The sequence below is a fragment of the Dasypus novemcinctus genome, chromosome 1 (genome assembly GCF_030445035.2).
Source record: "Dasypus novemcinctus isolate mDasNov1 chromosome 1, mDasNov1.1.hap2, whole genome shotgun sequence".
NCBI classification, from domain to species: Eukaryota; Metazoa; Chordata; class Mammalia; order Cingulata; family Dasypodidae; genus Dasypus; species Dasypus novemcinctus.
This window is the reverse complement of record NC_080673.1, coordinates 79,274,872-79,526,725: the sequence shown is the minus strand read 5'-3', so window position 1 is coordinate 79,526,725 and position 251,854 is coordinate 79,274,872. Positions and strand designations below refer to the sequence as shown.

The 251,854-nt window shown below is 37.9% G+C and overlaps 1 protein-coding gene across 3 annotated transcripts; it reads left to right on the top strand.

Moving 5' to 3' along the window:
* The first annotated feature begins 59,109 nt into the window (after nt 1–59,109).
* SYNPO2 (synaptopodin 2) lies at nt 59,110–250,598 on the top strand. Of its 3 annotated transcripts, none has more exons than XM_071214967.1 (6): nt 59,180–59,451; nt 196,456–196,556; nt 212,193–212,344; nt 216,059–216,870; nt 219,313–221,486; nt 247,043–250,598. In XM_071214967.1, the coding sequence occupies exons 3-6, from the start codon at nt 212,304–212,306 to the stop codon at nt 247,583–247,585; spliced, it is 3,570 nt and encodes a 1,189-aa protein (XP_071071068.1). In that variant the 5' UTR covers nt 59,180–59,451; nt 196,456–196,556; nt 212,193–212,303; the 3' UTR covers nt 247,586–250,598. The 3 variants fall into 3 exon arrangements, with proteins under 3 accessions (XP_004479094.2, XP_071071068.1, XP_071071071.1); XM_071214970.1 differs by lacking the exons at nt 196,456–196,556; nt 247,043–250,598 and adding exons at nt 98,610–100,594; nt 103,408–103,536 and having other exon boundaries at nt 59,230–59,451; nt 219,313–226,710; XM_004479037.4 differs by lacking the exon at nt 196,456–196,556 and having other exon boundaries at nt 59,110–59,451.
* The last annotated feature ends 1,256 nt before the right edge of the window (nt 250,599–251,854 follow it).

The window sequence follows — 251,854 nt, the reverse complement described above, 5'->3', positions numbered from 1 at the left end:
TAAGCACATACTATAAGTTGAATACTATGCACAGCTCTGTGGATACAAAGCCAGATCTCACACTACCCTGTTGAGAGTTCATGGAATAGTCTAGGGATCTATACTATATCGAGAGAGTATGGCCCTGAGCTAAGAATGCTATTTACATTTTTTAATGGTTGAAAAAAATCAAAAGAAGAATATTATTTTGTGAGGTAAAAATTTTATGAAATTCTAATTTCAGTGTTCATAAATAAAGTTTTATTGGAACACAGTCTTGCTCATCCATTTATAACATTGTAGGGTAACTACAATAGCAGAGTTGGTAGTTGTGACAGAGACACAAGGCCTATGAAATCTAAAATATATACTATCTGACTCTTTACAGAAAAAGTATGCCAGCTCCTGGTCTAGTAGGACCTACTAATATACAGTTGATTAGCATTCTGTGAGGAAAGACAGGTTGCCATGGAATATATAAGAAAGGATGTTTAACCCGGATTTGGAAAGTGAGAGAAATCTCCTGATAAGTCCCAAAGGACAGGAGTAAGGTAGGCAAAGAAAGTGTGAAGGGCAGCAGGAACAGCATGGACAAGTCAAGGAAGTATGAAGGAACTCAGGACATTCTGATGTGCAAGTTATCCAGTACAGGTCACACATGGGCTTCTGGAAAATTGAGTAGAGAAATGAGACCCAACAGGTAGACTGGAGTAGTTGATGGTGTACCTCAAAGACATTGAAGAGGCAATCAAAGATTTTTAGTTAAGGGAGTGACAATATGGATTTTTTTCCCCAGAAAGATCAGTCTGGAGACAGTAGAAAGATGAAATAGAGGGAAGGGCAACAGTAATGGGATGAAGACCACTTTGGATATTGTTGACAATGATCCAGGTGAGAAAACTTGATGGCCTAAGCTAAGGCAGTAGGATATGGATAGAGAGAATAGATGAATTGGAAAGAGGTTTATAAAATGGAGCAATAGGAGTTGGGAAAAAGGGAGGACTTAGAAAGATCCTTCTCAGGTTTTTCATCTGATGGAATTGGTAGGTGGATGGTGGGGCTATTCAAGAAGACAGGGAACCAGGAACAGGAGCAGATTTGAAAGGGGAATGGGTTTGATTTTGGATAGGTTTGTTTGGAGGTATCTGTGGGACATCTGAGTAGAGATGTCAAGTTAGCCACTGGTTATACATGCCTGGAGGGTGCTTAATAATGTTTACTATTATTATTATTATGGCATCATCACCATTATTATTATTATTCATATAGCATATATGTGAAAATTGAAGCCATGGGAGGCGAATCCAAGGACAAAACCCAAGAGAACTCTACAATAGACGTATTTTTGAAGCTTAATAAACCTTGGTTTACTCATTGCAAATTGGGGGTAGGACATTCTTCTCAGTGTGGTCATGAACCTGAAATGATATAAAACAAAAGTGCTGTAGAGGTAGTAAAAGTGAAGCAGCCTAAAAAAGATTGAGAATGGAGGATTGAGATAGTTAGGGTAAGCCTCTGTTGGGACCATGGAGATGTGCCACTTATATCTCCCTTCAAAGTAACATGCTTCAAGGAATGTAAGCATCTGACAGAACTTTGGCTGCTACACTTTTGGACTGCTAGATCACTTATGCCAAAATCACGTTCTTCCAGCAGCTCCAAGCCAATGACTGAGCATTGTGGGTGTACTGTAGTCAGGCTATTTCTGCCCAACCTGAGACACTTCTAATGGGAAACTCTTGCTCTGGCATCCTCATCACTCTGGCTGAGATTTTCTAGAGCTGCATTGTACTCTGAGACATCCCGCACAATCCTCTTTCCTTGCTTCTCTCTTTTCAAGGGGATCAGATCAGCATTGCACCTGATGGTTTTCTTCCCTGTTCCTGCAACCACTTGCTTTTCTTCTTCACAGGTGTTTCCTCCAATAAATCTCTTGGATGTCTAATTCCATGTTGGTGTCTGCTTTTCAGAGGGCCTGAACTGACACAGTATAGGAGGTGAAATTTGAACAAAGCCTTGGAGGAGGTAAGGGAGTTATGCTTGCAGATATCTGGGGGAAGGAGCATTCCCAGAACAGGGGACAGTGCCAAAAAATGTTTCTCTGTCAGGAAGGGGGGTTTCTGGTATGTTCCAGGAGCAGACAGATGCCAGTGAGGATAGAGCAGAGTGAACGAGGGGAGAGAATGAGGGGGTGCGAGAAGTTGAGGTAGAGGCCGTTAAGCTATTTTAAAGACTTTAGCTTTTATTTTGAATGAAAAGGTCATTTCAGGTTTTGAGCAGAGAAGTATGCCATCTGACTCACTTTTCAGCACTTTCTGACTTATATAGGAGACAGCATCTCTTCATAAAGAATCTGGTGTTCAGAAAACATTCCTCTTACAAGGTCTCAGTGAGATTTTAACCCTCAGAAATTTATCCTTCTATCATTAGATTTCACAGAGGTTTTCTTGGTCATGGCTAAAATTTGAAGAGGAATTTTTATTTCTATCCTCCTATAAAAGTAGGTGGAAAACTGAGCCTTGGCTGCTGCAACAGACCAGTTCTGTATTCATAGCTCCCTACCTACTCAAACCATGCCGATTCCTGGGGACTTGAAAGATTTTCTAATTGATGGGGTGAATGAGGTGGGACTCAATATTTGCACTGCATTGATTTTCTTGATTGGTTTAAGTGAAGACCACAGGAGAGCAAGCACTCAAGAGAAGGTGAATGAAACCCAGTTTACACATAACAAAATGTTTATAAAGAAAGCATTATAATACTAAAAACCTATTATGTGATCTTCTATCACAAATGCCACCCTTTTTGCTATTAGGATTAAATTGAGGGGGAAAGCAAAAAAACCAAATACCTGATCGTTCTCAGAAGTAAATGGTGGGGAAGGAAGTAACAATGGTACTAACATCTAATTGATGAACGTGCTTGAATATATGATCATTAACAGGAAGATATGATTTGACTTTGACTCCATCCTCAAGTTCATTTACATGATTATCTAGAAAAATAATGCAATATCATACATCTTAGTTTGCCAGTCTGCTATGACAAAGCACGCAACAGGTTGGCTTAAACAATGGGTATTTACCATCGCCTGGTTTCGTCCTGGGCTCAGCAGTGTTCTGGTCCTGGCTTGCCACAATCCTTGAGGTTCCTGGGTTTGCATCTCTACCTCATATCACATGGCAATGTCCTCACTTTTCTTGCTTCTGTGACTTTGCAATTTTCTTCCAAAGTCCCTAGTAATCCTGCTTCAGTTGGGCCATGACTTAACTAAAAATAACATCTTTAAGAGGTCCTATTTACAATGGGTTCACACCCACATGAATGTGGGTTAAGATCAAGAAATGTCTATGTTAGAGTACATAATTCAACCTACTACAATATGTTCAGTAAATGAAAAATACCAGAAACTTCAATATTGGGATAGTATACTTGTGGAAGAGAAGACTGCTAATTTTTTTCTGAATATTCAGTTTCTCGAGTTTTAGATGGTGTGTGTCTGCCCAACCAAAAACAGCTTACCCAGCCTCCCTGACAGCTGGTTGTGGCTTTGGGATGGTCGAACACAGAAGAAATTATATGTGCTATTTCCTTATCTCATCTTTAAAAGTCTTAGGCTTATTTTGTCACCCTTCTGCATGCTGAAATGAAGATGTGGTGATAGTAAAGCCATATTAACCATGCAGTGTCAATGGCAGAACATAATTAACGGCACTGAAATATATCTCTGAATGTGGTTAAAAGGGAGAAATGTTAGGTTGTATATGTGGTAATATAAAAAAAACTTTAAAAATTCATGAAACTGTACTACACAAACTGTTAAACCTTGGACTATAGTTAATTAGACAATTATAAAATTGTGTTTTCATCAGTTGTAACAAAGGTGCCACACCAATGCTAGGTGTTAAAAATGGGAGAGGGTATATAAGAATCCTGTACTTTGTGCATGATTGTTCTATGAACTCATAACTTCTCTAATCAAAAAAAATTTTTTTGAGATGCTTGTAAAATGGACTAGTCAAAATGAATCTACCATAAAGAAAGCAGACTATAGTATACTAGAATAAAAAGGGGACTATGGAGAAGACTGAATTAACCAAAAAGTGGGAAATGTACCAATCTGTACACAGTTTGGCGACTCTATTGTTTTAATGGTGCCTATTGGGTAAAGGTTGAGTTTTCTTGTGTAGGGAACTGATGTTTCCATTGTTAACCAAAATTGCCAAGAACTGAGGTGGCTTTTTGGAATGAGGAGAATCAATTCCCTTTGTTTAAGCCAACCCCTTTTTCATAGTATTTCCCCTATCCCCTTGAGTGTAGCCTCTGAGTCGCAGTGGGGAAGTAGGTCTGGAAAGCTAATCATTGCGTTGGCTAAACATAGGCAAGATCAAACCAGTGCCAACATGGGATTGCACTGTTTCTTGTGTTAGTGGCAGCAATGAGAGTGGGAGCCCTTTTCTGTAGTAGCCTGGAATAGTAGCGCCTCAAAAGAGAAGTTCTGATTTCCATCTCCACTAACAAGAGTCAAGAGCCACTTCTTAGACCTGAGGAGGATGAGGTTCTCAACTCTCTTTAGACCCGGGAGTGGAGACCAGAGTGGCAGAATCTGAGGATCCCATTCAGAAGCATACACCCTGGAAAGTCTTCAGCAATCGCTTAATCACCCTGAAGTGGGAGTGAATTCAAGCCCAGACTGGTGGGGTCTTGTCCCATAATTTTTTTTAAGTGCGGCTTTACTTTGTAATAACAGATATTTTTTTATTTCCTCTTGAGGAAATATCTTTAGATTTAGGTTTTCAACACTTGTGAATAGGTTGTGAAATTTTTCCCATTCGGTGCAATGGTAGGTTCAAATTTATTCTGATAACTACTGTAAAGAAATTGGGAGGATTCTGTTCATTGCTTCAGGGAAATTGGGACAAGAAGAATTGATTTGAAATGATTAGAGATATTAAATGCACATTTTTTTGAAGAATCACTAATAGGATGGCAAATATAAATTTATGTTCATTATGTTTAATAGGCATCTTTAAAAGATATTATAATTAGTTATAATCTTTTTCTGTAATTTCTATCTGCTAAGGATTTACAGGCAACTGGCTTGGGAAATCATGCCTTTTACTGAGATGGGGAAAACTATTAAGGAAGGCAACAGTTTGGGCAGAGGGTGGGGATTTGTGTTCAGGTTGGGACAAATTATATTTTAGATATATATGAGACATCCAAATGCTAATATGAAGTATGAATTGAGATATTTCAATATGAAATCTGAAGAGAAGGATGACGTGGAATGACTAAATGTGGGTGTAATCATGAATGAGAAGTTCTGACTGATATTTAACATACTGAATTTAAGTTCATGACAGAATATTCAACTTTGTTTCACACTAAGCAGTGGGATATACAGATCCGGAGTTTAGGAAGGTGCTGGATTGGAAGATTAAGAGTTGGGAGCCATTTGCTTAAGACAGAAAAGAGGGGATAAAATGCAAGCCTAGAAACACCAAGGCTGGTATCAAAGAGGACCCAGATGAATAGATCCACAAAAGATGTTCTATGAAAATGTAATTTCAGGAAAGCAAAATGCAAAGTTTTTTTTTAAGGAACAAATTAGGTTTACTTTGACTCTTCAGTTGCTTTTTTGGTTCCTTGGCTTTTAAGATAAAGCTATATTTAATTTCTATTATTAATATTTAAATTAATTTTAATACCCAATTAACATTTAGTTGTCTGAATATTTATCTTAAGGGTGTTTGAAGGTGAAATAAAAATGTGTTCATCTTATTTTAGCTTGAATAAGTATTTAGGAATAGAGAAAAGTACTTAGGAAGTTAAAGAATTGCCCTTTTTTAGGTTGAAATAATTCAATGTCTTATTTATTTTTGTAACTGGTTATGCTTAAAATTTTAGATATAAATTATATAAATATTAGTAATAAAACTGTTTTACAAAAACGTTTATATTTTATCTTTTACTTCACATCAAAAACAATTTTAATGAATACTTTCATATGAGTTGCTGTTGTTACAAAAATGTTCAAATTAAACTAACATATACTTTGGTACTGAAGCAACAGCTAGAAGATAATTTGTGAAATAATAATCATTTAAAGTCATGTTGCTAGTATTCAACTTTAGTCATGGCACTTATATAATTAACAGCTTTCTTCAGGTGTAATTGACATGCAATACAGGGCAAATATTTAAAGTGTTCAATTTGATACATTTTGACATATGAACACACTTGTGGAATCATCATAATCCAGATGATTAACCTATTCATCACCCCTAAAATTTTCCTTGTGCTTCTTTGAAATCCCTTCCTCCTTCCTCTTCCCACCACATATCCTCAAGAAACCACTGATCTGTTTTCTAGATTTTTAAAAAAGATTTTATTTATTTATCCCCTCCCACCCCCAGCCACCTGGGCTTGCTATCTACTCCCTATGTCCATTTGCTGCGTGTTCTTCCATGTCTGCTTGTCTGCTTGTCTTCTTTTCTTGCCTACTCTTTAGGAGGTACCAGGAACTGATCCTGGGACCTCCAACGTAGGAGAGAGGCGCTCAATCATACGGGCCACCTCAGCTCCCTGGCCTGTTGTGTCTCTCACCATCTCTCCTCCATGTCTCTTTTTGTTGTGTCATCTTGTTGTGCCAGCTCTCCGTGCCACGTGAGCCAGCTTTGCTTTTCACCAGGGGGCCCCGGCAATCGGACCTAGGACCCTCCATATGGTAGATGGGAACCCAATCACTTGAGTTACATCTGCTTCCCTCTAGAATTTTATATAAATAGAATCATTTAGTAAGCACTGCTCATTGTCTGACTTATTTTGCAAATACCAGTACCATCTTTTTATTGCTGAATAGCATTCCATTGCATGGGTATACCACAATCTGATCATCCATTGGCCTACTCATAGATATTTGGATTGTTCCAGCTTTTGCCTATTACAAATAAAACTGTCAGGAATGTTTGCATATGAATCTTTGTATGGACATATGCTTTCACTTCTTTCAGGCAAATACCTAGGTGTGGATTGGAATGGTTGGATCATATGGTGTATGTTTGTTTGACTTTTTAAGATATTGCCAAACTGTTTTTGAAATTTTTGGCAATGTTAAACTTTGCCTGAGCCCTGTGCTCCTGGGAAAAAGAAATAGTTAAGAAATACCCTCATCCTTTTGTTTTCCAAGAAATGGCTTACTTCAAAGATGCACCATCCCCACATAACTTAGACAAGATTCTCCCCTTGCTAACAGCAAGAAAAGACATGTAACAACATGGATAAATCTCAAAATAATCATACTGAGTGAAAGAGGCCAGACAAAAAAGAATATATAATGCCATTTACATAAAATTCTAGAGTATATCTAGGTCCTCTATTTTTATTCTTAATTGCTTAGAATTATCTGTTTTTTTGTGTGTACTTTTGTGAATAGAAAGTTTTCCCACTTCTATTTCTAGCTATTTATTGCCAGTAAAGCAAATGTTATTGATATACTCTATGCTTATATAAATAACTCTTAAAATGGGCAATTACTTTATTTTATTATTTTAAAACTATAATCTTTTGAGTTTTATAGATGTACAGCCACATCATCAGGCCCTTACATATATTTTTTTCTTTTCTTTTGATTTTACTTTTTTTTATTGTATTTGCTAGAGCTTCCAAAATAATGTTGACATACAAACATGGTAGTGGGAAGCGGATTCATCCCAATGGATAGGGAGTCTGCCTACCACATGGGAAGTCCAAGGTTCAAATCCAGGGCCTCCTTGACCCGTGTGCATCTGACCTACATGCAGTTCTGATGTGCACAAGGAGTGCCGTGCCACGCAGGGCATCCCCCATGTAGGGGAGCCCCACGCGCAAGGAGTGCGCCCCATAAGGAGAGCCGCCCAGTGCAAAAAAAGCACAGCCTGCCCAGGAATGGCGCTGCACACATGGAGAGCTGACGCAACAAGATGACGCAACAAAAAGAGACACAGATTTCTGGTGCCACTGACAAGAATACGGGTGGACACAGAAGAACACACAGCGAATGGACAGAGAGAGCAGACAACTGGGGGATGGGGGGAGAGAAATAAATGAAAAATAAATCTTAAAAAAAATAAACGTGATAGTGAACATTTCTTTCTGTTTTGTGATCTTAGACGAAATGGCTTTCCATATGTGTTTACAATGATGTTCTGGGTAAAGTGATAGGTGTGGAAAACACAACAGCATTTGTTTTGGCTTTCTTCCTTTCATATAGAGATTAGAAAGCTAAAACTACATTTCCCAGTATTCCTTGCATTGAGGTCAGCAAGTGACAAGTTCCTCCAAACAAATATGTTCAGCGATACACCAGGATAGAAAATTCTGTCAGGCACTGTAGCAGAAGAATCTGTTTTTGTCTGGGGTACCTATGGCAAAAATTTGCCATCTGATTTTCAGTGTTGTAGATGCCAAGTAACGTGGTAGTAACCATAGTGTTTCTACAGACCCTTATGATTTGGAGGCAAAGCCATGCTCTTCAGTGAAAGGAGAAATAGCTCTTGGCTCAGTAATGGGCCCAACACATCTGTCTGATTGTTCAGAAGTCCTCAGGAACTGAGGTGCCTGTTTTGAACTGGTTGATGTCTGATTCAACAAGCCTTGAACTTTAGCAGCAACTCACCATCAAGTGAAAGTGGTATACAAAGATTTCTGCCACAGTAGGTACTGAATGTGTAAGTCTGGGGATTTGGTGGCCCACAATCCTGTGCCTCTGCTGCCACTTCTCCCTCAGCCCACTCCTGTAGCATCGAAGGGTTGTAAAGGAATATTTAGTGATGGGAAATATTACAATATGTTGTGGAAAATTAGGTTATTTAATATATGAATATCAAGATGCATAGAAAATAGGCTGGTTGTATATGCACAGTTAATGACAGTCATATCTGAGTAATAGCAAATGGTTTTTGTTTTATTCTTTGATATTTTCCTGTATTTTCCAGTGAACATAGAATTAGCTTGACCAACTACACATAACTGGTGAGTGGTCAAGCCAATATACACAATCAAATCTTCTAAACCTTGGATCCCTAACCAACACACTCTTCCGATCAGAGTGTTTGTGCCTCACAGGACTTGTTATCATGTTGTAATTTATTTTCTAAAAGTTATTTGTATCATTTATTTTACAAGGGCACTTCTGTAAAAAGGACAGCCCAACATACACACATGTACATGTCTTTTGGTGATCCTATGCATGGATTCATTGACTTTGCTATTTATAACCCCATTTACTTGTGGCAAATACTACATTTTGCTATTAGTGTGGTCCATTTTATTCCAACTTTGTTACAAACCAAGCAACTCATTTGCTTATTGAAATATTTCAATGTTTTAGAAGCTGATCTTGCTTCTTCCTGCTTTTATACTTTAGATGTCCTCCACCCTCACCTCCAGGTGTTAGCAAGCTGTGATGGGTACTCTCTACTTAACATCACTGAGATGTCATAAAATAATGAAATGTCAGATTGGTAGAGGCTTTACAGATCATTCTAGTGACTAGAATCTAATCCAATACTTCCATTCCCCAGTGGGAAAGCTGAGGTGCAGAGAGGTACAACTTCTGGTCCCACAGATACTGAAAGAGCTTGGACTAGATTCCATATCCTGATCTAAACTCAAGTGCATTTTCCATGATCCGAAACTGTACACATTTTCTACACAATACTTTCATTGAAAGGCCCCTTTTAAGAGTTAAGCAAACTGTAAATTATAACTACATTTTATGAGGATACTTTGGAGGAAACTAAAAAAAAGAATAAGCTCCTAAAATATATATGCAATAAATTACATGTGTGCATACATTCATATACACAGCCATGAGCATACACAAACTGAGGAGAAGTGAGGAGAGGAGAAGAAAGGAGAGGGAAAGGAAGAAAACATTACTCATTCAATTATGGCTTACTTTAACCCAACTTGGTTATCCTGACATGATTACCTGACATGACTACATTTGACTCTTAGGTTCTGCCTTTCTAGATGCTATACTTTCTCTTTCTATGGCTTAGTTAGACAGTTTCCAAGTAATTAAAAGAAAGGTGCAAATCTACTTTTGTAGCATGATGCCTTAAATATAATAGCCAATTCTTCTGACTCCAGATTTCAGCTCTAAGATCTTTTTATGAAGAAAGCATAAAGTATTGCTGAATGGGGAGTGAAAGGTGGGAAAACAAAATCACTTCCTTAGATAGAATGATTTTAACATTTTTCTGTGAGAGAGCTGTCTGTCCAATTAAAATGTATTACTAGTACCATTTGCTCTACTGTCCCTGCCATCATTTCCAGCCATTTGTTATCCCCACTAAACTGACCATGCAGCTTAACAATGAAACAGAATATTTTAAACAAGAATAAAGATAGTAATTCTGGCTTATCAGAGATCCCACTATCCTTTAATAAAACTTGCTTAAAAAAACTTTGATTGTTCTCATTAAGGCCTCTAGCTACTACAATCCATTATTCTCTCCACCAATTCTGCCTCATTTCTCAGGTAGTTTTCACATTGACTTTTTCTTTTCTGATTCTTAACTACCTTGCCTTCTTTACTTATTTCTTGCTTTATTTGCCTATTTATTTTTTGAGCAACTTCCTACTTTCATGCATATAGTGACTGCAAGGCTTATACTGAAAAATATCATCACCATTACACACCTACTAAAATAGAATGTCACTGAACTCCCCAAGTTGCTGAAATAAGTGATGCTTCCTTCTGCTTTTATGTCATTGTTTTTGCTCTTAATATGAGTGTCTATACCCCTGTGTAAATGAGTAGCCTGTCATTTCTATAACTGGACAATTATATTTTCTTGATATAATCCTGGTACATCACCTGCAAAGGGTAGGCTGCAGGGTGATTGATGGATGAACACCCACAACCTCAGAAGTCTAAGAGGGAAGAGGGACAATTGTATCTTCTTGATATAGTCAAGTATAAAAGTTGCAAAAATTTTGCATCTCCTCAATAATTTATGTATATTTCCATCCAAATTTGTCTTAAATGAGTTATTTCTAGCTGTGTGTTCAGGTAGAATCAATTGACATGGTCTCTAGGCACTTTTTTTTTTTAAAGCCTATTTATTTATCTTTGTATATTTAACCAGTATCCAGTTGCCTTATAAATTACTCTGTAATTCTGTTAGGTTTTTAGGTTTTGTGTTGTTTTTTTTTAAATTTCTCTCCAGTCCTCCCTCCCCCTCAGTTGTCTGCTCTCTGTGTCCAGTCACTGTTCATTCCTCTGTGACCGCTTCTATCCTTATCAGCAGCACCAGGAATCTGTATTTCTTTTTGTTGGGTCATCTTGTGTCAGCTCTCCGTGTGTGCGGCGCTATTCTTGGGCAGGCTGCATTTTCTTTCATGCTGGGCAGCTCTCCTTATGGGGTGCACTCCTTGTGCATGGGGCTCCCCTATGTGGGGGACACCCCTGCGTAGCAGGGCACTCCTTGAGCACATCAGCACTGCACATGGGCCAGCTCCACACGGGTCAAGGAGGCCTGGGATTTGAACCATGGACCTCCCATGTGGTAGGCGGATGCCCTATCCATTGGGCCAAGTCCACTTCCCATCTAGGCACTTTATTAAGAATATCATGCCAGCATTCTTTGTGCCTTTAAGACAAAGCAACTAAAGCACAATAAGCATTTAAGTTTAAGAACAACATTGTTGCTGGTATCACCTATACATTTTTACAAAATTCTTCTTATATATAATTTTCTAGTGGTAGAATTGGAAAAGTCCTAATGAAGTTCTAAAGTTCAAATCATTATATATTCATATGAAATATTAAGTGTAGATGAGTCATTTAACTGAAGGCACTTTATAAAACTAAGCATATTCCATTTTTTCAAATTGACTTCATATAGCACCCTTCCAAGTTCTTGTATTTATCACAGAAAACTGCAAGGGCTCACTGATTATGAGCACTTGAGCTCAATAATGAAACGGCTCTGGCAGGCTTATCTGTTAATACTGATATCAATTGAATTCAGGAAATGTCAAATAGGTCTATGATGTTGCCGTTTAAGAATTTTAATCCTTTTTAAAATTAGTTGTGAATGACCAGTTATGTCAAAATGCAAGACTAAACATTTGGATCTGTTGGGGAGGGGGGCGGACCACTCAAAGGAAAAACCAAAATGCCTTTATGATATAAAAGCCTGTCCAAGCTATCAAAATTTAAGTTTGCATAGTATTAAAGAAATTCCAGCTACTTAAAATCATTTGTGAAACATGCTTTTTAAAGGGCATTATATACATTTGGATATTGAATACATGTTTTATAATCATTAGCTCCTCACTTGTCAATTTATTTGTGGGAATGTTAAAAAGAAAGACCTATTTTTTCTGCTAGAAATTTACATTTTCTTTGCTTTTTGCTTAATGCAATGTGAGCTTACACAAAATGCTTCATATGGTAGCACTCTCGTCATAGATAGGAACATCAATTGAGAATAGTTTCAGAAATAGGTTTGAAATGAAATAATCACTTTCAAAATGCTATTATTAACAGGGGAAACTAAATATATTGTGTAAGCCTTTGTGAAGAGATGGGTTCTTAGAGGAAATCGGTCTCAAGATGATCATCTTTGTTGATAGAGCAGAGAAGGGCAATCCTGGAAGAAAAAGCACCCTGAACAAAGGCATGGAAATGTGAAACAAGCTGGAATCATTGAAGGAACTTCAAGCTCATTGATTTGGCAGCAGCAAAGAATGTTTGTGTTTGTCATGGGAAATTCCTTCAAGCAATAAGGGTGGAGGGGTAGTCACAGTCCAGATAATGAGCAACATTTTATGTTCCACTAAGGTGTTAGGGATACATCCTGGAGGGGGCCATCAGGAGTTTTGAAACAGGGAAACAGGGTGATGATATTTCTATACTACTGCTTTGGCAGCAATATAGAGGATGGAATGAGGAGTATATGAGACTAGCCACAAAAAAGAAAACTAGAAAAGAATGTAATAGTATTGAAAAGAATGTATTAAATGTATTGCTAGTGGTGGTAAAGAAGGAATTGAATAAATATGGGGAAGAAAGGTAAGAGTCAAGACTAAGGTCACTGCTTTTGCCTGGTTACCCTTGAATGGGGTGCCAAGAAAGGGAATACTAGAGAGGGGGTGGTCTCGAGCAAAGTTCTTATTCCATTTTTGGAATAAGTTTCCTTCTAGTTGTTTAGAACATATAGTTCTGGAGCTCAGGAGGGAATATGAGATAAAGATCTAGGACTCTTCAGCCAAGAAGTGGTAGGTCCAATATTGTGGATGGATTTGATTAATGAGGGAGATCATTATATGGGGCGAAAAGAGCGACCCAAGGACAAAACCTAAGGAAACACCAATATTGATGGAATGGGAGAGGGAGAAGAGCTAATGAAAGAAGCAAAAGGAATGATCGGAGAAGTGAGAAAAGAAGCAGGAGAGAATGGTGCCTTCCTTATATTTCAGCCAATTGAACTCACTATTGCCTGAGAATATCAGGTACATTCCTGTTTCTAAGCTTTTAATTATGATTTCTCATCTTTTCAAAAGAGTTCCTGTTAAAATCCTACCCACTTTTCAAGGTCTTCTGTGAAAACTTTTCTCTTCATTACTACTATGATCTCCCTCCACCTCCCTTTTTTTCTCAGTAGCCCTATTGGCATGAAATTAGTTCCAAATGCATGTAATTCAAGGCAGTCTTTCTCAAACTTTTCCATCTAAGTACTTATTTACACGCTTAAAAATGATTGAGACTGTTAGAATGGATAAAAATATGAGCCAGCTCTATGCTATCTACAAGAGACTTACCTCAGGAGGAAGAGGGGTCTGACGGAGGGTTGAGAGTGGTTTCTTTGCAGTAAGTTTGGCCAGCTGAGCCCCCTTTGAATCTCAGAAAGGACCCTGATCCGACAATGGGGAGAGGGGAGGGGGGAGCTGCTCAGGCAGGATATCGCATCCAACCTCCCTGGGAGAGAGAGGAAAGCGCCTCATCAGCAGGGCTCTAGCAAACTGTAGAAGTCTAAAACACCTGAGGGAAAGGGGGCAGATAGAGCCAGATAAGCTTTCTGAAGCCTAGTTATCCTGAGGAGATGGTTTAGCTCAATGGAGGAATTCTCTACTTTGCATGTAAGAGGTCTGGTTCAATTCCCAGGTCTCCTTAGAGAAGTGTAAAGAGAGTGGCCCACTGGGTTATCAGGCATCCTGCTGACTCCTTATGACAGGGAGCATATAGACCTTTTTGTTTAAGGTTTTCTTAGACCTGTTATTTTTTTTTTTTTTAAAGTTCTTTTTTCGCCTGTATTTTACTTGCTAATAGCTGGTACATCACCTGTAGAGGGTAGGCTGCAGGGTGACTACTTGATGAACACCTGCAACCTCAGAAGCCTAAGAGGGAAGGCTGTTTTTCCTTGTGTTTTTGTTGTTGTCATTGTTGTTTTAGTTGTTGCTGGTTTTTTTTCTTATTTGCTTTTCCCCTTTCTTTGATTCCTTTTTCTTTCTTTTACCTATTTTTTACCTACATTATTTATTTTCTTTCCTTCATTTTTCCATCTTTTGTTTTCTGTTTTCTTTCATTACACCTCTTTTTGTTTGAGCTTCAGTTTTTTTGCCTCTGTTTTCTTCTCACAGTTTTCTTCTTTTCTTTTTTCCTTTTCCTCTCTCCTCATCATTCTGGCCTTTTAATTCATTCTATATATTTTTGTCTCTGGTTTCTCATTTCATTTTTTCTATTCTACTTTTTTATTCTTAGTCCTCAGTACTTCTTATGATTTTTCACTTGTGTTATTTATTTTCTTAGATGTTGTATGGTTCCTTTCCTACCCTTTTATTATTATTACTATTATTCTTTTTCTCTGAACTCTTTCCTTTTCTCCAGTCCTAATATTTTTTTTTCAAGGGAACATAGACTCCAACAAGGAAATAAAGTAAGAGGATTGAAGGAATGAGTATCAAAATGAAACCTTACTATACACACAAAAACAACAACAACAACAAAATAAAACCCTAGAGGAGAAAGAGAAACTAACCAACTAAATAAGAACATCAAGATAAACAGATACCTAGACACCAACAAAAAATTACAAGCTGTACTAAGAAACAGGAAGACATGCCCACTCTAATGAGCAAACTGAAAAACAAGAGGAGATGCAGAAGATGGAACAACAAATCAGAGATGTCCAAACAAATATGAATCAACTTAATGAAGTGAAGGAGGAGATTAAGGATATTAAGAAGACACTGGGAAAACATATTGAAGAAATTGGAAACATACATAAAAAGATGACAGATATGATGGTGATGAATGGCATAATGCAAGAAATCAAAAATACACTGGAAGAACATACAGCAGATTTAAACATGCAAAAGAAAGAAGCAGCAATGTGGAAGACAGTACAGCTGAAATCAGACAGATAGTAGAACAGATAGATAAAAAGATGGAAAAAATACAGCAGGGATTAGGGATCTGAATGACAACATGAAATGCACATACACATTATAGACATCCCAGAGGGAGAAGAGAAGGGAAAGGGGGCAGAAGTGGTCTTAAAGGAAATAATGGCTTAAAGTTTCCCAACTTTTTGAGGGACATGGAAGTACCTGTCCAGGAAATGCAGCATACCCCAAACAGTATAAATCCTAACAGGCATACCTGAAGACATATAGTTGTCAAATTGTACGATTCTCAAGACAAAGAGAGAATAAAGAAAGCAACAAGAGACAAGAGATCCATTAAGTACAAGGGAAGCTTGATAAGATTAAGTGCTGATTTCCCATCTGAAACCATGGAGGAAAGAAGGCAGTGGTATGACATAGTTAAAGTATTAAAAGGAAAACACATGCAGTGAATGGACACAGAGAGCAGGTAGGAGTGTAGGTGGCAAGGGGGAAGGAAATAAATAAAATAAAGATCTAAAAAAAAGGGAAAGATGGGAAACGGACTTTGGCCCAGTGGTTAGGGCGTACGTCTACCACATGGGAGGCCCGCGGTTCAAGCCCCGGGCCTCCTTGATCCGTGTGGAGCTGGCCCATGCGCAGTGCTGATGCGCGCAAGGAGTGCTGTGCCACACAGGGGTGTCCCCCGCGTAGGGGAGCCCCACGCGCAAGGAGTGCACCCATAAGGAGAGCCGCCCAGCGTGAAGGAGGGAGCAGCCTGCCGAGGAATGGCGCCGCCCACACTTCCTGTGCCGCTGACGACGACAGAAGCGGACAAAGAAACAAGACGCAGCAAAAAGACAGAAAACAGACAACCAGGAGAGGGGAGGGGAATTAAATAAATAAAAATAAATCTTTAAAAAAAAAAAAAAAGGGAAAGAGTAGCTATCCTAATATTGGACAAAATAGACTTTAAATACAAAATTATTGTAAGAAACAAAGAAGGCCACTATATGTTAATAAAAGGGTAATCAATCAAGAAGAAATATCATAAACATTTATGCATCTAACCAGGGTACCTCAAAATAAATGAGGCAAACATTGGAAAAACTAAGTGGAGAAATAAATGCCTCTACAATTATAGTGGGGGACTTTAATACACCATTATCACATTAGACAAAACATCTCAACAAAGAATCAATAAAGAAACAAAGACTTTGAATAATACACTAGAGGAGAGGACCTGGAATTAATAGACATATACAAAATATTACACCCAAATACACGTGGAAGAAGTAAAAATTTCACTATTTGCAGATGACATGATCCTGTACCTCAAAAGCCCTGAGAAATCTACACAAACCTTCAAGAGCTTATGAATGTTAAATAAATTGACAGGTTATATGAGTAATGTGCAGAAATCAGTAGGATTTCTGTACACCAATAATGAGCAATCTAAGAAGGAAATAACGAAAAAAAAATCCATTTACAATAGCAACTAAAAAAATCAAATAAATAGTCATAAATTTAACTAAAGGTGTAAATGACATACACAGAAAACTACACAAGACTGTTAAAGGAAATCAAAGAAGACTTAAATAAATGGAAGAATATTCTCTCTTCACAGATACGACGACTAAACATCATTAAGATATCTATCCTACCCAAACTCAAACTGATTTACAGATTTAATGCAATCCCAATAAAAATTAACACAGCATTTTTCACTGAATTGGAAAAGCCAACTATGAAACTTATTTGGAAGGCCGAGAGACCCTGAATAGCCAAAGACATATTGAAAAGGAAAAATTAAATAGGAGGAATCACACTACCTGTCTTTAAAACATACTACAAAGCTATAGTGCTCAAAACTGCATGGTATTTACACAAGGATAGACATACTGACAAATGAAACAGAACTGTGAATTCTGTTTTAGATCCGCACATGTATGGTCAATTGATATTTAACAAGGCCATCAAGCCTACTTAATTGGGAAAGAATGGCCTCTTCAACCAGTGGTGCTTGGGGAACTGTATATCCATACCAAAAGAGTGAGAAAGGAACACCATTTCACTCCTAGTAAAAATTAACTCAAGATGGACCAAAGATCTAAATATAAGAATCAAGAATATAAAGATCTTGGAAGATAATGTAGGGAAACATCTACAGGATCTTGTAATAGGAGATGGTTTCATGAACTTCACACCTAAAGCATGAGCAGCAAAAAAAATAATAAATGGGACCTCCTCAAAATTAAAAACTTTTGCACCTCAAAGGAGTTTGTAAAGAAAGTGAAGGCAGCCAACTCAATGGGAGGAAATATTTGACAGCCATCTATCCAATAGGGGCCCAATATCCAGCATATAAAAAGAAATCCTACATCTCAAAAATAAAAAGACCAACAACCCATTTAAAACCTGGGTAAGTGATTTGAATAAACACTTCTCCAAAGAAGAAATACAAATGATTAAAAAGTACATGAAAAGATGCTCAACTCACTATTAGGGAAATGCAAATCAAGATTACAATGAGGTATCATCTTACACTCATTAGACTTGTGGTTATTAAAAAAAAACAGAACTACAAATGTTGGAGAGGATGTAGAGGAATGGGAACACTTATCCATGGCTTGTGGGATTGTAGAATGGTGCAGTCATTGTGGGGGACAGTTTGATGGTTCCTCAGGAAGCTAACTATAAAACATCATATAATCCAGCAATTCCACTGCTGGTATATATCCAGAAGGATTGAAAGCAGGGACATGAACAGATATATGCACACCAATGTTCATAATGGCATTATTCACTAATGCCAATAGCTATTAACAACCCAAAGGTCTATAAACAAATGAATGGATGACCAAACTATGGCATATACATACAATGGAACATTACTCAGCTATAAGAAGAAATGCAGTATCAGCACATGGGATAACGTGGATGAATCTTGAGGACCTCACATTGAGCGAAGCAAGCAAGGCACTGAAGGACAAATAATACATGACTTCACTATCTGAATTAAGCAAATTCAGCAGACTCACAGAGCTAGAGTATGGGAGACAGAAAGGGAGTAGAGGGTTGTGAGCCAATGCCCATACTGGCAAAATCTATGAATAAGGTGGAATAGTGTTGTGCAATGGATGGGCATGACTGTGTGCAGTGATGTTATTGGGTTTGGCAGTGCTCATCTGTGAAGAGGGTGGTGGGGGGGGGGGAGTTGGGTTGGACTATCCATGTAACTGGGGGGAGGGTTGGGGAAGGAGCAGGTGAACTCTGGGGATTTGCAGGTCTGTAGTTAAAACTACAACATTGGGAATGTTTTTTTGGCAAATATGGCAGGGCAGAGTTAGTGGTGTAGGATATTGGGTATGGGAGTGCATGCAGGACAGGGCACACGTGGGGCAGGCTTCTATGGAATATGTTAGTGTTCATCTTGTCATAGTGTTTTGTTTTTTTTAAAGATTTATTTTTATTTATCCTCCCCCCACCCCCGTCTGCTCTCTGTGTCCATTTGCTATGTGTTCTTCTTTGTCCACTTGCATTCTTGTCAGCAGCACTGGGAAACTGTGTCTCTTCTTTGTTGTGTCATCTTGCTGCATCAGTTCTCTGTGTGTGTGGAGCCACTCCTGGGCAGGCTGCACTTTTTTTGTGAGGGGCGGCTCTCCTTGAGGGGTACACTCCTTGCACATGGGGCTCCCCTATGTGGGGGACACCCCTGCATGGCATGGTACTCTTGTGCGCATCAGCACTGCACATGGGCCAGCTCAGCACATGGGTCAGGAGGCCCTGGGTTTGAACCCGGACCTCCTATGTGGTAGACAGACATTCTATCAGTTGAGCCAAATCTGCTTCCCTCATAGTGTGTTATATCAGTGGGTGGAGACCCATACAATAAACAAGAAAATATTAAACTCTCATCCTGGGGAGTCCTGGTACATTCTCAAATAGAGGGGCAAGAGTCTCTTGAGAGCATAGGCAGTGCCTAATAAAAGAAAATAGACCAATATGCCAAGTCCTCAAAATTATTTCAAGTCACTATGAATCTTATTCTTCAAAATGTGAAATGTTTTGGTTACCATAGGTCCCAAGGGAAGGAGGTGGGAAGGATAGAATAGATGGAACATAGGGCATTTTCAGGACATTAGAATTGTTCTGCATGATCTCACAATAATGGATATAGGCTGTTTTAAATTTTATCAAAATTTATAAAAGTGTATGGTAAAAAATGAAAACCATAATGTAAATAATTGACCATGGTTAGTAACAATGCTTCAGTATTTGTACATCAATTTATCAAATGTTCCATCTACATGTAAAATGTTATTAATAGGGGAGGAGGGGGGAGAATGCTGCATATATGGGAATCCCCTATATTCTGTATATGACTTTTCTTTAACCTAAAGCTTCTTTGAAGAAAAAAATGAAACAAACAAACAAAAAAGACATGGGGGAATATACAGAAGAAAATGTCAATGTATATACTAGACAAAAGATGTTACAGTGATGAAAGACATAATGTCAAAAAATTTTTAATTCAAGTTTTTTCAAATTTTTTCATATTTTATTTATTTTTAAAAGTATCATTATTGCATCTTCTCATTAATTTTAGTTGGTTATTGTGTTGGTTTCGTTTTTGAGGATCACAGGAGGGTCACGACTGTCACAGGGGAAGATCATTGGTGTAGGTTGTCAGTGATGGGGGATGCATGAGAGGAGGGTCACCTGGGGCATACCACTAAGGCATGCAAATGTGTTCAGGTGTTCATGTAGCATTGTCATGGTACATGCAGATCCACACAATTACTGAAAGAATCTCAAATTCCAATCCTTGCGAGCTCTGCCACATTCTTTAATGGAACAGCAGTAAGCCTCCAGTATTGGAGTACTACCAAATGAATGAGGATGGACCATCATGACAGGCCCTTGATATTGATGATTGTACTTATGAACCTTTTCTTTTGAAATTGAAACAGCCTAGTATTATATGTAGCCTAAGAGTTACCTCCTGAAAACCTCCTTGTTGCTCAGATGTGGCCTCTCTCTAAGCCAAATTCAGCATATAAATGCATTACCTTCCCCCCAACATGGGATATGACTCCCAGAGATGGGCCTCCCTGGTACCAAGGGATTACTACCAAGCACCAACTAACAATGCACCTGGAAAAAGACCTTGACCAAAAGGGTGGAAGCGTAAACATAAATGAGTTTTTATGGCTAAGAGATTTCAAAGTGAGTCGGGAGGTCATTACAGAGATTACAGTTATGCATGTCTCAGTAGGATCTCACTGACTGCCACAGTAAACATTGCCTTAAATAGTGGGGCTCCTCAGGACTCTAGAGACATTAAGATACCATCGGCAGGGCAGACAGCTCAGGAGTTTGGTGCTCTGCCAGTGGGCTGTACTTGGAATTTATGCTCCCAAGTGTAACAGAGTTGGACTCATTTGTGTTTCCCTACACATGGCTCTTCTGCCCTTCTATTTGAACTTATAGTTAGTAGCAGGCTTGATAGGTGCATGTCCAAGAGATGTAAATCTTTTGGCTATCTATGTGCCAGTTAGGCCCTGAATCTCAACAGATTTGCAACACCTACTCTCCAGTTCATTGGACTTACCCAGGACAACTAAAAGGAGATCATGATGAACATTGCCCATCCGAAGGACCAGAGAACCAAACTTTGGTTCCACAGGAAGATTGACAAAATCAACAAACCCTTAGCTAGACTGACAAAGAAAAAAATAGAGAAGATGCAAATAAATAATATCAGAGATGAGACAGAGGACATTAGCATTGACCCCACAGAAATAAGAAATTATAAGAAGATATTAGAACAGCTGTATGCCAAAAAAACTAGACAACATAGATGAGAGGGACAAATTCCTAGAAAGACATGAACAACCTATACTGACCACAGAAAAAATAGAAGACCTCAAAAAACCAGTCACAAGTAAAGAGATTGGAACAGTCATCAAAAAACTCCAAAGATGAAAAGCCCAGAACCAGATGGCCTCCGGTAAATTCTACCAATAATCCAAAGACTATCTCATACCAATGTTTCTCAAGCTCTTCCAAAAAATTGAACAGGAAAGAATGTTACCAAACTCTTTCTATGAAGCCAACATCACCCTAATAACAAAACCAGATAAAGATACTACAAGAAAAGAAAATTACAGACCAATATCTCTAATGAATATAGATGCAAGAAGCCTCAACAAAATACTTGCCAACCCATTCCAAAAGCACGTTAAAAGAATTACACATCACAATATAGTGGGTTTTATACCAGGTATGCAAGGGTTTTTCAACACAAGAAAATTATCAGTGTAATAAGCCACATTAATAAATTGAAGAAGAAAAATCACACGATCCTCTCCATTGATGCAGAAAAGGCATTTGAGAAACTAAGCATCCTTTATTGATAAAAACACTCCAAAAGATAGGAATAGAAGGAAGCTTTCTCAAATATGGTAAAGTACGTACATGAAAAACCTATAGTAAGCATTGTGCTCAGTGGTGAAAGATTGAGGCTTTCATGCTGAAATAAGAAATAAGACAAGAATATTCACTGCAACCACTGTTATTCAATATCTAACTAGAACAATTAGGCTAGATAAATAAATAAAAGGCACACAAATTGCAAAGGAAGAAGTAAAACTTTTGCTGGTGTTATGATCCTATATCTAGCAAATCCTGAAAAATCCACAATAAAGCTACGAGAACTGATAGATGCATTCAGCAAGGTGGCAAGATACAAGATTAATATGCAAAAATCAGTAGTGTTTCTGTATACTACTGATGAGCAATCTGAGGTGGAAATCAGAAAAAAATTCCATTTATAGTAACAGCTAAAAGATTAAAACATTTAGGAATAAACTTAACCAAGGACATAAAGGACTTACATTCAGAAAACTACAAAACATTGCTAAAAGAAACAGAAGAAAACTTAAATAAATGGAAGGACATTCCATGTTAATGGACTGGAAGACTGTCGTTAAGATGTCAATTCTATTCAAACTGATTTACAGATTCAAAGCAATCCCAATAAAAATCCCAACAGCCTTTTTTTTTTGTTTTCAGAAATGGAAAAGCCAATTTTCAAGTGTTCTGAAGGCTAAGGGCCCTGAAAAGCCAAAAATGTTTTTTTAAAAAAATGGAGTTTGGAGGGCTCTCATTTTCTGATTTTAAAGCATATTACTTAAGTATAGTGGTAAAAACAGCAATGATACAGGCATAAAAACAGACAGATTGGCCAATGGAACCACAGCAAGAACTCAGAAATAAAGAACCTACCCAAGTGTCCCTCACATCTACAGTCAGGTGATTTTTGACTTGGCTGTTAAGCTACCCAGCTGGACTGGAACTGTTTATTCAACAAATGGTGCTGGGGAAACTGGATAGCTATATACAAACGAAAGAAAGAGGACACCTATATCATATGTCACACAAAAATTAGCCCAAAATGAACCAAGGGGAAGGAGATGTGGCTCAAACAGTTGGGCATCCACCTACTGCGTGGGAGGTCCTGGGTTTGGGTTCCAGTGCCTCCTAAAGAAGACAAGCAGACATCTGCACCCACTGCAATGAGAGCTAGATGCCTGCACACTGCACCCCATCATAATGAGCACATGCCTTAATACGCAGATGCCACAGGCCAGCAGATTGCTGCAGCCCACTGGAAACAGGTGTAGCTCAGGCTGTTTGGCAATCCCCTCCCACGTGGGAGGTCCTGGTTTTGGTTTCCAGTGCCTCCTGGAGAAGGGGAGCAAACAATGAGCAGACAGACAAAGAGAACCACCCGGGGGTGGGGGGGTGGGGGCGGAGGGGGGGAGGGGGAGTAAATTTTAAATAAATAAATAAAGTAAGCAAGCAAGTAAGTAAAAAACAAAAACGAAAAACAAAAATGGATCAAGGACCTAAATATAAAAGTGACAACCATAAAACTCCTAGAAGAAAATGTAGGAAAACTCCTTCAAGATCTTGTGGTGGGTGGTTGTTTCTTAAAACTTATACTCAAAGCATGAACAACAAAAGAAGAAGTAGATAAATGGGACCCCCTCAAAATTAAACATTTTTCTTCTTCAAAAGACTTTGTCAAGAAAGTAAAAAGGTTGCCTACTCAATGGGAGAAAATATTTGTAGACCACATATCCAATAAGAGTTTGATATCCATGTTTAAAAAAGAGATCAAACAACTCAATGATAGAAAGGCAAACAATCTCATTTTTAAAATGGGCAAAATACTTGACTAGACATCTCTCCAAAGAGGAAATACAAATGACCAAAAAGCACATGAAAAATTTCTCAACATCACTACCTATTATGGAAATTCAGATCCAAACTACAATGAGATAACCATTTCACACCTTATAGAATGGTCATTATTTTTAAAAATAACAACTAAATAAACAACAAAAAAACAAAAACAAACAAGCCCACCAGAAAGCATAAATGCTAGAAAGGATGTAGAGAAATAGGAACACTCCTTCACTATTTGTGGGAATGTAAGATGGTGCAGCCTCTATGGAAGACCATTGGCAGTACCTCAAGAAGCTGAACATAGAACTGCCGTATGATCCAGCAGTCCTTTTCCTAGGAATATATTCAGAAGAACTGAAAGCAAGGACACACACTGACATTTGCACACCAATGATCAGAGGAGCATTATTCACAAATGCTAAAATAAAGAACTTACCCAAGTATCCCTCAGTCAATGAATACGTAAACAAAACATGGTAAATATACACAATAGAATTCTATTCAGCTGTAACAAGAATTGAAGTCGGGATGCATAGGACAATATGAATGAACCTAGGGAATATTATGTTAAATGAAATAAGCCGGATACAAAATGAAAAATACCATATGGTCTCACTAATATGAATTAAATATGTTAAGTAAACTTACAGAGGTAAACTCTAGAGTTTGGGCTATTAGGAAATAGAAGATGGGTTGAAAATGGGAGATGATGCTTAATGTATGTAGCATTATTAATAAGGTTAATTGTAAAGATATGGAAATGAATAGAGTTGAGAGTAACAATTATGATGAGTATAACTAACACTGCTGATTTATAAATGTGATTGTGGCTGAAAGGGCTAGTCTGTGGAAGTAAATGTCAATTGAAAGGAAACTAGAGAATAATCTAGGGTATGTATTACAGTGATTTGGGTGGTGGATGAAGATTATGGTTAATAGTATAATTGTTAAAATGCTCTTCTTTTACAAAGTGCTAAGAATATGGTGATACATGGGAAAAAAACACTAATGTATCTTACAGATGATAGTTAACAGTAATATTGTAATATTTTGCAACAATGGCAAGAAGAAATTTTTTCAATACTAGGGGACAATAATAGTAGGTGTAAGGGGGGTATGGGATTTTTCCTTTTGGAGTAATAAAATTGACTGAAACGATGACAGCACAACTCTGTGATGAAAATGAAAGGCACTGAAAGTACACGTTGAATAGATTGTACAAAGCATGCGACTGTATAACACAGGGAATCCTGTGGTGGATAATGGACTGTGGTTAGCAGGACAAACATGAGAACATTTCTCATGAAAATGTGATATTAATATAGGCTGTTAATAATTGGATGGTTTGGGGAAAAAATACACCAAATGTAAGATCTAGGCTAGTGACTAGTACTATGCTGATGATGCTCTTTCATAGTTTGTAACAAATGTTTCACTACAAGCAAGGTGTTAGTGGTGGAGAGATGTATGGAAGCTTTGTATGATGACATGCAAGTCTGTTTTGTAAATTCACAAATTTTACTATACACATTTTTTATGAATGGTCATGTAGGAATGATATACCTCAATAAAATTTTATTTAAAAAATGATTGAGGATGCTAAAGAGTTTTGTTTATGTGGTTTTCATCACCAATATTACTGCATTAGATATGAAAACATTTTTACAGTATTTATTAATTCACTTTTTAAAAGCAGCAATAAAGTCATTACTTGTCAATGAAAATAACATTTTTATGAAAAATAACTTTGCTAAAACAGAAATTAAGTGAAAGGAGTGATATTATTTTACATTTTTGCAAATCTTTTTAATGTCTAACTTAAAAACTAGCTGAATTATCATAACCACTGCTGTATTCTAATCTGTTGTAGTACACTATTTTGGTTGAAATAGATGAAGAAAATCCAACTTTACACAGATTGGTAGTTGGAAAAGGGAGGGTTTATTTTAACAGCTTTTCAGATAATTGTGGATATTCTCCACTAATATTAACCAAAATTTAACATGGATTGTTTCTTAAAGGTTAATTAAGGTGTGGATCTCAAACCGTGTCAATGAACTTTTCACACTCTGTTGTATTAACATCTGTTGATCTATCTTGCAATTCTTTTTTTTTTAAAGATTTATTTATTTATTTCTCTCCCCTCCCCCTCCCCACCCCGGTTGTCTGATCTCTGTGTCTATTTGCTGCGTTTTCTTTGTCTGCTTCTGTTTTTGTCAGCGGCACGGAAATCTGTGTTTCTTTTTTGTTGGTCATCTTGTTGTGTCAGCTCTCCGTGTGGGTGGTGCCATTCCTGGGCAGGCTGCACTTACTTTCGCCGCGCTGGGTGGCTCTCCTTATGGGGTGCACTCCTTGCGCGTGGGGCTCCCCTACGCGGGGACACCCCTGAGTGGCACGGCACTCCTTGTGCGCATCAGCACTGAGCAGGGGCCAGTTCCACACGGATCAAGGAGGCCCGGGGTTTGAACCGCAGACTTCCCATATGGTAGACAGACGCCCTAACCACTGGGCCAAGTCCACTGCCTCTTGCAATTCCGATCAACATTTTTTTTAATCCATGCGTGATTTTGTAACATCACTTATTTGTCACTCAGAAAATGTTGATTTACTGACTTGCACAGTTGTTCCAAATGTTGATGTATTTCATTGTCACATTCGTTAATGTTATCATCATCTCATCAGAAAAGCCTTTAAAATTGGAAAGTTGACAAGCTCGTGGAGATGGATATCTTTTCCAAAATTCTAATTTTTACATGAAAGCTTAAGCTTTATCATTGTCAACAAATTGTCTTTTTCTTTGATATAGCAGGTTCACTTCATTAAATTTCAAGAAATTGCCATACCGTTCCACTCTGAATAAGAATCATTTTTAGATATGTCTTATGTGGGTAGGAGGAAGAACTTGGCTTAATTCCTATTAGTTTTTTTCTTTCCGTTCGTAATAAGAATCCTTGAGCTTGGTAGGTCCTTCACAAATATTTGTGGCTTTGAATTGAATTTATTTCCACTGTGCATTTAAACCATATGTCCCAGTTTGCCTGGAACAGTCCTTGTTTATACCTGTTGCCCCAGTGTACCATCCAGTCTAGGGTATTTTCCTAATTTAACAAAGTAGTATTAAGATTGCATTAAAATAAGGATCAGTTTGTTCAACCTCTGCTTCGTACTCCCAGTTTCTGCTATTGTCACCTCTACAAGTGTGAGACTAATGAGTAGGGCACAGAATTCTCACCCTGACACCCGTAAAACAAAAACAAATGAACAAGCAAACAAAAAACCCAGAGACAACCTGTCTTTCTATTCCAGACCCTTTCTAAATGCAAAAGGACTACACTTCCTGTTCCTGGACCGTATACAAGTCCTAACAAAAAATGAATGGCACTTGAACTCAAATGGCTAGAAACAGTTAAATCTTTTTCTGGTGTTGAGTGTGGAGGGAGAAATAATCTACACAGTTAGCCCTGCAGGTGACTTCGTGTGTGCCGGCCAGTAGTTCCATGGTACATGTCACAGATTTCAAGATACAAGCTGCCAGGCTACTGATCAGCAGGGTAGGAATTGTGGAAATGATAGAGTAGGCATCCATGAAATATGTGCAAGTAATAGAGACTGGATGGTTCTCTCATGTCGTGTATGCAGAGTGGTCTGAAAGTCTTACTGCAGGAGTTTTCTCAGCATTAGATGGTGTACAGCTTCAAAATTTTATTTATTTTTCTGTTTTTAATGCTTTTTAAAATTGCAATAAACTCTTCTGGCAACAACAAGTCAAAAGCCAAGAGGGTGTGTACATGAAGTATTGAATTCCTGTTTTTCAAGAAAATTGATAGTGACAGTGTTACTTACAAAAAAATGTTTGTTAAAATTTCCCACTTAATAAGGGGACAATAATGACTAACCACGTAAGAATCAAAAAAGCCTGCTTCATAAGTTAATTTTACTTATAATACAACTGTGCTTGGAGGTCCTCATTTAAAACGTGCAGATGCAGAAAGTATATTTACATACAACTCTGAAACCTGCCTTTCTTTTTGATCAAATGACTTTTCTTCTAAATTAATTTTGCTTACTTTACTTTCCAAGTTTTCTTCTGATTACACAAAAAGTGAAGCAATAGCTATTATTTTTTTGGTTCCATTAACAGAGTACCTTCACAAATAGTTAAATGATAAGAATTTTATAGCAGCATATCAGATGCTACAAATAAAAAAACAAGCTAATTTAAGTAATGGTTCAATTTTTAAAAATCAAAGTAGTCAATAGAATGTTCAAACTTCAGCTTTTGACATTGTTAGCATGTTTCAGTTATTGAACATAAAACTTGCAAGCAAGATAACATTGCAATTTATTTTTCCCAAAGCAAAAGAAAACTGAACACGTATTTTTGATGTAACTTTTCTGTAGTCTAAAATTTCTTTTAAAATAAAGCAAAAAAAAAAAAAAAAGAAAGAAAGAAAGAGAGAAAACTGAACACATTAAATAATTTAAGCTCAAATGGTGACAAGATTTAATTTTGAAATTCTGTAATAGCTCTTTGGAGTATCTTGACTTATAGGAAGAATCTTTTGATGGAGCTCCTACTTTAAATTGGAAAAATTTATTCTCTGTGCCAAAATAGAAAGAAGTTTAAAATAATCTAAAAGTTTTCAAAAGAATAACATTCCAAAAAGTCGTATAGAGAAGAAATTTACTTGACAAATTTTGCCTTATAGAAACATTTATTGAATAAATATATTCTGAATGTAATAAAAAAGGCAGTACTGAGAACATATTTGGAGTGAAATATTAATACATTTCAATAAAAAGAAATCAGAAACGAAAATATATTCAATTTAATGTTATTTTTGCTCTGAGATTACTAGGTATCTCAACTACTGTAGAAAGTACTTTCAGATTATGTTTGAGGAAAGTGAATATGGCTCAAGCAGTTGGGCACTTGTCTACCACACAAGAAGTCCTGGGTTTGGCTCATGGTGCCTCCTTAAGAAGAGCAAGACTAGATGACACAATGCGATGACTTAACAAGATGATGCAAAGAATAACTATGAGGAAACACAGTGAGAGACACAACAAGCGGGAGTGGAGGTAGCTCTGCCATTAGGTGCCTCCCTCCCACATGGGAGTTCCCAGGTTCGATTCCCGGTGCCTCCTAAAAAGACGATGCACACACAGTGAACAGACATGGAGAGCAGACAGTGAACTGCAAAACAATGAGGAATAGAGGGAGAAATGAATAAATAAAATAAATAAAAGGAATAAATAAAATAAACCAAAATAGTATGGTTGAAAAACTTCAATTGAAGGTGACAATAATTTGAAATATATTAATAATAAAATGCTATTTTGAAAATTGTAATTACTTTTACGAAAAAGAAAAGACCATAGTAAATAAAAACATTCTTCAGGAAAACACCAATGATACAGTAAATATTGCTAAGAAACAGGTTAAAATATGTGAAGATATAACAAGAACAATTATTCTGTCTATATTATTTATTTACTTTTTAAAAGTGAAGATATAACATATAAAGAAAAGTTCACCAATCTTAATGCTTGATGATATCTTACATATATATAGACTTGTGTAAATGCCACCAAAATCAAGGGAAGAACATTTCAGCACGGCAGCAGACTCTTGTCATGCCCCCTTCCAGAATAGCCCCTAATAAGCTGCCACCATTCTGACCTCTGCTACCAAAAGTTAATTTTACCTTTGAAAAACTCATATATGGGTGCAGATAGCTCAAGCTGTTGAGCATCTACTTCCCACATGGGAGGTCCCGGGTTCCATTCCCCATGCCTCCTAAAAAAAAAAAAGGAAAAAGAAAGAACACTTTTGTCTCTGGATTCTTGGCTTCTTTTGCTCAACATTATGTCTATAACATTCATCCATTCTTGGGTGTAAAACAGTGGTTTGTTCTTTCTCATTGTTTTACAAAAAGTATTCTGTGACATGCTTTAAGTTATCAGTCCTACTATTGATGAACATTTGGTTTGTTCCCAGTTTGGGGACTTTAGGAATAATGCTCCTATGAGCATTTTTGTACATATATTTTGGTAGGCATAGGCACTTCTCTCTCTTGTGTACACACCTAAGAGTAGATATTGATGTGCCTTAGGATTTGAGTATGTTTAGCTTTATAGATATTGCTACCCAGATTTCCAAAATGTTTTTTAAAATAACACTATCACCAGCAAAATATTAGAGTTCCAGTTCCTTTACCATTACTTGGTATGGTTAGTACTTTTAATTACAGCCGTTTGGTAGCTCACTACTATTTTAACTTACATTTCACTAATGATTAATAATATTGGGCTCATATTACATGTTTTTTGGTGATTTGGATTCCTTTTTGGGTATCTTTTCAAGCTTTTTTATCATTTTTAAAAATTCGAGTTAAAGGTCTTTTTCCTATTTTATAGTAGTTATTTATATATTTTGGGTACAAGTCCTTTGTGAAGTATATACATTTCGAACATCTTTCAATTTATGGCTTTCTTTACTCTCTTAATGTATTTTAATGAACAAAAGTCTTAATTTTAACAAGTCAAACTGATTAAATTTTATTTTATTAGTGATTTTTTATCATCCTATTTAAATAAAATTCTTTGTTCATTCCAAGGCCATAAAGAAAATCTGTGTTTTCTTCTTGAAGTTTTATGTTTATTTATCACATTTAGATACAGAATCCATCTCAAATTAATGTTTTTGCAGTATTAATATCCAGTTGTTGTGGCACAATTATTTATAAGACTGTAATTTCCTTTTCTGAATTGCCTTAGAGACTTTGTCATAAATGCAGTGATTGTAAACAGGTGGGTCTGTGTCTAGTTCTTTAGTCTGTTACATTAGTTTATGTCTATCATTGAACCAACATTATGCTCTCTTAATTTTCATAATTTCATGTACGGTTTTGTTTTGTGTTTTTTCAGATACTGGGTGCCAGGATTGAACCTGAGACTTCATATATGGGAAGCCAGCACACACCACTGAGCCACATCAGCTTCCCCGAGTTGGCTTTCTTGCTTATTTTGCTTGTTGTTTGTTTTGTTTTTTTCAGGAGGCACCGGAACTGAACCAGGAACCTCCCATGTGGGAGAGGGGAGATTAACCACTGGGCCCGTTGGCCCCCCATATTAAGTTTTGATATCTGGAGTTTTATGTCCTCCAACCATTTTCTTCTTCAAGAATGATATGGCTATTTTAAGTCCTTTGCATTTTCACATAAATTTTGGAATACAGTTGTCAATTTGCACCAAAAAATATAATGTTTTGGGATTTGTATTGGGATTGCATTGAATTTGTGGCTCACTTTGGAGAGAATTGCCATCTTTACTATAGTGAGTCCTCTAATCCATGAACTGAAAATTCCTTCTATTTATTTTGGTCATCTATAATTTCTCTCAGAAATACTGTGTAGTTTTCAATACAGAGGTTTTGCACATTATTTTTTTAGGTTTATTCTTAAGTATTTTTTTTTCAATGCCATTGTAAATGGGATTTAAATCTTTTTTTTTTTTTTCATTTTCTAGTTGTTTCTAGTATAGAATACAATTGTGTATCAGATATTGACTTCGTTTCCATCAACTCTGCCTATTAATCCCAATAGTTTGTACACTCTTCATATTTTTTATTTACACAATAAACCTTCTGCAAAAAAATGGCAATTTTATTCTTTCTTTTCCAAACTTGATACCTTTCGTTTCTTGGATTTTACTTGCTGTATAGTACTGACTAGAACCTCCAGAATAAAGGTAAATAGAAGTGGTGATAGTGATAATTCTTGTCTTAACTGAACCTAAAGGAAAAAATGTCCAAATTTAGCTTGAAAGAATAATGATTAATTTTTTAGAAGGTGCTCTTTTTGAGATTAAGATAGTTTCCCTCCATTCCTAATTTGCTGAGAGGTATTTTTTCTTGATAATGTTTTTATTTCTGCATCTACTGAAATTATCATATGTTCTCGTTTACTCTGTTAAGGTTACATTGATTGAATTTTAAAAGTTAAACCAATGTTACATTCCTGGAATAAACCCCACTTGGTCTTGATGTATTACCCTTTTTATATAGCTGGTATTATATTTACTCATATCTTGTATTAGATTTTGCATCAGTACTTAAGAGGGAGATAACCTATAATTTTATTTTCTTGTAATTATTGTGCTTAAGTCATTTTTAAATGCTCAAATAATCAATATAAAGACTTTTAAATTTTTTGTCTTAATATACAGACCCATACACACACACACACACACACACGCGCGCGTTATTTTTTCCTTAAAAGACTTCCATATTAAAAGTAATTTTTGAGTAAAATTCCTTCTTAGGCTTATCAAATTTTTGGTCAATATGTAAATATTTTAAAAATGTAATGGGGATATATTTAAATAAGTGTAAAATTATTTGGTTGTAATCATTTCTGCTGTTTTTCTCTCTCTCGAAAGTGTCACAGCTGGATGATATATTTTTCTGGCTCCTTATTAATATGCTTGAAAACTGCTGCTTCAAGAGCAAGATGGTTGTCTTTGCTGTTGGGTCTCAGTTAAAGGCTCCACCTCCCCCACTCCTTGATACCTGTGGAAGCAGAACCCAAAGAACAATTTGCTGGAAAGCAAGCCTCTCCTGCTTCTCTCCCTCTGAACCTTTGCTCTACTGTTCCCACCGCCAAGAGTACCCTCTGAACTCCTGTAATCTCTGCCTTTTGCTATTTTTCCTACACTTTAAGTCAAAATCAGATGCCATTTTCTTCCTCCATTCCAAAACTGTGTTATCTATTTTTCTTCTGAAAAGATAATTCTACTAACAACAAACACTTACATGAAACTATGTGTCAAACACTCTTTGTCTAAGTGCTTTATGTATGTTGACTCATTTAAGACTGAACAACCATATGAGATAGGTAATATTTTTATTCCTACTTTACAGATAAAGAATCTGAGGCACGGAGGTTAAGTAACTTGTCCAAGTTTATACCATTAATAACTGGAAATCCAGGAATCCAACGTAAACTGTTTGCTTTTAGAGACTGCCACCACACTATAGCACCTCTCCAGGCAAGAGCAGATTATAACTTTCTATTTTTATTGTCACTGAAGTAGTTTAGGTCCTTTCATCTCCCAACAGTTCTTTGTGGATTCCTGACTAATAGCTGTTAGTAGCAGAGGCACCAGAGGTCAGACAACCCACCTCCCACAATACTCCTCAAAGTAACGTGCTAAAACATGCATCTAAACAGTAATATCCAAAACACCAAGACACAAAAACAAAAGCAACACAAAACGATGCCCTCCTCCCCCATTGCTCATTATGTAATTTGTATAAGAACCTTTGTTAGATCTCCACCTTCGAAGATAAAGTCCAGAGCCTCTACCGTGGCACCAAGGTCCTGTATAATTTGGTTCTTCTCTACTTTTCCAATCACAGCCCTTGCACGCACTCCCCATCCATTACTCTGGGTAGTTCTCTGGCCACGCCTCTCCGTTAGCTAGTCCTTAAACTTGTAGGAATGCTTATGCCTCCATGTCCTTTTGGGATCTTTCTCTTTGTCTGCATTATCCTTTTTCTTTCCTTATTTCCTGTCTATGAAGTACATGCAAATAATATTTCTTCTCTTGGCAATGTTCCAGAAACACCCCTCTCGTCACCACCCCAGCAAAATTCTTTGTTTCTTATGCAAGTCACCTTAATACCGTGAATCTACACCTGTTATGGTATATGTCACTTGTGTATGGTGATTTGCAGTTTTCCAGTCCCACAATTAGCCAGGGAGTTGTTTGTGGGTATCCATGTCTTACTTACCTTTATCCCCAAAACCTAGCACTTTGTGCAAGGTACATATTAAGTGCTCAACAAATGCCATGTGCAATGAACTATCTCCTTAATTCTTGCATCTTCTAATAGAGTTACGCTTATTGGCTCTCGATAAGAATTTTTCAAGTAAGTAACCCAGTATGATCTCATTCATCAGCGTCAGCACATATTTAGTTCTAAGATGCCCATAGATTTATTGGGATAATCAAGATCTCCTCAGTAGCAAATCTTCATTTAAGCCACTGTTTATGCTGGGATGTACAGAAATCATGAAGTATTTCAAATTTATATATTCTAAAAAATAGTATTTCCTCTTGTCCTTTTGCTAGTGTGAGGAAAATGATGTAAAGAGCCTTTAATTGCATAGATTTAGAAGACATCTTCCATTTATTTATTTATTTATTTAAACCTTATAGTGATAGCATACATATAGCATAAACTAGTCCCTTGAACAACTTTAAGAGTCAATTCAGTGGCATTAATTACGTTTACAATGTTGTGCTACTATTACCACCACTCATTAAAACATTCATTACCCCAAACTGACACTCTATACCCTTTAAGCAATAATCCCCTATACTTCCCTCTTCCTAGCCCTTAGTAACCTCTCTTCCCTATATTTTTATTCTGTAAGTTGTCTTAAATGAAGAATTTACTGTATTTTAAAAAAACAATCTATAAAATCCCTTTATTCATGTGGAGGTAGTGGCCACTGGGGGTTCTGAGGGCAGGGAGAGGGAAAAACAGGTGTAATATGGGGGTATTTGGGGGGCTTGGGAATTGTCCTGAATGACATTGCAATGACAGATACAGGCCATTATAAATCTTGCCATAACCTACAGAATTATGGGAGAGAGTGTAAACTACAATGTAAACTTTGATCCACGCTTAGTGGCTATACTCCAAAATGTGTTCATCAATTGAAATGAATGTACCTCACTAATGAAGGATGTTGTTAATGGGGAAAAATGTGGGAGGAATAGGGAGCAGGACAAGTGGGAATCCCCTGTACTTTTTATGAGACGTTTGTATAATCTAAGTATCTTTAAAAATTTTTTAATTTTTAAAAAAATTTTTAAAAATCCCTTTATTCACAAACTTATTTTTATAGGTATAACAAAAAAAAATTGGCTTTTATTTTTATAATTGAGAAAAAAACTGTCTTGACTTTAAAACACATTATTAATAAATGAATAATCAAGCTGTTTATATGATTGTATTGTATTAAACTTGGGGCAATCTATATAGATCTGTCATTACCAAATACTGTAACCCTTTTCCAAACATTAAAGGAACAAAAACAGGTAAGCATATGGTCTTTGATTTTTCTGCATTGAAGACACTGGATAATTTAACAAAGCAGTGCAAAATTCATTTCATGGACTTATCATTAGTAGTGCATAAGCAACAGCCTTATAGGGCAACCCAATCCCCCAGGAAATTTCATAAAATGGTAACCAGATTAAAGTGAGAGCAGGATAAATTGTCATAACTGTGCATATTGTATAATTAAAATTAAAGAACCTCAGAGGCAAGACACAGCAGGGTAAGTTAATGGTAGACTGGATTGCATTTATCATTAGAGAACCCTTGAAAAACATTTCTGAATTTGCCACTAAGGAACTGCACAGAGCAGCATATGGTTCATTGCAACAGGATAGAATTAAAAAACGAAGCAAGCCTATTTAAGTAAACTGTGAAATTACTTAAATTTTAACTTTCTTCACAGATCAACATAACACAAGATTTTATTATAGTTAAAAGAAAAGCTCTGAAATTCAGTGTAAAATTTATGCTCTTATTTAATTTCCATTTGAGTAGAATACTTTCATATAATAACAGGCCAGGTCAATAATAATAGTCAATAATGCCATAAACGTAATTTTGAGAAATAATGGTCCAAAAAGATATTTTTAGGCTCTGCAGGAATCAAGAAGTGTTGATAATTTCTTATTTAGCTTGCAGTTTGCTTGCTTTTACTCACACTTTAGACTTCCATAAGCCTGGCTACCACAGGGCTTCCTGACCGTCAAGTTCCCAGGGTCAGTTCTTGATACTAGCTGACTCTCTTTACCTTTATTTCTTCACTGCATACAGTCCTGAGTGGTTTAGCCTTCTTCAACATCCTCCTTAAAGCTGTTGACATCCACTCGAATCCTTGTGGGGCTTTTGATGTTCTGATTACAATAGCAGGAGTATATATTCTTTCCACTTCCCTGCTGCCCTGAAGACAAGCATATTAAAAATATTCTGGTTAAGAGTGGAATAATCATCATGGAATATAGACTTGATCAAAATAATCTGACTAAGAAAACTATAAAATTAAGAAACCTTACAACATTTTAATGTCATGCTGTCCCTTCCACAACTTTCCAATTTGGCTAGAAGGCCTAGAAACCCTGAAGGATTCCTACTCTGCTCTTTAATTTTGAGGACAGGGTTTTATTTAGCCTCCCTGTTTCTAGGCCCAAAGACCCATTTCCAGAACATAGGCCAGTAGATATAAAATAATAGATGTAAAGTCAAGTCAATGCTAGCATACCTGGTCTCACGGCATTCCAGGCCACACCTAGAACCTTTCTTTGAATATTCGTGGTTCTTGGGGGACTTGGAGATATTACAGGAAATGAAGAAATCAGATTGAATGAATGACTCTTAATAGATTTTATTAAGGCATAATTCCTGCTGGATCATGACAGAAAGGTTACGGATGTCCTCAGTTTAGCTCAAGGGTACTCATTTCATCAGTGTTTATCTATGTCACTAAGATCTGTCTTGTTCAACTTTTAAAACGTTCCTCTCTCACACATACCTTAACCACCCACCTCTCGTCGCAAGTAGTGCAAGCATCATCAGGAGGCAGAGAAGGGTGGTCTTGGCCCCTATTGGCGTAACCTAACAAGGAGCTACTGGCAAGATGGAAATATGGTTTGAGAGTCCCTGATCAGGCATCACTGAACAGAACAAAGAAAGGTGGATTTGAAGCTCAGGGGCACAACTGGCCTACTGGCCATAGGACCTTGTGGGGCATATTTAGTGGGTGGGCTAGTGAAGGAGCAACAAAAAAGATGATAGAAGAAGAATCATGTTAATAAGTGTTGGAGAAGGCTAGGGAAATTTTTAATAGGGTTAAGTATGATGGGTGAAGAAAGATTATTGGTTACATGACTGAAATTTGGATAAGAAGACATTTACATAGGATAACTGAAAGAGAAGCTAGATTATAATAAAGTCTATGCAGTACATGTTGATCACCCAATAATTATGGCAACGGAAAGAAAGAGAGGGATGGGTGATTATCCTGCAAAGATATCAGGGTTAAGAAAAAGTGATTTTTTTCAAACAGGGGAAAGACAAATAAGGTATTCCCTTGGTGAAGAAGAGATACTCTGTTGGGGATGGCAAAGAATGGGTGAAGTTATAGCAAAAAATTGTATAGAAAGGATGAAAGTAGACATCCTGTAATCGGATGATTTCAACCAAATCATTAAGGTAAGCGATAAGGTTATACACTGAGAATGAATGCAGCTGGGATAGGTTTGGGACCTGGCAGAAAATGATTCTGAACATTTCATGTGTAGAATTTGATGGGGGCAGAAAAATTCCTTAAGAATCTAACAAAGTGATTTATAGAAACTGTCTGAATCAAAGTCAGGAATAAGAATTCTTTGATGTGTGTGTATGGTTCTAAGTCTCCAATTTTGTTTCTCTAGATTAGGGGTTCTCAATTGTGGCATTCTGGTATTTTGGGCTAGGTAATTCTTTATTGTGGGGGGCTGGTCTGTGCATCGTAGGATGTTTAGCAGTATCTCTGGCCTCCACGCGTTGGATGTCAGTAGCAAGTGCCCCTGCCCCCATCATGACAATCAAAGATGTCCTCAGACATTGCCAAACATCCCTGCCCTAGCCCCAAAAGACCAATGAAGGTTCTGCTGATTTCTTTGTTCCCAGCAGTAGTTTTCCCTAGGCAAAGCCTATGGGCACAGCCTTTTGCTCTTCTCTGGAATCTTGGCACCACCCTGTACTAGTTGGTTCAGTACTTCTGATGTCTTTAAACAGATTTTCAAAATAAATTATCTGTTTTTTCTCGAAGTTATCTATGGATATTTTGTTCTGTTGAAAGGTATCACCTAATATCCAGAAACAATTTCAAAGAATTATTATTTTTTAAAATTTCTTTTATTTAGTTCTATTTTTTCTTGTCTAGTCTTCTAGTTTTTTCTTTAGTCTAATCCAGGACTCACCCTTTTCTTCAGTCTATAGCCCATGGGCCAAATATGGCTGTTGCCTGTTTCTAGAAATAAAATTTTATTGGAACACAGTCACACCCATTCATTTACATATTTTCTGTGGCTGTTTTTGTACTACGATGGCAGAATAGTTGTACCAGAGATCTTGGGGTTCTAGACCATAGCTTGAAACCCCTGCTCTAGATCTTGAAGGCAGGAACCAAATATTTGTATCTCTAGTATCTAATATATTGCACCTGAATGACTGTGTGCTTAAATTTTCTTATTTATCTAAAAATATAAATGAAACTAAATCTTTTTCTTTAAACTAACTAAACACGATGAAAGCTCTTACTGTATTTTGTCTACATTACTATGTATTGTTTGAGCCAAAAGATAATGACTAGCTAAAGAATAATGTGTAGGTAGGGTTTAAGTTAAGGTTATAGATCCAATTCCTGGTTGTAGCTTTTTTTTTTTTTTTTTTTTTGGTCATGGACTGCCCCTTTAAATATCACTGCCATGTTGCAAAAGCGTATTAGTTATTACAAAGAAGACAGGACAAAAGGGGTAAATTCTTCAGTATAAATCAGTCATGTCTACTAATTAAAAACACTGTGTAGTTTTTAAGATGTCTATTTACTTCATCCTTCCTCTTTCTAGTAATAGGATGGCTCCATTTGTATCTTTTTTATATTGCATGTATTAACTTCTTTTTGACATTCATTTGTAGAATATAATAATTAATATTTGATAATTTCTTATTTAATAATAAGAATGTCTTCTATCTAGTTTCTTCCACAATCCCTTGAAATAGTTACCCTTTCTTCACATTCTTTCACAGGTACAAAAGAAGTAGAGGTGATTAGTAGAATCTTCTGTCACAATTGAGCTCATAAACTATAGAAAAAGATATTTACTAGCTCAAGGTTGTTGGGATTAGTTGTCCTTGGACTAAACTAATACCTGTGTACCCTGTCTACTAAAGCTGTCATCATCTGTGTGCTTCTACTTTAAAGCCTTATAATTCTTATAATGATTTGCTTTACTAATCTTTAATGATGAACATCATTAGTCAGACTTTATCCTCATCTCATTTTGCATCTTGAATATTAATAAATTCTGTGACAAAAGCACATTTACCATACTATAAATCTTATCAGTCAGTCTTTGAAGTTAGTTTAAACTCTGAAACAGTGTTGTTTAATGATTTTGAATTGCCACTGTACCTGGCTGGTATCTATTGTTTATTTACTTGTCTCCTGAGGGCTACTGATAATCTTTAATGATTTACATCCTAAAGGTTCCTTAACCAAAACAATTTTCTCAAGAAACTAAAGGGGCTATTTTTGTAATGAATGGCTATACTAACCAGAGAGCATGCTTCTGTTTTACCCCACTTGAAACAAAGTATCTTGCATCATGCCAACATATGGTTTCATTTATTGCTAAGGCAGGATAAGGTGGATTCAGAAAAAAAGAATGGTCATATAATGACCATTATATGATCTCGTTTTTGTACTGGAAATTGTCCTTCATGTCTTAAGTCAAGGTTTGCATTGTGTAACTTTGAATGAAAGTGTGTAAATCGTAGAAAAAAAAATATTACTGTGACCTAACCCACTCTACCCCTCCCTCCCATTTGAAAAATCTACTTTTTCAATGAAAAATGTTGGAGTAAGGGTAAGGGGCATTATTATATTTGAAATTTCCATGCAATGACTGTGGATTTCATGTATTTTTTAAAAATTAGCTGCACTTATTAAAACACTTTTATTCCTCCAAAAATATAATGCATGTAATCTGGATTTATAGCTTTTCAAATTAATTACTCAAATTCAGGTGATTCTTGGACATTTTTTACACACTCATAGATGAGAAATATCAGTGTATTAGAAATATCTCATGTGTGCATTAACTTTTCCTATAATGATAACATACCAGTACTTTTCAAAATTGTCAGTCCCTGCAAATTCTCATGAATGCTTATATATCTTATCATACAACTTTTCTTATATTTTCCTAAAATTCCATAGCTATCTGGCAGAACAGATGACTTTCTCAAACATCATCTCAATGCTTTGATAAACAAATCTGCTTTAAATTAAGGAGGGAAAGAAAGATTTTTCAAAGACCTTTTACATTTTTGCAAGGAAGAAATTTTTCCTATCTGAGGGCCCTATTCCCAATAATGCTAATCATTACTAGCATCAGCAATTTTAGAAGAAAAAGACAGGAAAAGTACAACTCGAAATAATAAGAAGAGATCTGGAAGTTATACTTTAAATGATAGACAAACTTTTCCTGTCAGTCAGAGTTCTTAGATGCTGGCATAATGACCCAAGTTGGAAAGAAGAAACATGGAAAGAAATACTACCCCTTGAGATATTTAAGGTCAGATTTGAGAAAGTGCTGGAAAACAAAATGCAGGAAAAACCCCTGAATAAGTTGCCAGGAAATTGGCCTAAGTGACCTCCATAGAACTTTTTCTGTGTTGTAAGGGGACCCCAGAGTCTGGTTTGCAGAGAGCATCATCATAGGGAGTAGAGGGAGAATCGAATGATTTATTAACCAGTTATTATGCACCAGACACTGTTTTAGATGCATTAAAACATTTCATTTATTACATCAACCTCTAAAAAGACAATTGGGGTTCAGATAATTATGAACCTAAGGCTGTGCAGAGAATACAAGTAGAGCTGGTGTTGGAATCTATACCAAGCCCACCTGCCTCTGAAAAGACTACAACTTGTGGCAAAACAGTTTTATGATTTAAATCAACAATGGCAACCACCATCACCACTGCAACAACAGAGAAGAGCTGCTGCTCAAATGTCACCTCCTCAGAAAACCTTCCCTGGAGGAGCCACCCTACCCCCCAGCTTTACTTTTCTTCATAGCACTTGCCACGGTGACAAACTATTTGGTTATTTGACTTTGTTGTCTGTCCTGACTACTGGAATGCGAGTTTCTAGAGGGCGTGGACCTTGTCTGACTTGTTAACTTCTATATTCTTTGTGCCTAGAACAGTGTCGGAAATAAGTAATATATATTTGCTAAATGAATGAATGAGCAAAAGCTGGTTTTTAAAGAAAGAGTAGATAGTAAGCGTGTAACACATTGGCAGTACAGTGTGGTATAGTCTGTAAGACATTACTTTGGTACAAAAAAATGCAGCAAATTGAATCATATTTTTGCTTAATATGGTAAAAGTAATTCCTTATATGAGAAAATACAACCCATATCTAAAATGCAGCTCCAATTGACTCAGAAGTCTATTGGCGTTGTTTTACTTATTAGGTATCAGTAATATTACTATTGCAACTTTTAAAATTTTCAACGTTGTAAATGTAAATGTATTTATTCTTAATCTTAGTAGCTTCTGGAAGCGTAAGGGCAGAGCTGGCAATTTCATTTATCTTGAGAAGTTATGAAGTAAGAGAGGGGTGTAAAGAGTGATACAGAAAAATGAAAAGATCAGAAGAGGGCCAACTAAATTATGACAGCCTAAGAGTCCAATTTACTAGACTCATCTAGGACAGCTAACAAGGAGTTGATAACTGACAACAGCAATCTCAAGGAACAGAGAGAGTCTGCACCTCCAAGCAAGAAAGACCCATCCATCTGCCCCATGGGATCTAAGCTTCCCTAACAAGTAGAGGTGGAGTGGGCATCACCATCACAGAATCCTCAGGATTGGGGAATGGACGATGGACTAGAATAGACTTACAGTTGTTCTACTGTAGATTTGTTGTGATCCTAGCAATGGAAGAACTTTTATCATGGATGTGCAGGCAGTGGCCACTGGAGGTTCTGAGGGGAGAGGGAGGGAAAAACATGTAATTTGGGGGCATTTTGGGGACTTGGAAGTTGTCCTGAATGACAATGCAATGACAGATACAGGCCATTGTATATCTTGTAATAACTTGAAAAGATGTGCAGGAGAGTGTGTAAGCTACAATGTAAACTATAATTGTCACTTAATGGCAATGCTTCAAGATGTGTTCATCAGTTGTGGTCAATGTACCACACAAATGAAGGATGTTGTTGATGTGGGAAAACATGGGATGGCTAGGGAGTAGGGCATATGGGAATCCCCTATTTTTTTGTGTAACATTTATGTAATCTAAGTTTCTTTTTTTAAAAAAATGGATATAAAAAAATCTCCACAAATTAATCCCTGTTGAAAACCAAAATTCCCCCCTAACTTTATGGGCTCTCTATTTAAAAGTCTTAAATATTTTAAATGAAGTCTATTCAAGCAATTAAAATAAGCAAAAACTACAATCAATGGACAACATGTGATGGGATTTTGCATCTGATATATACTAAAAAGAGCCTTATGCAAAATTGTAGTTCTTTTCATAAATAATAGGTTTTTGGCTTACTTCTTCTACTGTGACTCCTTATTATAAATGCACTGAAGTGCGAGTAGTGCTGTGGTTTGAAGCTGTATGTATCCCAGAAAAGCACGTTCTCAAGTCTGATCCCTCCCCGTGGGTGTGATTCCATTGCAAATAGGATCTTTTGTTGAGGCTACTTCAATTAAGGTACGACTCACCTCAATCAGGATGGGTCTTGATCTTATTACTGGAGTCTTTTATAGAGAATGAAGTTCAAACAGAGTGAGCAAAAGCCACAGGAAGTAAGAAGCTGATATCAACAAACCTGGAATAGAAGGGAGAGACCAGAAGATGCTACCATGTGCCTTGCCGTGTGGTAGAGGAGCCAAGGACTGCCACCAGCCAGCCACAGAGTGCCACAGTCTTTGGGGAGAAAGCATTGCCTTGATGATGCCTTGATTTGGACATTTTCCTGACTTCAAAACTGTGAGTGAATAAATTCCCATTGTTTAACCCAACCAATTTCAAGGTATTTGCTTAAGCAGTCTAGGAAACTAAAACAAGTAGATACAAGTTTGTGCAGCCTGAAGTTATACAGTGTAGGGATGGGGGTTGAGGCCTTATAAGAAAAAGAGTACAAAATTTTTTATTGAAATTAGACATGAAAGTGAATATTTATTTTGAATGAGGGAAAAAAAACAAAGTACAAATTTTTAAAAGCTAGTAAATTCCACAAACCTTATAACATCCAGATAAATAACAATACTTTTAATTAATTAGTTGCTTGATACAGCTCTCTTTTCCTCACATTATTTTGGTTGAATCCCCTTTGATCTCCTCTTTATATGACAATAATTTTGTAACATCATTTTTTACATTAGCTTCTAGCATGGTTAATCAAAACTGGCCTTTTATTATTGATAGTTAGGTTTCATACAACATGTGACTTCCCATACAGATGTAATCACTGTCTAACATGACACAGGAATGTGCCCATAAACAAGGGGATTCTGATAAATTCTATTTCTCATGATTGACATTAAAAAGGAAAACAACGTATGGTATATTTATAATTATGCTACATTATCACACATACCACGGAAAGCAGAGAATTTTGTGTTTGACTGTGCCTCAATTAGAACTGAATCTTCACTGACAGTTACTGTGTTTGGTGTTCGGCAGAATTTTCCACAGGCAGATACTGGCATAGTACATTTCAAACCTTGTTTCTCCCCCACCACCCAAATACTTCCACTGCTGGCACCACAGAGTGTATTGATGCCACCTTAAGACCTCTGGCCCTGCCTTTGACTGTTTCCACACCAGGTGAATTAGCACAGTGTCACAACTGGTAGGAGTATGCCGGAAGCTGTTCATTCCTATGCTGGGGCAGCTGGCAATAACTTTATATGGATGTGATTGCAAACCACATAAATATATTCCACTAAACCCAACTGAACAAATGCTCATGCAACTTCTCCTTAGCTGGATTCCAAAAATGCTAACAGGCTACTCCTCCACAACTTGGAGGAAAACTGAAGAGAAAAAAGAGCAACAATCGTATCCAAATTCGGTTAAGTATTTTACTTTGGCAAATTTTACAAAAGCCATGAGCATGTGAACATGCAAGGAAGGGTCCTTGAGGCTCCAGCTCTATTAACCTCATTCAATTCCTCTCTGGCAATTGGCCCAAGCCTATGGCACTACACAAGATTTCATCTGTTCATGTATTAATAAAGCATGCTTTCCCCTTTCCTCCTATTCTTCCTGTTTTTCAGGGAATGATGAGGAACTGTTTCCTTGTCATTTGTATCTCAACCCAGGGAGGCTTTTTCTGGCCACCTTCTGTGTCCCATTTTCATCACTCTGTCATATCACCCTGTTTTACATCCTTTCTACTGCTCATTTCTCTCTGAAGCTATGTTGTTCACTTATTTATTGTCTGGATTCCCCAGTAAAACGTGGGGTCTAAGAAAGCAGGAATCTTGCCTGTCTTCTTCAAAGCTACATCACCTGAACCTAGAAGAGTACCTGGCACTCATTCATTCAAATACTTTTTGAATCAGTGAATGAGCTACAAACTTGAACATTCATAGTTAATTTTTTAGTCAGCTCAAGAATGACATTTTATCATTTTACACAATTGATTTCAACTCCGGTCTCCCATGTGATTGGGTTGGTGGGCATGACAATCTCAAGTGTGATCCTTCCTCCCCAGGGTTTGCAAAGGTCCTGGGGCACAACAAAGCAACAGGTCCTTAGTCGTTTGCCCTTGTTGGTCACTGAACTGTCCATGGTCTTAGCCTGTGGTCAGGTACCTAACTAGCTGTGAAGATTTTGATGTCCAACATCCCTCCAAAGACCCTGCAGCCATTTTCTCTAGCAGTATGCTGCCCCTCACTACTTGATAGACACACAGACCTCGGCACATCCCCTAGTCAGGACTGAACGCTTCTTCTCTCCCTTGCTTCTCTCAAGGGCACTCCCTTCTCTTCCCTCCCCCTCTGGGACACTTTGCACAATCATTTCATGGAGTTTAGGCCTTACCAAACTGAGAATTTCTGTTACCTCCTTTTGTTCCTGCCCAGCAACTGTTCCTGAGTTAAGGAAATAGTAAGAGCCTGACCACTTGTGTAGAATAGGAAGTGCGAAATATTAAGAACAAATAAAAATTGATGCTTCAAAAGTTATCCTGCTGTATGCATTATATATATTTTATATATATATATATTGCTTTTTTAAGAGGTACTGGGGATTGAACCTGCAACCTCATACTTGCAAAGCAGGAGCTCAATCACTGAGCTACACTCCACTCCCCTTATTTGTATATTGGAAAAGAAACTGGCTGTCAGCTGTGTTTTATGCCTACCTCATGCTGTGAAGTTGGGCAAGGCAGCAGCAACTCGGGGCTTTGTGTAAAAGTAGGATTTTGCTGGTGGGCATCCCCTTTCTTTTGAGAACCTCTCTGATGGAAACTTAAAATCACAGCAGCAGCAACAGTGACAGCTTCTTCCCAAACCTCACTCAGCCCCAAAACCAGAGTAAGATGAGCAGGGAAAACTGCTTTAGGAAGGGCTCGAGGGCATCTTCTTTCAGACTGCCGGTTCTCTCTGCTCCCTGGAATGTTGCAGGACACCCTCGCCACTTGCTCAGATGGCATTTCACAGATGTGCATTCCAGGAAACGACACAAATACTTGAATTGCCACAGGCTCTCTCAGGGTCAGCAATAGAGGATGAATTGGAGATTCTTCAACAGCCAGAGAATTGCATAACTGCGAAATACTGGTTCACAAATGTTTATCATGTTGATACTTGTATATTTTTTAACACTTTGGATAAAGTTTTGTTATCTACAATTAATTCCAGCCAGCATGGATCTGCCAGAAGTTAAGAACAATCATTACAAAAAATCTTTTTTCCTCTGTCTGTGATATTAATTTCTTCCTATATATTTAATCTTATGCCTCTTTGTTGTAGTCTCTTTTCTTAGGGGGAAAAGATAAAACAACAAAAATAAAATTCATTGTTTCAAAGCTCTCAATTTTAACACTGATTTTCAAAGCTCCCAATTTTACCACTGATTTCGGTGGGTATAACTTAGTGACAATTCCAATTCCATGGCTCATAAAATTGTTTTCTTTAAAAATACATAAGTTATTACTTAAATTTGATCGTCAATAATTCATTGACTTTGCCTTACATTTTTCCTTAAAAATTGTCTTTAATTTTTCTTGTGTTTCAGATAACCATGTACTATTTGCAGTGCAAAATGCACAGTATTTATTACTAAACACAAGAAGTATCAACATTCCTTGACATTAGAGACAAATGCCCTCCAGTTCTTTTATAAAGGTCAAAAGCCTAAAACTATTTTTAAAATTTTGTTTGACTCCATTTTTATTGTCCTAAAATAAGCACACATAAATACACTTTTGTAAACTATGCTTTTTAAAAATGAAATTTCCAATATATGTATACCCTAAGGAAACTTTAATTCATATATTTTCATTTGGTGATTCATTCAAATTTACTTCAAATAAATAGATTAGCAGTTGTGAAATGCCTACTAGCTTTTTTAATTTTTAAAGCCCTTTTAATTAGCAGGAAAATATGATGGCTCAAAAGGAAATGCAGTCTTTTCCTTCTGGAAAATATTGGTGTAGAAATTAAAATCATGGTGCATTATTCCAGTTTGGCTATTCGAAATTACATATAATTTTTAGAATGGTGTTTAATCCTTTTGCCGTAATGGTTTATATTTCTCAAAAAAGTGCTACTAGTATAATGAAGAAAAACCTCTAAGCCTTTGGACAATTAGAAAGACATCATAGACATTAGCTCAAAATTGAAAGTAGTGATATTTTTGAGTGAAAAATTGAATTAGAAAAATAAAAAAAGAGGAACAAGCCAGGCATAGATAGCCAAAGCAAAATGATTGTAGAATACATCATTCTTAGTGGAATATTTTTGTCTCATAATGTTCATTCCCAGTTCAATTTAGGCTCAGAAATCTTATTGGGTTGTCAAAATGGGGAAAGATAGTATAAATATTATTTACTGAATGAATAATTGAGTGAATGAATGAGCTGTGGTATAGAATAGATCATCTAAGCATTGTTAAATCATTTAAATGGCATAGAAATAGGGTTAGTAGGGAAGCAGATGTGGCTCAAGTGACTGGGCACCTATCTACCATATGGGATGTTCAGGGTTTGATTCTTGGGGTCTCCTGGTGAAGGCGAGCTGGCCCGTGTGGTGAGCTGGCCTGAGTGGAAAGCTGACCCATGCAGGAGTGCTGGCCTGTGCAGGACTGGTGGCCAATGTGGCAAGTTAGCCTGAGCAGTGAGCTGGTGCAGCAAGATGATGCAACAAAAAGAGACACAGAGGAGAGGCATTAAGAGATGCAGTAGACCAGGAAGTTGAGGTGGCGCAAGAGATTAAGCACCTCTCTCTCACTTGGGAAGGTCTCAGGATCAGTTCCTGATGCCATGTAAAGAGAAGACAAGCAGACACAAAAGAACACACAGTGAATGGACCCAGGGAGCAGACAATGGGGAGAAGGGGCGGTAAATAAATACATCATTAAAAAAATACAGTTAGTACTAGATTGTTTTCGAACTACTTATTACATCACTTTTTTCTACAGAAGTTTGATTTTCTAAAAGATTTTATTTATTTATTTATTTATTTATCCCCCCCCCTTGCTGCTTGCTTGCTGTCTGCTCTGTGTCTATTTGCTGCATGTTTTTCTGTGTCTGCTTGTCTCCCTTTGTTGCGTCATCTTGCTGTGCCAGCTCTCCATGGGTGTGGACCATCAGCTCTTTGTGGGTGCGGGCCAGCTTGCCTTCACAAGGACGCCCTGGGATGTGAACCCAGGGCCTCCCATATGGTAGACGGGAGCCCAATCGATTGAGCCACAGCCGCTTCCCAAAGTTTGATTTTTTTGCTCTTGATTTTCTTACAGTCCTAAATAATATAAAGGGCAGGTTTATATGTTGTTTGATCAAGGCTCTAATTCCACTTCTCTACTAGTGTTTCAGTTTCATTCTGTTGGGTCTGGGATTTTATTTTACCCTCTTTGCAAGTTATTAATTCAGCCAGTTACTGTTTCATGGATGCTGAAAGAAGACATGAAACTCCTGGGCCAGAGGCAAAGAACTTTATTACTCATGGCAAAGCAAGCAGCATGAGTATCCACATACTCGTATTAGTTTGTCTTGCCCCAAGTCCCATGGGAGTGACATAATACAACCCATATGGATACTACATGCACTGTGGATTTGCATCACAGCTGAGGTACACTTAGTTTAGAGAATGCATTATTTTTTTAAAAATTAATTTATTGAAGTAGATCACTCATACATAAACAATAAGTGTATAATAATAGTTGTGAACTTACAAAACAAACATATATAACATCATACAGGGCTCTCATAACTCACCCTACCACCAATAACTGGCATTGTTGTTAAACCTTTTAAACTAATGATTTAAGAGCATTGTTCAAAATACTACTACTAACCAAAGTATTTTTCCCCCAACCAACCATATTATTATTAACTTTATATCATTTATATATGAACATACGTAAACAATTAAGTGTATAGTAAATGTTGTGAACTTACAAAGCAAAAATGCATAACATCATACAGGGGTCCCATACATCAACCTCCCACCAATACTTTGCATTGTCGTGAGACGTTTGTTACAAATTATTAAAGAATATTGTCAAAATCTTACTACTAATCATAGTCCTTATCTTACAATTGGTGTGCTTTTCCCCCAATCCACCCTATTATTATCTTTTAAATATATTTTTTATGACAGAAGTTGTAAACTTATAAAACTATCATGCACATATGCAGAATTCCCAAACAACACCCCTCCATCAACATACCACATTGTGGTGGACCATTTGCTACAGATAAGATAATATCATCTGATAGTTATCATGTCTGTAGTGTACATTTGGCTCACATTTTCCATTCTGCCTCATTATCAACACAGTACATCTTTCACATAGATGCAAGACTATTACTACTGCTAACCACATAGGTCACTCCAACTGTATTTTTCCCATGCTTCTCCACATTCCCAACACCGTGCAGTAATGATATACATTTGCTCTAGCTCACAAAGGACATTCTTGCATCTGCACCATCAACTACAATTCTCATCCACCTCTTGGTTTACTGTGCTATCCAGTTCCTAGATTATTCTCTAGCATTCTGCCAAATGGCATTTACATACCTAGACTACAATTTTCAGCCACATCCCCATTTATAAACACATAGTTGCTATTCACTATGTGTTACCATCCACTATATACATTTCTTCATTTTTACAGTAAAGCTAATTAAAACTTCTACATAAATTAAACATCAGTAGTCTATCTCAGTCCTCCTCTTATCTCCTTTAAGAATTCACCACCTATCACCAGGTTTTGAAGATATTTTCCTACAATTTTTTCTAAAAGTTTTATGGTTCTTGCTTTTACTTTTAGGTTTTTGATCCATTTTGAGTTAATTTTTGGATAAGGTGTGAGAGAGGGGTCCTCTTTCCTTCTTTTGGCTATGGATATCAAATTCTTTCAGCAGCATTTGTTGAATGGACTGTTTTGCCCAAGCTGTGTGGGTTTGACAGGTTAGTAAAAAATCACTTAACCATACATGTGAGGGCCTGTTTCTGAACCAGAAATTTGGTTCCATTGATCTATGTGTCTCTCTTTATGCCAGTACCATGCTGTTTTCACCACTATAGCTAGTTAATATGATTTAAAATCTGGAGATGAGGGTTTGCTTTTCCTTTTTATGATGTTTTTGACTATTCAGGACCCCTTACCCTTCCAAATAAATTTGATGATCATGTTTTCAATTTTAAAAAAATGCTGGTGGAATTTTTATTAGGATTGCATTGAATCTGTACATCAATTTGAGTAGAATTGACACCTTAATGATATTTAGTCTTCCAATCCATGAATATGGAATGTTCTTCCAGTTATTTAGGCTTTTAAAATTTTCTTTTAACATTGAGCTGCAGTTTTCTGAATACAAGTGCTTTACATTGTTGGGTAACTTTATTCCTGACTATTTGAGTTTTATCTGTCATATTTTATTTTCACCACTCTTTTGACACTTTTAGTTACTTTTATTGATATAAACTTCATTTTTAGCCTCTCTTCCAGACCTCTCTCTCCTGTCTTTTCTTTCAGGCTCTAGGACCCCTTTAGTATTTTCTGAAAATCTGGTCTCTTGCTTAGAAATTCTTTCAGTTTCTGTTTATCTGTGAATATTTACATCTCACCCTCATTTTTGAAAGACAGTCTTGCTGGATATAAGATTCTTGACTAGAAATTTTTCTCTTGTAGTAGCTTAAATATATTAGACCACTGTATTCTTGCCTCCATGGTTTCTGGTGAGAAATCAGCACTTAATCTTATTGGGTATCCCTTATATGTTATTCATTGCTTTTCTCTTGCTGTTCTCAGAATTCTCTCTTTGTCTTTGGCATTTGATATTCTGATGAGTTTGTGCTTTAGAGTTGGTCTATTCAGATTTTTTCAGATGGAGTATGTTGTGCTTCTTGGACATGGATATCTATGTCCTTCAGTAGGGTAGGGTTGGGAAATTTTCTACCATTATTTCTTCAAATATTCCTTCTGCCCCTTTGCCTTCTCTTCTCCTTCTGGGATACCCATGGCACATATGTTTGCATGCCTTTTGTTGTCATTTAGTTCCCTGAGACTTTGTTCATTTTTTTCCATTCTTTTCTTCATCTGTTCTTTTGTATGTTCACTTTCAGAGGCCATTTCTTCAAGCTCACCAATCCTTTCTTCTGCCTCTTCAAATCTATTATATGATTCCAATGTTTTTTTTTAATTTCATTTTTTGTGCCTTTCATTCCCATAAGATCTGCTATTTTTCTATGTATGTTTTCAAATTCTTCTTTGTGCTCATCCAGTGTCTTCATAATATCCTTAATCTCTGTAGTATTATCATTGAATTTATTAAGGAGATTTGTTTGAACATCTATGATTAGTTGTCTCAACTCTTCTGTGTCATCTGGAGGCATATCTTGTTCCTTTAACTGGGCAATAGCTTCCTGCTTCTTGGTGTGGATTGTAATTTTTTGTTGGTGTCTTGGCAGCAGGATTACTACAGTATTTATTCTGGGTGCAGTTTTTCTCTTTCGTTTAGGGCTTCCTGCCCTTTCTCCCTTGCTGGTTGTGCAGTAGGAGCCAAGGTTGTAATTGGTACTATAAGCTATGGAGGATCAAGCTGCTGTCATTGAGCTGGGAACCAATGAAGCTTCTCCTTTGTCAGGGGTAGGGACAGAATCACAGCTGTGTGGAATAATCCAAGTCATGCAGGCCTAGATTGTAGTTACCCAGAGACACTGATGAATCTTCATGTCCCTTTCTCCCCTGTTTGGGGTGGGGATGGAGCTGCAGCTGTGGGCAGCAATCCATGCAGTGTGGGTTCAAGATGATTGTAGTTGTCCCGATAGACTTCTGATTTTCTGTCTGTGTCAGCCAAAGATACCTAAGGCTATCTGGATAGGCTGGTGCAGGGTTGCCAGCCTCCTCCCTGCCAGAGATGGGGCTGAAGCATAGGCTAGGGCTGTAGGCCCATCTGGGTGAAAGAAACTGGTTCCCACCTTCACCGTGATTTTCGGTCATCCTGGTTTCTCCTCAGGCTGGGGTAGAGTCAAAATGTTGGCCACCAGCCTCTTTCCCACTTGGGCAGTTTCACACCCCAGCTGTTTCCAGGGTTATATCTTAGCCAGCCGAGTCTACCAATCTGTAGCCAAATTGGCAGCCAACCATCTCCTCCTCCCCTGTTTTTGGGAAATGGAGCTTCCAATTCCAGCCACAGAATAGCTCCTGGGGTGGCTTGTGCCGCCAGAATAGGATAATCACTGGCCTCAGTGGCTTGACCGGTAATTTTTCAGAGAAGCTGGCACAGGTCCCCGCAGCTTCCTCCCTGCTGGAGGTGGCACTGGGGCCTAGGTTAGAGCTGCAATCTAATCTGGATGGAAAGTAGCCGGTCCCCACCAGCAATGTGATTTTCAGTTTGCCCCACTTCCCCTTAAGCCAGGCGTGGAGTTAAGATGGTGGCTCTGGCCTCTTTCTACTTGGACAGGCTCAAACTTTAGCTGTTGTCAGGATTATACTTTAACCCACTGAATTTACTCATCAGTAGCTGAAGTTGGTGCCCAACTGTCTCTTCCTCACCCTTTTTTTTTTTTAACACAGATTTATTTATTTATTTAATTAAAATTATTTATTTTTACGAATTACATTCAAAAAACACGAGGTCCCAATCAACCCCACCGCCCCCATCCCCCACTCCCCCCACAGCAACACTCTCTCCCATCATCGTGAGACATCCATTGCACCCAGTAAGTACATCTCTGAACATCACTGCACCCCGTAGTCAATGGTCCACATCATAGCCCACACTCTCCCCCGTTCCATCCAGTGGGCCCTGGGGGGGTCTACAATGTCCTGTAATTGTCCGTGAAGCACCACCCAGGACAACTCCACGTCCCGAAAACGCCTCCACATCTCATCTCTTCCTCCCATTCCCCAAACCCAGCAGCCACCATGGCTACCCTTCCCACACCCATTCCACATTTTCTCTGTGGACATTGGATTGGTTGTGTCCATTGCACATCTATGTCAAGTGGGGGCTTAGATTCCACATGGATACTGGATGCACTCCTCCTGCTTTCAGTTGTAGACACTCTAGGCTCCATGGTGTGGTGGTTGACCTTCTTCAACTCCATGTTAGCTGAGTGGGGTCAGTCCAATAAATCAAAGTGTAGGAGCTGAAGTCTGTTGAGGCTCTGGGCCTGGGTGTCTTATTATCAGTCCAGAGATTCAAATCCCCTAAATATATCTTAAACCCCAGCACCAACTACAATTCCAATAAAGTAGCATGCAAGTCTTGTGGGAAGAGATCCCCTCCGAGTTCAATTCCATCATGTAGAAACACCAGCTCCAAAGAAGGGCCATCTGCCATGGCAGTGAACCCCATCTGCCATGACCATAGAACCCGTGGGTCTCTTTATCCCTCAGAAGAACCAATACCTGGGGTTGTATCTACTTTATCTGTCTCTTAGACTCTGCTCAGTTGTGCATAAGGGCATTCCTTCTGACAACCTCCAGACTCTTTTTTAGAGACTCATAGCCTTATAATCTCATTTCTCCTTTCCATTTCCCCCTTATATTAGGTCAAACAGCATTTTGAAGTCATGTTATTATATGTAGACAGGGATATTCTGCTGATCCATATTGAACCTTTAATTCAAGGTCATTTTCTAGTTGCATCTTCAGCTGGTATGTGGTAGTGATCCCTCGGTGCCAGGGAGGCTCATCCCCGGGTGTCATGTCCCACGTTGGGGGGAATGCACTGCATCTACATGCTGAGTTTGGCTGTGAGAGTGGCCACATTTGAGTAACATGAAGGCTGTCAGGAGGAAACTCCCAGGCACAGTGCTACTCTAGGCCTTGTTCTTATTGCAGATGTATAGGCTCAAAAGCATAGCCATTAGTATCAGGAACCCACTGTTGGGCCCTCCTTCCTTCCTGGTTCTTGCCGTTGCCCCTGGCGGACTGCCACTGCTCCCCAGGGTCCATGACCGTGACCCCCCGGCCAGGCTCCCAGTACCCGCCCCAGCTGTTGTTTTTAATTGTTTCCACTATGAGTATATCTAGACATTACTATATACCGTGGGCATATGCCCTGTATAACTCCCTGTCAGCCATATATATCCTGTCAATAACTTCCTATATCAGTATTCCTCTGCTGCCATTATTGAACCACTCTATGATTCAAAACTTCCGCCAGCTCATCACAGATTCCACCCCTGCAGACGTTAACTCACTTCCTTCCTCCACCCCCCGCTTTCCTGTAAGCCTCTTTTCCAGACTCTAGCTCTTTGAGGCAGTTTGCTTATTTCATATCATTGTTCCTCACCCTTTTTTGGGAAGTGGAGCTTTCAATTCCAGCCGTGGAACAGCTCCCAAGGCTTGGAGCACTCTACTTATGAGTCTTCTCTGCAGATGGGCAGTCTCCTACTTCCATTCCTTCAAGGATGTTGCAGGATGCTCTTCTGGCCTCCTGAAGCGCCCAGACAGGTGCTTCAGCTAGCTCCAGAGAGCTCTGGGTGTTTACTAACTGCCCTGTAGCAGGAGCTGACTCTAGGAGCTCCTTAATCTGCTGCCATCTTGCTAGTTCTCCCAAGAATGGATTGTTTTTATAGCAAGCAGTTAGTAAACCCATTCTTTGTCCCACATTGAGATACTACCTCTAGATTGATTGCTGCAAATCTAACCCTTAAAAATGGTTCAGGGAATGAACCATCAGATCTTTGGCTTCTGACACACTTAGAAAAATATACAGGAGCCCTAGATACCCATGGAAGACTATCTTTTCCAACATATCTCATGTTGGCTCCTCAAGTTGTCTACCCCTATATTCATGCATTGACAGCTGTCAGCATCCATGGGGAAGGGAGCCTTGTCCCCGATAACCATCCAGCAAAAATCTTGAGTTTCCCTCTGATTGGATGTAATGATGAACTAGTCACTGGACCAGGAAAATGTCCTTAGTTTTGAACCCATTCCTGAGCTAATGTCTGTGGTAAGAAGGAAGGATTATTTTGACACTGCTCAACCAACTTATCCATGAGCCTAGGGATGGGGGCATCAATTTTACCTAACCCAGTAGCTATTACTCAATGGAGGAGGGGTAGAATCTCAAGAAAGCAGCCACTACCTATTACATGTGATCTCTAAGTGGTATCAATCAGATTTTTCCAAGTCTAATGAAGTGAAGGAAAAGAAATGTTTTAGCCTCCTTTGGCTGTTCAAGCAAATAGCAAGCAAAGGGATGGTTTAAACAATGGGAATTTAATGACTTGCAGTTATGAGGTCAGGAAAAAGTCCAAATGAAGGCATCATCAAGTCGATGCTTTCTTCCTGAAGACGTGCCTTCTGGCACTAGCTGCCAGTGATCCTTGGTCCTTGGCTCCTCTTGAAGCCAGAGAAGTGTTGGATTCCTCTAGGGTCTTGGCTATGTTGCATAAAAGAAGTTAAGAACATGCCAGTTAAAAATAATTTATTGGGAAATTGGGGGAAAGAACAGAACTTGCTGAGAAACAGGATAGAAAGATGGAAATACGCATCAAGATTTGGTGCAGGCTCCTCCAGGCAGAGAGAAAACTCTGGCTTGCCATTCACCTTTGTTAAACTATTGATTATCCCTCCCATTGCTAATGCTAAGGGGAGGGTCCTGGTTGTTACTGGCTACCTCACTAATGGTGGGGGCCAATGGTAGGAATGTTTGGAATATCCAGGGCCAAAGGGAGGTTCCAGAAAGAGAAACTGGAACCTCAAGGTTAAACTCAAGGTCTCAATGAGGGCTTTCAGCCATGTTATCTGTTGGCTATGTTGTCTGTTGACCGTGTTGTGGATCATCTTCTCCTCATTCCCCGGCTAGCCTGCCTCACTCTGTCTTACTGCAATACACTTAGTGGACTCTCCTGGCCTCTCAGTTCTCTTCTGTGTTCTTTTAACATTCAGCTTCTTACTGCCCAGGTCTTTTTCTTTCTGGCTCAGTTTCATCCTGTTTATTTAGAACGCCAGGAATAGGATGAGGACTCATCCTGACAGGATTTGTCCACACCTTAACTGAAATATCCTCATCAAAATGTCCTACCTATAGAGGATAGATTAAGTCCAAGGACGTGTTTTTTGGGGAGTATATACAGTTCCAAACCACCATAGAAAGTAAATTAGAACTCGTTGACTGTATTTCTACACCTTTATTCTGGGAAATCTTATTTCCTCTTTCATTCCACTCATATTAATTAAGCACTAATTATGTGTCAGAGGTTATATTTGAATTGGGGATACAATTCTGAATAAGCCATATATGGCTTTTAATCTTAAGGGTTAATAATCTAGTGCTGCATTCAGACAAGTTACAAGATCATTAGAATGAGAGGGAAAGTAAAGAATGGTGGGAGTTACACATGGGAGAAGCACCTAACCTGGAAAAGTGGGTGGGGAGCTCAGGAAAGGCTTCCTGGAAAATGTGATATCTAATCTGAGGTCAGAAAGATGAGTAGAAATTATCATGTGGTGTGTATGTGAGTATGTGGGAGAGGACTGGATAGCTTTGAAGAATGACCAAGTAATTGGAACAGTAAGATAAGTTAGAGTAACAAAGTAGTGCTGCATGTCTGGATTATACAATTCCAGGTGAGGAGCAGTAAGCAGCAAGGTGGGGAAGAAAATGGGTTGTCTAGGTAGACAACTTTGGACTTTATTCTGAGACCCTTGAGGATTTTAAATAGAGGAAAACCAATATGAATATTGCATTTTGGAAAGATCACCCTGGATATAGAGTTTTTAAAAAATGGATTGGGGATGGAAACAAGGCTCAGACAGAAAGACCAGTTAGGAGATTGCTGATTGTTGTGGAAGTCCAGGCAAGAGAAAAGAGTGATCATGGTGAAGAAGGCATATACGCAATCTACTTAAAAGTTGGATCCATAAGATTTTATGAGTAAGTGGATATATGAGATGAACATAAGGGAGTAAATAAGGCCTGGAGGCAGGATAACAGTGATTAAGAACATAAATTCAGGGAGAAGTTTCAAATTCTGGCTCTACCACTTAGGACCTAAGGAAAAATAACTTGAATTCTCTAAGTCTCAGTTAATTACCAGTATAAGAGAGATAATAGTAAATACCTAGCATGAATGCTTTAAGGGTAAAATAAAATAAAATAGGTCGAGTTCCTGGTCCAGAATAAATATTCAATAAATTATAGAAATTTTGAACCTCTGGTTCTGTCTGGATGGAGGACAGGAGAATGAAGAAGGTATTTATTGAGGGTAATAGGAATTGTTACTTGACTGCAAATAACATTTAAGTCAACCTATAGTGACTTAAACAAATATTGGTTATTTTTCTTATACAACAAGAGGATTTGAGGTAGGCAGCTATTGGCATTGGTTCAGTCAGGATTGGAATCTTTGCAGTTATCTTAGCCTTTACCTCATGGGCACAATATGGCTGCCCCAGTTCCAGCCTCTAGCATCACATTCACATTCAGTTAGGATTGAAGGGAACCAGATGGAGGAGACAGGTGATGGATAGACAATAATCCTGAGTTGGGAAACATAGGCAGAGATGCAGACTTTTGGGGGAGAGGGGAATGAAATGGTTTTGAATGTATAGGGTGTAGCAGTTTGATATTATTTATGAATTCCAAAAATAGAATTTGGATTATATCTATAAACTGGTCTGTTCCTCTTGGCATATTAGATTGTATTGGATTCAGAGGTTTCACTTTTAGTTGATTAAATCATGATCAAGGCTTTGATGTAGCCACATCAGTAGGCCTGCCAGTAGATGGGGACTCACAGAGAAAACAAGACAGCAGAGGAAAGAATTGAGTTTTTGATGCTGGAGCCCCAGGAAGTAAAGACACAGTGAAGAAGAACACAGAGGAAAAGAAAGAGCTGCAGCTTAGCCCAGAAAGAAAGAAGCCCTGGGAAAAGAGATGAGCCTGTGAAGAAAGATGAGCCTGATAGTCTATAGCTGACCTTGTGGAAAGAATAGAGCAGTTGAGCCCGGAGAGAAATAAGCCCCAGGAGAGAGATGCGACTTATCCCAGCCTACAGCTGATATCAGAAGAAGCTGGGACCACAGAACCTTAAGAGGAAGAAGGAAGGCTGAACTCTCACAGATGTTGCCTGCCATCTTGCTCAACATGTGACAAACGACTTTGGGTAAGCAAGTACCTCTTATGGTACCTTGAGTTGGACTCTTTAGGGCCTTCTGACTGTAAGCTTCTACCCCAAATAAATACCCTTTATAAAAACCAATTTCTGATACTTGGCATCAGCAACCCTTTGGCTGACTAATACATAGGGCTTTAAGTTTCTGTGATATTTTCATACAGAAACAGGTCTAAAAGGCAGTTGGATATAATGGCCTATAGCTAAGGAAAGATATTTGGAGTTGAGTGGAATGGTTAAATTCTGCAGGAAGGATAAGAGGACCCATGAAAAGGGAACAGAGTAAGAAAAAGAGAGGGCCAGCACATTAACGCTGATGGACACCAACATTTTGTGGATGAGTGGAGGCAGAGAACCTGCAAGGGGGAAAGAAGAGAAGAGGCTAGAGAGTCAAGAGGAAAGCCCAGAGACAGTTGTGTTCTAGAACCCTAAGGGAGTAAAACATTAAAATGTTTTAAGGAGGACAATAATATCAAATTCTATACAAAATCAGTAGGCAATAAGTGACCTTGCTGAGAACATTTTCTGTTGTGGGGACAGAGGTTGGACTGGAGTGGGGATGAGGAGCAGAAAAGTGAGAAACTAGAAAGATCAAGTATGAAAAAATTCATCTTTTGCCTTTTGTTCTCAGAACTCATATTTTAGTAGGCCACTTATAATATTACAAAAAAAAATTTTTTGAGAGACCTAGTAAAGTCAACTCACCTTTCTAAAGAGAATCAAACTTGGGATGTGTGTCTGGTCCTTGTGACCCGTAGGGTCTCTTCAAGTGCCAGGAGGCTGTGATTTCATTGTACTCTTTTCTCCAGTGATGACATCTAAATATAATCACTTGACACATTGAGGAGCAGGACTGTGTAAATGTTAATTGTATGGCGCTTCTCGGTACTGAAACAGGCAGAGTGTCTGGAGGGTACTTTTGTCTGGTACTACGCGGTAATACAATCTGGCTTTCCCAGGCTCTTCTGTATTTACCGTATTTCTATAAGGATGAAAGTTATGGAAAATAAAATTATGGGAAAATTAAAATGTTACATTTGTAAAATTTTTGGTACGTTGCAGTCATATTTAAAGTATTATACTGAGAATCGTGTATAAAATCCACTTTTACTTTGGACCACCGAGATTCAGAATATGTCATGAGAGAGTATAAAAACAAGAAACTTAAAGCATTTGGTGATTATTCCAGTTGGTTGTCTATAAGATTCAGGTTTAAAAACATTAGCAGGAAGGAAGAAAATGAAACACTTATTTAAGTTTAAAATACCTCAAAACCATGGAACAGATGTAAGAATGTGGTTTTGGGGAAGGGGGTTTTTCTCTCCCGTGCAATAAATATATATTACAGTTTAGAAAAGTACTTTTCAGAGAAGGGTTTTTAAAAAATGTTTATATTTTCTTTTATTTCTCAGGGAAAAAATTCTGTAGGTTGCATACAGAAAAAGCTTAGAAAAATAATAAGTCCACATTTAACTCCCTTTTGTCTATTTCACTCATGGATAGGGTAATTCTCAAAACATTTATTTGAGAGACTCTTATCCTCCTTCTTGTCGCTGAGTTCTCAGAGTGCATATTTTAGGACGTTTATGGCAAAAAAATTAAAATTTTCATGTGTCTTCTATTTGTAGAATCATTAAATGTAAGTTTTCCCATCCTACCTTTAAGTGCTAGGATTTTATCTGTGAGTGCTAGAGAACTTTTGCGCTCCCCTCTCCACTCTTGTCCAAAATGGGGACTTGATCCCTTGAGAGATTGCTTTCCTTTCCCTGAAGTTGGGCTGAGCAAAGGAGCGTGACGCAAGAGTGGGCTGTGTCTTCGATGGCGCGAGCGCCTCTGCGCTCTGGTGAATGGTCCCACCAGCCGCGCAAAGTCACAGCGGCGGCCGGGGCAGCGGCGGCGCGGCGGCGAGGCTCTGCGTGCCCCCAGCCCTGCCTCCTTAGCAGGAGCTGGAAGCGGAGTGCACTCCTGCAGCCCCACGCAAGCTTCTTTTCTGTCGTTTCAAGCTCTTCATGCTGCCCAACTGAAGGGAGAAAATGGGCACAGGGGATTTTATCTGCATTTCCATGACCGGAGGGGCGCCCTGGGGGTTCCGATTGCAAGGTGGCAAGGAGCAGAAGCAGCCCTTACAAGTTGCTAAGGTAGGCGCGCGAGAGAGCTGTTATCACTGCTTGTTACTGTAAAGGAAGGAAAGAGGGAAGGAATGCAACCTGTTGAGGGTTTTTTCAAGTTCTGCTTTGAAGTGTATATATTAATTTTTTTGGAGCAAAGATTGATTTAGTTTAGGATGTGGGGTTTTGGTGTTTTTAAAAAATTTTCGTTTTGTTTTTAAAGAAACGTTAGAGTGTAATATTCCAGATATGTAAATAGCATGCAATTGGTTTTGTTTTTGTTTTTTAAAGAGTGCTGCGTATATCAGCTGAAGGAAAGGCCTAGTTAATCATCTCTGACAACCAGCGAGACCCTTGGGAGAATTCTGCTAAGCAGTATTAGAATATTCAGTTGAGTTATTGTTTCATGTCACTTCACTTGGCTCTGGTTGGGAGGAAAGGCTCAGTTCAGCATAAGCAATCAGCTTAGCTATTTTTGGGACTCTAAGTGTTGTTAGTGACACTGATTTTACAGCTTTCAAGAAAAAGGCCAATTTTGGGCAGTGATTTAAAAAGTATGGTGATGATGTCATAAATCTACTTGAGAATAAATACCTTTTTAAGGATTTGACAAATGCAAAATCAAAGTACTTTGTTCTATTATGCATATTCATCTGGCTAGGAGCTCAAAAATAATTAAAAGATATTCTAAATCTGTTGTAAATAACTTAGGGGTAACTTTGTAATGCATCTTATAACTATTTAAAATATTTAATATCTTTTTATTGACATTAGATTGCATGTTTCTCGGCTTACTATGCCACCAGTTTGCTCAAGGGACTCTAGTATTGTCCAGTTAGGATCCAACTAAAACAAATTTTTAAATGCATGAAACTAAGCAGACTTTTACAAGATTTTACTACTAAATTCTGATATTGCATGAAAGAATATGTTTGTTTACTTTCCTATATTATACTTTTTAAAAAATGCATCTGGACCCTTATGAAATATCTGGGACACTGGCCTTTGTGGGTATTCTTTCCTTTTGACTTCTACTTCTTACAAAAATGTTCACTGAACAGAAAGGAGTTTTTTGAAAATTTCTTTTCCCAGGCAGAAAATCCTTTCATAATGTAATGGTAGAATCCTGCCACCTAGTGAAACTTTCAAACATGAAGACTGAAGCATAAAATAGGAGACGAAAGGCATAATTTTTAGAACTGGAAAGTTTCTCAGAGGTCTCCATTTCAATCCCCTGATTTTAAATGAGGAAAAAGCCAAGAGGGGTTAAGTAACTTGCTTCGAGTCTTCAGCTGAGAACTGGCAGAGTGGTTAAAGGATGCAGAAATGTGGTTTCATAGGGTTTCTTTGAGAGTCAATACCAGACAATATCATTTTAAATATTAATGCTTGATTCAGTGTATGTAGAATGTGTGAGACTAAAGCAGACTTGTTCTAAGTCTAGAATAGCAGTTGGCAGGCTCTCATTGCTGAGATTTGGGTTCTAATCCCAGCTCTGATCTAATGTACGATCTGGCCTGACAAATCTTTCAACCTTGATGTCTAATCTGTCCTGGAAGTGTGTGTGTGTGTGTGTGTATGTGTGTGTAGAGGGAGAAAGGGACAGAGATGTTTTGGGGGTGGGGGAGGAGAGAAGTGAGGAGAAAATTGGACTATATAATCAGTGAGATTGGATCTTGCTTGAATATTCTATAATTCTCATGGTATACAGTTTATGATAACTTGTTTATTACTTGAAATTTTGGGGCAGAAATGGCTTAGAAGCTCTTCTTTGGTGGCTCTTTGGAGGCCAGACTATGAGAACAGAATAGGCTGTGGGTTTCTCCTAAATGCTCTATACACTGATTGCAAAGTGGAACCACTTTCTGGTGCTAAAGCAAGTTGGTAGTGAAGCTTGCTGCAGAGGCATCTTGCTGCTGGGATCTCAACTGCCAGAATTCACAGAGGTGATTAGGCCTCTCTCTCATTGTCAAGTAGTTCTGTCCTGCACACTTCCAAAATCATCTTCCCTAAAATACCCAAGTAATCTTATATGGTTTTAAAAAGATCATTATTAGAGCATCTTGACATTTGCTTTAATTTTCTAGTTGTGACACTGTATTTAAAGTTATAGATTTTTAAATATCATTGTTATAGCATCTTGTTGTTTGCCACAATTCTTGTGTGTGTTTATGAGAAAGAGAACATAATCCATAGACTACCTTTTTCCCCATATGCTGAAAGAAATAACTAGAGAGTCTTTTAAAGGAGATCTATTTCTAAATTGTTATGACAAAACCTACTTTTGTTAGTCTATTTTTTAAAAAATTCAAACTTATTATATTCAATTTCTTAAACTAGTATTGTATGTTCTGGAAAACACTTGAAACAGAGTATTTTTTACTCTCTATGTTACCAAGCCCATGGCCTCACTAGGTTCATTTTTAAGTGTAAAACATTAAGTCAACTTGATTCTAGGAATGGTTTCTCAATGAGTTCAAGGTGAAATGAATGCTAATGGATATAGATTTCTCTCTCTCTAAGGACTGGTGATAACTTACTAGGGCTAAGTCACCTCCAAGTAGGGGATGCAGGGGAAAGAGGCAGAAAGGCTGGGTAGAGGATAGTGGTTGGCAAATGAAATGCTCAAAGTCGAAGAACTCACAAAAGATTAATTCAATAACTGAAGAAAATAAATCTTTCTGAAGAAATTAAAATTCCAACCAGTCCTTGAACCATGTCCCTTAAAATAGCAATCATTATACAAAGCAGTTCTGTTACAAAAAGGTATTTTGCCTTGTTGGGAAATACCTAGTGTTTAAATTTTCCATAGTTCTGCATAAAATGAAAATCTAACAAGCTGAAAGAGTACAAAGGCAGGTTGGTCTAATGTTACCAAGAATGATCAGAAATTTAATAGTTTATAATTTCCAGTAAATATCCTTCTAGTGACATGTTTAGTCACTTTTGAGGGATATTCAAACATTTTAAGGTTTTGGCTGATTGATTGGTGGAACTGTAAGCAACCCAACTTTTAAAGATCATTAACAGGAATATTAATAACCAAAACTCTTCATTGACATTGAAGCTCAAGGCCATTATATAAAATTCTATTTGTTTTCAAGAGGAAGTGGAACTTTTAGAAGGTTCAAAAAACCAGTTATATTAATCTTGCTTTTAAATGTTTATGAATCTTTTAATTTATATTCCAAATATCTGTGATAGGAAGAAAACATTTCTAATACAGAGTCATGGGACAATATTATGCAAAGTATATTTCTAAGCAGTCATTTACCGAAACAAATTTCCAGACATAATTACAACATAAAACCCCACTGTATGTGTGCAGATGTCCTTATAAAAATATTTCAGCACTTTCACTTTACCAACTCTTTTGGGGACATGTGCTTACTTGGCTATGACTCTGGACATACTCTTGGCAAATAATTTAAGAAAATCTTCAGATTAAGAGGAGAGGGAATTTTCTTTTAAAAACAAATCTTTTGTAAAATTCAGAAATAACTCATGTTTTGAAAATGATGAACAAAGGGATAAAATATTGACTAAGCATGAACTTTGCCATTATCTGGACATAGTACATATTGGCTTGCATTTATCAAGCACTTCCATGTGCTAGGAAACAGTCCAAGTGCTTTTCAAGTATTATCTCCTTAACTGATTCCCCAAGCCTATGAAGTAGCTATGAAAATATTCTTATTTTAGAGACAAGGAAATTGAGGCAGAAATGGCCAGGGTACTTGCCAAAGGTTAGGCTATAAAAAATGATGGGATTTGTTTGCAGATATGACTCTATGCAGGAGCGTGCTGCTTCTCTTTCCTCTTTTGTGGAAACAGGTGTCTGAAAGGGTAAAGGTAAGTAAGGTGGTCCCCAAAGAGGAGTTTAGGAAAAAAAAATCAGTCTGTACCCAACCCCAATTTAATTGGTCTGGGGAGTGTCCTGGGCATTGGAATTTATAACACTCCAAAGGCAATTCTGATGTCAAGATTTAGAATCACTGTGGAAGAGAGGTGAGGCTTACTCAGCGGTGGAATCGTCTGTCCTTCCAGCACTTCCCCATTACCCCTTTCCCAGCAGATTTAAGAGGAGGACCTCAGAAACAATAAGAATTGTCCAAGTTCGTGACCTGTGAGCAGATCATAATTGGTGGTGGAAATTTTTCCCTTTGCAAAGCTTAGTTTACTACATGGGTTTGGGGGAAGAAAGGAAGTGTTGGGAAGTTTCAAAATGATTGCTGTAAAGACTGGGGGTGCCTGGAAAAAGGAGAGACTGGCAATTTATTCCCTGGTATGACATTTTCTTTGTCAGTGGACTTGCTGGACTGCCTAATGCTTTTGTGAACAGGGAGAAAACAAAACTTGAGAAAGATGGAGGTCAGGAGGAGAAGGAGGAGGAGAAGGTAAAGGAGAAAAAGAAGGGGGAGGAGCAGAAGAAATAGAAGGATGCGGGGAGGAGAGATAGGAGACAGAGGGAGAATGATTAAGAGTCTGCACTCCCATTTGGCAAGGCAAAGATACATCCATTTCCTGTTGATGAGTGACTTGCAGAAGGCGGTTGGACTGAAGCCGTCTTGCCAGTACTCTGCCCAAGAGAGCCAAACTCTTAACAAGGAGCTGCCAGCTTGCAGGAGCAGCTTAAAGAACCACCAGAGGCTTGGAAGGGAAAGGGAAGAGATTGAGCAGGACCCTGTTTCTCATGTTCGGGGACTGTGCAATGTTTAGGCTCTTCACAGCTCTTAGAAGACACCGCAGCATGCCCTGCATTTGGACACCAGTGACAGAGGAAATTGATGCTTCCAGAGAAGCACAACAACCAACAAAGAGAGAAATGCCATCTCATCCAGTTACGAATACTATAACTTCCTCCTTCCTCCCCAGTCATTCTCCCTGCATATGAGTAGAGTGCACAACACCCTCCTCCCCAGGCCAAGCCCTTGAGCCCACAAGTCTGCCCACAGTGCTTAGGGAGAGAGTAGAGTCAGGTATCAGAAGCTTTAACAGACTGGACTGTTTTAATACACAAAAGCCACCATAAAATTATGGGATCTTACCAGTTTTATTAACAGAGAGATTTAACATATCATAATTGAAAGCAGTTACTGAAAGAAATGAAATGGTTTCATGTTTATAATTGAATATCAAACAGGTTCATATCAATTCCATGCACTTGATCTACCTTAACCCTGAAAAATTATCACCGTCTCATATGCCTTTCATTAATGATCATGTAAAAGCAATTGTTTCAAGGTAGAATGAATGAAAATCTGGCTTTGGGGTTAATAAGAAATGAAAAGTACTTCCTCTTTTTCCTTTTCTTCTTTTGGTTGGCTTACATGTGAATCAGTACTTTAGTGACTTGAGATGGTATTTGCTCCAGGCAGGTGCATGCTTTCAGGCAGTCTAGAGAGGTGTTTCTTGAACATTACTGTCAGAGTCTAAAACCCTCAGTTTAGAGTTAGTATTTTGAATGTTATTGGGTATTAAACTAAGGTAGTTGTTCTTGTTTTAAGTAAAGTTGTATTCAAAATTCCAAAAGTCATTATGTAAAATCATTGTGACATATACATTAAAATATTTGTGTATTTTTATGATAATTTTTTTCCTATTTTGCCATGCAACATGGTGATGTTTTTAAAAGACAGAATAACTTCCAAAATAATTTAATCTCCCTTTGTCAGTTGCTAAGTGCTCAAGAATATAAGCTAACATATATATTTGGCTAAAAAAATTTCATATGTGTATATTTAAACGTTTCCCAAGTGTGTTAAAATACATTACCTAATTTGAGACAATGCTATCAGCAGGTGGGTTGGTGAAGTTTTATTATTCTCAGTCTACACATTAAAAAAACTGATCCTGAAAAAAACTATTTGCAAAAAAATATTAAATAAGCAGTTCAAAGCCAACGTATTTCTTTCTCTCTACTAAAAGGTATGTCAACCTGGATAAAGAGAACAGACTATTGCTTAGTATAGTGGAATATTGCTATGAATTTAATACAGGGTTTGTATGAAATATATTTCACCAAATCTAAGATTTAATTCTCAAAAACATTTATAACAGTTTCTTCTCTTAATGGGCCTGAGAAAAAGGATTCAAGGAAATGCATCTCCAAGCTAACATGCAGTAGGAGAAACACTGGGCAAGGAACCAGTTTACTTTCAAATAAACCTGAAAAACGTGTGGACTCCAAGACATTTAGTGTGTCTATTCTAACAGATTCATGAAGGAAACAAATGCCATGGGGCTTTTGTGAAAAGAAATGGAGAATTTCTGAATCAGCTTCATTAAACATTCCTAAAGAGCAAACAACTTCATGAAGTGAAAATTCTCATTTGAGAAACTAAATAAATTTGTTCTTTGAAAATATTTAGTTGTTGATGTTATAATGGGCTGGCCGTAGTTTTCTTTAAATAGAATATGAATCTGTTGTGTTTCATGAAGGCACTAAAATATATAAATTAACCATTTGAAACATTGTAAGTAATAGATTGTATCCTTAGATGATATAACAAACAATTGTTTTTCTATCCATTGGTTTTTGGTTTTTATAACCCTACTCTTCCATGACCAGCTTCTCTACTTGTATTTGGAAGCAATGTGGATACTTGATTGTTAAAACAGAGAAGTAGATTAGATTTCCTGGCCAGAGCTACAGATTGATGTATCTGAGCCTACCTCAGCAACACGCCTTCCGTTGCCCCTCTTCCCTGATTCCCTTTATCAAAACTTGTCTGGGTTGAATTCCACCTTACTGGGACACAGATTCCTCCCCTTCCCAACCCAAGAAATCTATAATAAAGGTAAATGGTTGTAATTTTTTCCCAAAATATCTTATTATCTGGAGATAATTTTATTTAACGAATGCTAAGGGCCAGGTACTTCATTAATCATCTTTTAAATATAATGAGAGAACTTTATGAGATTAGCTCCATTTATAGATCCCCATTACAGAGGCACAGAGAAGTCATTGGTCGGGTCACCTGGGTAATAGGAGTCAGAGCTGGGGTTTGGTTCCAGAGATTTAGCTTCAGTGTTGTGTTCTAAGCTCGTACACAGGACACTTGTTAGTCTAGAGTGATTTGAACAGCCAGTTAAAAGGGGAAGAAATCGTGATAACAGACTGTGATGGAGAGGGTTTTGTGATCCTTAAACCAATCCTGCTTTTTCTGTTCTGATATTCAATGTAATTCATTTGTTTAAATTATTGTCACATCATTTCATTTGAAACTTTATTTCCAAAACAAACAATTTAGGAAATGGCATAGAAAGACTAGAAACTTTCATAATTCTTCCTCTGAGGGATAGGTTTCCTTTGATTTTTTTTTTGTAAGATTTCCTGACTTGTCTTAAAAAATATGGCACACTTTCATTTTTGAAATACAAGAAGCAAAGTTTCTAGCAGTAGAACAGTTTTTGAGAATGTTATCATGCTGTTCAAGACATATTAAAAGGAAAGCTATTCAAGGATTACAAAATCAATGCATTTAAGTGGTAACCTGGCAACTGGCCTTCTGCCTCCTCAATGGCTCTTAATTTCCTGCCCTGTATTCCTACTCCCACTATCTGAGCTCAGACCCTCATTATTTGTCTTTCAGATAACTACATGGGCCCTTTAACTGGTCTCCCTGCTTCTGGTTTCACATTCTTCAGGTTTATGCTACGGAGAGCAGCCAGGGGGGATTTTTCTAAATCACCTATTATATCACTGCTTAAAATACTTCAAAGCCTCCCCATCCCCATCCTTAAAATAACTGTAACTCCTTAGTATCTTGTTATGTACAGACAATAGGTTAAGCACTTTATGGATTACTCCATTCCTGATGGCCCTATTACCCTTTTGTACAGACGAGGAACTGAGACTTGGGGACATTAAGTAATAACCTAAAGTCGTATGGCTAATAAATGGCGGATCTAGGACAGAGGCCAGTTTGATGCTAAAGCCACGCTCTTAACTGCCACCCTGTACTGTGGCATGTTCACAGGCTGACAGTCCCGCTGTGGTACACAAAGCCGTCCATGAGCTTGCCCCTGCCAAGCCGTCCAGCTCCTTCTCCAGTCTCTCCCCCAAATACTCATTTAGACTTTGGAAAAATACTACTGTTCTCTTGCAACACTGTGCTTTTCTTGCTTCCAAGGCTTCTTCTGTGCTGTGGCCTCAGCTGGAATACAAGTCCACCTCTTTCTCCAGCATCTACCTTAACGTGCTTGGAGCAATTTTACTCTGGAATACTCTGCTCAAAGTCAGTTCTCAGGGGAGGTTTGACTCGATTATCTAGTCAGGGGTGCGCACTTGCTTTTCCGTGTTCCCGATGCCATACACAGCTTTCGCTAGCACTTCCATGTGCTTTGCTGCTTATGGCTGCAATTTTTGCTTACATATCTGTTTCCTCTATTACACCAGTGGTGTCCAAATGTTTTGATTGTGTCCCCTTAAGTAAAAAAATGTTGAGCATATTCCGTACAATCATATATATATAAATAGATTATATATGTGTACTATTATGCTGATATTTTATGTATAGTATACAACATACTGAAAAGAAGTTTTAAGAATAAGATGAAGATGGAATAAACAATATTTTTAAAACTGATTTTTGTTTTTCTTTATTAACAGTACTAAGAGTCTTTTTACTCTCACTGACCAGAGGTTTTATAATGAGAACAATGTGGTAGATTTTTTATGAATTTGAAAATCTTGGTATGATTCTGCATGATACAAATATTCAAAGGTCTTGTGAATTTTTAATTTATTTCAGTAGTTGAATCTAATGCCTGTCATGGCTGAAAAAGAGAATATTAACAAGTTGAGGAAGTGAATCATCAGATGATTATCATTTTTATTCTCATTAATCACTAAATTAGCCAGGGGATTTCCACATCTTCCCTGATGGCCATCCTTTGTTTTTACAAGCTAATTGGGTAGTAGCATTTTAATATTTTAGTGTTAAAGTATTACTGGCACTTTTTATCTAGAAAATATGAAAACAGGTTAGAAATTCTTTTTTCTACATACGTGTGTAAATAAGGAATTTTAAAGAATTACATGTGTTATATGTGTAAATAAGTAGTTACGTGTGTAAATAATTTTAAAGAATAACATACATTTTCAACCAGAAAAATCACATAACATACAAAAATCACATAACATACATTTTCAACCAGAAAAATCACATAATGATAGAAACATTTTCAATAACTCTTTAAAACATTATCTCTGTTTCATGCATTTATTGGAAGAAATTTGCTTTTAAAGCATTTCATTGTTAGATATCACCTTAATTTGAAGGGACACATTGTACTTATTATTCTAAAATATATGCCAGATAACAATGACTAAGAGCCAATTGTCGTCTCAGAAAAGATGGACAAATTTGGAACATTTATTTATTTGTAAAATAAAACTGTGAAACATCCTTAAGTTCTACAATTCTTTTAAGGACTAGCAAGAGACACTGGTGAACCTCAATAGAACAATTTTCTGTTTCACGCAGAAGCTTTTCCTGGTCACTCCCTAACACACTGCAACATATTTTAAAGATTCCAGTATATTTTAAAGATATGTTTCTATAAAATTAACTGTTCTAATGGCATCCTGCAGCACTTTTTGCACTTCTACTTCTTTTTTTGCTGAATTTTCTTGCCTACAAATTATGCACCCAATGAATTGTATATGACACCTCCATAATTTTACCCTGGAAACTTTTTGTTAATTTCTATAAAGCAGCTGCTCTATCAGTGGTTTTATTTACACAGTTTCCCTATAAAACATCGCTTATTAAAAAATTAAATAATCTATTTTCTTTTGAGAGCTTATCTCCTCTGATATCTTTCCTTTTTGGCTCCCAAAAGAAGTGGTTCTTTAACTATTTCAGCACTGACATAGAAGCTAACAAATACCATAAGCTGAGACAGGCTAATATATGTTCCTTTACCTGACTTTCCAGCAAACTGCCTACAATATGTAGTTTGTTCCAATATCATTTCTACCAATTTCCCCACTTTTTTCCTTTGCATCTTCATCTGCATTTACTGACAAAAAATACACCTTATTCTGTTGCCCCACTGTAGACATTTTTATTGCATCCGCGAAGAGTTAAAAGCTTTCATCTAATGATAATGTTTAGATTTTCCTAAACATCATCATTTGGTTTAAATTCTGTAAAGTTTTAAACTGAATATTACCTGACTTCAACCCTATTTGAAAGAACATAGCTGAAGTTATTCATGTCCTGGCTGCTTAGTTCTTAACTACCTTGATTGTTTTATACTAACATTAACTATTATTACAGTGCACAATAGGCAAAGTTCCTCTAGAACAATAATGGATATAAATCTGTATTCCAAACAATCTTTCTGATAATTTTGAATATATTTACCTGTCAGATCCGATTAAGCAAGTGATTTCTTTTAATCTCACAATGCAATTTTTTGTTATTCTCCTATGCTTGAAATGTAAATATTATCTTTAATTTACAGTTTCCTGGAAGACTATGTGTCATTTGCGAGGACTAATTTAGTTAAACCTAGATAACAATGTGGAAATACACTTACTGGCGCATGGTAAAACCTGATATATTACAATATGCTGCATGACAAGGAAAGTGTGAGGAAGCCTCTGCCTGCCCCGCCATATTGGAAGTGCCCCCTTTCAGTGAAGTACCTCAGGTACCATACGAAATGCGTAACTGTCCGGCCTGCGGGCCAGACTGGACAAGGGTACCAGTGGCAGTCCGTGTGCTGAAGTGGATTAAATGTTCGCGCTCATTTCCTTCTCATTTTTTTAAGATGAAAGTAATTGTATATAGAAGTGCTGTTTGGCTGGGCAGATCTGTGGGGGAAGAGCCTCCCAGGCCCAGGGTACTACAAGTACAAGGGCCCCGAGGAAGAAGTGTGCTTGGCCAGTTCAAGGAGCAGTAAAGACACCACGGGAGCTGACGCTTATTCCCAAGAGAAATAGTTGTAAGAACGCCAGTCTTTCACAGTGATAAAAATGAAAACCTCTCTCTCCTGGGAACCCTGACCGTGTTGTTATTTTCCCATCATTAAATACTAGCCCTGTGAGAACAATTTTAACTGTGGTCTTTATATTTCCTCTTCATCTTCATGTTGGCTTTTCTTAATGAACTGCTTACTGACCCATCTCTAGAACACTATTTAAATGAGTAATCACCACCATCTTTTACATAAAAATCTGGTTACATATAACATTAAAGTAATCTTTCCTCTTCCCCTGACACTGATTCTCCCACTGAGAGAAGAAGAATTTAAGGAGTGTTGAGCATTGATACATAGATCCTGTTTATTTTGACTTCATTGTCAGGCCTAAAAGACTTACTATAATTTCTAGTATTTCAATTTCACTTCTCCTTTTAAAAAGAAAGTATCTTATGTAGCTATTGTTTGGAAACAGACTCACTGAAAGGACAAAAGCATTTCAGTATGGCTACCAACTTACTGTTCAGCTTTAAACACAAATTTTTGGAGCCTCAGTTTCTTCCCCTATGAAATGGGGTACTGTGTAATGATATTGTTTTTTGTAGGTAAACGATGTTGGAATATTACCCAATTTTACAGTTGAGGAATCTGAGGCCCAAAGAACTGTTTAATAATGTATCTCTTCCAACACTTTGTAAGGAATGTGTTTTAAGAGCTTGGCAAATAGTAAGCATGCAGTAAAGGAATGTGTTGTCATCATTGTTATTCTAATAAGAGGAAAAAGTAACTGACTTCTAAATCAATCTTATTTCCTTTAGAAATTAAAAAAAGGACTAATTCTATTCCTTGTACTCTAGATATGCAAATGAAATTTGTGAGCCTAAATGCCAAGTAGAAAGATTTGTGGTGGTTCTATTTTACTCAGTTTAAATATTCATTTTTGATAAATGATATGACATTTCTTTTTTGTGCAGTTTAGTCAGTTTAAGACAATGGATCATTAAATTATATGTTTTAGGAGGCCAAAGATGATTGTCCCACTTAAAAATAGGATAGATTTTTAAAATGAAATACCTCAAGTTATAAAGAATTAATTGCATATAATTCTGTTGAACTCAGAGTGAGCAGAATCAAATGGTTATTTTTGACTCTTTCAACCATTTTAGTGTTTATGACTCAGTTTCCTCATTTGTAAAATGTGGGATGTGATAGCACCTATCTCCAAGGATTGTTTTCAGGGTTAGAAATTATATGTGTAAATTGCTTTGCATGTAGGAAACAGTCCAGGGATGTTAAAATTTACTACTATCATGTATGTGGTTATTGTGATTTAATTTAACAAACTTTTGTGAAATTGGAGACGTATCTGCTGTCCTCCATGCAATACGGTTTTGGGACTTAGATCGCAATGTCGCTGAAAGGGCTTCTGCAGTCTTCAGGGACCGACCCTGTGACACGGTATTTAATGGTTCCAGAATGTTGTCTCACACTCAATGAATACCACCCCTTTTAATTGAAAACAACATATGGATACCATCACAAAGATAAGGAATAATTTAAGTGCTTTGAAAATACGAAAGAAAATAAATTGTTCCTGGTAAGTAAATATAGGACACTGATCTCTGAATAGTCAGGAAAATTCTGTTCCAGGGCTTTCGGCAAAGATTCTTGAGAATTTCATTCCCTCCCCCATCCCCATCCCCACACTCTTGTCTTCTAAATTAGAAGTTTTTACTATATAAGGCTGTTTTTTCTAAATAAATGATAATACATTAAACTCCTTGGGTTTTGTTGTTGTTGTTGTTGTTGTTTAGCTTTTCAAATAGTGATGGATTATTTTCATTGGTCAAGAAGCTCAAATGCAAAACAAAATCTGTGAAATGCTTAGGCCTTAAGAGTCAGATCATACCATACAAGTCACCTTTTTTTTTTTAATGAATACATAACATTTCCCATTGGATGATGCTCAGCATGACTGATATTGAAGTGAATTGTGTAAATATTATATTACATTTATCAGCTGCTACAGAGAGGTCAAAATGCAGTGATCCATTCTCAGGTCTCCAATCTTTTGGCTGCCTGTCTGCCAGATGGGGAAATGTTGCTCCGAACAATTTCATTATGAGGCAGAGCTGCAATCAGGGACAGGAAGGTCATCACTGTGCTCTCCCCTCCCTGCCTTCTGTGCCAAAATGACCATGGAGGCTCATCATGTTGAGTCAGCTGCCATGAGTTCCTTCAGCTGTGGACACAGGACTGAGAAGAGACACAAATTCGATTAAAGACCAAATAAAGATCCATTGATCTTTATTACCTTCAACTACTCTGACCCTCTCTTCTGCTTTTTTTATTTCAGAAGGAAAATTCATTCTTCTCTGTCATCAACCATACCCCCATTCTCTTGATTCTTTTTTCTATCTACTTCTTTTCATATCTCTCTTTTCCCCATAGTTTCCTAAGCAAATCAAGAGCATCAACCCTGATGTTGAGTTTACCTGCAGAAGTGATAACTGGTGTGTATGTGTATGTGTGAGAGAGAGACAGCCAGAGAGAGAGAGAGAAAGAGAGAGAATGAGAGAGAAAATGGAATGAATATAGGAAGTTCTGCTCTTTCTGAATTGATTTTCAAGGAAAAGTAACAACACATCGGATCTTTCAATTCGAAGATGAGGTTAAATAGTATGGAAGTTATTTCACCCTTATAGGCAATGTTGATTTTTCCAGAGGTGTGTTTGAACAGTTTAGAAATTCAATCATATAAACTTCTTTGCTTGACTTTTAAGGCCCTTTACTTCTTTTAACTGTGCAGTAACTCCCCAGTCCCAAACACCCATGCGTGCGCGTGCGTGCGCGCACACACATACACACACATACACCTTTCAGTCTGAGCAGCTCACGTCTTCATGTGAGGCTGTTTCTCATTTTCTCCTGAACACTTATTCTTCTCATGCTTATTCTTCTCCTGGGTCTCTATGACTTTGCCCATGTTCTTTTCTGAAGTGGAATGTTTTATGTGTTTCTCCTAAGCACACAGTAGATATGCAATAAAGACTTTATTATTTTAATCTATTGATTAGTGATTCCTCTTTTTTAATTTAGAAAATGACAACACTGCATTTGATCATAACAAGTACACATTTTGGGGACATGTTCATAAACTTTACTTCAACCTTTGAAGATGAAAAAATGAGATGAAGTTCATAACCTGTAGCAGAGGCAAGTGGAGCCTGAAGACAATTATGCAGCAAGATTGGAGGAAAGGGTAGAAATTGGGAGAAAGGAAATGTAATGCAGGGACTTTAGCCCCACCTGATACAAGAACATCCTTACGTTAGACACTTAGAATATTAACAAAACTCTTACATGGTCCCCAGTGTTATGGAGCTACAGTGGCAAGGCTTACTACAGTCCGTGGTGTGCCTTTCTGTTTTGGATTTAAATAAATATTATTGCTTTGGTATAGCTGATAGAATAGTATAGTATAGTATAGTATAGTACAGTATAGTACAGTATAGTATAGAATATTTTCCATTGGCATTTCTAGTTTAAAAGTTTGCATTTTTTCACATGTATATTGTCCCCTTGCTTTTTGAAAGTACTGCCATGTTTTTATAGTTCTTGGCATCTTCTAAAACAATTCTCTAAATTGGATGATTAACATATGCCATATATAAAAATAACCAGGTAATTAAGGAGGGCCTATATATTTATTGTTAGACTAAGTGGCTGAATGAATGACTGTGTTACTCTTTAGTGTTAGAATGGAAACTACTGAAAAGCATGATTTTGCTGAGACTTTTTTGCCATTTTTTAAAGAGCAACTCATTTAAAGGGTGATTAATTAGTGACATATATGTTTTACATGTGTACGTTTATGTCTTTATTTGATATTGTGTAGTAATGATACATGAATCAAATGATTCAGTGAAAAGACCACTGAACTGGGAATCAAAGACCCTGTATTCTAGGTATGCGTCTGCCATACTTCTCTCTGTGATCTTAACTACTGCTGTGGAAATCTCAGACACACCCTAAGTGGCCATATCCCAGCCCACCCCTCCCCCTTCCTCTTCTATTGTGCTGTTTCCATTCACAACCTAAGGGGAGATATTAATTCTAATAAAACAGCCCGACCAGACCCTAAATCTGGGAACTGGAAAGCAGGAACAAGCAGCCCCAGATGCTTGATTAAGGCAGGAATTTTCAGTGGCAGGACCCCCTCCCTGTAGGGTGGATAAATGCCATACTCAGACAGTATAGATACAGTATAGATTTTTCTTCCTTCTCCGACATGCAGTGGGACATGAAGAGTTGCCATCTACTGACCCAGACCGGAGACGTTTTGGCCACTCCAGGAGACTGGCCACAATGGGATTTCTTCCTCTACTCTTTCGGACTCTGTGTTGTAGGTAATTCAGTGGTCATTTGCTGAAAGTTTCTATTGTGCCCTGAACCTGTGTCCTCAGAGGTACCATGCAGCAACTTTCTTGACAACTGTGTCAATAAAACTATATGGCTCTCAATTTATCTATTTATAACATGAAAGATTTAAAATGGATGATTTCAAGATTCCTTTTCCCAAGTGGCCATGGTGGCTGCTGGGTGCGGGGAATGGGAGGAAGAGATGAGATGTGGAGGCATTTTCAGGACTTGGAGTTGTCCTGGGTGGTGCTGTAGGGACAATTACCGGACATTGTAGATCCTCCCATGGCCCACTGGATGGAACGTGGAAGAGTATGGGCTATGATGTGGACCATTGACTATGAGATGCAGCAATGCCTAGAGATGTACTCACCAAATGCAATGGATGTGTCATGATGATGGGGGAGAGTGTTGCTGTGGGGGGCATGGTGGGGTGGGGGTGGTGGGGGTGAATGGGGACCTCATATTTTTTTAAAAATGAAAAAAAAAAAAGATTCCTTTTCCCTAGAGTCTATTTCTAAATAAAAAAGATAATAGGTGAAAGAAAACACCCATTAATGATTGTGTTTTCTCTCAACTTGAAAAGTAAAAAAGTATTTTCTGGAAAGAGTAATTCTTTATATAGTGTATGCGAACTTTATTTGCTCTTCTCTAAATCATAATTTGCTGGATATATTTGTTTTTTTAAAAAAAGAACAAACAGAATCCCTCAAACTCATACCAATTTAATGTGTTTTACTAGATTTTCCTTTTTTATGCTCAAAATTGTACTGTAGTGAATTACTACCAAATTTAGCATTTTCTAATATGCCTTTAAAAAAACTTAATTCTATTTTTTAACTTTATCAATTTTCCAAATAATAAGATGGTTCACCAGCATATGTAAAGGTGATCACGTGTTTCAAAAATCTAAGTTCATGTATTTAAACATAACTTGATGTTTTAATAAATCAAACTTTACTCAAACTCTAGATTCAATCTGATTTTCAGATTTTGAATTTTATCCTCCTTCACCTACTAGAAATCCCAAGGAAATAATGGGTATAGACTATGCCATAAAGTAAAACCACTCATTTCCTTTATTAAAATTGCTACACTCTTCTGAACAAGGTGTTCAATTTAATGAAGCATTCTAACTTAATGGGGAGAGGAGAAGAGATAATTGCTTGGTAGTCTTCATCTATTCCTTAAACCCCTCTCATGTGGAAAAAAAAGAAAAGAAAAAAAAGAAAAAAAGATCCTTGATTTAATTAACTTGGTTAATTCCACATCTTAAAGTGCAATATTTTAAAACAAATTATGGCTCTGTACCACAAATGGATTCTTTAAGTTCTATGTTTTAAAAATTAAAATACCTAGAATTAAAAATGGTTTTTATATTTGAATCAATAAAAACAATACATTCTTACTGTAAAAATATTTCAAACATTACAGAAAAGCATCCAAAATCCTACTTTCCAAAAAATAACTCATTGTTAACATGAAAAATTTTATTTTTATTCAAGAAGTTGTAGGTTTACAGAAAAATCATGTAGAAAGTTGAATTCCCAAATTCCTCCTCCCTGCCACCCCACAGTTTTCCCTATTATTAACACTTTGCATTAGTGTGGTACCATTGTTACAATTGATGAAACAATATCATTATGCTTATACTATTAACTATAATCTATAGGTAACCTTAGAGTTCACTGTTTGTGTTGTACCATACTATGGTTTTTTAAAATTTTTATTCTGGTATCTTAAATAGAACCTAAAATTTCCCTTACTAATTACATTCAGATATACAATTCAGTACTGTTAACTACTTTCACAACGTTGTACTACCATCACCACCATCTATTACCAAAATTTTCCATCACTCCAAATGGAAACTCTGTACCAATTAACATTTATTCTACATTCTCTATTCCCACATTGGCCCTTTGTAACCTGTACTCTGGTTTCTGAATCTATAAATTTGTTTATTCTGATTATTTCATAAAGGGAGATCATATGATATTTCACTCAACATGATGTCTTCTAGGGTCACCCATGCTCTCACATGTATAAGAACCCCTTTCCTTTTTACAGCTTAATAATATTTCATTGTATGTATAAGAAAATGTGGTAACATTTTGTTTATCCATTAATCAGTTGATGAACACTTGGGTTACTTCCATCTTTTGGCAATTGTGAATAATACTGCTAGAATATCAGTGTACAAAAATCAACCCTTGCTTTCAGTTCTTTTGGGTATTACCTCAAAGAGGGATTGCTGGGTCATATGGTAATTTCATACTTAGCATTCTGAGGAACTACCAAACTGTTTTCCAAAGCAACTGCACCATTTTACATTCCTACGAACAATAAATGAGCATGAGTGTTCCTATTTCTCTCACTTGTTTCTGTTATTTATTTATTTATTCCCAGGACATCGTATATGGGAAACAGGTGCTCAACCACTGAGCTACATTCACTCCCCAGTTTCTGTTTTTATTTAATAGTAGCCATTCTAATGGATATGAAATGGTATTTCATTGTGGTTTTGATATGAATTTCCCTGATAGCTAATGACTTTGAGGATCTTTTCATGTGCTTATTGGCCATCTGTATATCTTCTTTGGAGAAGGTCTTTTGCCCATTTTTAAATTGGGTTGTCTTTTTATTGTTGAATTGTAAGATTTATTTATATATTCTAGATATTAAACTCTCATCAGATACGTGTTCTCCAAACGTTTTCTTCTGTTATGTAGGTGGTTTTCTTACTTTCTTGATAGTCCTTTGACTATCAAGAAATTTTGAGGCACAAAATTTTTAAATTTTGCTCTAGTCCTATTTATTTATATTTTCTTTTGTTGTTCATGCTTTTGATGTAAAGTCTAATAAACCATTGCTTAACACCAGGTCCTGAAGATATTTTCTTCTAGGAGTTCTTTTTGTTTTTGTTTTAAAGATTTTATTTTTTATTTATTTCTCTCCCCTCCCCCCATTGTCTGCTCTGTGTCCATTTGCTGTGTGTTCTGTGTCTGCTTGCATTGTTATCAGTGGCACCAGGAGTCTCTGTCTCTTTTCGTTGCATCATCTTAGCTATGTCAGCTCTCCATGTGTGCAGTGCCACTACAGGGCAGGCTGTGCTTTTTTCGCGTGGGAAGGCTCTCCTTATGGAGTGCACTCCTTACATGTAGGGTTCCCCTATGCAGGGGACACTGCTGCATGGCAGTCATGCACACATCAGCACTGCATGTGGGCCAGCTCACCACATGGGTCAGGAGGCCCTGGGTTTGAACCCTGGACCTCCCATATGGTAGGCAGTTGCTCTATCAGTTGAGCCAAATTGCTTCCCCGCTTCTAGGAGTTTTATAGTTTTGGTTCTTATGTATAGGACTTTGATCCATTATCAGTTAATATTGTATATAGTGTAAGGTGGGGGTCCACCCTCATTCTTTTGCATATGGATATCCAATTTTCCTAGTACCATTTGTTTAAAAGTATAGTCTTCCCCCATTGAGTGGACTTGGCACCCTTGTAAAAAATTATTTGGCCATACACTGAGTGTACACTTTGGATAGAATGTACAAGACATGGGATTGTATTACACAGTGAACCATGTGGTAGAAGATGGGCTGTGGTTAACAGTACAAATATTAGAATGTTCTCTCATGAGAACAAATATACAATACTAATACATACTGTTAATAATAGAGGATGTATGGAAAAAATATACCAAGTGTATGCTATGGACCATAGTTAGTGGTTATAGTCTGGTCATATTCTTTCATAATCTGTAGCAAATGTTCCACAACAATGTAAGGTGTTGGTGGAGGGGTGATGTATGTGAATTTTGCACATTACGCATAATTACTTTGTAAGCTCACAACTTCTCTAAATGAAAAAAAATCAGTTGGCCATAGATTCGAGTGTTTATTTCTGAACTTTCAAATTCCATTGATCTCTATGTCTGTACTTGGATCAGTACCATGCTGATTTGATTATGGTAACCTTGTAATACATTCTAAAACCAGGAAGCATGAGTCCTCCAACTTCCATTCTTCTTTTTCAAGATACTTTTGATTCTTTGAGGACCCTTACCTTCCATATATATTTGATGATTGGCCTTTCTATTCCTACAAGGAGGGTTGTTGGAATTTTTATTAGGATTGCACTAAATCTGTAAATTGCTTTGGGTAGAACTGACATTGTAACAAATATTTAGTATTCTAACCCATAAACATGGAAAATCTTCCCATTTATCTAGGTCTTCTTTGATTACTTTTAGCATTTTTTTGTAGTTTTCTTTGTACAAGTCCTTTACCTTTTTGGTTAAATTTATTCCTAGATATTGGATTCTCTTAGTTGCTATTGTAAATGGAATTTTTTCTTTGATTCCCTCTTCAGATTGCACATTACTAGTGTATATAAACGGTGCTGATTTTTGCACATTAATCTTGTACCTTTGCCACTTCTTTAAATTGATTTATTAGATGCAGTAGCTTTGTTTCTGATTTTTTCAGGATTTTCTATATATAGGATCATGTCATCTACAAACAGTGAAAGTTTTACTTCTTCCTTTCCAATTTGGATGCTTTTTATTTTTCTCATCTAATTGCTCTTGCTAGAACTTCCAGCACAGTGTTGAATAATAGTGGTGGCAGGGGTATCCTTCTGTTTTTCCTGATCTGAGAGGGAAAGCTTTTAGATTTTTACCGTTGAGTATGATGTTAGCTGTGGGTTATTAATGTGATGTATTATAGTAATTGATTTTCTTATGTTGAACCACCCTTGCATATCAGGGATAAATCCCACTTGATCATGATATATAATGCTTTTAATGTGTTGCTGGATTCATTTGCTAGTGGTTTGTTGAGAATAGTTTCATTTATATTTCTAATGGATATGGTCTGTAATTTTAATTTCTTGTGGTATCTTTAATTGGTTTTGGTATTAGGGTGATGTTGGCCACATATAATGAGTTAGGAAGTGTTCCCTCCTCTTCAATTTTTTTTTGAAGAACTTGAGGAGGATTGGGGTTAATTCTTGGAATGTTGGTACAATTCACCAGTGAAGCCATCTGGTCCTGGGTTTTTATTTGTTGGGAATTTTATTTTAATTTTTAACGTTTCATTTGAAATACTTTCAAACTTACAGAACAGCTACAAATATAATACAAATAACATATATAGAGCAACAACATACCCTTATCCCCCCAGATACCCAAATCCAGCAATTTTGACAATTTGCCGTATTTGGCATATCATTTCTGTCTATCATCTTTCTATCTAATTCAAATCTATTTTTGGAACATTTTGGTTGTATATATCACACTCCTTGAAGTCTTTTTTTTTTTTTTTAAGACTTATTTTTTATTTATTCTGCTCCCGCCTGCCCCTTCCATTCACTATGTGTTCTGTGTCTGCTTGTATTCTCATTATACGGCTCCAGGAACCCATCCTGGGACCTTCTGGAGTGGGAGAAAGGCAATTACTCTCTTACACCACCTCAGCTCCCAGTTCTGCTGCATCTTATTTTCTCTCCTGTGTCTCTTGTTGTGTCATCTTGTTGCGCCAGCTCTCCACATCGGCTGGCATTCCTGTGTGGGGTGGCTTTCCTACAGGGGGTGGCATTCCCATGCAGGGCAGCACTCCTGCATGGGACTGCATTCCCATGTGGGTTGACATTCCATGTGGGCCAGCTCACCACGTGGACCAGCTTGCCCTCACCAGGAGGCCCTGGACATCGAATCCTGGACCTCCTATATGGTAGATGGGAGCCCAAGTGGTTGAACCACATCTGTTTCCCTCCTTGAACTCTTAATATTACTTTGTATATTTCCTAAAAATAAGGATATTCACTTATGTGACCACCTTAAGTACAGTTATTAAGTTCAAGACATTTAACATTGATATAAAATTTACAGTTTATATTACAATTTTCTCATATGTCCCAATAATGGCCCTTTGAAACATTCTCCTCCATTGTTAAATCCTGCTGAGGATTACATATTACACATAATTGTCATTGGAACATATATATATACAGTATACATTTTTCTCTTTCAACCACTTTCAAGCATATCATTCAATGGGATTAATCAAGTCACAATATTTCAATATCTTTGCTACTTGCATAGCTAAAACTTCCCCATTTCCCCAAACAGAAACTTTATACTCATTATGTATTAAATCCACATTACCCCATCCCCTGCCTCTGGAAAACTACTCTGATTTCTGTCTTTTTGAGCTTGCATATTTTCTGATATTTTCTTTGTAGTTATCAGTGGGCTTAAATTAAACATTCTAAGTCTATAACAATCTTTATTGCTTTGATACAAAACTTAAAAATTGCTTTGATACTTAACTTCAATAGTATACCCAAACTATTAATCTGTATTCCTCTGTTCTTGCGCCTTTATATAATTCTTTTCACAAATTATTCTTGTATATTATGAGTCCAAAACAACTGATTTATCATTGCATTTTTTGCATTTGCCTTTTAGATCCTGTAGGAAATAAAAAGGGGATTTACAAACCAAGAATACAATAGTACTGGTATTTATATTTACCCATGTCACTATCCTCACTGGATACCTTTATTTCTTTATGCAATTTCCATCTATTGTCCTTTCCTTTCAACTTGCAGAACCCTCATTACCATCTCTTGTAGTGTCGTAGTAGTAGTGATGAACTCCCTCAGCTTTTATTAATCTGAGAATGTCTTAATCTCTCCCTCGTTTTTGAAAGACAGTCAAGCTGGTTGGCAATTCTTGGTTGGCAATTGTTTTCTTTCCGCACTTTAAGTATTTTATGCCACTGTCTTCTTGCCTACCTGATTTCTGATAAGAAATCAGCACTTAATCTTATCAGAGTTTCTTTGTACATAACAAGTTGTTTTTCTCTTGAAGCTTTTAGAATTTTCTCAACTTTGGCATTTGACGATTTGACTACTATGAATCTGGGTGTGTTTCTCTTTGAATTTATTCGTTTGGGATTTGTTGGGCTCCTTGAATGTGTACACTCATGTCTTTCAATAAATTTGGGTAGATTTCTGCTATTATTTATTTGAATATTCTTTTTGCCCCTTTCTCTCTCCCTTCTCCTTTTGGTACTCCTATAATGCATATATTGGTATGCTTGATGGTGTTCCACAGACTCTTAGGCTCTGTTCACATATTTTTCATTCTTTATTCTTTTTGATCTTTAGCCTGACTCATTTAAATTATCTTATCTTGGAGTTTACTGATTATTTCTTCTGCAGGTCTAATCTGCTGTTGAAACTCTTTAGAGAATTTTTTATTTCAGTTATTGTGGCCTTCAACTCTAATATTTCTCTTTGATTCCTTTTTAAAATTTCTCTTTATTGAGACTCTCATATTGATAATTCTTTGTTTTCCTATTATCCTTTTGCTCTTTCTCTATGTTTCCCTTTATCTTTCTAAGAATATTAAAGTTTTTTTTTTTTAAGAGGTACCAGGTATTGAACCCAAAACCCTGTACATGGGAAGCAGGCACTCAACTACAGAGCTATATTCACTCTCCTAAAGATCAATTTTTAAATTCTTAGTCTGGTATATCCAAAGTCTGGTCTACTTCATCAATGTTTTCTGAATTTTTATCTTGTTCCTTTGGATGAGCCATCATTTCCTATTTGTTTGTCTTGTTATCTTTCATTGCACACTCATACATTTTAATATTTTAATGTGTTAACTCTGGGATTTAGTCCCTGGGTTGTCTGCTCCTTAACTTTGTATCCAGATAGTGATATGACAGAGATTCCCTTGAGTGCCAGGAGCAGTCAAAATAAAACAACAGACAAGTCTATGCAAAAAATACCTTTCACATCATTGCAAATTGGCTCTGCATTGACATGTGCTCTCTTAGTCCTCCTGTCAAGATCAGCCCAAAGCAAATGTGATGTTCAGGGTCCACTCCATCTTATCTATGCCTGTGTCTTGTACTGGCTTGTGTGCACTCATAGTCTTAAGAATTCTCCCATTTACAGCAATCTGAGTGTCCCCTCTACTCTCTATGATATAGACTTTCCCCCATGCCCAGGTGCTCTATTTTTTGTTTTAAAACTCATAATCCCTTGCCCCAGGTCTCTTTGATATAACTGTTTTTTATACTTCTTTGGCTGTCCGCTCGCTGTTTCTGCCTGCAGAACAAGTTCTAGGCAAGCAATCCAAAGAGGAATGTCCTGTTTTAGTCTTTCAAGTTGTTCCCAGATGTTTTGGCACCAACATATGTAGGGGTTACTCTGCTCCCTCTGGAACAGGACAAGGGACCCACAATGGGAGTGCAGGCTCTTCCCTACCTCACAGGGAAGGATCGAAGGAAGGTCCAGCAAGGGCACCATGAGTTTCTCCTATCATTTAAAAAAAATTTTTTTTATCCATTCCCCCCTTGCTGCTTGCTTGCTGTCTGCTCTCTGTGTCCATTTGCTGCATGTTCTTCTCTGTCTGCTTGTCTCCCTTTGTTGCATCATCTTGCTGTGCCAGCTCTACACAGACACAGGCCATCAGCTCTCCGTGGGCATGGGCCAGCTTGCTTTCACAAAGAGGCCTGGGAAGCGAACTCAGGGCTTCCCATATGGTAGACAGGAGCCCAGTCAGTTGAGCTACACCTGCTTCCCTCTCCTATCATTTTTAAAATTGTGTTTCTTGAGTCAGCACTCACCTAGTTACTGCAACCCTTTGACTGTTTTCTGGAGTTTTAAGGATTGCTCTACCAGTTTTTGCTAGTTGTTAAGAATTCTGTGGAGGAACAGAATGCTTATACTACCATCTTGTCAACCAGAAGTCAGCCAATATTAACATTTTGGTGAACCAATTTTCAGACCCTTCTCTCTGTGTGCACACCAACTCACAGTCAATTCCATGTAAAAAGGATGATACCAAATCTTCCTATCTTATTAAACAACGTGTCTTGGACATCTTTCCATATCAATGAGTACTGATTTTACATCATAACTTTTAAGGACTGCATAATATTACATAGTAAGGATCTATCATGATTTATTTGACTTATCCCCTCCTAATAAATATGCAAGTTATTTCTAATTTTCACCATTACAAATATTGTTGCAATGACTACTTACATATATACAAATATATTTGTGTACTTGTCTGATCTCTAAAAGTATAATTGCCTCTCTGAGGGTATGTTATATCACAGCTTTCTTAACAAACTTACTTTTTTATATGTGTGTGTCTGTGTGTTAAAACTAATTATATCTGAATTAATTTGGAGCCAACTATTAACTATTACATATAAAGACAAATTTTCTTGTCATGGATATTTTATTCATTGTTACTATACTGGCCACTATAGATTTCTTTTTGGCTAACAAAATAAGTGAATGTCAAGGTCAACTAATATAGGTAACCACTTTTCATAACCTAAAGACTTAAAAAATATGAATAGTGATTTGTAAAATATATCTTGAGGGAAGTGGCTGTGGCTCAATCCGTTGGGTTCCCGTCTACCATATGGGAGGTCCTGGGTTTGCTTCCAACGCCTCCTTGTGAAGGTAAAAGCTGGTCCATGTGTTGCAGAGAGCTGATGGCCTGCATGCCGCAAAGAGCTGACAGCCCGTGCACCATGGAAAGCTGACACAGCAAGATGACAACAAAAAGGGAGGCAAGCAGACACAGAAAAGCACAAGTGAATGGACGCAGAGAACAGATGGCAAAAACAAGCCACAAGTGGGGGAATAAATAAAATAAATAATATATATATATATATCTTGAAGGAAAATTTTTGATAGAAAAACAATTTCACATTCAGTTCTATTAAATTTCTAGATTGTTTAAGAACAATAAGGATCTTTATATGGATAGTCAGATGTAGCAAGGAAGAGTGACAGCAGAGACATATGAAAGAAAAGTTCATCAGTTCATGAGTCCTGGAACAGAGAGATGTGGTAGAGCTTGCAGGGTCATGTGGGCAAATGCCAGGAATGTAGGCTCAGCTAAGCAGAGGTTGCAGTAGACCTGGGGACCGTGACTGTATAATAGTATATGGATGGTGCCATAGTGGTTGGTTAAATTGGGAATTGGGGAGTTTGTATTTGACTTTCATGGGAGCATGAACCTAGGTTGGGTGCAGGGAGAAGAGAGAGAAGTTGTTTATCTTGTATTAGCAGATGCCAGGGTGGTCATTGATGGACCTAATGACAGGCTGTGAGATGTTGAGGCATCATGACAGTGCAAAGTCTGTATTTTATTTTAATCATTACCATTTAAGGATAACAATTCTGCCTAGAGAGAAGTAATGCCTGGAGAGTCAGGATTTGTAGCTCTCCATGGAATTATCAAGACAAGAAAGTCAGATAAATCAAATATTAAAAACCTATCATAAAGACATAAGTAAATAATTAAATTCTGGTACATCTTTTGAGAGGTATGTTAAAATAGACTGTATCCATGATAAGGCCATATATGAAAGTTTTCTTATGGCTGTCATTGCAGCGTTACTTCCCTAAAGTTAGAGCGTCAGCTTTAAGAGCTTTTTCAAGCACGACATCACTGAAATTTAGGTCTTATAATTAATTTTGCTTGTTTCACATCTCAAAGCTATTGCAAAACTTCTAGTTTTTTGGATAATATTTGAATTTACTTTTAATATAACTTGTAGGTCCCAGATATCGCTGGTTCTTAAAAAAGGGGAATTAAGTGATTTTCCTTTTTAAAAAGACCAGGTGTAAGTAATAGAAAGCCTTGGCAGAATCGCTGCCTTCCGGGGCACAGTTCAAGCCTGAGGTGCTGCAGAGGGGCCCCCCCCCCCGACAAGCCCAGCTGCAGGGCGTGGAGTCCGGCTCCACAGGAGTGACTCCACGCTGAAATCTGAGCGCACGGCTCATATGTACTCTCAAACATCCTTTCGACATTAACAAAAAGCTCCTGTGATTGGAACTTTACCCTGAAGGAAGCATGATATGAAAGATAAAACTCCTTTGGGGTTGTGAAACATCCAAATAAAGGGGACTGTCTTAGTTTGCGGCGAGGCTGCCAGAAATGGGTTGGCTTTTATAATGGGGATTATTATTTAGGGTAAAAACTTAGAGTTCCCAGTCTGTGAAATGTCCAAATCAAAGTATGGATCAGAGGTACTTTCTCACCAATGTCAGCTGCTGGTGATCCTGGTGTCCTGCCATATGGGGAAAAAGATGGCAGCTGAGCTCTGCCAAGGTCCTCGCTTTCCCCTCCGAACTCACCATCTCTGGAGCTCAGCTTGGGCAACCAGACATAGGGCTTGCCTCTTTCCAGGCTTCCTCTCTCGGTCTCGGCTGCTCGCTTTCTTCCCGAGTCCAGCTGTGGGCTCTTGGGTGCATCGCTCACTCTTCAGCCTGAGCTGCTCTTGGGCCCAGCCTCTTGGGAGTCTTCATGCTTAAGCTTTGGCGGCTGCGATCCTCACGTCATCTCTTACGTGGGAGGATAAAAAATGGCAGAAGTCCCCTTTCCTGTGCTGTGTCTCTGTTTATATAAGACCCAGCAAGAGGACGGAGACTCAACCTGAGACACATCTCACTGATGTAGTCCAATCAAAAGGGGTTCACACCAATAGGAATGGATTAGTTCAAAAACATCTTTTTTTTTTTGATTCATAAAAGGATTTCAAACTGTCACAGGGACTATCCCATCTAACTGGTCATTAGTTTAGTTTTGTGACAATAATGGGCCCTGCCCTGAAGACCCCAGGATAAAAACATATATGGGGAGGGGAATTGGCAGAGATGCTGATGTGTTGGGGTATGGAAATGGATAGGTCCTGTGAAGAAGATGCCTGAGGATGAACAAAAAGTGGAGGTGCCCATTCCTCAACTTTGCCCAAGCACAGCGTTTCACTCCAGTAGAGGGCGAGTAGGTGGAAGCAGTAGAAATTGTTTCCCATGAAACCCAGGGCATTAGCCATCCCAGAGTCCAGGGGATGATGCATGTCGTAGTACTGTGGAGAGACGTGCTCTGCCCATTTCTTCTCATACACAGTGAGACTGAGGATGATGGAGGGGCCAGAGAAGACTGAAGACATTACAGTTTAACCTCCCGAGGCTTTTGCAGCTTTGCAGCTTTGGACATAGGGATCATAACACTCCTAGCAGAGTAGCAGCTTTGTCAGGAAGGCCTCTGGAAAGAGTGTTATGATGGGGCAGACACTGGGTGGATGGTGGGCCATGCCCATGCTTAGGAAAGCTGGAGCGGAACGCTGTCAGTGAACTTGTTCTGGAGTAAGAAGGAGGAGAGGAGGTTCTGCATCGACTGGGGGCGTCTGAGCTAGCAGACCTCTGATTATTAGTGTCCTTATGACTACATGTATATCCATAAGCATTAGAGTTACATTTATATCTGTGTGGTTCCAGGAGCATAAACTGTGTCTGTATGTCCATATCTCTGAGTGTTGCCTGGATTTGCTGTCCACATGCCAAAATTTACCTTTAAACGAAAACAATTACAAATGAGATGATAGAACAATTGCACAATAACATTTACTGATAGCAACATTGTGTTCCTGGTCTCTCCTATTGCTGACGACAGGTGACCTGAACATGACTTCACCCCATTTTTTGCTTTTCATTTCCAGAGTCTCTGTCTGCACTGACTCCCAAATCAATAATCTAGTTAAAGTTTTGGAAGTTCACTACTCCCTTCCATGTTGCTGCTTTTAATCTTAGATTCTTTGTAGCAACACATGTTGCTGTTTTTCATTTTTGTTTTATCTCCAAAGGTTCCTCCAGGTGCAGACTTTGACTTAATGCCTTTCCTCTCCCGAATCCTCACAAGTTAGCTTCACACTCTTCCTTTGAACCCATTCCCCCTTATGGTAGCCTGGCATTATGAAATAGGATTTCATTGGGGTACACAAACAAAATCACTCAGCTTTGCTCTCCATTTCCTAGGCTGGGCTTTTGTGTTTTCCTCTCTCTCCCTTAGTTTGCTTTTGACCCTGCATGACATGTCTGTCTTCATACCTAAAAGAGGAACTTTGCCTCTGGGGATTTCCACTTTTATAGCTTTAAAATCCCTTAATCTTCATGAGCACAAGTGCTTAGAAATTACTTGTTTAATTCTGTATTTGTGTGTGTATAGGAAATATGATGGGTTTAACGATTGCTGATTTCTGCTAATTGATAGCATAGGAATGGAAAACTGATGTACAGATCTCCAAAGAAAGAGAAGCACGCTTTTAGGCACTGATGGATTTAGACGATTTTAACCGACTACATGTAAGCATCTCATAAAAAAAGCTGCATTGTTTAAGAGCGTAGCATGTGGGTAGATTTCGGAGACCCAATCGAATCATTTATTTTAAGCTAGGTTAAAAGAACACAGCACCAGAACAAATTCTTTGTTTCTTATCTTATGTAGCCAACTCATGCTTAAAACATTCTAAGTTCTGCCTTGTTTTTTCTTAATCATCCTTTAAAGTTCAGTTCAAATCAAGTTGGTTTCATGAAACCTTCTCCAAACACAACATGATTATTTTCTTCTCTAAAATTGTTAATGTTGTTTATCGTCAAATTCCCTGCATTTGGTGCTTTATCAGATACTGTTAATTTGTTATATGATTTTTCACAAAGTCTGTTTCTTCCAAAGGAAACAGTATGTCCCTTAAAGGCAGGGTGTATGTTTTTACATTTCTTTTATCTGATGGTGTCTTGCACATAATTGACCCTTCATAATTATCCAAGACAGCTATCCTGGATTTTCCTCTTTATGGTCTCTTTTAGTTAGCTCTTTTACTACCCAGTAACACCTTTTACTATAGTTTTGATAAAAGAGAAACAATTTTGATGTAAGAAAATCTAATGGTAAAAGGCTGAAATTTTGGCAAATTTATCTTTCGATTATCTAATATTCAAATAATTTTATGCTATCCCTTATTCCATTATCATGGACAAGGGGATTGCTTGCTTTTTTCCTGCATGAAATTTCTTGATTGTCCATTAATATGATCAGTCACATAGTACTTCTCTTCTCCTCTCTTATAAACTCCAGATGTATGTCTGAAATTCATTCTTTGTTTTCCCCCATCAGCATTTGTTTTTCTTTTGACTCTAGTCACCTTTCAAGCAGCTGCAGTGGAAATATCAATATGTTCTTTCATGTCTGAGTTTTCCTTCATTGTTTTATTTTCTTTGTGATGCATAAAAACTTCTTGGCTTGTTTCTTTGATAACATTCAAAATTCTACATTCTTTTACCATACTTTGCATGAAATCAGAGTTAGAGTGGAAGGAAAACTCTTTGCATGAACGGTAATAATGAAGATCTTGCCCTCTCAACATCATAGAAAGAGTTGAGATATTTTTAACTCTTTAGGTCATTAACTGTAAGAGTTGAATTGAGACACGAATTAAAAATCCTTTTGTTTACACATTTCATTGATATCCAGAGGTCTTTGTTCTTCCTTCATACTAGATCTAATTACCTTGAGCACACAGACTAATTTGATAAAGAGAAATTTCCCTTAAGGGGTAGACATAAATTGACTACCAATCGATAGGATTATGTCTAGGTGAAAATAAGGTTGATTGCTGAACGGCAACAAATAGAAAATACAGAGATTATTCATGGGATCATGAAACCTTATAGCAGAAAGAGACATCTCTCTTGATACAACCTGACCTAGATGGAAGACTTCTTTTTATGGCATCACTTATAAACAACCATCCTATTAAACAGAGTTCTGGTCATGGGACTCAGAAATCTAAAGAATTCATTGATGATTACCATTGTTCAATGAAAATTTTTCTTTGTATTTGGAAAAAAATCTGTGTCCTTATAACTTCTAATCATTAATTCAATCTCTGCTGTCAGTGAAATAATAGAACAAATCTACTCTTCCTTACAATGACAGTTGTTTAAATAAAGACATCTAGAAATGTCAATCATTCTTTCTTTCTCACACACCTTTCTAATGGAACACATTCACCTGGAAACTCCAGCTGGAACAGTGTGCAAAATTATGTATTTAATTTAAAAAAATCAATTTGATAAGGTGATGGTGTGACACCAGCCAGATAGTAAGTAGATCAAAATAAAGGTTTTGGTTGAACAAGCTCTCCATTTGCATTGAGATTTAGTGGCTATAAAACAATGTGAGACATCATTAATAAAGGAAATGTTTAGCTAAACCCGTGATTATTTGTGTTTATAGTTTATAACTTCATTGTAAGATTTATTTTTTTCATTTAATTTCCCAACTTGGGTCTAAACCATTAGAGAAGCTATTTCAAGGTAAAATCAACCACAGTTCCTAGATTTATGAATTGCACCAAATTTTTAGCTTCAGATTCTAATGTTCATCTTAATTCAGCCAGCATATATTCACCACTTACTTTGTTCAAAGTACTATGCTAGATTTTGGGGTGAATAAGACATTGTCCTTGTTCTTAGAAACTTAAGCTTTCATGGAAGAAGCAGACATACCTTTTATCCAAGATGACAGGGCTTTAAATAGAGGAATATACAATGCGTTTAAGAAACACAAATTATGAAGAAATTAATTCTGCATCAGAGGATCAGGGAGCAATATGGAGGAAGAATTAACATTCAAAGTGGACTCTGAAGTCTGAGTTGGACAAAGGTATTTCAGGCCTAGGGAAAAACCAGGTGCAGAGACTCAGAGGGCCTGCAAGAGCTTGGCATGTTCAATAAATGGCAAAAGACCTGCAGAAACTGGAATCTTCAGGAAATTGTTCTGTTCTGGTACTATAGTGACCTCTTTTATATCTATTTTGATAAATCTTTGTGAATTATGAATCAGGTAGACTTCAATCAGAATTCATAATGTCCCTTTTAATGCCTGAGGCATTTTGTTTTCCTTTGTGTGTGCATAAAAGCTTATTGATATGTTCCTGTGGTAACATTCAAACTCTGTACTCATTTTCCTTTAGGTACATGAAATTTTTGTGCCAGAGTCAAAGTAAAACTCTGTGTGAAAGGCCATAATGAAGATCATGCCACTGCACCATCATGGAAAAAGTTAAAAGAGTAATTTTTAGAAACTCTAGTTCGTTAACTCCAAGAGCTGAGAAAAGGGGGGCAATTTTAAAATATTATCTTCCTTCAAGCTTATCTCATTCATTGCAAACTTTTTCCCCCAACTTCTCTTTTAAAGTTTTTTGGTTTTTTGTTTGGTCTCACTCGTGATTTTAAAATGGCGGAGTTGCACGATCTGGTCCACGTTCAGTTAGAATACTGAGGGCTCTGTGGAGATGGATGGAAGTGTAGGAGGGCTGGTGTCATGGAGAATGGTTAGGAAGCTATTACAATACTTGATGTGACAAACACTGACTAATATCTAGATTAATCTAATAGCTCTGGGGCTGAGAAAGAAGAAACACAAATTATAAAATATAGGACATGGATGGCAAGAAAAGAAGAGTGGACAGTAACTCGGAGGTTTTATATTGCATAACAAAAGGATAAATATGACATTTATTGAAAGACTGTATAGGAAGATCAAAATCACATATGGAGAAAAATGAGTTCAATTTTAAATAAGTTGAATTTGAGTTTTCTGAGGGACATACAAAAAGAACTGTGTAAAAATATCAGTTTGGGCTCAGGAAAATGCTTAGGGCTAGGGAAAACCTGAGAAGAGTGGCTGAAAAAAATGAAGTGAGAAACAAAAGAGAGGAGGGGACAGAAGCTAAGGGAAGACCAGTATGTAAAGTATGGGCAGAGAAATGGGGGCCTATGAAAGAAATTAAAATGGGTGACTAGAAAGAGGGTAGGTATTACTGTTAAGAAAGATTATTTCAAGAAGTGGGTCATCAGGGACAAATACTGCAAAGTTTAAGCAAGAGGATGATAAGAAACCCACTCATTAGATGCCTAAGCATTTTAGATAATTTTCTCTAAAGAAAGTCACACAGGAGTTGACTGAAAAGTGAATGGAAAGCAGAAGAGAAAAAGTGGAGGCATTAGTATAGTAACTATTTTTTAAGTCTGTCAATGAAGGAATGATAGCAAATAGGATGCAACTGGTGAGAAAGGAAGCGTGAATATGACACCTCTCTGAGAGAAAACATGAACAAGAAAAGTGTTTTTAAGAATATTGGGGGAAACGGACTTTGGCCCAGTGGTTAGGGCGTCCGTCTACCACATGGGAGGTCCGCGGTTCAAGCCCCGGGCCTCCTTGACCCGTGTGGAGCTGGCCCATGCGCAGTGCTGATGCGCGCAAGGAGTGCCGTGCTACACAGGGGTGTCCCGCGCGTAGGGGAGCCCCACGCGCAAGGAGTGCACCCATAAGGAGAGCCGCCCAGCGCGAAGGAGGGAGCAGCCTGCCGAGGAATGGCGCCGCCCACACTTCCTGTGCCGCTGACGACAACAGAAGCGGACAAAGAAACAAGACGCAGCAAAAAGACACAGAAAACAGACAACTGGGGGAGGGGAGGGGAATTAAATAAAAAAAAAATAAAAAAAATAAAAAAAAAATTTAATAAAAAAAAAAAAAAAAAAAAGAATATTGGAAAAAGAGAGAGAGTGATTGCAAGTAAGACAAGATAGTTACTCTTATAGCAAAGATAAGGGCAATGGAAAAGATTGGAGTCCATTAAAATTATTGCTTAATATACTGATATTTTATATATTCCATCTTGATATTTGGAAATATTCTTTTTATATTAAAAAAATAGATGTGGAAAAAGTTGTACAAACAACAGGAAAGCAATCAAGTAAATAAAATAAAATCATCTGAAAATCTTCTAAAGCATTTGAGTAGTGGGTATTGAATTTTTATTATTTTTTAAAATTTGGGTTTTTTTTTCTTTGACCAATGGGTGCACAGAATTAAATAATCATAATCCTTGGTTCAGAGTACACTCATTATTTATTTATTTAGCAAGTTATTTTTAATAATATCATAAGCACCTCTACAACATTATGGGGTCTCCCTCTCACCAATTTATCACCTTACTCTCCATACCTGAGAGGAGAATTCTGTTATATTCTTGTTGTATAGTTTTATTGCACCTGTATGTATTCTGGAGAAGCAGCTATTTTTATTTTAGTTTATAAAAACTAAAGTTTTAAAGTTTATAAAAGGGTATCATAGTCTATGTAAGCTTTGGCAACTTTTTTTCTCACTTAAGACAGTACTGCTAGGATTTGTCCATATGGTTGTCCATATGACTCATTTATTTTACCTGATGTATAATATTCCATTGTTTGAATATTCCGTAATTTATTTATAGCACTTTTGTTGATGTGCATAATGGTTGCTCCTGGGTTTTTGTTTTTGTTTTTCTTGCTATTGTAAACAGTGCTGCTGCTAGAACATGTCTTCTGTTGTATATGGGCACAGGTTTTTTTCAGTCATACCCAAAAATGGGATTTCTGGGTCATGGGTATATGAATGTTCAAGTTTATGAGAAAATATCACTGGTTTTCAAACTGGCACATGATTTTACACTTCCACAACAACGCATAAGAGATCCTTGGGCTCTATATCATCTTCAACACTTGATATCATTGGGCTCTTTAATTTTTACCACCTTTCTGGGTATAAAATGATACCTCCTAGTGGCCTAATTTGTATTCCACTTATCACCAGTTCAGTAGTTTATCTTTTCATACTTATTGGCTGTATGCATTTTCTCTTCTGTAAATTGCCTGATGTTGCCTTTAGAATATTTTTTATTAGGCTGTTTGTGTTCTTCTTATTGATTAGCACATATTATTGATTAGTATATATTCTTCATATAAATCTTGCAGTTGAATGTAGAGTAAATGACCTCCTATTTTGTAACCTGTCTTTTCACTTTATTAAGGTTCCTTTGGATGAATGACAAGTCTTAATTATAGCATAGTCAAACTTATCAATTATTTTCTTTTACAAGTAATGTTTTTGGTTTTGTTAGAGACATAGTTTACCTCCCCCAAAGTCTTAATAGGCACCTATATTTTCTATATGACCTTTACTTTTTAAATTATTATGTATACATATTTTTTACCAAGGTATCTTAATCAGATATAATTTTTGAGTGTTTTGAAAAGCAGTTTTATTGAGATATATTCACACACCAAACAATTCATCTAAAGTGTTCAGTCAGTGGCACTCAATATAATCACAGTTGTGCATTTGTCACCACAGTCAATTTTAGAACATTTACATTAGTCCAAAAAGAAAAGCCCATACCCCTTAGCAGTTACCTCTCAATCTCTCCATCCTTCCCCAGCCCTACATGACCACTAATCTAATTCTTGTTCTACAGATTTCTTTATATTTACACTTTATATTAATACTACTGGAATCATACCACAGTGGTACTTTGTGTCTGCTTTCTTTCACATAGCATAATTTTAAAAAATTAATGCAATTTATTTTTTAAATTAGAAAATTGTATGTTTACATAAAAGACACCTAAAAACTACTTTCCCATATACTGCCCTATTGTTGACACTTAGCTTTGGTGTGGTACCATTGTTAAAACTGATGAAAGAATAATAAAATATTGTTGTTAACTATAGTCCATAGTTTGCATTAGGGGTATTTTTTCCCCATATACTATCCTATTATTAACACCTTGTAATAGTGGCATACGTTTGTCATAGTTCATGAAAAAGCATTCTTATATTTGTATTGTTAACCACAGTCATCGTCCACAAGGGTTCACTGTCTTATATAGTCCCACGTTTTATCCGCTAGTTTTCCTTCTGGTAACATACATGACCCCAAACTTCCCATTTCAATCATATTCTCACACATAATTCAGCACTGTTAATTATGCTCACAATGTGCTACCATCACCTTTACCCATTTCCAAACATTTGCAATCAACCTAACTAGAAATTCTGCACAAATTAAGTATTAGCTTCCCATCCTCTACCTGCATTCTATCTCTTGGTAGCCTGTATTCTAGATTCTGACTCTATGAGTTTGCTTATTATAAGTAGTTCTTATTAGTGAGCTCATACACTATTTTTGTCCTTTTATGTCTGGCTTATTTCACTCAACATAATGTCCTCAAGGTCCAACCACATTGCCGTATGCATGATATTCCCTTGTATGTATATACCATATTTTGTTTATCCGTTCATTGATTGATGGAATCTTTGGTTGCTTCCACCTTCTGACAATTGTTCATAATGCCGTTTTGAGCATCAGTGCACAAATGTCTGCTTTCAGTTCTTCTGGGTATATACTTAATAGTGGAATTGCTGGATCATATGACAATTCTCTACTTAGCTTCTCGAGGAACTGACAAAACATCTTCCACAGTGGTTGTACCATTTTACGTTCCCACCACCAGTGAATGAGTGTTCCTCTTTCTCCATATCCTTTCCAACACTTAAGTTTTCTGATTTTTAATAGTGGACAGTCTAGAGGATGCGAAAGGATATCTCGTTGTGGTTTTGATTTGCATTTCCCTAATATCTAGTGATGCTGAGAATCTTTTAATGTGCTTTTTAAGTGTTTGTGTTTCCTCTTTGTAAAAACATCTATTCAAGTCTTTTACCCATTTTAAAATTGGGTTGTTTTTCTTTTTATTGTTGAGTTGTAGGATTTCTTTATATATTCTAGATAGTAAACTCTTATCAGATATTTGCTTTCCAAATATCTTCTCCCATTGCATAGTCTACCTTTTCACTTTCTTGACCAAGTCCTTTGAGCACAAAAGCTTTTGATTTTGAGGCGGTCCCATGTATCTATTTTTCTTTCATTGCTTGTGCTTTGGGTGTAAATCTAATAAAACACAAGATCTTGAAGATGCTGCCAAACATTTATTCTGGGAGTTTTATGGTCCTGACTTTTATGTTTAGGACTTTACTCCTAAACATAAGTGTGAGATAGGAGTCCTCTTTCATTCTTTTGGATATGGATCTCCAGTTCTCTCAGCACCATATTTTGCAGAAATTATTGTGTGCCATTTGAGTGGACTGGCAGCCTTGCCAAACAGATAAAATTTTTTTTCTTTAAAAAAAATGTATTGAGGTATATCACACATACATAAGCATACATAAACAATAAATGTATAGTAATAGTTCCGACCTTACAAAAGAAACATACATGCCATCATACAGGGACATCATACCTCACCTAATATTAACGAGCAATGAGCTCATTAATTAGTGATTAACATTAACTAATGATTAATGAGCAATGAGCATACATAAACAATAAGTGTATAGTAAAAGTTGTGAACTTACAAAGCAAACATGCATAACATTATACAGGAGTCCCATACTCTGCCAACACCTTGTATTATTGTGAGACATTTGTTACAAATGATGAAAGATTATCATTAAAATCTTACTACTAACTATAGTCCTTATCTTACATTTGGTGTATTTCCCCACAACCCATCCTATTATTATTTTTTAAATATATTTTTATGACAAGTTGTAAACTCACAAAACAGTCGTGCACATGTGTGGGATTCTGATAAAACACCCCACTATCAACATAACCACACCATGGTGAAATGTTACAGATTATATCATCAGACTACTACCAGGTCCATAGCATTCATTTGGCACACTTTCTCCATACTCTGCCATTATCAGTACAGCACATCTTTGGCTTGGATACATGAATATTATATTATTACTGTTAATCCCAGTTCATAGGTCACTCCAGTTGTATTTTTCCCATGCTTCCCCACATCCCCACCACCCTGCAATAGTGAGTACATTTGCTCTAGCTCACAAAGGACACTCTTGAATTAAACAGATGTAATTTTTAGAATATACTTTATTTTTCTTAGATAAATAGGTAGGAATTGTGTGTTTTAATTTGAGTTCTTCAGCTGTAGCTTTGTTGTTCAGATAAGAGAATAAGGGACAGTTTTTAGCCAAAAATGAAACTTGGATTTATACTGCATAGCAAGTGTGCATTTATGTATAGGTATGTAACCTCCAGGCAGCAACAATTATAAAACGTTTCAATCTGTAAAAGTGATTTTGTGCTACTGGACAAACATTAATCATTTTAAAAGAAGACTTTCATTATGCCAGGAGTCATTTCTCTCGTCCATTCTGAGACACTGACTAAAACAATAGTGATAGAACTATTTTTGGTATAATATAAGGAGGATAAGACAATTGCAAATAATTTATAAAAAGGGCTAAATATCCAGCCACTTTTTGCTAAAATTTTACATTCCTCGCTTTTCAAATTTAGAGAATAAGAAGAGTTAGGGGGAAGTGGACTTGGCCCAGTGGTTAGGGCATCCGTCTACCACATGGGAGGTCCATGGTTCAAACCCCGGGCCTCCTTGAGCCGTGTGGAGCTGGCCCAGGCACAGTGCTGATGTGCGCAAGGAGTGCCTTGCCACGCAGGGGTGTCCCCCGCGTAGGGGAGCCCCAGGCGCAAGGAGTGCGCCCCGTAAGGAGAGCCGCTCAGCGGGAAAGAAAGTGCAGCCTGTCTAAGAATGGCACCGCCCACACGGAGAGCTGACACAACAAGATGACAGCAACAAAAAGAAATACAGATTCCCGTGCCACTGACAACAACAGAAGCAGACAAAGAAGAAGATGCAGCAAATAGACACAGAGAACAGACAACTGGGGCAGGGGGGTGGGGTGGAAGGGGAGAGAAATAAATAAATAAATAAATCTTAAAAAAAAAAAGGAAAAAAAAAGAAGAGTTAGGGAGAAGTCCAAACTGAAATGACAGTTTTTCCATCAGATTTTTGAGTTAGGTAGAGGGGAGATTAGTTGAAGGGTGCCTGTTGCAAAGCTGTATTTTTAAACAATCTTTCCTGTTTGCTTTTCTGTAGAAATTCTTTTCACTACAAATTCTGTGTTATACAAATTTCCTAGAAACTGCAAGACATAATGTATTAAACACAAATTTCTTTAACAAAGTAGCCAAAATATAATTCCAAATTGCAACCAGATGTCTTAATGTTTGCAGAAAAAAAAATGTTCTTTTATTTTACTATTTCATGTGTGCCCAGGTGGGTATATTTACATAATACATTTATATATAATAGATTATGGTACAGAAAAACATTAAACAAACCTACAGATGTATTCAGCTGGGTGGTTTGTCCAATAGCTAGTATATTTTTAAATATTCTGTTCTTTGCTTGTTGAGAATATGTTCAAATAGAAGCAGACAGAGGTTTATCACTAGAAACAGGTTTGATTTCCTTAAAAGGCAATTGTTTCTTTTTTCCTTTGCTTCTCTGGAGAACTGGCTACAAACTGGGAATAGTTATCCTATGACTCATTTGCAGAGCAGCACTACAGCATATAGAGTTCAGATTGAATTATAATGAAACAGACCTTAATTAGACTGTGTGGAACAAGAGAGTCATTTTTAGAAGGAAATTTTATGGATTGCATATTCTTAAGTCTTCTTTGTAGATAAAAGAAGTTGTTCCTTAAAAAAAAAAAAGACTTAATGCAAGCATTTGGATAAGGCTTTCATTTACCTTTTTAACTCAGTGTATCTACTTTTTGTAGTTGCCAAAAGACGTGACATATATAGTTATATTAGGTTTTGATAATTTAATTCTTATTCAAGTGTTTAAAAGGTAATGCAGTAATTATTTTGGATTCTGAAATCTGCCAAATTCCAAAAATATATATATAATTGCACCAACTAGACTGCAAAGGGTAATATTAAGATAATTATAAAAATAAATATATATTTTAAGAATTTTATAGCATCATTAATAGAAACGCCCATTGCAGATTTTTTGCATGGTGTTTCCAATGTGTATATACTCTTTGAATACAGACACTGGCTCACTCTTTACACAAAGTGAGGTCTTCAAAACACACTTATAATTAAGTGAGTGAGACCAAATATAAGGCATAATCATGACAGAAAGTCATTTATTTCTTCCCACCCCCTGATTGTTTGCATTTGTTGTGTAGTGGTCTTTTTTTTTTTTTTTTTTTAGGAAGCACTGGAAACTGACCCAGGGACCTCTGATGTGAGAAGGAGGCACATAATTGCTTGAGACACCTCCGCTCACTGCTTTTCTATGTCTCTCATGTTTTCCTCGTGTCTTTCATTGCGTCATCCTGTTGCATCAGCTTGCTGTGCCTGCCTGTCATGTCAGCTCGCTGTCTTGCTCGTCTTCTTTAGGAGGAACCAAGAACTGAAACTGGGACCTCCTATGTGGTAGGTGGGAGCTCTATTGCTTGAGCCATATCTACTTTATGCCCACCTTTCAGAGCCTAGATTGGGCCTCCATATCTCTCAAGCTTGTGCCCCAGTTAGATATTTGCAATTGATTAGAGCTGGACCTTCAGCAGAAATCTCTTTGCAATTACTGTACTTAGCCATATTCTTCTCTAGTTTTTTGGCTTCTTTTATATACCAAAGTAATTGAATAAAAAGAGAGAAAAATAACTGTTTTGATGTCAATAAACATAAATTAAGGGCCCACCATGAATCAAACGAGGCTCCAGGGATGCAAAGATAGTATCATAAGGTTCCTCTCAAGAACCTTACACTATAGTAGAAAGTCAACCAATTAGTGTAATAAAAATTTTGTGTTATTGTAGAAGATTGTATAAGGGACAGGGGAGGCACAAGGGAGAATAGAGAGGGAGAACTGGGAAAAATGTTATAGAAGAGGCAATACATAAACTGAAGCTTGAAACACTGGAAGGTATTTGTCAGGATAGCGGAGGTCACAGGAAGTGTTCTTGGTAAGCATGGCACATTAAGGGCCTCTCAGTACAGAGTTCGCTTCCACCAGAGCCTCAGTATGTGGGGTAGGCTGAGGGTGGAAGGCAGCAAAGATATAGTTGGGGAGTTAGGCAGGAGCGACATTGTGGAGGGACTGTGGTCCCTACTATAACGCTGGAATTTTGTGGGATCAATGGAAACCAGTCCAATAGCATGGGAATAATATGATCAACCCATGAAGAAATGACTGGATGGGTGAGAGATTGAAGACAGAGAGTGAGAATGGTTGCAAGATTCTTGTACTAATATAGAGGATGGTTGATAAGGGATAGAAAAGGGATGATGGAAACAATTATGCAAAATAATTAGATTCTGTAGGATGAGGTATGATTGAAGAGATACGGGAAGCAGTGAAGGAGAGTGAGGAATCTAGGAAGTCAGGTCAAATTTCAGTGTCATTCATAGAAACATGAATATTAGAAGTACAAGGCATACAAGAAAGAAAATGAGTTCACTTCTATGTATCTGGAGGACATCCAGGTACCTGGCAGGCAATTTTATATTAAGATCCATCTAAATTCTTTAGCCTTTAAATGTTGGTATTCTCTAGGGATTTTTATTAGTCCATTGTCTTCTCACTCTAATTACACTCCTTTGGTGATAATTTCATTTTCAGAGGTCTTGCTATACCCATTATGTTCACAATGCCAACAATTATATCTCCAGCCCAGATCTCTTCTTCAAATTTATGTTCCCCTCAACTTCCAAACTAATCTGTCCAAAACACGTATCTGCCCATGCCACTTTCCTGATTAACCACTACAATGTTTCCCCATCACATCCTGAATGAATTCAAAGCTCCTTAATTTGAAAAAATAGATCCTCTATCAATCACTTCCTATCAAATTTTCCAGCCTTATCTTTGTTACTACTTGAGCATTAAACTTCAACACCAAATTGCTTATAATTGCTCTCTGCGCATCATATATATATATGTATCTATATTGTAATGTGTATATATATAGTTGGTGCTGCTATATTGTCTTTCCTGTTGCTTCTCCCTCAGTATGAAATTCTTTCCGTCTTCCACCTAACTTCTTTCACCTCTCCAGGAAGCCTGTCTTGACCTAAATTAATTGCCTCGATTCAGTGTTTCCACAATACTCTCTTCCTATTTTCATAACTTACACTTATACAATTATCCATTTATTTGGAGGTTTCCCTCACTACCCTGGGAGCACTCTGAAGGTAGGAACCATATCGCATTCATCTTTGCATCTTTAGTGTGCAACATATGCTTATAGAATGGCTAAATAAATTAGGAAGCATTGAAAGGCAAAGGCAAACTCACTTGTTAATTGTGTCTTTATACGCCATGGTAATTTTTTTAGCCCATTGAGTAATCACAGTTTAGTATGTGCAGATTTGTTACTCTCAGTCCTTTTTGTTACTAGTTCTAACTATCTGATCCTTATCAGGTATTGTCTAATGTGGACATATTGCTCTATGAAGGACAGGCCTTTCTCTCCCTCAAGAAATCCTTAGTCATAGAGAAACATACAAAAGATTGGCTTTCTGGTCCGTGACATTCAGGAAGATTACCCAGTCTGCCAAAGTAAAAACATGTTACATTTGGGGGCTCTTACTTCATTCTTTTAAAGCATTCCCTGAGGAAGCTAGCCTGATGGATGGTCAAAGAGGTTTTACTCCTAACTCTTCTTCCTGTTCCCCGGGACCTGTATGTTCATAATCCACACAAAGAGACACGCCATATGTGTTTGTGAAACCAGAGAAGATTAAATTAGCAGTCTTTACTAGGATGTTAACTCTTAGGCTTTTCTTCATTTCTCTTAGCTGTGATTCCTGAATACATGGTGGCTGTTATAATAGGAGTGACCTACTGTTGCCTTATATTTTAAACTCCATGGACCAGGGTCCTGTAAAAATCACTGAATGTTTAGGGATTCTAGACAGCTAATAGGCTCAGCCTGTCAAAAAGAAATAAGATCATTTATTAGAAGTATCTTTCACTGCACACCTTCCATGTACACCTTTTTAGGTACTTCCACATAATCTTCATGTGTACATGGTGAAGGGCTGAAGAATCTCCAAAAGGACATGAAAGTTTTTCTTTCAGATGCTATCTCCTCAGGCTATGCTTACATTAGCCATATTTTGACTGACTGGACTTACCTATTATATATTTATAATTATACACCTTTGCCAATAGCACAACATAAATTTTTTAAATAAAATAAATTTTATGAATATTTCACAAATGAAATTCCAGTATCCAGGTCCCTTGCCTATATTTTTTTGAGTAAAAAGAAGTCTGCTGTACCCTCCATGCAGCATGGTGACAGGTTCAGAAAATTGGTGCTTTAGCCATGTTTCAAAAGTAATGTATAGTGGAGCCAGTGTAGCTCAATGGTTGAAAGTGTGCTTGGCATGTACAAGGTTCTGGATTCAATCCCCAGTACCTCCTGAGAAAAAAAGCAGTCTGATGACAAAAGTAATATATATTCTAAGAACCAAATATGACTTTTGAGTTAGCCATCTGATGACAAATGCAAATAAAATGGTTAAATGACCTGTGTCAACCTGTCTAGAATAGATGCCAACCCTTGAGTGCAATTGGGAAGTGCCTGCTAATTGCAGACCCATTAGAGAGAGATCCTGGTGCTCAACAGAGTTGTGACCTTTGTGCTCCCTCTAGAATGCAGCTCTCTCTACTTAGACGCCTGAATCTCTCCTAATGGAAAAATCCTTGCACGAGGAAAGGATAGACATCTCAACAGCCTGCCCTAAAAAGCAAACACTGAGCTCATGTGGTGACAAGTTTTTCAAGAAAGTCTTGAGGGGATTATTACTCTAGGTTTCAATTAAGGCTGACTTCAGTCAGAATAATTTGCACTTCTATGTAATTTGCATCTCAGTACATATGTAGTTGACAGGAGCTGTCTGGATGCATTGGATTTTACACTTCTGTCAGTAAATCAGAGACTTCAACATGAAAGACAGTACCCGGGGGCTTTGTATGGGTGTGTAGCATTCTCCAGAGGATTTAGGCCCATCTGTTTAATGTACACTTACAGACCCATATCAAAAAGCAATCCCTTCTGTTATAGATGTACCCTTACCCCAGGACTGTATGTGTCTGCAGGCAATTTCTGCCCATTTTTTCCTGAATGTAGAAATCTAGAATTGGCAGAAGAGTATCTTGTTATATGCCTCCAATGATAAATATAGAAACTTTTGATTTAGTATTGCCCTTTTGTTTTTGTCATTTGGAATGGAACAAAGCCATGAGCATTCTGAGTTAATTCTTTAGTAATAAAATGGCTCTTAAAAGGGCTTAAATACTTCCTCAAACATACACCCAATGTGTTGACCACACAGAAACCAATGTTGGATGGGTGACACCTGCTCGTACTTCCTGCCCTGCCTCTGCCCATCCATGCCACCTTATTAGGTACTTTCATACAACCTCCATGTGTACGTGATGAAGGGCTGAAGAATCTCCAAAAGGACATGGAAATTTTTTCTTTCAGATGCTGTTTCCTCAGCCTCGGTTAATTCAGTACTTAGACTGGACAGACTATTTTATCAGCATTTCCACACTTCTAAAGGGAGGTGTTTTTTAAAATTTTCAATTAAAAATTTTTTTAAAAAATGTCACTCTACAGATAATAAAGCAGCTTCTTTCCAATCTTGCATCTCTCTCTCTCCATTGCAGAATCCCAAATATGGTGCATTGGAGTTGAGTAGATAAGACGTTACTGTTTTTTGGAAAACTGTTCTGCAAATTGCTGTTCTAGGCACATAAAACTTAACACGCAATCTCCACAGCTGTAGTCCAGCAACTGAATTTTTTTTGAGTGAGGGTGATCCTTCTCTTCTTCACCTGGGATATGTTCAGGACTGTGCTGTTAACTTCATTTCTTGGTGAGATGTAACACTTTGCTAGAATCTAGTTTGAAGTCTATTTTGGTGGAGGGTACCAAAGTTTTAAGAATGTAGTCGTTTTAGTGCTATTGGTAACTTAAATTTTTTTTTATTAGGGAGGCAGTAGGATCGAAGATACTCCTGACATAGCAAGAGATCCCAAGGAAATACAATATCTTTACTTGGACCCACTGGCATGTAAGGTCCTTTAGATATGATTTGCCACCTACACTCACCAGCTGGTGGTAAGTCAACCTCAAACCACATTGACCTTCAACGCCCAGCCTTGATATGCTTTTCTGTTTCCTCAACCCCAACTCAATTGTGTTGTGACCAAAGTTAGTTGTCTTCACCTCAATCTCAGGCTTTCCACCTTAGAGACAGACCCCAGGTACCCAAGGTTTGTGATCTTTGTAAATCTTTTTGTCTTTTAAGGCTGTTCTCTGAGAACAGAGGCTAAATATCTTGACCTTTGCAGCTTTCCCAGAACAGCATTTACTGCCTTCAGGTTCATTAAACTCTAACTCTAATAGGGTTCCTGAGAGCAGCTGTATTCAATTATTATTAAAATCAATGGGTCAACTTAATTCTTTCCATAGTAATATTAAGAAGAGGGGGTTGAACTATTCTAAGGATAAATAAGATGCATTTAGCTTTTGTCCTTAAACTTTTGGATATAATGCGTGATTGTAATCACTCCACTGTTCAACTGAGCTTGGGAAACAATTATAGATCGCCTGAAATGGAGTTGGTGCCCTAAAATCTCAGTGTGGCAATTCCCCAATTTTGAACTTTCAGAATTTCCAGACATTTTTGAAATGTTTAAGAACTACCAAGATTTTTGCTGGGTACTGGGAAAGCAAATGTAAAGTAGACATGGACACTTCCTCCCAAACATGCACAGTCTAGCAGCAAAGAGAGGGCTAGTCACCAGGCTGATAAGGAGGAGAAAAGCAATTGAGGTAGATGGAATAGGACTTGCAGTGACAAGGAGTCTTGACATGATGTGGAGTACTGGGGAAATGCAAGGACCTCATGAGGATGGAGGACAGTGCCGGTGCTCATTCTTCCTGGCTTCATTCTGTAACTCAGGGATAGGAGCTATTCCGCTATAAACCTGAGCTGAGTCTAGAACTCAAGAGCCCTAACCCTCAAAAGAGTGAATATTTTTTCTCTATTACCAGCTGCTTCCCAGCCCTTTCTTAAAGTACATAGAGGGGTGGGGGTAGAAAGAGATGGTTTTAGGTTTAAAAACATTAGCCCTCTCTGCTGGAAAAGTAGACTTGTCCAAAAATGCCTTTTTAAATATTATAGTATCCACTAGTAGTAAAGCTGTAAGGCAGCACTGTACCACATCTTTGTGAATGTACAAGCTTGTCCCTGCTATATTATGTGTAGTGATGACCATGATATCCCACGGCTGCTTTTAATGATGTTGTTCTAGAGATGGTTTTTAAAAGTAACAGAGCTTTGGAGAGTGAGGGATGTATAATGACATACAGATTACTGCAGAGCTTGGAGGACTGCTGTAGCTATTGATATCTAGTAATTACTGTTGGCTGTCTGTATATATATATATTTGTGGATAATCTGAATGTTTGAAAAATTTAGCTGTGCTATCAACTTTGACAAAAAGCTTGCATTATACTGAATCAGTGTTGTATATTATTGGTCAGGAAACTTGATTTAGAAATTGAAAATTTTCTCAGAAACTAACAAAGCATTCTCCTTTTTAAAAAAATGTTTGTGAGTAACTTCTTGGACTACCATCCCCCCTGGGAGGATGTCTGCTGGGTGCTCAGGACCAACAGAGGCCAGGCTGGTTGGCTGCATGACAGAAGGCTCCCAGGCAACCCACAGAGCTTTCAAACAAGCCTAGATATGCCTGTCTGGCCTGCTGCCATTCTCCAAGTCGGCAAATAGGCACAGTAAATTAGAACTGGATGGTAATGGCTGACATGTTACCCTTTAAGAAGTGTGGATGTTGTAAGACAAGATATTTGTGAGTATAGAACTGATTGTGAGTATAATCAGTCCATGGAGGGCCTTATTAGCTAATTAACCAGGATCAAACATAAAAAGCATTTGGAAAACAGTCATCTGTAATTATACTGAAGGAAAAACCCTTATGATAAAGACAGAAGTGTTATTCTTTGAGAAAGCTTGCCAACTTGCATCTAGTTTAGTCTGGGAAGAAATACATTTAAAATAGGTCCTTCTACAGTAAACTTGCAAAAGCTCACCAAGGAAAGAAACACCACCTAGGTCATTTCATGTCACTACTGATACTTTGAGGCTCGGAATTCCAGGCCAGTTCCAACGGCACCCAAATGTCCTCAGTGACTTTTCTTTAGAAAGGTTAGATGTAATTACTCAAGAAGTCTCAGGCCCTCCCCACACAGATACAAAAAGATGCTATTACTTTAATCCTCATTTATTTATTCCTTTATTTTACAAATGTCTGATGAAGGAGATTAGCTGTTCTGTTAGACTGAGCCAAATGTTTTAACCTAGTTAGTTATGTTGGGATTATTCAGGATCTGAAATATAACTATGAAGCAAAGGTTGATTAATCTGTGTGTGTGTGTGTGTGTGTGTGTATAAAGCAGTAAAGTACAATATAAAGCAACTGCAAAAACCCTGGGTAATGAATTGCTTCTTTTGTTCCTGAAAAACCCACATTCACTCACCAATGTGTTTGTCTAATTGTTTCACTTGCCTGATTATAGCACTTACAATGCTGTAATGTTCTCAGTAATTTGATTAACGGTTTTTCGTAGAAGGTTGTAAGCTGTGTGTCTATTTTATTCACTGTTTCTTTGCCAGCATTCAGAAAAGTGTCTGGTCCCTGGCCATATAAGGAAAAAAAGGAAAGAAGAGGTAGAGAAGGAGAAAGAGAACAGAAGGAAGGAAGGAGGATGGAAAGAAAGAAAAATTATGTTTTGTTTTAAACAAATAGAGTTCTTCATTTATTTCCCAAGAGTCTACAGAATTGAAGTAACTTTTCAGTAAGCTAACTACAATGGAAAGTTCCAAAAAGTTGGTGTATATTAAAAAATATATAGACATAATGATTTATCATAATTCATAGATAGATCTGGGTTAAGTCAAATTCCATTTGTTGGAACCCTAAATCAACTGATTTGTCACGAATGTATAAATTTTGTTTCTTTGGTTTCAACATTCTGCCTTTAGAAGAAAAACACAAAAGGCTAGAAAGCAAATAGATAGTATTTAGTAAAAAAAAAATTACATCTTTAATATATTGTTAAAGTAGATGTTTATGGTGGTATCCTTTAGATTAATGTTCATAATAATGATCCTGTGGGATTGTAACTTAGACTTTACAGAGCACTGTCATGTGTATGACATTGTATTAAGCACTCAAGCAGAGTTATTAAAGAGGTGCAATTTGTAGGCTAACAATAATTAAACATTTCTTGAGCATTTATTACATTCCAGGTGCAATGTTAAAGCTTTACCTGCATTGCCTCATTTAATCCTCACGAAAGTACTCTGATGAAAATAACATTATTTTCCCATTTTTAATATCTAGAAACAAATAGAAAAATTAAGTAACTTGAAAGATCACATAGGTAGAATTTTAACATAAGTTTGGTCTGACTCCAGATCCTGGGCGTTTCATCGGTTGTGCTAGCTTTCATATTTTAGTATCTTCCCTATTGCTTCCTTTCCACCTCCATCTTAAACTGTATTGGTAGTACGTGTATATTGTATGAGAATAATTTACAGCTTAAGAGAGTCTCTGCAGGGAGCAGATGTAGCTCAGTGGTTGAATTCCTGCTTCCCATGTACGAGGTCCTGGACTCAATCCCCTGTATCTCCTGAAAACAACAACAGCAGTAACAACAACAAAAATCTTTTCCTCTTTTCTTAGATGACAAGCTTAAATTCAAGGACTTCTTTTTCATATTTGTAACAAAAGGGCCTAGCATCTGCTACCTAGTAGAAATTCAATAAATGTTTGTTGGATAAATGAGTGTTTGTATCTGAGTTTATCCACCTTTTTAGATGATGAGTACCTTGCAGATACTTGTTTTACCATTGCAGATAATTGTTTTACCATTGTGAATTATTCAACCATGTCTACTAAGTCGAATTAAAGGTTAAAATGAGTGCTGTAAGCATTTTATTATTATAAATATTAGATTATATCTATTATGTTATGCAAAGATATAAAAATACCATTACATCTTAGAAAGATGTTCAATATAGACAGATATAATACCTTTTAGGGATTTTCAATTTAAAAAAGAACCTAGTTTGTTGAATTCTCACAATGAACTTGAGAAGTTAGGAATCATAAATAAGGAAATTGATGATCATAGTGTTTGTGACTTGGCTGCATTTATAGAGCTGGTAAGTGGCAGAGCTGGGATAAGAATCTGGGTCTTCTGTTATGATATTAAATTATTACACAGCTGAAATTTCAATTTATGGGAACATTTAATTCCCCAAGTATCTAGGCTCATTATGCTATTATTGTTTTTAGTACTTTTGGAGCACTTACAAAATGATAGGCTTCATTGTGGAAAAGTTTATATGTCCATGATATGCTCCCAAGTAACTTGACAGTCCCTAGAAGAAAAAAGACAATCAATCATATATTGAAATTAATCCAAGAATACTTTTTCTCTATAATCTAAACTGCATGTAGAATCTAGCTCTGCTCTATAGATCAGAAATAGACCAGAGTGCGAGAGCCATAGAAAATTATGTAAGCAAAAGAGAGGGACCCCAGTTTCTCAGAAGCCTGCTCCACACCCAATCCATTATTACCCACCTGTCTACAATTAATCTTTGTCTTATTGAATCAAGAGCTTTTTGGTTGGGATTGCCAACAAATGACTCAGGTTTTTATGGAATGCTAACTATAGGGCCAACCTTCAAAATCATAAAGATTCACTAAATATTTCCTGCGTGAAAACCCCTTACTACATACTACAGTCATTAATTTGAATTTGGTGATTCATGCTTTTTACCCTGAATTAAACACTTCTCATTGCTTGAAACTTTGACATTTTTTAAACCTCCATGTTTATTTTACTCGTACTGGAAGCTGTGAATCTAGCCAAGTAAAGTACAAGCAGTATACTAAGTGCTATAAACCATTTGATTTAATGATCATCTGCATCCTTGTCATCTTTTCCCTCAAAAGATAGCTCTTTTCTGACCAAAATGTTCCAGCTCCCAAGCAGAGCTTCTAGTACTATGCTTCCCATTATTTATGAGGTTTCACTTTCAAAGATAACAAGATGTTCAAAAAGAGATGAGTGTTTTCTTTCACCTGCCTGTATTCTGAGAAAGAGGCACGGTTGACACACAGGGAATAAGCATGATTTAATGGGGGGTTTAAAAGAGAATTCTGAAAAGTGCTCTGAAAAGCTTCTCATCTCTGTCTTCAGAATTATTGTAGTTGTGAGCTTGTAAACATGTTTGTACCTGACTGGTTATTGTCAATAAAGTAAGATAGTTTATCCAATGAAAGCATCTTGAAGTAATTTATCTTCTCCTAGTTATAAAAATGTAAATTGTTTAGAATGGTTCCTACTTACTTTAGCCAAAAAATACTCTTGATTTAATGCATTAGAAATAATCAATTTTTTTACCTGGTTAAATCAGAAACCTTTATGGAAACTGGGAACAAACCCAATTTAGCATTAGTGTTTGCCATAAAATTGTGTTTTCTAGGTCACTAAGTTAAAAAGTAAGAATACCTGTGTAAGAATTTTTTTTCTTATATTTAAAAAGGGGAAATATTAACCATTGTTAATGAAGCCATCATCATATTGAAACAAGAGTCAATCTCCCCACAGTGTCCCTTACAAATTTTGTAAGGACTTTGTGTGGTCCCTGCCACATTTCCCACTTCTCTATTTTTGCCTTTTGGAATCCACAGAGTCCACAAATAGTGATGATGTGCAGTAATATGTACTGTAACATGCTCCACCCTGAAAACTCACAATTTTATTTTTAAACCAGAACGTGTTAAGAACCATTTTCCTAACGGGAACACTAAGTAAGAAGACATAAAAAGAGTTTTCAAGGTAAAGAGACACATGAAACATTTTATTTCAATACTGGAAGTCTGGCTTTGGACCATAGACTTACTTTCCTTGATTAATATGATTACAAAAACAATGTCATTTATAATAAGCTTCTAAAGTTGAAATATATCAAGTTCAACAAAGAAAGGAACAAGTTAGATTTTTTTTAAGATTTTTTTAAGATTTATTTATTTAATTCTCCCCCCTCTCCCGGTTGTCTGTTCTCTGTGTCTATTTGCTGCGTCTTGTTTCTTTGTCCGCTTCTGTTGTCCTCAGCGGCACGGGAAGCGTGGGTGGTGCCATTCCTGGGCAGGCTGCACTTTCTTTCGCGCTGGGCTGCTCTCCTTACGGGTGCACTCCTTGCGCGTGGGACACCCCTACGCGGGGGACACCCCTATGCGGGGGACACCCCTGCGTGGCAGGGTACTCCCTGCGTGCATCAGCACTGCGCATGGGCCAGCTCCACATGGGTCAAGGAGGCCTGGGGTTTGAACCGCGGACCTCCCATGTGGTAGACGGATACCCTAACCACTGGGCCAAGTCCGAACCCCAAGTTAGAATTTTTAAGTGGTGTTATTTAGGGTAGGTATCCCAGGCTTTTTATTGTGATGTCATACATAGGAAGTGAAAATATTTCTACTGCATTTTGGGTAAGCAGACAAGGCTGCCTCCTGCCAGAAGAGACTGACCTGGGATCTCGTTCTGTCTGAGGTCCCACCCAGTTGCCCTAAGGACTGAGGAGGAAAATCGATATCCCAGCACACCTGGAACCCAGCACACCACTGGGCCACAGGTCAGCAGCTGCAACAGTCCTGAATTGGAAGCAAGGTTGATGCTCATATTTGGTCTCAGTATGTGTCTGTGGTTTTCACTTTTCACTTAAAATTTACATTTAAGTAGAGATTAGTAAAGGATGGTAAAATTTGAAACAAGTTGAAGATGACCTACGGACATGGGTCACAAAACAAATTCTGTAGAACCAAGAATACAAAAGATTGAAAACAGCATGCAAAATAGATCGTATAGTTCCAGTGTTGAGAAATTACCAAAACTTCAAGCAAATAAAGAAATTAACTAAGCATATGATGTAATTAACTCACAAGTTCATTGACACTGTAGGATTTTTATTAATACGTTGATTGTAATGTCTCTTTTTATTTTCATTGACAGTAAACCTACAAGGAAGAAGAGTTAAATTTATGCATGTAGGATGAAAAGTTTCTGTAAAACTCCTTTAGACCTGTTTTAAAACTTTATTGTATATTCAGTTAAAAAAATGACTAAAATGTTTTATTCTGACGCGGTACTATTGGTTACAGAAACCGGTATCTGACATAAACTGAGATTTACATGATTCACAGATCAGTGTCATAGAAGTTGTTGGGTTGCTACGTAGACCCCTGGATGCACAGTGTAGCTGGTGTCTTTCGCTTTCTTTCTCTGAACAGAATTTTACTCTTCACAGGTTTAGATAAGAATCAGAGTTAGGAATCATTTGTTTGCGTGTGTCAAAAACACACTCAAACTGCTTAAGTCAAAAAGAGACTTCATAGGCCCAAATAACTGAAAAGCCCACCAGGAGAACTGACTTTTAGGAAAAGTTTGATCTGCTGGTCCCTTGCCATGAGCAGGTCCAGGGTCTCTCTTGATGTTGGCCTCATTATAGGTATAATATCCCCTGCGGTCCTAAGATGACTCCCTGTTTTTGCAATGATACGCACTTTTTTATCCATAGCTGGTGGGAAGAAAGCATCTTTGTCTCATAATTCCCAAGAAATTGGAACTGTTTAAAGTCAAAATTACTGACCCAATTACTGTGGCCAGAGAAGAGGAAAGCACCAAACAGCTCAGCCTAGCTTCACTCCTCCCCACCCCTCCCATACGTAATGGCAATGAACCATGCGAATCACCAGATGAAAATTTGCGACTGTTGAAATAGTGAGAATGAATGCTGGAAACATAACCAGCCACAACAATGAATTTAGAAATCGAAGGCAAATGCCTTTCTGATTGATCAAATTTTACAAAACGTGAATTCAAAATGGTCATTTAGTCCTTGCAGGTACCACTTGAGACAGTGAGGCTCTGCCTTCTCTTGGATTTTTGAACAACCCTCTATCCAGAAAGCATTTCCTTGTATTGTGCCTAAATCTTCTTCCCCTTGTCCTTCGTCCATTAGTCTTTATTTTGCCCCTTGAAGCCACGGAAAAAGTAAATTCAGTCCTTCTTTCATATTAAAGGCTTTCTAATATATATAAAAAGAGTTATAAAAATCATCCTAAGTGTTTCCTCTCTAGGCTCAATATCCCTGGTTCTCTCATCTGGTCTTCATATTAAAAGGTTTAAAACCCCCTCACTCTTGGCCACTCTGCTTTGTATGAAATCTGGTTAATCAATTCCAAGCTTAGACATACAGTTCTGTGATACTGACATCGAGACTCCCAATGTGGCCATTGGGAAGTAGTTTATTGCCATGTGTGTGAGTAGAAAGAGATTGAAGGAAAGAGGACTAAATCTTGTGGAGAATAACTTTGACAACAGTTTTTAGAAGAAACCAGTCTTGGAAATTATTACCAAAATTTAAATATCCACAGCCAGAACATGTGCATAAAATATGCTTTGGAATACAATCTGTCTAATCTAACCATTAATATTGGGCTTGATTATTTAATTTTTTGTTAGAGCCTTGATATGCAATTTTAAAAATTTTATGAATGATGGTATTTTAGTAAATACCTTCCTTTTATATGTGTATATACGTGAACTATCTTATATCTTAAGATAATTCATTTAATTTTCTCTTATAAAAATGAAAGAGAAAAGTATTTTATCAAAATGGCTCTGATCATAGTCTATTTGTAATTTGAGCTCTCAATTCCCTGACCATGTATGTTCTCCAGCAGAGTGACTGCCTCCTGGGATCCACCACTTGAAGCAATTTGTAAGGGGAATGTGACAAACAAGTGGTCCCATAGCTATTCCATGGGGGTAACAGCTTCTTCTGGCCTCTTTCTCCATTTGCCCCACCCTAACCCATTACCACTACTTAAAAAACACTGAGGAATTTTAGTTCTATATAACACCTAATATCACTAAACAATAACCATTAGGTTCATGGTACCCCCTCTTCTTTTGTGGAATATTCACATTGATGTTAACTCTGAAAAGAATTGTTGTCCATCAGACTCAGGAGAAGTGGAGGTAGTTGAGCAGTGATTTGGGGAAAGCCTCTCATGAGGTGTCTGGAACTCCTCCTCCTCCATCTAATCCATCATCAGGTCCTGTGAAGCTGTTCCCACCGTATGCCTCAGCACATTCTCCTCCCTCCACCTTCACTGCCATGGCTGGTTTAAGCATCTTCATCAACCACCTGGCTCTCCTGCAATGGCTTCTAACTGGTCTCTTCCGGTCCTCCAGTCTATTTTCCAAGAAGCAGTCAGACAACTTAAACTGTAAATGGAATGATGTCTCTCCTTATTCAGAACTCTTCAATTGCTTTTCACTGCACTTAGGATGGAACACAAAATTCTTCACAAGGTCTGCGAAGTCTTGCCTACATATCCAAGCTCATCTCCCTCCATTCTCTCAGTTGCACAATACATTCCAAATATACTTATTTTCTTTCATTCTGTCACTAACTCTTTAATGTCCCAGGGCCTTTGCTCATGCCCTCTACTCTGCTTTGAACACTTCCCCATTTCTTTGCCTGGCTAACTCCTATTAATTTTTCTGCTCTAGCTCGAGTGTTGTTTACTAACTGTTCTTCCCTGAAGTCCAGTTTAGGACCACAAAGTCTTTCTCTAAAAGTATCCTCTACTTTTCTTTCAGAGCACCTATGCTCTGAAACCTGCTGTTTGATTGTTTAAAGTCTGCCCAGCCAGTAGACCAGAATCTGCAGGAGTGGGTTGGCTCACCACTGAATTTTGTGTGTGGTCATGCTTCTGGGTTGAAATACTATCCTTACTTGGCAGCTATGGGGCCTTGAATACTCAGCCTTAGTTTCTCCATCTGGACACAGGGAAGTATTATTACTTTTTAAATAGGATTATTTCAAGGATAAAAACACAAAATCCATATAAAGTACTAAATAGAGTACCTGGTGTGTGATAGGAGTTCAATCCATATTGGTTATGAATATATTATTATTTCCTTTAGGATAAGTTTATTTATACAGCCAAAGCCACGAGGAAATTATGTAAGTTTCTTGAATAATTCTCAAATTATAAAAGTTACAGCAGTGCTACAAAAAATTTGTTTTTAACTGATAACCTCTCTATGGTTCTCCCTAAGGATGTTTTTTTAAATTGTCAAATATTTCAATTTAACCATGTTAATACATAATTCAATCTCTGCTTCAGAGGTTGTCTTAAAATATTTGTTTTGTTTTTTAATTTGTAAAAGAAATTTAACTACTTATTTTCAGATGCTTTGAAAAATAACTCACTATTTTTTTTCCCCTCAAGGCTGTTGAGTTATGAATATTTCAAACACAAGGCAAAGACATTTTGTTTTTATAAACTTTGACTTTTGGAGAATGATATCTTTTCCTTTTTTTCTTTCTTGTATTCACTTTTTGCATAATGGGATCTCCACGAGTGAACTTTTTTATGCCTCGGCAGAGTCTATATGTAAAAACACTGCTTTGTGTAAAAGATTATGGCAGTGTATAGATTTTAACTGTCAGACACCTTCGTTTGGGTAAATATTTATGGGATATGAGGCACAGAATTAAAATAGCTCTAAAGAAGCTGCATGCTCTCCTTGACAACAATAACAACAAAAAAGTTTGTCTATTAACAGTTGGCTCAACAGTGTCTGGCATAGAGAAGAAAAGACAAAAATACACTTTGGTCCTATAATATTTATAGCGTTGCCAGTTTAACTATTGTGCCCTATTTAGGAATTTTTTTTGAGTGAGCTTTATTTTAATATCTAAAATAAAACACAGCCATAAGCTGGTGGCATGGAGGCTCATGCTGACTGTAAAAGGAAACAGAGCACGCTTAAGTACTATTCCACGAAGGATGGGGAGGGTTGAAATCTTCCTAAATTCTTGAATACCCCAACAGAGAAGACTTTAATAACAACAGACAGTCACTAATATTGTATAATACTTTAAATGCTCTGATAAGAAACAACATCTTCATGAGGTTATAAGTAAGAAGGACAAGCAATTCCATTTTGTAATTCTAGTTACTGCATATCCACATACGGTAAACTCATTTATATGGCATGGCCTTTGTTAGAGGAGTTGCTCCACATAATGCACATATTCCAGGCAACTGGAAGTAAAACTAAAATATGTAGCCACCTTTCTACTTTTATTCTTTTTATTATAAATCTATTAAAAATTTATATGTATACTCTCTTGACTTATTTGACAGACGTCGATCTGTCATAATTTTACCTTTTTGGAGACTCCACTTTCTCACATGAATGTCAACTTCTGAATCGTGCTGTGTTAACATTTGGGAATGTGCTGCTGTTTATATTAAAGGACACTGGATAACCATGTAGATAGCATTATAGCTTTTTTTACTGTGGTAACATACACAACATAAAATTTCCCATTTTAACCCCTTTCAACACACAGCATAGCTTCTTCTCTTTCACTTTTAATCTTTCAGTGCTGTGTCAGTGTGTGTGTCACACCACTTGTTCCCATTCCCATCCCTTCCAATTTTCTGCTTGTAATCGAATGTGTGAATTTAGAATTATTTCTATAAGAAGAGCAATTTGGTTCCAAGTGGTTACTTAAAGGACTGCCCTATGGCTAAATTATGAGAACTTTCCTTCATTCGTTCATTCAACAAATATTTGTTGAATATCTACTATATGCTCATTATTGGACTGGGAAGAATGGTGAGATGAATGGTCTCTGCCATTAAGGAGCCAATAGCCTAATGGGGAGTCATGCACGTAATGAGATAAAAGCTGTAATTGAGGAAGGAACCCTTATTCCTACAGGGGAAGGGAGGTCAGCCAGAAATGCTCCACAAAAGGGGCAATGCTTGATGCTGAGACTGGAATGAAGAGTCCTGAAAGGATAGTTTTCCATATGAAGGAGGCAATGATGATGGGATAAAGCCAGGAAGAGTTGGAAGGGTAACAGACAAAGGACAAAAGCAAAGGGAAGACATGTGCAAAGGCAAGGAGATGTGAGTAGACCTATGATTAGAGGAGTTCAAGTAAGCAGGTCATGATTACTGGAGGTAAGGTGAAGCAGGATGTTGAGAATATCATGAGATGAGCTGGATAGGTATGTAGGTTTACTGAACTTGGACTGTCTGAGGCACTTTATTATGCCAGTCGTAAGGTAGAAAGGGAAACCTCTGGAAATACAAGCCATTGTCTACATGTAGACACCTTATATTTTCACATTGAATATGTGAAATAATTACTTCCATTTTTTCAAGATTTGAATGACATTAGTATGAAGCAAGACAACTGATGTTATTATAAAGATTAGGACATACAGTATGCATCTCTAGAAATAGACCTAGATGAAATTGTGAAAAAAGTAACAATTTTTGGTAACTTTTTGGGATGTAATTTCAAATTTACAAAAGAATTAATGGAGCAGAAAAAGGATATTTCATATAATCTTTACCAGATTCACCCGTTGATCACTTGCTTGCATTTTACTCCTTTTGCTTTATCATTTTCTTTTTCTGCTTATATTTTTCTATTTTTTCAAAACCATTTGAATGTTAGGAGTATACATAATACTGCTTTGCCACTAAATGCATACGTGTGTATTTCCTAAGAACATGGATATTTTCTTACATGACCACAGTACAGTGATCAAAACCAGGGAATTTAATATTGGTACAAACTATTATCTAGTTCATAAATATATTCAAATCGTGTCAGTTGTTCCAACAATGTTCTTTATAGCTGTATTTTTTAACCTGCCCAGGATCCAATCCAGAATCATGCATGGCATTTAGTTGTCATATCTTTCTAGTCTATTTTAATCTAGAATAGTTCCTTAGCCTTTCCTTCTCTTTCTTGGCCTTGATATTTTACAAATGGGTGGGCTATTTAATTTGTAACCAACTATTAAAGGCAGAAAGAATGTTGGGCACTGGAAATAATCAATACATGCCAATACTAGTGGGTTAGACTTTGAATGTGGTGCAGAATATTTACATAGTCTTGCAGTAACTTCCCACAAATTATTATTCACACATGGAACAACAGTAACTTTACTTTGGAGAGATCTGAGCATACTTTAACCAAGCGAACAAAGTTAATATCACCAAAATGGGGCCAAACTTACATATGGGACATGATGCACTGAGAAGGACACATCCTCCCTGTTTTTTTTGGAAAAAATAGAGGGCAGAATTTTAAATCTTCATCCTGGTAGCCGTGACCTCAAGCACAGAAAAGAGTACAGGATTCTGAATCAGACTAGCTTTTTTATAATCCTAGCATTGACATGTAGCAAGTTATGTCATCTTGAATAATTTAACTTCTCTAAGTCTCAATTTCATTTTCTGTGAAATAAGACCAGTGATATCTTATAGGCTAAGAGTAAATATAAAAACACATGAAAGCTGGCTAATGTGCTGCTAATTATTGTCATTGTTCTTTTTTTTTTTTGATGAACAAATTTTTTTTTGCCTTTATTTTTTTAATATTACATTCAAAAAATATTAGGTCCCCATATACCCCCCACCCCCTTCACCTCACTCCTCCCCCCATCGCAACAATCTCCTCCATCATCATGGGACATTCATTGGATTTGGTGAATAGATCTCAGAGCACCGCTGTACCTCATGGTCAATGGTCCACATTATAGCCCTCACTCTCCCACATTCCATCCAGTGGGCCATGGGAGGACATACAATGTCCAGTAACTGTCCCTGCAGCATCACCCAGGACAACTCCAAGTCCCGAAAATGCCTCTACATCTCATCTCTTCCTCCCATTCCCCACACCCAGCAGCCACCATGGCCACTTTTTCCACACCAATGCCACATTTTCTTTGATTACTAATCACAATAGTTCATGAATAGAATATCAGTTAAGTCCATCTCATCCATATTCTATTCCTCCATCCTGTGGACCTTGGAATGGTTGTGTCCACTCCACATCTATATCAAGAGGGGGCTTAGATTCCACATGAATGCTGGATGCAATCCTCTTGCTTTCGGTTGTAGGCACTCTTGGCTCCATGGTGTGGTGGTTGATCTTCTTCAACTCCATGTTAGCTGAGTGGGGTAAGTCCAACAAACCAGAGTGTAGGAGCTGAAGTCTGTTGAGGCTCAGGGCCTGGCTATCATATGGTCAGTCCAGAGATTCAGATCCCCTGGGTATATATTAAACCCCAGCACCAACTACAGTTCTGGTAAAAGTAACAGGAGAGGCTTGTGAAAAAAGATCACATCTGAGTCCAGCTCCATCACACAGAAACACAAACTCCAAAGAAGGGCCAACTGACATGGCACTGAACTCCATCTGCCATGACCATAGAACCTGTGGGTCTCTGTAGCCCTCAGAAGAACCAATACCTGGGGTTGTATCTACTTTATCTGTCTCTGGGACTCTGCTGAGGTGTGCATAAGGGCAACCCCTCTGATAACCTCCCGGCTCTTTTTGGAGACTCATAGCCATATAAACTCATTTGTCCTTTCCATTTCCCTCTTGATTTGGGTCAAAAAGCATTTTTAACTCCTGGTATATTGTTCTTGTGGTCCAAATGAAATGTCCCAACTGAAGTGCTCTTTGGGGTAATATACTACCCCATGCATCTGATCCTTCTTCATCATTCTACCCCACAATCCTACTTCTCATCCATCACCCCTTCCCCCCACCAATTGGAGTTTACCTACCCTGTGTTCTATTCTCATGTGACCCTGCCATAATCTAGGACATTGGTTTTCAAGTTATAGGCAAGGATTTACCATGGTGGATCCCTTTCCAGTGACTTTGGCAGGTAAAAAGTTGGTGAATAATGACATAGGTCATAGGAATTTGTGATCATAGTAATTTAGAACACAGAAAAACAGACTGGGAGAGATTTTTAAAAGAATCATCTTTCCCGGAACTCTAGAAATCTAATAAAACAAATCTCTTCATTTCATAGTCTTCAAGGAACACCCCCAAATAAATAAAAGATACTTTCCGTCTAATTCCAATTTCAGGATCAGAGGGTCTCAGAGTTGAAAGAAACCTTAAAGTCCTCCTAGGTCAACCCATCTCTGTATGTTTTTTTTTTCTCCTCCAGGCTGTGCTTAAATACTTGAAAGAAATGGGAATTTTTTTTTTTCTTGAAACAGTTCATCCCATTTTAGATAACATTTGGGACGTTCCTTGCAATTTCTTGAAGGCAGCGTTTAGTCCTGTTGACCATTGCCACTCTCAACTATGTGCCAGTCATGCTGGTTTTCCTCCTGCCTCTAGCACCCCATCTCAGTCTCCTCTGAGGGTTCCTTTTCTTCCTATTGACTAAATCCTGTGTTCCTCTGGGTTCTGACCTACAGCCTTCTGTCAATCAGCTCTTTTTTCCAGGGTCGTCTCCTGCCTGCCATTACCATTGCTGTCTTCGGTGGAGCGAGTTCTTACACAGGTGCATCATGGGGACACAGGTTCAGTGCACAACAGAAGCTTTCAGCAAATGATCCCTTTATTGTACAATAAGGAGTCCAGAAAGGGCAAATCTTTTTGTCACTAAGAGCAGGAGACCATCATGGCCAGTCTTCTGGAGTGACTGAAAATGGCTCCAGAGCAGGGTCCATAGATGGCATCCCAACATGCCCCACTTTGTGCCGGAGAAGAGGACAAATCTTTGCTGTTTGAGTGGGACTTTTATCTATCTCAAGGGGCCGGGGTCCCTGCCACTCAGGATTCCTGTTCTGATAAGCATCTGGGGCTACTTCTTGGTTCCCCGGGTTTATATTCTGGCTGGGCCTTTCCATTAGACTTTACATCTCACCACATTGTGGAATGGCATACCAAGGAAAAGGAAGTGAAGGTAGTTCTGGGAGGCTGGAGGATGGCTGCTTCACGTGTTTTCATGACTGCCCCAGAGAAGGAGGTGAGGGTAGGTGAGGTCTGGGTGATGACTGCTTAACAAATACCTGTGATTTCCTCAGCTCTTGATCATCATATTGAATTATTGGACACATCCACTCAAATGTCCCACAGCAACCTCAAGCTCAACATGTCCCCAAACAATCTTCCCCCCAAATCTGATTCTCCTCATGGGTTCTTTATTTCAGTGAATTGCACTAGCAGACATGTCCAAACAGTTTCTTAAGCCTTGACTTCTTCCTTGCTCCTCTCTTTCAGTTCACTAACTCTATTCAGTTCTTCATCTTGAACGTATTTCCAATTTATCAGCTTTTTAAAATCCCAGTCACCAACTTCATTCAGGACACCATCAATCTTTTCAATAGTCTCCTAACTGGTCTCTGTCCAGTTCTTTGCCCACTAAGTACTGTCCCCATAAGGTAGCCAGAAGGATCTAATAAAACAAATCTAATAATCCTGCTACTTACCTGATTTAAATATTTAATGGATTCCAGTTTCCTTTAAGATAAATAATGACTCTGCCGTTCTATTCCCTACCCCAACTTGGTCACACTTGGCCATTTATACATTCTTTTCCTTCTGCATGAAATGTATTCCCCATATATTCACTTTACAATCTCCAATCCTTCCTTCTGGAAGCTTTACTGGCCTCTGCCGACTAGGATAGGGTACCCTTCTCTGTGCTGGCTACCACCCATCGTGGCACAGCATGTATCTCACTGTATTGTTTACATCTCTTAAACTATTTCTAAATTGTGGGCTTCTTGGGGTTAGGGATCTTGTTTGTCTTGTTCACCATTATAACCCAAGTGCCCAGTATAGTCTTTCACTTGAAATATTAGCAAATATTAGGAGGATGAATGAATGAATGGACACCTTTCTACCTGGCATACATAGTTAGCATTTCATCTGGAAAGCACAATCTTTTTTTCTAAATTTAAATTTTATTATATGAGTTAAGTGCAGTATGTTTTCATTTGGCTTAAACATGAGAACTTTGTCCCCTTTCAAATAAAATTTAATCTGCCTCAGTATAATATATCTTACTTAAAAAGCTATAAAGAAAACAACATATCTCTATTTTCCTTGTTTTAGTCAGTGTTCTTTAAGAGGGACAATTTTGCCCTGCAGGAAACATCACAACTGGCATCTAACGGGTAGAGACTCCAGATGCTGTTGAACCTCCTACAACACACAGGAGAGTCCCCTACAAGAAAGGATTGTCCAGCTCAAAATGACAATTGTGCTGATATTGAAAAAATGTGTGTTAGAGGATGATATGCTTGACAGGTTTACCTGAAAAGACCCCACACAATCAGCTGTGTCCCCAGACTCCTCCTTGAAGCAATTACAAGCTAAACTAACTGATATCAGAGAAGTAAAGACAGCAACCCTGAGGGGGAAAGTAATTTTCAATGGAAGAAACATGGCACAAGCCCAAAGCGCGAGGGACTCAGGATATGAGCAAATACAGTGAAAGGAAACCCAAGTGGCTTGAAACAGGATCACACTGAGGTCAGGGCTTAATACGAACACATACATTATAGGCTTTTCACCTGAAAAAAGATATAAATTAATAAATTAACACAAGTGATATGGGGAAGGGCAATAATCATATAGAATTTATAACTCTGAAGGATTGTTTCTGTCTTTAAAATTGGAGTTGTTTGCTTATGCCCACATGCTACCACTGATCAAAGTGATGCTGTCACACCTTTTTGAATGGTCTTCAGAGCCTGTCGTGTTCTTTTGAATGTCATCAGTGGTGGCAAAACATTGTCCTCAGAGGTGGAAATTTGATTTTAGGGGAAGAAAAATAAGCTGTTTGGACCTACATGTGGTGAATAAAGAAGTTACCCATGATTCTAATACCATTTTAATAAAAATTGAGGATAGGCTATAAAGTAAATAAATTTGACTTTAAAGGAAATTCTAAAAGGAGTTTTAGAAATATCTTGAGCCAATTCAAGTCATTGGAGTAAATGTGTAGCCTCTCAAGATGACCATTTCCAGGGGGAAATGCTCATGGTAAAGAGTGTTAAAACATTACTTGATAGTCATTCTGTTTTTAGTGCTACATACATACCTGGAAGTAACACACCACGTTTGTGTGCAACTAAATTTCTGTGAGTGAGAATGCTTAGGACAAGTTTTACTGTGTGTTTTTTTTTTTTGAATGTTAATTTAAAATTTAAAATTAAATTAAATGAAAAATTTTAAGTTTTAATTAAATTAAATGGGATACTGCACTTCAAAATCTGGGAATTCCTAATTTAAATGAAGAGATATTTATCTTTACGGCTTTTCTGTCAGATGTCAGGTTTACTTTGGCCATATAGGCCTAATTTAAGAAGGCTTTTCAGTTTAAATCAAGTACATGCTAAGCATACTTGAGATTGATTGGTGTTATAGAAAAATTAATAAAACTACATGTCTACTTGCAGTGGAATACCAATTTGTCCCAATTTGCCAGGGACTGTCTGAATTTTAAAGCTGCAAGCCCTACTTCCTGGGTAACCCCTTAACCCTGAAGAAGATTAGTTATCTAAATTCCCAATGAAAATAGAACATTGATTCTCCATAATAAATAAAGGGAAAGGACATATCCATATTGGGAGTAGCCTAGCAACTTGAATCAAACACCAAGATATTTCAGCTGAAACTAAGCTGAAACACTCACTAACTCTTCTGAAACTGAACTGAGAAATTCTGTTTTATGGCGCTGGCTCAGGCCACATTTTACCAACCAGAAACAATAATAAGAACAACAATAATATAATTTAATAAATTTTATCCATCATGCTTACCATATATGTTTTGGTCCTCTTCGGAGAAATATTTTGGCAACCAGTGTTCTTGGGTAAGGAAATGATTGGCTGATTTAGTTTTTGATGGTTTTGTAGTATGGATCTAATGATTATATGCAAAAGCCTGAATAATACACTGTGGTGGAGTTTAGCAGAGGTAACATTCAAAATAACCCAGGTGTTTAGAGTTCTGTAGGTGGTGAGCCAGTGGAATCAGGAAGACCTGGGCTTGCATCCTGCCTTTCTCTTTACTGGTATGTGGCCCTGGACTAGTTTTCAGCCTCTCTCAACCTCAGTTTCTTCACAAAACAAACAAGCAATCAAACAACAGGCACAATTATGGTATTTATCTCCTGGAATTGCTGATTGTTAAATGAGACAGTGAATATAGAACACTTAGTGCTGTGCCTAACACATGGTGAGCACTCAATGTGAGCCATTATTATATGCACTTTTCTGATTTCTTTTCAGAGTCATGTGGTTTCTTAATTTCCCATTTCCTATCCACATTCTTTGCAAAAGTATGATGTTAAGGAAGTATACAAAGAACATAGGGTATTCTGATGAAAGATGTTTCACCAGGTATCAGTCTAGGATCCTAAGAACAGCACTATTACTTTAAGAGAATGTTTTTAAAACATCATCCATGACATAAAACACTTTTGCAAATGTCCCCACTCCAAAATGGGGTAAAGAAAAAAATGACCTTGAATCTAAAACTGCACATTTAAAAGAAACAAAAAAGTCTATGGTGTTAATAACTATTGGAACCAGATTTGAACTATGCTCTAGTATGTCTTGCAAGGGACTTTATGTATAGCTTAGGCAGGAGACATGAAAACATATTTACTTTGGACAGGAAAGTAAGATGTGTTACTTTCTTTTAAAATAAAGACCTTAGAAACTGAGATGTGACAATCGAGGTGGGTGCTATGGAGGTTTTAAAAAGGAAGTGGTATGCACTGTCTGATATATAGTTATGTTCCATTCTGTAACATACTGACGTCAAACCTAGAGAGCCACATGCATAGAATCGAATTAACCAGCAATTTGTCCCTCAAAAGTTTCTCTTACATTTCTTTTTGGGGTGTTGAAAAAGTTTTGGTAAAGGATGGTGGTGATGGTAGCGCAACCTTGTGAAAGTAATCAATGCCACTGAATTGTAACCAAAGAAATGGTTAAAATGGCAAATTTTATTTTATATCTATATTACAATAAAAAAGAAATTTAAATCCTTTTCTTATTGGTGTTTTGAAGGCAGCTATTTGACTTTCTTTTACATGATTTGGAAGATTCCTGGAAAAACCGAGATGAGCCCATGTCAGGGCATTGTAGATGAGGGAAAGCTGGGATCCTGTGGCCATCTACCAAGATAACCAGGAGAAGTGCTCGGCTCTAGGATTCCCTTCAGAGATAGATGAAAAGAGAAAAGGCGGGGTGGGGGGAGCTTCAATCCAGAAAGTTCCCTGTCTAAAATAGTACAAGGAGGTCCAGATACTGTAATCTTAAAAATAACTATTCTGCTCTAATGTATACAGTTTTATTTTCTGTATGAGACCTGACTTTGAAGGCTGAATGAGAAAAGTGAGACACCAGGCAAGAACAGCACTTTCTTGTCAGAATGAGGACTCAAGGTGTGCTGTTTTGTGAGTGCCGATGCTATTTTGAACACAGTTGACAGATGATTAAGAGACATCAGTGAACTTCCTCCTCTTGCTGTGACCCAGTTTTAGAAATCTGCCGTCCAAAAGGAAAAGACCACCTCTCACAGAATTCCATGCTCTGGCCACAGACCCTGTGTTCACCTCTACTTTCCTCTGTGAACCCCCATGTCATTTGTTCTTTCTCTCTTTTAGTTTAACTATAACATTAAAATAATAATGAATATCCTTTTTCATGTGCCTTAAATTTTATTAGAATCAGTGCAATGTATCTTATGTCTTCATTAATATTGTTGGAGATGGTAAAATACTACACAATTACACTAAAATATGTTAGCTCTTTATAATTTCACTAAAAAGTAGTTTAGCTTGTTCTCTACTCTAAATGACTTATGGAAAGTGTAGTGAGAATGCTATGTGTATTTTGAAAACGAAATTTATAAAAAGCTTTCTATTTTCCAGCAAATTTTGTCATGGTTAAAAGAATCTTTAGGGCAGAACTTTTAGCTGACCAATTCTTTCACAGAATTAATTAGTTGCCTTTTTGTAAAGTTACAGTTCAAGTTTTTTGAGCCATGCACTCTTCTTAACCTCTCTGCACTATCAAGATGTATATTTTGCTGGTGTTTTAGGTCTTATAAGAATTTATGTTGTTACTTGGCTTCAAATCAGTTTAGTTCATCTTTAAACAGATTGTTTGGATTCTGTGAACTTCAGAGTTTCTTCTCTGTCATCTCTGCATTATCTCTTTTACAGCCAGATGGGGAAAATAGTTTACATCAGGCACAATGTATATTTGAACAATAAGGTCACAAGCAGAATTATATTACCTTTTATGGGCAGTGAGTCATGTTGTAATGCATGGCAGCCTTCTCTTTAAGCTACACAGCAAAAGAGACACGGCTGCTTTGTTTTTATGCCTGGATTCTTATATGATACTATTTTCCAAGCATGTTCATGTCAACAGCCAGAGCCCTATTTAAAGCAGCATTTCCTCTTTAAGTGCAGAGAAGAAGGATGACCTTCAGTTCCAGTCCTCTTAAGTTTGATTAAAGCCACCTGAAATAAGTTTATTCCTTCAAACTCTGTTCTTCATCCTCGGTCGTCTTCAGCTCTTCTTTTCCCTGTAAGGGCAGAATCTATAGTCAATATCTTATTTATAAAGCCTAGCCCTGAAGAAGTAATATTGAAACTTCTGCTTTAGAATCGACTCCCGTGTTACAAGGCAATTTTGAACCACATGGGAAATTAAAATAACAAAAACGATTACAGCTTAATGGACTGGAACGGTTTAATTCTAATACTTAAGTTTTGATGGGAAGTGCTTCTGTAGCACTGTATATACACATCATTTTAGAACAGTGTAACTCAGGAATTGACATGGGTTAAATAATGAGTGAATTGGAAACAATTATCACAATAGTCTAAAAATTGCCTTTTTGTTTAATGTCATATTAGTTTTGGGGATCTCATTAATGTTTGATATTTCCAGTAAAGCATACAGAATTGTAAATGCCCATAATGTTCCAATAGGAAAGGTCTTTGGTTAGTTACCTCTGTAAGCAAAAGCAAACAAAAGTCCCTTTCCTTCTGTAGAATTTGTTTTAAAGAGGGGTTCAACAGGGTTGGTTTAGAGTTCTATTTCATTTAATAATTTCATCAGTGATTTTTAAGAGATGGAATGCTTAAAATAAGTTGATTTTACCTATACAGTCCAGGTTGTTAACATCTTGGTTCATAGAAACCCAATTTAGAACAAATGAACCAAGTACAAGATTAAAATCAGCAGTAGGTGTAAAAGTTAAATTTTCTTAAGGAGGAAAAGGAAGTAGTTGGGACATAAGATGTTCAAGAACCATGTTCTTCGCTCTGGTTCTCACACTTGAACATGAATCATAATCACCCACCTGGTGAGCTTGTTAAAGCCCAGATCACTACCCACCCTCCCAGAATTTCTGATTCCGTAGCTGTGGGGGCAGACAGAGATTTTGCATTTTCAGTAAGTTCTAAGGCATTGTAATTGCTGCTGGTCCAGAGACCACACTTGGAGAATTACTGTTTAACCCAAACAGGCCCTCTTGAGAGCAGAGCACAAACCCAGGGCTCTCCAGTGGTGCTTTTCACACCAAATAACATCCCTCTGCCAAAATGAAAAGGGGGGACTGTCTTCTTCAAATGCTATTGTTGCTTTCTCTTTTTATTCCAGCCCTACTCTTCCCCACCACATCCAATTCTTTTACTGTGGCATGGAGAATCCATATAAATGCATACAAGTTTTAATTATGGTGTGAAATTTACAATTATAATTTATGATTTCTATTTACAATTAAGGTAAATTCTAAGATACTGTTTCATGTTACTAAGTTGCACTTACCAGGTAGTTCTAATGGATTGTCAGGATTAAGAAGCATTGGTATCTTTAATGATTTATTCTTAATTGGTGTGGTTATCATCCCCAAACTGGTGAAAATTGGTTCTTGGGGGATGAAAAAAATCTTAGGTATTCCGATGGCTTGTGGGTCTCCAAAGCGCTGCAGTACATAAACAGCTATATAATTTAAATATGACACTAACATTTTATGGGGTAATGGGGGTAATTAGAAAGTGATAATGAAAAAATGGTTGATGAAATAAACCAACGTATTTATGGCCAAGTTATTATAGACAAGGGTGCCAAAGGACATTCAACAGGAAAAGAATAGTCTCTTCAACAAATGATACTGGGAAAAGTGTTTGTCCCCATGCAAAAAAGTGAAGATAACCATTACCTCAAACCTTATACAAAAATTAACTCAAAATGGATCACAGACCAAAATATAAGAGATAAAACTCTTAGAAGAAAACGTAGGGGGAAATTTTTATGACCTTGGGTTTGGCAAGAATTTCTTAGATATGACACCGAAATCATGAATAACAAAAGAAAAAAATAGATAAATTAGACTTCATAAAAATTAAACACTTTTGTGCATTAAAGGACATTAAAGGACATTATAATGAAAGTGAAAAGAACCTACAGAATGGGAGAAAATAGTTGCAAATCATATATCTGATAATGGTTTACTATCTAGAATATATAAAGAACCCCTACAACACAACAGCAAAAAGACAAACAACTCAATTAAAAACTGGGTAGGGGGCTTAAATAGACATTCTACAAAGATAATATACAAATAGCCAAAAAGCATATGAAAAGATGCTTAGCATCATTAGCCACTAAGGAAATGAAAATCAGTGGCACAACGAAATGCCACTTCACACCTACTAGGATGGCTGTTATTTTTAAAAGTAGAAAATTAATTGTTAGCGAGGATGCAGAAAAATAGGAACCTTTGTACATTGTTAGTGGGAATGTAAATTGGTGCGGCCACTGTGAAAAACAGTTTGACAGTTCTTCAAAAAGTTAAACATGGAGTTATCATGTGACTCAGAAATTCAATTGGAATATAAATTTCCAGCGGAAATAAATTTCCAATACAACATGGATGAATCTTGAAAACATGTTGAGTGAAATAAGCCAGAAATGAAAGGAAAAATATTGAATGATTTGCTTATATGAACTATCTAGAATTAACAAATTCAGAGAGAAAGAAAGTAGATTGAAGGTTACCAAGGGCCAGGGTGGGTAGGGAATGGGGAGTTTTACTTAATGGGTACAGAGTTTCTGTTTGAGGAGATGAGAAAAGTTTGGTGATGGATGGTGGTGATGGTAGGAAAGCATCATGAATGCATTTAATACCACTGAATACACTTAAAAATGGTTAAAATGGGTAATTTTGCTCTCTCCCTCTCTCTCTCTCTATATATACATATGTATATGTATCCAAAAGAAAAAGAAAAAGAAAAAAGTGAGAAACAATGTCCTAACCCTGTAAGATTACTGTTTGTTTTTGCTAGTCCAACTTCTTTCCAATACACAATGCAAATTTAGTTGTATTGTCTTGCAGATATTGGTAGGAAAAATAGCATTTTATATTCTATTACATGTTGATTCCCCAGCTAGTGCTTTTACATATATTTTTGGTTTGTCCTTAACTGTACTTTTCCTTCATAACATACATCATGGTTATAATTTATTTTACTTGATTTCAGCTTCAATTACATTTTCAAAAATATTTCATAATGAAAATAACTATTGTCTCCCCAAGGTTTACAGGAAAATTCCATTTGAAGCTGTAAGGCAATCAGAGGTTTCAGATTGCCTTTACTTTAAACAATCATCAAATGAACTTAATCAAGTTTGAAAAACATAACACTGGCCATTAAAAGAAATCACAATAGAAAACAACCTCCACATGCTGTTCTCAACAGTACTATTTTTATAAAATATTCTGAAAATTACCATTTTGTTCATTTGTAATAGTTTTAGAGTAGAATAGCCACACACAAAAAACAAATTTATTAAAATATATAAGGCTATGTATAATCTTTTGCTGTTTGCAAGCGTACAGGTTGTGTCTCAGGAGTGCTTTGTTTATAATTAGAGCCATAAACTATATTTTGTGGAAAGGAGAAAGAAAATCAAATGTTGTGAAAATAAAGTATCCAGGCAAGTAACTCTGGTCCATTCCTACACAAACCAAGTATAGAGTAAGCCATGTCTTCATGTTATGGTGTAACAGGTCAAGAATAATCCTCTGCCCTAAGCCATGAAACTTTTTGGGTGAGAGCAGATAGAGGATTTTATTGACAGTGTAAACTGTTTTTTGTTTGTTTGTTTTGTTTTGCATCTCCTGTCTAATATTTCTGCATGCTTGGTCTGTGCAGACACAGTTGTAACTATTGGAAGTTCAGAGGAAACACTTTGTTTCCAAACAATACCACTTCATGAAGAGACAGTAAGTCTGCTGAGGCCTGAGGGTGAAAATCTATAGCTTTAAAATAGGACCAGCAGTTTTATTATTACTATAGTTATTTTCATTGTTCACCAAAAGTAAGGCAGCCATATATGCTGAAAAGAAATTAGGCTGTATAACCAATTTCAGGGCTGAAATTCTAATTCAACCATTTACTAACTGTAACTGTGAGCAGTTCTCTAAGATGTGGTGTTTTTGTCATAAAATACAGGTTAAAATATCTATGCTTGAGATTGGACACAACTGAGAAGGAAAACACAAGTTAAAATATAAACTTTTAAAAAAAGCCAATTAGAGCTGAGTTTGAGATGTGGATAAAATTTGTAGCCACAATGATATTCAAAATATTTTAGCTCAGAATTAAACTCCCCCCCCCAAAAAAAAAGGAAAGAAAAAAAAAAAGAATTAAACTTCCCCACCCAGTCCAAGGCAGAGCTGGTAGGAGCCGGCTCTTCCATGTTTATCCAATGGACTAACTTATAGTGTATTCTGATTTCAGGGGTGTCCTGAGAGTGGGGGAGACCCCTGAGCGGGGCTTGCTCAGTCCCCTTTCCCAGTCTCAACAATCATATAAGGCATTTGTCCTCCTTCTTGAAGGCTGAGGTGGTGAAAAAGGTGACAGTAGTCTCCCTCCCCCACGGAAACATTAGAAGGAGGGGTTGGAAATCTCCCCATGCTACTTTGAGGATTACTGTGAAGATAGGTTACAGATAATATACAGAAAGAGCCTAGTGGGCATTTTCAATTGAAAGAGATAAATTCAACAAGACTTCAGTTACTACATATGGGTTGTTCCTTCCCTTGATATTGAAATATAGTAAGATAGCTTTCCTGTTAACTTTTTTTCTTACCTTAAACTTTTTGATTTATGAAAAAGGGGGATGTTCTGCTTAAATCTAAGTTACGTGTAATTATGTATTCTGAAATAACTCTAATTGAGTTTAGGTACAATTCTCATATTCCATTCCAGTAGGACTGCAGATTGGTGAAAATGCCAAAAATAATGTAAAATCCATCTATAAATATGAGTACTGTCTTATTACTTCAGTTGTGACTTTTGGTATTTTAATTGATCACATTGAATGGTTAAGATTTAATTCATCTTTTTTATAGAACAATTTAGCATATTCTTCATTGCTATATGTACAGGTCAACAATAGAGAATTAATATATACTATATTAATATGTACTATTTATCAAGTGCTTTATATCAACTCTTTACAAAACTTTACTTCTTTTTTTTTTTTTTTAACAAAACTTTACTTCTAATCCTATAACAACCCTGGAAGGAATTATTACTCCCATTTTATAAAGGAACAAACTAAAGCTTAGAGAGCAGAGTAGTTTGCCAGAATTTACACAGATTGAAGGTACTAGAGCCAGTTTCTAACCCAGAATCCTGTAAAGCCCCTATTCTTTCCCTTATATATGCCCCTCCGGCCTCCCCTTGGGAAGGCAGAAAAGGCAAACAAGGTGGTAGTTCCATTAGCACTTTTAATAGAAGTGTATAGGGGATAGGAAGACAATCTTTTTTTTTTTTTTTTTTAATTAAACCTCACTTGTGAATTTAAACAAATCATCCATTTTCAGGTAAAATGCTTGGTCAATTCATTCAAACTCTTTTGAGTGTTTAGGAAAAAATGAAACAAGTTTTCCGTGATGGATTCTTATTTGTTGCTTATAGTGGCCCACTATTGTTTTTATGGTTCTACAACACCCTGGACTTCTCCTTTCATAGGCTTCATTACACTCACAAATTTTGCTTTAAAGTCTGTCGGATTCTACGCGCAGATCCAGGCATTGACCGTTTGCCTTGGTCACCCCTCGATCCTTCACTGCCTGACGTAGGGCCTGGAACACTGTAGGTTCCCATTAATACTCATCGACTGTTTGGATGAACTAATTTATGACTAAAGCTTATGATTCTCAGAAATGACTGGTAGAGGTATTACCTACTTCAGGTGAGAGAAGGAGAGATTTGCAGGACCCAGCCTTTCTCCAACTGCAGGTTTTCTGCCCGATGATTCAACATTACTCATAATCGTGCACACACGATGCTTTCAACACTTAGTACCATAAAGAATATCTGTATTGTACTTTCATAACTTGCACGTGTAACTGAAAAGTCACCACCATGCTTATTACAGTCTCCTAGGAATTAATACAGGCTGCCAACCATCACCAAAGTGAGGTACATAAGCTGACATGAAATTGAGTGTGGATGAGCTGTATGGAGAATTAAGGATACTGTACCTCCCCCGTTGCTCTCCAGTGAATTCTTCGTCAACAAAAATGGACGCCCCTGGGCTTGACAGGAAATGAAACAGAACACCAAAAGTTGGAACAGAGCCCACATCTCTCTGCCTGCCTCCCTCCCTCCCTCCACCCTCTCTCACCACCCCCTCACACACACAGGAGGTCACAATTCCTGCCCCAATCTTTCTTTGTGCCTGTCCCCCAACTAATGTTCTGTCTCCATGGTACTACTCTTCTCTCAGATTCTGTGCCTAGCTTCTCCTTAGCATTACCAGTTACTTAAGCTCTTCTTCATAGATAGGCTTTACTATGTTATATTATATGCTGTATTGTTATTTCCATTTTTAGAAGATTTAAATATGAGTTTCATGTAATCGTATTTTTTTAGTCTGTACATATATTTGAAACAGGCATTTAAAAAACTAGCAATTTGCCTACAGATGGGCCTTAAACATCTTCATTATTCAGCAGTGTGCTTTTCCCCTTTTTTTTTGTTTTTTTGTTTTTAACTTAATAGAGTTTTTTTCAGGGGAAAGTCCTAGAGCATTTCAGTTTCAAATTGAAAACAAACTGTAATACGAAACACCCTTTTATATAGGGTCATTATTGCTATCTGGGGAATATGCCTGTCTCAAATGTGAAAAGATATTCAACCAAAAATGGGCATTTCTATTCTGGCCAAACCCTTGACTGAAAGTAAGTCAGCCAGCCATCTCCTTGTCTCAGAACGGTCATATGCAGTCAGTAAAAGAAAAAGGAAAAGCTGAGGCAACCTTGGGGTATGTCAGGCACAACACTCCTAAACTAAAAGAGGAAAAAAATACACACGTGGTCCTGAATAGGTGATATTTTATACTCCTGAAATTAACTGGTTAGTTGATCAACTATCCTTCTGCAGGTACAGACTTGTGGGTTTTTTTTTTAATTTTTTTTTTTTTTTAAGATTTATTATTTATTTATTTCTCTCCCCTTCTCCTGCCTCCCCCCATGTTGTCTGCTCTCTTTGTCTATTCGCTGTGTGTTCTTCTGTGTCTGCTTGCATTCTTGTCAGGTTGCACTGGGAACCTGTGTCTTTTTTTGTTGCATCATCTTGCTGCGTCAGCTCTCCGTGTGTGCAGCGCCACTCCTGGGTGGGCTGTGCTTTATTCGCGCAGTGTACACTCCTTGTGCATGGGGCTCCCCTATGCGGGGGACACCCGTGCATGGCACAGCACTCCTTGCACACGGCAGCACAGCGTGTGGGTCAGCTCATCACATGGGTCAGGAGGCCCTGGGTACCAAACCCTGGACCTCCTATATGGTAGACGGACGCTCTATCAGTTGAACTATATCTGCTTCCAGATTTATGTTTTCAAAACCATAATCTAATATGCTTTCATCCTCTGATAGATCCATTTAACATATTTATTTTGTGCTATTCATATTTATATGTATATTACTGGATACTATATATAAATATCTTACTATAATGGGGACTCTGGAAGGAAGAATAATAGATAATCCTTTCAAAGCATATACTAGTGCTTGACACTGTTCTAAGCACTTTTTATATACTGACTCATTTAATCTTCACAATAACTCTATGAGGGAGGTATATTATCCCCATATTTACAGATGAGGAAACTGCAATGAAATAATGTTTGTTGCCCAAGGTCAAACTGGTAGTAAGTGGAAGAGCCATGGCTTGAACCTAGATGGCTTGGTTCTAGACTCCATGCTCTTCACCACCATACTAAACTGCTTCCATCCTCAGAGAAAGTACAATATTATGGGAATTCTGGATATTCACATATGGGAAATGCAATGATGATGCAATTCAGCAAAACAAGATGTCCCACAATAGTGTGTAGTTAGATGGTGCATAGGCTCTAGAGTCATTGATAGCTCCTGATTAAAAGACATGTTTTATGTTGGCTGGAGATAACCTGGGGAAGCTTCTTAGGAAGAGAATAAATAAGTTGAGGCATCTTAAGTGGAAGAATTGGATAGATGAGCAGAAGATAAAAAGGTAGGAGGAAAGCTTGAGCCAATAATCAGAGACCAAAAGACACAAAGGATATAGGGGAGCAGTGGGAAGACCAGTCTGCCCAGAGCCACCGGTTCAGGTAGAGTATACTAGGAGATGTGTTTGGAAAGGCTGCTGAAATCCAGATTGCAACAAGGATGGGCTATCAGACCAAGAATTTGGGCTTCACTTCATAAATAAAGCAGAGCTGTTTTAAGAGGTCAAGAACAAGAGTTGTGAAGTGGAAAAATGTTTGGAGAATATTAATCTGGCAACCATGTGCGGAAAGAATAACAAAAAAGAGACAGGGGCCTTCCCCAAAAAGTTTCTGTATTTTTTAAGATGAGGGCTTGGAACGCAATAAATATGTGTTAAGTAAATTTAAAGGAAGACATAAATTCTAGAAATATTGCTAAAGAAAGATCAGTGGGAATTATTGTTTATGAGTGATTTCGGAAACCTAACAGAAAACATCAAAGACTATTTCAAAGGTTTTAACATTAGTTCACACAGAGGAAGATGGAATCCAAATGAAAAGTAGATATAAACTGGACATGAGAAGAGAGGTTGTGGATTGAAGACACAGATTTAGAAGTCATCTCCATAGATGCAGACTGATATAATTTTAGGTAATGTCCATATGTTAGGGATAAGGTATGGAAGAAAATTCCATGAAGAAAATTGAGAAGACACAATCATAAAAGTAGGAGGAGAACCAGGATAGAATAAGCTTTATGGAAGCCAAGGAAGGGAATTGTTGAAAAGAAGTAAATTGTGGTAAAGTTCCAAGAGTTACAGAGAGGAAAAGGAGAATGAGAACATGAATAATAAATCATTGATTCTGCAAATTCACATTACATAGCATATACATAAGTATTGACAGGCTCATCCTCTTAACTTGTAGTTCTTTTCATTTTGTTAAAATCAAAATTATTCCCTCCTGGGTAAATCAATTCTTACTCAGCACTTGTATTCAGAGCACAATGCAAAGGAAGGTTGAGGCAGGCAGTGGAGGAAAGTGTAATTCACAGTAAAATAAAATAGTTTCAGAACTGTAGGGTTTTGGGTGACATTAGGTCTAAATTTCTTTCTTTAGGCACAAGGAGAATAAATGCATAAAAGTGTCATGGTGACAAGAAGCTTATGGACTTATATATAATATATCCTAAAAGTATCCTTGCAAATCTCACCCATATATCTTTGAAACTGGATTAAAAATTACTTTGGGAGTCCTTATTTGGAAAAGCGATTCCCCACAAATACAGGGGCTTCCTCCAGGGGAGGCTCATTAGGGTCTTCCACAGAGGGACTTAATAGATGTTCCTTATTTGAAAAGATTCTTGAGAATTAGGGAAGAGAAGAGGTAGGCCAGGGTATATCAACCCTCCTGCCCATGTAACCAGGGTCACAGTTTGCATCTCTCCGGCCTTTGGCCTATATGACCTAATGTGAAAGAGCATGTGCTTAGGAATCAGATCTGGATTCCAATCTCAGCTCCTCCATTTACTGGAACTGTGATTTGGAGTATCATTTAATCCCTCTGGACTTTATTTGCTAATCTGTAAAGATGTAAGGAATGACCCTGTATCAAAGATGATACTTAACTCTGCTCATGTGACATGCTATATACAGGGCAGCTGCTCTAAATTATAATTTAAGGAGGTCTAGCCAAAAGAATAGTGATTATCTGAGTTGACTATGAGGCTCAGGTAAGGTCAGAAAGTCTCAATCCTGATTCCTTTTCCTATATAATAAAATGACTGTGTCTTTTAACTTTTTCAAAACCCTTCCATATCCACATTTTTATCCTCGCAGCAAATCAGTGAAGGATTTAGTGTGTGTTATAGTTTACCAGGCTGCTATGACAAATACCACACAATGGGTTGGTTTTAAAAACCAGCATTTATTGGCTCACAGTCTTGAGGCTAGAAGTTCAAAACCAAGCTATCGGCAGGACTGACTTTTTCTTGAATTCTGTAGCGTTCTGGTACAGCTTGCCACAGTTCTTGGGTCTCCTTGGCATGCACCTCTATCTCAAGTCGCATGGTGATCTTTTTCTCCTCATGTCTGCTCTGCTGGTTTCTGCTGGCTTCTGGCTTGTTGTTTTGGCCCTCTCTTCATAAGCTCTCCAATAATATGGATTCAGTCCTGCCCCTTTTTAATTAGCCACACTTAGTTGAAAACACTTTCAAAAAGTCCTGTTTACATTGGGTTTACACTCACAGCGACATGGATTAACAAACGTGTATTTGTTGGGATACATAATTCAACATACCTCATTGTGCTCATTGTTCTCGTTTTGCAGATGGAGAAAAAACACTTAGAAAGAGGCAAGAACTTGCCTCAATCATAAACCAGAAGGTTACAGAGCCTGATGGAAACCCATGGCTTCTCATCTATTTCTGATGGATGAGAAAATCCAGGAATCTGCTGCCACTTTTCTTGCCAAAATACCCCTCCACTAATACTAAGAACACAATGCAGAGATGAGCTAGTTCTCTAGTCACATAAAAGGGCTGCTTGTTGAACTTTTAACTTTTGGCCAGTCATCCATCATTTTTTAGACTCAGCAATTCCTTGACACTTCCTTCAGCTTCAACTTTTATTTTTAAGGTACTTTTTAATTTACTCTTAGCAGTCTCGAATAGTGTGCCCTGTTTCCATTTTTTCACATCTCAGAGGATGTATGATTTTTTTATGTTCCCATTAGTCCACAATACCAATCCAAATAATTATTCATATCAGAGTATTGGTGGTGGAGGGAGGAGGTTTGGGGAGTAGATTAGCATGGGAAAGTGCAAGTGAAATTTATTCTCAAATATTTTCAGATGTAATATTACTTTAAATACTGTGATTTTAAACATAAAATATGTTTCTGTTCAATTTTGCACACTAAGTTAATTAACTTAATAATCCGTTATTTAATAAATAGTTTCTTATTTGCATGGAAGTCTTCAAGACCTAGACAAACATTCTTAGTCTCAAGTAATTTTGTTTACTTCTTAGGACCTTGTCACAGGTAGGAGTGATGTTGGGAAATGGAGGAGAGAAAGTCAAAGGTACGAGGTTGAATTTCTGAATCCACTTCCAGTGGATGGGATGGGGATCCTGAATAAGTCCAACAACTTGTCCATAGGTGTGTGAACAGAGGAAAACTGTAGACAATTTTCTACCCCCCTTTTGCAGTTTCTAACCACTTCAGGAAACAGACTGCTTCAGTCATCATTTTCCTTCTAGAAGCAAGATGTCTGGATAGAAGAAAAGTTAAAATTCTCCCCAAACTGCACCCCAAGTGTTGTTGAGAGTTAAGCCTGAAAGTTCCACTCCCGCCACTAAGAGGTCCACACCTGATTTTTCAAGAAAAAAAAAAAGACCAGTCCTCCTTCATTCTGTAACTTCAATTTTACTTTGATTTAAAATGTGTTTCTCCACAGTATCAATTTTCACATTGTAAGATAACTGACATTTTGACCTTACATGGTATATTTTTTAAAGTTTTAAAAAAAAATTTTGCCCTTATTTGGGTGCAATATTTAAATTTCAGAAGGCATTTATGTAGCAGAAATCCTAAGCCTGTCTTTTTTTTTTTTTTTAAAGATTTATTTATTTAACCTCCCCCCCCCCCCCCCCCCCGTTGTTTGTTCTCTGTGTCTGTTTGCTGCGTCTTGTTTCTTTGTCCACTTCTTTTGTCGTCAGCAGCACGGGAAGTGTGGGCGGCGCCATTCCTCAGCAGGCTGCACTTTCTTTCGCGCTGGGCGGCTCTCCTTACGGGTGCATTCCTTGCGCATGGGGCTCCCCTACGCGGGGGGACACCCCTGCGTGGCACGGCACCCCTTGCACGCATCAGCACTGCGCGTGGGCCAGCTCCACACGGGTCAGGGAGGCCCGGGGTTTGAACCGCGGACCTTCCAGGTGGTAGATGGACGCCCTAACCGCTGGGCCAAGTCCATTTCCCCTAAGCATGTCTTTATGTACGAAATTTTAAAACTGCATTATTTAGAGTTTTTCTTCCTCTTTTTGTGATCAGCAACATGCCTATAGAAAGCATACATACACCCAAAGTTGGTAAACAGGTAGGTTTGTGTCAATTACTTTTCACAACCCCGTGCAATACTTTGAGACAAATATTTACTCTAGCACTGACAAACTATACTGATGATAAACGCATCCTACTAAGAAACTCATGGTGAAGCTTAGAAATCAGTAACGGTTATTCCTATTCACCAGCCTAAAACCAGTGCTTGACAGTTTACATGGACTGCTCAGAAATGTGTGAGGCCTTTGACAGGTAGGGTTAAAAGAGCTGAAATAGCAGCCAATGGCTATTCAGGGAACATGAATCCAAAGATTACAAATAATGAATGAATTTTAGTGATAGAAATAAGGACTTTCAAAGAACTAATGGTAGAGATGTGTAGCTGTATAAAACTTATGAGGAAAGTAAATTCCCTTGATAGACTACCCCAGCAATTCTTAATCTACAGGCCATGGATAGATTTAAAGGTGCCTATGAACCAGTGGACTCTGTCGGTAAATTTTGTCCATGCTTTTTAAAAAAAAAAGATTTATTTTGTTCATTTACCCCATCTCCACCCCCTCTCGTTGTTTGCACTTGATTTCTGCTCATATTCTCCTGAGGAGGCACTGGAAACTGAACCCAGGACCTCTCATGTGGAAGACACATGTTCACCTCAAACCATCTCAGCTCCCTGATTTGTTGTGTCTGTCATTGTCTTTCCTCTTTGTGCCTCTTTCGTTGTGTCATCTTGTTGTGTCAGCTTGCTGTGCCTGCCCACCACACTAGCTTGCCTTCTCCAGGAGGCACTGGGAACCGATCCCAGGAATTTCCATGTGGTAGGCAGGGGCCCAATTGCTTGAGCCACATCTGCTTTCCAATGCAATTTTTCAGGGAAAGAATCCCCAGCATTCATATTGTCAAAGGAGTGTATTGCAAACGAGATGTTAGACTTTGTGTTAGAAGTCCTTGGAAAATCAACTTGAAAAAGAAGTTTGGGTTAGATCAGGCTAATGATGTTGGATTTGACCTTCACTTGAGGCTTTGTTACAGAGAGGATGGGGAGATAGAAAGTAAAACATCATTCGGTGATGAGTAAGATGTGAAACATTAGGGAAAACATCAAGGATGAATGAAGTTTCTGTATTGGAACACCGAGGGTAGCCAGAGATGCAGGCTTGGTAGAAGATTAAGTTTGGAACATTATGGTTTAGGGTGCAACCATGGACAGACAAGGAGAATTGGACAGTTGAAAATGCAATCTAGAGACACATAACTGGGAGTCAGTAATTTTAGTTTTTGCTGAGGGAGTTAATAAAAATGAATCAGTATTTATAAACCAGGCAGAGAACCAATATTAGGGAACACCAGTACTTGAGAAGGAGAAGTCTCTAAGAGGAAATATCAACACCGAGGCTGGAATGTCGTGGTACCTAGTATACGAGTGGTTAGCTGAATCATATCCCATGGGGATCAGGTGGAACAAGTGGTGTGAGGTGCCAGTTTGTTAAAGGTCGAGAGGCAGGTAGGAAACTGTAGACAGGATCCTCTCAAGATTTCCTCGGTGGAGGGGCTCTTAACATTTTGGGGGACAGAGATCCCTTTGATTAAAAACCATGATTCCCCTTTCTTAAAAATGAATATATGGATAAAATTTCACATAGAAGTTTAAAGGGATCATGGACACCAAGATGAAACTATCATGACCCGTATCCTCAAGGCTGCATAATGTAACTCAGTGATTTCCAAACACTGGTTTATGAATTGATGTTGGACTATTATGATTTCACTGATGCTCAGCCAAGAGAAAAATAAAGCATGAGAGAGAAATAAGGCTAAATTATAAAAATTTAAATAACTTTTCCTTATTCTGTTATTTCACCCTTCCTACTTTTTACAGATTCTTTAGTGAACCAGTTGGCATAGTATTTGGGATTGGTCTTGTGATGGTGTAGGGAATCAGAAGCTAACCATGAATATATGAGAAATAGATCCTTTTCTTTTGTTGGGAAGGAGAGCATAAAGTAGAAAGGAAGGAGCCAGTACAGGAAGAGATTACAAGAAAAGAGAAGTAAGCAATGATGAACCAATTTTTAAAATTTTATAATATATAGAGGCACCCACCTTACCAATAAAATATACTATATTTTCATTGAAAGGATTTTAAGATACGTTTCTTCATCAGTAAGTAAAGCTGAAATGTATTCACTATATAGTTATTGGTAACACTGAATCTATTTTTTTAATGAAAAAATGAATATATTTTTCCCTAGGGTTGAAGGATTAATTGCATCACCAAGATATGTTTCCCATTACCACAATTGGGTATTGAGGCAAGCAGTTTCCTGCAAACATCACTTTCCACCTCTCTCTCTTCACTGCCCAATCTGAATGGTTGAATCCTAAATTTAACTTTGGAAGTTTGCTGCATGCAAGTTCCAAAGAATTTGCTAAATAGGTTTCAAATGTTAGTCCTTTGTGGGCCTGGGAATGAAGAACTGAAAAAAAAAAAAAAAATTGTGGTTGCAGTTATAATAAAAACTTGGCACAAAATAAAACAGGTTTTCCTCCTTCTCTTTTTCCATGTGCTCACCTAAAGCAATAAATGTGTGGGTGAGTGCCCTGAGTTTATCCAACAATCCTAAAGCAGTTAAATGCAATACAGACAATGTGCTTTTTAAGACGTTCACAGTAAACATTCATTTCAATTCAAGGAGAATTTGTTAAACTTACTCTGACACAAATCTGACACATTGCTAGACACTGTGAAAGACACAAAAGAAACATGAATTGTCCCTCTCTCCCTAGACATTTGTGACTACTGCCTGGCCATCCTTTCCTAGCACCTCTCTCTCTACCAGCTTCTACCTGTTGGATTCTCCAATGCTCTTTCCTTGGCTCTTTTGTCTTCTCTAGCTATGCTCTCTCCCCAGGTGTAGTGGTAGCTGGGTTGAATGGTAATCCCCAAAAAGATACATATCCACGTCCTAATTTCCAGAGGCTGTGATTACCTTATTTGGAAAAAAAAAGGTGGTGGGGGTTTGCATTGCAGATGTAATTAAATTAAGGATTTTGAGGTGAAGAGATCATCCTGCATTAAACAGGTAGTACCTAAATCCAATGACAAGTTTCTTTATAAAAGACACACAGGGGAAGTTTGAAAGGTAGAAGAGGAGGTGATGTTGGGACCATGGAGGCAGTTAGGAGTGATGCAACCACAAACCCAACTCAAGCGGTGCTGACAGCTGCCAGAAGCAAGAAGAAGTAAGAAATGGATTTTTCCCGAGAGTCTCCAGAGGGTGTATGACCCTGCTGACACCTTGACTTCAGACTTCCAGCCTCCAAAACTGTAAGATAATTAATTTCTTTGTTGCAGAAGCCACAGGAAACTAATACTAGGTAACTTATTCATTTTCTCACCTTCAAATTCCATTTATAAATGACTTGCAAATTTGAGTCTTCAAGGTTGACCTCTCCTCAGAGTATAAAAGTCACATATCTAACTGCCTACTTGATGTCTCTACTTGGTTATCTAATAGACAAGCCAAACTTTATATGGCTAGTAGAATTCTTGATTCCCCACCTCTGCATTCACAAATCTGCTTTCAAGTCTTCTCCATTAGCAAATGACACTATCACGTCAGGCTCAACTTAGGCCCAACTGCTTCATAGCTCCAGCAAACCTTCATGTTTGAGTTTTTTCCTTCCTTTCACCCTATCTTAGTTTGCCAGGGCTACTACATCAAAATCCTGGTTTAAACAACAGGAACCTATTGTCTCACGGTTTTGGAGGCTATATGTCCAAAATCAAGGTGTCAGCAGGATGAGGCTTTCTCCAGAGTCAAGCATTCTGGTGGCATCTTGCTGCCATCCAGAATTCAGTGTGCACCTCTGTCACATAGTGATCAGTCTTCCATCTCCTCTGCTGGTGTCTACTGTATGACTGCATTTGAATTTCCTCTGCTTATAAGGACATCAGTCATATGGATGGAGGGTTACCCTGATTCAGTTTGGCTTCTTCTTAATAGAGTCTTCAGAACTCCTGTTTACAAGTTAGTCCACACACAGGATTGGGGATGGGGACTTAAACATGTCTTTGTGGGGAGCATAACTCAATTTATCAGAACCTCCCTTCCCCACATCCAATTCCTAGATGAATCCTGTTAGCCACCACATCCAAAACTATTCCACCACTTACCATCATCGCTGCTACCTCTCTACTCCATCAGCTCTGACTTGTGTTGCTATAGTTGCCTTCCAGTTTCCTCCCTGCTTCCACTCTTGTCGCACTGCACCAAAGCCAGCACAGACTTTCTAGAGCATAACTCAGATCTTATCACTCCCTGCCCAGGATATTCTAAGAGCTTCCCCTTCCCCTTAGAATAATATCCACATTTTTTTATCTTACTCTACAACAGTGGTTCTCAACTGGGGGTGATCGTGCCCCTCAGGGGACATCTGGCAATGTCTGGAGACATTTTTGGTCATCAAACTAGGGAAAGCCTACCCACATTCTTGTGGGTAGAGACCAGGGATGCTGCTAAATATTCCTCACTGCACAGAACAGCCGCCCACAGAAAAGGGTCATCTAGCTCAAAATGCCATTAGTACCAAGATTGAGAAACCCTGGCCACAGAGTCTTATATATGCTGATCTCTACCTTGTTCTACTGCTTCATTTCCTTCTACTCTTCCTCTCTTTCACCACTTTCCAGCCACACTGCCTTTATTTCAGTCCTTGAACATACTAAGCTTGTTCACATCTCAGAGCCTGTACATAATGCACTCTCTTTGGCTTGGAACATACTTTTCCTAGAACTTTGCATCTCTCTTAATTATTCAGGTGTCAACTCAAATATTACCTCCCGTAGGAGGCATTCTCCAAGTATCTTTACTAAAGCAGCCTCCACTGTCCAATCCCCGGTTGTTCTATCATGATAGCCTATTTTTTATCCTACTGGTATTTAATATAATTTCTAAGTATTTATTGTTAGCTTCTTTGCTCTAAATTGTAAACCTCTCTAAGGTCTCTCATATTTACTGCTATATGTCTTCATCTAGAGCAGCACCTGGCACAGAACAAGTGCTCTAAACATTTGTCAGTTCACTGGCATATAAATATAAGACCACAGAGGATAATTACCCATTAAATGTTTGGTGCCAAAAATGCCAAAACTTACATAGTGAATCACCAGGAAGGCACGTTTATTTCTAGTGCTTGTCAATTTCCAGGATATGGCTCTTTGGACAGACATTACTGCAGTTTAAGTCTTGACTACACAGGCAGAAAAAATAGTTGGGAATTTCATCCCACCTTGTTTGTAGGGAGGATGTAATGTAGCTTTTAACCAGTTGCTCTGAAGACAGAGCCAGTCTTATGATAGATGATAGATGGCTGGTAACTGGTTGTTAATGTGGATGTGAATTTTGAAGCATCCACATAGAAACAATGAATGGAGCCATGAGAGCAGATGAGCTCACTGATGGACCACTTTTGAGAGAAAAATAAAGAATTTGCCCTAAGATCACCTACTTTTAGGCATTAGATGAGAAAGAAAACTCGTCAAAGGAAATAGGGAAAAATCTATTAGAAAAGTAATAAGAAAACAAAGCAAAATGAAGTCTCTGAAGCATAGTTAAAACACCATTGGGATTTTGTGCTTTTGTTTTGAGGCAGATGTTTCTCCCATTAGTCTATGAATAGTTAAGTTTTCTGGCAAAAACAAGAATTAACTTAGTCATACAGAGATACCTACAAACAGAAGGCAAAGTTGGGTATGCTTGGAATAATATAATAATAAAAATATTCAGTTCTTACTTCCTAAAATTTTTAACTATGCTGTAAAATGTCAATAATTGTGAAACATTTCAGGCCTCTAACTTTTCTAACAACTCATACATATGGGGAAAATTTTTATTATTTATAATTGTCAAAAACTTTGGAAATAGAAGTCATTTTTTCCCTTTTATCTTGTATTGAGTGGCGCAGATAGATCATCTAGGGAAGTGGGCAAATTACCAACTGGCAAAATCTTCCATCTGTCCCCAAATGGATCCAGTCTTGATTCCATGTTTGAAAATTGTTTCTTGAGCTTACCTACATTTTGTTGGCAGGTCATATCTTTGGAGGATGACAGGCTTTTTTCTCCCTACCCATTACCCATGATTCTGGCCTTGAGGAATGTGAACCATCTGTAATGTCCAGAATCTGAAGACACATAAACTGAGCACCAAATTAAATGATTAAATTGCCATCATGTATGGCAATTTATTTAGCTTGCCTTGTGATGATGTATTTTGTCCCATTATAAAGGAAAGAGAGAGGGAAGAGAGGACATTTTTGAAAGGAGGGTAGAGAATGAGAGTTAAACATATCTGAGAATTAAACTCAAATGTTGCATTTGAGTCTAAGAAAAGATGTACTTCTAGAACACTTTTGGTGGGGGAGTAAATTTTAGTGTCCAAAGTTAGATACTTTGCACAAGGCTCTCTGGACAAATACCTACTCTATTACATCATTACAGTGAGTGTACAGCACCAGTTGTTTCTGTCCTATTTAAATGTGCTTTCATTTAGAAAAAATAAACATCAATCTTATCTACAATGTCAAAAGTGGATTAATTTAGTTTAAGGACGTGCATACAGACCATTAGACTAAGAGAAGGACCAAAGTAATAATTTTGACCGATTTACTAATCTCTATTGTCAGTAATTCCTATTTCAAAACAGTACAAAGCTGCAATGAAAAAGAAAACTTATGACATTTGGATATTCATGTCTTAGACATGGCCAAAAATTCATTTTTAGGTTTTGCATCTTTAACTTAAAGCCATCTGTTTATTCATTCAACAAATGGTAACTACTAACTGTTAGACCCTGTGCTAGAAATAGAGATGCTAGAGATAGACATTTGAAAATAAGAAAAACACTGCCTTTCAGAAACTCATATTCAAAGAGGTCACAGAACAAGAAAATTATCTTTCATGGTAAAATACACAAATGCACAAAGTGCCCAAGGTGTTGGCTGGTTCCTTCTGGCTCCTTGAGATCTGGCTAAGATCTACACTTATCTTCCATTTCACGTCCTTTTAAAGCCCAAAGCCTGTTCCCAAGAGTCCTGTTGAGCTCACCGTCTGCTCTGATTCCTGCTTTTTGACTTATTCTGCATCTTGTTGCCGTTCTTTTATCTCTGTCTTGGCATAAACCCAAGCTCGAGACAACTCCTTCTCTTCTGTTCTCTCCCACTGGCCTTGCCTGCCCCTCAACCTCCCACACAAAACAGTCACGAAAACAGGGCAGATACTGTGTTTAAGAACTTGAACTAAGAGTTTTTGGGGTTATGGGACAGCACAGCAATAAACTTCAGATGACATGTTGCATATTCCAGTTAAGAGGCCATTTGGTCACCCCACCTCCAGGGATTTCTCTCTGCCTGATTACTCTACACAACACCCAAATTTCTGAAAATTTTCTCTCCCACCTTTCATTTGTCCTCCTCAAACCATTGCATTCACTCCTCCCCCACAACTCAGCTCCAGGATTCTCTTGCCCTACATGATTCTGTTCTTTTCATAGCACCCCCAAGATTCAGATCAAGCTCATTTTGTACATAACTAAATCCATCCTGGTGCTCAGGCAGGAGGATGTTCACATTTGTAGGATCCACTCTCCATTCTTCATAGGCTGCAGTTATGGTTGCACAGTATGTTTTTTTTTCCTCCTTCACGAGTCCTATGGTTCATTTACTCATTCATCAGGCAATATTTACTGGATGTCTTCTTTGTGTCAGGTACTGTTTTAGGTGCCGGAAATATAACTGTGTACAAGACTTACATTCCAGGAAATATATATGAGAAGCTATGAAAAGAAATAGAAGGGAAGTGGACTTGGCCCAATGGATAGGGCGTCTGCCTACCACATGGGAGGTCTGCGGTTCAAACTCTGGGCCTCCTTGACCTGTGTGAAGCTGTCCCATGTGCTGTGCTGATGTGTGCAAGGAGTGCCCTGCCTCGCAGGTGTGTCCCCCGCATGGGGGAGCCCCATGTACAAGAAGCACACCCCATAAGGAGAGCCGCCTAGCGTGAAAGAAAGTTCAGCCTGCCCAAGAATGGTGCCACACACATGGAGAGCTGACACAGAAAGATGATGCAACAAAAAGAGACACAGATTCCCATGACACTGACAACGACAGAAGGGGCAAAGAAGAACACACAGCGAATGGACACAGAGAACAGACAACTGAGGGGGAGGGGCGGGAGAAGGGGAGAGAAATAAATTAAAAAATAAATCTTAAAAAAAAAAAGAAATAGAGGGGCCTCTTGTAGACCTTCAGTCTATTGTAGGTCATGGAAAGCTAAGTCTGACAGGTCAGGTGAAATAATCTAGGTGGATCAGAGGATAGTAGGTTGATTGAGGGACTCAATGACTAAAGTGAGCTACAGAGTTCCCCACCATTGGTCCATGCTACTAGATACAAAGTGGTTTATTGGAAAATTAATCCATTATTGCTCCCTCCAGCTCCCATATCTCAATACTCAAGCATTACTTTTTGGGCAGAATTGATGTGAGTTCTCCAGGGAGGATAAAAAGACAGAGTCTCCTTCCCCTTTTGAGTTTCTGATTGGAGTCATTAGATAGGAGTTTGAATGTTTTGGTTTCTCTTCCCCAAAGGCTGGAATCCTGGACCAAGCAGATCTCAAGAGAGAAGCTTCCCTCCAATCTTGCCTGGAGATGGGAAGCCTGAGGATGGCTGGGCAGTTTGATCATGATCCTAAAGAGCTGAGTGGGATTTGGATTTGGGCTCTGGGGCTACTGCTAGCTGCTAGTTCCTAAGGAGCATTTATTGAGAGGAAGGAAATGGGAAAAGATGTTGCCACTTCTGGGATGATGAACTCCAAGCCTGGGCTTGACAAATGAAAGATCCCCTCCTACCAGTTTCCCTTATGCAGGGTGTAATCTGAACAAATGGTGGCCTGTCCCAGATTATAGAGATTGCACAAATGTAGGTTAAATAGATTAATGAGGTTCACATAGTTCCTGGGCCACTGATGTATTTGAATCCTTCCTTACAAAGCCTTGAATGATTAGCTAATAAAATGAGAATATTTAAGGAAGTATACTTCAAAATAAGTGCATCTTTTCTCTCCTTCTTATCTAGTTACTTAAAAATAGCAGTAAGAGTAGTTAAACCTTATTGAGCATACTTGATCTGTTCCAGACACTGCACCAAATACAGAAATTAGCTCAATGGATTCTTGTAGCAACTCTGTAAGGTAGGTGGGTATTACTGTTCCCATTTAATATTTGGGAAAACAGAGGCTTGGGTGGTTGAAGTAAATTTTTCAAATTAACTCAGCTAGAAGTGGATTTTAACCCAGGGTCTTTTTTTTGTTTAAAGATTTATTTTTTACCCCCTCCCCCCCTCACCCCCTGCCGTTGTCTGCTCTCTGTGTCCATTCGCTGCATGTTCTTCTGTGACCGCTTCTATCCTTATCAGAGGCACCGAGAATCTGTGTCTCTTTTTGTTGCATCATCTTGTGTCAGCTCTCCGTGTGTGCAGCCATTCCTGGGCAGGTTGCACTTTCTTTCACGCTGGGTGGCTCTCCTTACGGGGCACACTCCTTGCACGTAGGGCTCCCCGACATGGGGGAAACCCCTGCGTGGCATGGCACTCCTTGTGTGCATCAGCACTGCGCATGGGCCAGCTGCACACGGGACAAGGAGGCCCGGGGTTTGAACCGCGGACTTCCCATGTGGTAGACGGACGTCCTAACCACTGGGCCAAGTCCGCTTCCCCCAGAGTCCTTTTTAACCCTCACTTTCTACTGTCTAGTTCCTTTTCTTTCCCTTCCTCCCTCTTGTTTCGTCCCCTCTCCCCCACCCCCAGCCCTCCTCATTCCCTGCTGAGGAGCCCTGTAAACACGGCATTTACTGAGCTTCCTGATTACTCTACAGATGACTTTTTAGCTCTGACATTCCCTAAGACTGGGTTTTCCAAACAAACAACTTCCCTTTGTTGTTTGGGACGTGCTTAAAAGTCAGGATTCTGAAAATCCTGGCTTCAGGTTTCTATAAACCAGCGGGTTGTGCCCAGAGCCTAATCCTTGCTGGGTGATAACACATTTCATCACACAAAAAAGCAAAGTTCTCTGCCGTCCTTGGCCGGAAGCTCAGTGGCTTACCTGTGCAGCGCTGAACTAAAGGCACAGTGGAGACGCTCCCCTTCGTGGTCATTTCTAGAGAACTGTCTGCCACGGGAGAAGGGGATCAAAGAACAGTACCTGATAGTTTCTGTCCAAATAAGTTCCATGTTTTGGCATGCCACAGGGTATTCCCTTAGGCATTAGCTATCTCCTCAAGAAACCATAAGACATACAGCCTTTAAATAAGGGTGGTAACACTAGAACCTCTGAAGCAGGAGGTATTCCCATTGACCTGGCTTTGAAAAGCCTTCACACCTTAAAAAAGAAAAAAAGAATCCACTTAAAACATCATGCACCTTTAACCTGTGAGTAGAGAGTGAGATATAAAGGAGATAAACAGCTGATTCATACAAATGTCTACTTTTGGAGGACAATATGTGACATTCTACATGTTAAATTTCAGATAAAGAAAAATCTCATGTTCTTGGTTATTGACCTACAAAGACTTGTTGAGCATTTCCTTGTTTGGCCTTGGAAATATTTGCTCTGGGATTTCAGCCTAGTGCTGGACTTGCTGAAAGGCTGCAGACTTCGAACAAAAGCAAGCAGGCTGAGAAGTGAACTAGTGAAAATGAAAGCAAGAGGCTTAAGTGTTGTTCCTTAAAGGAAGAAGTTTCCACAGGGTCAGAAGAAGGTCTCAGAGGGCCCTTGAACTTGCAAATGCCTCTCAGACCTCATGTGCTCCAGATAGATCAACACAGTCCAGAGGCAAAATGTTTCATTGTGACGTTAGAGCAATGTCCTGGCTCATTAGAGATGCCTTCTAGCTCCAAGGTTATTATTTCACCATTAGCCATTCCATTTTCCCAGCTACTCACCCATTGCTAGCTGACACGCTGACATTGACACTCCTAACTCAGCAGGGAAGATGAGTGACAGATTCTCCAAATGAAGCACAGGCTCGGAAAAGTCACTGCCAATCATGACAGTGCTGGGACAGTCTAAGGAGGAAAGGGGAGCAGATGAGGGTGAGTTCTCTGAGGTTAGAAGATCAGTGTCTTCTAGTACCTCTGGTGGTGGGAGTGGGGGAGTGAAGGGATCTTACAATGGGTGGGGACATTTTTAAACTTTCAAATGCACAATCTTACTTGGTTTGCTTTCTTCTCACCTGTAGAAGCCTTTCCTTTAAAAGTTGAAAATAAACGTTTGCAGAGGCAAGATCAGATTAATTTTGAATACAACTGCACTTTCCAGGTGAGAATTCCTAGAACTTTGAACTCTGGGAAAAACACCAGTGGTCATAAATCTGACTGTTAAGTGTTGTGAAGTATGGAGTGGCAAAAGTTTTAAAAACTGTAGCATGAGGAGTGAGGAGACCATTGTTCCATTTATACCTTAGCCTCTATCTAGCCATGTCACCTGAGAGAAGACAGTAACCTTCCCACCATTGAAAGGAGAGACATGGATCATTAATTGACCTCAAGGGCCCCTTGTAGCTTGCAAATTTTATGCTGCTAGAATCACAGTGCCCTGCCCCTGATAGATGCCCATTTCTTTTTTTTTTTTTTTTTTTTTTTTTTAATTTTTTTATTTTTTATTGACTTTGTAATAATATTACATTAAAAATATATATGTGAGGTCCCATTCAACCCCACCCCCCCCACCCCCCCCTCCCCCCCCCCCCAACAACACTCGTTCCCATCATCATGACACATCCATTGGATTTGGTAAGTACATCTTTGGGCACCTCTGCACCTCATATACATTGGTTCACATCATGGCCCATACTCTCCTCTATTCCATCATGTAGGCCCTGTGAGGATTTACAATGTCCGGTGATTACCTCTGAAGCACCATCCAGGGCAGCTCCATGTCCCGAAGACGCCTCCACCTCTCATCTCTTCCTGCCTTTCCCCATACCCTTTGTCCATTATGTCCACTTTTCCCAATCCAATGCCACCTCTTCTATGTGGACACTGGATTGGTTGTGTCCATTGCACCTTTATGTCAAGAGGAGGCTCAGATTCCACCTGGATGCTGGATGCAATCCTCCCATTTTCAGTTGTAATCACTCTAGGCTCCATGGTGTGGTGGTTGTCCTTCTTCACCTCCATCTTAGCTGAGTGTGGTAAGTCCAATAAATCAGATTGTAGGTGCTGGAGTCTGTTGAGGCTCAGGATCTGGCTATCACATTGTCAGTCCAGAGATTCAAATCCCCTAAATATATCTTAAACCCCAACATTAACTGCACCTCCAGCACATTAGCATGAAAGTCTTATGAAGGGAGATCCCATCTGAGTCCAGATTCATCACACATAAACACCATTTCCAAAGAGGGGCCATCTGCCCTGGTAGTTAACCCCATCGGCCATGACCATAACTCCCATGGGTCTCTTTAGCCCTCAAAGGAACCAATATCTGGGGGTTGTATCTGCTTTATCTGTCTCTCTGACTCTGCTCAGTTGTGCATGAGGGCAAACCTTCTGCCAGCCTCCAGACTCTTTTTTAGAAACTCGTAGCCATATAAACTCATTTCTCCTTTCCATTTCCCCCTTACTTTAGGTCAAACAGCATTTTAAAGTCATGGTATTTTATGTAGATATGGATATTCTGCTGATCCGCATTGAACCTTCCGTATAAGGTCATTTTCCAGTTGCATCATCAGTTGGTAGTTGATAGTGGTCCCTCGTTGCCAGGGAGGCTCATCCCCGGGTGTCATGTCCCACGCTGGGGGGAAGGCATTGCATTTACATGCTGAGTTTGGCTTCGAGACTGGCCACATTTGAGTAACATGAAGGCTGACAGAAGGAAATTCCCAGGCACAAAGTTGCTCTAGGCCTTGTTATTATTTTGGGTTTATCAGCTCACAAGCATAGTCATTAGTATCAGGGGCTCACTGTTGAACCCTCACTCCCTCCCGGTCCCCACCACTGTACCTGGGAGACTGTCGCTGCTCCCCTAGGGACCACGACAGAGCACCACTGGCCAGGAACCCAGTACCCCCCCCTACTGTGGTTTTTAATTGTTGCCACTATGAGTATATCCAAACATTACCATGCACCCTGGACATATGTTCTGTACAGCTCCCTGTCAGTCATATATCATCTGTCATTGGTATCCCATACCAGTATCCCTCCATTGCCATTGTTGAAACACTCTGTGATCCAGAACTCCCCGAAATTTGAAGCCCAATATAATGTCATGGTCCCTTACTAGGGAATGGCATATAGCGATGAGTTTAAAGGATAGATAAAGAACTTGGATAAAGTTAGATAAAGAACTTAGATAAAGAATGTTGACTTGGAAAAATTCCACATCCTATTTTTTTCCTTTTCCCCCCCCCCCCCCCCAATTATTCAGCTTTTCTTCACAGGAGTCCTAGACCACAGCAATGTATATATATAATATACAGCACTCCCACACATCCACCAGAAAACCTTTTCCCTTCCACAGTGATACTCTTACGCCCTATTCATATCATATTTACTTAAAGTGATGTACAGAGTCTGAGACATTAGCTTTCTAACAAGGTGACATCTGTGTTTACATTATGGTGCATACTTTAGGATACACAGTTCTTTACATTTTTAGTTATCCTATGTTTTACATTATGGTTTACATTATCAGTCTGTCATCTCCTATATGTTATGGTGTAATATTACATGTTTTATATCCATCCTTGTGTACTCTCAAGAAACTCCTCTCTTACCCCCCATTTACTTTGGTTCCACACATTTAACGTCCATTTTCCCTTCCACCTTGGTGCCCTCAGTGATAGCCAACCTCCGTTTCCTGAGGAGCCACTTCCAGAGATAGATGGAATAGTGTTCAGGGCCTAACTTGCTCAACTGCCCCAATGCCCTGGGAGCCACCCTTTCTCTCGAGGGATACAGTTCCCTCTATTGGATGGCATTAGTCCTCCCCAGGATGTGGGTCCACCCCCACTCTCACTACTTGGGTTTCTACCCCATGGTGTCACCCACTCTGGCAGAATGAGCATTTAGACATTCCCCAGGAGCCCGTCCTGCATCAGACCCTCCCCTCCGAGCATTCTAAACAGGTAACCCTCTTTATTATATTTTGATATGATTTTCTTGGCATTTTACTCTCCACCAACACCTGACCCTCTCCTGGTTCGTATGCTACCCCTCCCTCCCCCAACTTTTGGGCAACGTTACCCACCCGTCCCTCCCCAGCCACCCTCAAACCCGCAAAGCCCCAAGCAAAGGCAACCCCTTGCCCCCCTTTTATCTCTTCTTTGTGTTCATACTTACCACCATCTCGTCTTAAATTCCACCCCTGCAGACATCGGCTCATATCCTTCCTCCACCCTCCGATTTCCTGCAAGCCTATCGTTCAGTCTCTTGCTATCTAGGGCAGCTTGTTTATTTCATATCATTGAGGTCATGTAGTATTTGTCCTTCAATGTCTGGGTTGCTTCACTCAACATAAGGTTCTCAAGATTCATCCATGTTATCACATGTGTTTGTAGTGTGTTTGTTCTTACAGCCGAGTAGTATTCCATTGTGTGTATATACCACATTTTATTGATCCACTCGTCTGTTGATGGGCATTTGGGTTGATTCCAACTTTTGGCAATAGTGAACAATGCTGCTATGAACATTGGTGTACATATATTGGTTTGTGTTCTTGTTTTCAGTTCTGCTGGGTATATTCCCAGCAGTGGTATTGCTGGGTCATATGGCAAATCTATGGCTAGTTTTTTGAGAAACCGCCATACTGTTCTCCAGAATGGTTGGATCCTTCTGCATTCCCACCAGCAGTGTATGAGTGTTCCCCTTCCTTCACATCCTCTCCAGCACTTGTATTCTTCTGTTTTTTTCATAGCTGCCAATCTTATGGGTGTAAGATGGTATCTCATTGTGGTTTTGATTTGCATTTCCCTGATAGCTAGAGATTTGGAACATTTTTTCATGTGCTTTCTTGCCATTTGTATTTCTTCTTCGGAGAAGTGTCTGTTTAAGTCTTTTTCCCATTTTTTAAATGGATTGTTTATCTTTTTATTTTCAAGATGTAGGAGTTCTTTATATATGCAAGTTATAAGTTTCTTATCAGATATATGATTGCCAAATATTTTCTCCCACTGTGTGGGCTCCCTTTTTACTTTCTTGACAAACTCCTTTGAGGTGCAGAAGGCTTTAATTTTGAGGAAGTCCCATTTATCTATTAGTTCTTTTGCTGCTCGTGCTTTTGGTGAGATATTCATAAATCCATTACCTATTACAAGGTCCTGTAGATGTTTCCCTACACTGCTTTCTAAGGTTTTTATGGTCTTGGCTTTTATATTTAGGTCTTTGATCCATCTTGAGTTGATCTTTGTATAAGGTGTGAGATGGTAATCCTCTTTCATTCTTCTACATATGGCTATCCAGTTCTCCAGACACCATTTGTTGAATAGGCCACTCTCTCCCAGTTGAGAGGGTTTGGTGGCTTTATCGAATATTATGTGGTTGTATATGTGAGGTTCTATATCAGAGCTTTCAATTCGATTCCATTGGTCTATATGTCTCTCCTTATGCCAATACCATGCTGTTTTCACCACCGTAGCTTTATAGTATGTTTTGAAGTCAGGTAGTGTGATTCCTCCAATTTCGTTTTTCTTTTTCAGTATGTCTTTGGCTATTCGGGGTCTCTTTCCTTTCCAAATAAATTTCATAGTTAGTTTTTCTAGTTCCTTAAAGAAGGCTGCATTGATTTTTATTGGGATTGCATTGAATGTTTAGATCAATTTTGGTAGGATAGACATCTTAATAATGTTCAGTCTTCCTATCCATGAACAAGGAATAGTCTTCCATTTATTTAGGTCTTCTTTGATTTCCTTGAACAATCTTGTATAGTTCTCAGTGTATAAGTTCTTTACCTCTTTAGTTAAATTTATTCCTAAGTATTTGATTTTTTTATTTACTATTGTGAATGGTATTTGTTTCTTGATTTCCTCCTGATCTTGCTCATTATTGGTGTACAGAAATGCTACTGATTTTTGCGCATTGATCTTATAACCTGCGACTTTACTAAACTCATTTATGAGTTCTAGAATCTTCGTTGTAGATCTCTCAGGGTTTTCTATGTATAGGATCATGTCATCTGCAAATAATGAAATTTTGACTTCTTCCTTTCCAATTTGAATGCCTTTTATTTCTGGTTCTTGCCTCAGTGCTCGAGCAAGTACTTCTAAGACAATGTTAAATAGGAGCGGCGACAGTGGGCATCCTTGTCTTGTTCCTGAGTTTAGAGGGAAGGAGTCTAGGATTTCTCCATTGTAAACAATATTGGCTTTAGGTTTTTCATATATACTCTTTATCATGTTCAAAAAATTTCCTTGTATTCCAATCATTTGGAGTGTTTTTATCAAGAAAGGGTGCTGTATTTTGTCAAATGCTTTTTCTGCATCAATAGATATAATCATGTGATTTTTTTCCTTCAATCTGTTTATATGGTGTATTACGTTGATTGATTTTCTTATGTTGAACCATCCTTGCATACCTGGGATGAATCCCACTTGGTCGTGGTGTATAATTCGTTTAATGTGTTGTTGAATACGATTAGCAAGTATTTTGTTAAGTATTTTTGCGTCTAGGTTCATTAGAGAAATTGGTCTGTAATTTTCCTTTCTTGTGATGTCTTTGTTTGGCTTTGGTACTAGGGTAATGTTGGCATCATAGAAGGAGTTGGGTAATGTTCTTTCTGTTTCGATGGTTTGGAATAGTTTCAGCAGGATTGGTGTCAGTTCTTTCCGGAATGTTTTATAGAATTCACCTGTGAAGCCATCTGGCCCTGGGCTCTTCTTAGTTGGGAGATTTTTAATAACTGATTCTATCTCTCTGCTTGTGATTGGTTTGTTAAGATCATCAATTTCTTCTTTTGTCAATATGGGCTGTTTATGTGTTTCTAGGAATTTGTCCATTTCCTCTAGATTGTCATTTTTGTTGGAATATAGCTTTTCAAAATATCCTCTTATGATAGTCTTTATTTCTGTGGGGTCAGTGGTGATATCGCCTTTCTCATTTCTTATTTTGTGTATTTGCATCTTCTCTCTTTTTTTCTTTGTTAGTGTTGCTAAAGGTTTGTCAATTTTGTTAATCTTCTCAAAAAACCAGCTCTTGGTCTTGTTTATCTGTTCAAGTGCTTTCTTATTTTCTATTTCATTTAGTTCTGCTCTTATCTTTGTTATTTCCTTCCTTCTTCTTCCTGTTGGGTTACTTTGTTGTTGTTTTTCTAATTCCTTCAAATGTGCAGTTAGTTCTTCAATTTTTGCTCTTTCTTCTTTTTTGATATATGAATTTATGGCTATAAACTTCCCTCTCAGTACTGCTTTTGCTGCATCCCATAAATTTTGGTATGTTGTGTTATCATTATCATTTGTTTCAAGGTAGTCATTGATTTCTTTTGAGATTTCCTCTTTGACCCACTGTTTTTCTAAGAGTGTGTTGTTTAATTTCCAAATCGTGGTGTGAAATCTGGGCTTCTTTCCCTTGCAAATCTCCAGCTTGACTCCACTGTGGTCAGAGATAATGTTTTGTATGATTTCAATCTTTCTGAATTCGTTCAGCCTTTCTTTGTGGCCTAGCATATGATCTATCTTAGAGAATGATCCATGTGCGCTTGAGAAAATTGTATATCCTGCTGTGTTTGGGTGTAGCGATCTATATATGTCTATTAGATCGAGCTCCTCTAATATACTATTCAGATGTTTTGTTTCTTTGGTGATTCTCTTTTGAGATGTTCTGTCCAGAATTGATAGTGGTGTATTAAAATCCCCCACTATAATTGTAGATGTATCTATTCTTTCACTTAGTTTTTCCAGCGTTTGCCTGACGTATTTAGAGGCACCCTTGTTAGGGGCATAGATATTTATGATTGTTCGATCTTCTTGACAGATTTTCCCTTTGACTAAAATGTAGTATCCTTCTTTGTCTCTCACAATTGTTTCACATTTAAAGTCTATTTTGTCTGATATTAATATAGCTACTCCTGCCTTTTTTTGGTTATTGTTAGCTTGTATGATTGTTTTCCAGCCTTTCACTTTCAATCTCCATGCGTCTCTGGGTCTAAGATGTGTCTCTTGTAGACAGCATATGGATGGGTCATATTTCCTTATCCAGTGTCCCAGTCTGAATCTTTTGATAGGTGAGTTTAATCCATTGACATTCAGTGTTATTACTATCAAGGAATTATTTGTGTTAGCCATATTTTGATTGGATTTGTGTTTGTCATATTTTGTTTGTATATTTTTTTTTGTCTTTTTTGTTGTTGTTGTTGGTCTTATACTCTCCTCCAACTTTGCCTTTCCTGTTTTTTCCTTTCTTCCTGCAGAACTCCCTTTAGAATTTCTTGAAGGGGAGGTTTCTTGTTGGTATACTCTTTCAGTTTCTGTTTGTCTGCGAATATTTTGAACTCTCCATCATGTTTGAATGCTAGTTTAGCTGGATAGAGTATTCTTGGTTGGAAATTTTTTTCCTTTAGTACCTTGACTATATCATACCACTGTCTTCTTGCCTCCATGGTTTCAGAAGAGAAATCAGCACTTAATCTAATTGAGCTTCCCTTGTATGTGATGGTTTTCTTTTCTCTTGCTGCTTTTAGGATTTTCTCTTTGTCTTGAGCATTGGATAATTTGACAAGTATATGTCTTGGGGTGGGCCTGTTGGGGTTTATGACTTGTGGAGTGCGCTGTGCTTCTTGGATATGTACATCTGTCTCTTTCAGTAGATTTGGGAAGTTTTCAGCCATTATTTCCTGCAACACTCTTTCTGACCCCTTTCCCTTCTCTTCACCTTCTGGAATGCCTATAATACGTATGTTTGAGCGTTTTGCATTGTCATTCAGGTCCCTAAATCCTAATTGGATTTTTTCTATCTTCTTATTGACCCCTTCTACTATCTGTTTGATTTCTGATGTACTGTCTTCCACATCACTAATTCTCTGCTCTGTCTCTTCTAGTCTGCTGATATTTGCTGCAAGTGTATTTTTGATTTCTTGAACTGTGGTGTTCATTCCCATCATATCTGTTATGTTTTTGCGTATGTCTGCAATTTCCCCTCCAAGTGATGTCTTCATGTTGTTAACCTCTTTCATTACTGCATCAAATTTGTCGGTGATAAATGTTCTGAGATCTTTCATTGCTTGTGCCAAGTTTTGCTCCCCTTCGTGATTATTGGTTTGTTGATTGGATTCAGCCATGTTTTCCTGATTATTGGTTTGGTTCGTAGATTTTTGTTGCTTTCTGGTCATCTCTTTATTTTGACGAATTTAATCAGTTCCTTAGCTTCTTTGTCTGCTCTTGGAGGTTAATTAGTTGTTATTTTTGCACAGGTGTTATATCTTCTCTTTGTCACTTTTTTCTTCTTATTCTAGTTACTTGTTGTTGGTTAAGTTCACTTTAGAGGAAAGTATTAGTGTTGGGGAAAGGCAATTGTGTAAGCAAGGGAAAAGTCTAAAGTTGTATTGGTGATGTATGTTAATAAAGCAGGAATATGAGATCTGGAAGGATGGAGGTTAGATTCATGTAGATTGTATAGGGTTATAGCTGTAGGTAGAGTACCTTTTATGAAGTTGATGACTGAATTTGGGAGGAATATGGTATGAACTACACAGCCAAGAAGGGAATCCTCTACAGGTAGCTGGGATCTCCGTGTATATTTCACAGACGAATCCTCTCTGTTACCTTCCCTCCAAATCGATGTCCAGACACCTCCGGACCAGCAAAAATCCCGAAACAATCCGGTCCCAAAGAGTCTCCAACGCCGCCCAGCCGATTCCCTGCAGAAGACTCTAACAGGGATGTTCACTCAGCCGCCATCTTGCCCCCTCCCGATGCCCATTTCTTTAGTGTCTCTTCCACCACATAGTAAATCCTGATCATTTTAGACTAAGGTTCACAAAGCAATATTATCCTCTAAAACATTTTCCTGCTGCGTTAAATTGATGTCAAAGTCCCTGAAATGTAGTATAGACATTTTGCTGCACTTTGTAAAAGTTCTGCATGGCACCAAATATTCATCTTAGACTAAAACTCTTTTATCTTTCAGACTGCTTACATGCATGACATTGGTTTAAAATGGAAAAGGTAGCTTTAAGGAAATACAGCATTCCTCTATAATAAGTGTTGTAATAAAAGATTTTTTTCTTAATTAATAGTGCTTTCACTGCCCTCTGCTGTTCTTAAAGAGAACACTGGAAAGCCTAGTCTATATCTGATCGGGGAAGGCCGACCTTTCATTTATGGTTGTTATTATTGATGCCTGCTGGCATAGTCCAAGTGTAATACTATCTGACTTAGAAAATCCCCACAATGGAGTAGCCAATGCCCTGAAACCAAATACGCAGGAGGTTATTGTGAGTCAGGATTTTCTAAAGTCTTCTGGGGCTATATTATGCTCTGGGTGTTCTTTCTACAAGCTTACTACGGTATGCAAATAGCTGGTTACTTGTAAGTTGATTACAGTTTTTTTTTTCATAGACTGTCAGTTATTTTCTAAAACATGAAAAATGAATAGAAATGGCAACAAAAAATGATATTGGATGGGGACCCTATTTCTTTAAAAAGTGGAGTGAAGCATAACAGAACTCCTTCATAGGAATGTTCTCTTGTAGTTTATCTTTAAATATTGGGGGCTTAGAATAAGAAAAGGATTGAGCGCATTTTTAGTATCCATTGTTTCTTCATCTACTTTCCCCTTATTCATATACTTTTAATTAAGAGGAGTAAACCATTTCTGTCCATTCTCTAGGGCTTCCGTTGAGTAAGATAGCAAAAATTAACAATCAACACTCAAAAGACTTCTTGGAGATGTGCTTGTAATTTGTAGTTATTTTCCATCTACCAAAAGCTTTATGTGAAACTTCTTTTACTCCTGAAATATAAATTATCAACAGACTTAATTCACTGAAGAGTTTTTATGTCAGATGCCTACCATGTCAGGCACAAACACAAAGATAGATAAATTGCATTTGTGTCCTAAGTTGCTCACAACCAAGTAAGAGTAAAACATAAATAGATGTTTTATTGAGAAATTTTCCAGAGATTATGTTCCTGCTTGGCCACTCAGGGTCATCTAATTGTGTCTGGCAAGGATCCATGACACTTTAACTAGTGAGTAATTCTGTGCCTCAGTACTCACTGATATCACTAAGCAAACAGGGATGGGTTTGAAATCCCTCTTTTTTTACTATTTACCTTTTAATACCTTGACACCTCTCTTGAGTAAGAGAGATGCATTTACCCTAACCCCCCACCTACTGTCCAATCACAAATATGTCTGTAGTAATAGGAAGATAAAAATACTTCCAAGTGCAGAAGATTTATTTTTATAAACCTGGGGGGGGGTTAATAAAGACTTGATCCTGCTTTGTTCAATTTCTGTCCAAAGAGAGAGCTGACACTTCAGAACCACAGTGGGTGTCTTTGGTGGGTAATTCTGACATTTCACTGTTTAGTAGTCAATAAATCTATTGAGTAAGTTAGCTTATTTGGTTCTCAAGAGTGTGTTCTGAAAACACAAAGAATACATAAGGTTCTTTGCTTGAAACTTCCAAATGTCACACCAGGAATATACAAGGAAGTTATTGCTCAATGTTAAATACTTTGATTAATTTTTTCATTTTGTTATGGCTAAGGTAAACATTTAGTTATATTTGCTTCAAAACTCTTCTAGGATTTAATAATTGAAGTCACGATGTATGGCATACAACATTCCTTGGTTATCTTTCCATATGAGCCCTGAATGAAACCCCCAGCACTTCTCGAAAGTCTTAGCCCAGCCCAAAGTTCCTGCATTGGCCACCCATATAGAAACAATGGCTTTCTAATTCGGCATATTCTTTCAGTCTCCTCCACCCTGTGGCCAGTGTGGTTCTTCAGCTAGTCGCATCACAGAAACTCTTCAAGGAGCGTAACCTCTAACTATCAATGCTTACCAAAAATTGGGTTGATAGAGACCTGCCTACAGCAAGAACTATTTTAAGAAAAAGTTCTATAAAATTAATTGCTTTATACAGTAAGAATGTTGTGAAATTTTAGGAGACAATAATTTGTCATCCTCTTCTCCCTCTTCCAAATTCTCAACCAATTGAGAAATAGACCAGAGTTAAACAGATGGAGTTAAATATATCAGCTTTATTATCGATAAAACTGACATGGAGAACATGGTTTGACCTATGACACAATCAGGCTTCTTAAATGTTCCCTCCGTCTTGGAAGCCTTTGGATGTACAGAGAAGGCTCTTTACCTAGAAGAGTTCCTGGTACACAGTAGGTGCTTAATAACTGTATGTTGATAAATAAGTAAATGCAGCAATCAATCATTTTGCTTTTTTTTCAGAGAAACTTCAATAATTCCAGAGTACATGGAATCTTTCCATTTGTTTTGACCCTTATGAGATGACCTCTCCCCTTTTGGACTTGCCAGCAGTTAGCATGGCATTCCCAGGGCTTCAGAAAGCAGGACTCAGCATGCTCTGGGACCAGTGAGAGGTCCCATCAGCACCTTCTTCTTTATTCCCCCTCCCTCCATCTTAAAATATTACATGCGATTCTCTGATGTGAAGATGGACATATTTGATTTTTGAGATTTCCTCAATGTCTAAGGCCAGCTGCTTGGATTCAAGTAGGATAAAGTTAAACACCAGCTGCTGTTTAGTACCTTTTTTTTTTAGAGATTTATTTATTATTTGTTTATTTCTCTCCCCTTCCCCCCCACCCCGGTTGTCTGTTCTCTGTCTATTTGCTGCATCTTCTCTGTCCGCTTCTGTTGTTGTCAGCGGCACGGGAATCTGTGTTTTTTTTCATTGCGTCATCTTGCTGTGTCAGCTCTCCGTGTGTGTGCGGCACCATTCCTGGGCAGGCTGCACTCTCTTTCGCGCTGGGCGGCTCTCCTTATGGGGCGCTCCTTGAGTGTGGGGCTCCCCTACGCGGGGGACACCCCTTCATGGCACGACACTCCTTGCGCACATCAGCACTGCGCATGGGCCAGCTCCACACTGGTCAAGGAGGCACGGGGTTTGAACCGCAGACCTCCCATGTGGTAGACCGACACCCTAACCACTGGGCCAAGTCCACTGCCTGTTTAGTAACTTGAATCAATCAACAGATATTTATTTTGTCCTGCTTAAAGCAGAGAGCAAAGTAAAAAGCAAAACAAATCCAGGACTCTTAGGGACAGGAGGCAGATCCTGTTGGGGGTTATATTATGCCAGTGTTTTCAAGACAGCAGAGGACAGAGACAACTATCTCAAAGGCCCCAAGTGTTGAAGATTTGGAGTTGCACTCACGTAGCCCACCTTTTTTTCTAGGTTTTAACTTTGAATTATCAATTTCACTCACAATAAAGGTTGACTGGATAATGTATCTTAGACCTGAGGCTAAAGTGGAGCTTCTTAGCTTTTTAGGTATTAAAGTTTATTAAATTAAACTTGGTTTCTGGTGAAGGGTCACCTGACTCATCCATGCATAGACAGGAAAGCTGGCATGGAGAATCGAGGCCTCCTTCGGCCTTCCAGGGAAGGTTTGTTTAGTTCCTGGGTCTTGAAGTGCAAGCAAATCCTCTGTCCCTGAGCACAGAAGGCCCAAATTGAGAGAAAGGATTAGGGCTACTTTTTCAATTCAGTGACTCTAGACCCTAGAATATCATGACTCAAGTGACTTTCAGGCCCGCTACTCTTAGCTACTCTTAGCTACTCTTCCCGTGGGGAGAAGTGACAGGGGAAATCCAGAATTAATATTGTTCCACCAGTAAGAGAAATGGAATGTCCATCTTTTTAGAGAATATGAAAAAGGAGATGGTAATATTCCCAATGCCAAGATATTCTACAGGGTTAGTTCTCACAGTGTGGTCTCAGTGACCCACAGGTGCTCTCTGCAAAAGGTCCTGAACATCACTATAGCTTTACATGTAGACCTTTGTAGGATCTCTATAGAAATTCTCATGTAAAAGTTATCCTAACTTCTGAATGAGACCCTTATCAGAACATGAAAGAAAGAAAGAAGACAGAATAGTATTTACATACAAAAAGAAATCTGAGCCTCTAAGTAAAATCTGATCCCCTTTATTTGGAAAATAAAATATTACTCACACACACAGCACACACATACATCCCCTCCAAAAATGCAGAATTTGTCCGAACTAATGCGTAAGGGAGCTTAGCAAATCTGTCCTTTATGTGCTGATTCCAATTTCTTCCCATTACTTCTAGACTTCTAGTATACTCCTCCTAGGATTGTTGTGAGGTTTGAGGAAATATCATATGCCATCATTCATAATATGTTTTTAAAATTTAAAATTCCATATTGACATATGTCATGAGTCCTCTCTTCACAAAAAAGGTAGGTAAGGTGTTATTGTGCCCATTTTACAGCTGACGACACTGATCTAGACACTTGCTTATTTTTGTCAGGTGATGTAAGTTTTGGAAAGGAGAGCACAGAATGAGAGTTAAACATACCTGAGAGTTAAATTCAGATAAATATTATATTTTATCTAAGAAAAAAGGCATTTCTACAATACCTTTAGTGGAAGAGTCAATTTTAGTGTCCCAAAGGAACCAGCCACATCAAACAAGCAGGAAGGGTAGCTTCTCTCAGTGGGATGATGTGGAAAATGCTCACACAGCATGGCAGATGGCTCTGGAGTTCAGTCCCTTTTCAGTGGGCCCTACTCTGTAATTTGTCTTTCTGAATGTGATGGATTTGGACTCAGATGTGACCTTCTGTCACATGCCTCTTCCGTCACTTTTACTGAACCTGTGGTTGGCGCTGAGGTTAGTGTATACTCAGGAGATTTGAATCTCTGGACTGGCCATGTTCCAGCTGGGCCCTGAGCCTCAGCAGAGTTGCAACTCCTACTCTCCGGTTCGTTGGACTTACCCAGGTCAGCTAACAGGGAGGTGAAGGTGGTCAACTACCCTACCAAGGAACCGAGAGTGCCCACAACTGCAAGCAGGAGAATCGCATCCATCAACCATGTGGGATCTAAAACCCCTCTCGGTTTAGAGGTAGAGTAGACATCACCATCCCAGGGTCCACAGGATGGAGGAATAAAATATGGATTAGAGTGAACTTACTGGTATTGTACTATAGAACTATTGTGAGTCTAGCAATTGAAGAATCTGTATCATTGATGTGGAGACAGTGGCCATGGTAGTTGCTGAGGGTAGGGAGAGGGAAGAAGAGGAGTGATATGGGGTCATTTAGAAGTTGTCCTAAATAATATTGTAGGGACTGATGCTGGACATTATATATTCTGCCATAACCCGCTGAATGTACTGGGGGAGAGTGTAAGCTACAATGTAAACTATTATCCATGTGGTGCAGCAGTGCTCCAAAATGTATTCACAAATGCAATGAATATGCCTCAATGATGAAAGAGGTTTTTGATATGGGAGGAGTGGGGTGGGTTGTGGGGTATATGGGACCTCTTGTATTTTTTAATGTAATATTTTTTGTGATCTATGTATCTTTAAAAAAAAGCAATTGAATTTTTTTTATTAAAAAAAATAAAAGAATGCTCACACAAGCTTTATATTGTCAGGGTTCTCATATTCTGGAGAACCATACTTAGCCTGTAGATGTGGCCCTTTTTAAAGCCAAGTTATATAACAGGTTTCCTTATTTATAGATATTTAGTACATCCTGACAGCCTTGCCCATCCTTGGCTAACTGCCCAGTAGAGGCCCAGTCCCAAGACATTGTGTAAAAACTCTGGACTTCTTGCCAGATTATGTTTGAGTTCCCTCACAGTTCATGCAGTCACATTTATCATGTCACCTCCCATATCTACATCAAATTATGTTTAGCCCTGATCTCTCATTTACCTCATTTACCTTATAAACTCATTTCAACAATTCAACTGATTAAAATACATCCGTCTACTTGAATACTTGCTAGGAACATTCTCAAATATTATCAGTGTTATTACTGAAGACTCTTGAAAGGAGAACTGGGGTTTTAGGGCTAATTCCCCCTAATTGTTATTCCCCTTCTGAGATTTCTTGCTTTTATCAATGACACCATCATTATTAAGACTTTGGCGCCATCCATTATTTCTGCTTCTCTATATATCCATTCTCTCACTGGGTCTCCAGTTTTGCTTCACACTCTGATCTCCTTCCTATGGGTTATTACAGATAAACCAATCCAGGCTCTTCATCACCTCGTGTTTGCCCAACTTTAATAGTTTCCTAGTTTCTCTATCTTCAGTCTTCTCCCTTCTGGACTAATCTACACACTAATTTCCAAGGAGTGCTTAAGAACCATCTGGCATTTAAATTTGTTTTTAATGCAGTCCCACTTCACTAATCCAACTTTACTTTCAACTGCCTATCACACACACACATCCTTCCCCTTTTATTTGGCCAGGCTGTGTACCTCACAAGAGTACCGCCTTCTTTCCACTATTATTCTGCTGTTCTTATATCATGGAAAACACATATTGCAGTGACAGGGCTAAAGGAGCTTGGAAAAGACCTGCAAATAGAATAAGAAATAATTTGGGAAATAGGTTTACAAATCTTTCTCGTACTAGCTCTAGAAGGAAGAGAGTCTAGCAAGTAGAAAAAAGTTTTGGACAAGTATGGAAACAGAAAATTGGGAGTAGTCTAGGCAAGCAGTTCATTTCAGAAACAGCCAAACTCTGGCTAGGAATCGACTGATATATAGATGACAAACAGAAAAGAATTATCCAAGACAGTCATTCTTGGAAGTTAAAAGATACAAAGAGCACCATGGAGATCTACCAACAAGTAGAAAACCAACATGTGGAATCCAAATGCAGGACCTCCATCCGTAGGAGAGAGGAGGATGCCAGCAAGGGCAAGGAAGGACCCTCATCCTAGAAAAGCTGGGTTAACAGGCAGTTTTTGAAGGGCAAGATTAAGTCACAAAGAGTAAAATATACGGTTAAAAGAATAAGAACATAGTTAAAGGATCGGTTCTATATAACAAGGCAGAGGCCAAATTGGCAAAACTGCCACATCCCAATCAAAGTCAGACCAGCATGAGGTCATCCGGCCATCGGCCCCCGAAACACAGGGCTAAGGATATGTGCTCCGAGCAAGAGAGGGCATCTACCCCAGAAGTCGCCTTTGGTTTGAGATTCATTCTCCTTCCACTAACTGAATGATTGTTCTTTAACTTTTGTGAGCCTTCATTTCCTCCTGTATAAAAATGTGGATAATGATAAATATTTCACAGATTTAGTGTGAAGATTAAATAAGGTGCCTGGTATGGCTCCTGTCACTTAATAATAGGCTACCCGTTCCCTTGCAAAAGCTTCTGCAATCTCTCCTGCCCATGAACAGGATTGGACTGAGTGAATGAGCTGATGCTGGGATCCAGCCATTGCACGTGGGGAGAGGAGCCCAAGAAGCTAGAAATCAGGCGTGGCTGTCTCCTTCTGGAATTCTTAAGGAGAACCCTGAGCATCGTTCATTCTCAACACTAGTCCCACTTCTCTTGTGAAGCAACAGCTCTGCTCTCTAGGGACTTCTTCATTCTTTAAGCATTTGTTCACAGAATGAGACTTTTCTCACTGTTATACCACATTTTTAGCACAATGATGGGATATCAATGGAGGGATCTATTTGGGAGGGGGGCATACACATACCTATAATTTACAATCACCATAAATACAACTACTAGGTGGGGAAATGAAAACACAAAGGGGGAAAGAAATTTCTTCAGGATTCACTCAGCATATTTGAACTAGAAGGTGGATATTCCATGATTCTGAGTCTCTTGGCCCATTTTTCAGTCTATGCCCAATATCATTCTCAAGAAAGGGATTTGGGGCCCAACTATTACACATTTACAGTTGGAACATGTTCATTTAAACATTATCCAGGAAAAAATACTCTTGGTAGTTGAGAAAGTTTTACATTATTCATATTGTATCCTGTTTATAAGCTAACTTAAAAGGAAAATTTCCTGGATGAAAATAAATCATTATTTTTATTCATGACAGTTGCTATTAATGATGCATATCATACAGTGAAACTTTTTCCTGTTTCCTGGAAATCTTGAGTTTTCAACTCCTTTTAATATATTTTCCTTACTGGGGTCCAATCAGACATTATCATATGTTTTTGGGGCACAGAGTGGATTCAGGTTGTTTCTCTGCTGGTTTGCTTTCTTATTTTCTCCAGACAGTTCCTTGATTGTCACCATCCATTTCTGGCTGGCTCTTCTGGTAGAGAGTAACCACACTTATGTGCATACCTGCTTTCCTAGCACTATCTGGTGCTTGCTTGGTAAATTCTAGCTAGATCCTTCCTTGCCCTACACCTGTGGTTAGCTGTGGGATCACAGCAAGCCACACTCAACCCCTCCAACCTCTTTCTCCGAACACACACACAGACCATCATTCCACAGCTAGACTGACAATTTCGTGGGAAACCACTTGGACTTACAACAGAGCCACATGTGATTTCACTTAAGAGTAAGAGAAAAGAGAAGAACTTTATTAACAAGTACCATCATCACCATTCAGAATATTTATCTCTGCAACAGCAAATAAAGCTGGAAAAGAAGGATGTAAAGATCATCTATCTAATTCAGTGGTTTTCAAATTCCAATATGTAAAAATGGGTATAAAAATTGGACCTGCTTTGACTATGGATGTTGTCTCTTGGCCACATCTTGGTAGTAGCCTGTGAGGTAGACCTTCTCCACCTAGCAGCATTAAATGTTATGTTTTACAAATGAGGAAACTGAGTCTGGAAAAGTTAAGTGACTCACTCAAGGTCACATAGCCAATATGTAGCAGAGCTGGTTCTAGACTCAAGTTTCTAAGCAAAATATCTGTCCAAGGACTTTTCCCACAAAACTAAATAACTATGGATTAAAATCTCATTTCTACCCATTAGACTAGCCCAATTCATCTCTGTGTCCATTAAAACTAGCATTTCTCTTGCTCAAAATCTTTCATTTTGAAGGAGAGGCACAATTAACCCAAATCACCTTAAGTACCAGTAAACAATGCAAAAAGGACAGCACAGCCTACGATTTCATCAGGCCCACCTATTCCAGAATGGGCTATCTAACTGTCCTGATTATCCTAGGAGCCTGCAACTGACAAACCTCAAAAGCACTGCACAGAACAGCCCAGCAAAATCCGAAGCCAGTAGACTGCGGCCAAGTTGAGCAGAACCCCAACAGAGCTACCATTATCAGGGGACCATATCAGTACCCCCCTCCACGCAGCAGTCCTTGTGATTAATCACCAGAATTACTGACCTCCCTTCCGAGAGGCTTGGCCCCCCCAGAGACAGGGGAAGAATGGAATGTTCCCTGAATGTATTGTTTCCAAATAACTGCATGTCCGTAGCTATAGAACGTGATGTCATGAATTCTGATGAAGGGGCGGCCTAGAGGAGTTGAGGCTTGGTCCCAAGACATAAGGGAGCCAGTTCAACCCCTGTCCCACAGTCAAGTCCCCAGAGCCACATACAGGCAGCCGATTACTCTTAATTTACTAAACACTCTTGAGGGGGTTGCTGCTGCATTTCTTACTCCCACGTATTGGTGGTGGTGGGAGGAGGATTTTGGGAAACAAAACCTTCCTTTTCCCACTTGCCTTTCCAACTTAGCACATCTTTATTTGTTTGTTTGTTTATTTATTTATTTATTTATTTTTAGGTCAGGGTTTAATCCTTAGGTAAACAGACCTGAGTGGAAACTCAGTTTGCATCTGGAAAAAGAGTTGATATTCTCAAACTAGACCACCTGAGGGCAGCATAGTCTAGGAGCACATGTAGTTCAGGATGGAAACTGGCAGCGTGAGTTTCATATACCCATTACTGCAATCGGGAAATGCAACCATAAATAATGGGAAAACACTCCTTGGGAGTCATTTCAGATTTAGGGGTGGAGGACTAAATATTTAATTTTAAATATGCTCACATGGGTTTCTATGTAACATAATTGCTTGAGGGGGGCACAGCACAAAATATCTGCAGGAAGAGATTTATTCCATGAACTGGAGAGCTTTAGAAAAGAAAAGAAAAAGAAAAGGTCTAGGATAGTATATTAAAACAAACAAACAAACACTAAAATATATCCCACATTTAAACCCGGGGACAAAATCACGGGTACGGTTGCAGGTCCTTCACTCCTCCTGGGGGCACACAACCCCTCCTAACTAAGGTCCCCTTTATAACCTCTTTTAACCTAAGCATGAGAGCTACTTATTGGTCTTCCAAACTGGTGTCTCTGCCAATTAATCTCTCTTCTTCATTCCCATCCAACCAATATTTGGCCATTAGCTATTTTCCCAAACAGTCCTCCTCTTACAAAAGAGGCGAGTAACATTAGTTGCTTCCAAAATCAGCAGCTGGGAATAAGGAAGGAAGGGAAAGAAACTTTACATTTGTATCTTCTTGTTGCTTTAAGGTTCTGTGCTGTAAAAATATATTAGCTGTAAAGAATAATGTTCTTTAGACATGACATATTAAGTTTTACAAACCAAACAAAACATCCTCTTCAATTACTCTTCTGCTCAAAATCCTAAATAAATTGCCGGCAGAACAAAATCAAGCTTCTTAATTTTATCCTTCAAAGCCCCCCTAGGCCACCAGCCATCCTTCCAGTTTTCTGTTGCGCTCTGCTTTCTGTCTCCACCCTTAACACATTCCGCAGGCCATCCGCATGTCATTCCTCATGTCATCACTTGGGATTCTTTAGGGTTCCCTGCCTTTGCTCAGACTGCTCCCTCTGCCCGAGATGACCCTCTTTGTACCAGGTCCCACTTTCCTTCCGGCTTCCCCTCAATGTCACCAATTCCAAAGTGCTTTCCTCCATATCCCAACACTTAGAACTACTCCTTCCCTTCTGTCGGTTTCCCTGCATAAGCACTGCGTGACTCCATCAAAGTCAGCCTGCTTTTGAAATTATTTGTGCATGTGACCGTGCTTATCTTGGTACTTTTTGCACCCCTTCATTTGGTGTTTGTCACCTGATGGGTTCTCAGTAAATTGTTTCTAAATGCCGTTGGTCCTTGAGAAACTGAGAAATCCAAAATTAGAAGTGTTTGAGATACAAGGCCCAGTGGTCTCTTCATGTCATCACTGGTGTTGGTTGCTGCCATTAAGAAATACAAAGGTGAATGGGTTCCTCCTAGGGTGTGGTCCTGCCAAAAGTGTGGATTCCTGGGCTTCAACTGAGATCTGCTGGTTCAGAATCTCTCAGGGTAGGGTTTGGCAATCTGTAACTTAATCAAGCAACCCCAGAGATCCTTATGTAAAGCTGGAGATCCACTGCCATTCTAGGATAAAGCAGAGTTCCAGGGGAAGGTTTTAGAAGCAGAGAATCCCTGAGATTTCGTCAGCCTGATCTTGTTCGCCTCCTCAATGTTCTAAGCTTCTGCCAGTCCTTCAGCCGTGATGCCCAGTCTTTCCTATGTGCCTGGCTAGGCCTCGTGCTCCTGCAACTTGGCTCGCCCTCTGTCTTTCCTTTCAGGACACTGAAACTGAGCATCAAGCTCTGGCTCCCTGTAGAAGTCAATGCTGGCACCTCAGACTTCAACAATAATCTTTTTCCAGTCTTCTCTTCTTCCCAGGAACTGCTACAGGCAAGCGATTATCCTCTGTGTTGTAGACCTGAGGATGCCGAGACAGGGAAATGTTGAGACTTGTCTGAGCCTCTGACTTATTAATAGAGTTCTGTCAAAAGCCTATCATCTACCTTGGCATTCCCAGCAACCACTTTGTCAATCAGTAAGTCAATCAATTAATCAACAAGTATTTAATGAATGCCAGTTAAGCTTCCAGAAGTGTCTTATTTAACATCTGCTGGCTGGGCTGGGCTCTGTGCAGAACTCAGTTCAGTGTCCTTATATTATCCTTGATCCAGGATCTAATTCTGGCCCGTGTTGTCTGTGGTAGGCCACCTTTATGGACATGCCAGTTTGCTGAGCTATGTTTTAAATGAATACCACCATTTACTCTAATTCTGCAGCCCTTTGGGAAGGTAAGAGGAGCAGGGAGTAGGCTCGATGTTTAGCTCTCCAGTTTGGCCAGCTGTTCAGTGATCTTAGCTTGATGTTGTGTCTTTGACCATGTTGGGTTTTCCTTGAACTTCACTGAAGGCAAATTAGAAATACCACAGACAAGCACATGACTCTATGAAAGAAACCCTCTTCTTTCCCATTGCCTATCCATATACAATAAAACATCGCCACTCTCAGAATAAAAGGCTTTTGTTTTCACAATTTTAAGTTGTTTTTGCTGTTGTGTTAGTCACCCTGCTACCTCCAACCCTACAGGCCTTTCTAAAACTAATAGCCAAGGAGCAGGCCTTCAGATCATAGGCTATGTTTTCTGACACTTATATTTTCATTTATTTTCCAGCAGTCACAGGGGAAACTGTAATCACGAATGTGTGACCTGGAAAGCCAGATAAGACTTTTGTTCCTTTCTGTTAGCTTCCTTTTTCATGAGCCAAAGGTAGTAAAGTAATTTCGGCATGTTTAAAAACATTAACTCAAACTGAAATTTCTGTGCTGAGAGTCCTGTAGGTTCTCACCCATGAAGCTAAGTCACTAAGGGTACCAAAAGGGAGTCAGGATCTGAGCAAATCCACTATGGATAAGATCTAAAATTTTTCAGCCTTCTTTCTTAGATTTTATGTGGCTTTCAAAGTGGTGGTACCATAGGTTTCTATGGGAAACTTTACTGGGCCATCCCAGATTTGCAAGGTGATAATAGACATGTGGCCGTGTCTATCTTCCAGTCCATGTGTGGGCTGGATATAGACTTTAGTTCAAACCACCATTTCAGGCTGATGATGTATATGCACTTGCTTTTTCCTCTTATCTCGCCTTTAAATAAATGTCCTAGGTAAGTTAGAGGAGCCAGGAAACACAACGTTATTCTGTGTGTGATTAATATTGTCCTCTAAATCTTTGAACAACTTCCTCTATCTGAATGGGCCAGAAAATTCCAGTGGATTGCTTTTGTCCATTCATATGTATTGCAAATGTGCTTTATGTCTCACTCAATAAAATCAACACAATTTTGCTGAGTTGTACCAACACAAAGTCTTCTTTAGATAGTTTACTATCCTTATCATTGCTATAGGTGAAAATGCAAATAAATTAAATCTCTAATGTGCTCCTTTTGGATAGCTAAATGAACATGGAGAAAAGTTGATTAACAGGATCAAGTTCAGAAAACAAGTTTAGAAAGGTAGAGTTGAAAAACTAAAGTCTGATAATTTCCTTCTAGAGTTATAATAACATAACATAGAATGTTCCATCCAAATAACATCAAGGAAAAATTGGGTGATATGCTTTTCCTGTTTTAGAATTTACTTTGGTAAAAAGATTCCAAACAACCCATTCATTGTTTTATTTTTTTGAAATGCAGTCAATATATTTAAAATTATTTTATACATAAACCACAGATCCTCACTTCTGCCAGCTAGAACTTTTCTGGAAAGAGCTCCATTTCTTCCTTGCTCTTGTTGTCTATAAGCAGGGCAAAGCTTCCACCTGTGTTTGGAAGGTTATAGCTGACACACAATTCCTCCATGCGCCCGGCCTGCAAGCGCCTGCCACCACTCCTTGCCAGACCCGAGCCAGACAGCCTGCATTAGTTATTTTTAATTTTACTTTCTTCACTTATCATTACACTTAATACAGGCCAGAATCACTGTTTCTGCCATTCTTTTCTTCACAGTACTGATGCATCTGAGAGTAAAAGAATGAGAATTATATACCTGTTTAAATATAACAGTACTATTAGTTCTATATTCTATTTTCATTTTTAAAACCCCATTTTTTATTGCCACTTACTGTATGTCTAAGTGTTTTTCATGCCTTTTCTATATTTCTTACAGTAACATATAAGGTACATATTATCACCCTAACTCTACATAAAAGGAACTCAGAAAAGTTTTGTAATGTGGAGTACTTAGCTCAGTGGCTGGCATACAACAAGTTTGAGTTCTCAATAAATAAATAGAAGCTACAGTAGTCATTTTTCTCAAATCACACAGCTAATAGGAAAATTTGAGTTCAAACTTAAAATCAACAGAATGACTTTGCTACTGTACACACACTGCCTCAATTTTCACATTATTTCATGAACAAAAATGTTATTTTAATCCTATTTGTTTGACTAGCTAGAGCAAATATTGCGTAAACTAGATTTATCTCCCAATATCCCTAAAATAAATTGATTTGTTCCTTTTAGATTTTTTACTTGTTTTCATATTATACTGTCATGTTTTATACACTGCCATGTTTTTAAGAAAGCTTTTAGTCTTAAGTAAGGCCCCCCACAACCTCCCCTTCCCCAGAGGAAGACCTTACTTTGAATATAAATGTGAAATGAACTGGTCTTATTCCAGGAAGTGGTATACTTCCTTAAAAGCAGAGGTTCTTAGCACAACCTTATACAGCAGGTTGAGTGAAACTTAATTCTAAAAATAAGTTTAGCTCTGACACTATGCGTTGGGACATTGGGATTCTGTTTAATTTCTAACTGAAGTTTTAGGAAGCACATCCAGCATTTCCTTTTTAAAAACCAGTGATTGTTACTCTATCTTTGAGTTATTTTGAAGAAAGTCTGTAAGAAATTGAATCTCTATTTGCAAATTAATAAATTACCATAACTTTCATTTTGAGAGAAGCAAGGAATTCAATTTACATTATGATGAGGAGCACCAGATTCAAACATGTAGCCAGCTCCTCTCTCTATAAACACAGATGTTGCTCTTTGCAAAGTTTAATGCTAAGGAGCCTCAATAGGCAATGTGCATCTCTCTCCCTCCCTTGCTCCCTCCTCTCCTCCTCCCCCACCCTCTTTTATTCCTCTATTCTCCCTTTCTCTCGTTCAGTGTCTAATATCTTCAGTCTTAGGAGTCTCCAATCCTTGACAAAAGGCTCAAATTTATTTTAAGATTTATTTATTTACTCCCAGCCACCCCCCCCACATTGTCTGCCTTCCGTGTCCATTCACTGTGTGTTCTTTTGTGTCTGCTGGTCTTTTCTTTAGGAGGCACTGGGAACCGATTCTAGGACTTTCCAGGGTGGGAGAGAGGTACTCTATCCCTTGTGCCACCTCAGCTGCCCGGTCTGCTGTGTCTCTTATTGTCTCTATTCTGTGTCTCTTTTTGTTGTGTCATCTTGCTGGCACCAGTGCGGGCCAGCATTCCTGCACAGGCCAGTGCTCCACGCGGGCCAGCTTGCTTTCATCAGGAGGCCCTGGGAATCGAACCCTGGATCTCCTATATGGTAGACAGGAGTCCAATTGCTTGAGCCACATCTACTTCCCACAGAAGGCTCAATTTTGATTAAAATGTCCTAGAAGAACATGGTACTGGTGATAATGAACAACAGTAGGTTTTATAATTCCCTTCTTTGATGAAAAATGACAAAGGCAATCACAAATCAAAGAGACATTGCACTTGACCAGAATTAGGCTTTGGAAATTGAATTTAAAGACCTCTAACCAGTGATCTTACCTGCATTGTTTTACATTTAAGCACAAAGAGTTGGTTTGGAACTTACCTGGTTCAGGCTGAGTCTCAAGCTGATTTAGTCTGGTGCTCTTGCCAGAAGACTCTGAATACATTTGAAAGAGTCAGACCATGGGTGGTAATTATGCCTGAGAGACCCTGTACCCAGAGCTTGGGAGGAGATTGTAGCTTCTGGGGGAGGGAACAGCATGTGCAGAATCTCTGGAGTGCAAATGGGAATAACGAAGGCTTTGGCAAGCTTAAGACTGAGAATCAGGGCTTCAAACTGCAACTCAATTTTGGCAGATCATTCTAAACCTTTTTGCACCATTCTCTAATTGTTTCATGTGTGATCCTATCTCCCTAACAAGCCTGAAAACATCTAAATACAGAGAACATGCTATTTTTGATTTCCCAAAAGAATTCATTAGAATCATGGGCTTACCTTGTTGATGACTGACTTCAGCTGCAAATAAAGAGAAATAGTTTATGCTTCAAGTACTAAAGGAGTGTGTCATGTACTCATGCCCCCTTGGGTATTTCATTGATTCACCAAGATAGAAATATCATATGAGAGAGACATAAGCCAAATGTACTCTGTATCTGGGAATCTTGTGGCAGTGACAGAACAAGCAAGTGTTGGGATTAATGGTTAAGGACTTGGTGGAGGGGGTCCAAATTGAGTAGAGGCAGGCAGATGAACAGAAACTCAAAATGGAATGTGCGACCAATAACAATAGTCCCCAAGAGTAAACTCTGAGTACTTGAAGGCTGCAAACTCCCCTTTGCATCAGTAGACACATCCACATTCGTTCATTCATGTATTCCTTAATTCAGATGCTCAATATGATGTGGCAGGCATGATGCTCAGTGCTATAAATACAAAGAGGAATATACATGCTTTCTGACCCCAAAGATGAGTGAAACCCATAAACAGATAAATTATGGTATCAAACATAATACCACGTGACAGCATGATCTAATGAAAAAGATGGAGCTGGCTTTGAATACAGGCCTCGCCACCTATTATTGGCTGCATGACGTGAATACATATTTGAGCCTCTGTTTCCTCATCTCTAAATATAGATAATGATACCTATCTCAGAGTGTTGCTGTAAGAATGACATGAGAAGCATATATAAATAACACCTCATGCAGTGCACATGGTAAGCTCTTAGAAAATATCTGATTCCTTGCTCTGTAACAGAGGAATGGGCAGTGTTGCAGGGTCTCAGAGACAAAAACCAATAGCTGTCTATTGAGAAAGGGAGGGGAGAGCTCACCTAGGAAAGAACATTTTTGCTTGATCCTGGAGAATAGATGAATCCCTTGTTCAGTCATTTATTCATCAAATATTTACAGAGCAATATCATGTGTCAAGTATTGTGCCAGATGCTTGGGACACAGTCGTGCACAGAACAGATATAACCCTGGACTTCATAGCATTTACCTTCCCGAGGGAGAAAAAGAAAACAAAGAGACAGGCTGAAATGGGGAACTGTGACTCTTTCAAATGTATTCAGTCTCTAGTCTTCTGGCAAGAGCACCAGGCCCGAACCAGGCTAAGATGACTTTCCAAACTAACTCCTTTGTGTTTAAATGCAAAATGATGCAGGTAAGATCATTGGCTCCAGGACTTTAAATTCAATTTCCAAAGCCTAGTTCTGGCCTAATACAGTAACTCTTTTATTTGTGCTCGCCTTAGTCATTTTTATCAAGGAAGAGAACTTGTGAAACCTGTTGCTGCTCATTGTAAACACCAGTTCAGTGTTCTTCCAGGACATTTTAATCAAAATTTATTGAGCCTTCTGTCAAAGTTCAAGGACACTTAAGACTAAAGTGATTAGACTTTGAGGTTAGAGAAAGAGTGAGGAAAAAAGAAAAAGAAAAATAAGGATGAGGAAGAGAAGGAAGCAGTGGAGGATCAGAAGAAGAGAGAGAAGAGGAGGAGGAGGAGAGAGAAATAGAAGAGAGAGAGGAGCAAGAGAGGAAAGGGAGGTTTCAGCCAATAACTAAAGAACGAGAAGGAGCAACCGTACTGAAGAGTGAGGGGAGAGCATTCCCAACAGAAACAGCAGGAACAAATCCCCTGGAGCTGGGAAGGGTTTAGTGTATGAGCCAGTATGAGCCAGTATGAGCCAGTATGAGCCAAGGAATAGACTAAAAGGAGACAGTATCATTGGATGAAGTTGAACAAAAAAGCATCAAGGTATTCATTCTGTAGTGAACAGCATGTGCAAAGAAGTCATTGTGGAAGAGCCTGGCATCTTCTAAGAGTCAGGAGAAAATCATTGTGGCTGCAGTCTAGGTTACACAATAAGTATTATCACCAATATTTTTCAGAAGAATCTCCTTAAAATTTAATTGACTAAATGTATTATATTCAATATTCATGGGCTTCTTCTGGACAAAGGACTGGTATAAATGTAAACAAGTTTCTGGGCTGTCTTCCCAGAAACTGATTAAGATATAAGACATGAAGCGAGGGGACATATTTACATTTCACCTTTACTTTACAATTCAGTGCCAGAAATATTTACCTGAAGCACAATAAGGAAGAGATCATGTCTTGGTAACATACTGGAATTCATACAACTTGTATATGACTTCAAGCAAATAATCATGCTGCTTATTTTAACTAGATTGTTAATAATCTAGTGATAGTGAGGAGAGTGGATTAACAGTGAAAAGACTGGAGAAGAGGAGATCAAATGGCAGGGTGCTAACACAATCTGAGGAAGGACTGAAATAAGGCTATGGCAGTGAGGACCAGATTTAGCTGATAATCCTGTGGTTTAATCAATAGGATATGCTAAGACATGAAGTGAAGGCATGGAAGTGTCAAGAATGAAAATGAAGTTTGCAATTTGGGAAGCCATTAACCATTGGAGTGGTGGCATCATCACACATCATGGGGCCTCTGGAAAACTCACTGCATACTCATGAGAGTGGAAAAGGCAACTACTGCCTTACTATTATTATAAAAATAATTTTGACCTCACAGACCTTCCGTAAAGGTCTCAAGTTTGGAACTTCTGGCCTGACTCAGAAACACCTGCCCAACCTTTTCTAACCTTGTCCCTAAGCCCTCCCACTTTTAGTGCTTTCTTAACTGTCTTTCAGTTTTTGGACCCCAACTCCTTTGTATGGCTTCATCTTTCTCTTGCTGCTCAGATGTGAAGAATCTCCTGTTATCTAGAAGGAAGCAGTGCTCTGGTTCTGACCCTAGAGAAAGCATCCTTCCCTCTGGCCCCTGGGCAAGTGGTCAGACAAAGCTAGGTTCATCTTCTTAAGGTGGAGGAAGGATCAGGACAAAGAATATTTAAATTAAACTACTCAAAACCAATAAGAGGTATAGGAGTAGATCTAAGACTTAATAGGAAGCCAATGTCAGTCCCTGAATAGCAAAGCAAAATGAGAGAAATATCTGATAAATCCTTTGGCACTGATTTCCAGAATGAATTATAGAAGGAAGACACTGAAGGCAAGAAGCCAGATTCATGAATTGTGTGTATGTATGTGTGTGTCTCTATTCCCTTTAAAAGTAAAAAGTCCTTTATAAAGTGGAAATGAAATAATAATAGAGTATGTTGAATTGTCCATTATAAGGAAGCATAAATTTCAGGGATTAAAATTTATTTGGAGGGAAGCAGACTTGATCCATTGGCTAGGGCGTCCACCTACCACATGGGAAGTCCGTGGTTCAAACCCCGGGCCTCCTAGACCCGTGTGGAGCTGGCCCATGCGCAGTGCTGATGCGTGCAGGGAGTGCCATGCCACACAGGGCTGTCCCCTGCGTAGGGGAGCCCCATGAGCAAGGAGTGTGCCCCGTAAGGAGAGCCGTCCAGCGCGAAGGAAAGTGCAGCCTGCCCACGACTGGCACCGTGCACACGGATAGCTGACACAACAGAATGATGCAACAAAGGGAAACACAGATTCCCGGTTGCTGCTGATAGGAATGGAAGCTGTCACAAAAGAGCACACAGCAAATGGACACAGAGAGCAGACAACTGGGGGAGTGGGGGAGAGAAATAAATAAATAAATAAATAAATAAATAAATAAATAAATAAATCTTTTTTTAAAAATTTATTTGGAAACCTTTTCCTTTAGACACATTTACCTCATTTTATGAGACCTCCTTGCTTGACTTGGGTTTTAAAACTCAGAGGAAAAATCTTCCATTGGATCAAATTTTCAAATGTTGCTTGTTAACATGTCTGCATGAATTTCTGACTTCTAACAACTCACCTCTCAACTCTTGGCTCCATCCACTTACTGAATACTTGTCTGTAAGCCACCAATTCCCCCCTCCTCCATTTCACTCTTTAAGCACAACTTTCTTATTAACCTACAAATCTCTTTGACTACAGATTCCCATGACATAGGTTTTCCCTCAGAATCTATATTAGTCAAGTGTTTCTAGATGTCTATTTAAGAACATATTTATTTGTGTTTCCCTTTTCACATTTTTCTCATAGATATTGCATTTGAAATACTTTTATGAATTTTCTCAATTGTAAAGGAGTCTCAAATGAATGTTCACTTATAGTCTGATGGGTTGAAAGTGTATTCCATTAGCAAGCTTAATCCAAAAACTTACAATGATGGAAGCATGGAGACATTTAATACATAATCTAGCCTTACCCAGCAATCTGGAAAAGACATAGGCTTAAGCCTGACCAGCAGATCTCTAGCCCTGTCTACTATTCCGTAGCTAATTGATGTTCCTTTTTATTTTTTTGGACATTTGGTTATTCTAGAAGGCCACTGGGTCAGTCACTACCATCATATTTTGCCAGCCTCTGGTGAGTAGTTTTATTCCTATAGAGAATGTAAATTCTTCCTCAGGCCACTGGACCTGTTATTGATGTTTGAACTGCTCAGGAGATCAAGCAGATAGCCAAAAATACACCAATTTTTGTAGAATACACTGACATCAGTGACAGCTGGAGCACCACAAAATCTATAAACACACTTATTACTCATCTACTGTGCCTGTTGGGCAAGCCAGGTATGTGGCCCACTTGAACATCTTGTAGAGGAGAGCTTTCCTAAGCAGGCTTCTGATGGACCCGAGATGAAAAGAATCAAATGAGCTTGCATTTAGAACATTAAGTATATTATTAGTTTAGTCTTGATTTGAAAAAGGAGATCATCATCTAAATGAATTTAAAAGGTTGAAGAATGGAATGAAAATTGGACTGGATGGATCAATATGAGTACTTGTTGATTCAACATATGATTATAAGGGCTTGAGTGCTAAGTGGTTTCTGAAGATTTCTTTTAAATTTTTGCAACCAGCATCTCATCATCTAGAAAAAAGCAAAGTGCTTTGTAGAATGTAACCCTAATTACAATGTAAACTTAGATCACATAACCGTAAGTGTGGTGGAAGTGGCATGTAATGAACATGAACATGTTCAAAACTCTAAAGTTAAAAATCCCAGGGAGGAGTGATATTACCAACATGGCAACACAAGACATCTCCTTCAAAAGTCTCCCTTCAGAATCAACTAATTAAAGGACAAATTCTACTTGCTTAGAACTCTGGAGGACAATGGACTGAAGAAGGACTCCACAAATGCTGAATCAAAGAAAAAGAAAAATAACCAAGAACAGGTAGGAAATTTCATCCCTCCTTCTCATTAGGACCCATGCAGCTTGGGAGTCATACAGAGATAGCACAGTCCTGGTCCTTTCAGCCAAGAATGCAGACTATAGAGCCACTTACAGCAGTGAGTTAGAATCCTGTGCATGTCCAGACACAGGGATGCAAGTCCACAGAGACCCAGCATGGAACACAAGCCACTGACTCATGCTGTGTGCTGCATACAAAAGGGTTCCCAGAAGAGAGTGGATAAGAGGCACACACACACAAATCCAGCTTCTTTTGTCTGGGCCATCTAAAAGCAAAATGGACTTTTCTGGATTGACCCTCTTTTCTTGACTGGCCCTTTCTGGATTCCTGGGACAGGCTACTCTAATGGGGAAGAAACTGGAGGCAGAAAAGCCTCACAGAAAAAAAAAAAAGGTGTGTGTGTGTGAGGAATTAACCGCTATAAGACAGGATATGTCCCAGAACTGAAAAGTGTAAGGAAGAGGATACTGAATGAGGGAGAGAATTTAAGTGACTCATAGGGGCTGGTGAGAAAATTAGCACAAAATCCAACAGAACAGATCAATATTCTTGGATAAAGAAGAGAGGAAAGGAAGCTTTCTCCAGGAGGTGAAACAACTACACAAAAAGTGCAATCATAAAATTGTCCTGCATATTCAGGGCAAGAACTCAAAGAAGAACTGAGAAAATCTGAACAGTTTAACACGGTCTACTCTAAAAGTCCAGAAAAAGCTGGACCAATAGTCAAAGAAAAGCCTTAATGTGTATCTAGTCAACAATAAAAAAGAGGGAAAAACCAACCTTCAGAGTTAACATATCAAGATAGTGAGATGGCCAGACATCAACAAAAAATTACAAGCCATACTAAGAATCAGGAAGATATTGCTCAGTCAGGGGAACAGATGGAAACTTCAGAGGAGAGACAGAATTTGGAACAATTTATCAAAGAAGTTCAAACAAATCTAAATCAATTCAAGGAGATGAAGGAAACTATGGGTGCAGAACTAAAGGATATTAAGGTTCACAATATGTGAGCATAAAGAAGAAAGTCTAAAAAGTCTAAAAAGAAAGCATGGTGATGAAAGGCACAATAGAAGAGATTAAAAATACACCAGAGATGTACAATAGCAGGTTTGAATAGGCATAAGAAAGAATCAGGGAACTAAAAGACGGGACAATAAAAATTATAAAAATAAAATTGGAAAAACAGAGAAAATTATAGAAATAATTGAGCAATGTCTCAGGGATTTGAGGGTCAGCATGAAGCACATAAGCATATGTATTATGGGTGTCCCAGAAGGAGAAGAGAAGGGAAAAGGGGGCAGAAAGAATATTTGAGGAAATAATGGTCAAAAATTTTCCAACTCCTATAAAGACATAAATATACATATCCAAGAAGCTCAGTATACTACAAACAGAATAAATCCTAAAAGATCTAGTTCAAGACATGCACTAATCAGAAAGTCAAATGCCGAAGATAGAATTCTAAAAGCAGCAAGAGAAAAGCAAATGGTCACATACAAGGGCATCCTCAATAAGACTAGGGACCACTTTCTTATAAGAAACCAAGGAGGCTAGAAGGCAGTGGTATGGCATATTTAAGTTACTAAAAGAGAAAAACTGCCAACCCAACATGCTTTATTTGACAAAACTCTTCTTCAAAAATGGAGAGTTTAAGATATCCACAGATAAACAGTAACTGAGGGAGTTCATCAGCAAAAGACCTGTGCTACAAGAATTACAAAAGGAAGCTATTCAGGTTGAAAGGAAAAGACAGGAGAGAGTGGCCTGGAGGAGTATGAAATAATGAAGATCATCAGGATGGGTAACTAAAAGGGTAAATGTAAAACTCAATCACACTATATCCTCAATATACATCTCTACTCTAATTCCTATGGGTCAGAATGCAACTGAACAAGAAAAAGACATATTTTCTGATTATGAACATGAAATATAAGGAGAAAAAGTAGGGCAAAAACAACATAAAGAGGGAAAACAGAGGAATATGGGAAAAGAGATCATGTATAGTATTGAAACTAAATTAATATCTTTTCAAACTATTAGATTACAGAGGTAGGTTGTATAATATAAATCCCAGGGTAACCACAAAGTATTTAAAAATATACAGAAACAGAAATGATAAAGGGATCAGTCAGATACATTACAGAAAAGGAGGTTGCAATAAAGGAAAAGAGAGGAAAAAAAATGTAAGACATATAAAAACCAAAGGACAAAAAGACTTATGTAAGTACTGCCTTTACAATAATATTGAATAACAATTGATTAAACTCCCCAAGAAAAATACACAGATTGGCATAATGGATTAAAAGCACAATCCAACTACATGTTGTTTACAAAAGACTTATCTTAGATCCAAAGACACAAACAGCTTGAGAGTGAAAGAATGGAAAAGGATATTCCATGTAACCAAAAAAGAGCTGAGGTAGCCTTTAAGTCAAAGCTGTTATAAGAGACAAAGTAGACACTACTTATTAATAAATGGGCAAACCATCAAGAAGAAAAAACTATGATAAATATTTATGCACCTAACCATAGTGCCTCAAAATACATGAGGCAAGCACTGACAAAACTGAAGGGAGAAATAGACCCCTCTACAATAATAGTTGGAGGGTCCAGTACCCCACTCTCTTCAACAGATAGAACACATAGACATAAGATCAATAAGGAAACAGAAAATTTGAGTAGTATGGTAAATGAACTAGACATAACAGACATATACAGAACATTGCATCTCAGAACATTCTTCTCAAATACATATGGATCATTCTCCAGGATAAACCACATGTTGATTCACAAAACAAGTCTCAATAAAGACCTGACTGCACACCTGGAAGAACTAGAGAAAGAACAGCGAACTAAACCCAAAGCAAGCAGAAGGAAAGAAATAACAAAGATTAGAGCAGAAAGAAATGAAATTGAGAATAAAAAATAGAGAGAATTCACAAAACCAAAAGTTGGTTCTTTGAAGAGAACAATAAAGTTGGCAACCCTTAGCTAGACTAAGAAAAAAAGACACAAATAAATAAAATCAGAAATGAGAGGGGAGACATTACTACAGACCCCACAGACACAAAAAAAGATCATAAGAGGATACTGTGAACAACAGCATGCCAATAAATAAGACAACCAAGATGAAATGGAAAAATTCCTAGAAACTCATAAACAACCTACACTGACTCTGGAAGAAATAGAAATCTCAACAGCCCACTTACAAGTAAAGAGATTGAACTAGTCATCAAAAACCTCCCAACAAAGAAAAGCCCAGGACCAGGTGGCTTCACATCATTCCAAGAGAAATTAATACCAGTCTTGCTCAAATTCTTTCAAAAAATTAAACAGGAGGGAATACTACCTAATTCATTCTATTAGGTCCATATCACTCTAATACCAAAGTCAGATAAATATACTACAAGAGAAAAAACAACACTACAGACTACCTTGTCTTATGAATATAAATGCAGAAATACTCAACAAAAAAATTGAAATTTAAATCCAGCAGCACATTAAAAGAATTGTAGGCCATGAGCAGGTGGGATTTACCCCAAGTATTCAAGGGCAACTCAACATAAGAAAATCAAGGGAAGCAGAAGTGGCTCAACTGATAGAGTGTCTGTCTACCATATGGGAGGTCCAGGGTTCAAATCCAGGGCCTCCTGACCCATGTGGTAAGCTGGCCCACATGCAGTGCTACTGTGCACAAGGAGTTCTGTGCCACACAGGGGTGTCCCCCAAGTAGGGGAGCCCCATCACAAGGAGTGCGTCACGCATTGAGCCATCCCGCATGAAAAAAGCACAGCCCGCCCAGGAGTCGTGTTGCACACACAGAGAGCTGATGCAGCAAGATAACACAACAAAAGGAGACACAGATTCCTGGTGCTGCTGACAAGAATGCAAGTGGACACAGAAGAACACACAGCGAATGGACACAAAAGAGCAGACAATGGGGCTGGGGCAAGAAATAAATAAAAAATAAAATCTTAAAAAAAAACAATTAATGTAATGCACCACATTAACAAAACAAAGGGATAAAAACACGTGATCATCTCAATTGCACAGAAAAAGCAGTTGATGAAATCCAGCATCCATTCTTGATTTTAAAAATACTTCAAAAAATAGGAATAGGAGGAAATTTTAACATGATAAAGAGCAAATATGAAAAACCCACAGTGAACATCATACTCAAGGGTGAAAGACTGAAAGCTTTCCCTCTAAGATTTGGAACAAGATAAGAAATGCCCACTGTAACCATTTTATTCAACATTGTGCTGAGAGTCTAGCCAGAGCAGTTAGGCAAGAAAAAAGAAATAAATGACATCCAAATTGGAAAGGAAGAAGTAAAAATTTCCTTAGTTACAGATGACATGACCATCTTTAGGGAGAAAGTCCCAAAAATCTGCAACAAAGCTTCTACTGCTAATAACCCAGCCAGCAAAGTGGCAGGGTACAAGATCAATATGCAAAAACCAGTAGCATTTCTTTATACTAGTAATGAGCAATCTGAGGAGGAACTGAAGAAAAAAAATTTCATCTACAATGGCAACTAAAAGAATCAAATATCTAGAAATAAATTATCCAAGGATGTAAGGGACTTATAAACAGAAAACTACAAATCATTGCCAAAAGAATTAAAAGAAGGCCTAAATAAATGGAAGGATAGTCCAGGTTCATAGATTGGAAAACTAAATATTGTTACAATGTCAATCCTACTGAAACTAATTTACAGATTCAATGCAATCCCAATCAAAATTCCAATAGCCTGCTTTGCAGAAATAGAATTATTTGGACATGTAAGGGACCCTCAATAGTCAAAAACATCTTGAAAAAGAAGAAAGTTGGAAGACTCATACTTCCTAACTTTAAAGCTTATTACAAAGCTACAGTGTCAAAGCAACCTGGTGCTGGCATAAAGATAAATGTATAGACCAATGGAATCAAATTGAGAGTTCAGAAATAGACCCTCATATCTATAGACAATTCATTTTGGTAAGTCCATGCAATTGAGAAAGAATAGTCACTTCAACAAATCATTCTGGGAGAAGTGGATATCCATATGCAAAAGAATGAAGGAGGACCCCTATCTTACACCATATACAAAAGCTAACTCAAAACTGATCAAAGACCTAAACCTAAGAACTAGGACTATAGAACTCCTGGAAAGAAACGTAGGGAAGCATCTTCAGGATCTTTTGCTAGGCAGTGGTTTCTTAGACTTTACACCCAACAAAAGAAAAAAAAATGAGACCTCATTAAAATTAAAAACTTTTGTGCATCAAAGAACTTTTTCACAAAAGTGAAAAGACAATGGGAGGAAATTTTTGGAAACCACTTATCCAATAAGGGCTTAATAAACAGAATATATAAAGAAATCCTACAAATCAACAATAAAAAGACAAACTACTCATTTAAAAATTGGGCAAAAGACTTGAATAGACATTTCTCTGAAGAGGATATACAAAAGGCTAAAAAGCACATGAAAAGATGTTCAGTATCTCTATTAGGGAAAAGCAAATCAAAACCACAGGGAAAAACTATTTTATACCCAAGAGAATAGCTAATTAAGAAAAAAAAACACTGAAAATTACAAGTGTTGGAGAGGGTATGGAGAACAGGGAACACTCATTCGTTGTTTATGAGAATGTAAAATGGTGCAGCCTCTGTTTATGAGTTTGGTGGTTCCTCAGGAAGCTAAGTATAGAATTATCATATGAGCCATCATTCCTACCTCTAGGTATATATACTCGGAAGAATTGAAAGTAGGGACTTGAGCAGATATCGGCACACCAATGTTAATAGCAGTGTTATTTACAGTTGCCAAACAATGGAAGCAATTCAAGCGTCCATCGACTGATTAATGAATAAACAAAATGTCATATGGAATATTATTCAGCCATAAAAAGGAATGAAATCCTCATACATTTGGCAGCATGGATGAGCCATGGAGACATTATGCTGAGTGAAATAAGCCAGACACAAAAGAACAAATATATGATCTTAGTGATTTGAAATAATTATAACAAGCAAACTCAGAGTTAGAATCTGGAATGTAGGTTACTAAGGGATGATTGCATGAAGAGAATGAGAAGTCAATGCTTAATTTGTACAGAATTTTTATTTAGGTTGATTGTTTTGAAAATGGATGTTGGTGATGGTAGCACTGAATTATATATGTGAATGTTGTTAAAAGGGGGAATTTTAGGTCATATATATGTTATCAGAAAAAAATTGAGAATCCTGTTATAAACAATGGACTATAGTTAATAGTACAAATATAAAAATATTCTTAAAAAAAAAAGAAATAGGGTAGAAAAGTGAGTTTGCAGAGCTTCGTGGAAATAGATTGGGTAGCCTCTGACAAGCTCCAGAGGCAGACGGACTTAGAAAAACTTCGAGTGCAGGGGCCCAGGAGAGGGTGGTTTTTGCACAGCAGGCAGTGCTTCAGAGACTCCCTCCCCACTGGCTTCTCTGTAGTGGCGGGGAGAAGCATAACGTTCACATCAAAGGGCTCTCCAGGTCTCCAGCTCACCTGCAAATATGAGTCATTTGGTTCCTGCCCTCAGGTCCCCTCTTTCTATCACACCAGGCAAATTCTCTTGACTCCAACTTCAAAATATGCTTAGAATCTGACAACTTAAGAACACTTACACACTTCTACGGGCATTTAAACCTAAACCAAATGATATGTCTTACCATTTAAGGCCAAATTTCTTCTAGTTGCTTAGAAAGACCCACAAATTCTGACCTTCTTCCTAGCCCCCTTTGGAACCTCACCTCCATATTCTATGGAGGCTTTCCTGGCAGTCCTTTGCCATTTGAAGGATATTCACACATCCATCTGACGTCAAAAGTCATCTTGCTCCAACACTTGGAAATAGAGGAAATTTCCCTTGGTGACTGAAGTAACTTATGTCTTGTGGCCTGGTACCTGTAAGCACCTACCCCAAATAAATACCCTTTATAGAGACCAAGAGATTTCTGGTATTTTGCATCAACGCCCCTTTGACTTACTTTATACAGTGTTCATTGTCATAATTTTTATTTTCTTACTCAATTTGATTTTTAGCAAAAAAGAAATTAGTCCTCAGTTAATCGTACATTTCTGTGCATTGTTAATGTTTCTACTTAATATGCCTGTTTATGCTTATTTTCCTATCTTTTAGAAATCTTTATTTAGAATCAATATTAATACTTTCCCAGTATATGAGTTTCAATTTCTCCCCAATCTCTTTAGTTATACTTATTTAATGGCATTTTAAAAATTTATATTTTAACCCATTTAGAATGAATTATATGTGGAATAAGATTGATGTCCATGTCTTTTCTTTTCAAATGGATAATAGTTCCCCAATACCAAATTTAAATTAAATATTAAATTTAATATTTAATGAAATTCTTGCTTTGCCTAGTGAATTGATAATTTTATTATATTAAATAAACATGTAAACCTCTAAAAAAGAGATATTCCAGAGATTGTAGAGAAAGATGTCCTTTGTTTATAGTTTTGGTTATTTAATTTTTAAACTTTTGGCTTTTGTTATCTTATCCAAATGAATTTCCATACAAAAATGGGATTATAGAATGGGAGATGTGAAAAACTTAGATCCTATTATTAAATTTTCTTGGTTTTTAACCAATTAACTGTAGATTCTTGTCTGATAAATAATTTTTATTCACTATTTATCATGAACTATAAGTTTGTGCCAATACGGTAAGTACCTACAAAGAAATGTGCACTTATGATAAAGTCAATCTCTTTTAGACTCCTTGAAGCTATATCTTTTGCTTCTAATGAAATTCTCCATAGTATCTATGTTCCAGGAATACTCAGCAGTGCTGTCTCATGATCAAAATGTCCATAATTGTTTTTGCTGTGATTTAGGATGACCCCAGCCTATAGCTCTCATCTGTGAAATCCTTTAATATATGCCTTGTCAATGCATAAGTCAGTTCTTCAAAAGAAACAACTCAGACCAGATGCAATGTTAGTTATTCTAATGGAAATATTTATCCCTATTCAGAAAGCTATACTGAACTCGAAACCCAATATATGTAATTAAAATAACAATAACAGCAACTACTATTTACTATTTGTTATATATCTATCACTGTGATAAGCATTTTATATACATTTTGCCAGTTGCTTGTCTCAACAATCTTGTGGTATAGTGATATCATTCCCACTTTACAGATAAGAAAACTGAAGTTCATTGATTAAATAACTTGCTCAAAATTACATAATTAGTAAGTGAAAGAGGATGTTTTAGTTTGCCAAAAGGCTGCAGATGCAAAGTACCAGAAGTGGGTTTATAAAGGTTTATAAATAAAGGGAGTTTATTTGGAGTAAACACTTACAGTTCTAAACACTTACAGTTCCAAGGCCATGAAAAGTCTAACTGAAGGCACCGTAAGAGGTGCTTTCTCACCAAAGTCAGCTGCCACATGGTCAAGCAAAATGGCCGTCAATCTCTGTTGAGATCTCCGCCTATCTGAAGCTATAGGCAAACCTGGCATAGGGCTTGTCTCTTACGGGCCCTCCTCTCTCAGTCTCTCAGTGGCTCCATTTTCTTCCCAAGTTGAGCAGTAAACTATCAGGCACATGGCTCATTTCTTCCTGGGCCTTAGCAATTTGAGCCTTCCAGGGGCTTCTCTCCTCTTAGTTCAGCTGTGGTTGAAACCAAAGTCCTTTTTCTCATCATTGCAGGATCAAATATGGTGGTTTTCATTATTTGGGACTGTGTCTGTCTCTGTGTCTCTTTTTACATCAGACCCAAGAAGAGTGTGGAGACCCAAGCTGGCTCATGTCTCACTGAGGTAGTCCAATCAAAAGCCCTAGAGCAATCTTATCAAGTAATCTAATCAAAGGACACTCAATTGAATTTAATGCAATCAAAGGATACCATACACACAGGAATAGATTAGTTTTAAAATATAATCTTTCTCTTTTTTGGAATTCATAAAACAATTTCAAACTGCCACGGAGAAATTGTTTGAACTCAGGTTTGTCTGATTCCATGGGTCCTGTTTTCAGAGCATCAGCACAATGTGTTCTTATAAAACTTGACTTTGGAGCCAGCCTGCCTTGAATAAATCTTAGCTCTGCCCCTTTATAGCTATGAGACCTGGGGCAAATAATTTATTCTCTCTGTTTGAAACATAGAGTTGTTTTGAGGGTTAAATAATTTCACATACAAAAAGTACTTAGAATATAACCTGAATCATAGAAAGCACTGTATAGAATATGCTGTTGGTATTATTAGACTCACTATTCAAGGTACACATCTCAAATTCAATAAGTCCCAAACAAATTCATCTTATTTTCCCTAAACTTGCTCTCCTGGTTTAGTTGATGGAATTGTCATCCAACTTTTTCAAACTAGAAATTTTGTATTTCTCTAGCATTTCATTCTTGACATAAATCAGTCCACAGTTTCTGTAAAATCTATTTTGTAAAAGTAATATAAATGAACCCTTCCCTTCCCATTCCTGTATTCTTATAGCCACTGCTTTGGTTTATACACTCATTAATTATCTGAAACTGCTATCCAAGCTACTAGCCACATATAGCTACTGAGCTGGTAAAATGAGGCTATTTGAATTGAGAGGTACTGTAAGTGTAAAATACACATCAAGTTTCAAAGACTTAGGATAGAAAAGACTGTAAATTACCTAATTTATAATTTTTATATTGATTACATGTTGAAAGGGTAATATTTTTTATATATTGGATTAAATATAATATATTATTAAATTAATTAACCTTTATGTTTTTAACATGAGTACTAGAAAATTTAAAATTACATATATGACTTATTTAAGGTTTATATTTTATTTCTTTCGGATATTGCTGGTGTGGACTCTTCCAAATTGCCACCTATTTTATATGACTGTTATTTATGGTTCATATTTTATTTCTTTTGGATATTGCTGGTGTGGACTCTTCCAAATTGCCACCAATTTATTTAGTTAGCTAGCTGGTCAACTATTTATATCTAGAATCTATCTCTGTCTTTCATCTATCTGTCTGTCTGTCTATCTGTCTGTCTTACTGTTTTCTGCCTTTCCTCTCTCTGTTCTCTTGTCCACACAGGTACTGAAGAGGGCTTTCTAAACACCAATATACCTAGCCTCTTTTGCACTTGAAAATCTTTGTTAGTTCCTATCACCTACAATGGCAACTCTAAACTCCTAAGGGGGCATATACAAACTTTTCATCCTTGTCTCACCGATCCAGCCCTGCCTCTATCATGACCCTCTTCCTTGCACTTCACATTACGACCACACCAAGCTGTGTCTTGGTTCCCAGGTATTTTACACCACTTTGCCTTTGCACATGTTTCCTTTGCTCTTCCCATTCTTGTCATCTTGGGAATTTTTATTTTTATTTTTTTTATTTTTATTTATTTATTTTTTAAAAAGATTTATTTATTTATTTATTTAATTTCCCCCCCTCCCCTGGTTGTCTATTCTCTGTGTCTATTTGCTGCGTCTTGTTTCTTTGTCCGCTTCTGTTGTCGTCAGCGGCACGGGAAGTGTGGGTGGCGCCATTCCTGGGCAGGCTGCTCTTTCTTTTCACGCCGGGCGGCTTTCCTCACGGGCGCACTCCTTGCGCGTGGGGCTCCCCCACGCGGGGGACACCCTTGCGTGGCCCGGCACTCCTTGCGCGCATCAGCACTGCGCATGGCCAGCTCCACACGGGTCAAGGAGGCCCGGGGTTTGAACCGCGGACTTCCCATATGGTAGACGGACGCCCTAACCACTGGGCCAAAGTCCGTTTCCCGGGAATTTTTATTTATACTCAAAAATCTAGACTTCTTTCTAGGAGGGGGCTTCCCAGTATGGTTAATCTCTCCCTCCTTTGCAATACTTCAGTTCTTTATACATACTGTTGTTATTTCCTTTTCCAAAGTTCGTAGTTTATTTTTCTATCTGTCCCTACTAGTCTGAGTATATAAAGGATAAGACTGTGACTCATTCATTTCTAAATTGACATAAATAGGCACTCAGAAACCAGTAATTGAATCAACAAAATGCTCTCAGAGAAATACACTTTTGTACAGAGAAATACACTTTTGCACAATTCAAATAAATATAACACAGGGCATAACATATACCCTGAGAGAAAGATAAATAAGTGTCTATTCTCAGGCAGAGGAGAAGTCAATTAATTTTGACTAAATTTTTTTTTCTTTTTTAATAATGTAGCTCTCCCAGGCCCTCCACCCTTGACTAAAATTTGACAGAAAAGATGAGGAGGCGGGGAAAGGCAGACTGCCTGCCTGATAAAGGCCTCTGAAGGTGGCCTGACCTCCGTAGACTTGGCACCGTGCAGGGCCTGGACCTCAGTCATGCAGATCCTAAAACTCAATCCTGTCATCATCTAAGCAGTAACCAGATCTGGGGATACTAACTCAAGCTACCTGAAGATAAAGAAGATTGAACTGTAAATCAGATTTTTAATTTCTTTCTGAGAGAGGAAAAAATATATATTGACAATGAGACGGAACACTTGCATCTTCTGGCCAGTGCTGTATCTTCCCTTAGAAACCAAGTTATTATGTAAAGCTGGATTTGTGAGTGTGGACTCAGAACAAAGTGTGTGAGTTGAATGATTTAACTATGGATGCCTGCTGTATTCACCTCCATAGGTGGAACATGCCTGCTATTTGTGTAAAACAGAGCAAGTCCTTGTTCTGGAGGCTTCTCTGCTGGTAGTACTTATCTGGACACTGTGTCCTGTTTGTTTTTTTTTGCCAACCCATTCAGAAGGACACATTCTTTCCTTCGATATATTAATGTACTCCCTTAGGTTGCTCTGGGCTGTGCTCAGTCCATTTATTATGATTACTTTGAATATTTCTATTCTCATCTTTTAGCTGTTGGTTTCTTAGTTAACTCTCCGAGAGCAACCTCCTTTTGCCTAAGATCTTAGGTGTCCTTGACTCCTGACACTGTATCAGGATTCTGACCGGGAAAGGTAGACTAGAAGGAAACATCACAGGTTTGGCATGAAGCTATAAAAGTACACAGTTATGTTTTTTAGATTTGAGAGTCATCTAGGGTTTGCTTAAGCCCATGCTTACTAATCACATATTTCTGAAAGTATGCTTCAGTTAATTAAGAAAAATTACATGTCTGAACTGATATATATTTTTAATACCGAACACCTCATTGGTTTGGTCATACTCCAGACTTCACTGCCTTTGTGCTGTTCATAGAATGAATTTAGCAAGGCACTCACTGATAAAACATTATTTGTATTGTTATGATTACTAGGCACATTTCAAAGGCAAAGCTTTCCTTTTGGGTAAACCAACAGAATAGAATTGTTACAAGGTATTGATGGTGGGTTGACGTATGGGAGCCCTCGATGATGTTATGCATGTATGTTTTGTAAGTTCACAACTTTTACTATACACTTATTGTTTATATATATGCATAGATGGATGATATACTTCCATAACATTTTTTAAATGAAAAAAAATCAGAGAGGTTTAAAGTTTAAATTTCTAGTTGAATTTTTGTTTGTTTGTTTTTAGAGTGCATCCCATTAATATTATAAAGTCTCTGGAAATCATTCTTTCTTGGTGTGATTATATTGCCAAATTGATAAGGTTCAATTTATTTTGTTTGATTTCACATTAAAGGAACTATTAAAATTGTACAAGAAAAAAGAGGGAGAGAATTTTGTTATCATGTGTAGTTTAGATATTACTATATGTGTTTGGGATGGGAAAATTGAGAATACTTTTAGAAATGATAATTCTTGCTTCCTAGCAGCCAGGGACTTTAGTAAACATGAGCTTAAAGAAACAAAAAAGCTTACATGTTTCTTAGTTGTTATTCTAGTTAAACGTGTTTTGATGTTTAGTACTCATTCAAAATTTATATTTTATAGAGAAAGGAACATTAGGAGTCAAGGTCCTTGAAGTATATATTAGTCCCAGTTGGGTCACTGGCTGTGCAACCTTGAACAGGGATCTTAACCTCTCTGGGTCTCGATTATTCTCTCTGTGAAAATAGGGGTGGGTGTGATCATTTTTACAATCCCTCACAATTCTACAACTCTGTTAGTCTGTGAAATATTATTCCAATAAATGGGTCAAAGCCTGAGATTTTTTACTTTTTTCCCCTCAACTTGTAGCAGTATGTAAAGAGCACTGGCTCTGGCTAAAGTGTCAGCTCAGCCATTACGGACAGTGTGATCTTGGGAAAGACTATGGCTTAGAGACTCAGTTTATCCGTCTGCAAAATGGGCTTATTAGTCCTTACTTTTAAGTGCTATGTATGGATTAGAGATAGTGTATGTAAGGCAAATGGTTTAGCTACTCTTTTAACTTACCATGTAGGGTAATAAGATTAACACAAGGTTCCTATTTTCCTGAAGATACAATTTAGGAGTAGAGATAATACAGATTTTCTAGTAATTAAAATATTGGGTAAAATATCAGAAGAGAGATTAAAAGTTATTTTTTACTGGAGTTCATAGACGGAAAATACTTTTGCCTGGAGGTTATAGGGGTATTGTCAGGGGGAAGGACTTCAAGGAGGAGATGCCATTTTATCTGGGCTTTGAAGTTTAATCAGATTTGGAAGACAGGATGGACATCTGGGGAACATGGAGGATTTTAAGCACAGAAAACAGGTTTCTTCTAATCTAGTTTTTCACTGTTGCCTGGTACTTTTTCAAGGTTTGGAAGTAGAGACGTTAAGCACCACTGTGCTCCAGCCCACAAAGGCAACAGAAAAGTGAAAGAGCTTTGGGGAAGGAAGCTTTAAACAGAAGAGAGCTCTGGAGTACGGATATACCTGGAGGGAAAGCAAGGCTCCTTTCACAAGCAAACAGGATAGGACCCGCTGCCCTGTCAGACCGAAAGCTGCCCTATCATCACTCCATCAGTCTTTTCCTGCCAGGTAGCAAGTGCTGGTGATTTAATGAGGTGATAAGGAGCAAGACCGACACATGCAGAGGAGTCCAGAGGAAGGGGATGGGAGATGGGAGGAATTGTTCCCAAGGCCACTTTCAACCCATGCAGTGCCTCTTTGTCCTCTTCACAGAGGTCATTCTCCTTCAGCCTTTCTCAGTCGTTGATGTCAAACATTGCTCGTAGGTGAGCGCCTTAAAGTACTGAGTAGTCTGCACTCTGTCTTTGGCATGTCCAAGCTGAGGAATGCTCTTGATGACTGTCATATAAAATCGGAAATTGCAGAAGACGCACAGACACACACACACACACACACACACAATGCAATGCTAGGGTTCATCACCCTGGATTAATAAAATAGCACAAGCTCATCGTTGCTCACATTACACTAGATTCCCTTCTGGGCCCTGAGCTGTGGTGCTGAAATGCTGTTTAGAAATTTATGCTGCCACGCTCATACCATGGCCATATTTTGGAGCCTATGACCTCATTACTGTCTCAGTTGCCAGTGCTGGAGTCCAGGAGAAAGGGGAAGAAAGTGGACAGGAGAGAGAGAGGAAGCAAGGATTAGCAAATTGAAAGAATTAAATCATTTAATTCTACCTTTTAGATTTCAATTATATCATTCAGAGGGTCCTGCCCTGTTTCTTTGTTTCTTTATTTCTTTCTCTCTCTTCCTTCCTTCCTCATTCCCTCCCTCCCTTCTCCCTTTCCTTCCTCTCTTACTTCTTTTTCTTCTTCTCCCTCCTCCTCTTTCCCCTTCTTTTTTTCCCTCTCTCTTTCACCTTCTACTGAAACAAGTCTAGAAACCTCTAAATACCAAAAATCCTGAAATCAGGATTGATGAAATCAGTTTGATGAGATCAGTTTGATGAGATCAGTTAGGTCTGGGGTTTCAAATGAAGTGGGTAAAGGGTAAATTTTATTTGAACTGTTTATTATGGATTTTTTATTCCACACTGCCTTTCTTTCTACTCTGACACTTTTCTCTCCATAGGTACAAAACCGCTCTCATTTCTTATCCACCATTTGTCTTTTACCCTGCAGTGAGTGTTATTAACATGTATCCAATGTAATTAGTTTCCCTTGAAGTTGTGCAGTGCTGGCTCTATTATTTTTATGTACAATTAAAAGAAGAATGGATCTATTAACAATGAAAAAAGAAAAGAGAGACAAACTACTCATCATCTCAAAATCTTCTTAAAACAGCCTTGTGTATATAAGAAACACACGCACATTTGTATATACTTCTATTTTGATCCTGGCTTATAGGCTAAATGGCAGATATAGAAATAGAAGCAATGCTTTAGTGTTTGCCTTCAACAGATACTCATTGTTTACGCTGAAGAAATAGGCAAGTCGCTACTTAATCTTGCCTGGCCATAAAGTCCATAAATGATTTAATATTCTATGAAGGAATTTTGCATAAGATAAGACAACCTTTATTTACACAAAGTTTAAATTCAGAGGCTACTCAAACCAGTATACCTGGGACCCAGAATATAAAAATAAAAATTTGGAAAAAGCCATATACTTTTAAAAATTTATTTTAAAATTATTTATCCAAGTTATATACACATAGTGCAGAGAGCCAAATAGTTCTAGAAGACTTAAGAAAAGCCTCTAATTTGGGATTTGTAAGGGCAAGTTTTCTACCTTTCACTATTTTCCTTCTTATTTCTAAAATATACATTCATTGTGGTATTTCTTGATTTTTTAAATTCAATTGCAAGCATTATCTATTGGCTTAGCAGTATGGCAACTGTAGATAGAGCTGTGTTACCACTCCCTCCCCCCTGCCTCTGGCTCACATACTTCCCACTTTGCTCCCTATCCTTCTTTCCAATATAATTATACTGTATTTTTGATTGACTCAATTTTCAATATTTAGACTATTAAACTAAGCCATGTAATATGCTATGAGTACTTTTTCTTTCTTGCACAATTTTTTTCCTCCCTAAAATTAACAACTGTCTTTCTTTTTTAGTTTTCTAAGTCCTTGCCATTAATTCACCCCCACACTCTCTCTATCTCTCTAAACATTCTCCTAATATTTTAAAATGTATGAAGACCCCTTCATATGTTCTGGGCTATCCCATCTCTTCTGGGGACATGTTTCCTGTAACCCTGTGACCTGTTCTCATTTGGACTGGTGGCTCTCTCTGTCGGATGCACAGCTGTCTTCCTGGGATCCCCTTTAAATTAGATCCTTTACTTCCTGGATCCCATGTTTTCCTTTTTCTTGAATTTCTTTCTCATTTTGATGGTGCCCTTCTCCAGTTGCTTCCTAAGAAAGGGTGATGAGAGCTAAAAATTTTTGAGACCTAGCATATAGGATAACATCTTTATTCTATCCTGACATTTAATTGCAAATTTAAGTAGGTATAGCATTTTAGGCTGGAAAGAATATTATCTCAAAATCTTGAAGGTTTCTATTCTGTTCTAGCTTTCAGTGATGCTATTGAGAGGTCCAAAGACATTCTGATTCCTGATCCCTTGTATATAAACGTTTTTTCTCTTTGAAACTCATGAGATCTCCTTTTTGTCTTCATATTGTGAAATTCATGATGACGGGCCTTAGTTTAGTAGTATTTTCATCTTTTGCATGGGCTCTTTTCATCTAGAAACATTTGTCACTCAATTATGGGACATTTTCTTGAATTACTTCATTTCTTTCTTTCATCTTCTCTGTTTTCTCATTCTGAAATTTCTGTTAATCAGACATTGGCCTATTCTATGCATCCTCTAATTTTCTTAGGTTTTTCTTCAATTTTCATCTCACCTTGTCACCTCTTATTCTGACCTTTTATATTCGAGGAGTGTCTAGAAAATGTCTTAACATTATCTTCCAGATCATCTATTTCTGCTAACATATTTTTCACTTCAAAGGGCACTTTCTCATTCCTTTTTATATCACCCTTTGTATGCTTCACAGATTTTGTATCTCTGGAAATATCAGGGACAATGTTTTGATGTTTTCCTCTTCTGGCATAATCTCTATATTTGTTTATTATTATTATTGTTATTATTATTATTTTGATCTCTGTCTTTTACAATAGAGGCTTTAGATTAGAAAATTGAAATCCTAGACTATCTGCTCACTGTGAGGTGATCAGCAGGGCCATTTCTTGATGAAGCTATGATATCACTATTTTGATTGACTAGCTAATCCCTGAGTAAGAATCTTCCAGTCTCCTTCCAGAAGGGTTTAAGTCTGACTGCTAGAGTTCTGGAAACTCAGATAGGGAAGATGATTGGGAGGGAGGCATTCTTAACAGCTAGTTGACCATGAGGTGCAGCGGTGCTCAGAGATTATTCACCAAATGCAATGAATGTCTCATGATGATGGAGGAGATTGTTGCTATGGGGGGAGGAGTGGGGTGAGGGGAGTGGGGGGTATATGGGGACCTCATATTTTCTGAATGTAATAAAAAAATATAAAAAAAAGTGGTGGAAGGGAGGAGAAATAAATAAAATAAATCTTTTAAAAAAAAACTCTTTCACTTTAGTCCTTATTTTCCACATGGTGCCCAACCCCAACTTGCCTGGTATCCTATAGGGTTATCAAGGACATTTGCTTGGATGTGGGGAAAAGGGAATGTTATTGAGAAGAGGGTTCCTGATGTCTTCTTAAACATTCAACTAGTCTCCCTGTTTGTAGCCCTAACTTCACTCTTACTTCACGTGGAAACTGTTCCCACAAATCCTGGAGCCTTTAAAGAATTCTACGATGTAAATTGTTTTGTACCTTGACTTTCTACATTCCTGACAGGATTCAGCTTTCCCAGGCAGGTATGCCTGTTTGTAGAAGCTGTTCCAACTCCCTTTCTTGATAACTGAGGAAAATTTTAAAATAGCAAATAAATATCTTCCTCTGGGGAAAAAAAATGTGCAAACAGCATTACTAAGAACAACTATACAATGGTTTTGAAGTAGCATTAATACCAAGCTAGTCTAGGAACATGAATTTAAAACTGAAGTACTCAGCAACCATTACTATTTATTGCTACAAAATTGCTTGACAGCATTTTAAAAATGTATGGCCCACTGTGTGTCCATGGAAATAGACTGAGGTGTCCAAGCTCCAACCAGAGGCATTAGGGCTCCAGGAAGGTAAAATGTCACTTCCTTAGCAAGAGGAAACTGTGAGCTGAGAGTGAGAGGGAGCTGACCTCACCCTGACATTATCAGAAGTAAAGGAAATTAAACAACTTCTTACGATAAGCTTGAGCAAGTGGTGTGAAAATTGGTGTTCATACCAGGGGTTGTAATAGCCTTTCTTATACGTTAGAATACATGAAGATGAAGGAGATTCAGATGAAGAACTTCTTCCTGATGGAGTTATAATGTTCATCAAAAAAGAAAGCACAACTAACTCTTTAAGTAACGGAGGTAAGTGTGTAGAAGTCTTCTACTAGAACACAAATTGCTCAGTGCATTTGTGTTCAATAATCCAAATATCAAAGAAATTCGTAGCTGTGGAGAAAGCTTTAATATTTGAAACCCCAGGACTCCATGTTTAGCTATTGCACCAGGAACGCTCATGGTAGCCTTGAGGCTTTTCTCAGTAGGGAAATCAAGCTCCTAGGATTTACAACCATATCTGGTGCAGGAGGCACTCAGAACAAGGTAAATGAATGCATGCCTTCAACTCTGAGGTGAAATGACTCAACTGAAACTTGCAAACACATTGTTCCATTTTACAGGCTTTTAATTTCTCTCTAAAACAAACTTTGAGCTAAAGAAACCATATTTTTGGCAAAAGTAGATGAAATTAAACAGTAGCAGAGATTATTATATGTTATTGTGAAAGATAAGTACCAAACCATTCATTTGAAAGAGTACGGATATGACGGTTTCAATCAAATTGTTCTTTAAAGCTCAATAGAGTTAATAATATTATCTTCTGGAGGAGAGTCCCACAGTAAAGACCTGCCCATTTGTCAAACACACACAGAAGCGATTGGTTGATTACTAATATATTTCCCTAAAGTAGCTTATAGAAAATACTACTACATTATGTCAAATAATAGACTCAAAATCACCTAAAGAACTTGTTCAAAATGCACAGATCTTACCCTCTGAGATTTGGTTTCCATGGAGAATAGTGTTCCTGCATTTTGAAAGAACCCACCAGGAGAGTCTGATGTTCTGTATAAACCCAGAAGTTCATTAATGGTTTATAGAGCACAGTACAGCACAGTCTCAAACTTTAATGCATATATGAATACCTGGGAATCTTGTTGATTCAGTTGTTGATTCAGTAAGTCTGTGCTGGGGACTGGGATTCTGTATTTCTAACAACCTCCCAGGTGATTCCAATGTTGCTTGTCTGTGACCCTCACTTTGTGTAGCAAGGATGAGTATTTTTCCTAGCAACGTTGTAGGGCCACTACTACCTGTTAGCTCACCTACAGTGTAATTGCTTTGAAGTGCTCTACCAGGTATTGTAGTAGTAATGTTAATAACATTATGCTGTCCTGTCTCAATTAGAGGTGGAGTGGGCATCACCATCCCAAAATCATCAGGATTGGGGGATGAACTATGGACTAGAGTGGACTTATGGTATTCTGCTATAGACTTACTGTGATTCTAGCAATGGAAGAACTTATATCATTGATGTGGAGGCAGTGACCACTGGAGTTCTGAGGTCAGGAGAGGGAAAAAAGATGTAATATAGGGGCATTTTCGGGACTTGGGAGTTGTTCTGAATGACATTGCAACAACAGATAAAGGTCATTATATATCTTGCCATAACCTACAGAATTGTGTGGGAGAGAATGTAAACTATAATCCATACTTATTGGCTGATGCTCCAAAATGGGCTCATCAATTGCAATGAAAGTACCACACTAATGAAGAATGTTGTTAATGGGGGTAAATATGGGTGGTGTGGGGAACAGGACATATGGGAATCCCCTGTATTTTTTATGTAACATTTATGTAATATAAGTATCTTTTTAAAAAAATTAAAAAGTAAAAACAAAAAACAAAGAACAACAACAAAAAGACATTGGTCTGTGAAAAGATAATTCATCCAACAAGCACTTAATGAACACTCATTATGTGCTAGACTGTATGCCTTTACAACTCATAAGTCTTATTGGCCCATCCTCTGGAGGGGAAAATTTATTTGTCCTGTAGGAGACATCACCTTCTCCAAGAAGACTTGCCTGCTCTGGACTTTTTGGTGCTATCCTGTTGCATACAATGCTTACTTCACTCATAGCAGTATATTGGGTCACACTTACCTAGTTACTTATCTCTCTTAGAATCTAGTGCTCGTGACTGTACTTCAGAGCCTATTAACACAGTTGTCATCTAAAACGACAATCAGTAAATATGTAGTAGAATTACTTAACCAATCAATCCAATGAGGTGACATAAGCAAAGCCTTAAGCGCTAACGCCCCTTCCCTAACTAAATTGAACACAGATCTCTTGCTGCGTAGAGAGAATGAGAAGAGCTGAGGGTTCTTGCCTGCCTCTGCAAGACTTTCCTTGGCTGGCTTGGCCCATAAATGTTTTGGCAGGACGATGACATTCATGTGGGCTCTTCACAATCAGAAATAAATAGGAGAACTATTAGTCAATCACAGCTGGGAGCATGACCAGCTTTAAAATGCAGCAACAGAACCCTTACGTGGACATAGAGGGCACTTGGCATGACCATGGTTTCCCTTCTTGAAGTACAGGATTTGGAAATCATTCCCACAGTCCAGCTCAGCTTCCATGGGCTTGCCAAGACAAACAGAGTACATATGAACTGTGGCAGCACCTGCGGTAGTCCCTCACTCTGCTTCTACTCATGTATTTAGCTCTATAAATTGCAATCAAGCCTATAAGCAGTTAACATTTTTAAGGTTTACTGATTGCCTTGTGACCTTACCTCTCACAGGGTCAGAAGAATGATGGCAAAGTGAAATGAGTGACAGGAGCAGCTGTGGAGTTGCATATGAGTCATGGTGTGGGAGTTGCCTTTGAAAAATCTCCAATATCTCCAATCTCCAATATCCAATATTCAATAGGATGAATTCATTTCCATGTATCTCCTTGATGGGAATTCCTTATTTATCAAATGGTGCTTTGATAATAATCTCATACCTGAAAAAGACAATGAAGAAAAAATAGAAAGTAATAGGTTTGAGAATACTGTTAGTTTAGACAGTTAGAGGGCCCAAAATGTGATGAGACAGACTTTTGGGTAAATTCCATTTTTTCATATTGTCTTTTATTCAGTACATGTTTATTGCAGGCTTACTATGTGTAAGAAATGCTGCAGATTGTAGGAGAGACAAAGATCTTTGTGTTGCAGTCACAGCATGCAAGGAATTTCAACTAGTCAGTGGTTTGAAAATTGAACTGGAGCTATTTCCAAAGCAACGTTGATATTTTCAGGTCCAGTGAAACTTTTCTTTACCCCTTTATCTCTCTTCTCCACAAAGACCTTTTAATTTCCAGAATTGTACTGAAACTGTTTGCATTTCCATTACCCCCAGATGCCCAGAGTGATCTGTAGGCTGAATTCATGATTGTCTTCTCAGCACATGGTCCTTAACAAGGATCCTTTTCTGGATTCCATCAGTCTTTCTTACCTAGGCCAGACCTTCTGCTTATTCTTGGATGATCTTGGATAGAACTTTCTCATGTCCAACTAGATACCAGAGAGGCCAAGAAGGTTTTCTGCATAGTATGCCTATCTCTTTAGACAGTGATTCTCTGAATGTGCTCTGTAGATCCCTAGTGGTCTCAGATGTTTTTAGGGCATCTGTGAGAGCAAAACAAGGATAATATCAAAACGTTATTTGCTCTTTCACTGCACTGATGTTTGCTCTGATGGTGCAAAAGCAATGGTGGGCAAAACCACTTGTACCTTAGCACAAACAGAGGCAATGACAACTAAGTGTACTAGGAGTCATTGTATTCTTCCCACATTGGTGGAAAACAATATGCCACCTTCATGTAACAATGTCCTCGATGAAGCAGTAGAAGTTCAGTTTTATTAAATCCTGACCCTTGAATATGTTTCTTTTTAATATTCTATGTGACAAAATGAGAAGTATGCAGGAAACACTTCAGCTGAATACTGAAGTGTAATGTTTGCCTTGAGAAAGCACTAGATCAATTGAATTGCAAATTGAACTAATCTTTTTTCATGGAACATCATTTTTATTTTAAAGAAAGATGACACACAAACTGTGGTTATTGAGACGGGTCTTTGGCAGACATTTTCAAAATAATGACCAAATCACGTCTATCACTTCAAGGAAGATAATTGACAGCTTTCAAGGGAAAATTAGAATGTTGAGAAACTTTCATCTACCACCCTGAATTTAACAGCTTACCAATACTTAAAGACTTCTCTGATTGGTGGTATTAACTAATGAAATTTTTTTTGGTATTATATAATGAAATATGTCAAATATTTGGAAGATCTTCATTAACTCAGTGGATCAATAATTCCAAACGACCAATACATGATGTGACAAAATCAAGCGGAGGTAAAAGATCCATTCAAACTGCAAAATAGGCCAATGAGTCTTAATGTAACAGAGTATGAAAAGTTCATCACTATAGTTTCAGATTCCACACTGCAACTTTAAGAAACTAGCACTTGTCGAGTTTTAATGTAGTCTCAAAGAATAATATCCAAAATGATCTGAAATGGCAACTTAAATATTCTTCCCTTCTCAAACTACAAATCTGTGTGATTTTCTTCATACATTTCAGTCAACATAGCACATCACAATAGAGTGAATGTAGAAGCACATACAAGAATACCGTTGTCTTCTTTTAATCCTAGACATTAAAGAGATTTACAGAAATGGAAAACAATGCCATTGTTCTCACTACATTATTTTCGTTTTAGAAAATAATTATTTTTTGTAAAAATACTATTTGTTAATATGCAATTGGTTTATTATTATTTTAAATGAATTAATGAATTAACACTTTAGAGATCTCACTTTTAATAACTATTGTGGTAAATACCTATCAATATAACCCAAATAAATGAATAAGTTTGAAGTCCTCAGTCATTTTTTAGGAGCATAAAGATCCTAAGACCAAAACATTTGAGAATTGCTGATTTAGGTCCTATACTCCTGAATGTTAATGACAGTCTAAATCAAACTCTAGTTAGCTAAAGCTTTGGAATTAGTCGTTCAAATCAGCCCTTCTCTGAAAGGTATAGTCTTTCTGAAATGATTGACTTTTCCTGGCCCATGTACCAACCAGCCTCATTTTACTCCTTTTTACAGCCAGAATTCTCAGCATACCCTGTGGCTGGGATGGTGGCATTTATCCCACATGTATGAAGATATTATTGGCATTTTCTGTTAACCCAATTCCCTGTTATAGTAAATGTTCAACGCAATCTACTGAACTTTCTTGAACTGACTACTTGAAATATTTATAAACTTGTACTGTTGACCCTTTTTTAATTATATAAAATCTCAATAAAAAGTTTTTATGATTCTTCTCAAAATGGAAGCACCGCGATGTGTTTTCTATACATGTGTGTGTATGTATGTATGTGTATATAGGTGTGTATTTTAGTTAAACAAGACATAGAATTGGAAATCTGGATATGGTTCCTCCATTCCTCTGATAAGGAAAATGATTCCCTAAGAGATTAAATGTCTTGCTCAAGGTTACATAAGTTAGTGACAGCATCAGGATAAAGTCTCCAATTTCCAAAAACCTTCAAATCCAGAGCAAAATAACAGAGCTTACACATTTTTAAAAAGTGTGTACTCACGTCATTTGGAGGGCAGTTTTCACCTATGTCTACCTTCTTTATCTGTAGTTTTATTTATGAACAACCTGGGACAAGAAACTGCTTCATCTAGTTAAGCAAATATAGTAAAACCACAGATGACTAGAGCCATGGAGAAACAGGGGCATTCTAGACAGCCATATTTTCTGGGTACATAATACATATTCAGTATCAAAACAAAACAAAACATTTTCAGTAAAAATGCTGCCAGTACAAGCAAAATATTTGGGACTTTTGATTATGAATTCTAATCTGGTTCCCTTACTTTTATTAATATGGCAATGCTTCAGATTCAATTACATCCTTTAGCTATCAGAACATCTATTTTAACTATTTCAGATGGGACTCCTTCTAAAAAGTACCACATGTTTTTCTTCAACTAATCAGAGTCTACTAAAGATAATTTAGATATGTTTAATGACATGGGATCATTATTGTGAATACTATTTATTTCACTCAAATACAGAAAAGGCATTTAGTCCAATTGGAAATGTAAGAGCTTTTTCCTCCTTCATTATATGGCCCCAGAATTCTGAGTTTTTCTTTTTCTCTTTTTCACATTTTTTTGTGGTTGTTTGTTGTTTGTTTGTTTTTCGAGGTACTAGGACTGGGGATTGAACCTGGAACCTCATAAGTGGGAATCTGGCATTCAACCACTGAGCCACATTAGCTTTACTGAGTTGGTTTTTTCAGTTGATTGCTTATTGTTTGTCTTGTTTTTATGAGGCATGGGGAACCGAATCCAGGACCTCTCCTAGGGCAAGCAGGTGCTCAACTACTTGAGCCAATATACTATCCTTCATGGGTTTTAAAATTTTGATCCCCCTCCTCTCTTCTTTGGCATTGCATCAACTCTTACTATAAAATCTTCCTTTACATAGCCTGTTGTCTCCCTATTTCTAATTTCCTTCAAACCAAATAGCAAAGCTTATTAGAATTTGTGATATTTGGGCTAATGTGTCAACTCGGTAATGGTACCCAATTGTTTGGTCAAGCAAGCACTGGGCTAATTGTAATACAAGAACATGTCATTACTTTAATCATCAATGAATTGATAGCATAGAAGGCCGATTACAACTACAATCAACAAAGGAGCTTGCCATCAGCAATGAGTGATACCTTATCCAATCAGTTGAAGGCCTTCAAAGGGCAAGTGATTTCAACATTGAGAGAGAATTCCCAGCTCCACTTTGAACAGCCAACATCTCCTGGGAACACATCAAGGACCTTCATTGGAGGCCCTAGTTTGCAGCCTGCCTGTGGAATTTGGACTTGTGCATCCCCACAGTCGCATGAGAGAATTTTATAAAATCTCATACTGTTTACAGATATAGCCTGTCGGTTCTGTTTCCCTAGAGAACCCTGACTAATACAAACTATAAAATTAAGCAAAAAGTCTCTGACAAAGGATTACAGACACGTTCAGTAAAGTAAAAAACTTTTAGTGAACTTTATTTTTTACTGTAGTTTGACCTCTCAAAACACAGGAGTTAATTTACAGTTTCCTCAGGTAAATAAATTCTGAATACGTGAGGAATTAGAGTATAATCATTATTAATCTAATAGTGTTTGTAGTTAATAAACAGAGATTTGGAGAAACAAAACAATGAGCTTTACTTTAGCTTTCTTTTCTGAGTAGTCCTGATAAACAGACTATATAATCTTAAATTTTATATGTGCATTTCTATGAGTTCTTTAAAGAGTATATTTCTTCATATTCTGTGTAAATGTTTATAAAAAGACAGTGTAGTCTTTTACAATTTAAGCCAACAAAAAAGTAGGCAGAGACACATCCTACACAGCCTCTGGCCCATGGGTGTTTTTCTGAAAGAGCTGTGATGTTTACATTCTTACGAAAGAAGAAAAAGCAGAGAATACCATTCCATATTTGTGCATGTTGGTTTTCTCACATCATGGTGGCTGCTTCCTAACAGCTCATCGCAGTTATAGTGCGGCATCGTTTCTGCTTGTGGAATCACATTGGTATGCAGATTCTTAAGTATGTAGCCCCATGGATTAGGCCCCTCATTCCTATCAAAGGCGGTTATTACTCTGGGAATCTTTCCAAGATTGCCACCAGGAATACTTTTTACTTTTATGGCCACTTGGTCCCTAAGGGTAAAAACAATCATCCAAAAGGAAAACGACACCCCCCACCCTACCCCTGCTTATCTGGACATAAATTAGTGACAAGATCAGAAAAGTTCATAGTCCTCACACCAAAAACCAACATGCAAACAGACCATTGAGCCTGAATTGAAGTGGTAATATAGAGTAACCAAGAAATCCTGGTGACCATTTGCATTTGCACCCATGCCCTGATTTCGGTATACAGTTTAAGATTTATTTCCATTATTTAGACAATTTGTGAATTGAATCTCTTATTCAATTCTTTACACCCTTATCAATGCTTTGATGGAAAAAAGCCTCACTTCCTATTAGGAATCATCTATTCTTCCTTTTAGGGCATTGGTCTATGATAGCTTAGTTATTTATTAGTTATTTTAACTAGAATTTAAAGGAATTTAGTAGGTGCTTATAGAATTGTTGACTGATCTAGAAGGGCAATCTCTAAGCTAGGCCTCCAGGAATGATGACAAACAACACTGCAAAACTGGCTACACCTAGGAATGGTTACCCTTGCTATAGTCAAGAACTGGGGAGTTAGTCAGCCACTGAGCCATCTGTTCAGTTCAGGGTTGTACATCTTAGCTGTGATCTGGGACGAGGAAGCTTCCAGTAGAACGGCTGAACCCAGAGTAAAGCATACTTGCTAGATCTGTACCATCAAAATGGAGATTGCCCAGCCTAATGCCTTTCTCTGGAAAAGTGGTTTAATCTTCTCAGCCTCTGCGTACACCAGGCATACAAGAAGATCGGAATAGAAGTCAAGCAATGTAGTCTGCTTTTTTGTCATGTTCTTCTCTAATGAGTTAATGTACTCAATTATTAGTTACATTTCTTAAATATTTACTCTGTATTCTAGATATTGTCTCAAGTTCTTTTTCCATTTTATGGTTGAATATCTGCACTATCCAGTATGTTTTGCATCCCACAATAAAGGGTTATTATTGTTTCTATTCCATTGTATCCTAGTCCTTGTTGTTTTCTTTTGCTTCTTCATCCTTAAACTGTTATATTGCTATTTGCTGTTGGTTTCCGAAAATATTGGATCACCATGAACATGAATTCCCAACAACTTGTGAACTTGACTGTGGCACTAGGAATCTGCTTGATCTAGAGCTAAGGTTGGAGTTCAGGATCTGGACAGAAAGACCTTCAAAATAGAATTATTCATTCACTTATTTTTAAAAATTTGGCTACCATCTTCATTGTACTGGCTGTGCTTCCCCGGGACTATTCTGACCATTTTTCTAGCATCAGTTGAAGAATACAGACTGATCTAGGGATTTGGTTTAAGAGCCAACTGGGGTAGAGGAATGTTATTAAATCTTGTCTCAGAGATATGAGGGAAGTTTTGTCAAAGGCCTAAAGTAGAAATGTGAAGAAGGGCTGGAGCTTCTGAGAGAACAACTAGATCATAAGCTGTTTTTCAGTTTCAGTCAAAATGTTTTAACCTCTAAATCTTTCATTTTTCCCAAAGATCAGCTCTCTCATCCTCTCTTAGTTATATCCAGGTCCCTGGGACTTTATTTTATGGATTGGAAGAAATAACCCCAGAAATAATCTATAAGACCAATGACCATTTTCCCATGGATGGCAGGAAGGCCAAGCACCCAGTCTCTCAGTGCTGTAGGCTTCTGTCAGCTTTGCCGTCCTCCCAGTCAGGGGTGTTGGAAAGCAAACTGTGTACATCAAGCAGGTTGGGGTTTCTCTATTTCTTTCCTTTTCTTATTATTGTTGATTTGTTTTTTGAATATCCTCCCTGGCTTCACACTGACCACAGGGTTAGGAGAAACAGTTGTTATCTGCGTAACAAGGCAATGCATTTGGCTGGTGCCTGCCTGGTGTTTTACAGGGACAGGGCTGTCCGGTCTCACTTGCTGTGGCTGATAGACAAGGGTAATTGGTTTCTCTTTTTCTCTGTGCAGAGCTTTACGTGGGCACCACAGGGCACTTGTGGCCATATCAGTGTGGGGAGTGGGCTCTCTCATGTCGGTGTTGGTTTGCTGGCTCTAAACCCTGAGGCCTGCCTGCCCTGCACGTCATCTCAGTAAAGATGTCAAGAAGTTAAAAAAGAAAAAGAAAAAAAATGTTCATACTTTTTCTTTCTTTCTCATATATTTTAATGGGTGGACTTTATAGAGGAGATTTTGTTAGTTCTGCTACTTGCTCTAACATCTTCCAAGAGAACCTGTCCATGAGTTATACATTAAAATGAAGCTCATGAGATAAGATTTAGTTCCACTGACTGCAAACAGACACAATTGATTCAGTTTAAGGACAAGCTTAAGCTTCTCAGCCTCTGTACTACGTAAGGCACCCTAGAAGAAGCGTGGAAGAGAATAGGTTAAGGACAAGGTTTTATGAGCAGTCAAATTGAACGCCTACTTTCTAGTCAATCGTGGACGGCTTGGAAATGGAGAGATAAATAAGAGAACAAAAAAAGGAGATCTTTTCATTTTGCCAGGGAATTGTTCATTCCCTGAAATGTTTCTCTGATTAATTTTATGAAATGTAAATAATATTGTCTCCTAGATAAGTGTGAACTTTCCATTTTGACTTTGTTGCAGTAAAATAAATCTTTCCTGGCACAGAGAAAGAAACAGTAGGTAAGAGAGTGGAGTGTTTGGTAAATATTTATATTACCAGTATCTTTAGTTATGTGTTCTGATTAAGTTGAGAGACAGTGAAAGGGAATGAAATATTTTATGGATACAAACTCATGTGTCTAATGTATTAGGTGTGGAATGAGCTCTCTAAGGCAGTGTTCTCAAAGAAAAGGGATAACATTACATGCTCACGTAGGTATGTAATATCAAGTCACAGTTTGCAAAAAATAATTTTACCAAATTTCGAATTTGAAAACTTTGGTCTTAAATTGAAAATTATCCATTGTATAAAGGATATTTTAAATATAACTGTAATGGATAATAAAAAGGAAAAAGAAGAAGGGGAAAACAAAACAAAATAAAACAAAACCTGTTTTTCTCAACCACTTTTCTATGGACTGATCAGACTAATGTTTTGTCACCTTTGCCCAGTCCCTTCCATTTCCACTCTGACTTTACTCCCATCGATGCCGATTGTAGTTACACGACTCTTTCCTCCACTTTCTCTCCTTACTGTAAGGCTCCTGGGATATTATTTAGATTATTGACTAGAGAGGCAATTTTTGTAGTAGTTTAAAAGCATAGGCACTGGAGTCAAACTTCCTGGGTCCAAGCTGTGCAACTCTAGGCAAAGCACCTAACTTTACTGACTCTCTTTCCTCATCTACAAAATGAAGGTAATGGCAGTACAAAAAAAAGAAGAAGAATATTTCTGCTTCTCATTGAAGTGTCATAGAGATTAAATGAAATAAGGGCATAAGTGTAGTAAGTGCTCAGTAAAAGCATGCCACTCATATTAGATTATTTGTATTATTATTTGTGCTGGAAAACATAATAAACAGGCTTGTTTATCTTTCAGGTATAAAATGTGTATGCACTGAGAGGAAAAGACAGAGAAAACATTATCTTAGAGTATGATGATAAAATGCCAAGTACCTGGATAAAAATAGAAAATAAATCCAAATGTTTTCAAATGTAGACAAAGCACCAACATTTTTACAGCTTTTCTTTTTACTTTGCATAGTCCCTTTACACATATGTGTGTGTGAGTATTGGAGGCTAAGGCACATGCATTCACTTGCCCTTTCTTGAGCACCTCTATGAGCTGTATGTACATCAAGCAAAGAGATTTACAAACACCATCTCTAGTCCTTATTAACAATCCTGACAGATTTAATTTATTAATTCCAAGATTTCTCTTTAGAAAACCAAAGCTCAGGGTGAAAATCAAAGCAACTCATCTAAGGTCGCACAGTTCGTGAGCAGTGTAGCCACATAACTGAAACCCATATTGGAAGCTCTTTTAACCTTAGAGGCTGTCCTCGTTCTACTCTAACATGTACTTAATGAATCTGGGACTAACAGCCTAAGGAGGAAACCGGTTGATAAGTTTATTGATAGAACTACTAATACAATTGACATTTCCCCTTTTTATCATATCAGATATATATTTCAGTGCTGTCAACTGCATTCACAATGTTGTGCCACTGTCACCACCATCCATTACCAAAATATTTCCATCATTCCAAATAGGAACTCTGTACATTTTAAGCCTTAACTTCCCATTCCCTATCCCCACTCTGTCCCCTGGTAACCGATAGTCTAGATTCTGACTCTATGAACTTGCATATTCTAATTGTTTCAAATCAGTGAGATCATACAATATTTGTCCTTTGGTTTCTGGCTTTTTTACTCAACATGATGTCTTCAAGGTTCATCCATGTTTTCTCGTGTGGCAGGGCTTCATTCTTTTTTATGGCTGAATAATATTCCATTGCATGTATATACCCATTTTATTTATCCATTCATTGGTTTATGGACACTTGGGTTGCTTCTGTCTAAACTTATTCTTACCACTGACTTCATTTTCACAAGTAACATTTCCAGAAATTAGCATTTTTACTCAAAAACATGATAATGCACAGTCACACAAATTATAAAAATATATAATTATACACAATATAAGGCAAGCACTTTGTGTACACTAATACTTGTTTCTCCTTCATAGTAAACCCAGGAACAGGACCATCTTGATGAAACTGGTGATTGCAAGGGATATGTTTAGGCTTAACAGACTCTGTAATACAATCTTTTATTTGCCTTAATCGTTCTTCTTAAAATGCAGAAAGATTAGTCCTTCAGAAAAACTTTTGTGGCAAAGAAACTATCACCATATTTAACATGATTCTCAAGAGAGAAATATATCCTGCTGTTTAGGCAAACTTAAAAGGTCAGTGAAACACAATCGTAGCAGTTGTTTCTGAATGTAGACCTCAGAATATATGCTCTGAAGGAATGCTAACAACTCTTGCCATGATGCCATTGCTTATTTGGATACCATTAAAAATTCCACTTGACAAGCATAATGATGAACTGCACTTTTCCTGTCAGGCAACACATGTTTAGATGAGAGACAGCTCTGTTATGTTGGGGATTTATTTAGTTTTCATCTTGCTCTGCAAAGCCACAAAGCTGCCTAACACTTGGATAACTTAATGCTGATAAAAGGAACCCCCACCTAAGACTAGGTCTTACAGGATGCAGAGTCCAGTCAGTCTGATCTATTAGCATAAAACTTTTTCAGTCATCCAAAAGATGATCAGGTATTTCCACTTTGGATTGAAGTGCAACTGAATCCATTGAATGAGTGGTTTTATGCTTCAAAAACATACTTTGTTATCCATCAACTCTTACTTTAGAAATAAAAATAAATTTGAATACATGAAATGTAAGTAAATAACTCTAACCCAAACTTGAATGTTCATTGCTGCTTATTGTTTTATCCTTGACTCTTGACTACTCTCTCATGATTCTTTATTTTCAATATTTCAGCAATACTAAGCAAAGCAAATATGTTTAGCAGTTAAACAGATGTTTTTTTTTAAAAATTGGGTGAATATTTTCTTCCACATTTCTTTTGTTGCTTCCTTAATACCCTTGGAAATATTGGGTTCATTTAATATTTTGCAATAAATGTGTATGTTCTTCCAAAGAAAAGAATAATGAGATTGGTGTCAGAAAAAGGGAAGGCCTTCTATAGATTATGTATATATATACATATATATCTATATATATATATATATTTTTTTTTTTTTTTGATGGTACTGGGGCTGGGGAATGACCCTAGGACTTCATATGTCATAAGCCAGCACTCAACCACTGAGTCACATGGACTCCCCTGAGTTGTTGTTTTTTTCTCATTTGTTTGCTTGTTGTTTGTTTTTGTTTTTAGGAGGCACCAAGGACCAAACCTGGAGCCTCCCATGTGGGAAGCAGGCATTCAACTGCTTGAGCCACATCCGCTCCCTATAACTATAATTTTTGACAATAAAAAAAAAGACCTTGCCAGACCAAAACTAACTTAATCACTTCTCATTTCACAATAGTGCCACTGCTTTAGGTCTAAAAGGTATTCTTTTACTTTCAACACTATCATTAAAAATATATTTATATTTTAATGATATTTACACTTGGAAATATAAACTTTATACCTATACCATTTAACACATCAATTAATATTTAAGACCTTAGCAGCTATTAGAGATTGCCCACCCAATCAGAAATGAGCTTGGCTCTGAAAACATTCTTTAAGAAGTGCTGCTTACTTGGTTTGGATCTCTCTGGACTCTATATCTCAATCTTAATAGTGAGAAATGGTCCACCCTTGGTAGAAAATTTCTAAAATAATAGCTTAAAATGTTCTTTAATAAGATATTATGATCATGATACAAAGGTTCATTGAGAACTATTGTGCTCACCTTATAAGATGAAATCTTAACAGGCTAACATCAGTTAAGCCCCAGGAGAAAATAGATGGTATGCTCAAAGGAGTAATAAAGGTAATGTAATGTGAGAACTGAAGGCAGGGCTAAGGGGACCCACAAGAGATGATGATGCACCCAAAATTTACAAGCAGGAAGCAAATCTTACCCTTAGGCCTGAAGATGCAGTAGCGTGAGTTACTAGAATATAACAAGAGTTAAGGCAGAGGGAGAGGGGTGGGACTGACAGAACCTGTCTGTGCCTCTCTAGATGGAGAAACAGAGCATTGTCAAGCTATTACCCAGCAGGTCCAGCAGGAGAACATATTCTGCTTACTGTTGATCCCTTACTGTTGATTTTCATCAATCTCTTACTGTTCCTTTTGTTGACCAAATCTAGCCAGAAGCCAAAGTGCAAGGGAACCCAGCTGATGCCTTCTCTAAGGGCCAATTTCCCCAACACAGAACTGGGCAGAGAAGGGTAAAGAAACTGACCCGCAAGGCAGATGCAGAATAGCAAGCACAGTATTTTCTGTAATAATAGCTATGAGGGAAATAAACATCCTGTTATTCTTCCCTAAGGAGCTGGCAGGCACGTTCTACTCCTCTGAATACCTCTTCTTCTAGGGTCTGAATGTTCTGTATTTAGCATTTATTTGGTTGCTGTTCCACATCAATCTGTGCTGGAACATGTCTTCTTTATAGCTGGACTGTTGTTGTTTTTTGCATAATAATTTTTCTCTCAATTTTTTGTTTGTTTTCTTTTTTCTTTTTTCTTTCCCACTCCTTGCAGCTTGCTTGCTGTCTGCTCTCTGTGTCCACTCAGTGTGCATTCTTCTGTGTGTCTGTATTTATTTTTATTTATTCCCCCCTCCCTTGCAGCTTGTTTGTTTTTGCTCTCTGTGTCCATTCACTGCATGCTTTTCTGTGTGTTTTTTTTTTTTTTTTAAACTTGTCTCCCTTTTTGTTGCATCACCTTACTGGGTCAGCTCTCTGAGGCGCTTGCAGGCCAGGGGCTCTCCGCAACGTGCCAGTGAGCCTGCCTTCACAAGGGGGTCCCAGGATGCGAACTCAGGGCCTCCCCTATGGTAGACAGGAGCCCAACTGATTGATCCACAGCTGCTTCCCCTGTTTGTTCTCTTTTGACTAAAATTTGCTTGGTCCCAAGTTTTGAGCAGTTGATTTCAACCAAGGATATCTCTCTTTGACATACCCCAGAATTCTGGCTGCTTAATTTCATCTTGATACTGGGATAAAAGACTGTACAGCACTCTTCCTAAACTGATTGCCTTGCCCTCCACACAGTGTTTTACCCACCGTAGCAATAGGAAGGGATTCTAAAACTTACTTTAATGGGTGAAGGCGTTGTCTGATTAGGTTCAAACTTCATAACTGACATGAAAAAATTATTTTTAATGAATCAATTCAAACAGCTAATATCTTCTTTCCCTATTCCCTCAATTTTTTATTTCTTTTATTCTATTTCCTTAACCCTAGATTTGCTTTGTTTTTTTTTTTTTTTTGCTGTTTGTTTACAATGCTGTGAAGTTATGGTGATAATAAATGGTATGAAAAAGAGAGAAAGAGAGAGAATATGAGGTTATTGTAGAGGTTAATAGGTGAATTAAAAAGTCATGGCTGATGTTATAGTCTGCAGATCTAGTTACCTCTGCAAAATAAAAGTTTCTCACAGATGGTGGCATGATTTTTACAAATTATATGATTCTAGCTTTCACCTCCCTTTTCTCAATACTCAGATTCGAAGTCAGAGCAAAGCGTCTGGGTCCGGGCTCTGTGAGGGAGATGAAGTGGTTTCTATCAATGGCAACCCTTGTTCAGACCTCACCTATCCCGAAGTCATCAAGCTCATGGAAAGCATAACGGAGTCTCTCCAAATGCTCGTCAAAAGGTACAGAAGAGTCATCAGAATATATATTTATCTTGAAACTAAATGAGAACAGTTATAGTTTCTACTGCATACACGATCTGTCACTTAGGGGGAGATTGGGAGTGCTTTGGGGCAGGTCAATATGGTTAAATATAGACAGACCACAGTATTTGAAAAGTGGCTGATTCTAGTCAGGTGAACTTCCTGGTAAATTGAGAATTAACTTGAAAATCTCTGTGCCTAGCATGTCTTTGAAAATCTGAGTAAGGTATTTTAGAATACTTCCTCAGAAAACTCAGTATGTTGAGCATAATTTAATACTTTTCTATACACAAAAAATGTGTGGTGGACCAGGATCACTCAGTTATCGTTCCCATACTCACAGATGAATTTTTAAATGGATAAATGTTAAAATTTTTTCATATAAATATATTTATATTTCATATAAATATAAATTTCATATAATAATTTTTCATATTAAGAGGGTGCCTAGGAAGAGAGGAAGAATGAGGAAAAATTTTAAAAAGCAGTCAGATTCCTGCTTGCCAGGACCTCCACTAAAACCAATATTTGGGGATGGGCAGAAGCTGATTTTTAGAATAAAGTTTTTGTATTATCAACGCTAGTCATTTGTCAGTTCCATCTCTCCAAATGCAACCCATCCAACTTAATCATTAAAAATTGCAAAAGTAAACATTAAACATAAAAATGAAAGAAAGCAATAATGCGGGCAATAACAACCACAAAAACTGTAACACCACCATTTTTACAGTATACAAATCACAGCACAGTCTGCACTGATGTGATGACTGCAGCCCATCCAGCATATCATAAGGAATCTGGAAGAGAAAGCTCTGGTTTTCTGGGGAACAGCCTTGAGGAAGATGTCACAGGACATCTCATACAGGTTTCTATGCTGTCTCCAAATGCTAGAGCTTTGCCTTAACTCTGCAGAAGCCTTACAAGCAGCATTACCCCTCAGATAATCTTCCAGTATGATCGCATTTCTGTATAAACATAAACTCACTATAGCCAAAATGTTTATGAAAATAAAGGAAATCTAGCAATATTCTTAGAACATTCCATCTAAATATATACCATTGAGTCCAATGTTTAAGGCCTTAAAATCTTATTTATTTATAAAACTGCTATTCACTTTTAAAAGGAACAGAAGGGATGTTGCCAAGTATAGTCAATGTTTGTCATTATCAGGTATAAATCTCTGAGGTATTTGAAGCCTTCCATCTTTGTAAAAGGTTAATCATATCCAAAATGTGGGGAGGTCTCTTTCCTAATTTATTTCCTTTTATAGTATCTATACTGATTTAATGGGACCAGTATTTTGGAACCAATTTGTCATTTGGGATATCCCCTACTTATTCTTGTTTTGATTATGATGGTAATCATGGAGAAAATCCTTGGAGGTTTAAATCTAAGTATTAGATACACATTCCCTTTCAAAAATAGATGAACTAGCTCTCTACTATTTTTAATAATTGGAATCATGGTTATTAGTTTTCTCTTAAGTATTTAATATTTACTTTTTACAAAATAAATAACTAATTGGTGGGATGCCAGATGGAATCCTAAATTAAAATCAGCCCAAAGGTCATCATAATCATGATCATCCACTTTGAATATCTGAACAATATTTTCTGTAATTAAATATTTTTCTGATTCAAATAACTGTCTTCTAATATTAGAGGACAGGCACATTACTTTTCCTGGACCATTGTCCAGAGATAAGTGGGTAAGACTACCTTAAAAGACTCTTTTAACATTGTCTCCATTCTTTTAAATTTCATTAAAATTATAGATACAAAAAATAAAAGATTATGTATTAATAATTATGACACAAATTGTGTGATTAAGTACCCTGTATAAACTGAAGGGAAATGCACTTTTTAAGGTATGAAGTGTTAACCTCTCTCTCTGACGTTTTTTTGTTTTGTTTTGTTTGTTTGTTTATTTGTTTGAAATACTGGGGCCAGGGATTGAACCTGGGACTTTGTATGTGGGAAGCCGGCGCTCAACCACTGAGCCACATTGGCTTCCCTGAGTTGTTTTTTTCATTTATTTTGCTTGTTGTTCATTTTTGTTTTTTTCAGGAGGCACCAGAAACTGAATCTGGGATTTCCCATGTGGGAGGTGGGAGCTCAACCACTTGAGTCACATCTATTCCCTCTCTTGTTTTTATGATTTTTATTACTGTATTTATATTCTACTTTGGCTGCCAATAAATGTTAATGTTTATCTGGCCCATTTGCCTGTATTCCAGTCAATAACACTGGAATAAATGTAAACTATTCCTTTCTCAGCTTCATAATTGATTGCTAACATAATTCAATGTGATTTAATCTACTTCCCTTCCAAGGCCTTCCTAAATTAAAGCTCTCTGTTCTTTTGGTACCCTCAAATTCGGCTTAATAGAATTTATTCATCATTTCCTGTATAAGAACGATCTAATTTGCTGTTGTTGCCTATGCCTGTGGCATATCTCTGCTGTTTTTAGAATACTAAAATTACCACGAAGCTTTAGAGATTGTTTGCATCGAGAAAGCTAGATTTTGTTTGATTTTTGTTTTGTTTAGTGTAGTTTTCCCAAAAACTGTCAAAAACAAAGTAAATATTTTGAACGTTAGTCTGAAATTCTACGACCACATAAATTCCAAGGTGAATTCCTCTGAGTAGTTATCTAAGAAGATGCTCACTCCTTTTAACTGATGATCCCTTCATTAGCCAGGGTGCATTCTGAGGAAGGAGCAAAGCGGCAGAGAGAGCCCTGCTGCTGCTTAAAGAACCTTTCCTAACGTAAGAAATAAAGGCATCTCCCACAGCTGTTCTGTGAATGAAGCTTCTCTTCCAAAAGCACTTAAGAGTTTAAATTAGAATTTTGGAAAGAAATTGTTTAACCCCTAAACTAACATTTCCTTTTCTCCCAAACCCAAATTTGCAAAACCAAACTAGGAAGGGTTAAGGTCAAAATCAAAAGACTCTGGTGAACCGCTCTGGGCTCCTCAGCTTAGAGAAAAGGACCAATTTGACTTCAGAGATCCTATAAGGAAAATGTTCCAAGAGACAGGTTCAAATAAGAGAAAGGGAGACATCTTAGATTATAAATACCCCATGACTTAATGATTCATTGCCTCATGGAAAGGATTTCTCTTTACACAAGAGTCCTAGGCTGTGGTCCACTTATTACAAAACACATGCTCCCTGGAGCATTAAAGATAGCTTCTATTGCATTCCTTTAAAGAAAGCCCAGTCTCTAAAAGGATAACTTGAATTATCTGTAAACTAAGATCGCTATGAAGATGCTGAAACATGTTTATGTGACTTTACAATGTCCAGACCAATACTGAAAAAGTCTATAAGACATGAACCATAATGCTTTCCTACATTTTAGCAAACATGGTTATCTGGAAACACCCAAATAATTTACAGGTAAAAGGGTATCTATGCTTTTCTCAAAATAAAAGCTGAATTTAGGATGGATGTACCTTTTGTAATCTTTTGTAAGCATGTCGTTGTACTTTAAGGAGAAGCTGTATTTGGAAGACCTTTAAATGATAAGGAGCATGTTGCCGATCTCTGCTTTCAAATATGCTGTAGTTGACATTTAGGAGGAAATATTTTGACTGTGTCATGTAGTAGACATCATAAAAGTGTCAGAAATTCTTTGGCAGGTGTAACACCCTCTGATTTAACTGTCTGGTGTTATTTTTCTGTGTGCAGACCATCCAGTGGAATAAAGGAGGCTTTGATCTCTGAAACGGAAAACAAAAACCATGAGCATCTCACACATGAAGAATATGTGGAAAGTACCACCCTGCAGATTCGACCAGCCACAAAGACCCAGTCCAGAGAGTTCTACATTGCCCCGGTCAGGAGTGGAGTTCCCCTAGCTGAGGACCAAGGCAGCGGTCTCGATTGTTCAAAGGGCATAAAAGAAGGAACAGGCCTGAGTCATCAAACGGTTCCCCAAATACCTGACTCCCCAAGCAGACACTGGGCAGATGAGGGTCTCTTAAGGGGGAAGGCAGAAGCGGGGCATCCAGGGACTGTGGTTGAGCTACAACTGTCCCTTTCCCAGGAGAGACACCAGGACACGCGTGACCCTGTGGTGGCTCTCTTGGGAGCTGAAAAATCTAAGTCTTTCCTGCCAGACTCCAACTTACAACACGATGGGCTTGTCCATATAAACTCAGTCCCCACTAATGAGAAAGGGGATCCTTCTCTGAGATCCAGCAAGATCATCCAGATCTCCAGCGGCAAAGAGTTGAGAGTGATCCAGGGAAGGGTGGCAGGAGACGCGGGACTGCCCCGAGTGGAAGTGATCCTGGACTGCTCTGACAGGCAGAAGACAGAAGGGTGCAAGCTGCAGGCAGGAAAGGGGTGTGTGGCTTCTCCAGTGGAAGGAGGGCAGTCAGAAGCACCTCCTTCTCTGGTATCCTTTGCAGTCTCATCAGAAGGCACAGAGCAGGGAGAAGAACCACGCTCGGAAAGGGATCCCGGCAGACCTCACAAGCACAGAGCGAGGCACGCAAGTAAGTCCTGCCCCTGGCCAGAGCTGTCAGAAGGGGCTTGGTAGTTGAGGGCATTTTGCTGCTGCTTTGCCTGCGTGTTTGTTTATTTGTTTGTTTTTTCTTTTCAAGATTTTTCTTATATCTCTCATTGCCTTTCTATTTCCTTTCTAAGTTTTAATGACTGCAAAAAACAACAAACTTGAAATGGTGGGGGAATACTAATTTCTGAATTGGAAGCAATAAATTTGAACTTTATTGTAGATTTAAATGTTTCTGATGCTGTTAAAGAAAATGACATTGTTAATAGGACTCTTCGAGTTGTTTCAGAATGCTATAATATTTCATTTCTAAGTAGCCTAAGAGATTTTTTTGAAGTCATGTGGACTCTGAGTTTAAATGTCAAAAACTGTTGAATCTGCTACTGAAAGGTGTCTTTAAACCACAGGCTCCACTACTGATATTAAAGGCAGATCCTAGTTTTGAAAAAAATCATTGTGCAGCTTGATGATGCTTGCAGAAGTGAGTTTGACAGACAAGGACATGTGCGATACTGAGCAGTTACATGATCTCCCCGTTCTGTAAGTCTTCACTCGACTGCACAGTGTTTCATCTACCTTCTAGACACAGAAGCCAGACTCCAGAGCCATGTGGAGGCATTTAAATGTCCCCAAACATAAAAAGTATTTACATTCGGGGCTTTTTTATGGCATCGTGTCTTGCCCAAGGGAAGTAGGACAGAAAAGAGAATGAAGATAAGGATTGCCATTACGTTTTGTGATTTTTTTTCTTTCATATATATATATATATATATATATATTTTTTTTTTTTTTTTTTTTTTACTAATGTAAGACTTTCATCTGAGATGTAAAGGCTGACTGGAAAAGGCACTTGAATGTATGAGTGATACACAACAGTGATTAGCTCAGGTTATTCAAAGTAGTATAATAATTCCTTTAATCTATTGTCATTCCTTTCAAAGCATATTTTTAGCATAACCATTTGTAGCTTTATTGGCAAGTGCTGTTAGTCATTCTTTATACTTTAAGCATCTGTATGCCATCTTCATATTTATAGAATATTAAACAAGAATTTTTAAAGCAGCATTCACATACTTTACATGTTGGCAGTGAAGCTACCAACAACTGTGTAACTGTGAATATCATTTTAATAATAAATTGTATAACAGTAGTCATTTAGTAATGATCACACTTTTTTACTTTTTTTCTTCATACAAAATTTGGTCATCTGTGAATATCTGCAACTCTGTTATAAAATTTTCTATGATTATATCTTCTTTTTAAAATTAACTATTAAGCCTGACATTTTTCCCCGGTGACAGAAAGAGCTCATTCTCAATCTTAAAACGTTCAAAAATTTTTCTGAAATTGCTTTTCAGTTCTTTTGAGAAATTCAGAACTATTTAGAAGTCATGTTTATTTTAGTTATCATTGAAACATGTTCATAATTAACTGACGCTATGAATTAATTTGCCACCAATTCATTTTTATCACCATAATTATAAAGTAAAAATTTTAAATATGAATTTGTGTTATTTTTAAAACTAGTGAACTTTACTTTTAAATGACTTAATAATTTCTTTATCAGTTTTTAAAGTTAGTTAAGAGGGTTGCTATTCATATACTTTTAAAATTTCACCAAGAGTTATGCTTGCTCTTGCTGCAATTAAGTTAGTATTATATTTCCGAAATAGCAATACATTTACAAAAAAAATTTGTCTGGACAACTTTGTAGCTAAAATTTCTTATATGTGTTAACAATAATCTAGTATTCTGAAGTAATAATTATTGATTCAGTATAATTATTAATTCTGTGTTTTGAATTTATATTAATTCAGTAGATGTGAATGCACCTATCTAAATTTGTTATGTTAATACATTTAAGTAAATAAAATTTTCTCAAAATCTTCCCCTTTTTAAGATGTTTGAAAATAGTTTTATAATGACATTTTATTATTTAGTACAGACCTTACAAGGTATGTCTTGTTTTTCAGAAAACATTATGTCCTTGAATTATTTCCTTTTCAATTTTAATTATTGTTTAATTTATAATAATTTATAATTATTAATTGACATTTTCTAGCCAATTTTTTTGTTAAAATATAAGGATACATAAGGAAGCAAATAAATGAAACATATCTTCTAATATATATATATAAAATGTATTTACATGAACAAATGAAACAGCACATTATATATTCTGATATATATTATTGCATATTATTGTGAAAGTATATATTTCAAAAAGAAATAAAGAAAAATTAATTTGGTCCTTTCAAAATTCAAGGCCCAGTTGTAAGAATGTTTTTAACATATTTATTTTTCCCCAAGGTAGAAGAAAAGAATTATAGCAAGGAAGAAATACACCTAATTAGGAAGTTCTGGGTTGCTGTAGAGTCTTCCTTGAACTCATCAACTCAATTTCTATATTTTTTATCTTCTCTAGGGCTCAGGAGGAGTGAAAGCCTGTCAGAAAAGCAGGTGAAAGAAGCAAAATCTAAATGCAAAAGCATTGCCCTCCTTCTAACAGATGCCCCCAACCCCAACTCCAAGGGGGTGTTGATGTTTAAGAAGCGTCGTAGGAGGGCAAGAAAATACACCCTAGTCAGCTACGGTACTGGAGAGCTTGAGCGAGAGGCAGACGAGGAGGAAGAAGGCGACAAAGAAGATACATGTGAAGTAGCGTTTCTGGGCACGAGCGAATCAGAGGTGGATGAAGAGTTATTGTCTGACACTGACGACAACACCCAAGTTGTGACCTTTGACTGGGATTCTGGACTTGTGGATATTGAAAAGAAACTGAACAGAGAGGACAAGATGGAGATGCTGCCAGACACCACAGGCAAGGGGGCCCTCATGTTTGCCAAGAGGAGGGAGAGGATGGATCAGATCACAGCCCAAAAAGAGGAGGAGAGGATGAGCGGAATGCCAATCAAAGAGCCAGATGCCACCCAGACGGATGGCCTGAGAACCATGACTTCTTACCAAAGGAAAGAAGAAGCGTCAATGAGAATGCAGAGCTCTGTGAACAAAAGCTACATCGAGGTGAGTCACGGTCTTGGCCACGTGCCGCAACAGAATGGCCTCAGTGGGGCAGCTGAGATGGCAGAGGTCCAAAGGGTGATGCCCATGAACAGAACGGCAAAACCCTTCCCTGGGTCTGTGAACCAGCCAGCAACCCCCTTCTCCCCAACCCGAAACATGACGAGTCCCATCACTGACTTTCCTGCGCCTCCACCTTATTCTGCCGTCACTCCTCCACCTGACACTTTCTCTAGAGGGGTGTCTAGTCCAATAGCTGGCCCAGCACAGCCCCCTCCGTGGCCCCAGCCTGCCCCATGGTCCCAACCAGCCTTTTATGATTCATCTGAGCGAATAGCATCCCGGGATGAGAGGATCGCAGTGCCAGCAAAGAGAACAGGAATATTGCAGGAGGCCAAAAGGAGGAGCACAACGAAACCCATGTTCACCTTTAAAGAGCCCAAAGTAAGCCCCAATCCTGAACTCTTGTCACTTCTTCAAACTTCAGAAGGCAAACGGGGCACTGGAGCTGGAGGTGATTCCGGACCCGAAGAAGACTACCTCAGCTTAGGAGCAGAGGCTTGTAATTTCATGCAAGGCTCCTCTGCTAAACAAAAGACCCCACCTCCTGTTGCTCCAAAGCCTGCTGTCAAGTCCTCATCCTCCCAACCAGTAACTCCAGTTTCTCCAGTCTGGTCGCCAGGAGTGGCTCCAACCCAACCTCCTGCCTTCCCCACCTCACCCCCATCCCAGGGCACCATGGTCTCCTCCATCAAAATAGCTCAGCCTTCTTTTGCTCCTGCCCGGCCTGCAAGTGCTCTGCATCTGGCTGGTCCCTTCAAAGGACCACAAGCAGCAGTAGCCAGTCAAAATTACACGCCCAAGCCGACAGCTCCCACACCCACAGTAAACGCTGCCCATGCTGGTGCAGTGGGACCATCCAATGAGCTTCCAGGAATGAGTGGGAAAGGAGCCCAGCTCTTCGCTAAAAGGCAGTCAAGAATGGAGAAGTATGTGGTAGATTCGGACACAGTGCAGGCCCACGCTGCTCGTGCCCAGTCTCCATCTCCATCCCTACCCGCCGGTTGGAAGTACTCCTCCAACGTCCGAGCACCTCCTCCCGTGGCCTACAATCCTATCCACTCTCCCTCCTACCCACCGGCCGCTGTCAAGCCTCAGCTGTCAGGCCCACAGGCCTCCAAAACAAGCAAGAAAAAGGGCAAGAAACCCCTCAATGCTTTGGATGTCATGAAGCACCAACCTTATCAGCTCAATGCATCCTTGTTTACTTTTCAACCCCCAGATGCCAAGGATGGCCCCCCCCAGAAGTCCACAGTCAAGATCAACCCAGCGCCAGCCTTGAAGAAAGCTCTTCCTCCCCGGCCAATGAATGCTGGCTCACCCACTAGTGTGCAGGCTTCGTCGGTGTACTCAGTGCCAGCCTATACCTCTCAGCCTTCCTTCTTTGCAGAGGCTGCCTCACCAGTCAGTGCATCACCGGTGCCTTCAGGCATTCCCACCTCTCCAAAGCAAGAATCATCTTATTTCGTGGCACCAAGGCCGAAGTTCTCAGCCAAGAAGAGTGGTGTCACAGTTCAGGTGTGGAAACCATCTGTTGTGGAAGAGTAATCTTGTAGCTGAAGCTGAGTGCCCACTTTCCTTGAAATGAATTGTTTGCAGTGTTACTTGACTCCTCAAGAATGCCTAGCAAGTCCTCAACTTACTTAATTTCAGATATGTCACCTCCCAATATGGGTCCAAGGAGCATAATATTTTCAATGAGTCAAAAATCTAACTCAGATGGATTTAAAAGATACTTATCTTCTTTGCACACTTAAAATTTTCAGAAGCACACCACAATAGATATGTGCCGTTATATTAAGTAAGCAGGATTCTTAGGATTTATGCTTTAGCCACAGAAAGACAGTGATCAGTGTTATCAAACATTAGGACACAGGTTTTTTTTTTATCACATAACAGCTGTGCTCTTATGGTGGAAAGGTTCAAATGTAGTGAGAATATAACATGTAGTGACTGAGATTTCTTTTATAAGTAGCACTTTGTCTCTATTACTAGTGTTAAGGAAATAAGAAGTCTATTGAGGACAGGGATTAGTGCTGGCCTGTCAACCCCAGGCCCCTGTTTGAACGTACCCTAAGGAGTGTCAGAATGTACATAGGTTTGTAAGAGGTGGGTAAGGAGGACGGTATTATCAATTACTGGGCACTTATTATATATTAGGCTCATTGCCAGACATTTTACATATATTAATTCATTTCAGAAGACTTATATGAAGTAAATGAGATATGGAAAGAAGAGTAATTCTTCTTAGAGATTGATTCCCATACTCCTTCCCCCCTTAATTAGGAACTGAGTCCTTCTCCTATTGCCCATGCAAGCATAAAGTTGTTTGCCTCAGCTGAGGCAAGTGGTAGAGCACAGTTCACTGAAGTAACATGCCAAAAGGGGAACAGGGCGCAGACAAAGGTCTACATGGCTTTAGCTTCACGTTGAGAAACTACAGGACCCAAAGCCTTACTGACTGCAGGGGCTGATTGTGAAGCACAAGGAACCCCATGTGCTGTAGGCAGAGAACACACAGTGGTTAAAGCATCATTTCTGAGTGAGCTCACAGATTTTTCTTGTGTTTGTTTTGCTTTGGACTACTGCTTCTCCCACTGTTCCTTTCAATTCTATTCTCACACCTTCACTTTATTATTTATTCGATGGACCAGGAGGATTCAGGCAAGGTTACCTTGTACATTTGCACAGGTCATGCATCATGCCATCGTCCAGCTGGCTGTGAAGTTAGTAATGCTACTGACAGTAAACCTGAAGACCTTTCTCATATCTATTTTAAGTCTGAGTCTGACCAGTCATGGAAAATATGCAACATGAATTAATGTAGAGAACTACAAAGAACTTATGACAGCTCCAAGGAAAACCATCTACTCTATACAGAAACTATATTTAGAGACCTATCATACAAACTTGCCTAGTTAGATGGTACGTGGTACCATTTTAATTCTTTGAAAATATCTGTATTCCTGTTCTTTTTCTGCTGTCACTGTCAATCTGCTATGTTTTTCACTATCCTATTAAAATAATATTATCTTCTTTATCTGTTCAATGTATGTATTTTTTTTAAATCTTCCCTGTATGAGCTATTCTGACCTAAGTCATTTCTGTTATTTCTTTTATATCCTTTCCTATAACATCTGAATTTCCTTTTTGTGAGCAAATCCCATTTCTCCATACATTGCTAAATGTATGCCTCATTGCTAGAATGCAAGCCTCAGATATTTCTAAAAGATAACATACCAAATAATTAATTAATTGTCATTAAGTCAGCTACAGTACAGTGGGGGGCTGATTCTTTTCTCTTCCTCTGGGAAAACCTTCCATTGCTTTTGGTGGCAATTTATCTAGAATTACCACCACAGGATATAGCTCAATCTCTTATTTGCCTTTTTGGGAAATCAATAAAAGAGATTAATGTGGGGAAAATGAAAAAGCTATCTAACCTTTAGATAACAGTATTGTTTGGATTGCTTTTTCCCTGCATAGGAAGTCCATTGAAAGCTGTGTACTTTGCATTCTTCTCTAATAGAATAACCAAAATAAATAAATAAATGAAGTACTTTTAAGGTGAAACAGGAAAGGAAATCATTTTTGTTAACTTTGCATTCCTCACATAGCATTAAAAGAACAGCATGAATTAGAAGAAAGAGAATGGGACACATAGGTAGCCAATGTGAGATCATCAGTTCAAATGTAGTCTAGGATGGTCATGACCCAGAAGTATTCCCAGTTGTCCGGCGGTTTGTGGTATGTAGGAATGAGAAGTGTTTTCAGTCCATTTCCTGCGAGACAGGTGGCAATCTTAGAAGAGACACTATTTGTAGTTGAACTAAAGACACAATTAAGATGGCCATGTCTTCCCGTCATCCTGGACTGTTCGGGACTCCCCAAAAGTTTCTAAGAGACATGCCAGGCATGCAGTCCACACATGCACAACTTACACTGGGAACTGGTTGCATATGTCTCAGCTTGGATCATACAATCCCACTTCATAGATGAGGGGTGGGAATCCAGGCAGTGGAGAGAGAAAGGGTAACCCAGCTCCCTGGAGTAAAAGGAATTCCTTTGACTCTTCTTCCTACCAAGGATCCCCCTGGGTTGTTGCATGCAGATTAAACTATAAGTACCACCTTTCATGGTGGGGCTATGGAAGTGAGGTCAGTGTGGCAGGTGGGAGGATTAGAACTCATGACTTCAGTTTCTCTCCCACTGGCACCTTTTGCAGTGTGGGTGGTGTTGGCTTTTGGCTGCTTGAGGGCATTGGTGAGGCAATTTTTGTTTAGTTTTCCTTGCTTCTTCCCTTGTCCTTTGTTAGCTTAATTTCTAGGCAGAGCACTTTTGAAATCGTTTTCATTTTCACTATAATAACGATTATCTTTAACTGATTGTCTTCATTGTGGTAGGTGCCTTCTGTACATTATCCCAAACAATCCACGGCATGGCCCAAAGGCACCGGAATGTAAACTAAAATGTAATCACAGTCACTGACTTATTGTAGAACCTTACACAAATCTCTCTTTCTACTAGTTTCGCTTTAAAGATGTCTCAGACCTCTCTTCCTGACAGGGATGTTGTGCCTTGGTGAATCTGCGCAGCACTTGAGATTCTAGCATCCAGGGACACTATGTAAGATGCCATATAAATATAATTACAGCATTTATCATCCCTCTCAGTCTTACAGTAGGATATATTGGATCACAAAATTGGGAATTTGAGTGTTTCTGTTTTAATCTTAGAACGCTTACAATTTATTTCTAATATTTCAAAAATAAACATATTCTGTTTGAAGAGAGGAAAAAAACACATCGATTCTGCTTTTGGATCATTCATTGTTAGTAAAAGACATAAATATTTAACTGTATGTTTTATAAGACACATTTTGGTTATCATTCTAGAGCCTGAAAATTTTTATATGTCAAAATATATCTAATATAGACAACATGTATCAAGCTTTTGGATTAACTATCTCATTTAACCTTCACAAGAAGCAACTCATTTTAACTATAGGAAAGTAATTCAGGTAACAAATAGTTCTTCAAAGTAAGCCAGGGCTATTTATTCTATATATTTCTTCTATATAGTGCTGATTTCTTCAAGATGTAGGCACTGTAGGACAGCTGAGATGATCACACGGCCTAAATTCTAACCTGACAGCAAGAGTCACAACTGAGGTGTCAAAAAACAAGTGGTTTATATTTAAAGGGGGTGGACTAACATATTTGGGTACATTTTCCTATTTGTAGTTACGAGGTTAAAGAATTTGGAAGGTCATTTTGCTGCTGAAAGGCATGTCAAACACTCTGACTATGTGGCACTTTCAAAGTAAAGTCTCTTGAGAGCCCAAGAAGACACATGATTATTACTGTCTTAGTTTGGATTTAATCTTTCAAATAAAAGCCCCTTTAGGAGTATAATTTCATCCAGCTATAAATAAGAGCACCTGCAGGGAACCCGGTGCTAAGGGAGTGTGCCTATAATCAGTTGCTATTTCATGAATCACCACCAGCCTGGCAGGAACGGGTGCTTGAAGTCAGGGTCATCAAAAAGTCGTGATTGTTTTCTAAAAAGCTAAATGCTTCCGAGAGAAGAGGTGGGGCTGTGCATTCCTTCTCTCCTATAATCAGGGTTGTTCAGTTTGCATTAAAACTTTTTATATGTTCATGAGAAAAATATGTAAATTCAAGAACCAATTTGATATTCCCAGAAACACTGACCCTGTTTGGTCTCATGTCCCTGTATCACTGGACTCTGGGGGACACAAAGACTCATGCAACCCTCCAATGCTGCTGAGCCAGTCAACAAGTATTCTGGGGAAAAGAATTGAATTCTTCTCTAGATTTCCCATCAGGGTTGACCTACTGCCATAAAGAAAGCTAATAAATTCCCACAGGACTCAAAGACCAGGCAAATTAGCTAAAAGAGGCCAGTCTATGTTTCTCCCTCTACAGTTCTAAAAAAGTACAAAAATTACAGGTCCTCTTACTGAGCTTCAGTCCAATAAAAACCAGTCCTCTGAAGGAATCCCCAGTTAGAACTGTCCTTTCCTTGATTTTATCAGGGGTGGCTCAGTTTATTTTTTAATAATACATAACAGTTTCTATGTTATGTATAATTTGTATGCCAAATTATCGCTTGGCATTTGGAAATCACAGAACTTATTATTCAGAGGCAATCAAATGAAGAGAAATTTAATTTAAATACATCAATCCCTGCCAGACAACTCTGACACCTGGCTTTATCAAAAGTTTGCCAGCTAATAAAGTATACCTCAAGGTTAAGGGGAGAAAGTAAGGCTTCTACAGAGTCCTATAGTTTTAATGTCACCATTATTGAGACATGATTTTTAAGTTGTTTGGTTCTAAATGTAAAGATCCTAATGTTTACTTCTGTTTACCTCATTCTTGATATGTTTATCTGAGCTATGTGTGCTTTGTGACCAATTAACTATAAATTTAGGGACCCTAATCAAAATATTACAAAAGACCTTCTTTCCAGTCCACCCTCCTTCCTATATCTGGTAATTAATGATGATAATACAATTCAAACATGCCATGGAGGAATCTTGCTTTCACAGCTCCTACTTCTTGAGCTCCCTGTTTGCTATTAATGATCTGTTCATGGAAAAAAAAAAAAACCCCACAAAGAATTAAAGGACTGTAATTGGTCTGAGTTGAAAAGAAATGCACATTCTAGAACAAACTGAGAAACATTTTCTTTTTGGAAGTAAATAACCTAAAGCAAAGTGTTTTGTTTCATTTTTGCTTTCTTCAGGAGACATTTAGTAAGTCAGGGAATCCTTGGTTCTAATATTTGGTGAACTAATCTTGTTTCAAGACTAAGTCAAGTATTACAATCCAAGCTAGGATAACATGAGTGAGGATGGAAGCTGTGGCAGTCACTCAAACAACCTCATGGGTCCTGAGGAAAAGGCTGGTGGGTGGTAAGGGCAGATGTTGATATATTAAATTTCTGTTATGTGCCAGGAGATGTGTTAAATACTTTACATAAGTCCTAATAATAGCCAACATTAATTGAGCACAAACTGCAGCCCTGCATTATGCCAACTATCTTTCATAGATTATATTTTTAATTTGTAGTCCTTAGGATATAGATCCCATCATTATCCCCATTTTATAGATTATAGGTTATAGATGGACTTCTGAAGCACAGAAAGGCTGTGTAACTTGCCCAAATCACACGATATTACGTAGTGGACCCTGAACACAGTCTGAAACCTGTACTCTTAACCAGTTCTGCTGTGGTCCCATTGACTCCTCAGAATTACCCTGTAAGGAAATTTATTGTTACTCCCACTTTACAGACAAGGTGCAAGGTATCTGAAACTCAGAGAGGCTAAATAACTTACCCAAGAATCACCAAGCTTATCGATGGCCGACTAGGGTAACACCTAGACAGTTGCCTGACATCCAAGCCCATGCTTTTCCTATAGTACCACATGGTTCTCAGTCTCTTTAGACGCCAGAATCCCATCCCCTGAGACTTTTAACAGCGTATTGACCAATCTGACTCACCAAGAGGAGCCCGGTCTGTTTACGCTTCATAGATGGCTTTGATCAGGTCGAATGACATTAGGAGGGAACCCACTGAAGGCGATTGGTCATGAAATCAGACACTATGAGAGTACGTTGAAAGAGAAAACCAGTCTCTGAAAAAGAAACATCATCTATTTTAAAAGTAAGATGAAGTATTTGAAAAGGATTTTATGTGAGTGGCCAAAAGTCTTTCATTTTTCCTATGTTGGGACAAGTGGGTAATATTCATGGACAAGGAATGGGGAGGAATGTCATTTAAGAAAGCAAATCAAAGCTCTGCATAAAAGGAAGTGTTCCCTTTGGCTTTATGCCATTTTGACTAAGTATAAATTCAGGGAAATTTCTTATTAAGTAGTGAATCAGCATCCACCTTGGCTCGCCACTGAACCACTAACAACTTGAGGCATTTCAAGAATAATTCTAAACAGAAAATGGTGTGGAAGTCACAAGTGTTCAGTGTTTTTAACTGAACTACTCTAAAAAGTAGTTAATCACTGGAATCTTAGAGTTTCTTGGTGTGACTCTTCTGGTTGAGCTAGCCTTTATCCTGGATGTACATGAGACAGAAAACGTTTCCTACCACAGATTTCTCAACAGTTATTTCTGTCAAAGAAATCCCAACGAGGACATTTTTACACTTTTTTTTAACTTTTCTTTTTTACATTTTTCCAATAGTTTTTTTTTTTTAAACTATGTCTCATTTTTTTTTGGAAAACATCTCTTGAGGAACTAGTGAAATAGATTCTAAGCATGGGTTTTGAACATTCCCATCACTAACTTCAAGGAGAGAAGGCACGGGCTTATAGGTAAATTGTAAAAACTTCCCATTATACTGGCAGAGCTTCACTGCCTTAAATTAAAAGTATAGAAATACCAGTAAGGTGAAAATTATGGAAGACTAACTATGTGCTAGGTGCTGTACTAAGTATTTCACAGGCATTAAATCTTTATAAGTATTTATAAATTTATTTAATTTATAAGTAACGAATTACCGCTTAAATAATAAGCATTAAATCACAAACACACTGTGAGGTAGGTACCCTTATCACACTGCTGTAATGATGAGGAAGTGGAGGTGAAGTAACATTAGGAAACTTGCCCATAGTGTTGGGGCTAAGCCTGGAGACCTGACAGTCAAGCTCTAATCACGAAGTACCCGTGCCTTTCTCGATCACAAGAAGACTCGGGTCACAGATGAAAGAATTGTTCTTCGGAGGCAGCAAGCTTTATAGGTCTTAGGAATAATTCAAAAGCTAGCTTGAACCTTCTAAATCAAAGTAAGAAATATTGAAAAATCTCAGAATTTGGTAGCTCCAGGTGTTAAACACTTGTCAACAGATTGCAATAGGGGAAAACCTGTAGTTTTTATTTCCATCAGCCTATTTCTTGTAACTCAATTAATGGTCGTTGTTTTGTGGGTAAGGGAGCACCCACAATGCACTAGACAGAATGCCTCAAATACCCACCACTTCCAGCCATCCAGCGTCGTATGTTATTAGAACCGTACTAATTTACAGGAAAAAGAGTGTGGTAAAGAGAGAGCCCTCAAATTTTGGGAACAATAGGGGAAAAAAATGTTCCCAAGAATTTTTAAATTACAAAGTCATGATTTGATTTAGGGACAGCAATAGGTCACCATTTCTTAAATGAAATTCACATAAAATTAGGGGAGGTAAAGCATGTAACTGCCCAGCACACACAGTCATACTTTGTAGTGATTAGGAGCGTGGTGTCTGGGGTCAGATTGCTGGCCTCTGAACGACAGCTCTGCCTCTTGCTGTCTGGGAGACTTCTGGCAAATTATTCAGCCTGTCTGACTCTACCCTCGGCTGTGAAATGGAACAATAAAAGGCCTACCTCAGGGGTTGCTGAGAATGTTAAAAGAATTGATATGTGTTATGCCTGTACAACAGTGCCTGGCACATAGGAAGCAGCCAGCACATGTTAATGTTACTGTAAAGGGTACTCAATAAGCAATAGTTACTATTTCAAAAACTTCCAAAAAGAAGCAAACAACAACAACAACAAACACCTAAAACCCACACATGCAAACAATTTCTCTTGTGTTCTGTTAATATGAATCCCAGTTTTAAGGGACCTACCACAACTAAAACAGAAAAAGGAAAGCAGTGTCTGTATAAATCTCATATTGACATGAGGAATCTTTTCCAGGAGTCTTTTACTGAGAAATCTTTGTTTCTTCTCTTTCTTCTCCTTAAGCTTATATGTCTATATTCCTCAATATTCAGTCTGTTCGCCAATTTTTTTTTCCTATTTTGTCTTCATCTATTGTACTAGCATTGTTATAGTGGTATACAAAGATGAGACCAGGATAAAAAAGACTGGAGAAAGACAAAATTTAATATTAAAACAAAAAACCAAAACATTAGCCTTAAGACTCTCCTACAAAGATGCCGTGTTCAACTCAAAATACCAATATTAAATAGAACAAGTGTGGGGCATTTAGCAACATAAAGAGAATTCTTCAGGGGAAATGCTCGTAAATCAAATATATTCTCAAAATAGGATAGTTGATATCCTGAGGAAGATTCTGGTAGGATAGTTGAAGCTTAAGTAGGCCTATCACACTGAAAGTGGAACAGTTGGCAACCTATTCCCAAGACTACCCCAATTCAGATCTGCAACACTTGGGGCTCTGACAGAACCTGGCTGACCTCTGAAAGGCGCAGCAGGCAGCTGCTCTTATCCTTCCTCTCCAGGGCTGTCCTGGGACAAAGGGTCAGCAACCTGGCCTTTGGAGAGTAATTGATCCCCTTCCCTGAGAAGCATGATCAGTTTCCAAAAACAGAAAGAGCGAAACCTCGGCCTTCCCAGAGCAAACTCCCTGCTCGCAGGGCAAGTGATGAAAAACAATTCTCAGAAGCTGAGCGACTGCCGTAGGGAGGAACCTAAAATTCCAGCAGTTTTTCAAACCCAGGGAATTTTTGTGGGTTTTCTGGTACTTCTAGAATCTTTCTGAGTCAGAAGCAGAAGGCAGGACTGATCTTCAAGAGAAAAAAAAAATCAAAAGCTGAAATTCAGAAAATTGTATCTGAATCTAAAATAGCTTTTGTTTCAATTACAATTAAATTGATGTAGGCTAGTTTTCCTTTTATGCCATTTAATTTACACTTTTTAAAACAAAGACTAGGTTTCATTCCTTAATTTTTTAAAGAGATGTTCACAAAACCAACCTCTAAAACTAAGAACAGGTAAGAAATAGACTAAACTAATATAAATAAAATGTTAATTTAAGATATCACACCAATCACAATTTTTCTTGTTTCGTTATTAATCATACTCAGTCTATTGATGGACTGACCCTCTGTACTACTTAGTAATGCTTAGTAGATGTTGCCAATTAATATTCTTCTAAGCTCAATATGGGCTAAATAGATTTTTTTAAAAAGATTTATTTATTTATTTCTCTTCCCCCCCCCCAACCCGGTTGCCTGTCCTCTGTGTCTATTTGCTGCATGTTTTTTTTTGTCCGCTTCTATTGTCAGCAGCACGGGAATCTGTGTTTCTTTTTGTTGTGTCATCTTGTGTCAGCCCTCCGTGTGTGCGGCATCATTCCTGGGCAGGCTGCACTTTCTTTCGCGCTGGGCGGCTCTCCTTACAGGGCGCACTCCTTGCGCGTGGGGCTCCCCTACGCGGGGGCACCCCTGCATGGCAGGGCACTCCTTGCGCGCATCAGCACTGCGCATGGGCCAGCTCCACACGAGTCAAGGAGGCCCGGGGTTTGAACTGTGGACCTCCCATGTGGTAGACGGACGCCCTAACCACTGGGCCAAGTCCGCCACCCTAAATAGATATTGAATGCTACATTATGAAATGCCTACTGATATGTCACAATTCATTGCGGGTGGGATTTTTTAAATAAATAGCGAAGCAAAATATTGTATATCACTTAGACCTTTGATTTTAATTTTACCCTTTACTTCACCAAGTAATTTGATTTCCTTTATAAACAGCACCTTACTTTTAGCAAACAACTGCCATTATAGTGTTCTAACATACTGTCTTTCCAACTTTTGTACCCAGGGGAAAATTAAGATTCCCCAGGCCCCACCTCAGAAATTTTTTTAGTAGGTCTGGGTGGGGCCCAGGAATTTGTGTTTGTAATCACCCCAGGTGATTCTGATGCTAATGGCCTGTGAACCACACTTTGGAAAACACTTTGCTAACATGGAAAACACTCAGGTCAGCTCTACTCTTTAAAAACCATAAATAGTTTTCCAGTTCATCCAGTCAGGAACAGCCAGCCTTGTAAACTGCACCTGCTTTCAAATGGTCTCAGTGCCTTATCTGAAGTATGAATAGGCACTAAAGCCCTGGCCGTGCTGTTTTTCAAAGATCCAGACGATGGCAGCAAACCCTCTTCCCGTCAGCAAACACTTCACAAGCAGCTCTTCTAAAACTCATTAGATATAATTTGAATATTTACTTTTTTTTTTTTTGCCAGAAGAACAAAGGGTTCTTGAGAGGTGATTTTGATCTGACCCCCTGCCTCTAATCAAGGCTGAACATAAGTATTTCTAGGAATGGAAAGATACAATTTTATCATATAGAGAAAGAATTGTATGAAGTTCCTTGGCCATTTTCTGATCTCCAGGGAAAGGAATTGTATAACTTCCCTTGGCAGTAGGGCCCTAGGGTGTCGTTATCTCCAATCAAGAATGTTCTTACTAATAAGTAACTTAAATCCCTCTGGCAGTAATCAAAACATTTTTAGTTTGGGATCTAGGCTAAAGGAGAATAGCACTTTGAACACTAATTAGCAGGCAAAACAAATGAAAACAAATACGAAATGTAAAAACTTTTAAACTTAAAAAGAAGTTCATGAGCTTTACAGGCCACAGGGAAAGATCCCAATATTTTTGTTTAACCTTAACTGTAATATGAGCAAGTGGTGTGGTGGAACGACAAAATCATATGCTGCTTAAATATTAAAAGAAGGACTAGAACAAAGAAACAGAGAGACACACTGACTAGTAGTTTTAATCCCAACAATAATATTGTTTTCAAATCTTTGATTCACTAAAACTTATTTTTATGACAAAAAAGATATAAGATATACATTTGTGTATTTACCAGTGCATGTGTGTGTGTGGGGGAAGTGGTAGTGGTGGAGACTAATAGGAGATAGGAGAGTTGGATAGTTGAAGAACCATGGTGTGGGTGAGGATAAAGGTTTCTATTGTGCAATAAGGAAAAAGTTAGGACTAATGAATAAAAGTTACAAGATAATCAATTTCAGTCCAACTTAAGAAAACTCGTGGGGAAGAAATGGACAATAAGCTGACAAAAATATTGTATAGATGCAATATAGCAAGAGTTTTAACACATGTACCTTGTTTAATTCTTACAACCTTATTTGATGGAAATTATCCTCATTTCTTTTTATTGATAAGGAAACTGAAGCTCAGAGAGGTTAAGCAAATTAACAAAAGTCACACAGCTAGTAGAGTGGCAGATCCAGCAGCTGAATCCAGGTTCATCTGTTTTCATGTTCTGTGCTTTTTCCTCTACAGTGCTACTGAGTGTGCTGTTAAAGGAATCACTGTACTTCATGGAAGTTTGGCATATATCTAAGGTCCCTTCCTTCTCTAAGATTTTATAATTCTATATATAAATACCATCTAAAAGGTTTTTTAAAAAAATTTTGCAAATGTTTTGATATAAAAACTGGGGTCATTTTATAGCCCAATTGTTCCTTTAATTTCAAAGTAGTTGAAGGAAAGCATATCTTAAAATTAAATACATCTCTTTTTTTCTGATAAGAGAGAAAGCAGAGATTAGGAAGTGATAAAATAATTTTTCCTTCCTTGAAGCCATGGAATATAAGGATTTGCTTCCACTCCAGGGTCTGAGAAGTGTGGTTATAATTCCCCCTGCCTTTTCTTGAGACACACACAGATACTTTCTTGGAATGGGGAGCGTTTTAAAGCTCAAAGTGACCTGTGGTCCAAGATAGTCATAAGGCGCCCTTGATAAGGTAAGAAATGTTTTTACAATACTTTGATTTCTGCTACCCTTTGCTTATCATTTCATGAAAATCATTCTAGATCTCACTCCACAGTTAGAATGTATATGTTCCATTTTGTAAAATTATATCAAATGTGTGGTGCAGTCATACAGAAAGTAATATTTTACACAAAAGAACTATTTGGTATTTATTTTTGCTTTCACTATTCAATCTCTGCTTTGTTGTTTTGTTGTGTTTTTCTTATACTTCCATATTAGCATTCTACCTAGCACTGTCAATTGTGGTCAAGATCAAAATTCTGTTTTGTGAAATGGTGCATAAATGTTTATAAATGCACTGCACTGTCAGACTTCATATTTGCCAAAAAATAACTGGTCTAGATTGCCCTGAATTTAGCAACTACTTGTAATAAAGTTGCATTTTATCTGGGAAGGTCTGACCAACAGTGATAAATTGTAAAAGATTCTTTTCTCCTGGCCCCATTTAAAATCTTAAGAATCAGTGAGTAGAAAACTTTCCTCCTAACCTTGAATTACTATTCAGCAAAACACACATACAAAAGCTCTAGCATAAGTCTCCGTGCATGTATGATCCCAGGTGGTAGATGCATTGCTGATCTACTAATTATACTTTTAAAAGAACTTAAAAGTGCATGAGACTAACCAATATTGAAGAGGGCAAGATTATGAACATGATGGAACTGGGGAAAACAACCTTCTTGGGGGGGACCTGAACACCACTGTTGGAGAGTGTCTTACGATATTTAAGAAACAAATCAAAACATAGATTTGAGAAGGACTTTCCGATAGTTTTAGTTGGGAAACTTTTTACAAATAGATGAAGTCTGGGCATAACTTTTTTCCATCTCTTCCCCCACCTTTTTAAAAAATGAATGAAGTTCAAACATAAATTCTGGCTCTGAAATGGATATTTGTGAGGGTCTGAGCATTTTGGTACCTCCAGAAGAATTTATCTTCTCTCCTAAGCTAAGATGATACATCCAAAGTGACTGAGCTGGTTAATGTAGTTTTTGTAGCTAATTCACAAGGTTTTTGTTAATTCATCTATGCATTTGCCGAAATTAGTGCTGGAAGGGCAAAAACTGTTAGCAATTGGAATAGTCAATAACTACCCAATATCATATCTAAAGGAAGGTAAACTTGGGCATGCAGAGTAGTTCAAGGGAATAATAAGGAATGAGATCCTTTGTGTATGTGTGTGTGTGGTACCAGGAACCAGGGATTGAACCATGGCCTCATATATGGGAAACCAGTGTCCAACCACTGACTTGCATTGGCTTCTGGAGTTGGTTTTCTTGTTTGGTTTGCTTATTGTTTGTTTTTGTTTTTTCTTCAGGAGGCACCGGAAACTGAACTCAAGACCTCCCAGGTGGGAGGCAGGCACTCAACTGCTTGAGCCATATCTGCTCTGAGATCCTTTTGATAAATGTGTGACCCGCATAACAAAATTAATAGGCAATGTTATAATTTGATTATAAAAATTTTATAAAATTATGATACATTGCAGTTTTCTGAGTACATCAGGAAAGCTATGGGAGTACAAAACAGCTAATGCCAAGGACAAAAATAAATATTTGCTTCTTATTTTAAAATTTGAAAAATAGACACACATATGAATAACTCATAGGGCATCCCCTTGAACAGAATACAGACAGATCAGGAATTAGTGTTTTCATATGAGGTAATACTTCTTATTTTGAAGAAATGTACCTGGGAAACTTCTGATGAAAGATATTTCCAAGTTTCCCATTTGTAATTCAAAAGGACATGATCATGATTATCATTATATAATCTGGTTTGTTTGATTTTTCCTTATGATCCTCTATCTTTTTCCAGCAAAATATTCATTCACTTGAAAATCCTACCAATTTTGATATTCTCCTGTCTCTATAATTAGGTGACATGCATGAAATTATTGATCTTGTCCTCTCAAACAAGAAAGATCATTAAATTTTTAAAAAAATGTATCAGTGGGACCAGAGAGATGTGATAGGGAAATTAAGGATTTATTTTCTGCTTAAAAAAACAAGTTGTTAGAACCTTTGCAGATGAAGAGTTGAATGTATTATTCCTAATTTTAAACATCATTCTGGGAGCATGTTTTTGACCAGAGAAACAAATAGGATTTGGCAGTAAATCTTAGAATTCTCAAAGAACAGTAAGTTAAACATTTTCCCCAGGGCCCAAGATATGAATCAAAGAATCTCTTTAGGGAGCTTAGGAATGTAATGGACAGAAAAAACAGTTACAGAGATCAAGCAAGTCATTTTCCTCATTCTGTGCATCTTTGGGAAATAATGTCATGCATTGTTGTGTAGTTGATATATTTCAATCAATTCCATTAACCAGCTTTGATTTGTCAGTTTTTTTAAAATGTAATTAGAAGTTTTGACAGAAGGATGGTTTAAAAGCCTACCGGTGGGAAGTTTTGAGAATGTTATATCATGCAAAAGGAACAATCAGGGTTATTAGTCAGTTGATATGCTCAATTTTCTTAAGAACTCCTGTTATTAAATTTTTAAGTGGTAAATTTTTTCTCTGAGGAAACAGTTTTACTTGGCAATTGAGTTTGCTTAAGGGAAATTAGCTCACTTCAAATAGCAGGCATATAACTTATAAAAAACCATCACTTGTCCCCACCTTCCTACTAGGACTAAAAGTTCATTTGTAGGGACTTTTCTTTATGTGAAATAGAAGGGAAGAGATGGTTATTTAGATTTGTTTTAGGAAAGAAGAATATTTAAGATATTATGGACAGTTAAAGCCATACGCACATCACTAAATATATTTTAAGTGGGTTGTATAATTTATTTTAACTCTAATAGTAGGGCATTATATGTAATGTGTTAATCTTATACTAATCATGATGACTCTCCTTTATGATGTACTTATATATATGCCAGGTTGTAAAAACCTGCTACATGGTCAGACGTTCATTTATCACATACAGGATCAACATTATTTACTGTGAAAGTTACTTTTTTTCTTTACAGAAACTGATGAAATCTGAACTTTTGATATCTATTTTTAAGTTATTCTATGATAGGAATCCATATACCTTTTACTGTTTAAACCTTTTGAGGAAAGAGAAAAACTTCTTTTCCAGAAGTAATTTTGAAATGTGTTTAATATGTCTATTTTTATGTTAAAACCAATTAAAGCTAGACTTTTATAAAATATACCTAAAAATATCTTTCCTCCAGGAATTACAAAAAATTAAAATTGCAATGCTACATCTTTAAATAGAACACAGTCTCTATTAATAGAAATATTTTTGTAGGCTGTAATTTGTAGAGAGTGACACACTTCTTTTTTGAGAATAAAGGAAAATGAGAGGGTGAAAATTTTTGCTATAGTACTTTCGTTCTACTAACAGATTTAATGCCTTAAAATACTTTGTTCAAATAAAATTTTACTGCCTGTGACTTTAACTCCCTAATTTCCCTCTGCACACATATACTAGCTGTGTGACAATGAGTAAATGAATAATTTCTCTGCCTCAGTTTCCTTATTTGTAAAACAGTGGCTATGGGTTGCTGAGAGCATTAAATGATTTAATAGATGAACAGTGCTTTGAAATGTGGCTGTTAAGTAGTAAAAACTATAAATTTTAGTTCTTGTTATCATCACTTCTGAAATAAAAGAGCCCAGGTAAATATATGTACAGATTTCTCCTTAATGTTGATCTTCATGACCAACTTAATTTTTTCATAACAGAAGGTTAAAAAAATCAAGAAGGGAGCAGATGTGGATCACATGGCTCAAGCGGTTGAGCATCTGCTTCCCAAATGGGAAGTCCTGGTTCTGTCCCAATGCTCCCTAAAAACAAAAACAAACAACAAGCAGACAAACAAAAAGTCTAATTCAGGGAGCCCCTGTGGCTCAGTGATTGAGTGCTGGCTTCCTACATAAAAGGTCCTGGGTTCAATCCCTGGCCCAGTACCTCAAAAAAAAAAAAAAAAAAAAAAAAAAATCGAGAAGAAGTAGCTATTTTGGCCCACTCAGCCCTAGCAGGGAAGTGGGGTCAGCGACAATGTTTCAGGCCATTCTGGCCAGCCCTGCTGCCTGCGTTTTTGGTGGCAGGCGGGAGAGCAGTGGCTGGCACAGCGATATCTGAGGCGTGCAGTGTTAATGCCACTTCAAAGGCAAGACTCCCTCCTATTTTTATCCTGGGTCAGCAGCCTGCCTATACAGTTGCCTCTTGAACAAAAGGTTCTGCCAGGTCTCTATGGCACCTTTTAGGGCCACACAGCCACTTCTCACAATTTAAAGAATTATCACCATTTGTTGTGCCCCTTTTCCATGCATTGGATTTATAAACACAATCTCTACTTGACACATAAGCTTGAAATGGCAACCAGCATTTTATACATTTTACAACTAAGGAAACTAAGGCCTGGAGAGATTGAATCCCCAGTTGAATCATGTGGTTTAGGGGCAAAGGCAGGACTCCCAGGTCATTGTGACATCCAAGTACACACCCTTTCCAATAGAGCAAGCAGGCTTCCATTGTCATTGACCATCTTTACCCTTTCTCACAAAGGAATTTCCTACAAACATAAAGCAAAACTTGTTTAAAAATCTATGATTTTAGAAAATAAAATTTAACCTAAAAATTAATCTAAGATCTCTCTCTTTGATGTATTTAAATTAAGTATGTGTATTTCATGCATGGAACTATTTAAACAACTCATGGCTACTTGGCCACTCTTCTATTCAATATAGCACTTATTAGTCCTGATTCTCTGTCCTATTCTTGGCAGGCAGAACAATACTGTGAGATTCTGCCTAAAGAAATGGGTCCTCTCCTCTATTGCCTAGATAAGAAAGAGCAGTAACAGGATTCCCAGAAACTCCACTTGGTGACGAAAACTTAAGGCTCACAGGTCCTAGGGAACATGAAAAAGAGACTTTCATTAAAAGACTAGGACAAAAAATGGTCTCCTCCTGACTTCACACTTGATTGTATCTATATCACTTCAAAGGAACATTTGTCCTATATTTAAAGACCTCTAGATAAAGGGATTCTACACCTCTATGCAGAAATTCCTCCCAATATTGAGTTGCTTCCATTGTCAAGACGACTGTAATAGAAAACTGGTTAGTGCTGGAAGTGACCCTAACAGATTAGTTAGTAGAGGCTGCCATTTCCTACGCCATTTTATGATAAATGGTAATGCAACTTTCAGCTTTCTCTTCTCCAGCTCTAATTGTTATGTACATTATCTTTTTCTTCTTGGGTCTTAGTTTTTCAAGTTATGCATAATTTGCTGAGACTTCTCTCATTTGGGGACTTGAGCTGTTTAAAACCCTCAATCTTCTACTGACCTGAAAGCAAGTCGTTTACTTCCAACTTAAAACCTTCCGCTTGTTTAAGAAAAACTGTACATGGACATCGATGAATCCCATCTGTATTTCCAAACATGACTTGGAGTGCATATTGGGGTGGTCGTGATGGGTCTATTTGTTAGTCCCTTGTCACATGTAACTGGCGTGTGAGAAGGGCTACATCTTGGGGACTGACCACAAAGTTTGGTGAAGATAAATAATTTTCTGCTTATGTCAGTCGGATATAGAAATCATCATCCATCATTCAAAAGATCTACTGAGTACCTCCTATTCTGGTGTCAAGCACTGTTCTAGATGCTAGGGATGACTGAGTGAATAAACCAAAACTCTACCCTTGCAAGGAGATTAAATCCTAATAGGGAGAGGCAGATATACAAAGAAAGTAAGTAAAACATTTATTATGTTAGATGGTCATGAGCCAAAGGAAGGAAATAGAGCAGGGATGGTGGGTAGGAGATTTTGATAGAGGAAGGGAATGGCCAGATAGAGTGGCCATATAATATTTAACTAAGGCCTGAGGGAAATGAGGTAGGGAGGCAGGCTGATACCTGGGGTACTGTGTGCCAGAGAGAGGAATCACCAACGGTGCAGATCCTGAGGCATGAGTGTCCCTGGTGTGCTCGAAGAATAGCAGAGGCCAGTGTGGCTGGAGCAAAGTTAGAGGGAGAGAGCAGTGGGAGATGAGATCAAGAGATATTAGGAGCCAGCAGGTTTTGTAGGGCTTTGTAAATCAATGAAAGGATTTGACTTTTCCTTTTTTGAAATGAAGAGTCACTGGTGGGTTTTAAATAGAGGACCGAGTGACACAAGCTGACTTAGGATAATTCTGACTGTCATGTTGAGAATAGACTAAAAGGAGCAAGGGTGGAACCAGGGAAACCGAGCAGGGTCCATTGCAATAATCTAGACAAGGCAATATGGTGATTTAGCTCAGGATGGTACCACTGGAAATGGTGAGAAATGGTCAGATACTGGGTGTAATTTAAGCCAGTGCTGACAGAATTTGCTGATTGATCAGGTATGGAGGGTTAGAGAAAGTATGGAGTCAAGAAAGATGCCAAAGTTTTTGATCTGAGCAACTAGAAAAATGTAGGATGTCTTGGTTCTCTGAGCCCTTTTATTTATCTGCCCCTTCATGGGCCTCTGATTTTAGAAATTCTAATCAATGATTAAAATGGCAAAAGTAATGCCATTTATTCCCATTTGGCTTTCTGGGGGGATGGGGGCGAGGCTCCTGGAATCTGCTTGTGATAAAGTCTTTGTTTGTGATGAATATTTACTAATCATGCATTTAAGAGAAAATGTTGTCAAAGGAGTTAAAATAATGTTTGTCCACTGAAGACCTTTTATCTGCTGTACATGTATAAGCAGGATTGCAGTTAAGAGAATTTTTGTAACTTTCAAAGAAATCATTTGAACTTCAAAACATATATCCCATTGAACTTCTCTGGCTTCCAGTCTATTTACATTGCTTGTCCTAAGTAAACCTCACTTCCTTTTTAAATGTCAAGTATTCCTTGCCAGTTAAATTTGTTACTAGATGGTTTAACAAGGAAGCTAAACTGCTTCCTTAAAAAGCAATATAGATAAATCAACATTTAACTGACATGAAAAGATGGCTTCTGTTAAGCTGACAAAAACCCTCAGCAAATCTGACGTTTCCTTTGAATTCAGAGCCCTGTTGTGACTCACCTTGGTGTAGATGGAGTGAATCTAAGGGTGATATATATATTTTTAAAAGATTTATTTATTTATTTCTCTCCCCTTCTCCCCCCCCACCCCCGCCCCAGTTGTCTGTTTTCTGTGTCTATTTGTTGAGTGCTCTTTTTCCGCTTCTGTTGTCAGTGGCACGGGAATCTGTGTTTCTTTTTGTTGCGTCATCTTGTTGTAGCAGCTCTCCATGTGTGTGGTGACATTTCCTGGGCAGGCTGCACTTTCTTGCGTGTGGGGCTCCCCTATGCAGGGGACACCCCTGCGTGGCACGGCACTCCTTGTACGCATCAGCACTGCTCATGGGCCAGCTCCACAGGGGTCAAGGAGGCCCGGGGTTTGAACCGCGGACCTCCCATGTTGGTAGACGGACGCCCTAACCACCGGGCCAAGTCCGTTTCCCAGGGTGTCGTATTGTGTTCCCTAAACACTGGTCATCTGGTTGTTCTTGTGACAAATGGTAAGGTGGCAGCATTGATTAATCCCAAAGTAATCAAAATGTAAATGACCCTTCCCACTGTATCTGATAAAATTTCATTCCACTTAGTTTGCTTAGATTTGAGTCTTTTTCTTAAAGATGTTTTCTCAAAACATTTTCATTGCAAGTATAATCTGATGATGAGATGAAGAACTCAGGAATAAGACTGCCTGGCTTCAAATCCCCACTCCAGCACTCTTTAGGTTTCTACTCTTGGGAAATTTAACTTCCTTAAAGTCTCCTTACCCTCATTTGGGAAATAGGGATTATAATAGCATCTATCTCATGGAGTTATTATGAGGGTAAACATTCCACGTAAAGCATTTAGCCCCACTATCTGGCATATAGTAAGTGATCTGTTGATGTTGGCTATTATTAAAGGCAGACATGAGGAAATCCTCCTTAGTTTTTAGCCCTTCTGTGGGAATATATACCATCGGGTGGTTTGTGAAGTCAATAGGAACCTCTGCAGCCTGTACTGCATGCATTATATCGGACTGGCCAAAGATAGGCATGTACTCTCATGGGTTGAACACTTGAAAGAACAACAGCTATACACACACACAGTCTGAATGTTCCACATGCAATATTAACTGTGCCATCTGCCAGATGACACTGTCCCTAAGTCAGTTTAAATCATCTCTGCTCTCAGAATGTGAGTTTGTTTCTGGTGTTTTGCTTTCATACATATGTCTACTTAAGAAGATCAAGATGTAGTATACATGTTAGCCTTATCCAACAAAACTTGATGGAATGAACCTCACATTTTTCCTCCTTAGTTTGAAAAATGAGGAATAGCAACAGGTGTTCAAAGAAGTTGAAAGAGGGTGGAAGAAACTGGATATATACATAGGAATGGCTGTATAGAAATGGAAGTAGATGCAATCTATGTAGTCAGGACCACTGGGGTAAAGTTATGAGACACGAGATTCAACACCAACAACTGGAACCTAAAGACTGACTGAAGTGCCCTCAAAACAAATGAACTCCCATCCCCAGAGCTGGGCTTTAGTGAGTTATAAGGTTTCAACTCCTTAGGAATGTTTCAAGTTATTAGAGAAATTTATTGAAATTAATAAGTGGAAAAAACAACATTCCATTCTATTTTTAGCCTATATTTCATTTTAGAAGGAAAAATAAGAGTTTTGTGTTCTACTGAAAACGGTAATGTTACAAAACAGGATGTTAAAGTTGAAGTTTTACCCAAGGCCCAGATAAAAGAGATGCTTTACACCGAAGTGAGATTCCAGACTTTACAAAGAAATGGTAGTAAATCACTTCTGCAATTCTTGACCCCCTCAGCCAGGTTTCCGGTTATTAAAATGAGGGAAATGGCTGTGACTCAAGCATTTGGGTACCCGCCTACCACATGGGAGGCCCTGGGTTCGGGTCCCAGTGCCTCCTAGAGAAGTCGAGCAGGACAGCTAGCTGGTGTAATGGGCTTGCGCAGGATGGGTGGGGGTCAGAGTGGACCAGGGTCTGAGTCCTTCCCTGGAAATCTGAAGGTCAAGAGACAGAATTACAAACTGTTGTGGCAAGGAGCCAGGAAATTTGTTGCCATTCCCCCACAGGCAAATGGTATGAGTGTTCCCATGGACTGGAGGCAGACATGAGCCAGGGAGCTTGGATGGGGTCATCTTGGGGCCTCCCCGTGGGAAAAATGGGCCTTAGCACCTACACAAAGTAGGTGGACTGTAAGTTCCTAAGGAGTGCACAAGTTACTCCCTGGTCAAGAGATGAATCGGTGCTTATCAAGGACTGTAGTCTTGTCATGTCCCCGGTGAGAGGAAACTTCAAATAACCCAAGGAAGTGTCCCTTTTTAGGTCAGTCTGGCTCTGAGACTGAGAAGCCAGAATATGAGGCTACCAAATGAAGTAAAAACTCTCATCTGCTCTCTTTTCTTCTCTACCCTCACACTCAGCCAAAACTCACAGCTAGCATGCTGGGGAGCGTGAGGGAGGGACTAGTGAAGAACCTGACCACAACTCCTTCCCTAACGGAACGTTTTCCTAAAATAGGCCCCAGCTGGGAAGGGAGGAGACTGGAGTTTGTTATTACAAGGGATGGGGCCTTTTATTTCAAAATAAGATGGGTTTGGGTAACATAAATTAACCATAGAGCTATCTTTTACTTAAGAGGAGCACAATGTCACAGGACCTGTAAGGTTTTATTCAGTGAAGTAGAAAAGCTTCTGTCATTAAATGAATAGTGGGAGGCAAATGAATGTCATGCATAATGCCAATTCAACGCATTGGTTACAGTTAAGGTCTCTTCCATTGAAATTTAAAATTCCTTTGCTAATACAACTCATGTTGGAAACTACAACCCAGGAGCTAACGCCTGTTATGCTAGGAGTTGAACATTAGGCATTCAAACTCCAAAATAGTTGAAACACCTCTGTTATTTTCAGGTCCCTTTGGTCATTTCTGGCTCAGGATATATTATAGGCTTCATTTAGCCTGCCAAGCAGAGACTTGGGACAGAGATTAACACTAGGAAGTAGCAGTACAGAACAAGGTGTGAAAATTGCTTGGGGAAATATGTTAAAATTAGGGTTTCTGTTGGAGAAAAATAGGTGCTTCCTGGGACATGAAGACTGCTATGACCACAGGCAGAGAAAGAACTTATTGGGAAGCTTTCCCAATAGAGGGGTTTTGAAGAACAGACTTCAGTTCCCCCACTAACATGGTGGGGGTCTGAAGAGAGACTTCAGCCCACTCCTGGAACGGGGGGGTGGGGGGGACTTGAATTTATAAGGAAATTTTTAGGCGGGGAAATGATAGTTGGTGGGAGGGGGGTGAGGGTCTGAGTGAGGTGCAGGGGTCAATAGGAAGCCCTGGGGGTGTAACTTTTTCCTGACAGTGACTAGAAGATAGTGGGTTAGGGAGTTATGGTTTCTTGTAATGCTGCAGGAGCAGATGTTTCTTTGTTCTATAGAAATTTTATTTCCCTCCGATATGTAGGTAGAGAAGGTTTCCATTTCCCTTTACTAGTGCCGTGCCCTTGGACATGTAGGCTTATGGGAGATGGGGTTAACCTTTCCCCAAAGCATATCAGGGGAAACTGAGCTGCAGCTTGTTAATTATTGCAAATCTCTAACAGTTTCCCTGCAAGCAGAGACTAGAGGCCTGTAATACTTGGGGCACAAACAGAAATAACGACATGGTTATTTATTTATAACTGTATATATCTCTAACCTAAATCAATTTACAGTTTTATACTCTACTGTTTAGCACTTGAAGGAACATGAAGGTATGTTTGGCAGTCTCAGGAATATGTAGAAGAATAATAGACAGTTTTTACATTTAGGTAATTGCTCTTTCCTCACAACCAGTGCTGCTGCTATATTTGGATGTGTGTATTTAGTCTATATGAGACTCTTTTTATATTTCCCGCCCCCCACCCCCCGCAGCTTTCTTGCTTTCTGCTCTCTGTGTCCATTTGCTGTGCGTTCTGTGTTTTTACTTGTCTCCCTTTTCTATGCATCACCTTACTGAGTCAGCTCTCTGTGGTGCTTATGGGCCGTGCGGCACTCTGCAGTGCTTGCCGGCCAGCAGCTCTCCACAGCATGCGGGCGAGCCTGCCTTCACAAGGAGGCCCCGGGACGCGAACCCAGGGCCTCCCATACGGTAGACTGGAGACCAACTGATTGAGCCACAGCCGCTTCCCTCTATGTGAGACTTTAAAAACGTCAATGCTATTTTTAATTTCTCTTCAGAAAGCCTTGACTTACTCTTTCAACAACAGATTTCAAGGTTTTATTCTGCTTCCCACAAATTCACCTCATTAAAATTTATGTTAGCTGAGAAAAATCTGATCACTTTATTAGAGAGTATATCATTCAGCAATGTTTTGAACACTATACTTTATGTTAAGTTTTGATTCTTCTGAAGATTTTCAAATTAAGTGAGTGGGAGGGAGACCAGAAAATAAATTTCTATCCTTCATCCAGGTTTGTGAGATCCTATCACTGAAGTGTATGTATTCACATAGTACTTAACACTTCCAGGTGGATTGATAATTATTAACCAGTGATATTAGTTACCTGTATATTATATATTCAGGACCCTCTTCTATATTTCTGCAAAGGCTTGGATCATTTTACTGCCATCCCTTCAACTCTCTATTGTTTTAAAGACTTGACTAAAGTAGGTCCTTGAGGTGCTGCATCTGATCAAAGACCTTATAAATGCAGATAATGGAATCTGAAAACTATCCCACTGGTTCTGTGGACCATTATTTTTCTCTATTATAGATAAGAATGAAAGGGAGACATATACAATGGGAGAAAGGAGTTAAATTTTTCTTTATTATACTGAACCTTAACACTTTCACAATTTAGAAAACTCCCCATTATTTTCTGCCAAAATAGGTGATGTGTTTCTCTCTAAACTAGCCTTCTATGATTGACTAACTTGTCACTGCAAAAGTAAAAGCACTACTGGATTGTGTGCTTCTTGAGGGTGGGGACTTTATCTGAATCACGTTTGTATTTTTAGCACATAGCGGAGTGCCTGGAAATATTAGATGGTCAATATTTTTTTGTTGTTGTTAACCTGAATGAATGGAGCCAACATCTAGATAATGTAGAATAGAAACCAAGTCCTTAAATGGTGACTAAACATCAGGCTCCCCGCCACACACACACCGACTATATAATGAGAAAGGTTAGTTAGTAGTTTGAGACAACAATAAGGAGATTAATGAAAACAAGTTTTTGCTAGGATACAATAATATTACTAAAGTTTTAATAATTAAAAAGAAAGAAAGCAAGACCCATTTATATGTACCCCCTAATTCTTATGCAAACCAAGAACAAACTATCCACATTCTTTGTGTGTCTAATGGAAAAAAAACATATTTGACTGAAATATTTTGCCCTATTCCAGGTGTTATTATTTACTTTAAAGTTAAGAATTTAAGAAATTAAATCTGTTGAAACTGTTTATGAAATTTGAACACATAATTAAGCATGGAAATGCCTTTTGTTCAAGAAAAACAATGTGTGATCCTTTCAAAGTTGACTCATTTCCTCTAGGTGTACCTTTGCTACTTTTTGCCAGGAGTTTATTCTAAGAGAGTCTGCTATGAATGGGAATTTGTGAGGAAGTAATGTAGACAACCAGTCATATGGTCCGTGGAAATGCAGAAGGGGTGAAAGGAGAAACTATAAGAGCTTTCAATTAATAATATTTTAGCATATTAGACAAGCTGAGTATTTAACATACACAGGGGAATGTTGCAGTGGCACAAACTCTCAAAGAAATAAGGAATGTAATGCACATAAAAGGAAGCAAACTCAAATGAAACAAGGAGCGGGAATGTTTCCACTCAGAGACATGGGAAATCCACAACACTTAGAGAATAAAAATCCATGTGATCTTTACCAATAAAATACAATCTGAGATAGAAAAAGACTAAGTGCCATCCGTGTCATAACACCAGTCATGTTAATTACATCTAAGTAGTTCTTGGTTGCTTTTGCTCTATTCAGTGGACCAACATGAGATTATAGATTAAAAGTCACTTGGGAAAAGTAAAAAATTCAGTTGTTCATGGTCTGTAGCATTATTAATATATTTTGCTAATTTTGTACCAGGGAAACAGAATTAGAATGTTGCTGGGTTATGGATACAGAAGTGAACATGTGGAGGGTAGACAGAAGTAAGAGCAGTTCCCAGTGATGACAGGGTCCCTGCCATGGTGGTTATGTCTAAGAAAGATGGTAGCAATTTTGGAGCTATGGTAGAGAAGGAGAGCAATGAGGAAGTCCTAAGTCAGGGCCAAGTGGTAGCCCACAGCCAATAATACACCAGGCAGGCTGTGCTAGCTCTACGTCTAAGTATTGAGGGGGTACCAATATTTGATTTGTTGCAGTGCTCGATAAGGGTGCCGAAAATACTCTGGAATGACAGTGAATCTGCCAAACGGAAATGCATGAGTTATTCATATATGACATTTTCATTGTTTCTAGGAGAGTAGACGTTCCCTTTCTCTTCCTGGAAGACCAGTCCCATGGGCCATCTCTACAACATCTCCTTGGGTGTACCAGCCTGCTTATAGCTACTCTAACAAACCACCTGATGGACTTGAGAAAACAAACAAGAGACTAAGTCCTTGGGAAGCAGCAGCAAAGTCTCCTCTTGGTCTAGTGGATGATGCCTTCAGACCCAGAAACATCCAGGAATCCATTGTGGCAACTGTAGTCTCAGCAGCTCGGAGGAAGGTGCTTCCAGGCCCCCCAGAGGATTGGAAAGAGAGAGTCTCCTATGTTCCTCAAGCCCAGAAGGCTAATGTGGGCTCATTTGAAAGGCAAGAGTTTAGTGCCACATCCCTACCTAATCATAGTATGTCCACTAACTCCCAATATGGTTCACAGTTGCCATATGCGTATTATAGGCAGCCTTTCAGAAATGATTCTGAAATAATGTCCATGGAGACCAGGTCTGATTATTGCCTGTCAGTAGGTGATTGCAACTATAACCCACACCCACGGGGATGGAGACGCCAAACATGAAAGTTAGAACCCTGATGGTGTGCCATTTATAATCAATGAAGCTCCCTTGTAGGGTTTTGGCTTTTCTAGTAGATTCACTTTTGATCTTGGCTTGTTCTCATAGGTCATTTATCCAAGTGTGTTGTGTGTATGTGTGATTCATGAGTGTGAATCACTTCCTTATTCTCTGATACACAGAGAATTTCTTTGAAGGAAAAAAACATATTCTGCATTAATATGCTGGCACTAATATGTAATTCATAATCTTAATTTCACTTACATGAGGTAGTCTAGGCAACTAAACTCTACTCTATTAAAATAAAACTAAGTGTTTTCTTTTATGTGCTTTAGTCCAGAAAGGATGTGATAAAATATGATGTGTTCATTTTCATTGGTGATAATAGCAAAAGAATATAATTCTATTGGAGAAGTTTTCAATAGTAACATGCTGGTAAATAATCGCTATATAGAAAATCGTTTCCTTGGTGTTATTTTAAATATTTCTCTGAAACATTTTTTAAAAATCAAATAAAATTCTGATTTTTTTTTAGAACTTGACTTACACTTCTCAGAAAGAACCAAGTATTTTACAGTAAGATAATTATACATTTCAGAAGATTTTTTGAGGTTAATGGCATAATACATGGACAACAGAAAGATTTAGGTATAGGTTTTATTTCTAATCTACTTAAAGCCAACACTTTAAGACAGGAATAGACTCTGGGTTCAGGTGTCCTCATTTGTCACATGAAACAATCCTTAACAGCTCTGGAATTCTGATTTTCTCTCCGTAGAATGATGTTTGATGCATTGTAAATGTTTGACACTCATCATATAAGTATCAGATTAAATTCAGGAGTGGATTAGGTAATTGGTGTCACTACATGTATCAGTAAAGGTCCTCAAAGGAATTGTTGGGTGATGGGTTTTGTGTTACGTGTTACATGGAGTGAGGGTTGATGTGAAGGAAAAAAAAATACTTAATGGATTCAAGGAAGTGGTAGATGGACGTGTTTATTATGCAACTGTAGGTCATGACTGTTTATTTAGCTATAGAAAGCATGCCACAGAAGCCTATGCATCCAGTAGTGCTTCTTTGGAAAGCCATCATTAATGTGTTCAAAGAAAGGTGAGCAGCTGCTGCCTCAGTCCCATGATCCATGCCTTGTCAGCATGCCCTGCAACGATGAGGTCAAACGCAATTATGTGCTCCTTGCTGCCATACCCAAAAAGTCTTCAATAAAAGAGAATTCAAATATTTTACATGATAAGCAAGTATCCAGGATCTTTTTAAATTAAAAAAAAACAACCGCCTTCTTAAGCGTTTAGAATTTTCCTAATTTTAAAAATGTGGTTATATCGTTTTGTTTTACTTTTAAACTCTTGAACTTATTCTGATAGTCCCTTTCGCAGAATAAAACTTCAAATTGAACATGCCAGGATATAAGCAAGCCCTCATCTTGGAAGTAAAAAAAATAAAAAAGCCAAAGATATCCCTGTAAGTTCTATTACTGATGGAATGGCCCAGACAGTATGTTCAGATATGAGGAAAAGAAAAGATGAATATTTTAAAAAGTGATATTGTTAATTCTCTCAGTTTGATATTATAGTAATTCTCTCAGATTATGAGATATAATCGTTGACTCCTAGAATTTCCTAGTGAATCTTAAAAAATAACGTCTGGTATATTGACAAGCCTGTCAGCAAATTCTTCGGGATCCCTCATGTAAAAGTCTTTCTTACTTCAAAATATATTATAGTGGTTGAATCATTCTAGATTTGAGTGTTTTAAGATATGGGCATTTAGCAGGCTTGACACCAAGAGATTTTCTATTTCATACTTTCTTTTGTAAGTGCTAAACAATTATTTCCATCAGTCAGTATAAATTACGTTACCCACAAAAAACATTCACTCGACTTAAAATAGAAAAGACCAACATTTTAAACTTAAATGCCATCATTATAAAATAGACTCCTTCCTCTTTGCATGTACTAGAACAAAATTATTACTTGTATTAAGCTATCTGACATTATTGTAGATATCAAGAAATAAAACATGCCGGGAGACTTGTACATTTTTCACTCACAAGAAAATGAAAATCTCATATTTTTATTGGAAATTGATGTTTCAAGAAGTCATATCTTACAGACAAAATACTGAGTAAAAGTGCCCTTGTCAAATCTTCATGAAATGCACTATGGGTATTTAGTCTATGAACATGAATACAGTTGGATAGCTTATGTTCAAGCTTATGCTTCAGACAGGACACTACCCTGAGATCTGATTTCCTATGGATGAGAAGAACTAGATAACCATTGTTCTCACAAAAATAAAATGAGTTGGTTTCATATTCTAAATAATAGCATGTTTAGGAAAGAGCTGTTGCTTTGTAAATGCATACCACCTTTGTTGTAAGAAGTTTTTCCACTAGAAGAAATCACATGAGTAGAAAGAGTTCCTATTTTATTATGACCTAATAAGCATTCTCTAAAAGTATAATATGCCAGTCATAGGGATACTAATTTGGTAATCTATATCCATCTTAAGTTTCAGCATCAAAATCATTGCATGTCTGTGAAGTAACCATTATTAAAAAGCTTGTATTTTGAGATTCATAAATTCTCTCTTTTATTTTGAGTTTTATAAATGCACATCTTCTGTGTATCTCTGAATATGTTGCTTTTATGTCTTGGCACCATTACTCACATTGGAAAGGAACACCCTATTAGGTCTCAAGCATACATCTGTATTAATTAATTGAGTCACTGGATAAATATGCTTAGTTTTTATAGTTAGAGAGAAATTGCAGAAATGCTTGTTTTTATAGGATAAGATACATTTTCACATTTGGTTTCTATTCAAAGTAGAAGTATCTACACTGTCCACGCTTTTCTATTAAATAAAAACAAAAGACTATATTCTCTTGCCAATTAGTTTGAGATTTCCACCTTTGTTCATCCCAAAAGACTGTGTTTGAAAGATGCATACTGAAAATCAAAATGATATTAGTAATAAAAGTAACTTGAAAATCAAGTTGAAGAGTCTTTTGATTTTTCCTTATACAAATGATTTTGAATTAATCTTTGCCCCAAAGAAGATTTAATTATATCTATCACATATTTTAAAATTTTATTTTCCATAATATCAGCTTCCAAACACAACATGCTAAATGACAACATTTTAGGTGTAACATTTTAAAACACTTTTTTAAAAATTTACTGAAAATATGATCAGGTTATATGTATATTAAAAAGATAGGGATCCAAACATATTTTAATATTATTCTTGACCAACTGAAAATCAATCTTAAGCACAAACACAGCTAATGTTATTGTGATTTGACAATGTGTTGGTCGAACTCTGGATTCTCTCTCTAATCAGCAATGTTTATAATTCCACTATTTTCAATTACTTGTCCTCTTTAGGATGGTCCAAGACTGACCGCTGTTAAACCAAAGCCCTCATTTTTATGCGGCATATTTAAGTGAATTTTATTTTTTAAACGGCTTTAGTTCAGTCTACACAATATTAAAACTATCACCTGGCATACGAGCTCCCTGGTCAATTGGTAGACTGTTTCCTCTATATCATACCTCTTTGACACTTTTTTAAAAATCTGAATTAAATGGCTGTTTTTGGTATTCTGAAGAAAAGATTATTTTTTGAAAGGGCTAGCGCTTAAAAATATACCTTAAGTATGAGGACTGTTTTAAAGACGAAAGTGACTTAAAAGACAGTTGCAGGAAACGAAGTTGCTTAAATAGCACCTTCACTCTGGGGAAATTCTAGTGCTCAGTAATTAATAAATTTCAAAACACACTAAGACGGAGGTAGTGTTATCTCTAGATGGAGCCATGAGGCCGCCTGCAGCAAGTAGCTTTCAATTCCCTGACCAGTCACTCAGGAATATAGTAACCAATATGCTCTAAGACCAACCAATGTTTTCCTAGTTTACATAATAACAAAAGTATCTAGTACAAAGTACTCCCTATTCTGCATCAGTTTTCAAAAATTACTAGATTAGTGACTTCTCAAATTTAATAGAACAGTATTTTTCACAAGGAGGCATTTCATTATTTATAGTCTTATAAAATGTGACTGTTTATGTTTCCAGAAAGGATCAGGTAATTCCTCCCTACAAAAATCAAGTAATATGACTGATGACACATTAAGAGGAAATGCCTTCAAAGTATCTTTCTTTGATATGCTTTTCTCTCTAAAATTGTTGCAAAAATTTACTATATTGTACCTTCCTTTTCCTTGACTTTTCTGTCATCTGCTTTCATAAA

What these genes read in the sequence shown, in the direction of transcription:
- SYNPO2 (XM_004479037.4), top strand. Translation starts at nt 59,347, where the DNA reads ATGGGCACAGGGGATTTTATCTGCATTTCCATGACCGGAGGGGCGCCC. An exon ending in AGCCCTTACAAGTTGCTAAG is followed by an intron (nt 59,452 to 212,192) that starts GTAGGCGCGCGA and finishes CTCAATACTCAG; the next exon opens with ATTCGAAGTCAGAGCAAAGC. An exon ending in AGAGTGGTGTCACAGTTCAG is followed by an intron (nt 221,487 to 247,042) that starts GTGTGGAAACCA and finishes CATTGTTTCTAG; the next exon opens with GAGAGTAGACGTTCCCTTTC.